Raw genomic sequence first — 288,358 nt, 5'->3', positions numbered from 1 at the left:
AAGCATATTATGTAAACCATGATTCTATATTTTATAATATCCCAAAAATAAAATAATATCCTTGGTAAATTATTTATATTTTGTAATTTATAAATAATGCATGTTTGTAAATTCTACTGATTGAGGTAAGTATTCAATTTGAAGATCAGAAATTACAAGTAAAAAACATATTAATTCTACTAATAGTACTAAATCAATGTAAACTCATCCAATATTATTTAACAACAAATCAGTAAGATACTAAGATTTATTTATACGACTACCTTTTTAAAAAATGCATTAATTTTAATAAAATTTGCTGAACTATGATTATAATAAATTAATAGCATATATTTTATTTTTCACTAGGTTAAAATTAATTATTTGTCTACTACTAAATATCATAAAAAATTATGCATGTTAAATATAGATACAAAGTAAAGGATAGGTTAAATATTAATAAAATAATAGATTATTTAAAAAAAAAAGAGCAACTTTCTTACATTTATAACAATGCTTATAGATTAAGGTATTTATGATACCTTAAAGTAATCAAATTTAATTTTACCTTATAATTTTGAAATGTATTATATTGTTTCTACTAACAAAATGCCTAAGAGCTTTACTTAAATAAACTACATCAATTGATCAAAAAATAATATCAGTGGAATTAGAGTATATTTAAGTACATTTGAGTACAGTTTTCAATTTTTATCTACTTTTAATTTATATATTATAAAAAAAGATACTATTGGTAGAATTTACAATCACCCTAATCTATTTATCATAATTATTTTTGTTTTTAATGTATCCTGATATCTAGTCTATATCCTTATTATATCCATATTTGTATGATTTTACCGACTATAATAGAAATTCCCAAAATTTTAAAGATACGACCCATTTAAGAAAATGTTTAAATTTAAGTGACCCACAACATATTTTCCGTTTGTGGGACATGCCTTTGTCGCCAAGGTAGTTACCCATCTGAGAGCTAGCAATGCCGGCCAATGCTTAACTGTAGCATTATTTAGTGACTGCAGCCAAATACTATAACACACTTGCACCCAATTAAATATTTTATATTATAAAAAAAATATTTCAAAACTTAATGCGAACTACCAAAAATATAATAGCAACCCACTTTTTGGGTTTTTGTTTTATACTTTTTTCAGCCCACAATTTGGGAACATTAGGGCTATTATATATAATACATTAATTTATTATATTAAATTCTTGTTTTATTATTATAATAATTACAATATATTAATACAAAGTTAAAAGGTATTATAGTTTTTAAAAAGGCATTGTATTACATGCAAAATTAAATATATAATAATAATATAATATATACTTTATTATTAAAAACAAGTACCTTAAGCATAAGTATTAGTCGTATTTGGTAATAACTTAGTTAGTAAATGCTTATACAAAAACTACATTATGAAAACAAATTGCAAAAGTACAACTAGAGATTTTCATGAGTAGTAAAATGGGTTGGTAATTGGTAATCTGGATTGAGGATAAGCATCAAATTGAAAGGGAATACATTGTTTCCAATTTCTGTAGCCTTAAAGGATTTTTTTTAAATATAAATTTTATAGAATTTAAAGAAAATTAAATTTTAGTATTCATTTAATAATTGCACAGTTTGTACAACTTTCAAATTAAAAACATTTTAATAATAGACTTTGTTTAGCATAAAAATGTATTGAGCCGATTAATCTTTTGACCACCAATAGGTAATAAAGAAATTAAAACAACTACTAGATCATATTTAGACTGTTGATTTTAGATTAGACATAGATAATTTTATAATAAAGTTAAGTCATTAAGGGGATGTGATATTAATCTTTTTAAAGCCATCAGTATGATCAAATTGCTAAATGTGTATACGCATAATATAAAAAGTGTATAGTTAATGATTTAATGATATGTATATGACAATAGTGTAAAATAAACAGCAGTCACACAAATACTATTAATATTATTGGCAATTGTTTTCTTTAAAGTAAAGAATACTTTTGTGTTCTTAAAATGTATCAAACTTTTCTCAATTGTTTAACTAACCTGATTATCTAATAGCATTTTTGAAAACATACTTGAATTTTTCATGAAGTTTACTTGAAAACAACTTTATAAAAATTTTTAATTAATTTTTTTAGTTCAATATTATTACCTAAATATTACATTTTAAAAATTCCTTATATTTAAAATAGGTATTGAATTCTTATTTTAAATAATCAAAATAATTCAATAATTTAAAAGTTTATTTTTAAAAAAGTTGAAAGTAGTTATCAAGTAAATCCATAAAAAATTCAAATATGCCTCCAGACGTTTTATATAATTACTAATATCAATTGACTTAAATATTTATTTTAGTAGAAAACACAACTGGGGTTCGAGATAGAATTTTTGTTTTGTTTATGTTACCTATCTTGATTTATTTTTATTCCAATAACCTAAACCCTTAATAGGATTATTATATTTTCAACAGGTTAATTGATTTCCAATAGGATAAATATGTTTTTTACTAAAGAACAAAAAATATTAGACAATTAAATAATAGAGAATAAGTAACCATTAAATGTCAAATCAAACCCTCTGAACATTTAAATAATGCAGTTATATTAAGTTACTGTTTTTAGCTGTTTTGTATGGTGAAAAAACATTTTTTTTATAGTTGTTTTATTTTTATATTGATTATTAACTATTAGACTTCAATTATAATGTCATACTTTGTTTAATATTTTAGGTTTATACAAATTTATAAATATTCTATTCCTAAAAAATGTCTTGATAAATATGAGTGTATGACATATTGAATGTTAAAAATAAGGTAATGGTACATTGTTCAATAATTCAATATTATAGTATTATTCAAACTATATCTAAATCTAATTCACACAACATATGATAGGTGCCTACTACTTAATAATTTTAATATGATATAATCTTATCAGAAAAAAAATTATCAGTAGAGACACATCACACATATAGTATAATGTAAATAGGTAAAAGAAAATTAACTTTATTTTCCTGTTTAGGTACTAAGTTGTAATAAATATTTACAGAAAAACAATTAAAATTGTTTAATTATTTAATTTAAGTTATTTCTTTATTAATATTGTTAAATATTCTGCATACATAGAGAATTAAAAAATTTTTTTTATTTATTGTAAGTATTTTAATTATTTTTTAGATATGTATTTTAGTTTTATTAAATTTTAGTCCAGCTTTTGGTTAGAGTAAAACACTTCAAAAGGTCAATGTTTTATTTTCATAAGAATACTCTTATTTTATTAAATACAGTTATTATCATTTAAAATAGGTTCACTTGTTCATTATCATTAAGCATTCCAATTAGGTATTTCAAAATTATGTACAATTCTTTAATCATGTATAATAGACTAATAATTAATACTAGCTTATATATATATAAATTATAATACATATTATCAGTAAGTAAATTGACTTTTGAAAAATGACCATTTAACTTTTGTAATTCTATTTAACTATTTTACTGGTCTAGATAAAATTACAAAACTTAGAAATTAAAGTTAACAGACATTGAGTTTTATTAATTTATCTTAATATTCACCACGAAAAATATATGAATGGTGAACTCTGAACTCTAATAGATTAAATATCTATTTTGAAACAAAATACACATAAAAATAGGTCATCATCAGTATATTAATCGACATTTGATAACAATTTATAGGTACTAGATTTTAAACTATACACAAAACAAAGACCAGTGAATATAATTTTTAACTTTGTAAAGCCTCCTACTAAAATTAAAAAATAATATTATCATTTCGTCTTTCAAGTCAATTCACTTACTGATAAATAATAATTTTTTTTTATATTTAAGCTAGTTCATCAATTAAATCTAACATGCTTATATATAAATATATAATAATAGTAATATATAATTAAATATATAATATTTATACATTTAAATTATGATAGTGCTAATTAGGTATAGATTTGTTCATTCTGTACAATAACGATAAAATAAATTTATAAAAATTATTGAATATTATTTCCTCTGAAGTTTTATATATTAACTATAAGAAAATGGACAGTTAAATATGTTTTTTTATTATTTAATTTAAACCCATAATTTTTATATGTGTAGCTAGAAAGCCAAGATTATCTGGGCTCTCTACACACAGCTAATGTATACATCATGAAGTATTAATGTTTATAATACAAGTTACTGATTCAAGCTTAATAAATAATAATTAATATTAATTAATAAATATTTTTAAATAGATAATTACTTTATTAATATTGTTTGAGCATTTATTTTTTAATTTTAAACTACTTATAACTTATAAAATAACATTATTTATATAAAGAAAGAAAGGTAAAATAATATAACTTAAAAAAAATTAATTACTTTTTAACAAATGAAAAATGATATCAATATTATAACTGCATATTATTAACATTTATCGAAAGTAAAAATATGATAACTATTAGCTATAATCTTGAGCATTCATTTTTCTTCATAAAAATTTTTCTGTTTTTGATAAAATATTGACTTACATATTCTATTCAATAGCAAAATAATATTTTTTATAATATAAATCAATATAAAACTAAATATAGTAATAATAATATAGTGTCTTATAAGTACACAAATTTTGTTTAAATCAATTTATTTTAAACAACATAATGTATAATGAGTTAAGAAGATATCCATGTGTTAAATGTGAATCAAAGAATAATAATAATAAAAAAAAAAAATGAATCCATAGTAATGTAAATTAAATTGTAAATTACGTTATACTGATGAATTTTAAAATTAATTATTTTTCATAGTATATATAAATTAAAAATAAATAAATATAAATTAATTTTTTTTACAACATTTAACTATGTTGGACATTTAATTGTATACATAATAATATCACACAATTTATTATAAGTGTAGTTTATTAAGTCTACTTTATGAATAATAAATAATAATGCATAGAAAATAATATTTTTTTATTTTCACGAGATAGGTATAAACAATATTTTGTTTCAAGGTATACGGTATACTAGATATAATTACAATAATTAACACTAGTGAAAAATAATCAATATTACTTTTTAAGTAAAAATATAATGTGTGAGTAATTATGTAAAATTAATTTTGACCATGTAATTAGTAAAAGCTACTTAACCCTGTTTTTTTTTTTATTTTAAACTATTGAAATAGTTTTTAAGAAATTTCATACATTTTTCAATCAAAATATTGGATATAGTAAAAACCAATGGTTCACAATTTATACATGATAAAAAAATAATAAAATTATGTATTTTGACAAATTTTTCTCAATAAAATAAGAACAGATGAACAGATGAGAAAAATGAAGTTGGATTAAAAATTAAATTATAACCATCTTTATGTTATTTTGTAATTCAGAGTATTTTTAAATAATAATTAATTAAAAATTCAAATTTGATAAAATTATTGTAGATACAATATATTAACGACATCATTTTATAAAAATTATATGTTGTAAAAAATAATTCAAACATTTTTAAGTCTTATGGGATGCAAACAAAAATGAATACATAAAATTATAAAAAATATTACATTAATACAAATTATAAATTTAGTATTATGAATATATAATACATACCTAGGCGCGTAGCCAGGAATTTCAATGGGGGCGGGGTGTTATTAAAAATTAATTGACAAAATTATACACATAAAATTAATAACTTTATGTATACTTTAATGTACAAACGCATTACAAGTGATTAGATAATGGTTTATGAGAAAAATTGAAAATAATATTACTATTAATAAAAAAAAAAATTTTAATCTGAGTATACTAGGGCTGAGAGGGGTGTTTCTACACCTGTAACAATCCCCCTGGCTACGCGTCTGTATATACCTACTAGGTGGGAATTAAAATATAAATAGATAATAGTTTATTAAAATAAAATAACAATTTCATATTTGTAAAATAAATAAAAATTTAAAATTATGACTTAAACAATATTAATATACATAAATGATCATTTAATATTAATAGTTTAGGAATTTTATAAATTACTAATTATATGACCTTAAATACATCAAACACAAATTCTCAAGAGTATAATAACTATTAAGTCTTTTAGAGCATATTAAACATAAAATTTCAAGTGTATATTCACTATAGTCTTTCAAAACAATTAGGATAAAGATAAAAATTACTTTGGGAATGATACATTTTGAGATCAGCTCATGAATCACTGTATTTTAAAATATTATATAAACATAGTCAGACAAGTGTATCGTGTCTTAACATAATTAATCTAGCTATGAAAACATTTTTTAATTATTTAGCTAGTCTTAACAGCATTGATGATTAAGGTATGCATAATTTAAAGAATAAAATTATAACAAGTGAAAAAATACTGTATCTTATTTCACTGTCAAATACTACAATTCTTAAAATTTCACGGTTTCACATTTATTTTGAAATTATATTTTTAAGAGGACGCAACACCACATGTGTTTTTTCCGTCTTACAAGTGTGCATTGTGCAACATACCAAATTTATGCTTAGCAGATCAAGTTTAACTCTATTAGTTTAAAAATTGAGAGTGAATCAACCCATTATAAAACTTGATTGTAAGAATATTATCTGTGTTGGTATGTTGGTTTTTTACGATTATTCAATTTTTAAGTGAGTTATGAGCATTTTTAATGCTATTATACACATATAACCTACTAAAAATTTAACTATCATAAAGAACCAACATACCAATACAGATAATGTTTTTACCACCAAGTTTCATAATAGGTTGATTGCAATAGGTTGCAATGTTACATACTTGTAAGACAGAGACAACACATGCAGGTGTGATACCCTCTTAAGTTACAATAATTTATTTGTCTTTGCACGGGCATAAAAAAAAATTTAGTATATATATATAAAAAAAAAACAGCCAAATAACTATATATAAAATATAGTGTTTACAATTATACCTATGTAAAAATATATAATTCAAGACATATTTAATTAATTAAATTCAAAGTGAATGCGGAATTTTTAAGAAAATTACATCAACAAACCTAAAATTATTCACAATAAATGTTCTAAGATTGTTTATACTAATAAACTAATTTGAATTATTTTATTTATAACAATATTTTTTTTTAATTTATTACAAATTGTGGCAAAATTAATATTTTCACAATCCATAAAATGAACATAATGCTTTTAAAACAATAATAATAAATTATTTGATAGGTCGATAAACACGAATCACACACATCAATAATACTTTTTTTAATTATGAATAAGTTATCTAAAATATAAATCATAAAATAAAAATAAAAAAATAACAATAAAATAATATATATCTATACATAAAAGAGCTTTCTCTTCATTTCTTAACTTCAGACTGAAAGTGATATCATATACTTAACATTTTGCAATCATATTATTTAAAATTAAAATAATTGTCAATTAAATATAAATCAGAAATAAAATAAATTATTTAACAAGAAAAACAATAAAAATTAATCAAAACACAAAAACAAAGATGAATGAAAGTATTAAAATACTTTAAAATAATTCAAGTAAAATTATTATTAGATATTATTGTTAATCTATAGAAACAATCATGTATGTGGTTTTAACTGAATGCATTATAGATAACTTTCGTTTTTTAGGAGCAAATTTAAATTCATTTGTTTTAAAAGACCTAAATCCAATTTCACCCCAAGTTTGCATACCAAAAATTGGTATATTTGGAAATGTTTTTGCTATATGAGCATTATCTTCAATAGGCAACGAATGTCTATCTACACACTGAAACATCATTATGAATGTCTTATGAATGTTCAATTTCCCAAAAGTCTTGTTAACATACAGTGAAGTGTGTTTTAATCCTTCTAGTACTCCATCATCTGTAGTAGAACCAATGAAATCTGACACACAATGTATACCATCTCCACGAAATATGATTGCCTTCAAAACACCAGGAATATTTTTTTTTGGTGGATTATCATAATCTAAGCTCGACACATGTCCACCAGACAATGCAAATGGTTCAGACTGATTGTTAGTTACCATTTTCACAATAAACCTTATCATTCCATCAATATGTGGTGCACCAACTTTCAAAAATATTATTCCTTTTATAGGGCGTGGATCACTATAAAAAAATTCACGTATTGGTTCTTGTGTAAATGAATCGGATGTAACTACGCGTGTAAATACACTTACATCATAACTATCAGTTGTAGGCAAATAAAGAAGTGCTAGCTTTTTATGCATCATAGTCTGAACAGATATCAATTCATTTTTTTCATTTTTGTCTGGATAAATAATACCTTTAGCACCAATTGGTACAAATGTTTTAACTGATTTTGGCACTATGTCACTTCTGGGAAAGAAACGGTTATCGTTTCTATCTCGTAAACGCATACAAATTTTCGGTCTGGATCTAGAGGAAGGTCCACCAGCCATACCTTCAAAAGTAAACAATACTTTAGGTTCAATTCTTAAATCAATAAAATGTCCACTGTGTATGGGCTCTGGTCGATGATCAGTTCCATGCATATAATTTAGAGAAGCAGCTTGAATCCATGTACGTTTTTTTAACAGTATATCAGTAGCTATTTTTAATGAAGTGTTAACTTCTCGAAGTGTATTAAGATCATAATAGTTTAGATAAGACAGAACCAATTTTAAAACAGAGTACTGTTCAGAAAAATATTCACCAAAATCACCAGAATAAGGTGACTGTGGACCCACCGGAATAACTATGGACTTAGATGTGTTACTTGAATCCAATGAACAGCTGCTTGAGCTTGGCAGATCTTCCATTTCGTACATATATGCACCACCTAAAAATCGAACAAAACGATTTTGGACCCGAGTTTTACACTTAGTGTTTCAAAGGTATTTGGTAGCATAATAAATCACAGAATATTAGTTAAGTTATCTAATATATTTATGAGAGTATGTTGTTCTCACCTACTATAAGCAGTTAGGATTAGTATTGCAAATTACGTTTTCGCCAATCTCCCAAAATTTTTGCAGCGCACGTTTAACTTGATGTAGACAAATAAAACGCAGTTGACCAAACTCTCATAAATTAAAATATTCAATAATGAACGGTTTGCATTAGGTCAAAATGACATTAGAACAATATTGCATACGCCGTACAGTAATAAAAACAAAAAATAATAATTATCATAGGTATGTGTTATCACTTACATACTCACTAAAATATGTAGCGTTGTTGTTCCAAATGGCCACGGAGGAAGATTACACACTGATTTATTCCTCCAAACGCGGAGGTAAAATAATAATTAGATATAATCAATATTACCAAAGGGTACCAACCCGTTTATAATATACCTAATATATAAGATAAATAATTAAATACAATTTTCACGAACCTAATACCTACTAAGTACCTACTACCTACTAAGTAAATAATGTTCGGTAAACGATTGAATTTGTAGACATCAATCTTGCTAACAAGTATTTAACATGCGGTACAATAAAATGCAGTAATCGACAATCGTATAAGTACAGCAATTAGCAAATAAACATAGATAGGTAAGTAACGTGCGTAATATTTGTTGTTTTTAAAACTTAATGCACAAAAATACAGAAATGTGTTTGGTCGTATGAGTAGTTGCCTTGTGCTAACGTTATTTCAAAGGCGGTACGACAATGACATACTATTTTTAGTGTTCGGTGCTTATTATATAGACAATTATCAAAATGGTAGGTACCTATGTAATAAAAATGAAGATATACATACTTAGGTAGGTATGTAAGGTATGCATAAAAAAAGCTTAAAATGGATAGGTATATGAATTGATAAAATAGATTACGTTAGTTTGAACATCGGCCACACGTGCTCATAGTTTCTGAACAGTTGTGTTTTGTTTAAATTTTAGATCAAAACATGTCAATGGTGAAAAATTATGAAATACATTTTTTATTAACTTTCTTAGTAACATAAAATATTCAACGTTTTAACGAATGTATACATTTCGCGACGCAAACGAAACACGATTAGGTAACAGTGGTAACACGTCTACGAATAAAGATACGCTGACGTCTATAACACAATGAAATTCAAATAATTTAACGAAAAGCTAAACGTACATATCTAATGCCCTATGGTAAAGCAGATATGTGTGCTTAGTGTACGCTCGATGATAAAATGACTGACAAACGACTACATTATGTCCTACATTTATATAAGAATGTAAGATTAAGACCTGCAAACATTCAAGCCACGAGTAACAGTCATAATTTGTCAATATTATCATTACTTCTATAACATATTCAACTTGCTTAAAATGTTTCTACTTACCTTCGTAAGTGACAATATCTACGTAAGGTTATCGGGCCACAAAACTGCGTGTCGACGCATTATCCATTTATTCATAATATAAGTATATAACACGTAGTATAACATTACATATAAAATTAAATTATAAGCTTAGGTACCCAATAAGTCCTGGTTAAAATTATTGAATGTTGGTAATTATTAGATTATTACCTACTTATTTCAAGTCTAATTTAGAGTCCTCGACGAATCTACGACCAGAGCTTTATCTAGGACTTTATGAGACTCGGGTTGGGGGCGTAAAAGCAAAAGTAAAATATACCAATGTTATTATTAATCGGTGCATCCGAATTGCGTGCCAAAAAAATAAACATTAATACACCTCTGTGTACCTAATACACATTTTATTTAGAATAGTTACGCTCAAAATTGTTATACCTATATTAATATAAATCATAACATTCATAACTATAGGGATATTTTAGGCTATTCAAGATAGATTGCCATTCAATAATACACAGTATAGGTAATATGTATATAATATTTAGTATACAAATATTACAGCTTAAAATTTAAATATAAAATATATGACGTAATCATATTACTCAGAGTGAGAATGTTACATGATAGCTGGTAGGTAAAACGGGGTTTATTTCTGATACGGTGTGGCAATGACAGAAACCAAATTGGAGAATATGAGGATTTAGAATTTAGATGTTAATAATAGCCAGTTAGTTAACCTTAACACCGAGTATAATTTAACGTGGGTGCAGTAGAATTAGTATAAGTCGCTTATTATTTATTAGGAATACTTTTTCGACCAAGATGAAACGTGACAATTAACCGATTGTTTCTATAAAAAAAAATTAGCGATTTGTTTTATTTAGTATGAAAACAATGTATGTAAACTGTAAACAAATGAATTAATTTAGATAGTATGTAAAATATGTATTTATGGATGTCTGTTTTTTTGCGTCGAGAAACTTAATCACCATGCTTTTATAATAATAATGTTGCTCAAAGCCTTTTTTATCTGCTCTGTCTATATATTTTTCCATTTTCATTTTCCAATGTTGCACGTTCAATCTTCGAACGATCTTTCAAAATCCTTTTCTATTCAATGATTTCAATGTAAAATGAAAAACATTTGATCGAGCTACGGCATCACGTAATTTAATTTTTGAAAGCACATCAGAGACTTTAAAGACGCATTTATGTGGCTCTGACATTTTTAGATTTTCAGAAACACGAAACACTAACCACGGTTACGTACGCACACCAAAGCTGAACTAAAACGATAATAGTACCTGAAGACTAAAGAGCATATAGTAACTTACTATAATAGTAGATACGACTGTACTTACGATAAAGAAAAGTAAAAATAAACGAAATTAATTTGACAAGTGGAATTCAGTATCGATACGAACGGCAGTAAAGATAAGATAATATTTTATAGTACCATATTATAGTATGTAGTATAATAGTAGTAGTACCTTGACCCTAATGATAGTTTGAAATCAGGGGCGGACTGGCAAGGTGTGCTAGTGTGCCGTAGCACACCGGGCCGGCTCAATATATGGGCCGCCAGGCCGGGGGGCTCATGATGATTAATATTGACAATATTATATAGTATATTACTAATAAATGTATTTTTAAATTTTAAATACTAAACAGTTAAAAACTACTGCTATTGGTTGCCGGTCGGTAGGTACGAATGGTACGATACTGTTATAAGTTAATACTTCATAGTCGAATAATTATATGGTTAATAATAATATAATGTACATTGTACATTACATAATATTTCATAAACTATTCGAAAAAATATGTAGCAAAGTAGGTATTCATAAAGGAGAGTATAAACGGGTTGGGCCGGCTGTTTATTTTTGTAGAACAATGGGCCGTTTACCTCCCAGTCCGCCTCTGTTTGAAATAACCAATGTGTTGTTTCAATAATCCTATTGATTTTAAATGTTTTAATATACGGTCCCTAGACATTTGGTTTCAATGACGTGATTGTATCAATTATCGGTGTTCCTAATAAGTGGCTTCTACTCGTACTATATATTGAAATTGAATGTTAATACAGTATATTAATAATTTTAAACTAGATCCAATTTGTTATCCAAATCTACCCTCAAAGTAGAAAATTAAAGTATTTTATCGACATTTAATCATACTCATACACAAAAAAAATATATCATTGTAAAATCAATACATTTATCGTTCCACTTATAGAATCTAAAATAATTCTTAATGAATAATATGGTCTGAGTGGTGTGACAGCTAAAATTACAAAGTATACTTTATCATATATTTTAATATTTATATTACTATTATAATTATATAGTAATTAATTTTGCAATTAGTAATACTATATAAACAGGCAACAGCTTACAATTAATCTAAACATTTTGTAATTCATTGTGTATAAAAAAAAACGAGTCATAATATTTTCAAAATTATAATACCATGTCTATTAAACGCTTATATATAAAATATGAATATTTGGTGAAAATTAAAAATACTATTGTCTGTTTTATTTTTAATGACAACAAAATAAGAAATCGACATTGTCAGAAATTGGTTTTGAGTAAAAATGTAAGTTTTCCCTAAATTTTTTCGTTGTTCCCAATCATTAAGAAAAGTACTTGGCATTTTTTAGTTTTGACCTCTCTTTTTATATACCCACCAAATTCATTTTCCAATCAAAAAATATCTAAGCATTTTTTTTTGTACACACAAACAAAAACACATTATTAAATCAATATATTATTGTTGCTTCGCTCAATCTTCTAAAAACATTCATGTTTTTCCTATTATATTATTAAAATATAGTAGGTATTCGTGTCTGTGCGGCTGTACATTAAATGTATAATTCTACAAATATATTTTTTTAATATTACAGAAACCAATTAGTATTTCTGAGTGACTACCGTCTGTCTTTTAAAAGAATAAAATATAGGTACCTATCAAATAAATATCTTACAAATTGTATAATTAAAATTGTTTAGTAACGTGTCATAAATTAGTAGATATTTCAAAGAATAAATCTTCTCAAAATCATTTTACAGATATTTCAAATGCGATGACATAAATAATAAGCTAAAAAAGAAGATTGATTGAGAGTCTGTTACTGCAGCACCCTATTTTGTTTAATGTTTATTTATTGATTGAAACATAAATTATATACATTTAAAAATGTTAAGCAATATAATCATTAAACTGTTTTATAGGTCCTTAATTGTTCGAATACACGCCACATTAATTTTAAAAACGGGATTATTAATTATTATAATAGGATTCTATAATAACAAATGTATTACTATGCTAGTAATAATAGTATATGAAATATGAATAGTATGATATTATATTACATTCATAATTATTATGGAATGTTATGGGCTGTTATTATTGGATAGCGCAAGTCAATGTAACAATCAACTATAAGTATATATACTACTTTATATTCAGATATATTACCTAATTGATATTGATTATAGTTATAGCTTATAAAGTTATAACGTTATACATTTATGCATAGGTTAAGTATTAAAATTTAAAACAATTAAAATTGAGTATTATTGCTTGAAAATATCTCAAGGAAAATAAAAATTATAGTTAAATATGTATAAATATATAAACCGTAATATTTTAAGTTTACATTTTAGTCAAAAGTTTTCTGATTCTACGAAGTAATAAAATAATAAATCAATAATTTTAATCTTAATTCTTATTTAAATAAATAAAACCTATTCCATTAACTATTTTTTTGTTTAATTGTTATTCACTTATATATTTTTTTAATTATTGTTTTTATAAGTGCCAACAAACTAATAATGTTTTTATATTAATTTAATTCAAATTTTATCGATAAATAATAAAAACTAACAGTTGGCAATAATGACTTCTTAAATACTTATGAATTATTTTCATTCTCATCTATAATTATTTTAATAAAACGTATTAAATGTATTATCTGTGATTTAATTACAATAATTTATTAATATGAGTAAATTCATTTAATTTTGTCTAGTGACAATAAAAAAAGAACTCACCATAGATTATAATATAAAATATAAATTATTAAATATTAAAATATGAATAGGTTCATGAATACCTATAATTTACTAATAAATATGAATATATTAATAGGAGTTGAATTTTGATTCTTATTTTTAACTCTAACCTTTCTAACGTATCTTATATTTAATTATAATAATATCGCAAATCAATTTTCATAACTATTACTATATATTATAATGATGATTCACAACAATACAGTAATACGATTTTTCTATCATAATATCCTAGACGGTTAGGCACGTGTGTTATCTTATATTCATTCTGTATTATTACGCACAAATTCCCGCCATAGAAGATATAAATTTAACTATAAGTATTACTTAACAAAATTTATAATAACTATAATAATATAATGTTTCTTAAATATTTGTGTACCGAAGTAGTCTCGTTTCATCGCTTCCTCCGTGTATTTATTATTTAATACCAGGTCACCGGTAAAGTAAAACTATACTATAAATACATAATATAAAGCTCCCCATAAGTTGTTAATTTCTCAATTAAAAAATTTACAAAAATCTATAGTCATATTATGTTTACAAAATTTTAAAAATATTCAAATTAATTTGCAATAAGAAATTAATAAAACATTTTATTTTTATATCTATTCTAAGGTTTTAAAATTGAATACAAGATTCCTCTACTGTAGTTCATATTGAAATCATAAAATCTAAAGAATATGTAAAGACAATGATTTATTATAGATGTTTTAAGTTAAAATTTGGACGAAATTACTTATGTAAATGATAAATAACATGTTATAATTCAAAAACATTATTCGTGGGAATTTAAAATCGTTTATATATATTATACTACTATACGCAATGACATTTTTTATTTATTTTTATAGTATTATCTACTTATACTATAAATCTATTTTTACAAAAAGATGTTATTATATCATATTAGTAGCTCACTCAACTTCTAATTATAGCAGAGCGGAATCCATATAAAAACGTACCTTCTTAAAATGTAATAATTTATCAAAATATATAACATCCATTCCTATAGTAACCTATACTCTATGATGATAGGTACACACGAGTACACGACTCTAAAGTCTTACTGTACAGCAACTTCAGAATTTTTAGATGGCTTTTTTAAACATATATTTTTTTGATTTTAAATGCTTTAAATCGCAAATCCGCCGAACCTTGTTAATAAGTATACCCTGATCATAGTTTATAAGTATTTCTGTAGAATTTGATTGATTAGTTAAGTACCTACATAATAAGTAATAATATTTCAAGTTTGAATATAATAATGAAAAGATAATTTATTTCAAATTCAAAATCACCTAGAACCATGGTTATATTTCTCAATAATAATTTAAAAAATAGTTCAATGTATAAGAAGGTAGTTAAAATTGGTTTCACCATTATTATAGTTAAATTTAATCGTTTTTCTAAAGTTTTTAGTCATGCGTTCACTGGGACACGACAGTAGGGAATTTGAAAAATTACTTAATATATTTAAGTGCTATCTGTTGCTCAATTTAGGTAGAATCAATTGATAGAAATTCATAAAACTTTTTAACCACTAACTAAAGTACGAAAATTGTTTGCTAAAAAAAACCTCATACAAGAAAAAACGTTATTGTAAAACAGAATTATCTTGGTTCAAGTTATTGATATATGTATTACAATATTTTCGAATTTTAAAACAAAGATAAATCATCTCGCATAAAAAAAAAATAACAATTCTGAACAGAGTTCAGACTTCAGACTATTACAGAGTGTTTATGACGTAAATAAAGTAAGTGGTGAGATGAAATAACCAACCTTGTATACCCACGCTTCGACCGTTTTGTATTTTTTTTAAATTCGACTATATCGATATGGAACATTAAACAAACTTTACACTTTACAAAGTAAGATTAAGTATATCAAAAAGCACATAATAGTAATTACAAAAAAATATGGCATACGTTTTTATATAATAAATATTATAGCTGGTATATGTTTTCTCTGATGTATTGATACAATCAAAAAAATATACTACTATTATTGTTTATTATTTAGTATTTTTATAAAGTATGTAAATATGTTTGATTATATAATTATAAATAAATATGATATATTAATATATATTTATTAATCATAACTATATATATACTTAAACATAAAAAATAACTAATAAGTAATTTTTACTGCTAATTAGCAACAATAGCAACCTGTCTAATGAAGTATCATCACTGCCATCACGAACACAATTACGATCTTTATTTTATAGATTTTAAAAATAACTGTGATTAACCTAAACATTTTCAAATTATATTAATATTATTATTACTTTCCTAGAATTGTAAATTGATACAATATAGATCTAAAATAACTATCTTCACGTTTACATTTATTAAATATGTGCCTATATTGAGATTTGAGAGTTAAGACATACAAAGTATTTATTTTTTATGTTTAGTACTTTATTTGTGATTATATATTAATATTTAATATACAAGTACAGTCTACTGCATATTAATTTGCTCCAGCTCAGACACAAATACAAAGTATTGTAATCAAATAATAATTTTATCGAAAATGTTTAATGCCATTATTATTATAGTATTATACTCTATCAAATATCAAATACTTTTACAATAGGTACTTTTTTAAATTTTTATTGATATGCGTTATACCTATTACCTGTTAATTAATATTGATGTTACATTCGTATTTTGTACTTGTAAGTGAGATGGACAGGTCCAAAAATGCTCAATAATTTTCAAAATAATCATGAAAAACAAACAAAAAATATAAGGAAAATGGGATTTTTTACAATAAATCAGTGTTTAACAAGATTAATGTTTTGGTGTAACTTAAATACGAATAACCTTAGATACCTGAAATTTCCACAAGATTTTTATGTTAACGTTTTCTAAACATAATATAATTTTCAAACATTTTAACTAAAATTTTGTTTTAGTTTTATTTTTCTATAGATGACAATAAAAGATTGAACGCGAAGTAAAAATGTTGAAAAACTTAATATAAGATTCCACATAAGTTATTCTTGTATCTGTATAATTATTATAAAAATACAGACACAATTTTTTTTTATGCATTATGAGCTTAAATTTTTATAAAATCGTTAAAATCACAAAGATTTACAAACCACAAGTATTTTGCAATAAAACATTTAAAAATCTTTAATCTTATAGTTTGGTTTGAAAATTTAATACAATGTTCATTTTAATTAGTTCATACGGGAACCTAAAGAATCTATAAAACATATAATCACAATTTTTTTTTTTAGTTACTTGAAGTTCAAATTTTTACGAAATTACATTTTTAATGATGAATAACGACATTAATTATTTTGTCATAATTCAAAAATACTATTTGTCGGGACTTACAACGTTTACATACATAATGAATTTAATTATACCTTGTCTCAAAAAAGTAATAATCAATTTTCGCGCATACCGACTGACGGCTCCAGCAGTGGTGAGTCCGAATTTCCACCACTTTACTAGCAGACGTTTCCTAAAAAACAACCTACGAACATTTATCGCTAATATTTCTAATTAGTAACATTATTATATTTTATTTGGGGACTGTCCAATAGTAGTCGTTGGCGGGAGATGCGCGGAAACGGACAACAATCAATCAACCAACTAATTATTCTCTTTTATAAGACAGAGTACCTACTTTTCCAAATATGTAGATTCATTTTAAAATATTATTTAAATATACTATGATCCTATTCACACTGTTTTATGGTAATGTCATCGCCGGCGTGAGCGTGGGCAGGGAGGGCTAGAGATCCGGGTCCCGTATCTGCGAAAGGGCCAGTGTGTTGTGACACCTTTTATACAAGATTATTTTATAATCATTTTCCGTAGTATAAGATACTATTTTAGAAAATTGTATCTATTTAATTCTAAATTAATCTAAATTTATTGTAGGCGATCAGGTACTATCTCAAGAAGCTAAGGATTAGGTAATTGATTTTTGTTTAATTTTAGTGTTGGTATTTATTTTTCCCCCAAAATTATTTTAACTAAACCAAATTATTATGGTTTTCATGTTTACATATTATAAAACTTGGATATTTGTATTGTACTAAATTATGTATAAGTGCGTACAAGAGGTATGTATATCTTGGCGGATAAATAAGTGTAAGTAAAGGGGGCCTGGAATCGATCAGCCTCGGGGCCCGAAAAAGTTCTCGCCGACCCTGGGTAAGGTGGTATTGACTCAAAAAGTAATAACAATAATAAAACATAGTATAAATATTAGAACATTATTAAGAACATATTAATTATTAATAATATAATATATACAATATTTTTGAAAATATTATTAAAATAAATGATTTAATACCTAACTATTTAAAAAACATATCATGAAATACTTAGTGATATTATGATACTTGTGTCATTGGATTCAAATTTAACACACTTGTATAATCACCAACTCGTCACCTAATGTTAATGAACAGCAGATAGGTTTCAACTTCTTTACCTTTTTTGCTTGAATTTTTATACTATAACATGGTATTTAAATAATACAAAATAAATAAATAAAAACAGAAGATTTTTAATAAGTTAAAACTTTTATAATTATTGAATTGGCAGGTACATGAGTTATATTAACTTGTAACTATTATAATTTAAATAAAATTTTCTTTTTTGTATACATATAAAATTCTTAATAAAGTAACGTTGGTATGAATTTAAAAAATAATAATAATTAAAATAGTAAAATAAAAAAAGTTTAAATAATACTAATATAGTAATATATATATATGTGTATACATAAAATGAGAATGATAAAATCATTATTCATTTCAGCATAATAAACAAAATAATAACTTATTAGATGAATATATTATTTATAAATATACACATTTATGAAATATTTTAATGTTGGAGTGAATTGATCTTTTGACAAATTAGGGAATATTAGAATATCATATCGGTTTTATTTTGGAAAATTGGAAGTGAAGGTTATTTTTATTTTTTACAAACTTTTAACTCACTTTAAAGTTCTAATATTGTAAATTTGTATTTATTATTTACTATTAGTCATTAGTCACCAACATCATCATTACTAATGTTAAGAAAAATCACGAAAATTTCACAAAAAATAAAATTATTTTAACTGATTTTTATACAAGTATATTTTATCAAAATTATAATCACGAGAAAACCGTTTTTGATTGATTTAATCCCCTTTTTCTTTAATACATGCGTCACGTATATTATATAGGTATATAGCTATACAACGAAATGCGTGCGACAATCATAATGTCGATACGATATTTGACATGCGCACAGAATAATGTATAATGTAAGGGCTTTATTGTTATAATAATAGAAAGCGACGATCATATTATTATTAAATATTGACGAACCACCATTATAGTAACAGTATATATATATTGTGTGCGAACGAATGACGGGTGGGCGGTTAAGTAAACAAGTATAAATTTGGCGACTGGGGTAAATCGATTTTTTGTTGAAAATATAAATCTGTCAACCAAAACCTTCGCTACACGTACCTACAACAAATACACCCACGATCCACAATGGTCCCGTGTGTCATATATATATTAAAATAATTTAAAACATTTTTATAAACGCAACAGTAACTGTTGTAGTAGATGCTTCTTCTGAGTTGTACGTGCTATCTATAAAATATTATTAAATACATAATAATTTATAAATTTACTTAGTCTGAAAAGTCTCGTCGTGTTTGTTTTCGTTTATACGTCCAGACACCTATATATAACCACAAATGGCACAAATATAATTAATAATTATACATATTAATTATTATTTACCCACCACTTTCCAGAATTACACAACTAATATTACTTTTATTTAAAAAGGGTTGTCAGAACATAGAATACTTTTTCAAAATATTTACATAAATTAACTCGATAAATAAGCTGTTGTATACTTGTGTGAAACACTGAAACAGGAAAACAAAAAATAAAATTATATAGGTAAATTCTAAAAATTATTGCTTTCTAAATTTCCAATAAAGTAATGATTTTCTTAAGCAATATTTTAAGAATATTAATTGAAAATAATCACCCATGTACAGTTTTATGCAGGGGTCACCAACTAATCTCTATGGAGGTCCGTTTTGAAACTTACTATACTGGCTGCGGTCTCTATCAGTTTTAATAATTTAATCAATATATATTTTTTTTAATTAGTATTTATATTGATTTATTAATGCATTTGCTCAATACAGATTAATTTAATTATTTGTCGTAGTATAAATTGTATATGACATTTATAATTTTTATTTATTTATATAAAAAAAATTTTAAAATCTACTTCGCGAATAAAGGTCCGTAAAAAAGTGTTCGCGATCCGCCAGTTGGTGACCCATGATTTTATGTATACACAACTAAAAATTAAAAGCTAAACAAAACTGAGAAATTTTTGAGTTGGTTGAAATTAAATGGTAACCAAACATTGCACAAATTCAGGAATAAATCAAGCAATGTAAAAAAGCATGGTCACTGGTCTGAATTTTTGAGGTATACGACCCAACGTCCAGAGTTTCGACTCTCGAGTACCAGCAATATATTAATTGGTCATCTACAAGGCTATAAGTATTTTTTCCTTAATTTTCTAATTGTTGTAAAAACAAATTATTAATAAAAACAGTAGATATACGGTATACCTACTAATTAGTAGGTATCTAATTATTTTTAAAATTTCAACAAAATTATTCTTTTGTTTATAATTATTAACAGAATATTCAACTGTTAATAATAGTTTAATTTTAGGTAGGTAGATGACATATTTCCATGATAACTTAAAAAGAAAACGATAATTTTATAATAATGAATAAAAATAATATCATTTTTATTTTTTCTCAATTATTTTGAAAATTTCTGGGAATTTTTTTACTCTAGACTTCCTACATCAAAATACCAATTACATCCAATTTTCTTCATGAAATTACTTGCAAAGTTTCAGTTTGAAGCATTTTAATTTTTAAGTAGGTACATATGTAGGGTGATGAGTGATGACTAATGACGAACAGAAAAAAATCAATATATTCATTATAGAATCTGAAATAAATATATAATTAAGTATTTAAGTATAAAATAAAACATTTCCAAAATTAATAACTAAAATATAGATATAGTTATTGTTTTATTTATATTCTCTTCTTATTGTTTACGGTTTATTTATAAATACCTATCAGTTATAATTTAATCGTACAAACTATAAGTTATGTAAACTAAATAAGACCATTGAGATTGAGCATTACTATTTAGTATTCAAAGTGCTTACTACAGTATCAATATGACATATATATATATACCTACATTATAGTTTAAAATCTCAAACTATATTATTATATTTAAAAATAAATAATAATATAATATATAAAATTTGTGTATCTATCAATACAATTATATAAATATATAATACACACATGTATATGTATATATTATAAATTTATATTTTAATCACAACTTCCATCATTCCATCCGTCTCTCCATCTTTCGTTTACTCTATTACAATCGAAAATTGATTTTCCAATTTTTTGATTGACATCATTGTGTATAGAACATAGCCATTCAGATAATGTATTTTGAGAGTTAGTTTCTGGTGGTCGTTGGGTTAACCTATTAATGAAAACACTAAATCAACACTTGTAAAATGTGAATACCTACTTACCTATACATATCTATAAGACATAGGTTCTATAACATCGTAATTCATATTTGTATAACTTACAAATGAGTAAAATCACGACCACATGCTTGACAAGGGTATAGACGTCCGAGTAGTTCAAAAAATTGATTTATATCTTCCTGTTTTTGAAGAGAAGGTTCATCCGGATAGTTTGCCACTATGGTATGAAGCAAATTCCAGGTATGATATCCTATAGGTAAAAAATATTTTAAGTTTTAATAATGTTTTATTATTTCAAACATTCTAGGACTTGCATTCTTTCTGTAATAATGATTAAAACGCATAAAATTGATCTTTAGAATGGTTTTAGGTTTATATACGTGTGTATATAACAGGCATTTTATATTCTCGGTGTGTCTATTTTGCTATCAATTATCATATCGATTCGTTGCTGTGGTTACCAATATCGATGTTAAGGTAAGAGTGAATTCGGATATTATGATTTACGAAGAATAAATAATATAGGTACTCTAGAAGTGATTGTCAATAATACAATTAAGAAAAGTTAAGAAAGTCTACTCTTCAAGAGTGCTTTGAGGTATTTTGTTTGACGTCAATAAATTGTTTTTACTAACAACAATGCTTTAATATTTACTATTTTTTTTTCTACTTCTGTATTGTAATTTGTAAGTCATAACCAAATTAGTAATCCCAATTTTAATGTTAAAATTAACATCTTAAAAAGTTAAAAAAAAAATAAAAACCAAGTTAATATTTATTTTTATGTCGAAAATCGAAATTAATTTTAAATAGATTAAAATGATGAATGAATTGATGAGTAGTTGTACATTGAAAATGTTATATAAATTTATAAAGCCGGCATAACGATACAAGATACAACATTATATGTATAAAAATCACCTTCAACCCTTCTTCATATGTCAATAACACATTATTCATTAGTATACGTCTTATATATTATGTAATAATATTATATTGTTATGTACCGTTAAATATTTTATTTCCATAGTATAAAACACACGTATTACTAGAATTAGCCATTAATTTACATAAGTTGTGAAATAATTAACTGATAAAAAGAATAATTTACAACTTAAATTAAATCCACATATAGAAATTGGGAATTTAAAACGCACGTGAATTATAAAAAAAAAATTAGTTTAAAAATATAAAATATAAATATTTAAAAAAATATATTTTCTGTAGCATTATAGCAACTTATTTTTTGGGTAGAAATTTTAAGATCTCAACAGATGGCGAACTATTGTTAAAAAAACTTGATTTGAATTAATGCGATAATTTTACTTACCGAGTTGAACTTTATTCAACGGGCAATTGTGTTCCATTTAAAATTTATGCTCCAGAAATAAAAATAGTTTTTAAAAATGTACGAAATTTGAAATCATAGGAAATAGTATAGGTAGATACACGTGTTACTATAGGCAACATATACAACTTGCGAAAAAAATATTTTAATATTTGGTATTTACTATTTACTTTATTTACGTTATTCTAACACATACAGTTCCAAAGCATTGATTTCCAGATTCAAAAATACTCCATGATTCCTAATGTTACAAGCTGCAATATTTCTAATTGGATTTTAAAATGGGATATCACCGAAATCATGTGTATCAACTAAAACCGTAATTCTATATAAATGTTAGGAACAAAATTCTAGATCCACTAAAAATAAAGACTGGCCTGACTGGGGATTGATTTGAAAGCAACGTACCTATTTATAATTAATAACATTTATAGGCGTTTCATAAGTCATAATTTTGTACTTACCAGGGTAAGTATGCATGAGTAGTTAAATATATGCCAAAAAGTTTAGTCTTTTTTAGGCAGAAAAAGTAAAACACTTATCACTTTTAAAAATAACTGGGAATAAGAAAAATAAAAATCAAGGAAAAACAGGAAGTTTTGCGCAAAACCATTTTCGAAAAAGCAATATGTTTTTTTTTTTGAATTCAAAATAAATAACTGTAGACTTTAAATTATAACCAAATAATCTAAATAATTTTGTACTTATACATTATTTATAAATATTTAGAATACATAATATATTTTTATTTTATAGTACTTTTTATAGTTGTATTTTGAATGTATGATTTAATTTTTGTTTTTGAGTAAAAAAGATTAAAAATTTAAAACAAGGTTCTTCAATTAAAACTATCAAAAAATGCAGTCATAATTTTTTTTTAATAAACACTTAAGTATCAAATTTTTACGAAATATATCAGTAAAATTTAATTTTATACAATTTTCATAAAAATTAATATCTTATACCTACAAATGTATGACATTTTTGGATATAATCTTTTTTTTAACCAAACCTAAAATGAAACAGTTTCATTTTTACAAATTGTTTGAGATAAATATTATTTTTGTAAAAGCCTTATTTTTTTTTAAAAAATATTATTATTAAATACCTACTAAATGTACAAACAGGCGATTCAATATACACAGTTATTTAACAATAAATAATAAACATTTTGAATAAAATATGTCCAAAATAAGTAGGTCAAGTTCATAATTTTAATCTTAAGTAACTAATAGGTAGGTAGGTACTTAATATTTTGTAAAATCAGAATTGTTGTGACATTTTTTTGCCATTACCTATTACCTATAACAAAACAACGGTCTAATTAAAAAAATTGTAGAAACAAATAGGGTATTAAAAATAATATGGCTTTTACATTTTAGAAGCTGCACTACCTCGTTTTATTATGTTATCAATTATATTGATGCCTGATGGTAGACGGTAGTGTATTTAAAATGTTAATTTTTAATTTAATTAAAATTATATTAATATAATACATTATAAGTAGGTATTATATAAAAAGAACACAACAAAAGCTATAAACTATAAAAACCACAAAATCAAGTTTTAAAAATCTTCAATTTCATGCTTTTACAAATAAAAAATATACACTGTTATTATGAGGAGTAATTTTGTATTTACTTTATTATTTTTATATTATATATAGGATATTTTAGTTTAATATTCTATGTTTAGGTATGTTCATGTTCATAATAAATTAAATCAACTAAATTTTCTATACAAGTAATTGTAATTCAACAATATGTGATTATGAAAATATTAGAAATAAAATTCATTTTCAGATATAGGTAGTTGAATATATTAAAATATACTGAATCATCAAAATATGAGTAATTCAAATTTGTTGCTGTGGCAATAGGTAGTTCAACATTGGAATAGATAATAAATATTATAAATTTATAACAATTAATGATATTTAATTATTTATTAGTTTAATTTATTTTAGATCAAGAAATTTCACTTAACAATACTACCTACTCAAGTTGATTAATTGACTTCAAAATTGAATAATATGAAGCGGCAAACTACTGTTTAAAATTGTATAAATTAATTTTATGCTTAAAATATTGTCATAATTTAAATAACAAACTGAATACAAATATGTACCAGTTGAAAATATAATTGTGTTCATTGTTGAAATCAAAACTAAGCAGAATCTATTTTTTTAATTATAATCGTATCATACCACCATTCAATGGTTTGATAAATAAACATTTAATAATAGTTGTAATATTCTTTTGAATGTCCCTATACTTCTTTTTTTATATTACATATTAGAAGATCATGTTATATGTACTTTTTTAATTTTTCATCGGTCTGAATCATCATATTTTATTATATACATATAATAAACAAATTATGTTTGTCATCAAAATCTGTATCAATATCTCAAAAGGACCGATTTTTTAAATTTAATTTTGAAAAGTATTAAAATTTGTATATTGACCGATAAAAATATTTTATAAGATCTCAGATATAATTAAGAAATTATCATTAAACTATTCTCAAATGCCAAATTAAATTCAGTACTGTTATCATTTGAAAAGGTAGCAAAATAATTTACCGATCTATTAAAATTATTGAAATCAGTGAAATCATTAGTAATATTTATATTTGTATTAAAAAACTTGTGGAAATAGTGGAAATAGCTTCTTCTAGAACTCTGTCTTAACTGGTGTTTCAAGATTAAATTTAGGGTTTTTCTATCTTTTATTTAAACTAGAATAAAATAGATATAAATATATAATTATTTATAATTGTTTATATAAGTTCACATATTACACGTATAATAAGTATCTAGTAAATAATTATTTTATTTTAATATTTATCAACTAAATAAATGAATGCAGCAATAATGTAAATTGTGAATTAAGTAGGTATACAAGTCAATTTCAATACCTTCATCATATATTTTCTAATTAATTTTAAATTAAATAAAAAATTGTACCTATTTAAAACATATTTCTTTATATATTATATAGATAGAAGTCTTTTTTTGTTTTTGCTATATTGTATTTTTATTCTAATTGTCTACATTTATAATTTTATTATATTTCATTAGATATAATAATTAAAAACAGATATGGATATGGATTAAAAATTATTATATACCCATATTGACCTTACAGTTATTACAATTTGTTTATAATAATATATCATTACCTATAGTTTATAGTTTTTTTATCATCCGTTTTGTTAAAAGTGTTAAAACATTTAAAAAACCAAAAGTTCTTTTCTTCCAATAAAAATTTAAATTATTAAGTCATTTTCTAACTTAAGTTAAACTGCCATTGATTAATTGCTAATTAATAAAATTATATATTTACTGATCATTATAATTTATAATAGAAATAATAGCACTAATAACCAAACAATACAATTTGTCTTAAATATACTACTAAATCCACCTGCCTATTGAACTACAAATTGCATTAAAATGTTTAAATAGGTAAATAAATTTAACAAGCAATTTTTTTAAATTAATTTTATTTTTAAATATTGATAATTATTATTTTTTCAAGGCAATAAACTCAAAAAAGTATAACGAAACAGTTAAATAAAAACATAATTTATTCATATTATAGGCCCTAGGTGGCTAGGTACCCTTTATTTTTATTATTACCTATATAATTTATATTGTAATATCAATAAACCTAAGTTTTAGATAGAATTAAAATGTATTAATAAATTAGGTATATATAAATTACACATTACATTTTAATAAGTATTACTTAAGTAATTGAGTACTTGCATTTCAAAAAAAAAAAATAGTAGTTAGGTACAGTATACATCGTATACATTTATATTTTACAATTTATACATCAAAACCTCTACTGAGAAATCTCTTCACTCAGTGTTTCCTAATTTCCTATGATGTCTGTATTCTGTAATGTGTGAATAATATATAAATGTAGCTTATTGTTCTATTATTGAAACATATTGCCTAATAAAAAATGTTGTTATAAAAAAAACAAAAATATATATAAAATATATCGACCATTTATGCGGCAGTATAAACATTAAACGATTTAACCGCACATCCCGCACAGGGATCCGCGTACGCAGACGTTAGAAATATAACCGTGTTTTTTGACGCTCTCGCCCGGTTACCGGCGATGGGATGCGACGTCGGTAACGTGGTAGCCGGTAACCTTTGCAGGGCGTCCGATTTAATATCATGAGTATTCACACACGCGCGCGCGCGTACGCACACGCTGACTCACGACGACGCACACACACGCACAATACGCTTCTCGCGCCTTACCCACACCACCACACACTCGCAAATTTATAATGTTCCGTTGTGATCGGCGTTCGGTTAACCGATTATTATAATTTATTGTAATCGAAATCATCATCTTTTCCCCGTCCGTTCCCCCCAAAAATCACACTATCGCAAGACGTGTTTCAAACGCCCTCGTTAGCTTGCTGGCTGTGCGCCTATAAATAATGCCTATCATTATACATAATGGTTTATACCGTCCGTACCAACCAACCACCTTACGATTGTAATATTATTTTTACAATAATTAAAAAAACGGTTTCGGACGGCTCTCCGGGCCGTGGGCGGCAACAGATAAAATGTTTCGATAAGACGTGTAACGAGATCGAAACGAAATAATATCATATTATATTGTAATAACTACTGTACAATCATATTATTATTTGACCGCGCGCGCACAGCAATTCGCTGGTGTACGCGGCTTGGCCCCCCCGAGGTCGCGCCGATCCGACATACGGCCGACTCGACCGAATACCGACGGCAGCAGCACAAGCGGCGTCGGCGTCGTCGTCGTCGTCAGTCGTCGTCACTCGTCGTCATTCAGTCGGTCGTAAAAAAGCGCATCGTTCACATAGCACCGACCGCTTCGTGTGTGTTTGCGTGCGCGTGTGTGAGTGAGTGTGCGTGCGTGTGCGTGTGTGTGTACGCGCGTCCGTTTGTGTGTGCGTGCGTCCGTCGGTCGTGTACGCCGATACAATACCATCATAACGCGATCCCGATACCGACTCGCCCGTCCACTCGCGCAGTCCATTAATCTCGTTTAGTTGTCGTTATTATTATTATTATTACTATCATCTCTCGTTATTATTATTATTATTACGTTTCGTCTCTTTGCGTTTTTTTATCCCACCGGTATCGTCAGCTTTGCATGGGATCGTCGTCTGTCTTCTGCTGTCGCCGCTACACCCTTCACCGAGCTCAAAGGTACGTCTCGTCTTCCATCCGCACGTCAATAACGTAGCGTGGATTATTATTAATTTATCGTTATTATTACATAAGCACACACACCTATTATATTGTCGTTTTAATCGCGTTACCATTGTCGTCTATTGTGCGCGATCGGCGGATATCGTCCGCCCATCCGATACGTTTCCGGTCGTGCCGAATCCTTTCCGCGTCTTACGTCGTCTCACGCCCGTCCGGCGGCGTTTCACGGTAGCCTTGCGCGGAAAACCGTACGACACCGACACGACCGGATTCTTTGCGATTTTCCATTTCGATATTTTCAATAATAATATCATTCCGTTAGCGTGTCTCTCTCGCTCCTCCTCTCCCCCTGACCACCCATCTATAATCATCTGCCGTTCGCGTCCGCTCCGGTCCGGTCAATCGCGTAGTCTTATCAGCACGCCGAAACGCCGTCGTTTCCGTCGTTTGTTCTCGCTAATTTAGTGTTTGTTTTTTTTCAATTTTTTTTTCTTCTGTGTTCCGGTCATTTGCGATTAACATTCACGACGCCTCGTGATCGGATCGATTCTCGCTGGTATGTACATTCTCAAACGCGCGTCTATACGAATTTATTTTCGCATACCCCGCCCCTCGTTGTTGGTCCACTTGACTATTGAGCCACCTCCCCCACCCCCTAACATCGTTCTTTACTTCTCTACCAGTGGTTGACTGTTTTATTAATTTTTTTTCTTAACTAATTTTCCATACTTCCACATTTAACTAATTATCAATCACTCGTCAAGGGTGTACCATGAACATGTCTTGCAGTCTACTAGTGCAGGAGTACCTGCTTTTTTCTCTCGCTCATACTAATTGAGTATAACAGTGATTTTGATTTATTCCTATTTAAGAATTAATTAATTACAAAAATGAATATGCCTACAAATTATATTTAATTGTCATCAATATTAAACTAATTTAAGAGCTTGGTCCTTTTTATACAAATTTATGTTTAGATACCTACAATTATTAATTCACTAAGGTACCCAGTAATTACATTGTCAATTATATACATTTTTCAACCGTTAAAACTATTTTCATATTTGTAATAATTAAGAATTAAGTACATTTTTATTTATTGTTTAGATTACCTAGATATTTATATCTAAATGATACATAAAATATGAGTCACTTATACTTATTAGTACTTGTACATTAGTCAACTAATGTGTTTCAATTTTGCACATTCATCATTTGTAGGTACCTATTATACCTCATTATCTGTTTTTAAAAAATGCAGTGTTTTATATATTTATATATATGTATGTATACAGTAAGTTGTTATCAAAATACCTAGTATTGCTACAGCATCCAACTCTAAACAATGGTTCCAAACATTTTGTGATATTTACTTAACCTCAGATTTAACCTATATAATATAGCTTAAAATATACTTGCATATCAATATTTATGTAAACTATTTTAATTTTAGGTACATCAATATTTGGTTTCTGAGTAATTACTGAGCAAAAAACTCTTCTGAAAATGATTGTTAAAAAACGGATGTGGCTTAACTTAATTGGTTTTGCTGGCTGTCAAGTTATTAAATCAAATTATATGACAACAACTGTATATACTTACAATGAAAGTTCTATAAAACATCTTCCTAATGAATCCAAAAAATAATGTAAAAATTATCTGACCTTAAATTAATAGCTAATTATAGGATATTAAGAAAAAACATTTATTAAGTCTGTGAACTAAAAAAAATTTCAAACGCAAAAAAAAATTGTTATAAAATTTAATAAACACATTTTATTAGGCACCTACCTATATATTGTGTATATAATATATATAATATAATGGCTTATAGGTACTCCAGCCTATGAGAGAAATTAACTGTTTTATGCTCGCAGATTGATATCAGTGACAATTTCAAGGCATCGTTTCTTTGACTTCAAACTTTCCTGGTAGTATACAAAAACACATAAAAACATATACAAAGTTGCTTATTGTAATTGAACAAGTTTGTTGTCTTGTTGATATAAATTTGATATAATTATTGTGTGGAGGGAAGCTGAGCTTATAATGCTCGTTATATCTATAGGTATGAACCGACCTGAACGCTCATTCGTAGTTATTAATTTCACTTAAATAACAAAGTTTTACAAACTAAAAAATTTAACTATAAAAAAGTATAAAAACAATTGGGTACCTAATCTTGAACATTTAACATTTTTTTAATAAAAAAATTTGAAGTAGAAATTATTATGTTATTGAATTAGAATTTATTATATTTCTGTACAATTATCTATTTTTATTAAATTAAATATAAATTATGTCCTGATTATTTTTAGGTATATATTTACCTTTTTTTATAACATATTGTTATTAATATTTTAATTTTAATTTATATTCTGGTTCACAAGAGAATACAACTGGTCAACGGCTAAAATGCATCCAAATTTATACAACTCCACTAACTTCATACACCTATAACGTTAGCATTGGTCAACATTAGTTACTGCCATCGTTCTACATGTGTTATACCGATTCATTCTTTTGTGGGTTGGATTTAATCAACCAGTAAAATTGTTTATACTGTGAAATTACTAAGTATGTTGACCAAATTAGCCAACTATGCATATAATGTCAATGAATAAAGTAAATGTATGAAAATTAAAAGATTTTAGGAGTTGTTAGTCAATTAAAAAAAAAAATTGAATAAGGAGGTATCAATTACGTTTATAGTATAGGTTAGGTATACTTTATGGTAGTCAATAAATAATTTACTTTTTTAAAAGTTCAATTGAACAAGATTATTAATTGATTAAGCCATTTTCCAAATTTCAATATAAAGTTGTTTTTTCATAATACATTCTAAAACTTGAAAGTATGCCTTTACATAAAAATAATCTTCATTAGTAACATTATCAACTTCACTGAGTTCTTCAGCACCAATAGTAGTAATCAAAACATAATCATTATTCAAGGATAGGTAATAATAATTTTATTTCACTTTTTGAACATAGTTGTTTTTACTGTTATTTAGATTTTTCATTGTATAGATTTATTAATGTTTATTTCCCGAATCAATTAATACTAACAAAAGTAAACATAAAATTGAAAAGTTTCCATCTATGATAAAATATTATTTACTATACAATTGTTATTTGTGTATTTTCTATGATAGAAAAATAAATCCCTTTTAACACGTTCACGTCCGCATAGATTTCAGAGGTCGGGCGCTACTAATCGCGTAAATATTGATAACATTGCACTCGTGACAACCAGGCAAATTATAAACATAAAAATGCCAGGAAATGAAAATCAGCTGTTTGTTTTTGTTCTAAATATTCTAATACTTATACTGAATGGTCATTCTAAATAAAATAATTGATCACTACCAGCCAAATATTTTAAATAACGCATAAAAGTAATTGTCCTATGATGACTATTGGTTGTCATCGTCCCGACATAGAATGATGACTGTGCGTCGGTATTGGAGCTGAACATGTTAATATTATACATATTTAAAATTTGATTTATTTATCATACGTAACATTTATTGTTTTAACGTATATTACTAGTTCAAATACATTATAATAAGCATGCTAAAATTACTTAACACAATAGTTACGTTCAATGTCTAGTAGTTTCAATAAAATCTGTTTATTAAGTATATTATATTTTTTTGAGTAAAACATTTTTAACTTAAAAATATCATTTGAACTAAATTTTAACATTTTAAATTCTTTTGACTTCAATCTTTCAATAATTAGGTATATTGTCTTAAGTTGGCCCTATTCTTGTGTTAATTTAAATACTTAACACATTACTTTGCAAAATGTAACTGTTTAATCTGCACATATGTCTGTAGGATCTTCTAATTAATAGGTACTATTGTTTATTTTTAAAAATAATTACATGTAGGTATCTATCTATATAGTTTGTAACTTGTAGGTCGTTAGGTGTATGATTTCAAAACCTAAGTAGTAAGTAGTTTAAACTTTGTTAAGTATTATGTTTGATTTAATTCAGAATTTCTATTTTATAAATAAACAACATATTTCATAATATTTCAAGTGATATTATGCAAAATGAGGCTATTTTTTTTCTTTAACTATTTCCTAGTAAAATAGTATGCCTACCTCAACCATTGTCCTAACTATATTATTAATAGCTATCTAGTTATTTGATCTTTAATTAAGCATTGAACTTTGTTTGTAGGCTACTTTAATTAAATATTATCTACCAACACACGCTCCAATTTGTTTTTAGAATTTGATGTGTTTTTCATTGTCTATTATTATTTTTATGTACATAATTTTCACAAATTATATGTATATAATATATAAGTTTATTTTTCATTATATCATATTAATAAATAATTTTGTCTTCTATTAATTATGATAAAATATTTTTTGTTTCAGCACATAAAAGATACATTTAAAGAATTTAATATATATTTGAGAAAATATCAAATAAAATGCGGGAATACAAAATAGTTGTTCTGGGTAGTGGTGGAGTTGGTAAATCTGCATTGACGGTGCAATTTGTGCAAGGTATATTTGTTGAAAAGTATGATCCAACTATAGAAGACAGTTATCGTAAACAAGTTGAAGTGGATGGACAACAATGTATGCTTGAAATTCTTGATACAGCTGGAACGGTATGTATTAAAATAATATATTTTATGTATGTATAATTACCAATTTAATATTTAAAAATAAATGTAAAAAAGTATGAATTTTCAATTTTATTCCTAATACATGATGTGTATTTTTAACTAATGAATTAACTTAATATAATAATACTTAAAAAACAGAAATGTCTTTAGGCGGCCCTGCTATGACCAATTATTAAATATTTTATAGACTATTTATTTATTAAGGGAATTGAATTTGTGTTGTGACTCAATGAACACAATTCAATAATTCCTTCTCAAATTTGCAGTAAATAAATTAATGTTTGTGGTAAGTTTTAAGTATAATTAATAGCATTTCCAACTCATCAGCCTAGAGTTAAAGTTAGAACTATTGGTTGAGTAAATTAACACAGTTAATTATATATTAAAATCTGTTAAATATTTTTATAATAAAAATAACGCATTCATTTTATTGTCCAGTAACTTTATTATTTTTATTGCTATTAGTAATATTTTTTTTAACTGATATGTATTGTATGATAGTATTAGAAACTTCAAAGTCACTAAAAGTGTTTGAAATATAAAGTAACCAAGAGAAAATAATAGGTATTATCTTATTTGTAAATTGCCATCACCTTGATTACAGTTAATAATTATGCAGGACACATTCATTAATTTAGTTCATAAAAAAGTACACTTGTATAATTTTTTTTTCAAATTAAAAAATAGTTTTAATTTTTGAATTAATGATAAATCATTGAAACAGAATTTTAAGTTTAATTAAAAAATATAACTTGGTTAAGTTTAACAATTCATTTTTGTAATATTGAAATGCTAAGACCCTTAATGATTCTATATGGTTGTTTATAAAAATTTGTTTTATATATATTTTTATTTTAGATAAATCAACAATCTGCTACATATAGTTACAATAACAGGATGGGTGGGGTTAAGATGGGCGTAATTTAATGACATTATTCAATGATAGTGCTTTGGCGTGTTTTATTTAAATACAATTTATATTAGAATATTGTTAAAGTTGGAGAAAGTCTCTTGGCCATTGTCATTATTTTAGACTTCGAGGAGGGTACATAAAAATATATATTAAAAGCGAGTGGTTAAATCAAATATTAATTAAAATGGGTAAAACTATGAGCTACTACTAGTTATTAAGAGAAATCATCATATTTAATTGTGTAGATATAGATTGTTTAAAACTATGAATAATGTATAATATATGACTACTGTATATGTACCTATATACAAACATGTTTTTACAAATATTAGTGATTTTAAATTATTTTTATAAATATTCTGTCATGTGATAACTTCCAATCATATTGGGTTAGTATAAGTTAGGTATCGACCTTAAACTCCAAGTGCCTTATATTGTGTATCTAAATTTTTGTGCAAAAATTATTCAAATCATTAAAAATAAAAGTGAAATAAAACAATAAAATGATTCTTCTCTCTTTTTAAATGGCAATACTACTCTATCCCCCTCCCCCCCCCCAAAAAAAACAATTTTGACTCATCAGTATGCATTTCAAATTCAAACTAAAAAATTGGTCCATTTTAGGTTTTAATAATGGATAGTTAATTTTTACCTTGTAAAATTATACATTTTTAATGCAGTGTAAAAATATAAACTTCTTAATTTAGTTTTTGTCTATTTTAATGTATAAATTCTTAATTATTATGTATTTATTAAGTATCAATTATGTATAAAAATTAAAATTAAATTTTTTTTTTTATTAATATCAAGATATTTAGTGTAAAATGTATATTATATCGTTACTTACATAATTGTTTCCAGGAACAATTTACAGCAATGAGAGATTTGTATATGAAAAATGGCCAAGGATTTGTTCTTGTATATTCTATTACAGCACAATCAACATTTAATGACTTACAAGATTTACGAGAACAAATTTTAAGAGTAAAGGTACATCACTTTTAATAATTACATATTAAATAAAGCATCTATTGCTTTTATAACATGTCATATTAATGTATAAAAATTAAAAATTTAGGACACTGATGATGTCCCCATGGTATTAGTGGGAAACAAGTGTGATTTAGAAGAAGAAAGAGTAGTTGGTAAAGAACATGGAGTGAATCTTGCTCGTCAATTCAATTGTGCTTTTATGGAAACATCCGCTAAAGCTAAAATTAATGTCATTGATGTAAGTATCAATATGTATTATAAGATGTCATATATATATATATGTATATGTATATATGTGTGCGTGTATTTTATTTTATTGATAGTGAGGTAGTTTAAATAGAAAAGATTTGATTGTATATAAATATCTTAATTTCATTCCCTATATTATTATTATATTTTTTTTTTTTTTTTTAGAAACATCAAAGTGTGAGTATTTAATAAATTAGTATACATTTTCATCATTAATATTATAATAAACTAGTAATTTGTATTGTATTTGCATAATATTGAAAATTTAAATATTATTTTATTTATTTGTCATATTATGTTTTTAAAAATAATGAATTTTTATACCATAAAAAGCATTTCTTTCAATGTTTTAAATTTAACAATACTTAATTAGTTATTAGTTATTTTTTATAATATATCTATTATTATCTTGCTATCTTCATTTTTATTTTACTAGTATAAACTTTATTATATTACCACTAAAATATTTCTTATTAGTACAAAGTATTTCAAGTAACTGAATTTTCAAAGTTAATATGATTTTTGTCATGTAAATTTTGAAAATAAAAAATCTGTAAAAACAGTTAAATTGATTTTATATGACTAAAAAGTATTAACTTTTGCTTATATAAATATAAATATATATAATATATATATGATTTAAGTTTAAAACAAAAGATTCAATTACAGTCCTACTGCATGATTGTGAATATAGTTTTTATTTTTTATTTAATATACCTATTTAATTTCAAATCCTTGATAAATATAAATACATCTATGTACAAAATGTTAGTTTATTTTTTTTTCATTTAAATTGGGTTATAAAATAAAAAAAAAATATTTATTTGTTTTAGATATTCTACGACTTAGTGAGACAGATCAACAAAAAAAGTCCAGAGAAAAAACAGAAACAAAAAAAGAAGTCGCTATGCGCTCTTCTTTAAATAGCTTAATAACAATGATGAAACAACAATCAATGCCAACAATCCACGTAGAAAGAAAGGAATGTTTAACAATGTGGTAAAAATATTGTTTTATGAGTCAATGCTAAATTTGTTATTGCTTACTAATTTTTATTTTAAATGGCTAAATCGACTTTTCCAAATTGCTTTTGTACTTTTTTTTTTTAATTTATAAGTACCTAATTATTATTATTATTATTATTATTATTATTATTATTTTATTGTTCATTATTGGATATAGCCAAAATTGTAATATTTTCTGAGGCCTGGATCTTTGTATATACCATTAATTATAAAACATTTTACACAAATTAACAACAATGTGGTGTAATTGGCCGTTTTTGTTTGTAAATCTAATGTGTCAATAATCCCTTATTTTTCTAACTGCATTTTTGAAAACATTACCTTTTTTTTCTCTATTTTTGAAATGTTATTTAAAAATATAAATATTCTTAACATAGTTTTCCATATAAGTGCCAACATTTAAAGTTATATACAAATTTCATCTATAAATAAAATCTGCCGCGTATCATTTCTGAATTTGAAATTCATAACTCATCAATCATTTTATTTACTCATTAACAAACGTTCCAATTATAAAATTGTGATTATTTTGAAAATTATGCTGCCAATAATAACTGTTGTTTCTTGGTAATTTAAAAATCTGCACATAAGTTTTAGATTCACAATAAATCAACCATGACATATTAATGAATTCATTAAATTATTCATCAACTTTAGAAGTACCATAAACTTAAATCTCCCATGGCATAATACACAAACTTACAATAATATATTTATCCATTCCAGTACTAATTTTATTACTAACTATTTCTTTTTTCAATATTATTATATGTATCTTGATTTAAAATATATATATTTATATATATTATTCATAGCACATCAATTATAAAATAACTGAATAACCAACTAAAGTAACGAGTATTAAAAATTCTTTGCTTGTTAAAATTTTTAAATTCTCTGGTCTTTAGTGTAGTTATATAATTATTATATTAGCTACCATACAACTGTGTACATTTGAGTTGCATATAAATGTTGTATTTAGGCCAAAAACTAGTCTGAATATATTATTTTAGTTGATCTTTTTTCTTAACTGAGCTTATGATTATTATCGTATTATTTCATTAATTGATTTAAATCGCGTTTTCAATCATCCAGGGTTTAAGATAAACACCAGTTATAAGTATAATAGGTCTACCTGTTAAAACTTGATGAGTATTTTCCAAATATTGTGTGCTTTGCTATCTTTCACAATCCTAATTATCGATATTCATTTATTAAACCTTTAAATTATAACTATAACGTAAAGGACAATTTTGAGTATTAATATTCTTGTTTGGAAAACCTTGGATTTCATTAGTCTTGAATTTTTTTTTATCAAATTATTGAAAACTTATTTTATTCATTCAAGACACAGTTTTATGTTAACATACATGTTTGCACTATAAAAGGCTAATAGATCCAATCCTACTCATAAGACAAATTTTTTTTCAACTAAAAACATTGATCGAACAATTCCTTATTCATGTACTATATTTCAATCTGGCATAATATTCTATGATCATCCATCTTTTATTTATTTAAATATTAATTTAATGGTCATAGTCTCTGTATATTGTACCTGTATGTATGACGCACAATAATATTCTTGTGATAACGAACAAACATAATCATTTATAACTTGTTATTACAAAATTTGTACAATCACACAAGGTACTCATTTATAGCTATTATGACTAAAATACTATAGAGTAAAAATTAAAATTCTTTTTTCTTTTGTTCTTATAAACAGCATTTTTTTGACACTTGGTAAAATTGATGTTTGTAGCTTAGAAAAATTTAGCATTTACCTAAATAAAATTAATTTTTTTTTTTTTTAATTTTAATAATTATAATAATATATGTATTTCGACTTGTTAACAATTTTCAATTCTAATAGTTGTTTAATAAATATTACTTAACAAACCCATAATTGTAAGGATGTGCAAATACATATAAATAAAAAAAAATGTTTATAAATATATATTTAAATATATATATAAATAATTCTGTGTATGTATTTATTAAAGAATTACAGAAGTGTAATTATAGGTACCATTTATGCATTTATATATATTTAACATATAAGTGTTTGTAGGCCAATATTTAGTATATTCATTTATAGTATGAGAGCCCTAATTCCTTTAATATTGACAACATTAATTAATTTAAAATAAAATTTTTGGAGTAATTGTTAACTTTTATTTATTTTTTTGCTTATAAAACAACAAATCAATGGAACCAATTTTTAGACAATATTATTGTTGGTAGAATAGTTAAATTTTCATTGGTGGTTTAATTATTTATTTTACAATTACATTTTTTTTTATATACATATAAATATATATACATATTTCTTCATAAACATGTAAATTTTAATATTATTTATTTATTTTCTATCTAATTATACATTTAACAACAGCTAATTCCAATTACACTAAAAAAAAAGAAAAACTTAATTGTATTCGTACTGATAAAATGGTTTTTATATAATATTTGAACCATTATGGTTTTCTCTTAATAAACATATTGTTTATTGTGTTCTGTGTGTTGTGCAAACCAGAGGACCAATTTAATTATGCAAAACTTATTAAGTGTGTTCTCTAATCGTACTGTATAATATTGCATTCTATATATTGTTAAACCCATTTTAATGATTTATTGTTTATATAATCTTATTTTATATGTCTGTATACATACATATATTATTTTTATTTATCAATGTATTGATTATTTTATTATTTATTATTATTATTTATTTTTATTTTTTACCTAGTTTAGATTCTAAAAGCAAATAATATGAAATATATATTGGACCCAAGTTACTATAAAGAATGTGAATTAATAACAATAATAATAATAATGATAGTTCATTTTATGTTTTATTTTATAAAATAATCAAACAACTAGTAGGAGTGTTAAATGTACAGCACAAACTAGTGCACGAACACCCTACTGTAGTTAATTTTTTTTTTTATGTTATATATATCTTATTATTTTGTAATTGAAATTGCACTCGCAGAGAGTGTACAACTGCGATATAAATTGATACTATTTCTATATGTCTTGTAATTACACAAGGTGTTTTATTCTTATTTTTAAATGTTTATTTAACTAAATATTTCAATTATCGTAAAAAAAAAGTGTCGCATTATTCCTTTCACTTTGATCACTATTTATCATTGTAATATAAATTAATATACAAAATATATTGTAGTAAATTATTTTTCAAAAACAACTATACGAGAAAATATATAATATTACACATACAATAATATGATACTCGTCTAGGTTTTAATCTACACCGATCATTAATCAGATGTTTCGATTATTTGTTATTCGATTGATCATGAGATTATATGATTGCATGGTACCCAATATACCACAATATAATATGTATACGTAATATGTTTGGGTCTGTGTAATAATACAATAACTATACTCATATAACATGTATACTTCTAAAAGACTTGCTATCGTGTTTTTTTTGTTTTTTTTTTAACATGATGAGTAATGAGAAAAGTGTACTAAATTATATTATCATGAATAGCAAACTCGGCAAATGATCTAATATGTATGTAATAATATTATCCTCTGAATGTTAATCTTGTTTTTTTTATAAGAATATTATCATGTTTACCATGATGGCTATTCATATTGGACCGTCATAGTAAAAAATTAAAAAAAAAAAATATTTATTAATTTATTCTTAAATAAAATATGTATACCACTATTTAGTTTATTATATTGTAATTAAATATTATTTTTAATTTCGACCAAAAAAAAAAAAATTTATTATATTTGTATAGTTACAAATTAATTGTATTTAAAATTCCTATTTTGTATTTTATATTATTAGTTTTTTTGAAACAGCAGCTACAAGCAACTCCTAAAGTCTACCACTTACTGACTGGTTTTAGGTGAAATGAAAAATGTATCATTTTTACAATCATGTTTTATTATTATTATTATTATTATGATTATTTTTTTTTTAATAATTATAACTATAATTAATATCTTTATTTGCAAACAAGTGTTGTTCAATAATGTTGTTGGGTAGAGAAACTTAAACAATATTCATGTAGTACTCACGTATAATGTAAATACTGGAAATCAACTCGAGAAGTAACCAAGGAATATTTTTATAGTCATCTCGGCAAGTATGGTTTTAAATGGAACAGAGCTGAAAATGTTTCTTTTTAAAATTTATTAATAATCACACAGCTAAAATATATTAATTCTGTATTCATAGCACATTTGCTGATTTCTTTACACATCTACCTTACTTGCTGAGCTAGTGAGATGATGGTATTTTGATTATTGCTCAACATTTTATAGCTGAGAAAATGTAAATTAATCAAATACATTGCCTTTTCGCATCAAGTTCCACTAGTAACTTGAACATTATATAAATATTCGATGGTTTTAACACAAAAACCTGTAAACAATAAGCAAAACATTTACATTTTGAATGTTCAACTGATGAAAGTTAAAATATCAAAAAAATCATTAATATTAGTCTACAATTACATGATTTCAACGTCATATTGTAATTGGCTTATATTTTTTATGATTGTATATTTATGTGTGTGTGCATTTAAGGTAATATAATATGCAATGAATCTTTCATAGGACATTGTACAGGCTAATTAACTGGACAACGATTTGACAATAAAAACAAATTAAGTACCTACCATGTAAAAATAAGACAATTCAATTTACATTTTTAAACACCTATCTAGTGCTATAAACGAAAACCGGAAAATGTAAAACGCAACAACTTCTTCATTTGAGAGTATTTCTTAAGGGGATGTAGTATACGCATGTGTTTTTTCTGTCTTACGCACGTACAACATAGTAAATTTTCGTTCACCAGTTTCAATATTGTGCTGTTAGTTTTGATATTTGAGTGAACTGACCTATTATAAAATTTAAAGGTAAGATTATTATCCAGGGCCCCACGTAGTCTTTTATTGATATTATTATTTTTAACTAAGTTTTGATCTTTTTGAAACTGCACATTTTAAAATGACCATAAATCATAATTAACTTAAAAATAATAATATCAACTGGATAAAAAAAATCCAAAAATTCGCTTTGGTCCAAAACTAGATCTATACCAAATGTCCAAATACATAAATATTGCCTGTATTTTAAATTCAGTTTTTATTTGATATTTTAATTTTTGAATTAAACCACGAGTAGGTAGGTAGGTAGGTTATATAATTAAATATTAGTGCATTTACGAAGACGCCATACCCGTACCTATGCGTTGTCTCCGTCTAAAACAACTAACATTGTCAATTTTACGTCAAGAATAACCCGTTTTCCTCACGTTATTATAATTAGACAGTGATATTTGACCAATTATCCAATAGGTAGGTACAAAATTTATTGTCCAGGGTCCCACATCACCACACACCTATTTTAATTTTGAAGCAAGTCACGATCGTTTTAAAATTTATAATTCTTAAAATATTGTTATCAATAAAATTCAAGCGCGTGGTTATTATCTCGATAACAATGATAACACACGGTGTTCGCATTTTCCATATTATCAACACAGAATATTCAAAAGATGTTCTGTGTTATTAAATAGATTTAATCTATGTCACTAGTCAGTCACAGAAGTTGTAAATTGTTGAAATTCGTGTGAACCGTATTCTGTATTTCTGTAGTACCTGCCTAGAGTTTTTATTTAAAATTTGTCAATTTGTCCATTTTTGAATGATGGAAAACTTTAAAAGGAAGCTTGAACGCAATTTTGAGTACTCCGAGAAGTCAGTCCCTTTGGATATTGTTACTGTACACTTCAGTGTTACTGAATCATCTGAATCAAAGAATATTGATGGAACGACTGTAAAAAAAAAAAACACCAAGTGGCTAATAATTGCTAACTATTCATCGTAAAATCAATAATGCGGCTTGAAAATGCTGTTGGAAAATCTCTAAACTTGGCCAGTTGGAAATTTCGGCAACTGCTATGCAAACAAATAATGACGATACTACAGGTAATTTAAACATTAAACATACCTATTACTTATTTTACATCAGGTGATTAGGTATTTTTATAAATTGATATTGTATGATTTCGTTGACGAGGTAAAGCTAACAAAATATTAGCCGACCCAAAAATAGACATAGTAGTGTGACTTATTCGATTACATTTCAATTCATTTTATAATATATAAATGACGTCAATTATGAAGATGTTACGCGAACAATATTACTTCTGGTAATATCATAGACCAACATATTATATGATAGACGAGAAATGTCTATCTACATTTTTATTACTGATAATTTTATTCAGTTGTATATTAATTTTACCTACCTTAAAGGAGGACTGTTTTTGCTACAGATCACGATGAAGTTCTATTGCAGGGATCACCAATTAATATTTTTAAATTGTTTAATTGTTTTTTTATTTTTTAAATTGTATTGGACTATTTTTTATAATGTTATAAGTACTAGTTTACAATACATTATTTTTATGATATTTTTTAAGATTTATGTACTAAACTTTCAATTTATTACAGATACTAATGCGTTTGAAGAATGTATTGTGTATGAAGTTGTGATTATTCGTAAGGTCAGTAGTATCGGTCATTAATGTTTATTAACTTATATTTTGGCATACATTCTAAAACCATTCATATTTATGTTATTTCAGACTATTGAAAAAAATGATATTTTATTACAAAATAATGATTGATTTGAATACAACCCTACAATGATGAAGATTTAAACGTCTGATGTTCCTCGCCAACCTCCTTTGCCATTACCCTTCATTTTAGTTCTTCGACATGATACTAATATGCCAGAAAACATTTAATCCACTGCTGCATCAATTCCTACCAATAAGGTCTGAGAAGGTCTGTACTGAGATATATATAAATATAAAAATATTTAACGTTTATAATGTGTTAATTATGAATATAGGTTTATCAAGAAATACTTTTGGAACAGCATTGGGTTTGAGTTTCAAATTCTATCTACATCCCAGTGTGTCAACATTATACAAAGTTAAAATATGAGCATTGCATATTGAACTAGAATATTCTAGTCAATTGATAGCTGAAAACCATTGTTGAATACAAGAATCATTTTTCAAAGGAAACCTAAAATAAAATTACATACTATTGGATTAAATTATAATTAATTTTTTTTTTATATTTTTATATACAAATGTTTTATTTTTGGTAGGTAGATGTTTGAACTAGTTTAGTGTTAAAAACTAGAACATTTAAAATTTACTTAGTACTTGCGTAAAAAGTTGAAAATTACTTGGTACTAACCTTTGTTTAACTTATGTTATCCAGAATAAGATAACAACAATCCATTTTTTATACTAAGTCTAACTAAGTCTTTGGAACTGTTATGAACTTATGAAGCATCATTGCTAATGACCTGCCAAAAACTAATTACGCAGTTGAAGGCTGACATCAAGGATTAAATTTTCTTTTAAGAGCAAATCATCCTTCTATTTGGAAATTCATTCAATGATGGTCTGCAAAGTCAGCAGAGCCTAAATTAATTCCAAATTAATCAGTACATTGTTGAATTAACTCCAGCACAGAGACAACATTATTATCGTAACACAGAATTAAAGAAATTGTTGAAGATTATGGAAGTCTTGTCACCTCTGATTATCTGCAGCGAAACGTCCATAAATTTCAATTTTATTAAATAGTTAGATTGTAGCACTCGCTGTTTAAAAAAAATACCCCTTTTAAGTATGTTTTTTTTATGTAAAAATACATATTATCATAAGAACTAGGCATTAACAAGTTACTTTTTTTTTTTAAATCAACTAATAACCTAATGCTTTTTCCATTATTTTCAGTTATATATCAATAGTTTTTTTTTTTTTTTTTTTTTAATATATAAGCTCTATAGATTTAAAATACATTTGATTTGTACAAGTTATTAATAATAATAATAACTTAATATGAACAGTGTGAATGAGTAAAAAACAAATAGGTACAAAAAGGTTAATACTGTCGGTGTAAAGACATGGAACCTTTATGTCCAAACTGGTGCCACCTATTTTAATCAGTTTAATTGTCACAGCTAAGTGACAATTTTGTAGGCGTGGCATGGAGGTGTTTTGGGTGTTCAAACATCCCCCGAAATTAAAGATAAATAATTCATATTTAATTTTAATATTTTATAATATTAATATTGATATCATAATATATTATAATAAAATAATACTAGTTTATAAGTAGTATTAAATATTCTATTCTCACTATTTACATAAAAAAATCTTAAAAGAATGTGAACCGCCTTTTACAAATAAGCTATACATTTACATTGTTATATTTTAATCAAAATTGTATAAGTCTTATTAAATATTAAATTATAGGTAGGTAGTTTTAGAAATATTATCACTGAATAACTAAATACCAAATGTACAAAGTATCAACATAAAATATAATTCACATCAATTGAATATTTACACTAAAAAAATATTTAGTCATACAAATAACTGTAAAAATTGTTTTTAATAAATTTATAATATACTAAGGACGATGTGAACTCCAAAAAATAGCATAAACGTATTCAAACAGATCATCGGTCTGTGCGTTTATCCGTATCAACTCGCGTATACATTTGTCGCTGACTCGAGCAGACCTGTCGGCAGTCGGCTATCATATTTGGTAGGCCATACTTGGTCTACAAGCTCAAATCGTCTCTACGTCAGTGTTAATAATTTTTATTAAATAAAAAAATGTTCATTTATTATGAACATACAATTTATATCCTTGTGTATTCTTAAAAATTAATAATCAATACACTGCAGAACCAGTAAAGAATTTGGAAGTTCATAAAATAATTTATTTACCAGTGAATTAATATCGAGATACTCATACGATTAACAAGGTTTGCTTTATAGAGGAACTTTTATAAATCTAAACCTTAAAATATTTGCACTACTCTTATTTATTAACCACAGCTACACCACCACTGCACATCAATTGCGGATTGGCACACTAAGATATTCTCTAAACAAAAATCAACAAAAAGCTATGATGAAAACAACCATCAAATAGATGTACAAGTTGGAGATCGCGTAATGATTAAAAACCATCAACAGAAAGGGAAACTAGGACAAAAATGGTTGGGCAGTTGGGCCCTTACAATGTAACAAGTTTACACGAAAATGAAAATGTCACAATACAGCGTGGCAGAAAGGAAGTTAGTTAGTTACACAATAATAAAATAAAAATCGCTAATTAAATTAGTACCAAATAACTCAATTAACTAACACACTAAAACACAGTTACAGTCTTTTAACATAATTTTTTTTATTTATTTAAACTATTTAATATCCTATCAGCCAAAATAATATGTATTAAACCAAAAATTATACAAATTATTATTAAGTTAAAAAAGTAAACATTTTTTATTAAAAGTTAAAATTTTTAAAAATAAATCTCGTATTACTTCAAATAATTCAATATTTAGTATGGATTTTTTTGTTTATGTATTATTTTACTGAATAACACCTAGAGGCTAGAATACCTTATGTTTGTTTTTTATATCTTCCGTAGACTACGGACCGTAGTTGCAGAGTTCTACGCAGCTATAAACATTACAGATCTTTTGTGATTGTAATTATTGGCTATCTATTTATAATATTATACTAAATATCAAACCTTAATGAGGCATAAACTTACCAGAAATTATATATGTAATTTAATAAGTATTATTTATTTTTTAAATAAAAATGGCACCTAATTAACGCAAAAAACACAAAATAATAATAAAATAGTTTAAAAATAACAAAGAAATAAATGTTATGTTTATTTAATTAGTTAATCAGATTTTCAAAGTTCCCCCACCTGACTGTAAACAAGCTTGAGCTCTAAATGAAACACTAGCTTTTTGTACTTAGTCCTTTGTATTAACGACCGATATTCTATTCTAAAAAAATTAAGATAATAACCATTAACAGCGTATAAGTGTATAACTCTGCAATTGTGAAAGATACGTAAACCAAATTTTTAAGGTAGTCTAGGTATTATTCAGTAAAATAATACACAAACAAAAAAACCCATACTAAATATTGAATTATTTGGAGTAATACGAGATTTATTTTTAAAAATTCTTAATTTTGATAAAAAAAAAAATGTTTATTTTTTTCAATTTAATAATAATAATTTGTATAATCTTAGTTTAATCGCGTATGTTAGTTGATATGATAAGTAAATAGCTTTAAATTTAAAAAAAAATTATGTTATAATGATGAAAAGTTTTGGAGAAACATAAAAAATGCGTGGTAAGTTTGGTTTTGTTTAAAATAAGTTGAATTGCCCAAAACTTAAAAAATAACAAATGTAAACCCCCTCTTTAAAGGGTATTTCTTCATCATTTTAAATATACTTATTCATATGACGTCGGCCGGTCACTTCCCCTCGGAACACATTATATATATTGTTATGATACATAGGTACATATTAAATAATGACAGTTTTCTCAATGTTCATGTCTTTAATTTCAGCTACATTTATTTATTTATAAAGATATTTTTTATAAAATTGTTTTTACTTTACTGACATAAAAGTTTTTTTTATTTTATTATAATTTATTTTATTTTATACTATAAATTACTATAATTAAACTTGACAAATATAGACTTACAAAGTTACCAACTTTTCCGTAATGGCATTAATCCATAAGCAACATTTTTATCATTAATTATAACCTTGCAGATCACAATTCACAATGTCACGGTAAATGCTAAAAAGTTTAATAAACAACAATATATGATACAAATATATTTATATTAATAAAATAAAATTTTAATAATTTTATTAATTTTAAAGTTTTAAACAAACTATTGTGAGTGTTTATATTGGTGTATTAATAATAAGTTAAGGTACAATACTAGCATACAAAAAAACAAAAAAATCGACATATGTTAGTAGATATGTGCGGTTAAAATATGTAAATTAAGTTTTGGACCGATGTATATACTATTATATTAGTACATTAGACATAATAGTTATGATTACAACATATTATATTATTTACTATTAAGTATATTTCTATGATTTAATCAAATCGGTTTTTCCCGTGGCTGAAATAGACTTAACTCGATAACTCGGCAAGTGATGTATTTATTTTCTATATTTTTTTATTTTAAACAATAGTTTATATTTTCCATAAAAATATACTTTGGAAGAGTTATGATCTTCTAATTCCTTTAAATCAATCCCTGGTGTAATATAAGTGCCCTGAAACAATTCAATGATAAATTGCTAAAATAAATTATAAATACCTACGTAATAATAATTTGTTGGTAAATTGCACACCCGAGTGTAAAGTGTCATTTTATTAACAATTCAACAATGTTTTTATATTTAGTTTAATTTTACTCTTTTTGCAAGAATTTGATCTAATAATAAAGTACATTTTGAAGTAAAATTATATAAAATATATAGTCATACAGATTTAAAATTTGTTTTTCTTTAAAATATTATTGAAAGTCTAAATTCGATTAATATAATATTGTAATCAGTTAATTGTTAATCACATTCGCGTTTGTACCTTTTAAATACTCTAAATATCAGAATATTTCACCATTATCAAATGTTTACATTAGCATTTGCCATTTACTATACATATTATGATATTAAAATATTTTGACACTTTTTGAGCTATTTAGGTATAGGCAATTTTTTTTTAGTTTTTTTATCTGTACATTTTATTAAAAAAGAATTCGCTTGTTCAAAATTTTTTTAAATATCATTTAATGTTCCTCAGGCTCAAAAAATGTTAATTTATTAATTAAAAAGTATCAAAAATACATAGTTACAATTTTTTTTTATAATTGTTCGATGTTGTAATTTTGAGAAATTTGTTTAAAGCCATAAATTATTTTGTAGTTAGAAATTCATAAGAATATTTCTTTTGTATACATTCAAAAATTCTAAATAAAATTATTTATAATATGGTTTTCTGCCTATATAATAAAAATAAAAGTTTACTAGAAAATTACATTAATTTTTTTATGTGAATTTGCAGTTCAATTTTTTACGACAAAAGATATTCACGCGTAAAATACCTAACTATATTTATCCTTAAACGTTAAACGATATTTTATATGTTATTGTTATTTAAAAACAAATAACTGTAGATACTTGAAATATTAACCATTTTACCAACATATGTTTAAATTATCATTTTCTATAAATGATAAACTTTTCAAGATATTTTTTTACTTTTCTTTAATAAATAATAAATGTATACAATAGGTTTAGTACATGATCATTTGATGGTAATGTGTACTTATGCATGTGTAAGTAAAATTTAAACTTTATTAAAAATATATTTATATTGGTTTTAATGTACTTCATTTAAAAGAAGTTTATCTATTATTGAAGTTCGTTTTGAAGTTTTTCAGATCATGGGTACTTTTGTTTTGCATTTTTCTTTGTGTATTTAATTAAATATTATTATTATTTCAAGTAACATACTATTATACTAACATCAAAATTAAAAATGTTTTTCTATTAAAATATAAATTACCTACTTGTATTTCAGGTTATTTTGGAACTTTAGAGTAATTTAGCTACTATTAACCATAAAACAAATGTTTCTGCAAGGATGATGGCATTGGCATATAAGTCTAGTGAAAAAGCTGGATCAGTTGTTACTCAATTATCTAGTTTTCACAAAGAAGAAGTTCGAAGAAATTGCAAATATATGTCAAGTTTAATTGAAATAATTTTATATATTACAAAACAAGGCATTGCATTAAGAGGATATAATGAAGGAAAATTATGTTTAAAAATAAATTAGTACTTGAGTTTAGTTAAATAAAATATATTATAAATACACATAGGTAATTTTAAAGAATTACCTATGCAATGCAGTTTTTGCAGAGTTTATGTCAGAATTTCAAAGCTTTTATCAAAATAAATAAATAAACTTGACCATCTGGAAAGTTCAAAATTAACTTATTAAAATTAGTGCTGATTTGGTAACAGAAACTATTGTAGGAAAAATTGTAGACACTGGGCATTTCGCTAAAATGGTCGATGAAGTTAGGTCTCTTAAACAAGAAAAATTATCTGTATGTGTTGACCCCCTCCCCCCCTTCGACCGTATTTTCATAAAAAATATAATGTTTATAATATAGGAATACAATCATTTGGTCGTGGTAAAATGTATTCTGTTATGCCGTATCAAATACTATAGTATACTTACTTATAGTATTTATCTATAGTATTTTCAAATACTATCATTGAGATATTAATACCATAAAATGATGATAATATTCATCATTTTGAACTGATTTAAGTACTTTTGGTTCTAAATATAATAAAAACATACGATAATTGGTAGCTTTCCAGCGTATGATAATCCTGTACCCCACTTATTTTTCATGCAAAATCAGAAGGTAAACAATTATTTAAAGACAAAAGTAGGGTTACCAGACGTCCTCTTTTCCTTGGGCATGTCCACTTAAAAAGTGCGACTTTCATCCACTCAAAGCTTAAAAAGCTTAAATAAAAACGTCCTGGAGGATTTTTTCAATATTGGAAAATGTCAGTGATTTTCATGAAATGTGAATTTTTTAAATAATCACCTCGATATATCGATATCAGTATAATATAGGTATTTATATAATATGTTCAATGTTCACGATCGAGATTATGGTCATAATCACATTATTGGAAAAACAGAAAAATATTGATATTGACAAAGTATCTAAACCCTAATGTACCTGATTAATATTATAATTTATATGCTATGATTTTCATTTTTTTTTTATATTTACAAATATTTGATAAAGACTATACAAATAAAACAGCATATTATGATAAAAATGTTTGTACTTTTTAGTACAAATTTTATTACTTATTATACGCAGAAATACATTATTTAAATTATATAATATTATTAATATTGATAATAAATAATAATATTTTTACTTGATCGTCATTGTATTAAATGCAAATTAATTGGAAAAAAACTTTCCAAATTGGAAACAAATTTCAATCATAGTACAACAATAAATATCGTTACAACAGCATCACAAAATATAGATATCGATGAATTCGTAGAAGAACTGAGAGCTTTCGATAATGATAATGTACAAAGCTTGATGAATGATCTGTTGTTGCATCCGTTGTCCATCGGAGACGACTCAATGGCTGGCAGTGAGGAGCAAACAACGTCCGTAATAATACCAGAAAAAGTGGAAGGTGCGTTTAGCAATGACTCAATGGCTAGTGGTGACAAGCGGGCAATAGAAACGGCCGTTATACCAGAAAAATCGAAAATGCGTTTACCAGTGATGGCGACTGTTTGCGACGGCGGTGGAGTCTGATGCGCACGGTGAGAGTGATGATTGTAACTAGGAACACGGACGTCGTTGAACGTTAAATTTCTGAGCGTTTCCGAACAATATATTTTACTTATAAATTGCTGTAGGTACTTAGTGGCGATCTCTGGGTCTACCGAACCGATTTTGAACATTTTTTTACCAATAGAAAGCCACATTCTTTGTGAGTGTCATAGGCACACATTTAGTCCGATAAAGTTGATCATTAATTACGAAATTCAAAAAAATTAAATAAAAAACACACGTAGACCACGTTGAATATTCCAGTACCACCTGCACAGCCGCCGGACTTGCAGGGACACTGAGACCTGTGATATACGTTTACGTGTTTGTCGTCCATTTCGATCTTGTGCGGTTCGTAAATTTCTTCGTAATCTTCTCTACGGTCACCGACGACCCCTCGAGAACGAAGACGGATAACTAATATACCACGAGCCATGACACTACCATATAAACAAGACGATGGGCATTGTTCTCTTCATCATTTTTCTTATATTATAATACGTTCGACAGTCGATGAAACCGTGCGGATGAAATAATTACCGACGCTTAATAAAAATATATGTCGCGATCATGATCACTTGGCTAAACCACAAAATGTTAGTTTAGGACAGACTATTCGCTTTATAAATATAATATTATATATTACTAGTAAGTTGCTATGGAACCAAATAATTTTTTAATAATATTAAAACCTGTAACCCAGCAACATTGTAGCGAGATGCAAAAAAAAAGGAATACAGATTTGGATTTTATAATTTTATTTTATTAATAAAATAAAAGTAAATACGAAACAATCAAGTATATGATACCAATTTTGTTCGTAACATTTAATGTATCATAATTCCGTGCTAATATTGTACATATGCTTTCTTTTTACCGTCGGGTCTGAAAAATAAATAATAGTTGATAATACAAATTAACTAATTTCTCAATAGCATCTTTAACTCCACAATATTCTCAAGCTATATTTTAATAAAGACTATCAGAACAAAATATGTTCTATTATTTATTGCAATTTACAAACATCTATGCCGACAAATAATATAATATATATATATATATATATATTGGTCAAATGTTGGAATTAGAAATAAATAAATAATATTAATAAATAAAATGTTATGTTATAAACATATTTATCTCATAGGAATAGGAATAGAAATATGAATAAATGAATTGCAATATTTCGGCAGAGTACGATCGAGCGCGTTATACCTTTTTAGGTAGGTATACGATTGCGCGCAGTGCCAGAATAACAAAGAACATGATTATTTTAACTATTCAAAGGCGTACGATTGCGCGTGAAATTGGGTGCGACGTTGCCAAATTTTTTATTTAACAAATATTAAGTTATATCATAATTATTTTTAATATTTAAATACAGATACAAATATATTTATTTAGAAACTAAGAATGATATAATATTATTAAAAATATTATCATACCGTCATAAAAGAAATAAATTATTATTTAAAAAAAATTATCGTTAAAAATATTTCGTTGAATTTACGTAAATAATACAAAATAAAAAAGTTAATAATTCAAAAAAGTGGACAAATCACATTTAATATAATATTTAAATTAAATTTGAAAGCCCCGAAAATTATTTCTAACTATGACCAAATGCTTAAGTAAATTTTCTGGTGTTTTATTATTTATATAATGTTTGTGTTCAATTTTCAAGTTTTCAATTTTTTGTAATTCATCCTTCGATTTTGTTTTTATTTTTATTTTGAAAATGGTAAATCGATTTACCATAAACTTAAATATTTGGCAACGTTGCTTAAAAGTAAAAATAATATAGCGCACGCAATCGTATGCCTAAAAAGGTACCACCGATAAGGACCGCGCGCAATCGTATCGTGCTCAAATAATTTTACTGCATGAATTATAATTATAAAAATAATTTTAATAATTTTTAAAGAAACATTGTATAGTTATGAATCAGGAATAGAATAAAGTTTTGTTTTGTTTTTTTCCTTCAAAATGCATGGTTTCCATATTTCTTGGTCATTACGATTTTATCCATTTATTTATTTTTCAAAATATAGACAGGAACCCAAAATATAGAAAACAAATACATTAAATAATCATAAAACATATTATACTACATAAAAGTGTAATCATCAAGGACAAATAAGAACAATGTGTTTATATGATGTGAAGTAATTAAACATACTATTTAACTATAGTTGATGGGTACAAATGCATAATACTAGAATTTAATGATAATTTATTTACCTGTGCAGGTGCAATATTATGTATTAATAACATTTTAATTGTATCAATTAATTTAACTTACAAATAAAAAAATTAACTATGAAATGTATGTTACAAATTTTTAATGGCGATTTAAAGATAGGTAAATTATATATTTTTTATAATTTATATATTTGAACAAATAGTTGTCATGATTTAAGATCTTGATACTTATCTGATATGGAGGTCAAAAGTGATCACTTAGGAAGTTCTACCTCTAGAAAGGCATTTAGTTAACAGGAACTTTTAAAAATTTATATAAATTTAGATCATAAAATTACTGACTACTGTATTTCGAAAATGTATATGGCCAATATTCAATAGACATTAATCATGTTATGTATTATGTTTTAGTGATAATAGGTAATTTAAATAAATAAACATTTTAGTTTTTCACTATAATATATGTAAAAAATATTCTAACAATAAATAATTGATCATTTGCTAAAAATGAATCTAATAAATCATATTTTAGCAATACAATTTGGATTAAATTGGACTAATATTTCAAATCAAAGAAATCGAACCAAAATTACGAATATCAGCAAGATATATGGAATTTTGATAGATTAATAGGTTAAAATGACCCTCTCGATTCCTAAATGTCATATCTGTGACACTACTAACAATTAAAAAAATCTTTAATAAATGTAGACATTTTTAAGCAGATTTTAACTAAAAAATGTTATCAAACACTAGCAGTTTATGTCCTAATCCCGTTAACTAACACAATAAAATCCAGTTTTTTAAAAAGATCCAAATAATTGATAAATTGTCTATGACAAACTATATGATATGTTTGAATGTTTCAAATAAATATCACTTCAATAAAATCTATACAACACTATATAATATGATTATAAATTTTTGAGTTAGGTATCATATAACTATTATATGTTATGTTATTGGGTTATCACTATTTTAATTATTATTGTTACCATGGCTAAATATATTATTTAGTCATGATTGTTACTACAATGCATAGAAATGTATTATTATTATTATTTAATTTGGTATGGAAGTATTTTAAATATTATAAAAAAAACATGAATCTAGTATGATGAGTGGTGACAAAATAATAAATTAATAAATTATAATAATTTGTATAAACATTGGTTACGAGAAAGATGCATAGAACTTATACTATAGTACAGTGGTCTTCAACCTTTTTGGACTCGTGACCCACAGGCCTACAATTTTTGCGAACCACGTAAGCTTTATAAAAAAGCTAAAATTGCTTAGTGCTTCGCAGTAGTACTATTAAAACTGAATAAATATAAATTACATTTTAGTAGGTATTTTCATTTATTAATTTTCTAAGTAAATAAAAAAATTATTTTTACCTTGTATAATTTTATAAATTAAATTTTTATTTTTAAAATAAGACTTATCGCGTCCCAATTTTAAAGCTGACCCACTGGTTTAAGACCACTGCTATAGTAGAAGGTCTATGCTACATTGCTATAATAATTATACTACTAATTTTATTTGTTTTATTTAATATAAATAGGTATTATTTTAACAATGTCATACTAGTTATTTAATCAATTCGCGTGTGTAAATGTACTGACATTATTTTCCTATTGAAAATTGTGAATAGGTAATCTTGTTTAAAATCATAAAATCATGTCTTTGTTCTATATTTATTTTTTTATTCATACGTATTTTAATTTTCGTTTAAGGAAATCAGGGAAAATGGCAAAGAGTTTCTAGTGTTGAGGTTATTTTTATTCTAAAACGAAAAAAAGATAATATTTCTAGTCTTATAGACAGTCAATAATAAGACTTATATACGGTAATTACTCCAGTTTAAAAAAACATACAAATGACGGCGGGTTTTAGTTAACTTGTTTCATATTATAGCGACATCAAATGTTCAAATGATTAAAAACGAAGTGTCTCTTTTATTGTGCATAAACAAATTAATTTCTAACTAGGATTAACGACCACGCGGTTCACGACTGCTGGAAATGCTTTTTTAAAAATTATTTATGAATACTTATGTGACGTCTCGTAAATGTGTATTACCTGCACCATAGTTTAATAATATCATTAACTATCGTATTATTACTTATGATTGTAATCGTAGTTTTTTTTACACAAAATAAACGTTATATTAGTCGAGTTATACGATATCATTAAAACGGGTTTTATGATAAAAATACAATAAAAACTCTCCGTATACAGCGATATGAAAATGTACCTACCTATATAAAGGCTGTGTCTATTTACAAGTTAGGTAGTTTCCTTTATATCTATGAACGACTGACATCGGACAATCAGGTGTGTACTCATTTAATATTTGAATTTACTTTGTATAATTAACTGTTTTAAGCTAATTAAAATACAATATTACTACCTAAAGTAATCTACTAGGATTGCCAACTAAAAATAATAGCATACAGGTAAACTATCGTCTATTATAGACGCAAAAAGTCGTCGTCGTTTATTGATCGGTAACAATATAGTGTGACGATATTATTGTTTATTTATTATAATTTATGAGATTAATTTTAAATGTTTTGTTTTAAAAATATTGCATTGGTAATTATTTGTATTGTAATTTAATAACTTGTAAAATAACAACCATTTAAACAATAAATTAGGTGATGAAGGAAAATAATATAAGTATAATAAGTACATAATTAGGTATACACAATACACATCAAACGATAGTATTGATAAATGATAACATTGATAACTATCATTCAGAGCGGGCGAGGACAACGGAACCATTATTTATTTCAGGTCCCATTTTAGAAGAATTTCGAAGGCTCTCTAAAAAATTTCAGATGAATCTCTATGTTAGTCAGATAATAATACACAATATAATTAGGATTACTCGGCATTGTTTTTCATTTATTGAATTTCAGTTATACAATTTTATTTCGTTTCTAACAAACTATACTTTTCATAGTTATTGAAAAAAATGCTAATATTGTCAATTATTACTGTGACCGTGTCAGAGTGTAAAAATTAATTATACAAATATTCAAATTTCTTTTAAAAATGAAAACTCATTTCAAGTCATGAACAATATGACTTTAGATAAGTCTGGGTACCTCAGTGACTTAGTATTTTCAATTTCAGAAAATCGTTTACATAATAAACTGAATTTAATAATAATTAATTAAATTAAACGTAAGAGGCATTACACTCATGTCATTATTTTTGTTTTTATGTATTGGACACATGTATTGAAACAGTTAAAATGTTTTCGGGTCCATTGTGGATCGTATTGGCGACGTGGGTTATATTCAATCAGGCGACAAGAGCGGTCGAGAATAAAAAAAAAGATTTTAACTATGTCATACACTTCGATAACGAAACGAATAATGACGGTTCATTGAAAACGAAATCACGTCATCCCGATACCGTGATTGTTACAAACACATCAAAAATTGACGAAACTGTTAAACTAAAAATTCGTCAAACACACCACAAAGAAAAGCAAAGTAAAGTTTCAAGCTACATCAACTCGATAATTGCAAGTCTGGTCAAACGGATAACTGATTTTATAAGTTCTTTCTTGAGTACTAGTTGCGAACAGTTGGGCGAGAAACGTGCCAACGATGAGGTTTGCTTGTGCAAAAATTCAACGGTTTTATATTACATTACACGAAACGTTTGTTTTCTCATAAAAATAAATGTCACTAACATAGCGGTTAAACATAAACTCTAGAGAATATAGTCCAGTAAAAGAGCAACCTACACATTATACTCTGCGACCACTGTGGATTCGACGACCTGTTCTCGAAATTGCACATACAACCCCAGCAACCATACTATAGATTCAAACAACACTACCTACTGGAGTAGATAACTTTCATGAAACGGACACTACAGAGTTACACAATCGTCTGATATTTTTCATCGTCTATAAACCACACCGGCAACTACACGTCATCATACACCTACAACTCACTCGACCTAATCTAATATGTTCGAAAAGCATAGCGATTTACTGTTAAACTATTTCAATACCTATGTATAATACCTACGAATTTTCTTTACGTGTCAAAATTGATTAACTATATTTCATGTTTTATAAATTGAACATTAAATTTAAAAATTTATTTTATTAACAAAATGTCGATAAATAGCACAACAATGTCTTGTAATTAACATTTAATTATTATTATTATTATTATAGTCACCACTTGCTTCAAAACTGTTTTTGTTTATGCGTCCTTTTTACACCTAGGTGTATATTTTTGTGATTTTATGAATTCATTTTATTAACCGTAATCTAAATCAGAGTATAATATTCCATGATAACTTATTAATGTTAATTTAATTTTTTTATACATATTATGAGCATTTAGGAATTGAGATTCAGAGTTAAGAGATTCGAGACAAGGAAATGATCATGACATTTGTGGTAGTGGTATCATTGGTATCAATATTTAATAATACATATTTAGTACTGATATTAATATGTAGATAATATAATAGTATTATTTCTTTTAATAGAACAAAATACATTTCAAGAAAACATAATAAAAGTCATAAAAATGATAAAAAATGGATAAATTAGTTCAACCTATATTCGAAAATATTCAAATACTTAAATAAATCATAATTAAATATTAAAATGAAAAATAGCCGATAACAGGTTTTAGGTCTTATGAATTTAGTGCAATTGTTTCCAATTCGGGTTCCAAATCTGCTAATTATTTAAATAAAGTTTAAAACTATCTACTGATTATTAAAAATGACATATTTTAATTAATATATTTAGTTATATCAATTTTAATATTCTATTTATAAATCAATTAATAATTATTATACACACATATTATACTTAAAGATCATTATTCATAATAACTAAATTTACAATTAAATCTAATTTAACATTTGCTTTTAATTAAAATCCAAAAATTAAATTGATCCGATTATTTGCTCATTTATTAACTATATTATTATCTTTTAAATTGAAAAAATAAATAAAATTGATCATTGAATTGAATAAATAAATAAATATAATAATTCTTTATTCACTGTAGGTACTTTATAAAAAAAATATAACAACTATTTATAATTAAATACTTTAATAGTAATAAGTAATAACAAAACTCTTTTAATTGAATTATGTACAAAATCATCGAATAATTTTTTTTTATATTTGTTTATGGCACTCAATAGTCATTTCTTTTAAAATATACAGCATAATATCATATGTATTATATAATAATCATATTTAATATTAATATGATTAATGTAAATACTGATTCAGTAGTTCTAATTCACAATTAGTTTATTAATAAATAAAATAAATATAAAATTATACCAAAAAATTTCATGTTTTGAGATCTGCAACATAAATGCACTTCAAATGTGTTGTCTTATAATCGGTTATACCTTGGTGTTAAAACCTGCAGTATATTCAATATTGTATGACTCGTATGGACCTACTAAATAACTGTTCAACTAGAGCTGATGATGGTAATGTTGTAATAAACTTTAAAGAAACTTACTTAATAATCGGAATACCAGTTCTTTTTCTCTGAATTTAAAAATATTTATGCTTGAACACTAGCAGCATTTGAAACTTATATTATGATCAGTTGAATCATAGTCTTGAGTTTGTGTAGGCAAATTTATCGTAGATTTAGAATGTTCAGATAAACTATTGAAGAATCCATCACTATCATGTTTTCATTGTAAGTGTACTCAGGTAATTTATTTTAAATTTTGGTACCTACATAATAGTCTCACATTAATTTAAAAATATGTTTTTTAACATAAACTTAGCGTGACTTATAGATGCAATAAAATATCTTATTTTTGGATCATTAAGATTAAGATTAAAATTAAATACATAATTTAATTTTTTTTTTTTAATTTATCAATGCTATGCATAATAGTCTGCAATGCTTTAAATTGGTTGATTGTATTAGTTTATTTATTAATACTATTAATGTTGATTGTTGACGTAACATAACCTAAATAATTATGTTTTTCTCCTTGTAGTTTATCAAGAGAATTTGCTGATGGCTCTTCTATACATATAATACTCCTCTAGTAATAATCATTCATTACTTGAAAATTTATTTAAATTTAAAATGTCATTAATTTTTTCTTATGTTCTAAAACTTTTTTATTACCATCATGTTTTGAATTCCACCTTGTCATAACTGGAATAGAAAATGTACAGATGCATGTTCTTATTACTTAATCAGATGCCTTAGTACTTCTGCAGTTCTGCTTAATAAGTTCCTGAATGCTTGTAGTTTGATAACCGTTTTTGTAGTTAAACTGATATAGGTTATATCTGCAATTTTAAAAATATCAGTAGTAGCATAGTTAAGTTCAACGAATGAGCTACATACACAAATAATATGATGTTTAGGTAAACAATAACTGTTATCATTTTCTTGCTCTTGGACATCTTGATTACAAAAAATTGAACAATTCTTTCGATATTCTCCATCGCTGTGTTCAGAATTAGAGACTGAATTTTTAATTTTAGAATCCTAAATAACGAATGACGTTTATATGTGATTTTATCAATATAGTGTCAAGTCATACCCATGTAACTTTTATTATTTGTACTCCAGATGTCTGCTGTTGTACAAATATAACTCTGTTTTTGTATTAAATCAGTTATTATAAATATATCATATTTACATATTTTGAATACTTTATTTTCAAGTCATTAGCCAATAGTCTTCGATTTGGAAATAATGATGTCAATGATGAATCAGTTATTCCAGATAATTCCATGACTGGTATTTTCACAATAAAAGAAGGGTCTCATTTTTTGAATAATGTAATCAAATACAACTACTTTTCACCTAAAATATTAAGTAAGTACAAAATAATAAATTGCAGAACAATTAATTTAAAAACACATAAATAATAACATAAACTAGAATATAATACTTTAGTTTTTTATTTTACAATTGTCAATTTGTCTTCAAAAGTTACTAATCTATGACAACTTTATTATTATTTATTTACAAAATTGAATTTGTATTAATTGTATTTAATTTATTTATTAATATTCTTATTTATTTATCTAACTTTTCATTGATTAAATAAAAAATTATATCGAAAAACTACATTAAAGATTTTAATTTTATTTCATTTTTTGACAGTACAATTAAAAAAAAAAGTTTAGGCGATTGAGTACCGGCCGTAATTAAGGAGTTGTAGGTAGGCAATTTCTGTTTTTTTTTTCTGTTAAGCGTTGTTGCTGTGTACTTGTGTCTTGTGTGCGTAGTAAATGAACATTAGTGCGTGTGTTTTATCTTACATCATCTTCCCGTCTACACACCGGTCCAATTCATTGTTGTCAATGAAAACAATAATAAACAATTTTTCGTTTATCGCGGATTCTAATAATTGTAGTGATCGTACGTCGCATAGGTAATATAGATCATTGGCCTTATATAAAAATAATTTACTTATTGGATCTATTTATTTATGATTATCAAAGATATTTTTGTCTGAAATAATTATTAACCCTCAGTTATTACAATGTAAATTTTTTTCAAACAACACTTTGTTTGAAGCATAACTATTATTAATTGCGCGGCGTTAAAAAAAAACATATATAATAAATAAATTTATTCCAAGTTTAATTTCCAAAGCTTCTTTTCCTAAAGACTAAAGGTATACTAAATATTGATTATTGATAGTAGGTATTTCATTATAATTTAACAATCATATTTAATTATATTAATTAATCAATGCTACTAGAGGGCCAGTTTTTTTAAAGTGAAAATCTAGCGGGCCAGAGAACATAGAAAGCAAAAAAAAGAGTCAATACAATTTACAATTGGCATTTATAGTTCAATACTAGATATAAATTCATATCTACGTTTTACAATAAAAATTGTGTCGATTTTATATACATATTATAATAAAATAAAACACAGAAAAATCCTAACATTTTATACACAGGTCCAGCTAAAAATGATACGCGGGCCAAATGTGGCTCACGTCTGCCAGTCGCATGCGCATCCCTGATAAATGATAAAAAACAAACAAACCTAAAAATGAATGGTTGAAATAAAAACTTGTATTATGTATAAATATATGGCAATTACTAATTAGTTTAGTTCATAATAACTAGATTTAATTATATAATTTACCTGATATGTTGATAGTTTAGTAGATTTTATGCCATGTAATACTAGGTATATGCGTTATAGATGTTATCATAGATTTCGTTGCGTTTTTTCGAACTTTTTCAATTTTTGGAATCAATGAATTATGTTTGTACTAAAAAATTGAAATTACAAGTAATATATTATAAAAATATACAGTGATTATAAAATACCTTCCCAATTAAGGAGATAAATTAAAATATGCATTAATGAGAAAATTTATTGAATGGTTTTTATTCCTTTACACGTTTTCCCGTTTTTATCGATTGTATGGCATGTGGTATTTTCGGTTAATAATCTTCGTTTTATAGTGTCCTCAAGTGAATATAAATTACCATTTGTAATATGTAGTGTAATATAATATTGTACAGGTATTGGACAATTAGTTGTTTTGTTACAAGAGGTGATAGTACATTTTATTTCTAACTGTTGTGTTACTACTATCAATGTTGTATTATATTACAATTTTTGCACTTTAAGTTCTAAGTATTTTATCTATAAAAAAACATGAAATACAATAACTTTAATAATTTATGAATAATAATTGATTATTCACCTACATGTTGTTCAAAATTATTAAATAATAAATGATCAAATCAATAAACATTTTAATTTCAGTATAAGCAATATATATATTATATAACAAATGATCACTTGATTTATAGATATTAGTTTAATTTAAATATTGAATGTAATTTATTAAAAAAAAAAAAAATTATTTTGCGAGCCAATAAGGGTGTATTTTAAAGACTGAATTATATTAAACATAAGACATAACACATTTTGAAACACATGAATTGATGAATCATTATACCTGACCACAGAGGTACTGGTTTCAGTGAAACCTCTGAATAACGGACACTCTCGGTCACCAAAATTTTGTCTGTTTTCGGAGGTGTCCGTTATTCAGAGGGATACATTTTTGTAATTTATTTGTATAATTATGTACTATGTGTGTAGGTATATATGTATAATATGTATTTATTGTAAATTAATTTGTTTGAAAAAATCGCGGGTGAGCTTTGTCTTTTTAAAATTACACCGTCTCTGTGCAATCTCAATAGTAATATGAGAATACATACAAATGTGAATACGTATTGTTTTCAAAAAAAGATTAGGGGACTTACAATTATTTTTTAAACTCCCTATTAAAATAATGCCCGTTATTCGGAAAGTCCGCTACTCGGAGGTCTTCCTATTGAAAAGTAGTGAAAATGTCCCTGGTCCCCAAAAATCGTCCGCCATTGGGATGTTTGGGATGCTAATGGAGGTTTAACTGTATATAACGGGTTAATATTATTTCTAGTTTGTAAAAACGATTTACTTTTATGAAAAATGTTTCAACCGGTAGCATCTGTATTAATTTGTGGACACGTACATAATTTAATTTGTTTACCAGTATGATAGTGGAGAAAAAATGGATCAAGACCTATGTCACGAATAGCAATTTTAAATTCAATTTCACATTTTATTATACATAAAGCGATTAATTTATCGGAATGCTTTTGGCGTCCTTTTAAATTTCTCAAAGCATAACCAGATGGAATAATAGTTGACTCATGATCTCCTATACAAATAAAAAAAATATTTACTTTAAAAAAAATATTTGGTTTATGTGTATTTAATAACTGATTTAAAAAGTTTCATATAGTATACCTCAATAGATTCCAAACTTTATGCATTGATAATTTAGAAAAGACGTTTTTATATATTTTTTTAAACCCTGTTCCCTCCAAAAAAATCACAAGACATTTATTTAAATATGTTTTAATTATCAGTCTATAGAATCTAGCTAGTGCTGAATGTACTACTTATTTAAAGTCAATATAGATAACGATATTGCTATCCCGTATAGATTTGATTTTATACGTCATACAGTAACACAAATTGGTTTACTCACCTATATTTTATATACTTAAATAAAACAATACAATTAATCCTCTCATAATGTAGGCCAAATCCTCACCGTCGACCTTTAGAGGTAAGTCGACCGATTTGGCCGCTGTATACCAATTGAGTCCCTATACCTGAAGGGAAAAAAAATTATATACTAATTGAGTCCGGGGTTAGGAAACTAATAGTATACGAATTGAGTCCGAGGATTATTTTGAGTAAAATATAAAATCAACCGTCCGAGTCCAGACAAAGCGAAAATTATGCCGCACAGCCGTGCCGGGCGTCAAAATGGATGTACAATATACGTATATAATACTATATATACATTTCGTTCATATCATTTTTATGACTTTCATCAGATGATATAGTAATATATTATTATACTATAGGCCGGGAATTTTAGATTTTATTTCTATCGTCGTTAGTAAAATAATTACCGATATCTACTGATATTGTTCATATCAACTTGGAATTTTTTTCTTATTATATTACACACTCTAGTTTACGAGGTACACCAAGCATCATGGATGAAGTTATACTAAGTGAAAGAAATAAAACTATATTTGTAATCGACGGATACAAATTTCGTTTTCACAAGAATTTAGCCAATAATCACCAACGCTGGACTTGTTACAAAAATAACTGTAAGTCATTTTTTAAATTAAATGAATTTAATACTATAGTTGAGAAATCTATTAGTCATAATCATGAACAACCTAGTGAAAATTTAATAAATAGACAGAAAATGGGAAGGAAAATGTTTTTTTTTTTAGTTTGACGGGACTCAGTTAGTATTAAAACATGGACTAAATTAGTATTATACGTAAAATTTCACTGGACTCAATTGGTATATACCCTTAAACAACCCGGGACTCAATTCGTCAAAAAAGGTTATACTGGGACTCAGTTCGTATGCAGCCGATTTGGCTACACTCGATAAAATAATATCAAAATTTAATAAAAAAATATATGTAACAAGGTAACCTATACCCATACTCATGTACATGCACAAGGCACCGCAAACACTAACCAAGGGGGGTAGGTTACTCCTTAAACTCGAATACATCGAATATAAAAATATAAAATATAAATAAAAACAATTGATAATATACGTAAAATGACGGGCCCAACAGCATCGCCGTACTATTGCGATAAATAATAAATAAGTATACAACAATAATATCTGGGCGCCTACTAAACACCTATAATATAACATAAATATATAAAATTCAACGCCGTAAAGGCAATAGTACAAAATAATAATAATAATGATATAAACAGTGTTGTGTACATTGTACAAACACGGCTGGTATCGTCTTCGTATTCGCCGCCGATCCGGGTACTGTTGATAATACGGGGTGATTCTTTTATCATAAAACACTCATTATTTCAAAAAGTATTCATGTTTTTTAAAATATTTTTTTACATAGTTTCAAGTTATTAAAAAAAATATATTTTTAAATATTTTTTATCTTTGTATTTTTTTAAGGTTTTTACTTTTTTGAATGACAACATATAGTTTTAATTTCATATTCCAAAGCAGAATAATTTTCTGAATATTTAGATACATAAAAATCAAATTTAGGGCGAGTAGTTTATGAGTTATAAGTATTTAAAGTTTAGATTCGCGGAGTGGAGTGGTACGGGGTTACCCCGCAAAATGTTTGTCCACTACTCCATATGTCTAAATTTTAAATAAGTATAACTCATAAACTAGCTACTCGCCCTAAATTCGAATTTTATGTATCAAAATACTCATAAAATTATTCTGCTTTGGAATATGAAATTAAAACTATATGTTGTCATTCAAAATAGTAAAAAACTTAAAAAAATATAAGGATAAAACATATTTAAAAATATAATTTTTTTATAAAAATGTTGTTTTTTTAACAACTTGAAACTATGTAAAAAACTATTTTCAAAAACATGAATACTTTTTGAAATAATTAGTGTTTTATGATAAAAGAATATTAATAAATTGATAAAATGATATAAGTTCTCGCGCACTGTTGTCGCTTTAGATAACCTCGCGACGTGGCGACTTATGGACGCGAGAACGGGAGTTACGCAACAAAGTTGCTTACCGGTGCATAAGTGCACACAAATTACTCGTTATTCGTACGGCGGGCAGACAAGTTGCATCGATAACGCCCGAAGGAAAGTTCGAATTTAATATCGAAATCCGTTGATTGAAATTCATGGCGATCACGCACACAATATCGGTGTAAAACGATCGCACGGCGGACGGACGCGCGTACCGGCCGAGATGGTTGACGCCGCCACAAGCACTGAGGTCATTGACGTGCGGTAATGACCGGCCGGTAATAGAGTCGGGGGACCGGGGGTATCGGCAAATTCGCGAACGCGTATAAATAATAATGTTGTGCAACGACCGACGGCCGATATCTGACAATGATAATATAATAATATTAATAATTACTCGCGGTATCGTTGTATATAGGTATAGGAACCTTTTTTTCTTTTTTTGTTCTTTCTTACAAAAACCACTTTAAGCCACTTGTATGTTGTATGACATTTCGATATATTATCGTTGTATTGATATTAAGGTTCATAAATCAAGTTGATTTTGTTTCTATTATTCAACTTAACCCGTCGATACTGCAAGTTGAAGGTTACAACTTTTAGGTCACTTTTGTTATCTAGAATTTAAAAAATTTCCAATTTTATGTTTTAAGTCACGGCAATACAAGCTTTAATACAAACAATAACAAAAAGGGCAAGGGGGGTACCGGGTACCGCTCTGCTGTACATTAGGTGTTGAGTGGGTCATTATCATGAACGTGTTAAATTTGAATTAAAATATTATTTTTAAATAATGATATATGCTTATAGTTAATAATTGATAAAATGTTTTCATTTTTATTAGAATAGACAATTTTCATTTGAATTTTGGTACTTACCTGTTTTCATTAGACGTACAGCTTTATGTTCTCTATACGGTACGTTTCGTAAGAAACTCCTTGTTCTACTATGTATGATAACGTTTTCTTAATAACAATTAACAGGATCTATCATACGTCGTTTTTTGATAACTTTATGCGATCCATTGAAATTTCCAACATAATACGTACATTGCATTAATACCCTATAGGCTATAATGGTATAGTTATTTAGGTATATTAAAATTGTTCTCAATATTTTTAAAGATAAAATTACCTTGCATTTTCCGGTGATTTATCTGTTAGATACTATTTCATTAAAATGAGATTCGCAAAAAGAACACCACCTAACAACAGATAGATAGTTGTTACCATTTGATGAAACTTTCGCTCGACGAAAAGAAAGGCAACACGGTAATTGGGTGTGAATCCAAAAATGTTCCGCTATAAACGGTGTCCATGTGTTTTTGGGTAAAACTTCGTAAGATTTAAAACGCTGATTTGGTCGTTTTTTTATCAAATATATTATAGATAATTTTTCGATGTTGTACAATATTACAAATTTTTGCAAATCTCATCGATAGATTCAGAATCTATAGATATACAGAGCAAGCTTATTTAATTTAAAATACATTAAATTTACAAATTAAATTTGAACAAAAATGTAACTAACCATCACTATCGTCTAAATTACTGATTCGATCGGGGCCAACTCAAGTTTTTCTTTGATGCCATGATATCCTTTATAAACTAATACACGTAGAGCATTAACCACTTCTAAGAAAAAATACAAAAATTTAGTTAAAAATATTATTAGGGCATTATTGAGTACCTACCTCTATATACGTCATATTTTAGTGGCGGTAATTTCTTCGAACGTCAATCAGACACGGTCATTCACGATTCTAAGGGCGTGTACGAAATATTGTCGAATGTAATTTCAAAGCAGTTACATTTTATATAATTATAAATATTTTTATACAATCGTCAAAATGAGAATTCATAAACAAAAAAAAAATAGTTTATTAAATTAAAAAATGTATTTCATGTAATAATATTCCAAAATAAAAGTCCTTTTTCGGTTTTTTTGTCTTGCAAATCGGTCTATAATATTTCTATAACTTACGGTTACATATAAGTAGTAGTAGGTAGTGCTAATATTCCATTAAGTCCGGTGTTCCCCGTTCTCGATCGCAGTCATTTTTTTTCGACTGCAACGTTAGTTTCGTGTTTCCGTTTGCATTTTGTTGTTGCATTTGTATCAAAATATCAAGTAATTTTATTTGTTGACATAGCCCATTGGTATTGATTATAACAGTATTATAGAATAATACAGCAGCATTAAAAACATTAACTACGAGTCTGCGAACGGACGAGCACGAATATTATAAACGTATAACAATACGACATTATTCAACGTGTTATTATGAGCTATGGCTCATCCGCGATAACGGGCTCGTCGTGCCTGGCTGTATCACTATATTATAGCGGTGTGTGTGTGTGTGTAGTACCGTTGGCAGTGACTGCCGCGTGTGCCGTTCCCGCCACGTTATAATGGCCCCAACAAAGAATAGGTGTAATCTAGTGTTGCCAAAAAATAATTAAAAACCGTTGATTTTTTCCCCCGTTACCATCAATTATTAATCATATAAAACAATGTAAAATCGTTATCAGGTTTTTGTTGTAATATACCTAATATAGGCCAAGGGGGGGGAGAGAGATCCACTCCCCCCCCGTAAGACCACCACTGGGTTACGCGTGAGTAGTGGGTACCTGTACGTCTTGTGGTCACAACTGAAATATTAATTGTTTATAAAAAGTAAAATTAAATTAAAACTATTGGTAACACCGAATAAAAGTTTTTTTCTATCGGTTGATACTGCAGATACGAGTTGTACGGTTCTCTAGGGCCCGTCGTTATAGTTGTTTTTAATGTCTCTGAAATTTGACTATAGAGATGTTAGAGGGAGGTCGTTTGACTTCTGTCCATCAAGATCCCTCACGGATGGTAGTGTAACACCACAGACAAGGTAAAATATGATAAAAACTCAAATCAACAATTTCATGATAATCGTCTTTATTTTTGCACAAATATAATTATGTCAAGGAAATGTTTACATGTCAAAACAATAAAATCTTATATACTAAAAATGTCTAGTAAACTCGTATTTTGTTTACTATATTATATTATGGTATAATGTACATACATATATGATTAACTAATCAAATCAAGTTGGGTACATATAATATGCAAATAATTGAAAATATAATTTACATGTTATTATAATATTATGTATGTATGAATTAAATAAATGTTTAAACCATTGTTACGTAATATATTCTATTTACAATTAATGATATACAATTAAACTGTAAATCACAAACATAAAAATTAAGTATCTAGTTAACTAAAAAAAAAAATTAATAAAAATAATAATAATAATAATAATAATATAATATAATATTATTCACACACCCTTGCCACATTTAGGAGTGCGATTTTAATTATCACAATGAAACTCGAATAAATAATCAAAGTTTCATGTATATAATTTATAAATATTTCAATAAATTATGTACAAATACTTTCGTGATGCGGGGTTTAATTTTAAAGGAAATCATCATAAATCATAACAGTTAAATGCTTTATACGTTAAAAATAGATATTTACATTTAATACAAATGATAATAAAAGTGTATAGCTTTGCATATTATGATAATTTTTATTTTTTTAACTTTAGTCGTATAATTATAATATAAGTGAATACTATATTAAACCAATGTTTAAATATTATCAAGAGGTTTTTTTTTGTTTTTAATCGAAATAAATGTAATACGTTTAAAATTTCACACAAAAATTGTACATTAAGAGGCTATAATAATAATGTTTTATAATATGACTGAAAACAGTGATCAATTGCTAAGTAGAAATTACCAAGACAATGATTGATAAGTAAGGTTCAATTTTCCTAGTGCCGTAATTATTTTCATTGCTAGTGATGATTGTGGACATTTTTAAAAATAATTCTATACCTTAGGTCCTAATATTATCATGTATATTATACGTATATAATTTACATTTATATATCCACATATATATTATGCATAAACAATGAACAATATATAGATATATGTATATATGTATACACACATTCACATTCAATAATACATTCATTTTTTTTATATATACATATATATAATATGTAAATATGTATATAGTACAGTTAATCACGGTTATTTTATACAAGTCATAAAAATTACAATTTTATTTTCGGACTAGTAAATTTAGGAACATTCATCAATGTATTAATAATATGCAATAAATGTGTGTATAGATATAGAGCATACAAACAAACACTCGTAATATGTACACAAACGATGGGCATTAATAGCATACTTTTATCAGTACAGTCGCATAAATTTGAACATGTAGGCAAGTCATACAACGTTGGTATTTTCGATCCATTTACCAATATTATTATCATACCTAAATAATTGCGCTAAAATATGATTATCTACTTTTTTTTTTTAATTTTTTAATTTTTTTTTTTTTTTTATTATTTAAGTTTGTACATATGGATTAAAATAAAAAGTTATCGTTATTAATTCAAAATTAAAATTCATTAATAAATTATTTGTTCTGTAATTCACTGAAAAATTATTGAAAAAAATGTATAAACATCATGTTTCATATCATAATGACATATTACGAGTACCTATGAAATTAGTATAAATAAACATGCCTGTTTGTTTTGTTTTATACATGAGGTTACTGTGAATCGTATAATAATTTACAGGATGTACATAACTTAACTCAAATATTATATTTAAAAGCATTTTATTGTAACAGCTTTATAATTTGATGCCAATCAAACAAATGAACCAACTGGCAATCATCATCAAAATTAAAATAGTAATACTTAAAATCTAGCAAAAACTGCACCATGATTTGGTATTGATATACCCAGAGATATGCATGATACATTTTCCATACAATAATACTTTTTAAAACATAAATAAATATTAATAGTAAAACACACAATACTAATAATAATAATATTAATATTAATAAATAAATTAAAATTAACATAGTATTATCGTTTGTCACTAATGATGATCTAATCTACACTATTTATTTTTTTAATAGGTCAATCACTTATATTCAGAGTAAAGGTTTAAAAAAAAACGTCATACCTATGCGCATTTGAATTTAAAAAAAATCATCATAATGGTATAACATTATGATGTCAAAAAAAGTGATTGTAGGTAGTAATAAAAGGTATATACTAATAAATTGTTATTCAAATAAACATAAGTAGTTATACTACTTATAGGTAGTTTAACTACCTCAAAAAATAAAAAATAATAATAAGGACAAATAATTCTTCCAAAAGGAAAGCACAAAAATGATAACTATGATCACTAACAGTCCTAAACAATACATAGGATACACTAATAATAAACAATGATACTAACACATACGAATAATAAACGATGATACTAACATAAAACAATAAGACATTCCAATGATTTGATCGTCATAATAAAAAAATTAATGGATAATGGTAGATAAATATATAGGTACATATTATTATATAAATAGATGAAACTTAGTATTATTGTTTCTAATAATAATGATTCATTAGTTACTGCCAAAATAGCTAATATGACTTATTCATTAGTTATTAAGACATGTTTATCAAATTAATTATTGACCAGTGTCTTGGTCGACTTCACTGTAGTGCATATTATTATGAGAATAATTCAAGTCACGGGTATACCATATGACTTATTGAATGGCCACATTATGGCGAAAAATTTAATCGAATAAAATATCCTTTATTATACAAGTACTAAATGAGGACGTCGAGTAAATTTTGAACAAGATTTCATTATGTTGTAGCGTTTAGAACTAAAATGTATCAATCAAAAGCTCGACACAGTCGAGTAAGTATTGGAAATTGCTGACAGTAATAAAACAAAAATATTTTTTTAAATACTGTCAGAAAGGTGTTTTTGTTTTTATGTTTTGCAAGAAAAATATAGTGTTTACAAAATATTTTTTTAAATCAATTCTAAAATAATAAAAAAAAATTAAAAGGTTAAAAGAAAATATTTTGTAAACATTAGTTCAAGCGTTTTTAACATGTAAGAAAACCCTTTCTGACAATATTATGTTTAATAATTTTGTTTTATTTCTGTCTAGAGTACCAACGATTCACAAAGGTATAGGGACCAACAGATAGCAGCTCTGCGATCTTTTTGCCGCGTGTCGCTCAAGAGCGTTTTATAACATTATTATGACGTATTGACGTCAAGTCATTGAAAAAATAAAATTATAGTAAGATCCATTACTAGTAAAATAATAATAACATAAAAATAGCAATAATAATAATAGTAAAAATAATGATGATAGTCACAATGATAATAATAAAATAAAAATGTACAATGCGATTTGAGTTTTATCATCGGTTAAAACGCAAATACTCGAGTAAATGTTATGTAGCCAGACCTTCGGTGCGGTTCTGGGAGATGTGATTAGTGTGCGCTATCGGCGATGATTGTGGCGATTGGGGCGCACAGTTGTTGAGCTGATGGTCGTCGGCGGACTTGATGTTGACGGCCGTCTGCCGATCGTAGTGTAAGTCCCAAAGTGGTGGTGTCCTTATATGATGGGAAGGTGGCGATGAAGACGACGACATGATGTTGTTCTGCTTGTCGGCGGCTATGCTAGGTTCCTGTTTCATCATGTCACCAGGAAACGTACCGCCACCACCAAAGTTACCGAATCCGCCCAAAATGCGATTGTTGACATTGCTGTTAACGTTCTGGATTACAGATATCTCGTTGATCTGAAGGGAAAAAACAGGAACAATAATTTAATAAATTACTATGGTATGTCTATAATAAAGTTGTTATTATTTTATATTGTATTGTTATTATTGTATTAGTATTGCTTAAATTTTATCAATATCTACGGATCGGAATGAAACAAAAACGATAGTTGGACAAAACGCATCAATAATAATAATAAAAAAAATAATTAAAACATAAATTTGTGACAATGAATAGCACAAATCGCAGTTGTTATAATAAAAATATATCACGACCAAAATATTTAACAGGTAGCGATTATTTTCCATACGCAAAAAAATATATTCAACGCCTTATCATCGTAATAATATTCAAATATTTATAGTACTAAGTACTATTGAAAAATGATAGATAAAAAAAATACCATAAAGGAATCGTGTAATCACCTTTTGTTGATGAATTCCATTTAAAAAGGGACTGGGTAGAAACGGATGGTAATAGATTTCTGGTCTCCGTTGTAGGAAGTCCGTTTCTTTGACATTGTTGGCGATTTGCAACGGCGGAAGCTCCAGAGACATTCTTCGTCCTCTCCTGGACGTTCCATTTGTCCACATGTGCGTTCCCATGTGCACCTGTACATCAGCGAAACAAACAGCGATATTAATAACACATACGCATACACATATTTTTTTAAATAAATCTCCTCCGAGACACTAAGGTAAATAGCAATCGAATAAGCTTACTTTGAGATTGCCTTTAGTCGTGAACGCTTTCATGCACACCGTGCAACGAAATGGCTTGTCACCAGTATGGGTCCTCATGTGAATTTGTAGTGCGGAGGACGAGGAGAAGTTCTTGTTGCACACGTGACACAAGTGTTTGGGCGAACCTTCAAACGAATAAGCAAAATAATTTTAGTTATTTCATTGTATACAGTTATGGTATTGATTATATAAATACACATTACACAGCCATCATTAGACTTAAAAGAAGTAAAAGAGTTCTGAATACTAAAGGTTGCTAATCGATAACGACATTAGGTCGGGTATAAGACCTATTATAGACAGTATGTACAAGTCATTTAAATATTGATATAGTTATATTTTTTCCTTTTGACTATTCGTCCAGATCGAGTCGTTTGGTTTACATTATTATAGATGATTTTTTTTTATATTTTGATGTGAGATATTTAATTCAAAATAATATAATATTGACGCAATAACAATAATATAATACATACGACAATAAAGAAAGAATAATGTAATCATTAAAACAAATTTAAAAAAATAATTCAATTTTGAGTTACGGGTTGAATATAGTTTATTCGTTTGTAGCAATTGCTTATTTTGCCACCCTTAGGTGATGAACAATCGCAATGTTAATCCCTACCAGGAATAGAACTATAATTTTTAAAGTCTGTTTGACGTGGGCAGATCAATCAAATTTCTGATGATGCATCATGGCGATGATATTATTTTAACAACTACTACTACTGCTGTACTACTAGCTTACTTGTTTGTCTCTTGGCCGACGGCTGGCCAGCTTCAGGATCGGGCAATGAGCGTTTCGGCGACGATGACGAAGAAGACGACATACCGCCCTCGGTCGCGGTTGGTGGTCTTCTGGAACTGGAGCCCGAGGCGTTGTACTGTTGCTGGCCAACAGTGGGTACGGACAGTGTAACCACCGGTTGGATGGAGGATTTAGTCGACGGTGGTTGCGACGGGGGCGTCTGAGCAGATGCGGACGCTTGTTGTTGCGCCGGTGGCGGGGACAAGTCGGCTACCGACTGGACCGCGGTACTGGTCAACGACGGCCCGGTGCTCGTGGACGCGTTGGCCGATACCGTAGTCGCGGTACTGGACGCGGCGGTCATCAAACCGTTTGTAGGCTGTTGCAATACGACCTGCTGTGGCGGCGGTGGTGGCGGTGGTGGCGGCGGCGGCGGTGCCAGAGATCGAGGCCCGACTCCACCGGTCACCGCTCCGGACGACGACGGTCCAGAGGCCGCGGCTACAGCGGCGGCGGCGGCTGCTGCGGCGGCGGCGTTTTGTGCTGCTACGCTCAACAGCATGATCTGCTGTTGGTGGTGATGCATCTGATGCTGGTGGTGCTGCTGGTGATGCAGATGATGCTGGGCCGCGTCCCGGCTTTCGGAACTCGCGTTGCTGGCCGTGTCGTCGTGACCGCAGCTAGTCGAATTGTTGCCGTCGAACATGTTGTTCGACGAGCTGCCTCCGCCGGCGCCCGTCGACGACATGTCTCGTGTCTTATGCGTTAGCATGTGCTGTTTCATATTACCCTGCAACACATGCAGAATACATACTGAAAGTCTGTTGTGCCATTATGTCGATATTTATTTTATAACGATGACATCGCGAGTCATGTCGTGGTGGTGGTGGTGTGAGGGATATTAAGGGTTGGATGGGGTGGTGGACAATTAGGGTTGGTGTATCGTACGTGACGGAGCAGAGCAAACCGCGTGTTTCAATAGTAACCAACAAATATATAAATACCTATACGGCTATACTATACAAGTAGGTATACTTAAATAAAACACGGTATAACGTGTCGTCTCGTCCCATACGGCAACACGTTCCTTAACATCTACACTTATTTATGATGTGATGATAAAATGTACTTAGGGGCGAGAGACTTTATTACACTGTGTGGTGACGCATACCGGATTCGGAAAAATCAATTTTTACACCTTCAAATATAATTAATAATATTAACGTATAAAACCTCACGACGAAGGGAAGGCATTTTCATAACAAGCACTTGCACGCGATCCGACAAGAATATTTGTAATAATAATAATAGAGTCGTCTTGTAAACACGTCATCTCCCCTATCAAGGCTATAAAAGCTCGTGTTCAACGAGTTTCGAGCCGCGTGCGTTTACCGATCTAATATAACCACCGGCGGTTCACGAATGAGGAATGGCGTTTCGAATAACAATATTAAAAATTGTTATCGTGAGGTTATGTCATGTTGAGTTACGAAAAACTTGACTGCGTAAACGACGGCGGTTATGAATTTATGATAATTGTTTTGCCTGACGTTTCGTAGGGTATGCCATCTGAAATGCATGCTCAGTGACGTGTAGATTGTGTGGTATGTTTGTGCGGCGGTGAGTTGATTTGATTATTATTATTTTATTATGTTGCGCTTAAATGTATAAATTCCAATTTTTCGTACGTTGATATTATATTTTATTATTTCTCAAAGTTGCTTTTCGCGGGTGTATATTTCAAATCAGAAGTGTACAATAATAGTGGCGCGCAGGAATGTTTCCCGAAAACTTAAAGACTCCTCAACAGCTCCATCGACAACGTATAGTTTTACCACTCTCGTCTACATTATTACGAGCACATATAAGTCGTTTCGAACGTAATTTCGGCCGAGTACGCATCTCTATTCGTATGCACGTACTTTGAGGGGCACCGCAGACGTCGTGCGGTTTCGGTTTACGAATAGATATATAATACGATTATTAGCCCAACGTATTCGCACCGCTAGAATTCTCTGGCGCTGAATAATATTCGCGAAAAATGGCCACGATATAAACATTTCGAAACTCAGTTTCTGGTACCTAATTTTTAAATCACAGTTCATACTATACCTCTTATATTATTATGATAAAATACATTTTATTGTTTTGTTTAAGAATTTATGTAAAATAAAAATAGTTTTGAAAAACTTATTCGGTTAATTTCTACTATTTTTTCAATAAGTGAGATTCAAAATAATTTCGCACCAAATGCTGCAGCACACGGTCATAGATCGTAACAATATAATTTCCGTCGCGGGATATGAATATGGAAAACATATAATATCATAAAATAACATACACACGTGAAAATATGTATATAAAAAATACGGTCAAAGGTAAACAGCGTGAATCCGGCCAAAAAATCCAATCACGCATATACAAACCGTCACACATTTTATTGTTTTCAATTAAAAAAAAAATTCCATTTCCGTGTATGATGATGTATAATAAGTTGACTAAAAACCGTCACTTCGCCGTCGGCAATATCAAGTGGAAATAATTTCGAAAACAAACATATATATAGGTACACATGCACACATATACACACACCACAGTGAAATGGAAGTGGTACACCTCTGCAGTTCGCAGAGTACGTTACTACTAAATGAGCATCCCAGCGAAACATATTAAAAAAATATAGGTATCCGAGTGAAGAAAAAACAAAGAGAAAATTAGTAATAAAAAAGAACAACATTATTTTACACGAGAAACCGTATAGAATAGAAAGACAAAAAAAAAACAAAACAAATTGCACTACGAAACATAAATGACTGTGGAAATTAATCCACGTCACTGCCGTTGAATTTTACTGTACGTTTTCTTCTACGAATGTAAAAAAAAAACAACAAAAAAACGCGATGAATCGTGAAACAGATAATAGTAATATGCTGTACAAGACGTATAATGTGTGATTTGAAAAATGACGGATGTATGTGACGGATTTGTGTGGAAACGTTTTCGATTCGGTATTGTAGACAGACAATGATGATTTTAGCGATCTCAGCTCGCAATTATAAACCGTTTTCGTCGTTTCCATCGTCATACAACAACATGTTATGGATTTGACGACCGTTCTTTATAGAGACGCACGCGCACCGCGATATCTCAGTGTAGGTTAACGAAACGAATGATGTGTAAAATTAACTACGGCCATATTATGGGTAGGGATGTACTAAATGTAGTACCACCTATACGGACAACACAATTATTTACGTCTTTAAAAAATATCATTCTTGTCTTATGTTAGAAATAAAAACTGTATACATAATATTAAAAAGATAATAATATTTTTAAATAGTTGTGGGTTGTTATCGAAAAACGATTAATATTGTTTTGTAGTAATAATGTAATACTATCATAAATGTTAAATACTTAAATCGATATAAAATTTGTATCTCGAGATTTAAAATAAAAAAAGTCAGATTTTTAATATATTCTGCGAAACAGCTAAAACAATAATATTGTAATAAACTGAAAATAGTAATAATAAATGTATAAGAAAAATTGCCACCGCTTTAAAAATGTGAGTTTTGGGATATTGTCGCTCACTCCCTAAATGCGTCACCGTATACACATACTTAATGTAATAATATAATATTATGTAGGCATGTGCTAGGATAGATTATACCCTGTAAATAAGTTAATATCATAATTTCACGTTATATAACGTGTCAGGGAGAAGAAAAATAACATTTTATAAAATGTATTATAATTTATAAGTAAACGGTGGTTTTATTTTATATGTGATTAAATTAATGGAAGGCGACAGATACGATTATGGGCAGAGAATTAATAATGCTATAAATTATTAGTATCTATACATGATATGTATGAAATATTATGTATAATAGATACTCGTAATAACTAATAAAAATACACGTTGAGTAGGGAATTTAAGATTATTTAAAACGATATGATTTTTATGATTTCATTCAACTCATTTGCATGACGACATAATATAATAATAATTGTATTTTTAGTATAATACAATATTATATAAGCAATATAGTTTTAGTTAAGGTACTCCTACTCTAAAGTCACTGAGATGAAGCATAGTAAGATTTATACGTATAAATTCTGCAATTATTGCTACGTATTGTAATATTATGCTTTAGTATTATGGTTTCACAATAATTCACATTGCGCTCGCCAAAACTAATTACCTAATTTTACGAAACTAGATTAAAAACTATAATTTTTTTCTAAATTGTCTAGTTTCTACATAACAATATTATGTAAAAACAAACTAGCATAATATTCGTTTATTAGTAACAATTGCGTAATTAATTATTTACAAATAAATTATAATTATATTAGGGAATTATGCAATGAAGGAATAAAAGAAAAGATACTAAAAATAGTATTGAAACAATGAAATATGATGATTCACATTTCGTTTAAATTTATGTGCGATGTCGTCAAATAAATGGAATCGTTTGTACCGATTAGATAACCGGTAGTGGTGGTCTATTGTTTTTGCTGTTTTTTTTTTTATATACATACACATTTTATATTTGAATATTTAAAGAGAATATTATTCGTCTTCAAATACGAGTAGCAAGTCTTTTTTTTCCGGTTCGTCGATGTATTTATTTTTAAACAAGTAATAATAAGGTTTTGTATTGTACGGTTAAATTATTTGTGCACGTTAGAGAACAATTCGAAAAATACAATATAAATAGAAATGCATTATAAAAAAAAAAAAAAAAAAAATTGCGATGAAAACCGCCAAGAGAAATTTAAATAATGTTGAAATGTCCATAAAGGATCACATCTGGCGACTATTTTGCAAAGCGGTGATATGCAGTTGAACGTATTGTTATAGGAAAACATTTGTAACAAATATAAATATGTTTATTTATTTAAATTAGTTTATGTGACCGATATTATATTTATATATTATGTAATAATGACGGCTATAATGTCTGATTCGAGTCGGGCATTTAGTTATTGAGATTGTTTCGTGACAATTTATATCATATGAATGTGTTTTATATAATATGTGTGCTTTCGAATGTCAAATATTATAAATTTATTTAAAATAATATTGTTTTATAACAACACACCGGAATCGAACACCGGACCGTGGGATAAAAATGAAAATCGTTTCAAAATATTATTCTACTCGCTTTCGGACAGACCCGACAAACGTAAATGTCAAAACAAAATTCACATAATATTATGCATAAAATATGAACGTCCTAGTTAAATAAATTAACCAGCGCACACAATGCCGTTGACGTTGGAACGCTCGAGTATTTATATTCCACGATGATAAACATAGCTATGGGTATGTATAGGTAAAAGTAAAAGTGTAGAATTTTTTTTCGTTTGTATTATATTTGTATTTACTATTTAGATCAATATCGTTCTTTTGCCCGTAAAAGCAACAGGTTTTTTTCCCACTATTCGTTAAGATGGATCGAGGAATTAATCCATTACTCAACCTTCAGCAAAACGACCGCGACAGCGGGGAAAATGAGAAAATATAGTGCGATAGCTGCGGCTCTCTCGAATCCGCGACGATGTTACCTGTAACCTGTCACAGAAAGCGAAGCGTATAGGTATACTGCCAGGCACCAGTACTTGGGTGTATCGAGATGCCGACCAACAAGCGTAATATTATATATTAATATGAATATTATTATCTATCAATCTATCATCGTGTTAATAAAGTAGAGACAGAACGGTTGAACCCGATCGACCATAGAAAATTCAACATTGGTTGTGTCAATGTTGTAAACATTTATTTATAGCTGTCAATTATTGTTAAAAATATGAGAATCGGTCGGTGCATTCAGAATACAATGCGATTATTATAGGTTTGATACTACACAATTTTGTTGTTTGGCACCAAACTCCTTATAACAAAAATACGGAACTAAAATAATCTATCCAATTGGACGGATAGACCTTTCTTTTTTATATTCCATATTTTTTTCACCGATTTATTGAACAAGTAGCTAGAAAAAATTGTAGGATTCAAGTTATAAATGACTGAAGTGAACGGAATCTCCTCACTAATAATAATAAATACCATTAAAGGTATTTTAAACGGTTATTCATACAACGGAGAACAATATGTCAATGTATATTAGAATATCAAAAGATAGGTATTGATTTTAACTATGAAATAATAATCAAGTAATTTAAATGGTATTGTATACCTATTTGGTATCTCATATTATATACAATAAAATACGTGTCGTTGTTCATTCTAACAATTGTACTGTCATTTTAGTTGTCTGTATGAAAAGGAGATAGACCGTAGGTTTTTTTTTATTTGTAAGAGAAGATGCAAATAACTGTCGATTGACAAAAAAATGTTCGTTTGTTGGAACGAAAAAATTAAATGGTTCTAGTCCTCACTGGAATATAATATATAATATATATAGTATTAAACACGAACAGGAAAACGATCTTTTTACAAGTATTGTATGTACGCGAACAATACTATTCAAGCAGTGAACAACCTCATCTCCTAAGGCCGTAATCGATTTTACAAAAAACACAATACAATTTAACACCGATCGTTCGAGAGTATTTTTTAGTTCAATTTTGCGGCGAACTGTTGATTTTGACCGGATAGGAGGAGGATTCTGGGTGGAACGAGGGCACAACGGGTTATGGACATTTTTTTAAGTGCAATATTGCGTATATCGTTAATATTTATGTTGGATACACCTATTTACTAATGAACAATTAATATATTACATATAATAATTGTATTTTTCACATTTTTTATGTTTCTTCAATAAAAATGTCTTGAAAATGTGAGCATCATTCAGGTTGTTTATTTTATAGTGCCATCAGTCCAATCCGGCCATGCAGAGGCTAACGGTTTAGATTCTAATTTATTAATTAATAATCGTGTTGATCATACCTTTGTCGAGAATCCTCGGTCGCACACTGTACATTTGAACGGTCGCTCTTTGGTATGGCTTCTGTAGTGGATTTCGAGAGCAGAGTGGCACGCGAACGTTTTGAAACAGATGTTACACGTGGTATTTCCTCGAGCAGCTAAAACATATACATCGGAAATAATTATTTTGCATAATTTTTGTCGCGCACGTGGGGTAGTAGGTAACAACCCCGACACACAAATATTAAAAATAATAATAAAAATAAGATCTAAGCACCCGGTCCAACAAGCCCCGTCAACGACGGAGACGTGCGCCGGATAAGTACTTTGCACATGTGACGGGCGAGAGGGGGGACACAAATCAAAATATTAATAATAATAATAATAATTATTATTATTATTATTATGCCAGATGATATCGCGAGTTCGCATTTTTTAGCGAAATGAATATCTTACATATTATTATTATATCAACAACATCTCGCGTTACCGAGACATGATATAATGTATAAGATTATTTTTTTTCCTGAAATGTGATTTTTCTAAAATACTGTTTATGTGCAAGCAAATGTTTCAAATATTCGTTTCATCTTGTTTTCGGTATAAAAATAACCCGCGTCTCACAAGTCACGACATTCGTTTATTTATATTTTATATGCCATTTTAGATTCCGTGCAGAGCGAGGGGGCGGTTTTACAATGAAGTGTACTCTATTTTTCTTTCGGTTAACACTTTTTGGGGCAATAAAAGTTTCAAATTTTTCACGTATTCCACTAAATCAACCAAATTGAACACAGATGGTACTTTACAAACGTCATTTTCGGGAAATATCCCAGTAAATTACTGAACGCATTCGGCCGACTGCGAATAAACGGCGGAACGTATATAGATAAACAGAAAAACCCGTTTTCGATGATATCTTTTCCGTTTTGGGTAAACCGAGTTGCGCCTCAGCAGAATGGTTTTTGAGTGCTAATTAGTATGATTTATCGTATTGATCTCTTATTGAAAATAATTTCATACTAGCTTTTAAGCGCCAAGGTGAGCAAACTGAATGCATATATTATTATTATAATATACTAAACCTACACTGCTTTCGATGTCTGATCGCAGATATACTTTTTTTTTTTTTTTTTTAGCAATATTCAGTTGAAACAAAATTGTAATATATTACAATATATTAAAAAAATATATTTAAGCGAATGAAATATTTTTTAGAAATAAAATCAATGAATCACATTTTTGATCGTTGTATAAACATATAGTGACGAGTAAACCCATGCGAGTATTCACAATACACATATTATGTACATAAAAATACATAAAAAATATTATTTTTTCGTAATTTAATTAAATTGTTTATTATTTATGAATATATTATAATTATTATATATAAGTGCATTAGAATGAAAAAAAAGAGACCAGTTTTATGTTATTGAGATATATTATAATTAAATACATTATAAATAACTATAATATATGGAATTCATTAATTCGATCGAAGTTAACGACATAATATTATTTCCCACCGCATAATAATACAATCATTGCTGAGGAGAAAAAATATTTTATAATAATTATTCATATTCATAGACCATTGGGAAAAACTGTATACTATCACATATTTGGAGATTTAATAACTAAATATAAGTATAAAACTGTACTACAGAACACGTTTGGTGGCGTAACGTAATGTTTATTAATTAATTACTAATTAGATATATAGATGTTTATCACTCGAGCTGTTTATTTTGAGATCTCATATGGTATCGCCATTCGCCAATATTATAGTAAAATATTATAGGTATAGCAGTCGCGTAACACTATCGTAAAACCATTCACAGCGCGCGGCGGGTTTAAAATTTTGAATTTTATTAACAGATGCACTCAACAAGGCTGCGCGAGTATACAAAAACAATAATATTATTATTATTATTATTGAACCACACGAAATTCTGTCGGCGAAAATATGAATATTGTATAAACAATAATCTCATAAAATTCTAAAAATGTTATAAGTGAAAATCGTAACAATGTTTGTTTTTTTATCGACTCTAAATTTTACCGTTCATTATTAATGGCTATGGCGTCTCAAACATAAATCCGTGTTAATTTATACCCGACGGCAATGATTTCGAAATAATAGCGGGCGAACAAAATTCTTCCGCGCGTCGGCAAGCAAAATAATTATAATTTATGTTTTTAATTAAAAACAAAAAAAATATGTATATGTAAATACCGATAATACATCATTCGGCGTGTAAAGGCATAATGAAAATAATAGTAACATTATATTACGGTGTTTTAAAAAAAGACATGTGACGCACATGTGGTCGGTGCTTATATACGATAATAGCACGATAAATAATGGCAACGGCGTTTATAATTACTTATTTATTCTCCATAAAAACGATAAAATACAACGAACGTGCATTGGAAGAACGTACGAAACAAAGGAATGATACTACGATTTATCAGTTGGGTGCGTTGAGAATAATTTCCATCGTGTTATTATCATCAATAAAATATTATGCGACGGCGTGTGTATCGAGTGTACCGTGAAATGGATATTAATCGACACGAAAAAAAATTAAATTAGAACAAAAAAAAATGGTTTTCCAATGAAATCACGGAATACTATTCGCGTTTACGAAAAAAAAAAAAAAATTGAAATGTATCGGCCCACAGGAGAGAAGTGTAGGCATCTCATCTCGTCACCGTGTACAATAAAAACTTCAACTCGTTATACAGTTTATTATTGTTATTAGCGGTAACTGGTAATATTTCTATTTATACATGTAGAATACTACTACTACTTTTAATACTACGCGCGTACCTACTGTTTACACCAAATCTTAACACATCTGTTATGGTACTAATTATACCATTTAATAACATATTAGATTAGGTGTAATAATAATGTATTATAGTTTATAATCATCTTTTTTAAGCTACTTGATTGTATTATAGATGGGTCATGATTATGATGATAATAATAACAATTTTATGCCCCCACTTCCGCACACGTGCCGGGATCGTACGCCGTTTGCCAACGAAAAGAAGACAAACAATTATTAGAAAAAATTATTATGCGCAGCATTATAATAATAGTGAGGTGTTAACTAATAGATACATAATAAAGCTTATATTTTGATAGCGTCATTATATCGAATATCGTGGCTACTATTACAAAATATTAAATGATATTCGGTCATAGAATAGATTCTAAGCGTTCAAACTTAAAATTATTATTATTTTTATGATCATCATTATTTATTATTATTATAATGCGCACATGGTTTTGAAAAAGCTCGTCTCGGGCGGTAGTCGGCAAAAAAGAAATGCTCGAGATTCTATTGATTTAGTCAACAAAGTGACAGAATGCATCTAAATATAAAACTTAATGACGCGATGAACATTTCAACGTTTTAAATGTCAATGCATTTTACCAGACAATAATGCGATGATAATATAACATAAGGAATTCAGGCGTGATGTATGCGACGCGTTTTTCATCCGAGCGTGCTTGACACGGTGCCAAAAAGTGCGTGCAATTTATTCTCCGGGACGAAAAGAATAGTTATTTTACACGAATTAAATTGAATTTAGAAAAAATGTGTACGATCGAGAGTGTCTATTCATAACTGCGCGCAATGGCAACACACAATGGCACGTGATGTGCGCGGCGATGGTCTAAAATATAAGCCAACGCCAAAACAATAATAGCGAAACGGATGTCTCGGGTTTTTTTTTCTTTTAAACATTTTTCTACAAATAAACGACTTGTGACACTTACCGGATGGTCCGAATGATGGTCCGTGGCCCGGAAGTCCGGCTGTGGAGTTGGCGGAACCTGACATGAGCCCGGCGAATGCCGGTGGCAGATATGCGGACATGATGTGATTGGCAGTGGTGGTCAATGCCGACTGTTTGGGTGTCAAATCAAGAGCGCAAGGTGGCGAGTATCTGCTGTTGTGGAACGACATCGATGCGGGAGATCCGGCCCGGGAACCGTGGTGTCGTGAAGACGACGACGTCGGCCTGGGCGAAAAGGAGTCGTCCGAAGTGTTAAGTGGCGGGCTGGCCATCATTACTCTACCACCTGAAATCAAAAGATTACGATATTAAAAGGGTTAAAGTTTATTTGATAATAGATATATTGATCGGTAAATTCACAAACAGTCTGTTTTCAAAGGTTGTAATCAAGCTAACTAATTGGTACTTAGGGTTGCAGTTATTTAGCTGAGCTGGTCGGGTAAGTAGTTAACTAATAGACTTAGATGTAATAATTTTTTTAAGTGTACAATTATATTTACTGCATCGTTAAAGATCTTATATCGACAATAATTGTTACGCAAAATGATTTTGAAAATAATTAACAATAATAAATAATAATTTTGTAAATCAATGTATACAAGAGCAATGATCGTTGAAATAACGATAATTAATGAAATAACATTACACTGGTTTTGCCTAATCATCTTTAGTATTTCCAAATAAATATTATTTCTGTAGTGTGGCTGTATAATTTTATTCAAACAATTGTCTATACATTGAGTATATAACAGTAACGATCATCGAAATAAGAGCCTAAACAATTAACTTGTCACTAATTTTTTCTATGGTTAATTTTCATGTAATCGTGGTAACAAAACGGTGTGCATAAATCATAATAGTAATAGTAATAGTTACGCCCGTAGTTACGTTAGGTTAGGTATAATATGTACATATTTTAACAAGGTGTTGATAAAATCTAACTAAATATAATAATTCGTGCATGTGTATGTTTAACGCATAATTTTAACTACGTGTAACTATTAATTATTATATTATGAATTATTTACTTTTGTTGGACAGGTTTTCGGGTTGGTCTTGTAACCCGTCGTTCATAGTTGGGCTGTTGGTCCGTTCCTCTTCGCCACTATACTTCGTATCTACGCTAAAGTCGTCAGTGTTGGCGTCAATATCATGTTGACGTCCATCTGCGTCAGCCGAGTCGATGTCCACGGCCATATCGTCGATGTACTCGGAGCATGTAGGGTCATCTTTGTTGTTGCGCGTCATACTGGAATCGGAGAGCGGCGGAGGAGACGGAATAGACGATTCACGCGATGAGCAACCAGCGTTCGCGGGTTTGCTCAAGTTCTCAGGTTGCTCTTGTTCGCGTTTGAACTGAAAGAGTTGTAGCGATGATGAGTGATTATTCGACAGGTGATGTTGCTGTTGCTGCTTATGGTGGTGCTGGTGAATATTATGCTGCTGTTGGTGATGATGTTGTTGGTGGTGGTTTGTCATTAATAACTGTTCGGCGGGCTGTAGTTGTTGCGAGGGTATTTGAATATTCGATGGGAGTGTTATGTCTGTCGAGGACGACTGATGTTGTTGTTGCTGGCCGTGGTGGCTGCCACTTGGTCGGAATAGATTGGACAGAGCCGTCGGGAATGACGAGGCGGACGAGGCGACGGAAAACTGATGAGACAACGGAGACCGTGGTGTGACGGTGCCGGTGGAGGTGGTTGGCATTTGTGAGTTGCTGCCGTTCTGGTGGTGTGGACTCTGGTTCAAGTGCGGTGGCATCAACGCCGGGAAGTCTCTGTCTAGGTGCTCGGGAACCGGCAACGGGTTCATTTTAACGTTGGGAAATTTTGACGTGTGTCTCTGGAAATGGACTTTGAGGTTACCCTTGGTGGTGAACCGACTACCGCAAACGTTGCACTTGAACGGACGTTCGCCCGTGTGTGATCTGATGTGTATCTGAAGGGCTGAGTCACTGCCGAACACCTTGCCGCAATAACGGCACCTGTGCTTGTAGAAGTTGTCGCCACGGCTTCCGCCACTGCCACCTGCGGATTTACCGTCGTAAGGTGACAGCGAACTGCCTTTGCCACCGTTGCCCGAGCACTTTCTGAACGAGAGCTCGTCCGCGAGATTGTTGGCCAACATTCCTTGGCTGGCTTTATCCAGCACTTCTTGGGCGCGGCGCTGCAGCATTTCCAGCGAGTTGGGTTCGGTGGGCGATGGTTCCGGGTCCAAGTTGGTGATGATTGACGATGCAAACGCGGAAGAGACGGAACACGACGGGATGGAATGATGATGTGTTACGATTGGCGACGAAGTATACGGCGTCAGCGAAAACGACGTCGAAGACGACGACGATGGCTGAGGCTGTGACTGGAGCGGGGTCGGCGGTAGCGGCTGAGCTGCACTCTCGGTCGTGGTCTGTGCGGAGTTCGATGCAAGTGGTTGCGGCGGCGGCAGCGGGGTTTGTGCCGCGGACGCTTGTAGAGCTTGCAGTGGCGACGGAACGGGACGTTGCAGTTCGGGCATCATTATGGCCATGATCGACGCCGGCGGGGGCGTCGGCGAGCGCGAGGTGGACGGCGACGGAGATCGGCTGAGTTGAAGCAGTGGCGTTTGCGTGGTGCAGTCGCCGGTAGACTGTTGCGTGGACAGAGACATCGGCACGGGGACCGGAATCGAAAGCGGCGTGACTGCCGGCAACAGCTGTTGCGGGACGGGTGGGGGCAGAGGCGGAGATCGTCCGGCCTGTTGGTGCTGTTGAACCATTTGTTGCAACATTTCGTTCCGCGATATGGCCAACAGCGACAAAGGCATTTCGTTGGGCGACGCTGCCATGGCCGACATGACCGCGGCGCCGTCTTCGTTTCCATCGCTGAGCAGTGGCGGCGACACGGACAAGGTGCCGTCGACACTTCCGGCACCGCCGCCGCCACGACGGCTTATCTGCAACTGTTGACGGAGCTGTTGGATGAGACTGAGCTGCATCATCTGTTGGTGTTGCAACGTGAACAGCGACGAATTGACGATGGCTAAGTCTTGCAACACATTCTGGTTGCTGACTGCGCCGTTGTTGACGGCCATCGCGGTGGCCGCGAACTGCGCCACGGCCACTTTGGTGTGTTGGAGCGCTTCGAGCGTCACGTGATGGCCGGCGGCCGCTTGCTGTTGCTGCTGATGTTGGAGCGCTGGCACGTCGGCCGCGGCGGCAGCCGCCTGTACGGCCGCTTGGTAAGCGGCAAACGGGAAACCGGCGGGCACCAGTGCGGACGGATCGTCGACTGCCACACCACCGCCGGCCACGATTTCGTCGCCTCCGACGACGGAGTCTTGCAGAGCGCCACCGTAACGGCGGTTGTTGTTTTCGGCGTCCTGCCGCTGTCTACGCTGCTCTTCGTGAGCCTTGTTGTTGTTATTGTTGTTATTGTTGTTGTTATTATTGTTGTTTATGTTGTGACGGCCACTCCTCAAATCGGCCACGGCCATCGCCTGCAAACCGGCCGCGTTATAGTGGTGTCCGCGACGGTGATAATCGTCCATGTCGTCCATGTCGTCCAAGTCGTCGACAACGTCCTCGTCATCGTCCGCTTCGTCGTCGTCCTCGATTTCGTCGGTGTCGTCGTGATCGTTCCTGTGGTCAAAGTCGTCGGATGTGGCCGCGTTGTTGGCGGCGCCGGTGCGGAGCACGCATGTCTTGTTGTGTTCAGAAAGTTCGGAGAAACTCAGAAATCCCATGGCACATTGCCTGCAGGTGTTTGACAACTTTCTCGGCAACTTTTCTCCGTGCATCGGCCCGTTTTCTTCGTCGTCTTCGTCGTCCGAAGTCATCGATGTCGCACCTGCGCAACAACACGAAACACCAACATTAACATCGCAATCGATCTGGTCGCGGGGTATAGGACCCGACGCGTTTTTAATAAAGCGTTTTCTAATTTTATTGCGCGACTTTGATGGCACCTAACAGCGCCTAACCTAAACGGACGTGATTGTGCAGTGCGCCTAACTCAAATCTGCATCCCTAATCGCGCTATGTTAGTAGGACGCGTATTGGTATGCCGTGACGGGACTGTTGTTTTTATTTTATTTTTGGGGTGGGTAGGGGGGTTGGTGACGAAATAATCGCACTAATCGTATAACACCACAGACTTAAGGGAGTCTATATTATGTCTTATGTGTTGGCGATCGACACGTGATCAACGAACAAAATATATTAAAAAAAGATAGACGAACGACCACGCACGTGACAATACACTAGTATATACCGTATAGACTCGTCGCGTGTATAGCAAAAAGAGAAAAAGGAAAGAAGATAAAAAAACGTGTGGTTAATTAAAAAAAAAATAAAAACTTTTGTATGATTTAAACACTGCTCGACTCGCGTTTAATTTCCGTAAAAGTCTAGACGTCATTAATACCAATCTCGCACGCGCATTAATTGTATAATGTCACAATGATTAAATTTGTACACGACTTATACGTATATATACATAAATATATATTTAATGCACGCGCATATAAGCGAGCGAGCGAGCGCATTGTACTATATTAAAGTAACCTTCGTTAGTTTTTTTTTTTGTCTCTTCTTCTTATTCTTCATTCTTTTTTTTCGTTCTCGCTGCGGGGAGAGCGGACTACTGTAATTATACAGTATATATTAATACGGACGAGATAAATAACGCTTAAAATATCCCGTCGTGTACAATACAATTATCGTTGCTAATGTAGGTAACATGTATACACGAAAACTGCTACGGGCGCGCGCGTCATTTCCACGGTAGATAAAACTTTGAAAATACAGAAACCTTACGACGGATTACTTTTAATGGGATTACCCTGCCTGCCTACCGATCGTTCATCCGTCCATCGCCGTTATGATGTCAAACAACGTAATTATCCGTGTCGTTCCTTCCAAAGTCACTCGTCTTATCGGTAATAAGTCGAGTGGCATCGTATTCAGGCGGTAAACAATAACAATTATTTTACGGGCTCGTTTAACGTTATTATATTGTTATACGATTATATAAAAGCGAAACTGTTAACGGGCCGGCAAAAAATTAAAATAATATACGTGCAGTTGCACCATTTCAGTTTTAAAACAGTGCCAAATTTTTAGGCGAGCCAAACTTTTTCACCTTAGGAAAACAGAAGTGACAGCTAGCAATGGCGGAGGCAACAACGGAGTCATTCTGGATTTTAAATGGGATACAAAATAAATTTTTTGTATCTTTTAAAAGTTTATATATACCATAATAATACTATTACAATCTTTAATAAAATTCTGCTCATAAACTTTTTTATCTTTTCAATTTTATATGAAACAGTAGTCGGTAAGCTACTTTATTTGTATTGGTAAGAATCGTATCGACAAAGAAATATGTAATTTTAAAATACCTTCCAATACTTTATAAAATGTTAATTTTATTAAATAAATAACTCAAATTTGACTGTACCGGTAATAGCATAAAATTAAGGCCAACCAAAGGTATGAGTATAAAATAGTGGCACTAATACTTATAGCTACCTTGCGATACAAATATTAGATATTATGATGTTTTATCGACATATGTTATGTTGTTATTGCACAATATCGGAATATCGACTATCGAGTCGTTTTTCGATTTACACAAGGTGAATAGATGGTATAGTATTTAAAAAATACCAATTTTATATTATATAATATTATATATTTTTTAACAATAAAAATAACTCGAAATCGCAAAGAAAATGCTGTCGAGTTTTTTTTTTTTGTCTTTGACATTCTACCATTGAAATCGAATATAGGTACTGCAAGTAGCCCGCCGTTGGTTTTTTGACCACGCGTTTTCACGTTTTTATAGTTAATTAATATTCCTTAATTTTTTTTATCGCATCAGTCTGGGCGGTGCATACGAGCCGCCCGCCGGACGCCGTTCATCTGTTGTCACACAAAACATTAATAATAATACTAAACTCATCAGTGAAAATATAATTAAAATCACGACCTAAATGAGACCAGTTCGTTATGTTTTCATTCCACGCGATTGAAACGCAAAATAGTTTACAATTGTGACGGACGACTGTCGTAGTTATTATTGTTACGAAGAGTGTATATAATCATCATCATCATCATATTATTATTATTGACTACTGTTGTATGTTATATACTTAATAAGTATTACTTATATATTATTATACGCAACGTTTGGCGCGGCCACCGTCCGCACCGATCATTCCTCGTTAATTTTATTGTACTATATAAGTGCTAATCGTAAATCCGAGTAGAAAAATAATAATGGGAAAAAAACGGCGAGAGAGAGAGAGTGAGAGAGGGATAGCTATTAAAACGGTCGTTTAGTATAGTTGTTGGTCTGTTGGTGTCTGTACTCAGTATAATAATAGTGGTGGTGCAGCGGTGGCGGCCAGGCCTCTCTCTCTCTGTCTCTCTGACGCGGCTCGCTGCAGCAGTTATACCGAGTTCATATTTCGCATAAAATATGTAGGCAGTTCTTTAAAACAGAAATAGTAAAAAAAATAGTATAAAATAAAAACTAATTTATTAATACCGCAGGAATGTCAATCGACGTTGGTCGACGTCAAATAATGAGACGTTTCCTGTAACGACGACGAGTTCCAGGAGTAGGTACGCGCCAATGTCCTATACCTATACTGCAGCAGTAATTTGACGTATACATTTTTCGAAGAAGCATATTTGCCATCGTTGTCATCGAAGTCGCGGCAGTAACATGACATGACAATGAAAAAACTGGTTCGCGTCATACCACCAAAGACTAAAATCTATTAATTTTGTTTTTTAGTTGCATTTTTCGAATGATCGTTTGAGTTTTTTATTCCGAGAAAAATTTTCATCGATATACATCATATAAATACACACGCACGACAAGAACCCTCGAAAAAAATATAAAAAAACCGTACTGCATATTATACACGTACAGCATACCTACTACCAACGATAATCTTCGTGATCTATATGTTCCATAATGGTTATAATATATATAATGATGTACCTATATACGTTCCCACCATTACTCGTGTAACTAGTAGTGTATACGTCTATAATGATCTATAAATATAATTCCAGAAGCTTATGACAATGTTAGGACTCTCAAAAGAGACGTGGTATATTAAATACAAAGTTTAATTTGATCGATTTTTTCTGATTATTTTTATTGTTAATTTTATAATAACAATTTTTTTTTTAAGGATTTTAATATTGGTGAAACATTTTAATTTTCAGGAAATGTTGAAAAATCATTGTTCCACTCGATAGTGGATGAAGCGAGTGTGATATATAGGGCCGTCGGTCATAAAATATTATAACGAGTGCATTTAGTGCGCAAAAATTCAAAATAAACCGATCACACCCATATTATATATAATATATTATAATGTGTACAACGCCGACGTATTATTATTATTATTAGGCATATATGTATATTAAACGAGAATCGTGAGGTCCACAATATTATGTTCTGTACTGTTGCAGTTGTACGATAAACGCGTGTAATATTATAACGAACAATAATAATATATGCATACGGTATAAGTGCAATGTATACATCATGATATAATATAATATGGAGTATATAATACTATACAACGTACCTCCGCGCGTAGGACTTTCCACAATCGTTTTCTGTTAATTGGATTCTGCGACGATCTATGCTTTTAATATTACAATGTAACACAGGTGTGTGTGTGCGTGTAATACCGGGTTAGTATCTCCCCCTCCCTTACCATGCGAAACCGAGCGCTGCGGACAAATACCCGTATTAATTACCGTCGTCGTCGTCGTTCGGTTACGGTCACAGTTTTCTGTTTTTCCGATATAATAATAATAATAATAATAATAAAAATAAAAATAATAAGCAGAAGAAGAATATATAATTTCAAAAAAAAAAACAATACCTCTGTACAGCGGGTATATCTGTATAGGAAATAGTATATCGCGCGTTTTGGTGTGTGTCTGTGAAAATAAGGAGTGATGTACATAATACTATTATCTACAGAGGTGTTGTACAACGACAGCGGCGGTGCGCTCGCGGACCGGAAGTATTCAAATTAAAGCATAAAGCGTCCGCGTTTCGGATGAATAGATCCGCCGCCGCCGCCCCCGCCTCCGCGGAAGGATCTAGTTTGTCAGTCACTGTCTATCGTCGACGTCGCGCACAACACACGCACAAAAACGACGGCCGGCGACGGATGATGGCCAGCCATGCGTCAATAAATATGACTAACACCGACGGAGCTATCGGTCGGTTAGGCATATTATTTTATGATAATATATATATATTACGGCCGGTGTTCAGGTCTTCTCCGCGAGTGATGTGTATAATAATAATAATAATAACAGGTACGTCTATAATAATAATAACCGATACGCAAGAGTTTAACCTCACGAATTATTCCTACACGTCGCCGGGGTGGGAGCGCTAACCCCGTTTTATATTTTTTTACCATTATTATTATTATTATTATTATTATCAGTCCGTTTCTTGTATTACCTATATCCCCCCGACGCCACGCACGAATATACATATATATTATTTCGTTTTGGTTTTTCGTCTATGGTCGCTGGCCCCGCATATTTTACACTCGACGATTTAATTTGTTATGCACGGTTTTTCGAACGAATTGAAAAACTGGCGGCGGCAGCGGGACACTACGACTCGAACGCGTGATGGATGGATGAATGCAATAATAACACCCGTCGTCGACAGGCGAAGAAATTATAAATCGACGACGACACACACACACACACACTACAAACAAACCCTTCACGCGGGAAGTACCTATCGACTGTCGATTTTTTAATTTTTTGTTTTTAGTTGCTCACTTAAACGCAGCCGCGGTTATTAAACGACCCAATGACCATTGTGGCGGGGGGAGGAAAGACTGCGCCGTGTATAGTATAGAGACCTTCTAACCTGTGAGAACTTTGTATATACCCATACTCGCGCGTAGTAAATTTATGTTTTTTTGAATAATCTTTGTCGATGATTAATGCTATAAACACTTCTGTCACCTCTGTCCGTATCCGTCATCTGCTTCTCGATACGATAACTAAACACCAACAGATTTAAACACGCGGTTCGGCGTACGGTGGATTTTTATTTCCATACCGTTCCCCTAACTCTTATTATCCTTAATAGTATATAATATATATATTAATGTATAATATATTTCTTAGAGGCGGATAGGAAGCGAGAAAAAAAGTCGCGCACAACGACAACGAAAAGAAAAAAAACATCCAAATGGGGGAAAAAAACCGTAAACCGTAAAATATATATTTTCTCCTCTTTTGGTTTATATTTCAGGAAACATTCAGCAGATTTTGACATATTTATAAGACTCGAAAATCGTGGGGAGATTTATATACGACGTAACGTACGCGCCCGTACATATATATACATATATATATATATACGTACGATCCGCGGCTGTGATATTAGGGTTGAATCGTACGCGCGCGCCACAAAACGTAAGCCGCCGCCGCACTGCAGCTTTGCCTTAACACGCGGCAGTCGGTCGCGGGGGAGATGATAGCTGCTGCCGTATAGTGTGCTATAGACGTATATATGGGACGAAAGAATTCCTGTAAATCTGGAACCCGTTGTGTGTTTGTATTATATCATAGTTGACATCTGCCTCGTGCCGGAAAGAGAAATATTTTAAAAGAATATATGTATATATATATGTGCATTATGCATATATATATATATACTAGCACGAGCGTATATTATTAAGAGTCGAGAGTAAAACGCATGTAAAATTAGATTTCGTACAATATATTATTATTATTATTATTATTATATGCTGCGTCGTCCCGCGAGCTAATATAACGTTATATAGAGCTCGCGCTCTCGAATCGTGTATTATGTTATATTATTTGTGAGATACCTCTATCCGGGTGTGCAGAAGAAGCGCGGGGTGTACACGTTATATACAACTGCGATATATATACGCGATATATTCGTATAGTATTATTATTACTATTTCGTTGTACCGAGAGGCACACACCACAGTGCTGATTAAAAAAAAAAAAAAACAAATCACATATGTTCTTCCGCAGCAGTGCTCGCATCTTACGCAGTTTTTTTATTTTATTTTTAAGCATTATCAATTTCAAAACCCTGCAACGCGTTTATAATATGTATATATATATAGGCGTTTGCGATATAGAAAACGTATAAATTACCTCCTCGTGCCGTCGACTTTTGTTTCTGTAAAATATTATGTATACGTGTATAGGTAGTCGAGTCGTGCATTTTCGAGCGCGCGCCCGTAAAAAGATCCAAAGATATCCAAATAAGAACACTGTTGGACGTGCCTCTTATATACACACTCGCGTAGTACTCGTGTCCGACGAGAGCAGGAGAGACACGGAGACCGGTTCGCGCGCGCGCGCTAGAGTGTGTGAGCCGTGAAGTGAGTATATATTATATCTTATTCCCCCAGTGTCTCATTATATAATAATTTAATGTATAAATTATTAAACTCGGACGTGTGCGTCGTACCCATGTACATATTATATATTATGCGTGTGTATCGACTTGCGAGAAAACGATATTCCACGTACAGGTGTTACAGGTGGCACCTCGAGTTAAGGGTGCTGGTTCGGAGGATCTATAGAACGACCGTCCTGCCCAACGCCTATGGTTAAATTGGGTAAATAACGTACACCACGAACATGTTATTGAATCAGTACAGTAGTTGTCGGGTGTCTATATAGTATTCGTCCGCGGGAATCCACCCAAATACATCAGTGCAAATCGCAGTTGTGCGAGTCAAGCTTAGATATATTTTAATGCAATATTTTGCATGTCGTAAATGAACGGTCCAAAAATTGATAAGATTAGCTACGATAAGTATGATTCATATAGTTATAGCTTATGGATAACTAAAATGAAAATTGTTATTATATTTTTGAAATACCTAAAGTTTTCCAAGACCATGTTACCGACGGTCTAAAAAATAATTATATTCTGTACTTGTACAAAATGCTCTTGGCGGCAATATTAATTGTCTAGATCAATGTTTTTAATTTGTACGAGGTATACACCGCAAGTATTATATTATCTCTGTCTGTGTAATTTTAATATTGCGTTGATGAATTAACAACAGTGCGAGAATGAGAAACGGAAAAACGTAAAAAAATGAATAAATACGCGTCAAGTTACGAGTTACGACGCAGCGGTGGCGGCGGCACGTGCTACGAAAAATCTGCAGAACGATGGGGCGGCCCGGGAGCGCTATTATTTTCCCTAGCCTATTTGACACGAACCCACTTGACGGTAAGTGTCACAGTCGCCGACGACGACGACCCTCTCGTTTTGTGTTGTTAATTTCAATGTTTTTTTCTCCCCCAATTTCACTGCTGCTGCTGCAGGGTTTCCGTCTTTTTGGAATATATATCCAAAAATAGACAGAAATCCTACCAGCTCATCATTTACGTCCCGCTAACCATTAACATTGACGTCTTTCATCTGCGAGCGTGGCTTTTACTACTGTTATTATTAATAATATGCATATATACATGTATATATGCGCGCGTGTGTGCGTATACTGTATATTTGTTAAATTGAAATTCTCCAGGCGTTCCGGGCGAGGGGCGGGTAGTGGAACTGCAGTGGAGAGTTACAAATATATATATGTACATTCGTGTGTGCGTTACCCTGCTCTCACTCTCCCAACGCGCGTTTATAAATAACCAAAACAAAGTAATGTATATGACTTGTGTGTGTGTATGTGTGTGCGCGCGTACTTGTTGAAGGGTAAACTTCAGTTTTTCGTTTTTGTGTTATAAAATGAACTGCGTACACGACCCGCACGCAGCGTTTGTGTAATAATAATATAATGTATAGTAACCGCATCGCAGTTATCGCGGTGTGATATTATAATAATAATATATTTTTATCGTCAGACCTGCGGGGCGAATGGGTCGAACGGGCGCGGAACGGAATCCGTCAGTCGATGGGGTTGTGACGGTAGCGGCGGCGAGGACGATTTGTTCCGTTTAAACTCAAACACGAAACTGTAATAATGTCCCGGACGATATTGTAATATTAATAATCTAACACGATATTATAAACCCGACTACCGATGACGGGCAAAAAATGTAGGTATAACGTTTGAAACCGTTCTATATATATATAAAAGTACCTACGTATGACGTTCGGAAACGATTCTTTTGCCCTAAAATGATTTCGTTCGAAATGAGACAAGTGTTTGCTCGCAGCACATTACTTCACAGGTTTTTATTTTTATACGCTTCACGATTTTCGTTGAAAACCGACGAGTAACGAAAAAAGTGTTACCAAAAAAAAAAAAAACCACGTCATCTAATAACAGCCCCTCTGTTCGCGGTCTCAAATCTTATCTTGACAAATACAATTTTGTCTATTACGTACATAGAGGAATACTTGACGAAGCCAAAACACAAATGAAACTTATATTACGCAAAAGCGATTACCACCTCGCCATCGCCACTAATTACGCGAATTGTCATCGGCTAACGAACAAAAGTTATGAAATATATATTATCATATTATATATTGTGTAACTGTCGTGACGGAACGGGGGTCGTATCGATCGTGAAAATGTACATTACAAAAATAATATTAGATATAATAACGTATCATTGTTATTATATTCTGACACAGAAATACGATGTTTGATAATAATTATTATTATTACATATTATACGGTACATATATGTTATACACTCGTAAGGTTTCCAAATTTTCCCCTCTTTGTTTTCAAATTAGTATCGCATTTCTCGTTGACCCGTTTATAAAAAAAATATATAGATATGCCCGAGTGTTGCGTGTGTGTGTAAACATAATATACATTATTATACGTATACAATATACACATATAATTTGTATGTATATATATTTACCCATTGTGTACATCAATTATAAACCCATAGTGGACGGCGAAGCCTTATTTTTACCAGTCACACGGTGCAACCCAATACATCAAAATATTGATATGTCCACACATTATTATAACGCATATACATGTAAGTATATTTTTTAATTAAATAATTTTATTTTCCACCCCCAATCGGAAGCTCTGTAAAACAATATATAACGTCGCGACGGATGAATATTGTGTTTGTATGTGTGTTGGTTTTTTCCCCTTTATTTTCCGTAATAATATACCGCGAACGGACAAACGCTATATAGGTACATATTATACACCATTATCCAATTACCACATATACCTGTACACTATACCTGATATTATTGTTCAATATTATTGCGCTTATGATTTATAATTTTTATTTGTGTAAGACATAAACAGGTATTATGCGTGCAACAGTAAAATGCACTTTCTTTCAAGAAAACACTTAACAGAACTCGACGAGATAAACTATCATGTCAATAAAAACATAGGTTAACAAATTTAAATTTAAACAAAATATTTTTTTTTTTTTTTAATTGAGGTAGGTAATAATTTGATTGTAATTTTTCAAAAATCTATATAATCAAATACTATAGTAAGTAGTTAATAATCATTGAAATATACATTAAATAGTAATAAATTCTATTTTTTTATATAGAAAAATATTAGAAATCAAAATATTAACTAATTCTTGTTTAAAATGTAAACCTATAAAGAGTATTTCAGTTGTAGGTATAAACATGTGAGATTTTTTAATTTTAACTCGATAATAATTCGTTTATATTTAGCATCGGAACATTTGTAATAACATTGAGGAGTTCATTAACATTTATCTTTTCTTATAAATACGATTCATTCTGTCATCATTTTCACAGTTTAAAAGTCATTAGGTTTTTTTTACTCGGGTAAAAACCTACCAGCTATTTTTTTTCTCACCATAATAACATACATGTATATAAACTCTAAAGGTATTACTTTTGTTTTATTAATATTAGTATATACGAATTATTTTTTTAGTATACGGAGAAGAAAACGTTTGGAATAGCGTACTTACAACGAGAATGTACAAAAGAATTCACCACAGAAAACACTGGTCGCGGCGGCGGCGACGACGACGACACTGCACAATAATAGTAATAATAATAATAATAAGGGGACGAAGATACGACAGATGATAGAAGGGCAGCGGCGGCGAAACGGGAGGGAAAAAATGCGCAGTATTTATACACGAGAAATTTGTCGAATCGGAAAAACATGCCGACACAATAATAATATAATATAATATCAATAGCCGGCGTGTCCTCGCCCCGTCTCCGATTTCAAATCTCTTTTTTTTTTCTTTTCTCTTTTTTTACTGTATGTGTATAATAAAAGTCTTTCCTACATATTATATATATATACACGCAGATACGCGTACATGTCCACAGCGAGCGCACAACAAGGGGCTGAAAACTACTGTCGTCTGTCCTTTTTGTGCGTGTATATAACGGGAGCGAAGAGTTTTTATTTCAATAGAAACGTCACGCGGCATCGGATTTGATGACCGTACACGCATTATTGACACTGGTGTGCAATAATGTTGACATTGCAGGCCCGATCCGATGGTCCCCTTGGGGTCACGTCTGCGAACCGCTCGGGGAGAGGAGACGACGACGGCGACGACGACGACTATGACGAGGACGACATCCGTCTAATAATAAAAGAAAGACGCGTATTTTTTTTTTATTTTTTTTTTTCAATAATCGCGAACGATCCTCCCGATAATGTGTTTACATTGTGTGTGTACACGCATGGAAGATGTAAAGAGAGCGAGTGAGAGAGAGTGAGTGAGAGTAAAAGGGGGTGATGCAGAAAAACATAATAATAATAATAATAATAATAATACATATGTTTATTATATATGTTTATATATATGTTATATTATACAACAATCGCGGGTAATATTATGTCCCCGGTCGAAAACTATTGTGATTGATTTGTTTGCATGAAAACCATGTCGGTGTATAATAATATGATATTAATAATAATAATAATACAAGGATCATAAGTATAATAATAATATATGATGTGTAGTAGGGTGGTTAGAGTACTCGAGTATTGTATTTCTAGTGCAGCGCCTGTACGTATATATACACTATAATACCTATATTATGTACACGATGTATACCTGCTGTAGTCGTACGACCAATTTCGTAATATTTTTTCTATACGAAATTTATCGAAATTAAAACGGTGCAGAAATGAAAAACTGTTCGGAAGACCATAAATAATCACGAACCGACAATAATATCAGGCTGTCAATCTATAAATATACACTACGGAAATGTATAGGATACGTCAACGTCAAAAACGATAACACAATGATATTACATCAAACGCCGGCGGCACGGTCCCATGCGACAATATTATTTCGTCGTCGACGAACACGAAATGCAACTCTGGATGTTTGAACAGGGACGAAACACCGTAAACGATTCTCTGAAATTTATAATATCTGACGCAGACATCGTCGTCGTTGTAGTCGGGATGAACATATTTTATGCCAATGATAAGTAAACAATATGTCAATACGTAAAATAACGTATGATTATGATAGTATGATTCATAACTATAACTTTATAATCAACGGTATTTTATATACGGTTCGGCTGATATTTCGTGATATATAGTAACATTAGTAACAATAACGATAAAGTGGCGCATACAATTGACTCCGTCGAAACAAAACAATCATAAGTCATTTTTCAGTTACGCTTATCAAAATGATAAACACAAATGTACCTAGATAATATAATGTTGTAAATGTAAAAATCACGTTATCGATTTCAAATCGTATTATTATTACTGCATTATCGAACTTTTACAATATTACAATACACGCTTAGTAATGTCGTTTTTCACGGCAATACACACATAATCGTCCGGAATTACAATACTCTCTAGTTGCGGTTTTCAAGTATATAAGTCTGTAAGTAGGTATATTTGTATGTGTTCGCACGTGGTAAATTGATACGTTTGCGAAATTGTTTTGATCACACGTGAGTGAATTTTGTGTCTATATGGATCCTACATACACACAAACTACTTTAAACTTCTGGAGTATATATACGGCATATATAATTATTTTTGTATTTTGTGCATGTCTTTAGAACATTCTTAAGGGAGGGATAAATTTATAAGCTTATTATTAATATTCCGATTAATTTATAAAATATATATAACTTATTTTTTTTTTAATTTTATAAGAAATAATAAAAACACATTCTTTTTAAATGGCATCCGGGGTTCGGGGACTAACCACCCAATCACTTCTGCAATTCCAAATAATTAACCTGCATCCAAAAACAATATAATATATTATAGAATATAAAGAATATTTTCAAAAAAAGTAAATAAAAGCAAGCAAAAAAACTGTTAAAAAAATATTTATTAATTTTTAAATACTGATAATTTTGTCATTGGGTCATATTATGATAATCATAAATATGTTATTGTACTTTTATATTTTAACACAATAAAATCGAAGTATTAAAATTCAATATTAAACATATGCATTAATTAGATGGGTTTTAAAAATAGTAAAAGAATATTTTGCCCTGCAAGTGGTCGAACATTAAGTCCGGAACCCACGTCACCTAATAATATAAAAGTTGACAGTGCCGTCAGGAGATATATATTTTTGTCGTATAACCATGTAATAATATCAATATATATATACACTGCACCACAGTTATCTGTGGTATGTACCTGTCATATATATATTACAACCTCTAGACGTACTTATTGTCGGTGAAAACCGGTCGTCGCGATGGCCGATATCGTTCCAAATATACTAAGAAAATAAAAAAATGACGAATTATATTTTTGACATATTATTAAAACGATACCAACTCGTACTATAATGAAAAAAAAACTAAAATCCAAACGAATATTATGAATCCTAACCCTTCGTTATGGACATACTACCCACCGCTTGGTTAAATCACAGCATACTTGCGTTTTTTGCATTACCGCCAACACGGCGTCAACGGACCTCCTGCCGACCACCATCGAATTTATACTTATACAATATACATTGTACATTATAATTAAACATTGTACCTACCTATCTAGATGTATAAAGAAGGAAATACACCTCGCGACACCGTCCTAACAGTATATACGGAACGACTACCGCGCAGGCGCCGAACTGTGAATTTTTTGAACCGATGATACGCCACAAATGACACTGTGTTATTGTATAATATATTGTATTTATAAACGTATATAGTGTAAAATATTGTTATAGTATGTGGCTAAAACCTACGTATACATATACCGTCTGTAACTCAGCCCGCCGGCGGCTGTTATTGTGGTAGAAAAAAAACGACCGAAAAAGGTAACGCGACAGATATGAGGCTATTTTATCTATTGAAAACAATCAGTTAATAACTTTAAATCGGTATTAAAAAATTGTATTTATTGGTTCTTGTTTCTTTTTTAATAATTTAAACTCGTAACCATCGTTACAATATCATACACACACACACACATATGTGTATTTCATTATCATCTTATTTTATCTAAATACAACAATACCCATCAAAGAAATGTACGCGCGACATTATTTTATATATACACTCTTAATTAAAAACCTGAAACTCTCTTTGTCACATGTACACACACACACATGCACGCACGCACGCGCATCATAATATAATATACATTACACACACACACACACACACACACACACACACACACACTCACACACACACACACAAGCGACAGCGCAAACGCGCGCGCGGACATAATAAAAACAAGACGAACCCATACTACATAGATTTATCGTCTAGACCTGAACGACAGTGGTTCTCAAGGCAATTATAATAAATTATTGATAGTTGTTGCTATTCGAAGTGTATAAATATATGTGTGTGTGTGTACACTGTACATACTACATACATATAATATAATATAATATATACACACACTAACATATTATATAGTATATCTATAGAGTATTTATTCGAGCTAAAGATAATTACAACAAAAGGATAACTTTGGATTAAAAGAGAAAAAAATTATTATACTACAACCGTGGGAGAGACACATTTATACTTACCGCGCGCCCGCTCGTAAGAAGCGTGTATTGCGATGCGGTGGGGGTGGGGATGTATGTGCTGTGTATACGTATATAGGTGCATTTGATATAATAATGCGGTTGAACTCGTCGCGTACATGCAGAATACATATTATATTGTTATTATTATTATACATAGGTACACCTATGCGTGTATATATAAAATAATAGCATGTTATATATACAGGTATATAAGTTGTATAAAATCAAATCAGCGCGTTCGAATCGTAATAACGCCGCCGTCGCGTCCGAGTATCACGTAAATCGACAACAATATTGAAATACACAGACGGTATTATAATATTGAAGTTTTCTCAGGAAAAGCTCGTCGACGGACAACGAGGGGTTGGTCAAGATTTCGAGCCCATCGTAAGCCGCCCGAAAGGGGTATTATATATTTGCAGTACCTATATACAAACGGTTCTATATTTGGAAAAAGTTTCAACGGAATACGCGGTTTTAACTGTTCGACAAACAGTTTTTAATATTTTTTATAAATTATATACCTATTACAATATGTCAATATAGTAATTCTTAACGATGATTTTAGTCGTATCTATTGAATCCGTGGCTGATCCGTCGAACGCGGTTAAAAGTAGTTTTTACTTTTTTAGTAACATTTCGGTTATTTGTCGAGTACGTGCTACAGCGACACCGTAGAAAAAAATTATGATCCGTCGTATATTTTATGTAATAATTATAATATTCGACGGTACCCGCATTGATTAAAAATATCGAGTTTTTGTCGAAGCGCGGGACGTACACACTATAATATAACAGGTATTTTTGTTGATTAATAAAATTAGGAAGTGGTTTTTTTATACAAAATATGACGCGTCACACTCCGTAGTTGTCGTTTCGACTCGTGTGCGGTCAGTGATGATACATGGTGAATTATATCATAATAATATTGTAAGAGGACGACGTCACGACATCGAGGCAAAGGTATGTCGAAATCCCATAAAGTATAAGAATCAGGCATAGGCTCTCATGTTCACGAAAATCTTGTCGCTTTCAAAAACTGATATCAAAACGATTATTTAAAAAAAAAACCTGATATTATCGATTTTTGTCGATTTTTTTTATTAATTTATTCTATACGCGGTGCTAATATTTATGGATACATTTGTATTCTTTTCCTGGTAGACTTAATTGCTGTCATAATCTGATCATAAAATAAAAGAATGATTAATAATAACAATTCTTACAATCACATTTTCTATAAGAAAAAAATAGCATTATTAATTATCATTATTGAAATTCTGTCACAGATGCGTAGGCGAACTAAACAAATACACATTAGCAGGATTTAAAATACATGTGTATTAGATATAATATAGGTCTTGGAACTACTTGATTTAAAAACTTAAAAAATATCGTTGAAATTACACATGCAAGAAAAAATGCGAAATAAAACAGTCATCTAAACTAAATTAAAACAAGTTCATAAATATTCGAACAAAGTGTAAAACAATAGCTATTTGTACATATTAAATAATAAATTAAGCAATTAACTTATTAACTATAGTACCTAGAATCTATAGATATAAAATAAATTGAACTTAAGTCGTATTATTGCATATTAATACTCGTTATTGTGTTATAGTAAAATATACGTTGCATTTTTATTCAGTATTCAGTATTCCATTCATCTAAATAAACCCGCGAACGAAAAAATCAATTAAACGGTGGTCGTACAAAAACTATAAACCGTACTTATACACTATGGTTGGATACATATATACTTCGTACTATAGCTTTTCGTAATCGTCGATAACCTACAGGGCTACAGCAAACATAATCTTGTAAATAAAGGATTGGCTAATCATTATTCGATGAATTAAAAAATAATAATAAATCAATTAACAAATAATGAAGAGCTGAGTAATTTGATATAGTACGGATAAAAACAAATTTTAAAACAATCGAATAGTGAAAATGCCTTTAATCAATTAATACTATATTCTGTTGTGTATTGGAATATAAAATGTATTTTTTCAATAACAATATATTGCGTTACGTCGCAGCTTTTTGAACTGATTGATACAAAAAACAAAAACATATTATGCAAATTCAGACAAAACCTGGCCCCAATTAAAACGCGTGCCATAAATATTAATTTAACATCGAATTCGCCGTCTGCGTAGACAGTGACGCGGGGCAGAACGTTGCAGCGCGGGGCGTGTTGACGTACGGAACAATAATTTAGAAACCCATCAAATTAGTATAAATAATTTATCGTTGTGCCTTTAACAGGAAGTGATGCTAGTATGTATGTGTGTGTGTGTGTGTGTGCGCGCGTGCGTGTGCGAGCGAGTGTTGGTGTTTGCCTTGCCTATAAAAATGACGTTAAATAAAAATAAAATGAAATAATAAAATAAAACCTTAAAAACAATAAAAATATTCTTTAACGCGAGAAACATATTTTTATCTACGGTTTTTCGATGGGACAAATGGTTGCGGAGCGCATCATCGTCGCCGTCGTCGTCATATTATTATTATAGTGCGCGTGTACACATATATGTCTGGCGCCAAACATTTTAACATTTTACACGGCAGGCTTAAGTATATTATATAAAATTTATATAGTTTTTGTTTGTTTGTCGTTTTTTTTTTATTTTATAGTCGTGTGTGTGTGTGTGTATTATTTATATATATAATATAATATGACGACGCGGTGTACAACAGGGTTGCTCGTAAATTACTCTCGGAAACGCGGAACGTTTCTCAATAAAAAAAAATATGTTTATATATATATATATATAATCATTTACAGGTAGGTATAACCGTATAGGTACCACAACTGCGGTGGTAGTGTTTACACATATATATATAATATATACGTAGTGTCTACCATCTCATTGATCCGGTCACATTATCTGGACGCAATCTAGCTATACGTTTTGTTATCTTAAACTCCACACGCACACATATGCACAATCGAATGTTTAACTACCCCAAGTCGAACAGTTGTGAAAAAACAAAACACAAAACCCAACCGTGCGTGGGGGACCCTATGTATCGGATACGCTTGCGAACAACCACCCTTGTGGGTGCATCTCGCGGGGATCTCATCATATATACACACATTATATTTCTTACATACATATTTCATAATATTATTTAACCATGTACGTGTGGTGTATGTGTGTGTCATTGGATGTGTGTATACTGTATATGTGTAGGTTTACCTTTAAATATACATTTTATAATGATCACTAGTCGTTGTCTAATGGTATATATACGTAACCACCTGTACGAGATATAACGATAACAGGCGTCAAGATGTGTCGCGATTTATTATAATAATTATTATTAGGTATTTACCTACAATATATGAATACCTACTTCAATATTTGTACAATATAATAATAATAATATATTAACCGTGAGAGTTGTTCACAACAACAAGCTGTTTGAATAATAATAATAATAATAAAAAACTGGTTTACCTGAGAAGGAAATTATTAATACCTACCTATATAAACACAGAAATAATACTTTATAATATAAATATTATATTATTACGAAAAAAAAATGTTCAATGTCACTTTTGCAAAATGGTTTATGACGTTATATCATAAACCAAACATATATAAATATTGAATATTATTCAAATTACATTCATACAAACGTAATTATAGCATAATATAATACCAGCTATAACAACGTATAGGTACTTAGGTATCTATATATTATATATAAATTAATTATACATTTAAAGTAAATGAAAAATATCACACTCGCGCAGAGCGGAGGAGCTGCTACCTACGCTTAACCCTGTCACTGTGATCCTTTATCGACAATGCATAACTACATTATTAGGCATATATTCGATCCTTATATAATATGTAACGTGAGTACACACCGACGTGCGCATTGCACACTCATACATACATACATACATACGTGTAACGTGTACCTATACATACATATAATAAATAGATATTATTCGATTGGTATCCTTCTTACTCTAATTATGTATTTTACGGCGTATATCTGTAGTGTGGAAGAGATTTTTTATATATTATTATTATTATTATTATTATATATTATATATTATATACAAGACTTGTAACCACACACAATGTAAAACTTAACAGCCAAGTCACCCGCGCGCTGTTATAAGGAGACAATTTAAATAAATATCTTTTTTTCTTCATTCTTCCATTAACCCCAGACAGATTTATTGGTTTTCGAACTCAACTATATACGTGTAATATATAAATATATACATATACGCATACATATACATACATACATACGTACGTATTATTATAATAAACGTGCGCGCCTTGTGAATGGGTCTCGGAATAACAGTCCAATTAAAAAAAATGTGTGTGTTTAAAACACATACATATAATATATAATAAATATATACATATACATATATAATACGCACCTATACGTACACGATATGTATATGTGTGTGTAAATAAAATAGTTATCAATTTCGAACCGGTATAAAATGAGTAATATTTTAATGCTATATAATAAAGCCTTATTATCTAGATCTCTAAACACTCATACATACACACACACTCACACACCATATACAATATATACACGCAGTATTTTTTTTAATTCTCTGAATATTTCTGGTCGTATGAGTGTGTGTATGTATGTCCACGACAACGAAGGTTTCCCGCTAATGAAATTTATTGCCACGATCGGGGATAAAATGCTTTTTTGATATTTTATACCGTGTGAATAAAAAATAATAAAATAAAAAAAATAAGCTACTTGAAATATACATATATAATATGCATATTATATTATACATATATACGTCGATACAGTAATATAAATGCCTATATAACCGGTATATCGAAATCGGGCGTTTTTTCGGTTAATTTATTACGGGTGTGTATATTGGTGATACATACCTAATATACTAAACTTATGTAGTTATATTCTATATTATACACCATATGATATACGTAAGCAGAGGTAAGAGTAAGACTGAGAGATAGGGTTATTATATTATATATTATATTATATGGTCCGCCATTTGTATAATAATATAACGTTCATTATTTTTTTTTCGTTCATCATTAGGTACGACGTATAAAAAGAATAATAATAATACATAATAATAATGGTATAGTAATATAGTTCCCAAATTTTAAGTGTCTTTGTCTTTATTTTTTAAAAATGTTATAAATTGAAACTCGCCACCGTGTATACGATATAATATAATATACGACGAACATCCTGCATAAATAGACGGGTAAGTTATAGGCTTATTGGAGGAACACGGCGGACGCTATATCTCATACGTATACGAGTATATTATAATAATTAATATAAAATGTATTTATATATTATGCATAAGGTAAGATAAAGACACAATACATGCGTATATGTATAATAATGATATATTATATTATATCAAAAAAGATAATGTTTAAGGTCGTCAAACACAATACGTTTTTATGCAAATCGCTAAATCGAAAGAGAATTATTTCAAGTTAAATTTAAATTTTTAATGCGGGCGTACAATATATATGTAAGTTATTCAAACGATAATAACCCAACGTACCATGTTATATGTATATTATGTATTTATTGTACCTATATGTATGTAATATGGGAAAGAGACTTGCAATCGTTATAAGGAGGTCGAGGTGGATCGCGGAACGGCTGCAAAAAGGTGTACCTATTAGCTATATACATACAAAAACATTTTGAGGGTCATCGCACAGTGCCATATCATTAGCCGTGAATATACAACACAAACGATGAAAATAATTTCCAATTTACATAAATTCAACAGAAAAATATTTAACCAATAAACGACACTATAATTCGAATGCAAATATAATATATTATTACGTGTACCTATATAATATATATACTGTATATACATCTAACACTTATACTCCATCATAATATTATGTTAATGACATCTCAAACAATTTACACGTTGACACTACCTTTAGTACACACTAGTACCACTACACACAAATATATAATTGTATACTTTTATAGATACTGTACATATAAATAAATATATATTTACTTAATATAAAATACCAGATCAGTTATTGCGCCTATAAATATAATTGTAACTGTAACGTAAGAATGGTATCAATTTTACTGTATATATATATAGTGATCGTGGGTCACAGCGACCAGTGTTTGAATTATATTATGTATATGCGTGTACAGTGTATATATAAATTATAAATTATAATATTATGTATAAAATAAATGGTTATAAAAATGATAAACAACGTAGTTTTGCCAGCTTATCATAGTTGTTATTATACGCTTATAGGCTTTTACCATATCTTATAGGCTATATAATAACGTGCGGTATGAGTCCAAAATAGTATTAATGTATTGTGTTCTACAGGCGGATTAGTTTTTATGAAGAGTATACGCTCATAATTTTCACGACGATAATAAGGGAATATAATATTGACGCAAAGCGATAGTTGCTGTGCATCATTATTTAACGTATTTTTAGTGATTTCAATAGATCGTTTTCACTGATCTGGTGCTATACAAAATATAATTTTAATGAAAAATAATAATATGGCACTTCAGTATATAAACGACTCAAATTTAATATCTCTGAACTATATTTTATGGTTTCCTGAGCATGTTGTATTTTTAACGCCGAATAGTTAATACAATCACTATGAAATAAAAAAAAATTCCCATAATATTATATGTATTATTTTTTTAGTTGTGACACTATTTATTCTCGATCAACTTGATTTTCAATAATTCATCTATGCTTTATAAAATATATAAATATATATCTATGTATAAACACGGAAAAGCGACATCTGCAATGTGTAATAGTAATGTAAATAATTTTTACACATCATATTCCATTAAAAACTGCAGAAATAATATGACAATAATCAACCACAGAACCGAGTATTAATTATTTTTATTATGGTATATGCTCAAAGAAATTTATATGTTGATAATAAAAAAATTAAAACGCGATTTCAATAGGAATTATTCATAAGTTAAATATGTATAAATCGCAGGACAGACTTTAATACGTCAATTAAAAATATAGTCTTACTGCAGCAACAGCGCGATATACGTCACCGCCATCTTATATATATCTATATAGGTACCTATATCGGCTATCATGTCTGTAAACACGCGTGATGTGTCATCGGACGAGACTCTCAGTCTACCACTTAGAATACTTAAGACACATTATATAATACAATATATGTACACCATAATAAATGGACAAACAAAACGTAAACATCCGTACAGGTATATAGAGAAAGTTATTTATTATATATTAGTTGGTTTCGATAACAGTATTATACCTAAGTCACATGATGGGTATTGGGTATATATATACATGCATATGTGGGACACGTACAACCGAAAAATCTGTGTCGTATAAATTATCACCGGCGCGATAATGGGCATATTATACAATAAAATATAATATAAGTTATAAGTATATATATTATAATGCTTTATAAGACATGTATATTTAAACATCAACTATCGTAGAAATTTAATACGAGGATGAGGACGACCCATATGCAGCGCGTAGGCATAATATATATTACATTTTACATTGACGACGATTTATTCCGGTGCTGTAAAATTATAGTAACAATACTGTACCAGCCGAGTTGGACGCACATAACACGAGACGAATTACTTCGGCCGTCGATCGTTTTTAAATTGTACATACGATTGCGATTACCAAAGTTCAATAACAACGGGTTCGGTTAAATAGCTATATATATTTATATACTCCGTCGAATACAGAATAATAATGATTTATGATCATCAATACTATAAAATATACTAAACGATCTATATATACATTTCACTTTTTATTTATCGCGCGTTACGTAAACCTGCACTGTTCTGTTATACCTAATAATAATAATACTTTATCAAACGCGTGTAGACTGCAAATCGCGGTTTCATATTTTTTTTAATTCGCAGTGGCCTCTGGCGGTGAGCGGATAGTGTGGAGTGGGGGCTGCCCGTGATTATTATTGTAATCGATAATGTCCCGGCGGCGGCGGTGGCTGTGTATGTAGTCAGGAAAACGAATATTATCCACGCTCCGCCCGCACAAGGGTTATACATTTTTTTGCGGTTCGCGAATTAAATAGAAAACGGAAAATATCGTAGTTTTTTTTATGATAATAAAATGACGTGAAAAATAACGCGTGAAATATTACGAGGTCGCGACGACGACGGCGGTGGCGGTGGCGGCGTCGTCGAAAATGTACGTCGGTCGTCGTCGTCGTGGCAATGATGTAATAATAATAATATAGTCGCGCGTGCCGCCGCGCATTGGCCGTCATATTTATTTCTCTCCCACTCGAGGTGCGCGTGCGCGCATCGCTCTGTATATATATATATATACGTATATATAATAATAATAACACGCGGCGCCGCCGTCGCCGGTTATTGTTGAAAGTTATGATATACATTATATACACATATACAGACGTATACATAGTGCGCCGCGTTTTCTGGTTGGTGTACGGCCGGCCCCGCCCCGCGCCGGTACCGAATAATCCGTCGTTATACATCATATATATATATATATGTATGTGCGCATGTATGCATGTATAATATTATATATATATATACGTGTATTATGAGTACTATATATGTATAGCGCGAAGCGTTATTATAGTCGTCGTAATATTATTTTCCCCCCGCCGCAGCCGCGGTACACGACCCCTCGTCGTCATCATCATGCCGCGCGCGCAGAATCCGACGGCGCCGTGACGACGATCGTCTCTCTCCTCTCGTGCGTGCGAAAAGCTATTATAATAATATACACGACTCGGTCGTCGAGCTGCACTGCAGATATAGTTTACCTGCAGCCTATACCTACACACCTACGCGCGCTACGACGACGACAAAGATAATAATAATAAAAATAAGACGACGGAGAGATAATAATATTATATATAGGTACGTATGTATATAATAATAGGGGGCCGCCGCGGCTCCGGTCGGGTGTGTAATTATTATTATGCGTCGCGAGTTTATATTATACAATACGAATCGCGCGATTGCTGCAGAGACGACACGAGCACGCTGCAATAATGGTCGCCCGTCATCATTTATTGTGTGGGGTGAATTGTCGATAGGTATATTAGGGCAACTTCACCATCGATCGGCGGTCGACGTTTTGCAGTGCAAGCGAATACGCTTGCGGTGTATATGCGCGACATACAACAAGCAAAACGGATATAAAATCACAAATTTGCAAATTTGTCTCGCTCTTCTACCTCTCCTCCCGTAACCGCCATAAATATCAGATCATTTCGACTACTCGGCCTCGTCTGCATATAGTATATTAAGTATGATGGCACGCGTACAAGTACTTTTTAGTTTTAATTCGATACCTTTTTTTCAACAAAGTAATAGCCGTCTATTGACTCGGCTCGCTGCAATAATCGTTTCGGCGATCATCAATTCTCGCGTACCAGGAATAAACCGCGGAGCGTTTCGTCCGCTATAAATAAAATTGCTATATAAGCTCGCGTTCCGTCACGGCAGACCGGATATATAAACGCATGCATGCAGACACAGAGAACGACGAGATGATTAAATTAAAATGCTCGGTGTAATTACGTTGCATGTATTATAATATTATTATAAACATATCAGTTGCACATTTTACTTTATAGTTTCGTTCCAGCGGAGATATTATTATACAACTGCAGCGAGTACGCTATAATGTCCGATAGATCAAACTCTATATAATACTATAATAGTATATAATACACAGTTTCAGTGATAGTGCTTTCCTATTTAACGCGATACGCACAAAACACACCTACATTCGAATATTCAGTTCACCTATAACATTTATCTATCATAAATATTTTAATGATTTTATTCGGTTACAGGTGCGCGAAATAATCAACAAATCGTCGAGAACATTTTATAGGTCAAGTGTTTGGCGTTCGTCTGCATTTATAGTATATATCGCCTATAGTGTTGTACTGCAGTTACATATTATTATTATTATTATTATTTAGAAACGATATATATAGTAGGTATATCGTGGTACAAAACGTGCTACGTAGCCGGCGAAACGATTCAAAATGTAAGGAAAAAACCGATTTATACAATCGGCGGTATCGACAACAACGTCGTATACATCACGATTTCAAAAGACCGTAAAAAATATAATAAAGAAACTAAATAATTTTCGTTGACGGCGTTGAAACAAAATGATCGAACGAATAACGAGCGCAACGCAATCGATATAGGTATACACTGCAAACCTAATATATAAATAGGTACACGCGAATCTTACGCACGCATATAATATACAGAATCGGCTCTGACAAGTATAATAAGTAAAATAACAAATAACAAATAATATACGATAACTGAACCCGTCAATCCAAGACTGCACTTTCTGCAGACGACATTATGATAACAATTGCAGTATTGTAATGTATTATGATGGCAACGGATAAAAAAGAAAATCGGTATAGGTCGAAGAGATATTTTTCGGCATAATAATAAGGACATATTATATTATACATAAGGATAAACGCCAATAATAATAAAATGGCTAAATTGTATGCATTATGAATATATTAGTTATAGGCACCTATATATAAAAGACGGACACATCATAAAATACACGATAGCGGACACGGTGTGAAAATTATATTCTCGAATACAATCAAGTATTACGGCAAAAAACACTGACGCTGCAATGTAAAATGGTTGATTATTAAGAAATGCGATCTCACGCTACATCCATTGCGAATATATACAGTATACGTAAATATATAATATCATTAATATCCTTCACGTGACTCAGTATGAATGACGATATTATATTATTTTTTCGTCTTTTTTTCATTTTTTTCTCCGAACGAAGACTTTTTTACATTATTTCATCCCATGCGTACAATAAAACACGACACGATTTTATTATGGCGGATGAACATATATAACATCGCATTATATATTTCGTCGGCTGTATAATAATAAGTATTATATAAACGATAAAGACATGATGAAGACGAAGATGATGAAACGCGCAACACTACATGATATTATTATTTATTATATCGTCGTCGATCGTTAAACAACGTTGTGCACCCATAATATACCACCAGTGTACAATATTATTATTATTTTATGGATATACGAAATAAACGCGTCGTCACGCGCGATACATGGACGCCATAAAGCAATAACGCTCTGCAGGCGAATATTTATTATATATTTAGGTACCTCTAACCCATATAATGACGATATTATAGTATTATACAAACTATAATCTATTGTAATACACATTGCATATTATATATTATAGAGGTATAGGGTGCACAAGTTACAATAACTGCAGAAGAAGTTATATTCGTGAACACCGAAATAATAAAATATAAAATGTATATACATGACGTATACATAATGTTAAGACTTACATGTCGTATGTCAGTGAAATAAGGTCCATCTCCGTTGCAATTGAAAAATAAATCATTTTTATATTGTGCAGATTGAGATTTCTCGAAAATCTTATGGTGTACATATATATTAATGTGCCACCTTTCAATATACCGCTCTTGGAATTTTTTATTTTCAAATCGGACTTTTATGCGTTACCGGATTATATTATTATTATATTTTATATTATTATTAAAACGGGTCGAAAATAATTGCTGCAATATAATAGTCTGCGGTGTATATATTATTTTCTATTATTATACTATTATTATACTGCGGCACAATAGGCAATAAAACGCCGGTGCAGCGTGTACGTCTAATCATATATACATATTATAGGTATGTATAAAACGTATTATATTATTACATATACATGCGTACCTATATGCGCACATAGGTAGGTACTAGGTACTATAATAATATTATGTCGTGTATAGGTACATAACGCGACGAAACATCCAATTATATATACCTAGTCAGGTACCTATATGTATATATTTTTTACCGCTGACTGCTACTCGACGTTAAACGGGTTTAAAAACGACACGATTCCCGCAAAATTGATTACGCAGTAGCCGATTATTATTATTATTTCATATTAATTTGTATGCTTTCCGACGGGGATCCGTTTGCACGGGTTTCATGTATGTTTAGTTCAATAACATAATAATAATATAATGACATCACGATCATATTATAATATCGTATCTAATAAATTAAATCTTCGTAATATCATACACGCCCTGCAAACGTACCTAGGTACGTCTTGAATTTGCCGGAAACGATTAATTGGAATACAGAAAAATACAATATGGCATGTATATTACCGCAATGATATATTATAATATATATTATTAACTATAAAGTATAGACGTAGGTTAGGTAACCTACCTGTTATAGTTAAATCGATTCGTTAAATCACTACAGTCAATCATAATATACGTAATCCAAAATATAAGTATACATATATATATATATATATACATAGCATTAACGCATTGTTATTATAATAACATTAACCCGCAGTCAATATAATAGTATGTCCTACGGTGTGCATGTACATAATATGAAGCACTATCGTACTTGGCGGGTACCTATAATATGCGGTTGGTTACATTATAATACTCGATACAATACAGCGCATAGTATATAGGCACATATATGTTCACGCGATGACGTGAAATTGTTTCAACTATTCTTCGTAGGTATAGCCGAGATTATCCAACAATCTATATATGTACCTATGCCTGAAAAATGTATAGAAATCTACGATTCCAAGTCAGTTCTGAAGTCAACACGTAATAAACGTATAACAAGTCATGTGTACGGGTAATTGATATATAAACGAAAACAGTATAAGTACATCTGTATGGTTTTTATATACAAACCAGTGAAACCACATTACTACGAGTCTTATTCGTGAACCGATTAAAAATTGACGAATAAAACCGTGTTGGATACCTATGTTAAAATAAACATTTAAAATTATTTAGTCATTTCTGAATGATATACACGAATCGTGCCAAAATAATAATACAACAATTGTTATACGATAATGATGGGTAGTTACCGGGGCGTCGTGTATATAAAATTATCATAAATTATTATGGTACAAAAACAATATAGTGTATCCAATATATAAAAATACAAATATAAATCGGACGTGTGACGGTGGTGGCAGAGTGTACCCGTGGTTTTATCGACAAAACGTCAATAAATTCTGCCCGACGTGGTTAAAATTAAAAATAACAGAAAAAAAAAAACTAGTTTCAATTCGCGGTGTATACGGGCGAATTATTTATGTAAAAAGTTTTATGAAAAAAGTTTGTAATTTTGTTCCTCTTCTCCTCTCCGCAGACTCGGCCGGTACGCCGCCGATGTTACACACACACGCGAGCGCGCCCGCGCGAGCGGCTTCCCACAGCAACAAAACGTGTGATTTCTTTATGTTTTAAGCTTGTGGTAGACATGTTTCGACTCGCCCTTGAGCGCGCGCGAGCTCACGCGTACACACGCACACACTCTCACTCGCACTCATACACACTCTCAACTCTCTGACTCTCTAACCCGCGCCGTAATGTTTATCCTTTTCGCCGGCGATGAACATAAACAAACAGCTATTCCGCCGCGACATACACGTAGGTAATGTCACATATAATATACGCAGGCGCGTGTATATAAGATTGTATGTGTTTGTGTGCGTATACATAACTATATATTTGTATATATATATAGGTAACCAATGAATGTATTTTTCTTATAATCGCGATATTTTATATAGAGAAGTGTGTACATCCACAGGCCGCCGCAGCCGCATTCTGTTCCGATTAAAATACTGCGAAATGCGAGTGTTTTATTGTTCTTCAATATATAATATACAATTATAAATAAACACGCGTAATATATTACACTGCATGCGTAGGTAACCTACCACATATTATTTATATATTATTACAATATAATATTATATATTATAATATGTGTGTGTGAAAATCGTATAAAATGTAAAAACGTATTAAAAACCGATATCGCATCGAGTCAGAGTATATATTTTTTTTTCATAATTTGATCGATAAAATGCCATGACGGTTTTGCAAAATATCCAAAAAAGAAAAAAACTATATATACCTAGGTATAGTATAGGTACCAATGATTTTACTATTAGGAATTAATTTTAAATAATATATTATTTATTCACTTATATCCTTACACCCATTCAATCGCAGTTGGAACAAATGTAATTATAATATTTTTTATTCAAAATAAGCCTCGTTTTAGGAATAGGTGAAGGAATCTATAGGAATATCGTATTTAACTCTAGCACTTTGCATATGATAAGAAGGTGTTAACTAATATTTTTTAGTGACTGTATAAACGACAAATTATAATTTATATGAGCATCATGCACAAGGGAGGGAGCGATAAAAATCTTAAATACCGTCATGCGTCAATATCGTTGGTTATACTCATCATTTGTATATTGCATACAAAATGTACAGCTCCGCATCGTCCCACGTCTGGTGGGTATGACTGACGTTTTGGACCGTTAAAAATCAAATAATATCAATAATTAAAAACCGATAACAGCGATGAAAAGAAAAAACAGAAGAATAAGAACCGTTTAAGCGATTACTGAGCGTTGGCGTGCGCACGCGCTGTGCGGTGTTTAGTTTTATGTATTTCGGTGTAACTTTAAATAGAAAACACTTGGCACCGTGTTCGACGGACTTGGACGGGCGAGACTAGCGCAATTTGTTTCGGCCGGCGAAGTATTTAAAATGTACACTGTAATATATTATAATTAATCTTTTTTTCACTATTATTATTTTTTTCTCGCAGCAGCCCATTCACTGCGCAGTCAGATGACAGAAAATAATATATGTCTAACGCGACTATTTCGAGTGACACGTTGTCTCACAAAATAAAACAAAATAATGTAGCGATATAATAAATAATTAAACCGTTCAACGACATTATGTATTGTTCATTCGAACTGTAGTTAGTATTTTGTAGTAACAAATGATGATATCAGCCGCGCCATATTTTTGACGCCTCAAATATCATATATATTTTTTTATGCATAATATACATATGCTTTTACACATTGTGAAAATACAAAAATGTAACAATCAAGAAATCCAATGGAACAGTAAGGATAACTCGGTGAAATGCCTCGGAACACGTCATCTAGAAAAAATTACTCAAAAACCCCAAATTAACAAAAAACTTAACCAAGGTTACCTACACAAAGAGGAAAGTCTTTTACCCTTTATTAAATCACAGCTCAACACTATAAGTTAATTTTCATAATTTTTTAAATAATACTTAATACGCAGCATTACAGACTAAAACACTATAACAGCATAAACATTGTAGTAGGTACTTACATAAAACTATAAAATACCTATTACCTTACAAACAATACACTCAAGAATTTACAATAGTCGTATCTCGTCTCAAAATCACCGATATATAGGATGATTTTTATATGAACATTTAACGTTTGCAGGTTGAACGAAATAATTTCATCTTAACATTAATACGACGAGTAGGTCAGTATCGAAGTACCTACATCATACATCGTATTTTTTATATAGTATATTATACAATATAATAAACTCTGTCCTCGTACGGTAGAAATCAGTTTAACCGCACGCGTACTGGGCCACAATTGCCGTAAATACCCTGCAACATCTGCCGCACGTGTCTGTAGTTTCTCTTATAATAAAGAGACCCAAATTAGGGTCCTTGACTAAACACACATACACGCGCGTGCACAATCGATAAATATATTATTGGCATATTATACCGAACACACGTTTGAGTGTGGAAAGATAACATTTCAATGAAAAATGGTCCGCGAAAGACGTCCGAACTGATTTCGGCAATTTAACACTGGTGATGACGGTGCAGTGTACAGCTATAGTGTACAATATGATATCAACGCTAATGCATCGAATACTTACACGAAATCCGATTTTTACATATTCCTATTATAATAAAATTACTATACGGGGTTGGGTCATGCGTGCAGTAAGTTATCTCGTTCGTAGACAAATTATTAGTGTCAAACGACGATTAAACGAGTAGCTGGTAGCACGTTTTTAATGCCGATTCTGTCGAATATATTATTTGATAATAGTATAAAGCACGCAGCGACCAAAACGTGTTCTACAGAGTCCATAAAATGGTATGAAACGTAAAAAAACTAACAGGTTGCGATTGCAGTACGACGGCGACTAGGTTTTTTCGATACAACAAATTATTTTTGCGGACTCTATAAGAGTATATAGGTAAATATTATTATTATTACTATAATGGTCGCGAGCGTCATCATGTTTAGATAATGGGTCAGATATACCTCATGTTCGTCGTAGCAAAAACAATAATATTTTCGGAAGACGTGTAATAAAAATCTATTTCACAATTAATATATACTTTACTGCTGGATAGATGGTAATTTACGAATTTTTTTTTTTTTAAGGTCACTGTAATCAATGCCAAATACTGCAAGTGGTCGCATGTATACGAATAGGACATAGTGTTATTTTCTATATACGGACAAAGTTTTATACCCCGATAATCAGTATAATATATTCTTTAGAGTTTTGATTTTGTTAATGGCGGTTCTAGCACTTTGTAGCACGATGACATTTTCGTTCAATCTTATATAGTGCGTTCGATGTACGCTGTATATAGATAGAACTTTAGCCGCTAAACGGTCGTAGTATACAAACGCGCCAAATCACCGGCGTGCGCGAATCCTCAGAACACCGCGCGTGTCCCCTTTTGTATAATATATACGCACGCAGCACCACAATACGACGGTAATAATATTTTACGGGTTAACCCTCCCACTAGCCCCTCGAAAAGGGGGAGGAGGGCGGTCGTCTGTATACCGTCCCGACGCCGACCAGATCACCGCGTCGGGTTATAGGTCGACAACAACGCACAATATAATGTATAATAATAATACGCGCGTGCTGCATATATAGGTACTATTATTATATTATATTATTCGGCGACAGACGTGTCCCGTGCGTGTACATTACATATATATACGATGTATACACACACGACGACCGCGGCTGCTGGTCAGTTCACACCCCCGCACGGGCTCGCGTGCCCCGCGCACAGTGTGTGTGTGTGTTTTTGTGTACGCGTGTTTGTGTGCGCTTTGGTATATAATGTACATTATATTATTATTATATTATATACGAGTTTTAATATAAAAATTTCCAATACAAAAGTGCCATTATATTATACGTATAGTATTGGCGCGCACGCGCGGGGGTGGTGGCGGCGCGGGTCATCGTCGGTCGTCATCATCAGCGGCGGCATTGATACAACGGCCGAGTGGACACACACACACACACACACAGACTCACGCGGGCGCGCGTACAATATACGCGTGACAATGGGCATGATGCGGAGGACCGGTGGTGTGCGTGGGCGAAATTGACGTTAAAACTGTAAATTATATAAAGCCTCTCTGTCTCCCGTCCTTTTATTCTCTCTCGCGCACTCTCCACGATTATATATATATGTGTGTGTGTGTGTGTGTGTGTGTATGTATTATTATATACGTGTGGCCCGCCGTCTCACTCCCCCGCAGATGACAATACGCTCCGCCGCCGCCGTCGGTCAAGCTGCTAAAAATACGCGATAATATAATTCATCAAAAATCTACGGCGGACGCGAGAGCGCGTAAATATAGCAGATGTTTGACCGTTGGCGAGCGACCGGTCGATCGCGCGGGCGCGCGCGCGCGACTGGGACAGTTTTGGTAATTTATCGAATAATACAACGCCGTACGTGCGTTATAATATATATATATCGTTATTATTATTATTAAGTATTGTCGTTATTTCGCATCCGGACGATAATAAAAATCTATAAAACCCGAGTTTCGAAAACGAGCGCATAAAAGATAACAATAAATAATATTATACTGCAACATTGCAGCAGCATTAGCAGTAGAAACGATCGGGATAGACGACGATAATGTGACGAGCGCGAAAAATCGAATTTAATACCATATTATTAAGTCCTCTATCGAATCGACGAATCGCTCTTGGGCATTGAACATTGGAACGCGTGTAAAAATGCGGTGGTAATGAATTTTCGTCAAGTCACAAATCACAATAATATAATTATTATATACCTGATCTATATTTTAACAATGGGCGTGCAGGCAAAAAGACGGCCGGAAAAATATATGTTTAATATACAGTGTGTATATTATAGCGATGATAATAATTATGTATGCGAAGTCTCATCATATCATAATATTTCATATCATATAATATGCTCGTAAATGTATCATTCAAGTCGCGATAAAATGTCTAAAACGAACGAATTTTACACGGGATACGGGGCGCGCGCGCGCTTGACGTGTTTTTTCTCCGTCATCATCATCAAGTCTTAGAGTAAAACACTCGGGGGGAAAAAATAATGCTGCCCCTCTCCTTAATATTGTGTATCGATACACCGTAAATACTGCGGAAATGTGAATGTGCGTGTGTGTGTGTGCACGTGTGCGTGAGTGTATCATGTGCTACTATACATACCGCGATCATAATATACGCGCTCAGCTGATCTAGACGTGCGATAATAACAATCTCGGTTCTGTATATGTGAGCGCGTATAAATAAATATAAAGAGTAAAACTACGAGCGTGCATTTATATTTTTACGACCCGCTGCACGACACCGCGGCGGCGGTGACGACTACGTTTTCGTCGCGTTCGTGATGGTCGTATATTCGTCCGCGAGAATATTGAAATATAATTGCGTCTTAATGATGTGTACCTACCTCTACTTATAACATTTTATTATTATCATTATACACGGGAAAAAGAAGACATTATTTTGTCGTATTGGGTACATAGCTCGTTGAATTTCGGGTGGTGATGTTGTACAGTATATTTGATCCATTTTATTTTTAAAAGACCTGTGTCCAACGTTAATAATAGTTAGCAAAGAAATATAAAAGCTATAATATTTTCAAAACTATTTTCAAAAATTAAACATTTTTTATGTTAATATTATGTTACAATGTTTTTTAGTATTTTACTACTAAATATTATCGGTCCCGCCAGATATAATTTTGGCTATTTGTACCCGTGAGTTATATAATAGTAGTGTTTGTATGTATATTTACATACCCAGTGAGTAGAGACGATGACATGTTTATGCATACTGCTGCAGCTGTATCGAGTACGTGCGCTGCGGGCAGCGAATGTATGAAATATGTCACTGTGTTATAATAGTCAGCGCCGAAAAGTTTGTTTTTCTTTGGCGATTAGTGGCAGCGTGTTTGGCGCTCAAGTGGGAAAGAAAATAGTTTTTACAGAGTTTCGTGTGCGACAGTATACGAGTATACAGGACAAGCTTAATATGGTGGTGTTGGGGGGAGTTGAGACGAGTAACTGAAAAAACAAACGAAATGTTCCGTAATTAAATATTATACATAATAGTCGAAACACACGTTCTCGTTTGATTGTACATTATTTTATAATATATTGACATAAAATGAATGTTCTTAGTACACGCGGCTGTGGATCATCTACAGTTTTAATACATATAAAATAAATAATAATATTGTTTTTATACAATTATTGTATTCTAAAATTATTCTAGTTATTATTTAAATGAAAAGTTTTGTTTTGTTATGAATTGTTTTATTTTGAAACGTTTTGAAATGAGTAAACAAATAAACAAATCATTTCGTTCGATGAATGACGAGAATAAGAATTGTTCTCATAACATTTCCTATAGACCATATGTGGCGTATGACATATATTTTGTCACCCCCATTTATCACTACAGGCTTATTTCGTCCAAATAAAGGAAAAATAATATGGTAAAAATCGAACTGTGGATTGCAACACTCGGTTAAAACTAACCAAAAATACAAGATAACTGTATACAATTTAATAATTCTTTGAAACCTCGTTTATGTCCAAAATGATAATTGGCAATTTAACCATGGAATTATTCCGTTGTCCCTCAACCGGAAACTACACAGAAACGCGCGATAAAAAATTAAATGGAATGTCGCCCCGTTTTTTTGCACATAAAGCCCTCAGTCGGTTCACCCACTCCCCCCTCATCGAACGGTCGTCCGAAGACGGCAAACAATCGTCGCGTGACGTGTGACACGGGAGACGTGCGCGCCGACCGAAATTGAGGTGTAAACCGGCAGTGGATATAAATTACATTATTATATTATTATCATACGTTTGCGGACGGAACGCGTGTCGGCGGGATGGTACGGTAGTGAGGGGAGCGGTAACCACGAGGTATTTTAGATACTTGACCCGGATTACGTATATACCTAGGAGTACATGTTAATACTTCATCGTACAATTATTGTACTTTATTATTATAGTTTATAATACATAAATTGTTGGCTGCATTTGAAGATATCAAACATTTCAGGTGACGAGAAAATGGTCACACGTTGCAAGACACTGTTTGCTCGATAGACAATATTTTTTTTTTATAATATTTTTTAAGATTCCATTTACGAACTGTAAAATAACAAGAAACACTTTTATATTTATATTTGTTAAAATTTAAAATTACTACTTTCTCATAATTTAATGACGTTTGCACACCGTGATAACATTTTGTAAAAAAAATGACCATTAACTGAAAAGTATAAAATATTTTTCATCGGATCACATTTGTATTTTTTTTAAATTTTTTTATTTGACACATAATTTAAAAATATATTAGTACTTAATACTTAAATATTATATTTGAACATCGATTATGACAATATAATAATAGTATAAAAAGGTTTAAAATTAACTAGATACTATGGATGGATCACGGTGAAGCATACGTATAATATATCATTCAGGTGGGGGTAAAAACGTTTATTTTTCATAAGATTTTCAAATTGAATACCTAACATATGTGTAACATGTTCATAAACTATGAACGCATGAAGTTCTCTCTACCTGTCTGGCGCGGATAAAATAATAAATAATAATAGTAATAATAATAATAACACCGACGGCGGCGGCACATTATACTCGAGACCCTGCTGCTCCCCAACAGCGCGACGCCCCGCTTATAACCGTTTTTCGGGATAAACGGCCGATTGAATAATGTAGCGCGGATAACGAGGACCGTAGTGAGTCGGAAGAAACCCATTTCCTAATGAAATTACGAATTTATACTATTCAAGTATCGATTTCGGAGCTCGTTAATATAACATATATTATTATATATAGGTAAGTCCCTCCGCGAGTGTACAGCATAATGTACGACAGGCAGTCGTATTCGGGCGGACTGCCTCGAGACGCCTTTGGCTCATATTTCGACGTCAGGTGCGGTCATCATATATATTCCGCACTAGATGTCAATTTCAATTGCGGTAAATATATATTATGTATTTAGGCCCATCACGTGGTTTATAAAATAATAATACAATCGATGACTTTACGATCTCCTCCTCAGCTCCCTTTGCAGGTTATTATATCAATCATTTGGTTTTCTGCGCGGTTACTTACGATCTTCTACAGACTTCCCTAGCCATTGTAACTTAATTATTTCAGTTCCCGCGGTACCAATCTGCAGTTTCAAACTCATTCACATTTCTCACGTTTTGCAACCGATTCGGGCTTTTAAACGGCTATATTCACATATATCTCATTCTTATATTATAGCTTCCATGCGATTCGTCAAATATTTTACGAGTTTATTCTTCTGGTTATGTACACATCTTATCTATCTTTTAGTATCCCAATCTTTATAAACATGTACAATATCAAAAGTATTTAGGCTTTCTTTTCATCAATATAGGTAAGGTATGAATTGTGCGTTGCAAAAAAAAACCGAATTTTGTCCATTACTATTATAACTCCACACTATTGAGCAGGTTATAGTACTAGGGTGAGTTGTTTTTGAAAGATCTTTGCAACCATAATTTAACTATTAGTACTAAACCAATATGCTTGCTATCCATGTTTACGGATCATCGTTTTTACCTACTACCTATTGTCGATCATTCGAGATTTGATATTTATCCTTTATTGCAGCTACATTTCACATATATTTTGTCTATGTATACGGCGATAGTTCGTTCGTTGCTACGTCAGTATGTTACGTTTTCGGTTATTAGCGCGCAAAACATGTATGACATCATAACTTTAATTTCGCGTCTTCTAATCACACCCGACTATGCTGTAGTGTTGTATCACACTAGTGCTGCAAGAAAATGCAGTTGGTGCATTCCGCCTGTGATGGTAGTATAACAGGTCTACAAGTGTTCTACGAGTGCGCTGCACGCAGTTGATGCTGCACGGACCATTTCGTCCCGACTCTCTTCCCCCGTTCTAAATATAGGTAATAACATTTAATTTCGATATTTTATTTATTATTATTTTTCGCACCGCAATTCGAAATGCGTTTCGTGCCATCGTGTATCCAATGACGCGCGCGCGCGAGCTGCACGACAATAATATGACGACGACGGCGACGACGCCCTTATACGGACCTATACGTTGTCGAACGGGTTTTTGACGAGACCAATGCGGCAATATAATATTATATTATCGCATCACCGTCGTCCCCGAGGTATATTATGAAAAAATACGGTCAATAATATACCGTTTACAGTTACATGCGATGTGTGTGTGTGTGTGTTATGTATATATATATAGGTATTAGGTACATCGTATACACATATATATACACATATACGTGACATCCCAACTCTGTATAAGGACTATGGTCTACATATATATATATATAATACGCAACCGACAATAAGCTGCTGTTATATTATTATTATTAATGTTGAGTGTGTTCTTTGGAGTGTATTATTATATTATATAATAATATATATATATATATATATATATATATATAGTAACATCATGTCGGACATGACAAATAAACAATATGTACGTAACAATATATATATATATATATATAATATAATAGCTCATCATATATAAACTGTAGGATTTTTGAGTATTTTCCTTAATCTCTGCAGTGATTTAATAATATACAGCGTATAATATATACACGTCAAAAACGCATCGAATAAAACTTTACGCGGCTGATATAGTGTGTTATTCTATAATAAATTAATAAACATCAACATTTGAAAAATGTAAATATTCAAATCTTCGAATGTTAAATAATCGAGTAAATAAAGAATATATTAACCGATTACATAATAATATAAACAGCGCGTCTATAGTCAGTGAATATAGTTTTAAATGTATTTCATTTGTCCTACATGTTTTATTTACACGCAGTACCGCTCGAGTGCTGCTATTCTTATTTTATATAATGAACAGTTTTGATTTTGAAATGCTTATTCATATTATGCACTGCACACAATATCGATGTGTTGTCGACGATAAAAATATATGAATAACGAAGAAAATAAATAAATAAAAATCGACACAACCCTTTTTGAATAACGTCAAAAATGAAATGGAGAATTATTTTTTTTTCTGGTTTTTGTCCAAATACCCCGAAGGGACAGGGTACTACGGTGTGTGCTCTGCAGCAATACAATAAGTCACCACAAAAATTCCACCATGGTTCCGCAGCACATGTACACGCATTATGATCTATACATACTATTATTATTGTTATACTTTTTCTCAAGGCCCCGAACACACGGACCAATAAATAACAGTGAACCGCGGCCGTAAAATTGTCAATGATATAAACACGCGTGTGCACAAGAAGACTCGAATGTGTCAGACCCCATTGTGAGCCATTGCTGTAAGATGCACAATATGTTCTCATACACAGCTAAATTACAACACACTGTGTCCACTACACGATGAGATACGTATATATGTATATATAATATATGATATATATGGGTTGGCCAAAAAGGCGTCAGATACTCAGATATTATATTATATATAACGTCCGTAATAAACTGAAATATACGAGTACCTGGGATGGGCGTAATGCATTATAATATTCATCTCGTATTGTATAATAAATGTATATAACGCGGAGTCAACTCCGGAGGATTTTTATAACAAAATCAAAAATTGTACCCGCAACCCATATAATATCATCACTACGATATTATGCATGTATATAATATAATATAATAACAGCGGTATGTCCGGCATTACATAATTGTATTATATTATTTAGGCGTCGTGACGCAATGGGTGCGATCCGTTTTTCAACCCTATCGGTAACTACCTGTATATTGATACGTATGAATATAACATAATAAAATAATATCATGTATACAATAATAACACATAAAATTCGTCACGATATAAATAGTACATATTATATAAGTACCTACACCTACATAATTTAAAATGAACAAGATAACAACGAGCTGGGCAAAGAGAAATTATTCACGGTCGACCTGCAGTTTACTTTTCGGGTCATTATGTGCCCACCGCACATAAGTGCGCACATTCTTCCCAGGGACATCACATGACGTGCGTATTATAATGTAATGTATGTGCAGGACACGACCACCTTAATAAGACGGCAGTGTAACATAGTTTCGTACATATGCGTAACCGACACGACTGCATCATGTGAATATATTACAATATTATAATTTATATATAACGTGTGTGAGAAAAATTAGATTTTAAAATAATCGTTATTTATAAATATATATACCTATATACAGTGTCTGATTAATGTCATTTGGATTTGTTTTATTCGAGCGTGTTATTTTAAAGACGAAAAAAAAATCCGAAGGTAGAGATATAATATGCGAAGGCAATAAATTGGCTTTGTCAATACCACGACGGCTGCGGTGGCCCCGTCAGCCCCCGTCCGCTCTTGAATATTATCGAATTAAATACAACAAAGACAAAGAAACGAGAAGGGAAAAAAAAGCGTTTTTAAATTCGGAATATTTTTTTTCATTTTTTTTTTCGCGAGAGGTAACAAGAATATCGCGTCGGCAGTCAGCGGCGGCAAAACACCCTATTATTTAAATGTGTTAGCAAACAACACGAGTCGCACAGTCGTCGTGCCGGTCGTTTTATACACTATATCTACCTATATTATAATACGCGCGCAGTGGCGACAGTGGTGGTGGTAGTAGTAAAATATTTAAAATTAATTCCAAACAGTCCGGAATAATAAAAATAAATAAATAAATACAAAGTCACGAGCCTTATAAATATAATACGCCGCGCGTTCTCACTTATAGCGACGGCGGCGCGAAACGATTTCGCATCATTTGCTATACGTTTTCAAATCAAATGTTTATGAGACGAACGAGGAACGCCGAGTTCTCGTCATCGGCGGCAAGTCGAATATATTATGTAAAAACGACCGCAGACACTATAGATCGTCGTAGATCGTCGGGTAAAAGAGGTTGCCAAACTTGTAACAGAATATGATAATGTATCATTGCCATAATATTGTAATTTATTTTAACAATCACATTATATATTATACATGCTAGGTGCATAATATAGGCTGTGATACAAAGCCACGATAGCAACCTTGCAACATATAATGCTAAGTAATTTTGGTGATCTAAAATTTGAACATAATTAATTAAATTCAAACATATTGACGTTTAAATGATATAATCATTATATTATTAAATATAAAATAGAAATATATGATTATATGAAAATATAATCGATTGAAACGTTTAGAGGAGTATAGCCTTTTTTAAAACTTATCACAAGTTTTTCGACCTTTTATCAAAGTTACGCGACCAAGCAACGCGGCTGTATGCATTTCGTATTCAGTAAACAGGATATTATATTATCAGTATCACTGCAAGATCGCACGAGACACATTTTATCGTATTGTGTTTAAACAGAATTTAATTACCGAAAGAAAAGCGTAAAACGCTTATGAAAGAAATATAAACATTGCGAACAGATTCTCAATGAATCAATTTTAGTATGTTATATATTATCTAAAAAAAATGTAAAAATGTATTATACGCAGCGAAATAACGGTGTATCGTATTAAAAAATTATCATAGATATCGTTTCGTTATTACTTATTGTAATTATTATTATATTTTATTTTTTCTGTTCGCCGCAACAACAATAGGCGATCCGATACTCGCGAACCGTGAATTCGAAACGAGCGCTGTTATTAATTGCCGTGCGGGTAGGTAATGGGTATTGTTTCCTCTGCTGCAAGCCCGCACTCCACGCGCGTAATTGAACATGAGCGATTTCGTATAAATTCAATTGTTTTTTAGCGTGAGTGCCACTGAGTGTGTGTGTTCCCGTCGTTGGACTGATAAAAATGATGCCATCCAAAATTTTTACGGCGTACAACGATGACGGTGCACAATAAAATGATTCAGTTTTGTATTGAATATATTTAGGAAAGAAAACCAATTAGAATTATCCGACGGCTGTGATTAAATTATTTTTATATTATTATATTCTACTATTGGACGACACCCGAGCGCCGCCGCTAACTTATTTTTTTTTGAGCAAATAAGCATGTTGTATTGCGTAAATTCAATACCAATCGTATAAGAATTCAAAATCAACCGGATATCCGTAAAAAATTAAAAAGCCTCGTGAAATGTCTAAAATCGATTATTTAAAATAATTGTTTTGTCCAGCGTGCTAAACCGAGCGCATTCGAAGGTAAAAATGAATTTTTATCGACCACGAATTCATTAGTGTCCCCATATTACACGCGTCGTGATATCATAAAATAATTACCTAATCTGGAACGAAACACGGTTCACTGCTAATCACCGAAGACGGAACCGGACGCGAGACAGCCGGACATATAATCATTTTGAATTGAAGTTACGTACCGGTAATGTGTCGGCCAAGCTAACGCGAAACGCTACAGTACACTCAATATAGTAGGTACACCGGGACCGGCGGGACACATGTATATCGTAATTATAATTATAACAGTAGCACAATATTATAATCGGATATTGCCTTTCTGTGTACTCAATAATGATTACCTATGTGTATACATAAATATAAAAAGGCAATTTATTATATTATCATTTATCATCATCTTTATTTTTATTTTACCCCTTTATAATAATTTTGTATGGATTTTGTCGTATATACGGTTAGTATAGTTTGTTGGAATCTCTATGCGTTCCAGAGTTCTACGCGATATAAACCAAAACCACTTTTATTTTCGTAAATGAGAATACAATACCGATCGTCGCTCTGCCGGGATCGCGTGTGACGGTCGATTCTGTGGATAATAATTGTATAGCGTGTGAGATATCAATATTGGAAATACGTACAGCATACTCGAACGGTTGCGTGCTTATAGTATTATATATAATCTATACAATAATAATAACTGACCGAATCTCTGTATAACGCATATAACACAGGCGAGGGCGGTTTTACTTTGTTGTGACGAAACCGTTTAGGTATAATAGTGACGTGAGCATCATACACTGCAGCTATATGCATCATATACATAATAATATGTATAGGTGCTAACTAGCAGTGGTACTATGATAGGGTAGGGATTGTCGTATTAGGAGTATGGTCTTCGGCAATGCCGGAAGAATACCGAAAAAACTGAAAAATAAAACCGATAGAGAGAATATTGTCGAAAGCGATATAAATGAAATTAATAACACATATTATATCTACATGCCAAAACAATATTATAATATACTAGTTAGCATTTTTTTAATGCAGCTTCATGATGGTTTATTGTCAAAGAAATTTAGAATGCATTCAATAATATTATTTACATAAATTGATTTGGTGCAAAAGTAGTAAGTCGGTATATAGTATTCCCATCCCGTCGCGCTAATGTATAGGTATATTATTATATAATTTGGCGTAAACGGTTTGCAACCTGTAGTGCAGACTGAAACTAAACCCTGAACCACAACATCTCTTCCCTCCTACAAACCCAGACGCCCGAGGGGTAGTACACGACAAGGGCGGTTCAGATGTAAATACGTTTTTAGACGATTAAAAGACGTAAACAACAACAACTGTAATAATACATTTATATATATAAACGTCGAGAGTGTAAAATATAATATTATGCAAGGCGACGCAGATTGTATAATATTAAAACGTTTGTGTGCCGAGACAGTTATAAAACTTAATGGAATCTGCGCGACAGAGACCAACGGGCGGGGCGAAGCGGCAATATGAAAAACGATCGCGCCGTCGCCGTCGTCGGAGTGAGATTATAATAATATTATAATATTGTTAAATACGTCTATATACACGGGGGTACAGCTGCGATCCGCGGACGCAGCGGCAGCCAGCAGTTGACGACGTCGACGGCGCGACAATATTTATTATAGAGAGAAGTACTCCTCTCGTGTGCGCGCGTGTGTGTGTGTATTCATATATATACAACTGCAATATCAGTCGTTTATTTAAATTTCTCGTGAGTGTCAGCGTAGCGATTACCATGTGTACATTTATATATTTATATTAGACGCGCATAGAGGGAAGATGCGTTAGAAATTCATATAAAAGTATATATATAATATTATATAAGTAAAACGTTTATAATATATGCGATATGCATAATTAACTGTAATATTATAGTATCGTCTCAAATATAATATTCGTTGATTACAAGTTCAACGTTTTTTATTATTACTTCTATTTGATTTTAAAATAAAAGTGAAAATATTGAAAATATTTTAGTATAAATTAATGGCGCTCAGAATAATATGCTGTAGGTATAGTTAAATGGACGAATAATAATTAATATATAGGTAATAATATATTATTTTACGCGTTATAGGCTGTGGCGAAGAATCCAAATATCTATGATAGTCTTCTAAAAGATCTTAAATCCAAACGATCGTTGTTAAGTTATTTATGTGCGATCCACACGATGAAGACCGAAATAAATCTCAATTAATTCACGGGCGCGCGCGCGTAATACAAAAGTGAATATATATTATATTTCAAGTATTACTTTACGTATGGGCATATAATAAATAAATATATATATATTATACTCCTGATGCGCGCTGAATACCAATACCTGTATAATAATCATATGTCTATTGAATACACTGTATATACCTATATAATATACACACACGCTAGTCGTAAATTAAAATATACGACTGTTTCGACCGCCGTTTTATGGCTTTTGTCCTTATATTCGCCGCAGCCGAATGACATATAATAATATAATATATAATACTCATATCATAGTAATAATAAAAAACGGATACGATAAAGACACGACGATGATGATGATTATGGGACAATTAACAGTGAGCTGAATAATATTCAATAGGAATAGATGATTTGCACGAGCCGTTTTTTTGTGTGGTTACCTATATGTGCACCGCCTTAGTGGACGTATAAATTATTATAACCATAACAATAAAATAATTATTAATATTATTAGCAGTATCATCGTAATCGTCATCATCGTCGCAGTGCGCGCGCACATTATTTATTGTCGAAATTAATAAGCAGCGTATATATACGCGAACACGGGAATGGGCAAAACGATAATCGTCTTGCGAGTACAGTTTTGTGTAATTGAACAAATTATGTGTCGTTCGTCTACGGCGGCGTTAATGGCATATTGTGTTTAAATGCAAATTGGCTCCGAAAGAGGAAGTACACGTAAATTTTAAATTAATCTAAACGTTTGAACAATGGATATGTGTGTATTCTTGCGCGCGCTGAAAACGAAAATGACTATTATACGGAATACGCGCAACGCCGTGTCGGGGAGGGTGAGGGGTAATAACGAAACCGGATTGGTATTGTGTGTGTGTGGTGTTATCTACTATATTATAATACTACTACTGCTACTTTACTACAACTATTACTATTATTATTATTATTATTATTATTATTATTATTATTATTACTACTACTACTACTACTACAACCACTACTGCTGTTGCTATTACTATGAAGTATTGTCGTATATAATTTTTATTGTAAAGTGCACACTCTCTCTCGTTGTCCCACACACGCACACGCGTATATTATAATGTACATTCCGCGCCCGTTCTCGGTATAATCGCGCGTTTCCGGTAAGCGCGTCGTTGTTGTAAGACTTTACCGGCCTAGTGACTACGTTTCGAGATATTATTGTTACGTCCGTATTACATACGTAAAATATGTACACAGATATTAGACGGCATAAAAGACTACATGACACGTTAATTGTAACTGAAAATATTTGCATATCTTCTTCCATATATTATAAACGTGTTATTTATTCCACCCACCCTTTCACCCGAGGGGCCGACCGGCAGCAGTGGCCGCGTTCTATCACCATTATTTATTTCAACAATTATTACATACACACACACACACACACACACACACACACACACATGGGTATAACAAAGCGACGACCAAAGCCACTATAATTATAATAATATAATAAACAGCGCACGCATTAGGTCTGCATTAAACGCATATACACACGATGGACCTAATTAAAAACATAAAAATGATACGCGTTAAATCAATTTGCATATTATAATATAAAACACATACACACATTGTTGATTTAAAACGTAACAAAAACAAATGGCATCCTACGCGAGTCGCTTAATTTTGGGTACGATATTGTTATAAAATTATGCGATGTTGCACCGGCACAAAGGGAACAATCGACGGAAAACGCGTTTATAACAATATAATATATCATATTGTATTATGCACTAAGCAATGATAGTAACTGGTAAGTAATACTTTTGTTTTAGTTTATAATATCGATTCATCGGAATATTGTGCTCATGAAAACTAACTTTATAATACTATTGGGTAACTTCGAAACTTTAAAATATAGTGTCGGAGATTATTCGTTGAGCCAAAATGGTGGTGGGTTGGAGGAGATGACCAAGTATGTCATTTTTCGAACTTAGACTGATGCAGCAGACGCCACGGCAAGTAAGTATTGTAAGGGAAAAAATAGGGGCACCGGTTTTGGTGTTGATAAAGTTTTTCTGGTTAACCGAATTTCGATCGAAATCGTTTTTGGAACGCAACGATTCATCACAGCTGTCAGACATAAAGACGCCCGACCCGCCCAAAGGGCCCACCCAACTCCAAGGTATATTGATGCGCACACACACACTTCATGGTACGATAATATTAAAATATATTAATGTAATTATATCAACAGCGCAAATCGATTTTTTTGAATAGTCGCGGGTCAGTCGCTCGCTTACCGACCAGTATAAATTACCATCGTCCATCACCATCGGTGATTTACTGAATTCTTAAAAGATATTTGAAAAATATTATCAGTTCGTTAATCATGATAATTAATTTTGTTTTTGAATACATACAATCATGTCAATATTATAGTAATAATCATTGATGTAATACCTAGTATATTTTAGAATCCATTTCATATCAATTTATGTTTTTCACTTATCTTTCTTGCATTGCATATATTATATTAATTTTAAAAATATTTTTTTTTAATCAATTGTGACTGTTTGTTGGCATAAACTCAACAAAGCTCTCGAATAAATAAAGATATACAAATTGTTTTATAATAATAATTATTATTGCGTAATAGTTTTATGCGACATAATTGGATACTATGTCTCACTGCAGTGGGAATAGTGATACCAGTACAATATATTTGGAGACAGATAGATATTATTATGTAGCGATCGTGACGGACCAATAAACCCGGGTTTTCGTAAATTTCCAGTTCGTTTTTTTTCTTTGTTTTTACACACAGAAAATGTCCGCTAACTATATTAATTAAAATTTGTCACGGTTATTGGAAATCAGCACTACCACGCAGTGCCGATCACCGCGCGGCGCGCGTGGAGAGAGGCTACACAACAATATAATAATATTATGATATTATATAGGTACCTGCGAAGTTTTTATCGCCACCGCGGGTAGGGCAGAACGAATTTTTATATAATATTATTATTGTCACGGAGAAGTATAGTGTTCGATTCGTAAGAAAAAAAAATGCAATCGGTATTAAATATTTGTATAACGAACTGCTGCGAAATAAAATCCAAACGATATTTGTATTATATATATTATTACACTGCAGCGGCTTTATAAGTAACGATTATAATATCGAACGCGGTAATCGCGCCGTGTTCAAAACGGTCGGTCAGCTATGGGAATTATTGCGGCGAGCGAAGAGAAAGTGCAGCGCAATATTCTCAAATCGTGTAAGTCGCGTATTATTGCTGTGCGTGTGTGCGTGCGCGCGCGTCGGTTTTTACCCGAACTAATAGTTACGCTAGAAAAGTGCAGTGATCATGATAATCATGACATGTGCGTGTGTGTGTATGTGTGTGTATGCGGCTCGAATTATAATAACAATTATAAATGGAACGGACCGCGTGTACGAAGGGGCGTTGTTGTTAACAAATCGCGCGCGATGATTGCGTTCGTGATCAACGTTAATAACAGACGAATATTATTAGGTATTATTTATTTATTAAGTTTCTTTTCCTCTGTCTATCTCTCTCGCTCATTCTCACACTAACTATCTTTCTCCGTTTTATACTTTTTCGACGCCGCGCGTCAAGTTGAATTATTGACTCTACTCCTCGGCATTATGTCAGCGGTGGCGGTGGTACAAGTTTTAAGTGTTTAGATTAGACGCGGTATAATGCACATTTACTTTATCGTAATACATTGTAATCGTTATGTTATCACGATTGGACGGGGTAGTGGTGGGGAATTGGTTCTTTGAAAAAAAAAATTGGCTAAGTAGGAATCGGTTGATGATACGTTTATACACTATGCATGTGATTATATAAATCGTTATTTTTAAGACTGCTGAGAAAATAAATCATCAACCATTACAGAACTTCATAATGGGTACACCCATATAATCAGATGTGTAAATCCTTCGTTTATGAAACCGTATACCTACGACGGAAAATTAAAATAATTTAATAAATAATAATAAATTATAGCAATAAACGGGCGAAAAGAAACAAAATTATTACGATTGTGAATTGTGCCGGAACCACCAACTCTGTGACTCTTGAATTCAACTTACACATAGGGTCCACGAATCATGAACAACCTCACCAGCATCGGCCGTTCCGCCGACACCGACCGAACTATAAATGTGTACGATTTTAACTTCGCGATCATGGTTTATTTACATCTAAATCAACACGTTATAAAAATAACCACACGTCGCTACATAAATTATTACAATAAATATTATTATACGCGTGTGGGTATTAAAAAAAATTAAAATAATTTTATGTTGGAAACGACTTTTATACGCTATACACCATATATTATAACACTATAACACGCGAACGAGTATAAACGGTTAACAAATTTTTCATCTGCACGTATGTCTAAATTTATATACGCGACGCGAATATAATAAAATAATAATATAAAAACGCATAAATCGTCTGTATGATTTATAAGTCATTAAATAATTTAAAAATGAAACGCATTAATAAAAGAAACGCGGTCGAGTGTATCACATGAGGAAAATTTTTCGCATAGAAAATTTTATTTCTACCGAATTTTGTACAAGTGCGTGATATATTAGTTGCAAAGTTCAGCAAAATCGTTTAATAAGTGTATAGTTCCTGTCCCGAATCAGAAATTAATGAAAAATATCATCGTACTAATCGATCCACTTTTGATACCTAATTTAGTCGAAATACCATACTGTATAGTCTCATCCGATTATATACCTGTTTCCGACCAAACCGAGAGACAACAATGGCTGACAGATACAGGTATCATTAAAAATGAAAATAAAGTAATTAAAAAATAAATATGTCGTTTTTAAACGAAAACTCATGTTTTACTTTTTATTACCATACCATAACATCATTATAATATATTGTGACGTATAAACATATTATAATTCTAGTCGATCGGCGCAAGGTCTTCTCATGGCGGGTACCTCCTCCATATACACAATGCTCATAGCGTTTATGTTACACTTTTTTATTATTATTATTATTATTCGTGGATCTCTATAAAAGTTATAAAATATATTATTATTATAGTACCATTATGAGAGACGGCGGCTGAGATTTTTTATACATCACGCGTGTATATGATAATATAATAATAATAATATAAAAATTTACTATAAATATCCGCAGACAATTCATGTATGTAAATACCGTAAAATCGTCTACATTGGTGTATAATTAATACGTGCAGAAACTCGCTTCTTCGCAAACGTCAAAACGAGTGGGATTAAATAATTAAATAAAATCAACTATCAAGTACCTATATAGTTTTTATCACGTCCGTTATTGACGACAATGGTGCGCCAGAAATTTTGTATGATAATATAATTTATCGGTCTATATATATTTATGTAAAATATTATACACTCGTGACCTTCCATGGAAGCGGTGAATTCGTAACTACGTGATATCACGGCTGTACGGGTGATATAACATTTAATAGTCACAATAATAGTAACAATATAATGTCTTTAACAGCGGTGTATGTGTGCATATATAACACGAATTATTGATGTATATATTATAACGACGAGCTTTCTTCGCGCGGGTCATTGGAACGGGGCACGCAATCGGACGAGTGGGTAAGCACACAAAAATTAATTAAGTCTCATCGAGTCGTGTGTACAATAGGTAGTTATAACACGGCGTAGTAGTATACATTGCGAGAGACACGAACGCAGAGGCACCTGCGGCACAACAATAGTTTAAACGCGCAAAACGATAATAATACTAATACTAATAGCAATAGTAATGATAATAATAATATAAAAGCGCCCGCTACGAATTACTCGTCGTCAAATGAAAATAAATAGTGATTAACTTTTCTGGGCGTGGGAGTGGGGTGCGTGCAGCAGGGAGCGACGGGGTCAGGTATATACACAGTGCAGTGTATATATATATATATATATATATATTACACGAGTGGCGACGAGTGGCAGTAGCTTTTTATTAGCTTTTCCGAGTGTAGAAATGGGATATGTTATTATTGAAACACAGCACCGCGTGCCAGGCGCGAGTAAATCACACGTTCGTATGTATATATATTATTTATACATAGATATATACATACATACCCGTAGCAGGGTGGTGCCGCCGTCACGAATAGTGAAAAATGTGTAATAGTGTTATAACTCTCGTTATAACCACGAAACCGTGGCGCGTATTGTTTCTCGTACAGTTGGTGTAGGTATACCTCACCCACACACCAGTAACATTAACAATAATAATAATAATAATAATAATAATAATGATAACGACAATAATATCGATACGTATAGAATATTATATCGGAGGCGGTGTCTATCTTGATATTTACTATAACAAACCACGGGATATTATATTTATATACATGTAGGACGCATTATAAGTGTGCGATACGCTATATAGTAGTGTATATACAGTCAAGTCAATATAAAAATAAAACATTACCGTTATTAGTGTTATTATTTTTTAATGATATTGGCCCGCGCAATATGTATTACGTATATATTATTATATACGCGCTGTATATACGAGACGTGGTCGTGGTAATAAACGAGTTTTCATTAAATATTTTATTTTCAACGCGAGGAAAAACGTGCCAGAGGTTCGTTTATTAAATTGCACTCGTATATTACATACGTATAATAGGCACGGACAAATATATAGTCAACCCTTAATCGAGTATATATATATATATACTATATAGGTAGGTAGAATACAGACTCGAGAGCGACTAATTGGTTTGGCGTGTGTAGGCGTATTTTATGCACACGAATATGCAGATTGCGGTTGTGCAGTGAGTGGCGCAGGGTAAACGGATTATAGGACTTTTTCATGGTGATTATTTTTATTATCCATCATATACTGAAATAAATAATTCCGATACAACTGTGACGAGTTAGATTTTGAGGATGTTATTATAACAATCAATACAGCTAATATGATATCAAAAACGCCTGATGTAATATATATATATTATCTAAGTTTATCATTCACTTATAAATATAGATTGTGTCTAGAACAAAATAGATAAAATTATGTCAAAAGAGTTATTATTGTAATTTAAATAAAATTATCATTCACAATATGTTCATAAAAGTAATAATTTAAAGTAAGTAAATATTTTTATTCTTTTGACACGAGTAAAATATACTATAGCCGCTAATGTCACCAATCAAATGCACCGTGGATTATGAAAACCTTTTGGTATTCACTCGATAATTTTAAGCTATATTAAACGTCAAAAACTATACACGTTAAGCCCATAATGGTACCGGAAACTTTCAAAGTTTAATAATAAACTGTATACAATAAACTACGATCGTACTGAAATTGTTTTGGCATTAACTAATCTTTTCTTGTAAATAATAATATCTGGTAGGAAACACTGAAATTAAATTCGACAAGTTTTGTTTTTTATGTCAATTCAATAACGTTTACCTACTAACGACGCGTTAAGAGCACTCACGCAGTTATATTATGCCTCGTAATTTGTTTAATTTCGATATAAATTAATAAATATAGGTATATATTATTCACATTCGCAGAAAACAGACACGCCTAGAACGAAGAGAAAAAAGAAACGCTAGTAACGTTTAACAGGTACCTAGATGGATATGCTATGGTGAAGGCGGCTTTTCACGGCGACAATTGATGACAAACGATCACGCGTTTCACAATAATTTGCGTTACAATGGATTTGGGAACTAAAGAAAGACGAAAAAACTCAGAGATGGCAGCGGCGTTTAAAGAGATTTCGTCATCGATATTATATTATTATTTTTATTATTTTTTTTTTAACGAAACGTTTGCGAGGTTCCAGGAACACGCGGTTTTTATCCATCATAAATATTCTATTTTTGTGTTATTTACGATACGAATTACGGAAAACGGGAGGAGGCGATTAAATTAGCATTACAATTTAATATTCAATGTACGTATACGACGACGACTATGATGGACGGACGGAGAGAAAATGCGCTCGGAGTGTAATACATTATAATATTATTATTATCAAGCGACTGCCATCGTTTCCGAGGCGGCGGCGCGTCTCCTCCCTATCGATAAATGTCATTTTACATCATCAGCCTCGCGGCAGCGTGTAGGAACGGTTTCGCGAAATCGTCGTCTCCCTTTTCCTTCCCCCCGTGCACACTGTCACCGCGTCTCATTCTTTCGTTCTTCCTTTCTTCCTTCCTTCCTTTATTTTCCCTTTCCCCCGCGTGTATAATATATACATATATACGTATAATTTTCGAGTCCATTAAGCAAAACGAGGCTCATGCAAATTCGACGCCATCCATCCCTCCCCCCACCCACCTCCTCAAAGACCACCACTGTCTTGCATAAACCACTCGTGTACCCTAAACGCGCGCGCGCAAAAGCTGTTTATTATTGTTGTACGCCATCATCATACTCCCTGAGTGTTATTTTGTATTATTATTATTATTTACTTTCGTAATAGGTATACAGAGTGATGCCAAGTTAGCGCGTCAATACTATTTCATTTTTCGTCTGACTCGTTGTTATAGATTGTTATTTTACCGACAATAATAATTATTAACCGCGGAAATAGCATAGTATTCATGTGCAAATAACGTTAATTTTAGCGGGTTCGAGAAAAAACCAAATATCCTAACTACGGATATCTAAGATTCTAACCGTTATTATCATATGTCAATCTAGATATTACATTTAATTACTTGGAATACTTTTTTTACTAAAGCAGTTAAATGTAGATAAGTTTGTAATGTTTGTATATTAATGTTTGTAAGCAAGTATATTAAACAAGACAGAAAAGAAAAACGCAAAATTGCATAAACTGCTAAAAAAACATTATAAAATATAATATATATTTTGCCTGTGATATGATTTTTAGAATGTGAAGTATCTGCAGTAGAGACTATAGATTGGTAAAAAAAAGGTCCGAGTTGAGATAATAATTTTACAATATATTATACGATATACGAATAGCTCTAAGTATCCGGAGAAGCGTGAATTATACATTATACATATTTTTTTTATCGAAAAGGCATGCCGACAAACGAGGTCGATGGGGCACGTTGCAGATATGTCGTGTGCGCAGTTTTCTCACTATTATAATATTATTTATTTATTATTATTATTCGAATAATAGACACGTCGTGTAGGTACGTTTGTAAAATACGCGTATTGTCGTCGGAACACTGCAATAGCAGTGCGGGGCGACGCGCATTGTCGTGTTGTGGTGCGATCGGCGACTATCGGTGTAACGTTTTTCGATATTATAATACATAACAATATAACCTTATAGCAGGTAATACGCACACTTATATACTATCTGATCCCAACGATTCTATTAAGAGTTCTAAAATCTAATGAAATATATCAAAGTGTCGTGGGCAAGAAAACAAGGGCAAAAATTATTATCCAAAATAAATTTTGGTTTTTGGTATCTAAAAAACTGTCATTTTTTAATATTTCACAAATTTTAAGATTAAAATAAAGCACTTACCACAGAAGATGTTACCTAATAATAACAATAACAGATAGGTACACTACACGCGCGTATCGATCTCCGTCACATATTATTATTGTAATGCGAGTACCATCATTGTTCTCGTAAAATAAAACATGTGTATTACTCGTTAATCAATGTGTGTTTTTTATACATATATATAAAAGAAATTATATATCGATCCCTACCTATAAATAATATATCTATATCGACACACGCACACACGTATATATTATATATACATATGATAAATTATTGAGAAGTTACGTAGAAATAAAACGAATAAATATAGCAATGGGGAGCCAGTTTTTTTTTCATTTTCCATTTCAATTACACATAATTGGATTGGCCGATGGCATTGTGAGCATAAATACACAGAGTACCTATTTTATGTTATATACTTATAAAGGCATCCATAACTACTATTTGATAAATTAATTAATTGCATACCAAATACGTTTTAGAAATATCATGAATCATTTAGAAATAAAATTGAACGAAAACAAAGATCTAACTAAACGCTAATTTATGTGACGAATCGTTGAAACACTCAGCATAAATTAATGCATCTACGAAGTATACGATTGACATTCATTCGTTATCCTCAGCAACGATAAAAAATATTATTTATTACTTGTTTAATGTGGACGAATACAAACATTTTAATAATTGTTTTCTATAAGACGGGTTATAATATACGCTTTAATGATATAAGCCTTAAAACGTAATATTTAAGTAATATTTTTATTCTTCGTCAACAGCAGCAGCACCTAATGAAATGACCGATTCGCAAGAGCCTATAAGCACGCAATAATTTATTTATTTTTCAACCCAGTATAATTGTACATCACTTCAATCACGTTGATATTATATACATACTATTTTATATTTTTACTATTACTACTAATAATACCAATCAGAAAACGCAGATATAGGAAAGTTTATTCTTGTGTTTCGCGAAAACTATACTATATACACGATTTTTTATGATCATTGCGCATCAAGAGAGAACTATAAGTTAAAGGTGTGACAAACGATTGAAGAACGCGTTGTACCATTTGTATAAACGTAAGTACTACTATATGAGTAGGTACTCAGGCTTTAAATGATATTGTTAGGCGAGTCGTCGATGGTTAGTTATTTTTAGCCCAATATTTGCCCGATGATCCAAAGGTGGTCGACAGACACTTAAAAAATGAAGTTTAATTAAAATGTAACACACGCCGTCGCCGGTCCCGCGATAGCCATGCCATCGTTTATATATACTATATTTATATATATATAAAATATATTTGTACAGCTATATCGCGGTGATAGGACGACGGCAGCAGAGAACGTATAAGTATTTATATGAATACGAAATTATTTCACGCGGCATTAAGTTATAGGTATATAATATTAATAATATCATTATCGTTAATTAATTACCATTAACACAGTAGATACCGCCAAGGTAAAAGTGGCGAAAGTGAGGACTATTGCAATAAAAGAAATGTAAAAATACGTTTATCAAAGGTTAGGAATTTTCTTCCGAATACATATCCGGCCGTTTATTCCTATAGGTATGTATATTATCATACTGTTTGATCGTCTTTGGTGATCTTTCCGAGGATTTAGGTAAAATACTGGCGCGGCCGCCGCGTCGCGTCGTGTATACATCGCGAGAAATGTAATCGATTTCCGACGTCGTAGACGAAATCCGTGCGTGACCGGTATACGTACAGACGCGTTTTTCTGTCGTCTCCGTTGTTAAACAAACCATAGGTACGCGCCGCGCGGTAGGCCAACCTGTCGGTCGGCAGACACTAGTATTAGTAGTAATAGTAATAATAGTAATAGTTGTAGTAAAATATAAAAAATATATTATATATACCGATATAAAATATACACAAGTATAATAATAATAATATTACACAAGTATAATAATAATATTACAGTGCTGCCGCCGAGTAGTACGATATACTTATATGTTATAGGTATAATGTCTTTCGGCGGCGGTGGCAGCGCGTAATATTATTATTATTTTTTTTTTTTTTAAAGACCGTTTTTTCCTCCTTTTCCTTTTTCCGGTGTGCGCGCGTTTTAATTCCAATAAGCGTCCTAGAACAGGAAAAAAAAACTCCCACGATTCTTTTATGAATGAAACGACGACGCGCGCGAGGAAACAACGCACTACGATCGATATATATGTATATATTAAAATATATACATATATCTATACACATAACGATTTATACCCATAGTTATTATAATATAAAATGTATATTATCGGAAAAAAATTAAACGTCTTTCTCCCCACCACTACGTATTCCAAGAAAGCAATGTGAGAATCGGTTTTCCATCGGTGAGCCGTTTTACTCGGTTTCACGACGCGCAATGCACACGCGCGTTACAGGTACACTATATATTATAGGTACCAACCTATTATAATAGTGCTGCTGCTGGTGGCGTCGACGTTTCATGAATGAAAATCGTCAAGTCATCATCACGCTAAACATTTATAGTTTATACGTATACAATATACCTATGTGTAACGAACACACACGTATATCTTTTTTTCGTTCTATTGTTGAGAACAGTCTTGGGCAAAAAAAAAATTTGTCGTTTATTTTGTTTTACGGAAACACCGGAAACGTGGAAAATTATCCCGCTCAATAAAATACACTTGCGCACACACACGTCCAAAAACGAAATAACGCTATTTGCATCAATGCATTTCGATTTTTAAACACTTATTCTTGGTTCTTTCAATGAAATCGTGCCCATAAACTGTTAAAATAATACATACACATCAATACATATACACACACACACACACACACACACAAACATTAATACACACAACCATGTGAAAACAAAACACAATGTCGGTGGATCGAATTTTACGTGTATTATTATATAAAACTGGTATTAAAATTTAAAAAATATCGCGGTGGGAATTCTTCTGTCGCTACTATTTATATGTACTATTGTTGTCTCCGGTCGTCGCCGAAATTGATTGATTTATGAATATTATTATAATTCCACAAATTCCCGGGTCTGCTCTTGGTGGACATGTAAATTTATGTCACAGTTGCCCCGTCCGTAACAATCGAATCGATTTTTTTCTCTTTATACACATACGCAATCATTATAATACTATTATACAATTTTATCAGTTCAGTCGGTTTGTTCAGCTGTGCGCATGTATAATATAATATAATAATAATAATATGTAAGAGGGTCTCGGGGCGTATTACAGGTACATATAGTATAATAAAATACATATCAAATGCTTACATATTACATATTATATTATTATGACTATTATTATGTGGGTACACGGTACACTAAACCAGAAACACAACCGAGCAAAACAAAAACTGAGATAAATCGTAAGCCAATTAACTAAATAATATACATAGTACATTTGTAAATATTATACGGAGGCTGCGTATATATGTATGTGGCGCATTTCTGACGCCTTGCGTATAAGCTCTGTATTAAACAACGGATGAGATGTGAGTGCGGTAAGGTTAGTACCTAACAGAAACGAAGACGTGTTATAAATGTTCGAACGTATATGATGTGCAGCAGTAGCAATATATATGATATACCATATATAATACAAAGTCAGTGTATATATAGTTTGTAATAAAGACCGATAGCTATCCCTCTCCTGCTGCAGGTCCATCGTATATATATATATGTATGTGTGTGTGCGTGTATACGAATATACACATATAGTGACCGGTCGCGCGTTATCCATAAAAGTCCGCAAAAAAACGAGCCCGGTGGGAAAACTCGCCCCCCGTCATATATATGCTCTACGGAGGAGACAGGCGGAGAGCGAAATAGAGAGAAAAAGAGCTAAGGATCCGCAGCAGTAGCAGCCCCGTAGACCATATACTAACTTCATGTGCCGGAACACAGTGAAATCAGAATAATATACACGGAGTACGCACACATTGGCAAACCCGTACAGACTTCCCCGGATGAGTGTGGGAGTGGGTGGTGTGAGCGCGCGTGCGGGCAGCGAACGGAATAAAGTCATCGTCGCTGCGACGGAAGTACTGCCTGCACCACACATGCCCTTGGGACGAATAACACAAATAGGACCTATACACACTATATGCTCTCTTATACGCGGGTGTAATAGCAGTAACAACAGGGCAGTAGTGGTAGTTGTAGTAGTTTTCATGGATTTACTCAACGAGTCCGAGTCGTAATTTTCGTCTGTCCTATCCCCACCGCACTACACTTGCACGCAAACACACACACACATATATATATTATAGATATAACACTGCAAGAACAGCGAATTTATATATATATATATACATATGTATGTCTGTGTATTTGTGTTATGTTATGAGATTTGTACGAGTATATGGCGTGTTGTGGTCACCACGAATTTTATTATTATAACTCCAAACCTCGCTCCGGTTTATTATTATGTGTCATCGCGCTGGACGCATCAGAAAGATTGTAAATAACACATAAAACAAAAACCGAAAACGGTTTTTCATATATACACACCCTGCCGTATAATAAAAATGCATATGTTCGGGATGAGTGTGTGAAGCAATAGTGTCTTTTATATTCAAAACTATTTCCCGTGTACAATAATATTATATTGTGTGCGTATATTCCAAATTTTGTTCAGAAGTATTAAATTATACTAATAATAAAATGTTTATAGTAATTATTTATTTTTAAATTTTTGATTACATACCAAAAAAATTAACTTCGTTTTAAACACCGGTTTCGTTCAAAAGTTTTGAACAATCAATTTCCACCGGAATTGCTTAATAAAGTCTTAAATAAAATAATAATTTTGTATTTAAAAGTGAGTTATTTTAACAACGGCATAACTTTTGGAATATTTTATTGTTTTCAAATTTAATGTAACTAAATTATAATTAATTAACGAGGCAGTATAATTGTACAAGGTAAAATATAATGTAAAACAAAAAACTTTCTAACGTCGTTTTTGAGATACACAATTCATTAATATTATTTATATATATAAGTACTTATTTAAGTTAAAATAAAGTTATTCCGTCAGATTGAAGTTCAAATTATCTGTGAATACTAAATGTGTGGAATTTATCATGAATTAATAAAGTTTTACAAGATAGCAAATTAATTAATTTGTAAATTTTAAATAATTTTACCGAAGTGAATAACAATAGTCTATAGTTAAACATGGTATAGTAATATTACCTGCACATAATAAATTATTATACCTAATCAGTATTTAATTAGTTTATAATAATTATAATTTCGTTGTATGAAAAAATATTGAAAAAATCATTTTTTATCTATAAGCATTTATTATTTATTTAATTTAATCTCATATTGATAAAAATATGCAACATTGTTTGAAAATTAAAGTTTTTAAATATTAACTAAAAATATCAGTTAGATGTTTTAAAAGTACGGATAATTGAAATTTTACATTTATCTAAAATATGTCATTCAAACGATATCAAATTCTATATAATGTAGATAAACCTAAGCAATACAAAGCCAATATTACCAACGGTAATTTAATTGTATTGCCAGCAACTATTGTAAACACCAGTTTTGATTAAAAGATTAAAATAATACACGCTAATAACATTGTTTGAGGAGATAGTACGTTTTATTATTTTGTCAAGTTTTATAAGAAAGCTATAGTAAAGTCAATTTTGTATGATGTCTCACACTCATACAATAAAATAAAATATTATCAATGATGATTAGTTCGACCGTGCGATATTAAAAATATACTGTAACATCCGAATTTTTATACGGTATAATATAAATATATTAAGTTTTTATAATAGAAAAATAAATAAAACTATGTATAACCACAATCAATCTGTGACATTCAATGAAAGTTCCAAAACGACCAAAATAATACAAGAGATATCAAGTTATAATAACATAATAGCAATATCTAGGTACTTTTACGATCGTAATCATATCGCGCCGTTTGTCGATATTTCCTACAGTTTTTTCTAAAAATAAATTTTATAGATCGTCGAATTATCGCAGCGACGACGATTACGAGGAAACTTATTTACAGTATATAGATAATTACTACTTGAAATAATCATAAAAGTGATCGACGCGTACCAAAGTTTGGCGCGCATGCTAGACAAGAAAAACCTGTACGTGGTGGTGTGTGTGCGTGTGCCCCTAACGATTGCCTTTACGCACCCTGTCAACAGTGGAGTAGCCCCCCTCAAAGGCGACTTAAACACAATCTTACAATATTGGAAATATTATTCCGATTAACGAGTAAAAAAATTATATTTCTAAGTACATACCGTCATCAAATCGACGCGTGGACGTGGAGACGTGGTGCCCGTTGACAACGACAGCCGCACCCGGTTCTCCGAGAGAGACACCGCTGATGCACTCTTCCTCTGACCCATCCTCGAGGACCTTGACCGGTCTGGATTGCTTTCGGCGGGACATGCGGACGTCGGTGATGGAGCTCTTCTGCGGATACGACAATGAGCGACGCGATGACGGTCGGCGCGGATTTACGTTAATCGTGTGTATTGCGATTATGACGGTTATTGATAATTACGCGGAAATACGTGTCTTCTGTTTCGGTGGCGGTGGTGCAACTGCTACTTAGCTTAGTAAAACGCGGACTTTGTAAAACCGAAAACGATGAAAAAAAGGCAAAAAGCAAAAATTCTGCTGTTACTTTCCGCGAACACTACGAACCGAATGCGGCGGCATCATCGGACTCGTCGCCGCCGCGGAAACCCATCTCGTCGGGGTAGGGCTGCACCTACACCGCCGGGTGCCGGTCAACTCTCGTCGATATTGCTAGTGGTGCCGTTATAGTTCGTTACGCGGAAAAGAAAAATTATTATAACGATAAAAAAACACTGTGAAATATTATTTAAATGTCAATGGCTTGAAAAAAAAAATGTAAGACGCGTAAACACGTTAAAATCACCTGCTACTCGAACGACAAACGACGAAATCACAATATATCTGCGGTGGTCCGTTGTAGCAAAACGATAATGATGAAAATTATAATAATAAAATTAATTATAACAATAATAATAATTAAAAGTAATGTACGTAAAAATATAAAAAAAAAAAAAAATAGTAATGTACCACTGTTATATTACGTTGTTTAAAAATAAAAACGAAATTGCACGCGCGCGCGAGACGAACACGACGACTCGTTCGGCAGCGGAGTGGCGAGTGAAACGACGAAACGGTTTGCCGGGACGCCCGTGTACGCGGCGCGTCGTCGTTGTGGTGTGTGTGCGTTCGCGACTCGGGCCGCCGCCGTCGGGCGCGAGAGAACGTGTGCTGCGCGTGCGCCGGACAACACGGTGGGGGTGACGCACGGACGAGCTGTAGTGCGGGCGGCGCGTGGTGGAGACGGGTGCAAGGCGAGAGAGAGATGGATCGCGGCCGACCGACCGGTAAGCACGCCCGAACGAGACTGACGGACGGGGGACGGCGCGGCGGCCGTGGCGGTGGCGGTGGCGACGCGCGCGCCTTTTCCTCGCCGCCACGGTGCCGGCCGAGCTCTCCGTGGCGGTGGAGCGCCGGGTTAGTGGGGGTCGTGGCCGGCCGGTGGGCGTGCTCGTCGTCCCGTCCAATGGATGACGAACCCCGCCGCCGCCGCCGCAGCCACCGACGACGACGACGCGGCGACGGTGGCCGCCGTGGCGACGGTACCGCCACCGCGCCGCCGCGGAAAATGAAAGAAAATATTAATTTCCGGACGCCGCGTGCCGCCGCTGCCACCTCTATGATTATATAAAGATCGTCGTCGATTTTATACTCGCGCGCGCGGCTCCCGCGACGAATTAATATAATTGCCATTCGAATATAATATCTACAGTACAGTAATTAAAATAAAATATTATTATTGTAAGACTGTGTATACTTGTTATTTCCATTGCTCTCGCAGAAGATGTGTAATGTATATTATACCTATACGAAGGTATATAACGCATACAATTTTTTTTATTTTCATTGTTTCAGTGCGCGTGTACATTATTATACACTATGCAATGGTCTAAAAAAAGTAAATAGTTGTGGCATTTCGATTAACCAAGCTTATTGCAGTAGGTATACATTACGCTTTGCATTTTGATTGATTATAATATATATAATATACCTTCTCGATTTGCAACAACGTATTTACTTCCACCGCATCATTAGGTATTTAAAAATTAAACCACTGAGATGAACATACGTATGTATTTATTATATACGCGATAACTGCTACCATATAAATCAAATTCCCTGCAAATTTGTATTAAACACCTCCTACATATGATATAGATTCATGTATACCTACATACGAAACATTACCTGCAAGCCTATAATAAAACCGTGTTTTTGAAACTTTATATAACCATATCACACATAAATATGGCTCAATCACACGAAAATCGAAAAACTGTAGGTACGTTCATTGTAATGAAAAATCTATAGGTACATATAGAATTCTATCAATATAATATATACTTACATATATAGCTAGTTCTTTATAATATTTTTTTATATATTGTAATTTATTCTAAGTGCCTATATATAATATGTATAAATATATAGTATATAATATAAATAGATATAATTCCGTAGTATTTTCAAGTGTTACCACGTGTATGTCTATATTTATTAGTATTAAATAAATATATATATATATTACAGCGACAATTTTTATGTAGGTATACAATAAATATTCATTCAACTGAAAAACTGATGTATAACATAGGTAGATACACTGTAACTTATGGTAGAATAAATTATAAATTATCATAAATTGTTTTGTATCATAATTATATATATACGTAAAGTATACGTATTTATATAGGTAAGTACAAAATGAATTTACAGTCTGAAAAAAATTAATGTAAAGCAATTGCATGTAGTCGAAAATTCTGTTTATTGACGTACATATTATATATATAAATCGGTGATGCGGTTCGACGCGATGTGTGTATAGGTCACTATAATCAATATTAAACAATATTATTTTTGACGCGGGAAGTGCATATAATGTTTTATATTAAAAATATAAAATTAACACGACGCAATGATGATTTATTTTTCACTATTATATATTTATATTATCATCCCTTGTATAACTAACGCTACAGTTTGATTGTTGTATATATAGGTACTAATATATATTTCACACGTGAATTATTATCAATTTATACAGATCTGAATTCATCAATATATTTTCACTATATTAGACGTCACCTATCTATATTCTATATACAATATAATATGTTACATATAATATAATATATTATATCATAATTTATAATTTACAGTTCAGAAGTCTATATCTTACCTCCCCCCTTAAACAGTCATACCAATTGTGTTTTTGTTCATATTATTCAATATTGATTTTTTTTCACAATAAATATTAAGATTTACGCTATTATTTATTATATTATAATATCGTTTTTAGTTATTTTTGATTTTATCCTTAGGATATTATACTTAAGTAATTGTAATAGTCTACTGATTAAAGTTAATACATATATAACTATATATCATTCTGTTAAAAATGTTAAAAATGTATGTATAATATGTAGGGCTATATGCCTATTATATTATGCTCTCCGCGAGTATATAATTTATAATTAATTAGTAATTAGACTATACCTATATATGATGAGTATACGGTATATTACACCTATAAGTATTCATATATTATAGGTATATATAGGTATATTTAGGTACAATATATACAATATATAGTATATTACTATTTGGTTATAGTATTTAGTTAAAAAACTATTATATTTATGAAACTGAATTTATTTTAATTTGTCTGTACTTATTTTATATAATATAGAAGAACATTATATAATAGGTACGTACAATTATTATCTATAAAATAATTATCTTGCAAATTGCCATACACGTATCTATTTAACATTATTATAATAGGAATGCTGTTTGTATAATATAGATAGTAAATGTACATTTAATACATAAATTATAACAATTCTAACAATATTGGTGGGGTTATGGAATTTGTATTTCCACTATAGTCTGCAGCAATCCTCATTTGAAAAGTCATAACACTGCAACACAACACCACATATATATATATTTAATAATAGGCAGTTGAGTGGGTATATATGGAAAAACAAAAAGTACCATGTATATATAATTATAACGAAAGGCCTGTATAAATAACGCAAATTCCGATATTCTGGCCATATAATATATTATATACAATATACATAGTATATTATACGGCATATTATTATGTTTATAAATTTAATAATACCTGCACAACATGCAAGTACTTGAGCATTACATTTTAACTACATATATGTAGGTATGATGATAGTATAATATATATATTATATTATATAAGTACTGTGTATTATATACAAAATAATTTAATGATATAAATGCAAGTACATAATATGGACGAGTATATATTATTATAATATAGATTCGTATGTGTATTAAATTATGTGCATAATAAACTGCGGCACGCATATACCAATATTTATCTATAAGTTAACCCGCATGTATATATATATGTTGTATATATTAAATATTAGGTATTCGATTTTTAAATCTATATTTACCTATACTTTCGCACGATTACTGTCAACATACTCTATACCGCACGACTTAAGTAAATATATGTTTATATACCTACAGTGTAGTGTATATACTTATGTAATTGGTTTATATCGTCGTGAAAAAATAAAAAGTACTATATTTTGGTAATTTGTTTTAGTATATGACAATAATAATAAAATAACAACAATTTGTTTGAATAATTGAATATTATGCGCACATCTTTTTTCCTTTTTTCCAAAAAAGGAGACTAAAATAATTATTAATTCAAAATGACAATTCAACAGACATTAAGAATTAAAAACGGGTGAAAAAATTTATAATGTACCTACCTACCTACTTACTTAGCAGTTAGATATAAATGGCATCTGTTTTAAGGTCATATTATGTATAATTTAAAATCATAATGTTTATATATAGTTACTTAAATATTATTCTATTGTCTAATACCTATTATATATAACTATATAGTTGTATAAAGAGTACAAATGTACAATAAGATGATCCACCCTGTTTGTCCCGTCGATGATAGTTCATTTGTTCATTATTATTTCAAAATTTCAAATTTGAAAAAAATATATTGCACATGTGTACAACATGTTGTAAAAAAGCCACAGTTATTAAGTTTTGCGATTTAATTTACCAAATTTTAAGAATAAAAAGAATAAAATAGTTTTGTTCGTGTTATTTAAATATCTAATAGGTACAGCTAATTTGTAGAATTATTTATTGATGTAAATCTGTTAAAAGTCAAACTTTTAATTTCCATTAATAGTGCAAATAGTTCTGTAACTTTAAAAGTTATAAAGGAAAGGGTGGGTAGAGCACGTGTTTATAGACGGCTTGTGGTTATTAGGTATATATATATATATATAGGTATACATTTGAGAACAAACGCATTAAACACCTTGTATAGTTTTTTATTTGTTCACAATAGTTGAACATTTTGTAATTTAAAGGCTTGTATTATTTGTACATTATCTTTAATGGTTTTTACTCACATTTCCTGGTGAACACAAGCTAAATTTTTTTTCACGTTACATTCGCGTGACATGGAAAAGTAAAAACACAAAATCATAATTTTTGGAGTCAAATTATATAACATTTTAAAACTAATAAAAATATACATACATAAATCATACTATTTATACGAAAAGAACTACATAATTCAGAACATCTCGATTTTATATAGTTACATTTTTAGTTATAACAAAAATGTATAGGTATAGGTTCCTATATATTCTTAAGCTCTGTAAAACAAATTCGTATTATAGGTATTATAATGCATATACTGCAGTATATGGCTGTAGGTTGTACACAGATTTTTCAGTTTTCTTTTGGAAAACACTATTAAATGGGGGGTGAAAATGCGTCTCGTTTTGTCAGTTGATCCATCGACAATATAACAGCGCTCTAGGGATGGGGTGTGGTAAATATTCAACACGTATACGATTATTATATTATATCATATATAACGTCAACATAACTTGTGTATAATTATATGCTGAACATTATTATTTTAATGAATTAATAATTAAACATAATATATGTTTTGTATTATTATATAATATATAAAACACGCTTATAATACATATAATATAATATCATGTATACGTAATTAATATATCGCTCGTCATTTAGGATCACATCATATATAGCGTAGGGCGAGAGGGAGAGAGAGAGAGAGAGAGAATTGTACAGTTATAGGGGGCTTTCGATAACTTTATGATTTATCGCCTTCACTCCAGGGCAAAAACTTTTAATAATAAGTGAATCGGATCAAGTAACTATATGTGTTTAATACTTTCTACCGTTGATATACATTTTGTTAAACAAGGCGCGACGTGCCGATAATCTTGTATAATATTTTTTTAAATCACCCACCCTGTGTAAATATATAATCCTGTTTAGGTTATAGATTTACAAAATAAGATGTTGACATAGTATTGCCGTTAGATGTACTTATATGCGTTTAATAGTATGTGTTATTTTTTTTTTAAAGATTTGATTATACATTAATAATTTCTATTATTATAATAATTAATTTTTTTTTTTTTTAAATTAATGACGGCTGTTATATGCGATTTCACCATCGTCCGCATTATCATCGGATGAAATCGTATGAGAATGGCTTTATATAGTTACAAATTGAAATATTTTGTACAATTGCTTTTTATTCCACACGCTATACAATGCTATACCTACATATTATGCGCATGCGTTATTGTTTTATTATCACAGGCGTGATCGCAAATACGAGAACAGCATATTATACACGTATTACATTGTAATTGCAATTATTTTATATAGTGAGCATAATATACAATTATTTTTGTTGTACATAAATCGGATAGATCTGCACAACGCACACGAGAATTAAAAATTATATATTTAATTTAAGTTGGAAAAATAAATCCTACGATTTTATAAATTATTTATACCTATAAAAGTATAAATATATACCCGTATATATACGTACCTATATATATAATATATTAGATACAGGGTTTTAATGCGTTCGCTATTATTATTTTTGTTTTAATCCCCTGTATACCTTCCCACCATTTTTAAACGCACGTGACGGGTTTGAATAAATTTGAATTAGAATTACTTATATATTTCGTAGTTGAATTTGAGAATTCGAAACTACATATGCATATATATATATACCTCTATAAATTGTGGCGATCTATATCGACTGGCGACTACCTGAACTACATATAATATATATGTATATATTGTATATATGGGTATTATAATGTGCATCGTATTATAGGCAGTACAAGTATCTATCAGCATTCATATAATGTATATATAAAACGGTTGACTTTTGTGAATAATATGCGTAATCTAGAACTTGTTTTAATCTATTATATATTTAAATTCAATAAAATTTGTTTTACAAATTGTTTCGTTTAAAAAGTTTGTTCGGATAGTATATAATAGTGTAAAACGAGTTTTTTTCAATTCTGTCCTTAAAGTTAAATATTATTCAGTTATATAGTCACCCTATTCCTACCTATTGCATTAACTACAATTTAAACTTTTTACGTAAGTACCTATATTGACGTATTGTTCACACTGCACATAATACGCTATAAATTATATATATATATATATGTATATATTATATATTTATGTATGATCAATACAATTTTACATTTTAAATTTAAATATTATGGCGTATATTCTGTACAACTCAAATGTCATTCGAATAATATTATATAATCTAAACTGTCAATACAGTATATATTAAATTATGGAGAAAAAAAAAACAATATTTCTATGTAAGTACTATATATCATTGTCCATTATAAGTAATAAATCATAATAATTACCGTATATATAGGTACACGGTACACACATGTATGTATCCGCTTTAAGTGATATATATCACGTATACCTATTATATATTATATTTTATTGTATGACGGTAAACCTCTATATATGGTTCTATTTCTATATGTGAACGAACGATATATTTTTCGATCATGACAACATTAACGAAGATCAATTAGAGTTATATGTTAAATAATTTAAAATTTAAATTCAATTAAATAAAAAAATCGTTTACTTTTTAACAGCTGCTGTTTCCGCACATTTATAATAATATTCAAAGCACATATAATAATTATATTATCTAGAAACGTTTCAATAACAAAATAATACTAAACAAGTACTCTATACTATAAAAAATTAATATAATTATATATATAAATCAATATATTAAGTATATATCAACGTGCACGTACGCTTTAATTATGTATAGGTATAAATTATGTTAAGAGACTAATGATATAATTAATCGTCCGATTATTGAAATCGCAAATACGAGTAAGTATATATATATATATTATAGCAGCACATTATATGGTTATACCTATCTCACTTCCCCACTCACCTCTATATCTATACATACTATTCTATATCAACCTATATCACGGTGTTCACGGTCGAAATGTTTTGTAAATTTTTTAATTTATACGATTAAAACATATAGGTAGGCATAAGGCGCATATATATATATAAATAATAGTAATAATAAAGTACGCCACGCGTGTATTATAATATTGTATAATGAATAATTTAAATATAACTTCATTTCAGTATATATAGCCAAATAAAGGTAAGTATAATGCACAAATAATGAACTGCGCCGAACACATTCAAATATTTAAAGATCTATATAAATTCCGGTTAAATTATATATCTGTACAGATGAAATATAGAAAAAACGTAAAATAAACAAAACAAAACGGTAAAAAAAAAAAAAGAACAAAGAAATATAAAATGCAGCATATCAAAGTCATAGCTCCCATAATTTATTCAATTCACATGACACGGTTTAAAGGAGAATTGTAACAACTATTATACACAGCCAAGTTGGCGGAATAATATAAAGTACACGGTATTACAACTGCTATATTTTTTTTTACTATACCTACGTTTGTATATGATGGTATTATTATATTTATTGTTACAATAATATCATCCGGTGTGCAGTAATCAGGAAAATTGTTCGATGTAGAGAAACGTTTTTAACACCACAGGGTCGGACCCGTGTCGGTTTTGAGGGTATAGGTAATAATGGCAATGGTTAACAACTCTCCGATGATGATGGGTAAGATTAATTCCGTTTAATATTTAAATAATGAAAAATAATAATTCTTGGCTATATTATATTAACAGCAAGTAAATGTTATAAAAATCTTGAAAGACGGTGAAAAGAATAAAACATAAATACGCTTAGACGGTAATATGTTGGACAACAGGATAATATGAAAACAATGTTTTTCGAATATTTTTTTTGTCATGTCTTATTTGTAGAAGTTTTGTCAAAATCGCTACTGAGTCCGACAATATTGCGCGCGGATCAACCGTGACGATTTCTGCAGTAGCTTTATATGGTAATATATATGGTTTGACTCGTGACTGCAGTTATTGGTAAGTACCTGAAACACGACGAAAATAAAAATTAACAACAAGCCAGCCGCCATCATGTCATAATCAAAATTCAAAATAATAATATTATATTGATCGTGCATAGGATATATTGTAATATACATTTATATATACTGCGCAGGACGCGTCGTTTTTATAATTTTTTAACAATCCGTTATGCATTCTTTCGTGACGTTCGCACTTTAGTGCAATTGTGCTGACTGAAATTTAATACAACGGTATACAGGAACACCCTCGATTTCGCATGGCAGCACGATATATATATATAGATAGAAATAAGCGTGCACATAACGTGTATATATTTTATGTTGGAAACGGATGTCAGTGCACTATATTTGTGTTCTTTCTCTGACCCACATGTAGGCAAAACAGATATTAACGAAAAATCATTTTTAAGTAATCTTAGATTAAAATGACCTGTTTTAAAAATCATAGAGAATAATATTATTAACAGTTAAAGTTTTGTACTTTTATTTATTATTTGACTTATAGTTTTCACAACTACAAAAATACAAACATTATTATGTTGTAAATTTTAACGGATAATTGTACCTTTATATTCTTTATATTTTTCATTCATTGATAAAATATATTTGATAATAATATCCTCTTAGAAGTCATGAAAAAATTATTTCGTATAAATGTATTTTGTCTATATGATGCACAGATGCACGTGAGTCAAACTGTCGGAGAAAAGAGATAACATAAAATAATACACTAACGTCCTCCTTTATCGGATATTATAACAGTTATGACTAAGTTGAGAAGTAATTGTATTTTATCATTACAATTTATAGTACCTATAGTTGATGCCTAAAAAAATACGTTAAAATATTGTATATATGGATAGATATGACAGTTAGAATGATTAGATTGTGACGAACATCACGCGATAAATGGTAATTATTCGGTACATTGTCGACCGTCCGGAAGATAACATTTTTCACGGCTATAAGAGAATATAATTATTGTGATATAATAATATGGCTTAATGTATGATTCAACTTTTTTATTTTTAAATAGACTTTTCGTATAGGACTATCGGAGGGAAACGTGTTTCTCCCTTTACGTCAACATTGTCAATCGATACAGCAGTATTTCGGTACAGTAGTGATGACTGATGACTGATGACAAACAAAAATAAAACTGTTTTAGTTTTAATATTACTTGTTATATATATATTGTTTCTCGTGGCCAGTATAGAAAATGGGTGACAGACGACAGTTTGACATAATGTACCTATTCCAGCACGACGATATTAAAATGTTGAAAATCGATGTCTCGGTGGATTCACGGGAGTCTCGTTTATATAGTCATAGTCGATTTTCGGAATATCTTTTCATATAAGTGAAATCCAAAATCTCCTTAAATATTGTTTTCATTGAAACGACCTAAATGTCTGACGAAAATGTAAGCACTTATTGCCAATAGTTTTAAATGATGTTTATTTTGCGTTGGTGTTACTTTTTCAATTGTACATAAAACCGTTTTCAAGAATAAAACGTCAATAACGTCTTTACATTCATCGACTTTCAATAGAATAAATATGTTCCGGCCAATCCTTTATGTAAACTTTTCGATAAATACACTGTTCTATTATGTCGGACCACGCATACGGAGTCATACAGAGTAGGAATAGGTACCTAAATGATTGTCTGGCATTTGTGTCGCTTTAATAAATAATTGATGGGATGTGCTGCAGAGGCATATTAACGGAACTCATCGAAACACGTCGTCGTTCGTGTATATTTTTCAAAGAATTCTATTCATCTTAACTGTAGGTATTATACATGATAGGTGTGTGGCGAATAAACGGTTTTTATATTTCACTTTAATATAAATGTAATTTTAATGGTTTTTATTTCACTCTTTCTGCGCATTTAGCATAATATAATAATAATAATAATAATAATAATAATAATAATAATAATACAAATTACAAAGAATGTCGAAGCGTTCGGCTTCCGGGAGACATGTATTTATTAGATATATATTATACGCTCGTTTCAAAACCTATTATTATTGTTATACTATTGAGTATATTATAAAGAAGAACGCTATAAAATTAGCAGCTTAAAATCAAATAACACGACCATATAGATGATAATAACAACATATTATAATACTGCGCAGTTTGTCTGCACGGTCGACAACACAATACGCGCCGCACTGCATGGCGTATGCTATTATATTATTCGCACTGCAGTAATTCACACGAGCGTTCTTAATACACAGTAAGTAAGTGTATATTATATCGGAGGACGTCCGTAGTCTATATACCGTGGAATATAATGATAACAATACGTATATATAACGACGGGGACGAATTGACTCGTCCGAACAGTAACCATATAAGACGTATATATAATACACCGTATATATATATATTATATTATATTCTTCGGTCTACGTTCCCGTCCTTGGGGTCCGCTCGCATTGTGTCCGAATTCGAAAACCACGAGGACGCACGCACTACAATAATAATATGACTTTACTGTGTCAACTGTCGCGGCGGCGGCGGCGGTGAGTGGGATATTCGATATACATAGGTACGACGCGAATAATACGCACCGGAAGATGGGCCTTTATAGTATAATATAATATACTGCAGAGGTGGCAGGATACAGTAACATATTGTAATGTGGGTAGAATAATATTATTGAGATACCTCTATTTAACGTCTCAGGTCCCGTCTACATTATATATACGGTTTATGTGCCTACTACCTGAGGGCCGAGACACGACTTACACATTCGGCTAAGCATTTTTACAATACGTACAGTTTTTACGCGTGAGTTTTTAAAGGTATACCAACTGTACATAATACGGTCCGACTGACGATGTTTATTTCTTCTTCTTCACTCGTGTACAGTATTATGTACAGTTGTACCTACTTTGTATCTATAGTTATGGTTTGTAACTCGAGATGTATACTAAAATAATCTTAATAATATTTATTTTTGATTTTGTCTTGTATGCACTTATATTTTAAACGGGAACAAACTTCAAAAAATTCAACATTACATTCTATAATTGTAATAGATAATGTTGTACAACAAAATATTTTATTTCTTAGTTAAATTTTAAATATTTAAATTATACTTAAGTACGATTTTTACCCACTTTATTTTATACACATTAATAAATAATCATTAAATGTATATGGATGAATTCTAACAGAATGATTCAAATTATAAACGATAGTAAATGCTGTACATGAATAATGTGTGTGGATGAAGTTTATCTACTTTAAAATTAAATTTCTTTAAATTTTTTTTTTTTTTTTTTGAAACGAAATATGCGTTAACGAGTTTTTGAATATGTCGCTTTCCAAGAAATATCCGAGCTCTAGACTTATTTTAATATCACTATATTATATAGGTATACATATTAGGTATATCTACAAATGACGGAAGTGTTGGTTGGTACATAATATTCTCTTTTCGAAAAAAACTAATAAAATTAGGTATATTTACGGGAATTATAAACGAATATTTTATATTCATTTCCGCGTGGAACATAATAATATGTTATATTGTGTTTACGTTTTATATGATAACATATACATATATCATATTCTCGATTTTTCACTTCGCGTTTTTATGTAACTGTACATATTATATGTGTGTTATATGCGCACCTAATCCACACTCGCGCGCGCCATAAGTGTATTATTATATTTACACGATATACCTTTTCCGAACATATTTGTATGTTTCATAATGCGTACACGTCGTCTTACTCTCATACATTGACGGATAATCTCGGGGGAACGAAAAACTGTTACGATGTGTATATTATAATATATACGACACACGTTACATAATATGTGTACCGACTGCGTTGCTGACGAATCAATAATATTATTATTATTATTATTATCATCATCATCATCCGTTTTGCCTTCGTGCCATTAAACGTCGGGTGTATAGGTTAGGTGGTTAGCACAGGAGCACCATTGGGGGGGGGGCAGCGCATACTTTGGCTCTCCTATTTATTTCCGAATCTTATAGGTCTTGATAAAAATTTACAATGCGCTGACGGCACACGGGCGATGGCCTATGGCCCTATGAGTAAAAATTAAAATACATTATTAATTGCTATGAATAGGTACTATGTAATGCGTAGGTATAAAATATAAATATATAGTGTAATAGTATTATGTATGCAAATAAGTAATAAATAATAATGCATAATATTTATTATTTTTAGATTCTTATTAGCATCAACTATACGTCTATGATCATTGATCAAAGCGATTTCCAACTTTCCAAATAATGGTTTTTTCGTTAGTAGGTATAAATGCGGTATAATAAAATATAGTATAAATATAGGTATATATAAATATAATATAATAGGCGTATGTGGGTATTCCGTTATACAATTATATGCTTGTGATTTAGAATAATTCTATATTTCTAACATTTCTATGATGTCGTTACAGAAATACAGACTACCTACGGTTGCAATTAGTATAATATTATATCTTCAATGGGTGACAAAAGATTACTTAAGTGATTTAATGGTCATAGCGAATAAGAAAAATAAGATGCTAACAAAATAGATTTAGACGAAACAGTAGATAGATTTGCTAAAATAAAAACTAGAAGGTATATAAGGTAGAATAGCAACTAATGCATTTTGTATGGAATATTGTATTATTATGTATTATAATATGTTAATAAATAAATATAATTTATTAATTTCGTTTGGAATAAATTGCATTGATTACTAAATATTTTTGGATCTATACCAAAAGGCAAATAAATTATTAATGAATAATTAGAATAAATATTCATTAAACATACCCTTCAAGAGTTTAACCCCATAGAAGCGACTTACACACAAACCATATCTGTATTGACTGTAATCTATTATTTTGAAAAAAGTGGCCTGACGAAAAAAAATTGGTCTACTTAAATTTTGGCACCCCTATTATAAAATTCAAATGGCACCACTGAGTTAGTAATTGTCTATCATAATATTATAATATGAGTATACCTATATAATACCTATATTTGCTTATTTTATGTATTTACATAAAATAAGATACCTATACCTATATATATGCTAAAATAATATAATTTACAGTGATGATGACCATGTATATTGTGATTGCAGGTGAACACATTATTATGTCATCATGATAAATAATAATATTGCATATATGTATCTATACATTTATTATGGATAACTATAAGTTAGGATTATAATATGAAAAAAAACAACGTAAAAAACACGAAAATAAAAAACTAAATTTGTATATTTTATATTAGATTCTATAGTTATAATTTAAATATAAATTAAATAAATAAAAAAATGATAATTCAAATCAATAATAATCGTTCTTAAATTATATTTAGGTATCCAAAGTTAAATTTAAATATTTAAAAAATGTTCTTGTATTTAACTAACATCTTTTTTATTTATATTTTGACATACATATTTTATAAACAGGATAATTTAATGCACCAAAAACTATAAAATATGCAAACACTCAAAAATAGAAAAACATAGCAAACTTTTTTAAAATATTAGACATTATGCAAAACAAACATAATAAAATAAATTCACATTTTATTCATGACCTTAATCGTACCAATATAAATTCTCTACATTTTTTTTATAAAATATAAAAAAATGTATTAAAAATTAATTTTATGAAAATATTAATAATACATATTTAAAATTAATAGAATTTTTGATTTTATATTAAAATTATATTAAATAAAGGTATTTCTATTTCGTTATATTTCCCCAATTATGTAATAAGAACATTTAATTTTACTTTTATGCATAAATAGGCACTAACGCTTAAAATATGTAAAAATATACAAAATAAATGTTTGAGTTTACATATAAAATAGAAATGTGCTCAGTCATATTTGTATTTTACTAATTTTAATCGACGAATCGAATTTATCGACATGTTGTGATTTATCGATAAATTATTCACAGTTCTGATAATAATTTTATCACTAAAGTATAAAATAGAAGTATGACGCAATAACGACTATACGGCTAGTAAGATACAAATTTGTTTTACAATATAACTATCATCGATCGATGATAATTCTGCCTCCGAACGACGAACGTAATGCTCGCAGTTTATATTGTCTTCACGCGTTACACGTTCAGCTTCTGTTATAGTCAGTTGTCCGCATTTACATTTTAAAACTCCTCAAAATTCGAGCAGTCAAATTATATAGGTAATAATTAATTTCACTTCTCATTGTATTTAATACACTCTTCCGGTTTTTACTAAGAACCGTCCACGTGATTTTTTTTATTTTGTTCACGCGGGTCATCTTATTTGTATATCCGTAAAAACTCGCAACACTTTTACTACTTATTTAAACATAATATAGATATACCAACCAAGGTAAAACCTTTCACCGTTTATTGTTTTCGCTCTCTTTATCGTTAAAATTATTTTTTGTCCGTTCATTGTATTCTCGAAATTTATCAATTAATAATAACGTTGTGGGATTATATTGTATACAAACAAACAATAAATTATAACAATATTGTCAATCTTTAAATATTCAAAAAGGGAAAAACAATAATAATTTCCACAATAAAAAAATGTTATATTTCATATGAGAAACCCAAAATGCTAAGCTAAGGGTGTACTTTAGGAGGTGATCATTGTCCACTTTAAGTGTAGTTAATGTTTAATTTGAATTTTTATTCATAACATGTTTTATCACAATTGCTAATTTTTAAATAAAATGGTAAGTGCGTAATTAAATATTCTATGAATAATTAGTATTGTATACTGCATGGTGGATAAAGGTATATCGTTATTTTTTTTTACACCAACTCTACTTTTATCATTTCATATTATGTAGCATTATCCGTATTTCTTTTTTGAAAAATTTAAAAAAATAAGGTCTAAAATGGGACAAAACTGACAGGTTTGGTTTTGTTTGCATAAATTTATATATAATTATATTCTTTTACAGTTAATAAAACAACATTAACAAATTTGCGTAAATGTTAAAAAGAAACGTGGACTTTATTATTTTCTATGATAGTCTATAATTTATGTTGATTGTGCCAGGAAGAAAAATATAATAAAACATAACAGTTTATAAAACTAATTAAAATTATGTATAAAAAAAATCGTTCTGTTATTATATAGGTATAACAAAGGTAGGTGGCTGAATTAGTCCAGCAACCCAGGTCAAATAAGAGTTTACTGGATGTTGCAGAAAAACTTTTTAAAAAATGTGGACATTTTCGTGTTAGACATAAGGTAGGTAATTACAAAATTAAGCTATATGAAAAAGTTTTTTAAATTAGTTAAATAATCTTATGAATTAACAAACCTTTTTCCAATTAATTTGAAAAATAATACCTACCCACGTTAAAATCATATTTTTAATATGAGAATAACATTCGATAACATTATATATAGGTGTAAATAAAAAATGTTTGTACTAAAGTACATTTTTATAATTAAATACCTACTGTATACGTATATAAAATGGTATTAAACAAAAACGAATAAATAAATATTCCTTGATTTAATAATTTAGTAGACACAAACATGTAATTGCCTAAATCATAATATATCTGTGTAATAATAGAGTACATATACTATATTATAGAATATGCATTAAAGTTTTAACAAAACAATTAGTATTATTTTTAAAATAATAAAATAAGTTAGAAATTAATACACGAGTGACCCAGATATTTATTTTAAAAAAATGGATTAGCTTCATTTAACTAACTAGGTATAATAAGTTTTTAATATTTATAAGTTTTAATATTATTTTTTTCGACTTTTAAAGCTATAAATAAATTGTTTGTTAAATATATTAACTTTTAGGCTTTAGCTTAACGTTATTATGTTGACTTTACTTCACTAAATCAAATTTAATACTTTTCATTAACTAACCCACCTTCGCTTATAAGTATATATAAGTGCAACTACTTATAATAAAAAAATTATTTTATTGGTAGGGGGTGATGTACACTCACTTGGATTTTTTCAATTTTAACTTTATATCAGCATATTTATTATTCGACAATGATTCTTGAAGGGTGTTTGAAGTGTTTTCTTAAGGAGCCCTCTTGACTCTCCCTCCAAGTAACAGCCCCCTTGTGTATACTAATATATTATGTTTATTAATAGAGCCTGAACACCTTGAACTACGTGCATTTGTATATTTTTTCTAGTCGATCACATCATAATATGCCAAGCGAGCGTATTATATTGATGTTTCATAACGTTCCAGTGAGTAAAAACGAATGGTCATTATTTAATGCATATAATACGAGGGCTAACTTTACACACATAAGTACCTATATGTTTTCAAATTTCCTCATTGTTTACAGTACCTATTATAACGGACTAACTGCATATATTTCATTTTTTCTACAGACATTCATTGATAATTCTTAAAAAATTAAATTAAAAAGCATATTGGGAAAAATGATGAGTATTTAAAAAAACAAAAGTTTTGATGTACCTCCTTTGGTAAACATATTCCGACTTTTATTTAAATTTGGAGATCATATAATTTTACAATTTAGCTATTGTAAGTGATATTATAACTATTAATATAATACGTATAAGTTATATTATAATATGCATCATCACATCATTTACATTACGATTTTCGATCGCGTATGATGCATTTGTTTTTGGTACATATTATAAATCCGGTCTTTAGTTTATTAATAATTGAATAGTTGAATATATTAAACGATTTGCATACGGCGTTTACACGCAGTGCGTGCGCTACGATACGATGTCGCCGTAAACATATTATTATATTATTATATTATTGTTTGTGCGTCGTGCCTGTATACATATACGTAAAACAAGGGCTATAATTATTTAGTTAGCCGTTTTTATGTTTTTTATAATTATTCAAATTCTAACATTATGATCCAGCGACTCTATAGCGGGGAAATATAATATGATATATTATAATATAAAAAACTGCACGCATTGATGAGAACGATGATGATGATGATGATGTACTCGGCACGGTTGACGCGCGCGCACATGCCGCCCGTACAAAAACAACAATAATGTTTATATTTTTTATATAATATACACGTTGTAATAATATCGGAATCGGTTTATCGACTGAGCGAAACGCACAAATTAGCATATTAATGCGTATCGATATAATAACATAGAATATTAAAATATATACAATGCTCTATTAAGAGACAGGAAATTAAGCTTCCGCGTTGTATAGTGTTTTTATAATATATATATATTTTATTCCGTTCCTTTTTTTTTTATTTTTTATTATATATATTATACATGGATTACAGGTATATAATATATTTTATGTGTATACGTACGTATATAGTTATATTCATATTGCACAAATTCCGGTAATATTTAATTACAAACGGATATTATTAGGCGTTACTGTTGCCGGGTCGACAGGAAGTTTCGATGTTTAAATTACCATTTTAATGCGTTATTCGTCAAATAATAAATATATATATATATATATACCACATGTATGAAATAATTCGTCCGAACGTTCGGGATTTACGCATATATATATATACATATACAGGCGAGTTATATAGAGTAATACGCGCAAATCACCATATTATATGTATATATATATATATATATATATGAGGGAACGGTACGTTACATATATTGTCTATTTGGTAAAATACCGTGTACCCGCTCCTCCGACGCGTGTATAATATTATTATATTTTTGTAATGATATTATAATCGAACTATGCTGTACAAATGAAATTTACGCGTCGCTCCGAAGACGGATTTCCGTGTGCTTTAGTGCTTAATTTGATTTTAATAACAATAAATTGACACCGCGGTTATAGTATATCCAATGTAAATTCTCCGCGTATGCGCTATGAAAACAAAACGATATAACAGCGTGCTGAGTGTGTAGTATATGCATATATATATATATGTGTGTGTGTGTGTGTGTGTGTGTGTGTGTGTGTGTGTGTGTGTGTGTGTGTGTGTGTGTGTGTTATAACTATCAACAGAGAGACTATTTTTTTTATTGTTAGTTTTACACACTTTTTATAATAGCAACTAATCACGTTCGTGACTTCGCCCTTAATATTTAAATCAATTTCCTAATTTGTATCTCTGATATCAAATTAAATTAATATAAAAGCTGTCATAAATTTGTCATCAATCATTAAACACCACATTTTATGGTGTATTAGGCCCCGAGTATACCTACTTGGGCTTGCGTGTACTTCATTGGCAAGGTATATATACAACACAAATAATAGAACGTTTCCATTGTAAAATTAAAAAAAGTGCAAATCGAAAATTATTGTCATTAAAATATACAACTTGTTATACAGTAACTTATTTAGCATTTTGAACTCGTGTATAACAACTTTAATATAATAAATTTCCGAGGCGGCTATTGGAAATGAAATTTCAAATTTATAAATATAGAGTTTTCTAAGAAAAAAGGACTTTCAAAAGAATACAAATGAGCTCTTTCTTGGAGTGGCAAGCAGACCGGTGGACCTGACACGTACATGAAGTGACCCACCATTCCCATCATAATGACATTCCTCACACGAACTTAACAGATATTAAAGTTAGTTATATACGCGTTTTAATATAACACTTACTTATTTATTTATTTTCGAAAACTGTTACTTATTTATCAGCATATGCATTATGTATCTATGACCTATATTACTTTACGAATTACGAAAAACTTAAATAGAGCTAACGAATAAAAATAAAATATTATTAGAGCTTCGCGTTATTATACATAAAAACAGTCAATATAATTCATAAATGCAATCTATTGAAGTACAACATTATATCATATTCGTATATAAGTATTTAAACTGATCGATGTCCTTCTCGCGTAGAGATGATGTACTCCAAGGGTTTCAATAGTGATGGGGGGGGGGTGGTAAGGCTGGATCCAGAGCGAAGATCTATTATATGGCCCAAAAACAACTTACCTGTTTTGTATTCATATTCCAAGTTTGTATTGTATTTTCGTCCTATATATCTTATTTCTAACATATATACATATTTAAAAAATGTAGTGCTTAATATGACGGTTCAACTGTCAAACACGATTTTGAGGTAGCGATTTTAACGTAATAATAACTTCATTTTTCAACTTCTCTTTGATAACAGCTATAAATTTAAATTTAAATTCTTGATTTTACGTATACATCCTATCATCATCCTATCATATTCAGATAATGCGTTGAGGACACACTATATAGGAGTACAAAATATGTATACGAAACTATAATCCAGCAACCAGAGCTTCGTGGTTTCCCGTTTAAGTGCTGCAGATCTCACCATTGCTCGCGAGTCGCGACCCGTCGATTTATTATACAATACATGCATACGGAATCAGTATGTGTATATATACATAGACGTGTATTAGGGACAAATGGACGCCACTTGTACGGATTTGCGTAAAACTTTCGCGGTACAGTTGACCGCGGGTTTGCTAATTCTGGAGTTGAGACATCCCGCGGAATAGATGAGCACCACTATGCGTGTACTCTGTATATAATATATAATACGCGTACGACGTAAAAAGCCCTTCATCCCTCCCCTTAATCTGGTAGATCGAGATCACCCGCGAGACTCCACGTCAAAATCGTCTAATTTATAATGGTTTTAATATCATTAGTCGAAACATTTGGTTCGCACACTATACCCGCGATGTAATAATATGCACTACGCAATAATATTATACTACTTATGCGCGACTTTCTTCGGATAAGCTTTTTGGCATAATTTAATTTAATTTACTGCCCATAGTGAACACTTTCGATAATATTATAATATAAAAATCGGTATATAATTACCAATTATACATATTATACATAATATAATATTACAGAAGTTTTTAGTAAAAATAAACGTTTTATTCGTTGACGTAACTATAGCACTCATAATCTTTAATCTGTGTGAACATTTTCCCTACAACCAGCACTTTTCAATAAAGTTTCAATAAACTTGTAAATTGCTTAAAAAAAAAATACATTAATATTTATTTATAGATATAATTTTTGTGTATATTTTAATCAACTGAATAAAATTTAGTTTCATGAAAATTGTTTCTTTTAAATTATAATTTAATTGTATCGTTATTCTCCATAACACTGAAAACATTACTTTCAATTTTTAGAATAGCCAAATTTTAAAAACAGTGTTAAAACATACTCGTACATGGCCAATTTTTACCACATTGAAGAAAACCTTTTTTGTGACTTATTGTCCAAAATATATGTTCAGGAGACCTATGCTAAAATTTGAGTGGCTTAACGGGGCCTAATACTTAGCCTAATCCTCGTGGCACCTCAAACTAAAATAATGATGAGATGCTCAAATGACATTTGATCTTGGATTAAAAAAATATAAATATCAAACCAAGAACGTCACTTATAAACGTGAATGATAACTACTGTTTTCAAAAGTGTCATGTATGTGTATTATATTATATTTTATCATGAACTTGTGTGTGATGCTCTTCTTATCACACACATTATTTGTGCACTCGTGTTAAAATGTATAATAATATGAAACTATTGGAAAAATAACATCTATATTGACCGATAATAATAATAATAATATTATCTAGCGATTTGTGAATTCGGAACATATATAGCATATATTATAATATACATATATATATATATATAAATAGACTATAAAATTGTTGGCCATATTAAAGGCTTAAAGCTTATATAGGTATCTAGTATTACACGTAGCTCGTTGTCTTTTATTATTATTGTGTGCGCAAACACGTTCTTATTGCTGTAATTACTTTTACAAACTATATATATATAAAGTTATGTATGTACACACACACACACATAAATATATAACAATAAAACTAATGCGATAAATCTGTTTGTGACAGCCTATATATTGTAAATATATGTATGTGTGAGTGTGTAGGAAGAGTACATTTATATTATATTATATTATGCGTGTGTATGTGTGTGTGTGTGATAGTGCGCGCGCGAGGGAGAGAATTATAAGAGTGCGTAGCCGGGTGAGTCATAGGTATTCATCAGCTGTCCTGCTGTCCACTAATATATAAGATCGTAACAACGACCCCTATATACATATAACGATAACGATAATGATAAGTGATAATGATTTGGGGTACGCGAGCGTGGGGTACATGACGATAATATAATATACGCTGTCTATACGTATAATTCCGGTGGTAGGTAGGTATTATTATTACACTTTACACTCAAGTGGTAGGTGAACGTAAATATATACCGTAAATATTAATTTCTAAAATTCGAAAATCGCCTTTTGTACGACATATTCTCTGCAACGTCGACGGCGGGGGTAGACGATTTATCTTGTGGAATTTTGAAAAAAAAATTAACCAATAGACTATATATATTTTTTATTATATTAGCATAATAATAAAAATGGACATTTGAAGTCGGATACCTGATTTTGTTACTACTTCTTATGACAGATGAGGTGATTACTGTTATCATTGCAATATCATTAACTATAATATGAGTGAGGGGCGGTTCCCAGCCTATCTCTCCGCGCTACAGTCTTACAAAAACTGTATGTACACCATAAATACAAATGTATATGATATTATAAAAATTATTGTTAAAAAAAAGTTTTGTTCACTGCGTTACAAACGCGTAGGTATAGTAAACGATAATTCATAAAATTCTATTAAAAAGAAATTAATATTTTCTTCGATCAACAATAAAATACAATATTCTCAAGTGTGACTGTGTGTGCGTCCGTGTGATTGTGGAATGCATGAAAATAATTTAACAATAGTCAACCATCATTAAAACAGCTCGGCATCCGCTTCGCTTTAAAATACTCTCAAATTTAAAAATTATTAACAATTAAACGACTCATTATTATATTTAATACAAATTAATTCGAGTACATTCATACATTCTTCATAATGGAAATAGCACATTAATATTGTTTTTAATTAAACGTGATATAGCAGAAGAAAATCCAAGAGATATTTTAAAATAATTAATATTTAAGTACTTATTCAAGAAATATTTCTAGACGCGGAGAATTAAAATTTATGAAATGATCGTTTGTATCATTAAAAATGTTTAAAACTATCAAAACGTAAATAATTGTGTTAAGGTACAGAAACCGTACCCTAAGTAAAGCGTCTACCACTGCATGTTTCAACAAAACATCCAAAGAATAAACCGTATAGAACAGGGGTGACCAAACCGCGGATCGCGTCATAGACTTTTGTGGCTCGTATCTTATCGTAACATTTTTACAAAAACATTTTTTAGTATGAATTATGTATGACTTTTTATTTTTTACATTTTGGCTCTTCCATATTTATTAATATATTTGGAGGCTCGCAAGTATTTTCTCGCTGGCCACACCTGGTATAGAATAATAAATATATAACAACTGCTATAGTCGTGTCGGTTAGGCATAGCTATTCAGAGAACTTAAGATGGTAGTGACCTGATATCAGCAAAATATATGCTCTTTGGTCAAAAATTATTATGAATATCATCCGACAATTATATGATTTGTTACCTAAGTAATTACAATATCATTGTCTGTACAGAGTACACTGTTCAGTGTTCAGTGTTGATATTATTATAATTAAAATATACTGAAAGTGATTCTTGGTTTGACTAAGTCATGCTTTCGTTTTTATAGCATAGTATAATACCGTTATTATGTGTCTTATGAATAAAACCACAATTTTAAAAATTTACGAGTATACATTGTATACTCAACATACCTATTATAATTTATAATATTTATTATATATTTATGTATAATCCAAGAATTTTAAGTTAATTGTGAAAATTTACTATTTAATGATATTAAAATATCATAACGTTACAAATCATAACATATTTTAATATGTGTAAATATATATAACAGTCGTAAAATATGCACTGAACGGGTTATACCTAAACTGACGATAAAATGTTATAAATATACTCAATATAGGCGTTGTGGCAAGCGGTATATTATAATATGCGATCGTGTAGGAACGCGTTTAGACTACGGCTATAGGTATATCGATACCCATGAAAACCATACACGATACTACATAGTTACATATTATTATTATATCACACGATATTACAGTCTGTTGTTTTATTATACATTTACACTATCGCCATCGATTATTTATGATTTAATTTCTACTACACGGTTCGATACGCACGAGAACGGCACGCTATTTACTCAGACCAACATAATAATAATTACAAACTGATTGTATATACGCACTTAAACACATATATACATTATACGTCGAGTTATTTATTTAGACGTAATACCTACTAGCGGTGTATCTCGGTTAGAAATAATACAAAACTTAAACCGAGTGACGTCGAGAGACTGCAGAGTATAAAATTCGAGGGAGTTAGAGAAAGAGAGAGTGAGAGAGAGAGAACAGGGAAGAAAACGATCTTTACAATAGGCGTTTACTCTCGTTTTGGAACCCTGCAGAGATTGACGCATTTACATGTTTTTATTAACGATTAGATGATTATCTATTTATCTAACGAAGTGAAATAAAAAATATAGTACATCATAATAATTTCTGAACCAATTTTGAAAATTGTAATCCTGAATAGTATATGTCATATGATTTTTTTCGAAAACCGTTAAATTATGTATAATATTCTTGCTTATGTCATTGAATTTGAATATTTTGCATGTTTTATTTTTAATCTGTGAATCCGTCTTGTTACGAATTAACTTGAATTCAACTTTTGGATGGTACATAATGTTACGCCGAGTGAGTATTTATGGACTTGCGACGACGACGGAGTCTTATAATTTTACCTACATATAATACGCACGTGTATAAAATTGGACCAACGTGGTTGTGACCGCAATGTTGGTCGCGCCAGTCGTCGCCACAGTCCGGGAACACGGCACATGGCGACGTTTGCGAACAAAAAAAAAATGTTTATAATCACTTATTAATAATAAGTTATTATAAATGTGATGCGAATACATTACACGGAACACCGGCGAAAACCGAGAGAAAAACATAATAATATATAGCCATATATATACGCACTGCAATAATACAGTGTATAACATTTTATATACGTGTGTAGTCGTGAGCCGATATCCGAGGCGCGCCTTGGGGGAAATATACACGTGCCCGATTAATAACTATATGGTATATAGCTATACACACACATACTATTATATTGGCCTGGTGTGTGTCGGGTGTGATCTCTACATTATTTTTATGTTCCGTGTTTTAATAATATTGATGACTGCCGTGCCTCCCCCCACTTTGGCCCTTCAGCCCCGCGCACGACAAACGCCCACGCGACGGATTATATTATCGGTCACAACACGTCTTTAGCTTTTCACACATTTATAATATAATATACGACTGGCACGGTTATTATATCACGTCTGATTATTATGGATTAATAATAGTAAAATATGTTCGAGATAACGACGACGACGACGACGACCCGATGTTCACCATATGTGCGCGCACACACGACGCAATATCATACAGTAATGATCCGCACATATACATCACGTATATGCCTATATAATATTATATTTGTATATACCGAGAACCGATGATGATGACTGTGCAGTGTGAGTATAAGTGTGTGTGTGTGTGTGTATATATCGGATATCATTGGGATCCCGGAGACTTGATTTATACTTATTTACATTTTTATCCCGCTCGTGTATGCGCGGACACACGTTTGCAAACGAGCCTGTCAATATTATACCACGCGCTACACGCGTCTGGAATGTCCGAACGAAAACGAATGTATAATTGGATTCATATTTTGTTTGAATCAATTTTTTTTGAATTTTGTTTACATTTTTTTTATACAACATTACGAACAATTATATAATAGCAAACACCGGCTTATTATTATTGTCATAAATTTATAATAACTGTTGTTATTTTGCAAAACTATATATATGTAATGCAAAAGTAAATATAAATATGAATTGAATAACTTCGGTATATTATGTGATGTATGTAATTTCGTGTGTTGAATAAAACTGTACGATTGATGTGACAAATCATGCAATACAACTTAATTATACAACAACACTTACGCAGATAAATATAGAATATAGAATAGGTAAAAACAATAAATATTTTTAAAATCAAAAAAGTCAACCGAAAAACTATACCACAGTAGTTTCTTATAATCGCTTAAATCGTAATATATAATATAAATGATGTGAATTCACAATAGATATTCAAGTCGGCACATTAATAGATCAAATGATTTTCTGTCGGGGTCGACCCTTCTTTAGAGTATAGTTAACACACAATATACAGCCATCACGGGATGGGTGAACTGGGAAATCTAACGCGTCTCCCCTGAGAAAAGGTATCAAACCATAGTCATAAAAACACTAAAACAACGAATTACACGGCAAAAATAAAAATATGATTTCGAAATAATTTTGGAAACTTTTAGTACTTGAATATATACTGCTCTCTGAACTATACCTACTGATTATCGAAAAACAATTATCAATAATAATAAAAAAAATCTCTGGTTTTTTCGAAAAAATCGGTCGAGTAGTTTTTGAACATATTATAAGCTACAAACATTCATTAATTTTTTCTCGTATACCTATATATATATATTATTAATATAAAAGTATTTTTTACGTTAGCATAACTAATGACAGCCATATATGTTACATAAATAAATAATAATTTATTCTATTTTCCCGATTCAAAACGAAATTTCTGTGTGAGCCGCTCTCTAACAATTTATATGGATTGAAAAACGAAACTATATAAACATTACTTTCCAAATCTCGAGGAATATGTGTGTGCAAAATTTGGTGCCAATGGAATAAGCGATTCCGGAGATAAGCCAGCTAGTAGTCTATAACAAACGCACGATGATTTTTGTATAATATAAATGAAAATAAAAAGAAGATAGGTATATAAATAATATGTGTATTTATACCATTACAATAAATAACTGTCAATAAGCGTATGTTGTGTATATACGAGTATGTCGATAATCTATTAAAAACGAACGTGATTTATAATACCTATACTGTAGTAGTGTAAATCAGTTGACTCCGAGACGCGCATTATATAGAAGTTACCTGTAAATAATATTATATATTCATTCTTAATACTTATATATATATATATATATATATATATATAGATACTCAAATATATACTGACTGGGTTGTTATATATTTAAATACTATACGCGATGTATGGGCTAAACAATATAAATTCTGAATTTTCGGCGGGTAAAAAAATAGTATACTTCCGGAGTCGACGTGAAAAATACTGCTGCAGTTTAGATGTATTATTTCGTATATAAATACGTTATAAGTAGATGTACCTTATATATGAACGCGTGCGACCACTGCAGCGTCCGTAGCTCACTGGTTATAGCTGTCGACCGGAAGCCTGTCGCTTGTTTGCTGCACGGTGGTCGTCTTTCAAAACTGCAGTCTCTCCACAAAGATTCGATACTGCGGCTATACGCGGTCTTATTTATATATAAAGTTCATAATTTTTTTACTCGTATATAAACCACGACGTCCCCAAGGACCGCGTGCGACAAGTAAAATTGAAACGTATGACCTATTTGCGGGCATCCCTCCCGAGGCCTTTGCAGGCGTTCTCTCTCATATCACTCGCTGTTCATATATATATATCTTTATATATATATATAAAGGTGACCCCTGTTCGCTATAATATAACAGCTCACTTTCACCCTTTGTAAGTACCTATATATGATGCACGGAGGCACATCGTCCAAACATGATGTATGACATTCGGTATTTTTTTACTCCAGCGGCTTTTTCCAATGGCTATCCGTTATATCGTACGCGTATAAACGTGTGTATGTGTGTCTGTATTATAGCGACAAGGAGAATATATATTGACACATATTGAGATATATATATTTATAGATGATAGTGTTGAGCCGAACTCGGCGAGCCCATTTATCGTCAGATATTTCTTCACCACGTTAAATATATACGATGATATAGGTACCTATATATATATATATATATACAGTATATATACCGAGAACTGAAAAGTTTTTGCTTCTTATTGCCTGTCTCGTATATTATACGCCTATTGTCGACACTCAAACGTCTTCGATCAGGGACGGCCTTGAAAAACATTTCATTCCGGGGGAAGTTTTGTTCGTCCAGACCACATTTTTTTTTATCGCGATGTTTTTAAGTTACCAAACTCGCCATTCGGGATAGGCCGAGAGCAAACTTTATTAGTAGCTATAATAGCTTTTCAAACATTTTAGAACTTATATATAAATAATAATTGTCACAGTAGCTTTAATAAGCCTGTCGAGTTGTTATCCTAGTCGGGTAACTGTAAGAGACTTTTTATTTTAAAAATATAATATGTAAATTATTTTACAATTTTAATTCTAAATAATATTAAAACTAAAGTTACTCGTGTAAATGGTTCTGATGTCACTGTTATCGGCATTAGTATACTCCACGATAGATTTAAAAAAAAATATATTTTGAAACGGGCACGGCGGTTAGCTTAGTATATCCTATTAAATTTGTTCAAATTGGATAACATTGGACGTGTAGTTATATGCGTATATACACTATGTGAAATCCAAAATGTCTAAACTCAATACCGAATTTAATTTAATACGAATAAAATATATTTTAACCAAAGTCCGGTTCAAACAATGCCAATATACGCCGAAACGCCAGAATCGCTGTATATAAATTGCAGCAATCCGAACCCATACGTCGCCGCGTACACTGCGCAAATTAAAGTCTGCATGCGTATATACAGTGCACGAGGTACCAGCTACTACCTACTAAATAAATTATAATATGTATGAGGTTTACAAAACAGTCTATTTTGTTTTTCCGGAATAATCGTCCAGACGTAATATAAAAGTTTAAGCCACACACACACACAACATAATGACTATACGCCAGTGACATTGTATAGACATTTAAATTCGCCGTGACATGTAAGTTTAACCTACGTCACATTACGACGTATATTATACTTGTTGCAGTCGAGCAATCCGATCACTGCTCGATTGTCATTACGCGTAAGACTATTATACGTCCGACGTAAAGGCTATACGCTGTACTATATATATATATATATATAATATGCTGATTTGTATGTAGTTAATGCTGCTACGACTTATGCTATAAATATATATGTGTGTGTGTGTGTGTGTGTGTGTATAGCAGAGACTACATATCGGTCGGCTGATTTTCCCGGACCGTACTAAGTCCGCGAACAACCCAGGATTTATCTAATACAAACGACTGTATACAATATAATGGCGCAGAATACCACATTGCGTCTCGTGTACCTTTTGGCGGATGAGTAAGGTCCCAAAAAAGGGTATATAGTATATAGACTTTAGTTGTGTCCGGCTTATTTGAAAGAGATCGTTTTAACATATAATATATATACGTTTTCGTACCGTATCGAAAATAATTAAATACAAATATCTGGTTAATATAATCATTAAAATATATATATTCATAATATATAGTTGTATACTGCTGTTATTTAATTTGACTAAAAGCACAAACGACGAAGTACCTATAAGAGGTATAGGTATAGTTGTAAGTACTTTTTGCTTGTAGTCATTATCGTATCGAATATGTTATAGAAATCAATAGACTATTTAAGCTCCGCACTGTTCAATGCACGTAACAGATGGCCTAAATAATAAATTATTATACAAAAACAAAAAAATATCATAAATTATTAAAATATGATTATATGCATACATTATATGTTTCCAAAAATCTTTTTTATTTATTTAAAATATTAGGTCAGTAAATGGAAAACCGTGTTGTCTTATCGATGCTATATCTGCTGTTCGAAATAATTAATTTAATGTCATAATTAATATATAATGAAAGTTCCTAATAAAGTTTTTTATATTTATTAAAAATGTTACACGACAAGACATTTAAGTTTGTTGTTTGATAACCAACTCGATAACAATATGACATCAAATATTCGAATCAGTCGGTTGCTTATACATCCGTTATAATACTGCGCAATGCAAATAACAAATGTAAATGTACCCGAACAAAACTTGTGAACTGTGATCTGGCGGGACGCAACTATCTCGGCTCCATTATACTCGTAATAAAGGTAGTACCACTACGTATATAAGTTAAACCTGATTATCGGAAAACAATTTGAAGGCAAAACGAAAAAAAGAAAAAAAGAAACACCGATATAATTATACTCGAATTTTATTCCTCGTACTTCCAAATCTCAGAAATCCTCAACCACCTGCAGCAGCAGTCGTTAAAAGTTAGACTCTTTACGCAACGTTGCACTCGCGAAGACGCTCAAAGTCTATAATTCTGAAGTACCAACATCGGAGTGAGGATTTTATTGTAAGGCGCGATGGGAGTGTACTTTTTATTTTTACAAACGGCGCACAACAGAGATAATAGCCTTGCCATTTATGTATACGGTATGCGTGGTAAACGCACTGTGCGTATGCGTATAGAATGTCATATTATATTTATCTACACAGTACATAAACACCGTGTAAAATAATATAATATACGCTCGTGTATACAATATTATTAAAAACATTATATCACCACTTGCTATATATAGTATATCATCTATTGTCAAATCAACTAACCGTACGCAAATAATCAAATAATTTATAATAGCAAACGCGTACGGTATAACAACTGATAATACCGACAACTGCACTCTTGTTTTTTGTCACTATTGTTAATTTTAGCACTTCGCATCCATAAACGCGATTACCTATATGATTTAATATATTCATCATCGCAAACCATTATAATGTTATCTATTTCCACGCACGATGTCCCGCAAATACCATAATATATATGATATTAAACCAATCTAATAAAATGTATGAACTTCGTGTTGAATTCGCGTTATATTATCTCGTCCGTTATAACATATTATTACTGCACACGATAACGTATAAAGAGCGGTACGCTACATGTTATTCCGAAAACTACTGCTATTACTACCCAATAATGATTACCATGGACCGAAATTGATTAGTTCAGCTATTATTATTTATATTATTTTTTATTACCAAACAAAATATCATAATGTAAAATTCTAAAATAATAATATTATATTATTAATATATGCATATTATAATATATTAATAATTATTAAATTATTTATTACGATATATACTGTATTGTTTATAATTGGTGGTATTTAGATAGGCCTTTTTAACCAATATTTAATTTAAAAAAATATCCATTTTTATATGTGAAAATTATAATAGACTTAGAACCTACGGGGAACTCTATAATATCCTATAGATAATAGTCGATATTGTAATATTTACACGTCTACATATCACATCACTCTGTATATTATCATTTCGTATGCTTATATTTATAAATAATATTATATAAATACAAGTTTTCGAGTAAATGAACACTTTTTATGGTTCTAAATTTGAAATATTTCCATGAAATTATAAAAAATATACAGTTTTTTAAATGCGTATTTTGATATAAATTTTAAGTAATGATTATATTTTATTAGTACCTTATAATTTATAACCGTTTTAGAAGTTATAGTATAACTATTTGTATTACTCATTCACTTGTCAATTGTGTCAATATTTCGTGAAACTATAAAACTCAATATATTATCTTAAACCAATATACCTGCGAGGGGCTGTGCATCAAATAAACGCAATCCCATAAAGTTCATACACCAATACCTGCAAATATAGATTTAAAATAAACGTTCAATAATTCTCAAGATAACATTATTTGAGAATTTTCTATAGCAATATTTAAATTTTTATAAAAGGGCATAAACCGATAAAAAAGTTTCGTATTATTAAATCCCCTCTACTACAAAAAAATAAAATCAAGTTTCGGATCCACGCCGCTTGACTGTAACGATGTGCGCGACGAGGACAATGCGACAATATTATATACGATTACCCGTCTAAACATGTACGTGAATAAGGTTAAAAGTAAACTACATATTATAATATCATAAAATTGTCTCGGTCTGCAGCAGCAGAATTCAATAAAAACAAAACGAAAGCAGCCACTGAAAAAAAAATCAAAAAAATATTGCGTAATACGCATTTTATACAGAGTGATTCGCCAAGCATGCACACCTACATTTTTTTCTTTAATAATGAATTTATTCAAATTTTGATTTTTGGAATTTTTAAACATATACCTACTCAAAAACTATACTTTAAATTTTTTTTGTGCGTATTCCATAGACTATCTAGTGATACAATCGTGTTTTTCAAATGAGAATCCACTTTTCTTATTGTTTATTTTTTAGTACATAATGTGTATGTATCTTATTCAAATTTAAACTTGTAGTTTCTCAGTCACTAAAATATTTTTAATATTAATGATTTTATAGATAAACAAAATATAAATAACATAGGATCTACTATTTGAACCATTTTTATAAATCATTCGTGTTAATAAATTGATATTAATCCCTAATTTCCAAATCAAAATTTCATTACCATTATCATTATCGTTATTATAAAAAGTAAAATAATACAAGAACTACTCGTTCGAATTTTGATTCGGATATACGTCAAAATGTTCAAAAAAATGATCAGCTATAAATAATTTACATTAAAAAGGCGGGTTTTTGTAAAAGTTTGTATCTCCGCAGAACACTCATTTAGCACAAAAATCTCGAAAATTCGAAAATATCATATCTTAGAGCATATATATATTTAAGTATTCCCGAAATCAGATTTTAAATAACCACACTATAGAAAAAACAGAAAAAATGATCAATGAACATGTTCATACGGTGAATCACTCTGTAAATACGTACGTTTCACAAAAAAGATAGTAATATGCAAACGACTCGTGAGTTACGCGCGCAGATCTCGCGCACGGAGAATCGATTGATACAATAAATGTGTTATACTCGTATTATGTGTGTGTGTGTACTCGAGTGCTCGCCGGAGATCGAGATAGAAAGAGAAAAAGAGCTAGTGCGGGCGAGTGGGTACGAGTGGCGTGTAAATACAAATGGGTCAGCAGGCACAGCATGCAGCGCGGCGGCGAAGTGGTCAAATATTGCCCTCGTACAGCAACAATTTTCTTCCGTCTCCGCGTGAGTAATGGGTGCAGATTTTCTTTTGATATCTGCCGGCGGGGGAGGAGGGACGACGTACACCGCGGCGGCGGTCGTTGCCATAAACTATCCGTTATTATCAATCCGCCGGGATAAAGGTATATAGTACGACCACACTCCGTCCGCCGCAGCGGCGATATTTATATATATATAATAATAATAATAATAATAATAATACGACCCCACGTCCGTGTGTGTATATATCGATATCAATATCAATATGTTTGCGCGCGGTGGGAGGAGAATGATATAATGTATGTTGCGCGTATAACGGAGAACCGCCGCCGCGGCTGCTGTGTATATACGTACGTATAACCAAACTGCAATTTCGGCACGCGAAATATGGGGAAAATATTATTTTTACAGCTATATCGATTTCCCGACTTCTCGTCGCGGATTACCGAACATTTTATATCTCCTATTTTGTTTTATATGTATACACATATATATATATATATATTTCGGCTTATATAGATTTTTATCAGCCGTATACCTCGCGCGCGCACTTGCAGCAGCGTGTGCCAACGGGATATTTTTGTTTTATTATAACGACCCGGGAGCCGCTGCCGCCGCCCGCCGATATTTAATCAAAAAACTATATCGCAAGAAGAGAGCGAAAAAAATCCTTAAATCTCTACTCGAACTATATAAATAATGTTACAAATAATATCGCACAGTACTGTCCGGTAGGACAATAAATAAGGAGGGGATTTTTTTTTCCTTTCGGAAAGACAGAAAAAACTAAACGTGTATACACAACGTATATACCATATTATATGTATACGTGTTATATATATATACACATATAGTATCATATGAGATATGCGAATAGGACCCCGTTGCAGGGTTGTTAAGATTCGTGGTGGTTTTACACAGTTATATTCTTTATATAGTTTGTTTTCGGTCGTTGTTGATATTTATTTAATGTATATAGTACCTATACGCGGTTTCAATGGTTTCGTATTATATATTATACGTACATAGCAAAAAGTTTATGATCGTATAAGAAGTATTTATTATATAATATGCTGGTATAAATCGCTGTATATCTATATTTTATATCTAAATTATGTACAGTGGCGTATATTTAGAATTTTACAACGAGGGGCAACAACGGTTTTGCTGCGGCTTCATTCACCCCTTCTCACGAAATAAAAATACCAACACTGTACATTCGTTAAGAACTACACGACGACTCCTTGCTGATTGAATTATTTCTATATTAACAAATATTTTATTTTAAAAAAATCTAAAATTTTTTTTTATATAAAATCATGTATGTATGATATGGATTATATGTAACGTATTGGTAACTCAGAGCTCTTGTGAATGTCATGATTATAATAATTATAATATCATCGAACAAATAACATTTCCATAAATTTACATTTATATATACATATAGGGAATAACGACGATAACCGGGATATGTTCAAAATATAAGGTTTTCATATTACAAATAATGTTTCTCCACCTTATCGAATTTCAAAAATTTGAAACTGTACAATAATAAATTAGTTCTATCGCTAATATTTAAATATATAATACCTTCTATTTAGCTATTAAACATGTAGGTGTAAAGAAATGAACGGTTATAATGTCGACGCTTTGCATTTATTTACTATGTACATTTTGTGCAATTCCTATTATGAGCCACAATAACTTATTGTTATCCACTGGAACTATTGAAGTACATATAATCTAGAAGTTAACTCAAACATTTACAAATCAATTCAGGTACATCAATAACTAAACTTTTATCATCGACAATAATAGCAACATATATTGTATGAAACTATATGAAAGGTAATTTTCATTCTATAGGCTAAATTAAAAATTCGAAGACTATATAGTACGGTGCAAAACAGGTTTGAAAATCTTCCACGCATTAATATAGAGGATTTAACAAATAGTTAAATAACAATTATACACACTAGTAAAACAGTACATTTGCATTTTAATTTATAACATACATTTTCATATTATACAATCCGTATAATCATGCTTTTTATATGTACCATTTTTGCGTTATGTATTATATTATGGTTTTAAAATATAATAATTTTTTTTTAATTAATTGCATGTGACAGGTGTTTATATACTCGTATTGCTCTATAGACCTCAGAGTTATTTAACTATGAGAATACTGGTAGAATCTCAATATTCTAAAATATTATTATTATTTTTTTTTTCAAATTAAAATGATACACTCATAAATCGTATCAATGATACGCTATTTACATAGAAAATTGTGTGTATAATTGAAGGACTCCCAAGTTGTATACTAGATGTGTACCTATATAAACACCATTGATCGAATCGGAAAAAATAAGGGTGATGTTTGCGTTCCCCGAGCCTAAACTTAAACTCCATTTATATTGTAATACTCAAAACCAAAAAAATGAGTTGAAATACTTAACAACACAAAAGAAGTTACACGCGCTTTCACTTATTTCAACACATTTTTTACTATTGTTAGTTATTGCTATAACAAATATTAATACGACTGCGGCCTGTTAACTTCGATTTTGAACATACCCATTACTCATCAAACAACAATATATATATATATATATCAACTACACCGTACCAAAAAAATAAATTTCATATCAGTAAATATACTTATATATATTATTTAATTCATCAGCAGATACCTATTGCATCTGTAGCTCGGGAGTTATTTAATTTAAGAAATATAATATATATATATATATATACGTATATATGAGTATAGAGAATAGTGAACGATCAATAAAACTTAGAATTTAGTATCGCGTTAAGGGGAGGATTTGCGGAAAGGCCCGACGCCTGTATGGTGTGGGGGTGGTATAGTGTTGGTAGACGTATAGAGTATTAAAGGGGATATTTTCCTCGAGCGTGGCAAATCTTTCGGTGTGCAACTTTTTACACACGTATATTGTTTTCCCTCTTCATTTGTACAATAAAGGTTAGGTAGCTATCGATAATAACTATACACAACGAAAAATGCGGCGAAAAAGAGGGGCCGCACGACTGCTGGATAACTGTTGAGTACAACCGATGTTTGGACCATCATATTATGATTCAATAACAATATGTATAAACATTAGGCAGACAGGCAAGATGTATACATTTATATATTATTACGATTATCGTGCACATCGTATAATCAAATCATAATTTGGCACTGGATATTTATATGTATATATATCGCTATACTAATAAAGTGTCTGGCGTTCCGTTTAAACGAAAATAACGTAAACCCCACCCCGCATGACCACATATGTATATAATATACATATATTACTACAATGCTATATACGCTCGGTCGACTTACGGTGAAAGAAAATCACCCTCAAAACGTACGGTGCGTATGACATTATACGTCATATAATACGAATTATGACTTGTAACCACTTTTGTTTTCTTCGATTATTTTCGAATTTTACACTGTTCACGAAAAATCCGATTCTATGCCCACAGTTTTGCGAAAAATTACAAATAGAATTTTCAACCGAAAAATTATTGCACTAATTTTTTCTTTTGGTAAAAACATTTTATTAGTGGTGCAAATAGGTACTTGTTACTATTTAATTATTGTCTTTATCTTCGTCGAGACGATTATATTTACTCTAATATTTAAACCATAACGAAGCTAAATGAGAATTGCTGCGTTTAAATATTATTATTTACGATTGACTACGCGTAGCACTATACCTATATCAATTCGCCTTCCAACCGTTTTTCAACGGATCGCTATTTTTTCAAATAGCGTATTTTAGCTATATAGAGTTTTTCACTGCAAGCATATATTTCTAAATAGGCGTATCATACATAATATTAAATACATGTCAACCGCGCACTTCCGTGATGGGCTGTGGTCCTATATATTTAACCAAAATATTGGCGGGCCTGCCCAAGACGTAAACCTCATCGGCATCCTATATAATATTATAGTCCTGCGACCCTGTATATAGCCGATACGGCACCCGCACTGACACGCACTCCGTACAATATAGCTGCGGTCTATTATTATTACGCACATAATATTATATAGAGGTGTACCTACTCGGGATTATTGAAAACGTTACGCACGCGCACATACGGCACATAGAGCATATTATATATATATATACGTGTGACGGACGCGATCTATATGCAATACACACACACACACACACACACACACACACACACACACATATATATTCGTTTATACAATTTATATTATCCAGAGTTAAAACGTGTCAGTTATATATTATTCTGAATGCATACACGTATACAATACGCGTGTACGACGAGAAATATATTCCGCACCACGAACACATAATACTGTATACTATATATATATATATATGTATATATATTATATACGTATACGGGAAAATAGATGACCAAAAAGTTAGAGTGCAGTTATTGGTCTGCCACACTGTGCGGGATGGCCATTAATAAAATTGAAGCTCGGCATATGCCAGCCACCGAAATCGCGCGCACATTTTTATAATCAATCACTTTCGCGGGAAAGAGCCGGGCGATATATATTTATATATATATATATATGCACGCGCGCACACTTAAAAAGTATATATATAATAATAATAATAATAATATACGCGTATACACATCGTTACGCCGTGGATCTATGTACCGCATGTACAGGGTTTATAAATATAAATATATGTGTATATATTATATATATATATATATATACACTATACATATAGTATATACGTATTGAGTATACGCGGTCATTTTTTTAACCGTTGTGGATTTTTTTTTACGATTGTCCTATATAGCTCCACTCGATTATAAAAGCTGTCGAGGGTCAGTCGGTCCGAACGCTCGGTAAATAAAATATAATATATTTTATCGTTATATGTAGTACCTATAGCTATATGCTTGGTATGACCGTACAAAATCTCGTGACAAATATAAGAGATTTTCAAGTCGGCTGAGACTGAAAATGTCCACATCGACCCGTCACGTCTTTTTTTATACGAGTTATTTGTGTAAACCTTGAATTAAGGATTTAAAGAAATAACCGCATTAAGACGCAAGGCAAAAATATTTTCGTTTCATATAAGTACATACGAACAAAACCACAGCACTATAATATATTAAAATGTGTGATAAAATTACTTTAAAATATGATTACTAATGTATATATATATATTGTATATTGTATATTTACGTATACTCGCGGAATCATTCGTGTTTTACGTCCAACAAGTACTCAATCGCCGAGGACGTATAATAATATAGTCGTCTCATAGTCCTGCAAGTTATTTATATATTATGACAACACGAAAGAACATAATATATAATTTCGTTTATTAAACTAAAAGTATTATCGTGTGTTATCGCGGTCATAGATCTCTTACAACAGTCGGCAGCATGCAGCGTCACGCACCTGTTCGTTCGCTTCACACACTCTTCCGCAGCAGTACGCTCACAGGTGGAAATCCGATTGGAAGTTGAACACAGCAACCAAATTATAGTATAATATTTCTTAAGCGAAAAAAATATATTGTCTGTTATATTCACTTATCCGGTAAATTTATAAATGTACTATTGAATTTGAATTTTTAATCAGACAAAAAGGTACACGCGCAATGCTCATGTAGCTATATATATATTCGAATTGACTATTTATTATTAATCGAAATTAAAATTAAAAGTATTTCAACGCCATTAAACTTTTACGGCGGAATAAATGTTTATAAACAACGAAACGCTTAATAAAAATAAAAAAAATACAATCATTCTAGGTATTGATCTACAATAAAGGTACAACCACCGCGATAGAATATGTATATATAGTCCACATTCAGGTCACCGAGATTAAAAATATCGCAGCACACATTTAATCAATACAAACCAGAACAACTAGAATAAAATTAAGATTGATGAAATAGTGGACACATCTGTTTGTGAATTGTATAATATACACCATTATATTGTATCCATAAAGTCCCGTGATCAATAACAACTGGTGGAAATCGTAGTATCCGAAATTTCAAAACTACATCTCTCTCACTCCCTATAATCACTGTTTATAAAGAGATAATATTTGCATTTGCAACTTCGAGGTTTCTATACTTGTTATTTTTATTTTATTTTTTTGCTATGACGGATTAATAATAATAATATAAAGAGGGAATAATATACTGTTTCTCCGGGAGACTCCCTGCGCATCGGCAGCATAATAGTATAATAAATTTAATAATATATTACATAGGTATACACATTATTATATTATATACAGAACGTCGTTGTCGTACGAAACGAAATTAGAGAAAAAATCGCGGATGGTGACGAACGAGTGGGGGAGGAGGTCGCGAACTCAGTTTTTTTTTTTATAACTGACGTGTGTATAAAAACTACTTAAGGCTTATATAGATGTACGTGTGTGTGTGTGTGTGTGTGTGTGTGTAGAAGAAAAAGTAAGCTCGCGGTGGCAGTTCACCGAGATGGATGAGGGGTGCGGCGGCAGATCGGTTGTATATAAAGGTATAGAAAAATATCGACTGGCGATGTGAATCCCGCGCGCGTCGACAAAGTAGCTCTTATATACACGACGTCCCGCGGGACCGAAGGAATACTATATAATATATATATATTTAATATATAATACACACACACACACACACACACTTCTTCCCTCTTTGCGCGTACACATAACTCACTTACACACTATTGATATCCGTCACTCAATATTTCTGTACATATATATATATATATCTATATATATATATATACGCGCGCGCGTGTGTGTACGCGCGGAGTGTGATACACCTATAATATTATATCGGTCGACTACGATTTATTCTTGTTTTTGGTTTTCATTCCATCCCCGTCACTGTGCCGACGTCAGTCATCATCCATTTATATTGTATATATATATATATATGTCATTTTATATCAAAACGGGAAAAATAAAATAGCACTTCGATATAAATAAATGTGAGTTAACCTATATACCTACATACCTATATATATAATAACATGTAATAAACAACTATATAAGTAATACTGCATGTGTTTATATATATATACAATCACCCACGCCCGAGAGACGTGATCACAGCCGTTGCGGGGTAACGACATGTTTAAACATTCATTGACGACTGACGTAAGTTGGTATATATTATATAGGTATATAGGTATTTCGCACAAATTTTTTATGCTTCGCCGTTTTATCTACAGAAACGATTTTTAAAATATTTAAAACTATATTTATATACCATAATATTACAGCTAGGTACGTTATAGTATATAACGTTATATATTATGCTGCAACTAAAAAAAGCCATAGTACGTAGATTTATCGAGGTATCGAATAATATTGTTGTGGACATTTAACTATTTTAATTTCAACAACGAGGGGTGAATTTATGCGTAATATTTTGAAATAAATAGATTTAAAAAAATATAAAACCTATTTTTGACATAATATCAAAGTAATAAAAATAACTTTTTTATGCCATCACACTATCACAGACGAACATGACCCTAATTTTTAAACTTCCTAAAATAAATATAATATTTATAAGTAGGAACGAATCAAAAATATGACCTAAATAGAGGTGGACTAATACATTTTTTAAACATTTAACAAAAATATGGCCAAGCCGCATACAACCACACAATCAAATAGTTTAATATAGAATATGTACTATAACTAATATACATTATTATCATTTAATATTAGCGATAACATTTTTTATCTGCAAACCCTAATTTAGTAATTTCACATCGATCAAATTGCATGTATACGAAAAATTGGTTGATAAAATCCCAGACTTACACGAACAGCCCACACTATATAAGGTTGATAGACTTATACTTATTACTTATTAGGTTATAGAGTTTGACGCACTAATTATTTTTTTTTAATATTTTCAAGCTAATTTCTTAAATCTCTCGATTGTACGTATATATTATATAATACGTTTATCGTAAACGCTTCGATTTTTTCATATTTCTGTCCGGGTAAAATACCTTTAGGAGTAGTACCGAAAATCGATTGATTTTTCTACAGACGACTCTGGAAAAAAATATAATATATACCTATATTATCTACTATATATTATAGTGTTATTCAACTCTTCGTGCACGAGAAATGTATTTAATATAATATATATAACTGTAGGATGTGTACTCTGCAGCAGTGTCCCGCTTCTTTTGTCCACAGGTCAGTGTGTTTATTATAGTGTCTAAGTAATATATATATATATATATACGTAGCGAAGGTATCACGCAGTGATTTCAGGGGATTAGACGTGGCACACCTATATGCTATATATAGTATTATAACATTTGTAACATTAAGTTCCTAAGGCAAAAAAAAATATTTTTTACCCATCGGATTACTATGATTTACATTCGTGTCGACCACCGCCAATGAGCGAATTACAGTTCTCGGAAAAAGTAATAAGAAAATTCGAGAGAAATCGCCACATTTTTTGACAGATACACATAAGATTTATATACTAACAATAGCCAACTTTATACGCACGTGTACTCGTTTTCAATGGGGATGAATTTTCAGTCGGTTTTCTTTTGTCGATAATATAAAAACGCGCCAAACCTCGAAAAAAAAAAGACTCTACTAATATAATAAATAATAATGTTCGATAGATCGGACTACGACTGCGTTCTGATTACGTGACAAAAACGCAATTCTGAAATAATATAATAATAATAATAATATAACACTATCGTATTGGCGGATATATTATAATTTATAACACAAGTTATGAACGGTATACCTACGGTTATTTTATACATGTTTTGTGCCGCAAGTCGCAACATGGGTTTGCTTCTTGAATATTTTATGGAAAACAAACTATATTTGACGTTCGCGACCAACTACAATGTGCGAGTGCTGTTTTATCGGTCGTATACACAGGCCTTTAGATCGGTGGGAGGGTGTTTAAAAAAACATTAATAGAAACTTATATCTGTTGGTGGACTTGTTGTTATTAAAGATTATTAATCTGTTGTAATCATATCCTTGAAATTTAAAGCTGACCAATCCCCAACGCCATTCAAGTTTTAATGGATAGGAATTTAACTTCAAGAGCTTTGGTATACTTCATCCTTTATAAAATCCGGACGTGCACGTATTCTATTTAAAACTTATATTATGTTATTATCGTACCAGGCGTGGATCTATATATTAAAATACTACATAGAAGTCATACATGTTATATTTTTTTATATTAAAAAAAAAAAAAGTTTCAGCAAACCGTTTTTAAAAGTCGGTACCTACATTGAAAAAGTCAAAAGAATACTTTTTATTAAATAACTACAGTTTACAAGTAAATAATAAAAATAAGAAATTAAATGCGTTAAATCTGAATTTGGAATAATAAGATTCTGTATAAACTATTTACAAATAAAAATAATATTATAAAAATAAAAACTTTAAAAGGCAACTAGTTATATACATTTTATTATCATTATATACTACAAGATATGCTATAAAAAATAGATATTTCAAAGATAAATCTTACTTTTGTGTTTATAATTTAGATTATTCTATTAATTTTATTTTAAATTGAAAGATCTGTAAAAATAGTACAATTATTAAATACAACAGTAAAAAAATCATTTTACATAAAATAATACCTATGTTATAATTTTATGACTTAGTGTTAGTTTTATGTATCGTTGTGAGTTCTTGTTAGTGTATTATGTATTTACATCAAATTACAATAATTTACATACTCGTCTATATATAAATTATTTTTCGGGATGGATATAGTGTGGGGGTATAAATCCCAAGGCTCCTGTATCCACGCCCTAATTGTGCTTAAATAGCGATCGCATATTGAATATATGCATTACGTAAATAAATCTGCTAAAATAATATATTCTAAATACCTGCTTAAGGGTGGAAAATTTACAACTAAGGGGTTGCTATATGGAGGGAGTGTATATATTTTATATATATATATATTATGGCTATCACTTATTAGAAATAATATATATATATTTTTAATTAGTTATTTTTTATTAAATTAAAAAAAAAATGTTGAACTGCATGATTTTGAATCTGAGGACTTTTGTTCTGAAAAAAAATTATTTTTATTATATTAATTTACTATTGTATTACACGAATCCGTTTGAAAAATTACGATTAATAATATTGGTTTAGGTAAAAACTTTTCACATTATAAGACGTCGTAAATGTGAAAAGACACCTACCCTGTTACCATTTTTTTTAGTTTTTAATTTTTTTTTATTGATAGCCAAGGTACGGCCTATATTTACATTTTGAAAAATAATTTTCTGGAAATTACAATATCGAATAAAAATTTAATGTCGAACGATAGGTAGTCGTTAATTAACTATAATTTATAATAGTATTCAAAACTTAAAAGAAAATGCCGAGTTGTTCCACTGTGCTCCGCTCCGCGTTTCTCATCGTAACTTTGAAATTTTAATACTTATGACTATACAAATTAACTATTCGTTTATTTAACAGCTATATTATTTAGTTCTTTCAAATCCGATTTTTCGATAAATATTTTCAAAAAACGTTCATATATATTTTGAGGTAATAATAAGTGTTTACCACTTTCAAAAGAATCACCTTGTAGAACGACACACGGTCTCGGTATAATTAGAAATGTAACGTTCCCTGTCCTGCGAGCCGCCGCCGCGAAACTTTAGTCTAACGTATTATATATACACACACACACACACACACACACACACACACACACACACACACACACACACACACACTATGTATACAACTCAATGTAGGTACATAATATATACAACTATATAGGTATATATATATATATATATATAGTGTGTATAACGCGCGTGTGTACGTATTATACACTTGGGCGGGGGCGATATTCTCAAAGGCTTCTCTGCAGCTCCTGCAGCGGCTTTAAACGGGCGAAACCATTTGCATAATTGAGAGGGTTAGCTTTAAATCTGTAAATCTGTCGCAAAGTAGTTATGTTATTCGTACGCTCCGTATGCGCGTACATATACATATATGTGTGTGTAAGTATATTATGTACGAGTATATACATACACATGTGCGTGTATATATAGTATTATAATATATTTCGCTTGGGAGCCCGTTATGCAGAGCGGGAGACGACCGCCCCGCCGCGCGCGGTGTCGTCGGCGCGTCGACAGATTGTGATATTTCCGTCAGCCGTGAAAACTTCTCTTTACGCCGAAGAGTACTTCGTCATCGCACTTTCACCCACACGTCACCCCCCCCCCCCTAACACCATCGTCAACATATTCTTATCCGAATATACACATCACTCGCTCGCAAACACACATTATACTGTATAGACGTACAGAAATTTTCGGCGACAAATGACGTATTAATATGTTATATATAGTATGAGGAAAGACGGCAATGCGCGTTACCATCAAAGCCTGATCGTCGATTATATGGATACTAAACACACGGTAGATTATAGGTTTTCATAAACGTAAAAATAATATTTATTATAATATTTTAACCGTGGCAGTGTGATGACTATTGCTGTGCATAGACAAACAAAAAATATAAGTTCACCCATCAAATAAAAAAAAAAAAAAACACTCGGTTTAAAACCTATAATAATAATATATTATACTATTATACATGGTATCAGGGACAATGTACATAGGTACATAATATACAGTATTTCAAGACTCGAATAATATAGAACGTATAAAACATGACTCAAATGTGACACGCATTTAATTAAATTCCAACGACAGATCAACACCTTAGAATAACAATAAATAAATTATGTTGATAATAAAAATAACATTAACATCGTCGTCTTCCGGCATTCATTATTGTTAAACTATTAATCATTTATTTTACACTTAACATTTTTATTTTATTAATTGGTATACTTAATAAATAATAACTATATACCTTCCTAATTTATATATTATTAAACTTCAGTAATTGTTATACTTGAGCGGATGCCACTGTCGTCTTAGTGATTAACAACCGTACAACATACCAAATATGAGTTAAGCAGAACCGAAAAAAGGTCGTTAAAATGGTAAAAATCAAACGTACAAACACTACAAACACAGATAATATATTATAATGTTATTACCTCTACGTTTAAAAATAGGTCAATCTACTATATTGAACACAAATAACACGAATTTTCTGTTGTACGCTTATAAGTTTATACATATGTAGACAACACTATAGGTGTGGCGTCCTCTTTAGAATATAATAATTATTATTAACAATGATTATTAATACCTACATGTATTTATAATGGGTGGTATAGGTATGTTAAATCTTAAATAGGTAGTAACCGCAATTATAATGTATTATTATTTTGCATTTATATTGATAATTACTTTTATAATAGCTATACATATTTATAATTTATAAATTTGTAACTTATACATTTTTCAAAATAACTCATCATAACAGTAATATCCAGTCTTTATTTTATTGTTGTTTTACTATAAAAACTTTAGAAGGCTGCAGTTATTATGGTAAAAAACAAACAATCTCGATTATAATAAGGAAAACATTGAAACCGATATCCTGCCGGCTGCCGCTCAGATATAATGATCCATTGAACTATGTTAGTTAATATGCTACAGAGTTTAATGGATATATCTTGTATTAATTATTGTTGCCCATCGGGGATATTCAATGTGTATGCTTTATCATCTATTTGTCATCATTGAACTGTATAAACAGCGATATAATATACACTTGTATATGGACGTGCTCATACTTGGAAATGTTTAAAAAACAATAATATTGCAATTTATTGTGTACAGAGTACAAATAACAAATACGATCGTATATCTCTAGTTTTACCTATCATTATTAATTATAAGTATAGAGCTGAGATTTCGATGCATTATACATTGTTTTTCAATGATATAGTAAGTAACGTAATGCTCTTTTTATAATATTAATATTTTGCCTTTTTTGTCAATTTTCGATTTTATGTTCATTAGTTTTAATTTTTTAGATCATTTGACATTTATGTTTTAGGGCATTTATCACAAAAATCCAGTATTTTAAACTTTTTTTTTTAAGAAGTAACTTTGTACAACATTAAAATAAGTAATAACTAACAAAATTATTTACCTAAAATCGAATAGTTTTCGTATGACGTAAAAATTGAGATTACAAATGGCGATAGCAAATTAAATGAGAATTATTCTTCTTTTTAAATTATAAAAGTTCATGTAAAAGACTTAAAATATTATGCAGCAGTCCAGAAATGTATATATTTTTTAATTTAATAGAAATATTTTTTAGTTTAAAACTTGTTTAAAATAAAAAAAAATATATAAATGCATTTAATACATTGTTAAGGACAATGCAATTATTTAAGAAATAATATTTCCAACCCTAAATCTATACTTATTAATTTATATTTTTGAATTAACTTATTTTTAATGATACGTTGGTAGCCTATTGATTTATAATATTATTTTATTCCAATACGTCGAATACGAATATTCTAATACGAGTCAGTCGACTGCAATGGATTTGACCATCGTTAAGTCAAAAATAGTCTCAACTAAACATCTTCACGTGAACTAATTGTGTATAATACAATGGAGAATAATAAAATATGTCCAGTGAATACAACAGACACGCCGATCGTGTGTACCAGTGTACCTATAGTATCTACAATTCTACAATATGTAGAAAACGCTAAATACAATAGAGGTATTGACGTTCGTTTAACGCGTTTCGTTAAAACCGACAAGAGACATCACGGAGTAGAGCGATGCAAATATAAATGAAAATTACAACGAGTAAGAACAATATTTTGGTGTGACAATATGATACGGAGGTCCACTATATGTTTATTATACATTAGACGACTATACTGCGGCACTCTTACTGCCCTCTTGACTACCTGTACAAACAACTACGATGATAATAATATATCGACGGATTTGAAAATATCATGTTTTGTACGAAGGCCGACATGTCGTCTCGATGTGTTCAACAATATTGTACTGTATAAAAGCGTATAATAGCTGTTCAGTGGCGTAGGCAAGGAAGGCTGCAGTCATCCCCGGAAATTTCAAGAAAATTTTAAAACGCTTTCAGCGTTCTTTGAACGCATTAAGGCGCTTTTCCACTTAGGCCGTGTTCGTTTAACTGTAGCAGTGAAACGATACTTCCTGATCGATTAAGTCCTTTATATCGACCAATATAGATACCACAAATCAGCGTTGTGTATTTTAAAGTTTATCAACAAGACCCATGGACCATATAAAACCAACTGTAAACAATATTAAATGCAATATACGAAATCCAGATTACCAAAAACCACGAAAAACGTCGTAAACGTACACCCGATATATGTAAGCTCCCCCCCCCAAAGTAACGTTTATTGGGTTAAATTTCAAAATTGTTGAAAAATAATGATACTTGATCATTATTCGTTTGACGAGGACTTAATTTGGGGGGACCAGTTGATTTTTAGGGAGAGGAGGTGATCCGAGTCCCCTAAAGTGGTGGTCCCCCCCTTTTCTATTAAAGCCAACGGACATCGTAGCATATTATTATACACCGGAATGATTATTCTATTATTAGTACTATAGTGTCCGTATTCGGCGAGGTAATTTACAAGAATTCGCGGAAATGAGACGGGTTGGAATAAAACGGTAAACACAATGATAATAAATTATATTATATACATACTAAACAATTCCTGTGAAAGTATCTCAATTGAGTACCAATAAAACTAAATGTAGATAATCGTGTACGCGCGTGTCGTTCTATGTACCTAATATTATATGCACGTCGTTGGTAAAATAATTAATTATTCTCAGTGAACAAAATTCGATACTACCTACACAACAACGGCGAATGGCGAGCCAAATTATAATACACGATTTTGTTTACCCATCACGGATCGATAACAATAATAATCGTCTGAGTATACAATGCACGTTTACCAAATTATTTATGCACAACATCGTGGTTATATTTAACAGAAATTCACAACATTTATGTTATTCACGAGTAATAATAACAAAAATTGTGCAATACGTGTCGAGCATATGCCACAGCACGGGGACGGAAAAATATTTAGGTAAAAATGCAAAAATTACACAATAATTAGATAATAAACAAGTATATTATTATTCAGTCGATATTTTTTAAATTTGTAGCCAGGAAAAATCTTATGAATCATCTTATTACAGCTATTGAGCTACCATGTATATTATTAATAATTAATTTATCAATTATCTTTGTCAATAATCAACTAAATATAACAATATTTTCAAACAAGAAAACTTCTCGAATCACTCATTGTTGATATTTATACAACAATTAGGTATTTTAAAACATTATCAGTATAATTAAAATCTTCATAAAATTAAATATATTTGTAGTAACAATATTTATAAAATGTACAGTTAATGAATATGTAACAACTTCTAGACAAAAACAATTGAAAATGAAGAAATCTAAAATAAGTATATACCTATTATTATGTCCATCTTTTTAGAAAATTATGATAATATAATAAATATAGAATAAGTATTGAAGTTTCATTTTGAAGAATCAAAATTTGAGAAATATTTAATTTTTTTCTGTTCGTATCATAGTAGGAGTAGGACCGAAAATGAAATGGTTTCTCTAGAGTCGTCTAGACTGCAGCTCTGGGAAACATAATATACCTAATGTAAAATATGCAAATAAAATAATAAGGATTACAGTTGAATTTTAAAAGGTTAATTAATATTTTAGGAAAAAATTGAATAATTTATTTTGGGGGGCCTATTACAAATTATGGGCAAGTAATAAGTACTAAACTCTCTGGTTGCGTTTATGGCATAGTGTGTACATAATATCATTATACACATATAAAAGTACATACATAAAATGTCTTGACGGAGGTATCACGTGGCGATTTAGGGAGACTACATCAGACGCGGCATATATCTTGACATTGTGATTTATAAGTTCATACATAGGTTACCTAAGCAAAAAAAATATTTTTTATCCATTAGATAGGATTACGATTTGTATTCGTAGAAGCCAATACTAAGAAACGAATTGGGATTCTCGGAAAATTGTGAAACTAAATTACTAACAGTAGGTAAGATTGCCGATTGGGGATGAATTTCCGTGTATAGTCGGTATACTTTATTGGCAAAGTAGAAACACACTAATCCTCGAAAAAAAGACGATATTAATAATATAACCATTGTATCTGCGTGCTGTGGCGATTCGCTACGTTCGACCAGATCTGTGTGTTCGTTGTAATATCTATATATACGTATAGCTGAGGTATCATGTGGCGATTTAGAGAAGTATATAGTACATCGGACGCGGCACACCTTCAATATATAATATTATGACACGGGTAGCACGAGCGAAAAAAAATAAATATCTTATACCCGTCCGTCGGATTAATATGATTTATATTCGTATGGACCACCGCCGAGGAGTGAATTGTAATAATTCTTGGAAAAAGTGATCGGAAAAAAATTCGAAATAATATACACATACGATCTATTTGTTAACGGCGGCACATATTGTTAAATAAGTTCTTTTTATTTATAATCGGGACGTATATACCTATTCACTGAACATATATATAATATATGTCATCGTACAATTCAATATAGTTGTAAGTACAATTTTGTAAACCGTTAAGATATTACACACGTGCGTGCGTTTACAATGATGGAAGAGGGGAACAATTTCCAATCGGTTTTCGTTTGTCGGTAATGAAGATACGCGCCAAAACCTCGAAAATAATGTTTCAACGTGGTACTGTTATATACGTGTTTTGTACTGCAAACCCGCAACACATACTACAGATTTGGGCTTTAAATATTTTGTGTTGCCAAACTCTGCAGTATTAGACGGACGATGAACTAAAATGCACAAAAGCTGTGCTTTATTTATCGTATAGCCGTTATGATCCAGGCCCCAGGGGAGGGTGCGTAGACAAGAACTAAAAACAATATATAGTTATCAAGTATTATTGTTGTATAGCCAACTATAGTCATATATATACCCTATAACAGCGGTTCCCAACTTTTTTAGTTGTGCGAACTACCAATTTTGTAAAAAAATCTTTGAGGCCCACCTATATACCTACGTAAGTAGTAAGCACACACACACACACACACACACACACACATATATATATATATATTTATTAGGTACATAATATAAATATGTAATACTATTATTTTAAATATATATACACATGTATATATAATATTTAATATTATATAGTACACAGCCCAGCACCACGCTGCTTACGGCCCACAAGTGGACCGCGGCCCATAAGTTGGGAACCGCTGTCCTATATTAATAAATATATAAACAATGTTTGTGTGTGTTCGTAAGCGATCCACATCAGCCAAATATATCACATTGGTGTTTTTGAAATTTGATTGGTACTGATCAGTATATGAGCATCTCGACACGAACTTCTTAAATAAATTTATAATTTCAAAGAGGTGCGCACGTAGAAAGTTTACGAAAAATGAGTGTTCGTTTGTATAGTTATTAAAATTGGATATAATTTTAAACCTGTAACGGGTTACCGTGGTGTTAAAAATATATGTAGTTAACATTTTTATCGGAGTCTTAAGACGGGGTAAATCCACTGACGTTATTTCTCATGGACATCGCCGTTCAGAATCAGCAAGTAATCCTTATTAATGAATTGTGATTTGTTTTATAGTCATGTCCTAGAAGTTGCCTCCAAACACTCCCTAAAAAAGTCGTCGAGTCAATTCCAAAACCGTGCCGATAATTTGCTACTAATTCAAAACTATTCGCAACCAAAAGTTTTCGCCGCGATCTAAGTTCTAGGAAAAGCCGACTTCAAGAAGCCCTCCCTCCAATTTTGCGCATCGGGAGACACGAAGCTGACGGTTGCCGCCAACGCGACTGAGGGTGAACAGAAAAAACGTATACATACAGCACAACCCATCGGTACTGATTATTCGTACCGCCGGCGGACCGGGCAATCCGGCAAGCGGTCGTCCTGGGGCGGTGACCCGCCGTTTTTTACCATTCCCCCCCCTTTTCGAATCGTAGTAATTATAAATCGTTGTGTAATATTTATTATTTAATCGCCGTCGCGGTCATTGTGTTGCCCCGAGTGTAGGTATTATAGTTGTTACAACAACGATTATATCGTATACAACTCTGCAGTGTGTATACGGTGCACACGATATTGTTGTGTTATTATAAATTATAATAATGATGTATTGCGGACGACTATTATACATATAATACAAAACGCAAACAAACAAACGAACACGGAGCGCACCGAACGCCGACACCGACGACGACTCTCCAGATAAATGCCACCGATAAGATAACGCGCGCGTCGAGTATGGGCGAGTAAGTGAGTGAGCAAGTAGTAAGTGTAAGTGTGTGTATATATATAATAATAATACTGTTATGATACTATACACACACACTATCCGTTGTGTTGTACATATACACCTTGCTCGTCGGACACACGCACAGACGAACGCACACACACACACACGAGTGCGGGCAGAGAAACAAACACCGACTATATACTATATACTATACGGCCGGAAACGAGTAATAATTTCACGGATCGGTTGGTGTGTAGAGCGAAAGCCACGCAAGACACGCAAACGTTTCCGGTCATATCGCGGCGGCGATTATCCATTTTATACACAGTGCGCACACAGACCGCCGTTGTCGTTGTTGCAGGTAACGATAAATTAAAAGCGTTATGATAACGCGACCGCGCAAAACGAAACAAAACGAAATTGTTTTATCGCGTGGAATCTACATATTATTATTATTATTATTATTATTATTATATTATACGCCGCGAACGCGCGCGCGCGCGCCGCCCGAGCATTGTGTAGTTTCGTGGCGGGCCACGGGTGGATAATGGACATATTTTCGAATTACAATAATATAATATCATACAGAGTGTTTCGCCGAGCACGCTCGACCCGGTCGATTTCGTCTTTCAGGGGATTTACTCGAAGATGACATTTTGAAAAATATGTCAAGAAATTCGCGTTTGAATGATTTTTAGAGTAATTTCACGTATTTTGTAATCGACTATAATATTATTATGGAGATGCCCGCGGGTTTGCAAGATGATATAGCGGGGACTACGATGATTTAAAAAACATAAGTAATTATAACCATCAAAGCATCAACATTTTATAATGTATAGACAATTTTCAAGTATATTAAATACTAGATTCAAATGATCCAATGTCACTTCTGTTTTATATTTAATACTTATAGGAGTTCTCATTAAAAAAAAAAAAATTATCGCCACAGGACACACTAAATAAAAAATAAAATATGATCCAGAAGTAAATTTTTAAAAATTCCATAAATCAGAATTTAAATAGATTCATTAAAATAGAAAATTAAAAAAATAGGGGTGAGCATGCTGGGCGGATCGCCCTGTATAACCCGCGCCACGGCCGCATTAATATTGTTGTTTTTATTATTACCATTATTATCGCGACCGACGATCCGTTGAAACAATTATAAATTTATAACATATTATTTATATTCATCATCGACGACGGCCGTCAGTGTGGCTGCTGCTGCTGCTGAACAACTGCGAAACGCCTCGGGTATAAGGTAGGTATGTGATGTGAAACGGCAAACAAACGCGGAGAATATTTTCCAGGCCGCGGGGCAATCAATTATCTTATACACACATTGTTATTGCGCACATGTATAATTGTAATAAACGTATTTTATGTACAACCGTAAACACGGCCAATGCTTATAACAATAAAATGATTCCATGCGCGCTCATTTGTCACCATTGGGCATTGACCAATGTAAAGAAAATATGATCTCATAGCAACGGCCAACGAGTGAGCGAGTGAGAGAGGAAGAAACGATACGACATTTTTATAAAAGTATGGCTTACACTTAAGTTCTTATCATACCATGCTATATCGGTTATATGTTTTAAATTTTAATACATGTATTGGGCAGTAGATTTTAAGACGTTAAGCAACATATAATTTTAACCAAAACCATCGTATAGTTGAAATTCGTTTACGCTTGACAAGTTATTATAAACTATGGTAATTTGGTAAGTCACTACTATAACAATAATTCGAAACTGTGATAAACTGATAACATGTAATTTTAAATTATCATAATAATAACCACCTAACTACGGTTTTGGTTTTTACAACCAAATAACAAGCAGTTACTCTCGATGGCGTAGCTGCACCCCTCCCCCCTCCCGAAACATCAAGAAAATTTAAAAAGTATTTCAATTTGTAATGGTCTATGAAAACCGCTACAAAAATCTTAAATTGTGCTTTACAAAAATTGATCAGCCCTCCCCGAAAAAAAACCCTGGCTACGCCACTATAGTTATTCTAGCAGTCTTGCTGGCGTTTACTCCGGCGCACCGCGGCGTTTAGATAACGGACAGACATAATTTTACCGTTAACTGAAATCGTTTTTCACTATAGAATTTTTTTCTATATTTGCCACAGCCGACGCAGCGTTTTAACCAGATACCAGTTACCCGCTTCAGCATTTCGTCGAGACGTAGGTATAATCGCGTCATAATCGCCGCCGCCACGAAAACAATTATTATCACTGTCCTTACGCCGAAAACGCGTCGTAATTATCGTACGGTCGGCGCTTACGTCAATTAGCGGCGAGTTATAGTACGGGTCCGAACCCTTCCGCCGGGGGCCAGTCCGACAATGACCACCCCTTCGTCGGCGAAACGATTTTCTGCACAAGTCGGAGCTCGCAGGCACACGCACGCAAGCAATGCGATAATATCATATAGGGTGATTCACAAAACATGCCTATCGTCACCACCATATTTTCAAATTAAAATGAAATCTATTCGAATTCTGATTTTTGGAAACTATAATTATACATTTAAAGACCACATTTTCAAATTCTTAAGATTTATTCTACTACTTAAAGGGTGTAAGTATTTATTATACTCCGAACATTTTTATAAACTGTAAATATTGATATTGAAGATTAAAATAAATTAATAAATTTTTTTTAATAGTCATCATATATTTTATTAACCAATTATTTTTGGTTCACAAATTAAAAGAATTCAAAAGCTACTCGTTCGAGTTTTGATTTTGACACGTCAAAATGTTCTGAAAAGTAATTTCCTAAATATTTTACTGTTTAAAAGGAGGTTTGTCATTTAAAAAAAAACAACAACAGAAATTCGTATCTCATCCACAGTACACTGCTTATTAAGTAGTAGGTACAAAAAAAATTACAAAAATTTGAAAATACGTGTATGTGCATTAAGTTTAAGTGTATACATAAAGATTTCAAGACATCAGAATTTTAATAACTTCATCGTTGATGAAAAAGGGGTTGAGCATTATCGGTGCATTACCCTGTACATATATACCGTTGTTGATGTGTGTATGTGTGTGTTGGCATACAATATCTCGTTAGTACGAACAGTGCGTGTGGTCAATTGATGACGCCGTTTCTGCGCGTGTTGTGTCGCGGCCGCCGAGTGTTTAGTGTGTGCGCGTGGTGTGAGTGTGTATGCGAGTGACCTTTTGCTCGCACTGAAACTCGCGGCTAAAACTCATTTAGACAACACGCACTGCGAAACCGCCGACGCCGCCGCACCGCAAAGGCGTTATTATTATTATATCGTCACGATTAATCATATAATACAGTTAAATCAACTACCCACCCCTAAGTAAACATAATAATACTATAGCACCAATCGTCTACTATAGAGACTATGCAATTAATAATAATAAAAGAGTATGTGATTTAGAAATTGACCTAAATAGGGTGAATCATTAGAATTGCGCGTGACTATATAAGTTTTTCAAAAAGAAAATTATCGAAAAACTTTAAAAAATGTTATATACCTATAGGTATAATAGGTATTACTATAGTAAATATTATTTACAGTTTCAGTGTTAAAATTAATTTTCTAGATATTAATTATACCGAACTCGGGAACCTTCCATAGTCGGGCATTTAATAATGTTTAAAGAACTATATTACAAGAAAATATTAAATATTAACAAAATAAATTAAAATTAAAACCATTTGAATTTTAATATCTCATAATAAATCTAAAAAAATGTCATTGCTATGTTTATAGCTCGCAAAGAACGTTTCGCCAAGTCAAATTCGTTTTTTCTCGGTATACATATTCTATTCATAGACGTGATTTAAACGTACACGAGTTTGCACGAATCGCATTGGTATGGAACAGAACACCGTCTGTTCGCCGTTACCGTGTCCGTCACAGAACACGGGACCGGCCGACAATGAGATATTCATAATATGATACGATTGGAATTTACTATATTATGCGATTTTGTGGGACTTTTCAAAGTATATGAATGGGAATAAACAATGCACGTATCACGTGTGCAAAATGAACTAAAGACCAAGTACGGAATCGAAGAAAACGGAAACAAATTATGATAGAACACACGTATGGTAGTTTAATACTAGTATTATATTGTATTATTACACATAATGTCTAGTACTCTAGTGTATTAGTCGTCTTGGATATTATTATTGATATTATTAACATCTCGATTAACATTATTATAGTGATAACAATGACGGTGTGTCGGAATGTGGACATATTGTCAAATTGCTGTAAAAGAATTCTCTTACTATAGGAAATAATGCTACATTTTAAGAGTTAATTAATTTATGTAAAAGCCCAGGCTTAAATACCCTAAAAACTATCGAAAAATGTTCTAAATAATATTTAAAAATAGAAATTTAACTAATTAATAATGCACTTAAAAAATTACCCACATCTATAGATTTTCACTTTCAATATTTTTAACATTTCTTTATCGCAACATTCACAACTAAACTAACAATAATATACATCTAAGGAATGCATAATATTTAATTAAATTTAACCTGTCTGTTGAATTACTGCCTCAATTTATTTACAATTATTTTAATATTTCAACTGTTTTTTTATTTATCAATAAAAAATAATTTTCGTAACTGCAGTTGAGCTATCATAGTTGTATACTTGTGGCCTTTTAATAAAAATAACTAAATATTATTTTGTTGTTTTAATTTTCTTCAACTACGTCACTACGTATATAGTACTATAGTCGTCTCGTCCTGTAGACGGACCAAAACATGTAATTTTCGTCAGTGTTTGTCGCACACGATTTCTAAACGCCGACTGCGGATATATACCACCTACAGGCTACAGACAAAATGATAATATTATTATTATATTTTTAAAGCAGTGAAAACACGGGACGCTCTGCGCGCAGGATACCGATTGTCCGTAAGGTATATTGGCCTTTTGAACACCGCACCGCACTATAAAATAGGCATAGTAATGTACAGCACACGTTAATAATATCATATATATATATATATATATTACAACAATACCAGAGTCTGGACTCCCGAGTGGGCATTATATTATTATTTTCGTGTGCATCTCGCCGTCTAGACTCATTTCGGCGTAGACAGACCAACGTCCGGCGTGCCGCAGACCCGTGTCATCTCGAAAATAGGTATTATAATATTATAATATAATAAAATAAATCATTATTGTCGATACCTGCCGTGCGGATAGGAAAGCGATTGTCGTGTGTACCGTGCATCTGAGCTATAATATACGGATACACGTCGTGGCTTATACAGTTATTTACAACTGTTTGCCGTCCTTTTCGCTCGATATAATAATAATAATAGTAATATAATAAACGCGTACAACAATATAATAATACATATAATATGTATATACACACCATTACCGTCTTGTCCGACGACCGAAACCGAGAAAATAATAATCCACTCAACGTGTGTGCGTGTGTCACACCCCGACTGCAAACCGTAGAAGTATATTATATTGCCCTCGGGGTGTTGGCGTATTGTGTTAACTTGTCGTCCGAAATCGGTAAGACGTTTTTCAAACATTAATAATTTATTGTCATTGAATTTTATTTTTTTCTCTCTAACTCGGCGGCGGCGGTGGCTTCGGTTGGTCCGAAACGATCAAATGTGTGTAGCTGTGTAGATGTACTGAAAATAAATGGTAGCATATCGCCGTCTCTTTCGTCTCCCCAACAAACGCCGCCGCCAGAATCCAGTTACGAAATCGACAATAATTTTTTTTTATCGGTTTTCTACGGTATACGAATACGGTCTTTTTGATGTGGAGCTAGAGCAAGCAAGTATAAAAACACATTCAAAGTCAAACAAACCGGGATAACTGAAATAAATAATTATTTTTACTCGGAACAAAAATATAAAACATACGGCATAATTAGTAATATATTATTACTAACTATTAATTATTAACAGTCACACACACACACACACACACACACACACACGTTAAAATACAACGTATTAATGTAACAAGCCGAAGTCAGATCCCACTTTTTTTATATCTATATAGATAAAATAAAAATCGGACAAGTATAGGCTGTGAAAATTTATAAAAAAAAAATGATAAAAAATTTATTCATCAAAATTGACGCGAATTATAAACAACATATATAATTTGCACCAAAATAATGATATCTATATGTAATTTTTACTAACTTGGGTAGTAGAAATATGACACATTACGATAGTCGAGTATATTAAAGTATTTTTTAGTTCATACTTAACAACACAGAATATTCCATTTTAGATTCTGAGCGGTTATTTCAGTAACCTATTCATCGTGGTTTTACGGTACGTTAGCTTTGCATTTAAAGCTACCTAATAAAAACAATACATTGAAAACGTATGTAATAAATGCATTGTTTTTGTCAAAAATTTATAAATTTAATACTGTGTAATAATGCGGCGATTATGATGGATAAGTAAACTTTATAATGATTACAATTATATTGTGATAAACAATATTATATTTTGGTATAAATTACAAGCACTATATTTTCGACAACTCTTAAAGTGGTGTATGTTACATATCTTTATTTCGGTGCAAATTACAAGCTCTCGCGTGTGTATGAGATAGCCGCTTTGCTGTACATTAGGTGTCGAGTGTACCTACATCATTGAGTATAGGTCACTGTAAACTGTTATGTGTTGAAATTGAATACCTGCAACGGTTTGTCATCCTACTATGTTCGGCTATGTTATTAAGTATTGTAACTTGCTTGCTATTATGGTAATTCATTTTTCTATAAGTAATACGGTAGATTGGATTAATGTGTACTGAGAACATCGCTTTTATTAATTATTGTATTAATGCAACATGGCCTGCAGGGGATGATCAATTAACATAATATATTCAGCGAGTCAGGAAAGTCATACGGGTTGTATATTGGGTTAATGGATATATAGTTACCGTAGCCAAAGGAAAATAGATATAAGGATTTGAGATGCATTCAAAGAACTAGGACTAAGTAATAATTATTATTAGTTATAAAAACGTATAAGCAATTAATACTTACACAGTTACAAAGTACTGTGTAAGATGTAACTTAAATTGTATAGAGTTCTGTAATCTGTGATGTGTTAAGGTCTAATGTGTTCAGTGAACTGTCGTTCATACACGGTGTGTATTGGCTTGGCCTTACAGTAAGTTAATTGTGTGTGAGTATGTCATTGTATCGGTCAGCAGTTAAACGTATCGTGTCACGTAACATAATTGTTACAATAGTACAATATAGATATATATTTAAATTATAAATTATTGTTATTAAACTACAAGTCAACACACCGATCTACCGTTAAACTATGAGAGTAGGTTCGTGGTTTAAATAGACAATAAGATAAAATTAATCTAAATATTTTGAAAATTGTATTGTGTACCTATAGTAAAATATAATAATACATCAAGACACCATGAACAATATTTTTAAATTTAATACAATAAATAAAATAATATAATTATTTTAAGTAAAAAATTTCGTCAACATTTTTGAATTTTAAATGTTTATTAAACAATTTAGCGTTATAGATTGTGGAATAATCCAATTTACAGGAAATTTAATAAAAAATGGTATCTATAATTATATTTAAATAGTTATTAATTAAAAACCATTTCTTTGGCTTATCTAACATTTTCGTATACAAAATTATGCTTTATACTATGAAACAAAACAATATATAAAGATCACAGGTTGATAGACCAAAAAACATAGAGGTAACAAATCGTCTTCATACACAGCTCTAAATGTTCTAGTAACTAAAAGTCTAAAAATACAATTAAACTTTTAAAAATTTAGGTTGTGTTAGAAAAACATTTAAATAAGATCTAAATCAATTCTAAATAATGTATTTTGATCTTGTAAGTTGTCACATAGTTGAATAACACTATTTATTTGATTATTTTGAATTCTGATTACAGATATTAACATTTTTGGTGCAAGTATGGGTGTTATTTTCAACGATAATCATTTTCTATCAGGTATAGCAACATTGAACTTCAAGAAAACAAACAATCAAAGACGATAGTAGAATCAGCTAAACTATATTACTTACTCGGAAGTCCAGAAATAAGTAATATGATATCTGACATAGTAAAGAAATTACTAATCCAGAATCCAGATGGCAAGAGAAAAACAAGCAATGATAGAAGAATTCGGTGTAAATATTAGTATTATAACCCACTCACCAATGAACACGACACTTCGTATGAACACAACAATTTTTGTAAATACACTAACACACAAAGTATACACGTTAAACACAGACATACTCAATACACACATACATCCACACACACTTTTTATTTTGAAATTAAAATTACCGTATTAATATTATACTATTATACAATGTAATATTAAATTTAACAGTAATCCACAATAGATATTATAATTATTTAGACTATCAAACCTGTATACAATAAACGTTAAAAAAAGAGAAACAACTATTTTTTGACAAAGAATCATCTTCAATATAATGATTCAACAATTTAATACTTTGATTATTAAATAAATAATAAATCGAAATAAATATTCTTGAAGTAAAAAAATGCAAAGTTTTGTTTTATAAGTTTTTTGACGAATGAAACGAATTTTGTGCTTAAAAATCAATATGTATTGGAAATTTCAGAAATAAAATAAAATTTGATTTTAAATCTACACTTTAATAGTTATGTGTATTAATAGAATAAATATATAGTTTATAAATATTTGAATATTATATGAATAATATAATACGCATTAATATATTATATTATAATTATATAAAAATAAATTGACCTATAAAGTTAAATATTTTTTTCTATATTATTTACTTGTTTTACTGTTAACATATAAATTTAAGTTCATTGACTCAACTTTATCAGCTCGAGTACATTTTCTTATTAAATTTATTATTTACCAACCTTTATGAATACGTACTAGTTTATTTCCTGCCAGCGCTTGCGCAGATATTAAGTCTGTTATAGAAAATTTATCGTCGAATCATTTAATCATTTTTGTAGTTATTGCACCGCGGTTGATATTGATTTTTGTATATTTCTTACTTCTCATTTTATTGGTCTCGTGTAACTACTGTATTATATACATATAAAAAATAAATATAGGTACCTTAACATACACGTATACACTATACATACATACATCAACGTAATATTTTCATACGTTATTCGAGTTTTATTACCGGAAAGAATCTCTTCCGTGAAACATTAATCTGGTATCTCATACGGGATATGCGCCCTACATAAATATAGATGGAAAAATATAAAATACTAATAGCGGAGACAGAGCAGAGAGATGGAAAAAGAAAAAAACAAATAATAATAATAATAATAATACCGCAGCGGCGTTTTTATTGCCGTCCGTCGGTAATATTTTCCCCGTATAAATATATATTATATCCCTCAGTGTGTACTTTATTTCAAGACCGTTATTTTCTATTAAATAATAATAATAATGTTATTGGATATACCTATATATATATAAGTGCGTATATACTCAAAGAATTTGTCTGGGGAGGGCGGGTAATTTTATAGGAGCAGTACCACCGGTGGCTATACTTCAGCAAACTGAAGACATTATATAAATATGGGTTATAGTGAACGATTGTCGCCGCGTCCACGTACTTTGACAGATTCGTGTACGTTATATTTTAATATTCATGTTTTATGATTATCTCTATTCCTTAATTGATATATATATATATATATACATAAGTATACATATATTATACATAGTTATGATATGCGTTTTGTCGTGTAGCTGGTGGATTATTAGGTTATCAATTTTCCAATATTTTTTCCCAACAATTTTCAGAACCGTGTTTCTGTACAGTATATCCGAAATAAAATTTTGAACAAGTTTTATTGGAATCGGCCAAGAACACAATTTTTTTATGACAATGTTCCGAACATGAAATTTAAAAACATGATTTTTACGAACATATACATTACATTATACATACTACATATATATATATATATATATATATATTACGTATATATTAATATATTATAATATTTAAAAAGCTGCAGTAATATAGAAATTTCACCCTTCTCCTAGAAAAATTCCTACGGACATCTCCCTCCGTTTAACATGTTTAACGCGGTTAACGTCTCAGATGTTATCTTGATCACCAACCGCAGTATATTAGGGACAATATTTGAAAAAATGATCTTTGTAAAGCCGATATAAATCGTTGGCCACTATCGAGATGGACGCGTGTTATAAATGAATTAAAATAATAAAAAAAAAAGTATATAGAACGGGGAAAGTATAAAAAAAAAATACCACCGAAACGAGTCGTGGGTACCGTCAATATACGCGCATAACATATTATAATAATGATATGTGCCTTCATCGGTCCATCGGGATATAATATAATAATTTAATACTAATAAAGCAAGAGATGATAAACTGCGGCAGTTTGGCGCGCCGCGAACGTCTCGCGAATCGGTCGCCCGCCCACATCGTCTGCACCCCTTGCGCGCTACAGCCTTCGCTGCGGCTACGCTGTATGAATATATATATATATATATGTATAATACGTTATAATTAATAATATTACTCGAAACTAAAGTTATTCCGTTCAAAAGTCGCCCCGTAAAATAGCGCCGGCACCGCCGAACGTCGGGCGATTAATTTAACTCGACTGCGCGCACATATATATATACATAGCACACTTATATATGTATATTATTATAATATATATATATATATACATATATCCTTCCGACCAGGGCGGTTGTGGTGGGGGGGGCGGGAGGGAAAGGGGTCTTAAAACGCCGAAACTTTACTCTAAACGACCGCCGCCGCCGCTATACCGGCCATTATATTATAACCCTCTCCTGTTCCGTCTTCTCCTACCGCCCCCGCCACCGTTTAATATTATTCGTGCTCGGCGTGTGCGTTCTTATGCAATGACGTTTGTTGTATATATTCGCAGCGGATGCCGTTGCGCTCCGGTCGAAGAGCGCAGATGTGGGCGGGGGAGGGTGTTGCGCGCGGCACGAATAATTACCCAGTAATTCATTCGGGTAATTAAAATAACCAGCATCAATACGGTATGGCTGCCACCGCCGCCGTTGCTGCTGCTGTTGCTGCGGAGAGAGATGAGGTGTTTTCGCGTATCATAATTTATATATATACGTGTATATATAGGAATAATACATTATTATGCAGTGGGTAGTATAATATACGTAAATACGTGTGCGGGTAACGACCGTAATTTATTCACTGGATCGAGTTATTTATAAACGGTTTTTCGTATTATCGGCGGTGGTTCGCGTTTAATAATATATATATATATATATGTATATATATTATAATATACTTTCCTCTCCGCTCCGCACATTTATAACACATTTATTCAGCCTTATAGGATGCTCGGACCTGAGTTATAAAATTCAACGCGTTTTTCTCCGCCTCGCCTATATAGTGTTAGCGTGCAGTCTATATAGGCGTATGTTATTATGTAGCTATAGTACCCCTCGCGGGAGACGATCGAGATGTAATATGTACCACATGATGCGCATTATGCATATACCTGCCTATCTCTTACCAAATACCTCGCACATAATAATACTTAGTTTGAATGTTTCGTTTTACCATAAATAAAATTGAGTTTGAAGTTTTTCAAAAAAAAAAAATAAATAAATAAATAAATAATTAAGACGTGATAAAAACAAAAAGGAAATATTTCAGAAATTGGTTATAGACAAGTTATTAAATTCGTCGAAAATCGTACAAAGTTCCATTTCTATACGTACGTTGCTCGATCGATTTAGATGCTGTTTTTTAAGCAAGAGCTCCAAAAAGTGTATTTAAAAATAACAGGATTTTCACGAGACACGCGTTTTTCCTTACAGCGGACGACCCGTGGTTTTTGCTAATAAAATATATAAATATGCAATTTGATAAAATATTTATAATATATATATAGATACCACTCGGCACACGCTTTTTATTCGCTATAGCATTGTTTTTTACGTCGAATTTTTAAAAGAATCTACTATGATGGCGAAAACTCAAAGTGGGAACGTCATATGATATTTTCGCAGTGTTATTGAAGCGTGTATGTGCCTGCCTGCGGACCGCGACGAGAAGTCCCATACGATTATCGATTAGCAGCGTTCGAACTAATTAGGCGCTCTATATGTTATAGAAACGCGATCCCCTCTTGCCTCATCTAGTCTACTGTGCGACACGACGTCGAACAGAGCGTGAATCACGCGCGATGTAATAACGTTGTAGGATGTATATACGGGAAAAAGAAATCGGAAAAAATTTTGGCCTCGGCGCGGCGATCTTTTCTTTTAGTGACCCAGCCGAACATCGATTTTCTCTCGGCTGTTCGATGCTGTATAGTATATATTATATCATATAGTTTCCCATTGAATAAATCGTCGCGGTATACCTTCAAACGGGTTTAAAAAAACAAAATTTAAATATATATATATATATATGAGAAACCGGACGGGGTACGCATCAGACCGGTTGTCTAGCGCTTCGATCACCTCGGAGCATTGCAATAATATAGTGTCGTGTACATGATAATATTGTGTAGTATCTGTGACGTATTGACGTGCGAGGGAAATTTAATAGTGGAAGGGGGTTGAAAATAAATAAGTGCTTAGTTGTAGGCACTTGATCGGGTTTAAAAGATTAAATTAGTTGAGTACCTACCTACTAATATAGGTATTAGAATACTGTTATACATTTTTGAATAAAAATAATGGACATTAAAATACGAAAATAAATAAAACTCCTATTTTTATTTCATCGAGTCTATTAATTGCATACGTTCAAGCTAAGCGTTTGAATTTTTTTATTTCTTCTCTTTAGACGAATAGAAATTTGATATTTTTTCCTAACATTACTAATTATGGTAGGTAGTACACAAACTATACGATAGTGTATGTGATTACAAAAATACTGAGCATGATTGTGTTTGAAGAACCATCGTATAAATAAAATAGCAAAGATTATATTGATTTCCATTACAGCGAGTTACTGCCGTGAAAAAAAGCACAAAAATTGTTAGACACCGTGGAGGCTAGTACTGCTTACTTAAGAAATAAAGTATTTAAATAATTTGATCACAACTATAATATTATATTATCACAACCACGTTTTAAAATAGTAAAAATTATACAGCAAGGGAGCAGGGGCTTCAGTCTATAAGTCCCCTGCTTACCCCACTGTGAAGTATTATAAATTTATAAATTTAATAATAAAACATCATACAATTTCAAAAAAATGACATTGAATCCTTACATGACTGTTGGTTTACATTTAGGTACCTTTAGGATGAAAGAATATTAAATAAATTAGGTTATATCAAGCAGAAACCATCATTATCTACCAAGTTATCACTATCTATATGCTTCCGTTTTACAACATAAAAATTTGTGTTCGACCTATTGTTAAGATAAATGGTATAATAACAGTATTAATAGTTGACGAATTGTGCGTGTACGTTATTTTTGTATAATGTTTCAGTTTTTTAACGAATAGTGAATATCTATTATATTATAAAATATTACGATATAAATAAATATTCGTAATTCTGTAAAAAATTTAAAAAAAACCAACATACAATTTTTATATTGTTACTTCTGTAACAGTATAACGTGATAATGGATGTTCAACATATTTTATTGAAGATGCGGATAATCTTATTATATATTATTAAAGCGTCAAGTGTATTAATACCTGTCGGCTAAAGCTACTAATTAAATTATAGAAGGCTCGAAAAATAGCGTTCGGAGTAAAGTTTAAAAAAATCGAATTATTCAAACTTTAACCCCTATCGTAGATAGCTTTTTGAATTATGAATAAAACGGTTAGGTAACATATATATTATATAATGTCATTAATCGGGAATTAACTAAACGAAAATAAAACATCAAATGTTAAAAATGTACACTCACACACACACACACACACACATAATATATATTATATACGCTAAACAAGTGGCGAGTCGGCATTTAAAAAAAATGTTATGCCTATGACAATACGTATAACATGCCGTATAAGGATTTATTGTATATTATATCTTTCGAAAAAACCGAAAATCAATCTCGTTGAAAACGGTCAGGTTTTATTTTAACGACGTCGTTACGTGTTTCACGATATATACTTTTCGTGTATACTCGCGCGATTCGGTCTTACCGCCTGGCGTTCAACCCCACACCCTTATATATATTATATATATATATATAATATAATATGTGCGTCTGACGCTGCAGCCCCGTGATGTTATGTGTACGTGTCGATCATTGCCGATACAAGGGATGGTCGGACGAGGGGAGGGACGTCGACGGGCAATCATCGTGATGTAGCTGTCCACCGACCACCAGCACCAGCACCCCTCCATCACCTGTGTGTGTGTGTGTGTAAATAGCCGACCTGTGAGTAGGGGCGGTTTTCGCAACTTCGTGAGGTCAGTTGCCGCCGAGGCAAAACGGAACGGCGTTCCACCCTGTACCTATATAATAGGTTTATATATAATACACGAGCGTATACAACTATACATACACACACACACACACACACATATATATATATCGTAAAATACACGCACAACGCCCCGTATACGAACGACGACGATGATGATGATAATAATAATAATAATAATAATACGCACTCCGATTATTAGTCCCGAGTTACACATTAACCGAGGGCACCGGCCGCGGCGATTCTCTCGTATAGAGTCCGCCGTCGTCAAAAATAAAGACCGCCGCGCCGGTAATCGCGGTCGTTGGCGTATACGGTATATAATGTTCGCGGGCAGCTACACGCACACGCACACCGATAACGTGCGTATATATATATATATATATTGTATGTATAGTTTGTACAGCATTTGTCGATTACCGACTATTTCCCTCGTCGGCGCGATGCAGTTTTACAAGAATCATTCCCATTATATTTATATATATACGTATATAATATGTTGTGAGTGTGTGCAAAAGAGAGAGAGAGAGAGAGAAGATTTGGCAGTTGGGGCAGTGGCAGTCGTGTGTATATACGCGCAGTGAAAGTGTCTCGGCCGGCACTTTCGGGTCCCCGCGCTCACTGCACGACCGTTGCACAGCAGCAATAATACACTAATAATAATAATACACATAATAGCACATTACGCGAGAAAATCGAAACGATTACGTGTCCTGCGACATTGGTCGTCGCCATCATTTCGCGCCGTAGTATTTCACTGCCGCCGCGCGTTGATGTGCATTTTGCTCCGGTCCGATCCAATCAAAGTTTTCTATAGTATAGCTGGTACATATATATATAATATAATATAATCGTTCACGCGGGTCGAGCAAAAATTTATGAAGCGTTTTCGCTTTCTTTTCGCTGTTTTATATATACCGCGTGTGACCGTCGCTGTACAATATCTATACAGCCGATCCCGGATACCTCGCAATTATAATTCGAACGAAACGAAACCACAACAAACGCTTTTGGTTGCGAGAATAGTTTTTTCGTAAAATCGATATGAATGATTGTAATAATGATATAATATTATAGTGCAACGCAATACGTAATATTTTAGTGTCGCTCCACGAGAACACGCGTATATACAAAATATAAATTAAAAAAAAGAAATCTGACTATTTCAAGGGGGACACGGAGTTTTTCCTGCAGCAGTGAGGCGAGTTTTTAAACAAATAAAGACGCATCGTTTCCGACGCACCACTATAATTGGAATGCAACTTTATTGTCTGCAGATTATCAGACATAATATTTTGTATATAATAATAAGTAATAGTAGTAATACACGGTATTATGGACAATACCTGCTCTGAAATTAAATTGTTTTTATGACTTGTGATTTTATTGCCATATTTTTTTTTCAAAAATAATTTAACGTGAGGCGCGTGTACGGACTGTTGTGCGTGCACGCGGCATCATCTATATACATGTGTATTATATAAAACGGAACGAAATCGACTCGCCACAATTCCACTTGGGACGAAAATACCGTTGCGAAATTACGTTTTCCATCAAACAAAATCACTCTCTACGTATATATAATAATAATATACACGCCAGTCGGTCGACATACACTTTATAATATGTCTATATACGCATACGTGGTGTTTTGGGTAGGTATGTCATGTGTGTATATAATATACTTGTGTGAGTGCGTGTACAGAAACGGTCACGCGTGTATGGCGACGGAAAGCTTTTTGTGAAATATTTACAAGTACCTGCGGTAGAGGGTTTTCCTCTTTAGTTTTCTTCCTTTCTTTCTTTCGTTTTTTCGAGCGCCTCCTCTTCTCCTCTCTCTCCCCCCCCTGCCGACATTATTCAATTCGACCGCTGTATAAATGTACCACCGCGTATACAAGCGCCGTATCGCTTGTACTCAGAACTACCTCCCTCCACACTCCGACGATCACCCATGACGGAACGGACCGACCGACGGACACAAACGGAATGGTTAAAAAGTCGTTGGACCGTGTTACCCCACACTGAAGCAGACAACCGCGATCGTTGCAATACATATATATGAAAGGAAATCTACTTTATATATATATATATATATTAGTATATTACATACACACACGCACGACCGACTCGCTATACAGTACTATATAGTGCCTCTTACACGCATATGTATATAGTGAACTATATACATATAATACACGGGGGCGAAGCGAACGGGTGTTTAGATGGTCGTGACGACCTATAAAAAATAGTTCATATGAAACAAATTTTACTGATCTCAATGACAATCTTAGATCTATATACTTAAAGAAGAAAAAAATTAATAATGAGAAATAACTAAGTATATATATTTAGTGTGTATACAGAGTGATCCATTTAAGGCTTTCATTATTTCAGGAAACATAAATAGTTTTGAAAATACTTTTTTTACATAATTTTAAGTCATCACATATTTGGAAAAAAAAATGATTTTAATGTCCAAAAAATGCATTATTTATGACGTAAAAATTACAAAAAATGCACCAAATAATTAATTTTTGATTTTATTTTAATAAACTATAAATATAACGCTTTTGAGTAATTTTAATTATTTTATTTTTAAGCGAGGCTACCTATAATGGCTAAAATGTTGAGAATGACATATATTTAACGAAGTTACAAATTTAGAAAATACGGTTAGAAAAAAAAAATTGAAAATCTAATAATTTAATTTTAAACTATTTGGTTAACATGGGATGAGAGGTTTTATAGTGTTAAATATATTGAGCGTCTGAACTTAGCCAAATTTATTTTATTCTCAATCGCTGCTAGACTTGATTGCTATATTATGATGTATGACGTTCATTTCTATACTAAATATGTATACGTATATAAAGCACGGGTAACCGAAATGCGTCGCTTCGTATCACATAATATTATACTTAAATTATACATATATATATATATATTTTATGAACAAGAAACACCACCCGTGCTCGTGATATCTTCCATGCACTCCAGTGACACATTGACCTCCATTTCTAAAACTGCATCTGGTGTGACCCGTCAGCAGCAGTGATCGACTGCGTATTCATAATAGGGACGACGTTGTATTATATCCGACCCTTTAAAGCTTTTGACACGAATCTATATTTCCTGATCTATTTTCGTCAACTTTTCCGATCCAATTTACTAGAGTGCCCGTTAATAGATACGTCTGTCCGACCGAAATAGTCCCAAAACGCAGCCGGCCGTTGGTGTAGATCCGGTATGGATTCTAAGTAAATTAAATATAGATAATTGGTATGGGGAAGCTGCGGCCTTATCGTTTGAACAGCGTTGATCTTTATACGCAACGGAAGCAGCACCAATAAAAGTTGAAAATTAAATTTCCTCAACTAAAGAGCGCAATGTGTGGTACATAATATTATTTAAGACTTTATGGCATGAAGTGTAAAAAATAAATACTTTTGAAACAATATAATATATTATACCAATATTATATTAGAAACACAGTTCTGGTGATTATATTTGAAAGGTATATTATATTAAACAATTAAACACTATATTTTTCAAAAAGTATGTTATTAAAAAGTACAATTTTTGAAATAAAATTATTGACACGTTTAGTGTATAAATATATATATAATATATATGTATATGTATATATGTGTGTATATGTGTGTGTGTGTCAAATGCCATTTATTGAATACTTTCATTTTTAAAAAAATTTACAAAAATGTTACAGCATTTTTTGCAGTGAAACTTCTGTTGATTATCTTTAAAATATGGTCACCTGAAGATACATCGGTAACCATATTTCTAATGTCGTCCAGTATTATGGGGAAAATTACAACATAGGATACCCTATTGGCGATTTCGCGTTTTGAGCAACGAGGTAACCGTCCGCGGTCCGCGAGAGTAGTCAGAGTGGCTGACGGTTACCTCGTTGCTTATAATGCGATATCGTCAATGGGAAGTGAGAATGCTAAAATGAAGGAAAAAAAGTTTAAAGTTGTGTTTAAATGTTTTAATATGTCTACGTTTTTATTTGTCTAGCTGAATGTTATATTTTTATCGAATTTTGCCGAGTAATTTGTTACTGTAATTAGTTGTACACAATATGTGCTGTTAATCGAATTTTGAATCTCAAGTAGTAGACTTAATACACATCAATTTTAAATATTATAAATATATTTTATTTTAATTTTAATAAAGAGCAAACTGAAAAAATAAATTAAAAACAATAAATGTTATAAACCTATTTAATCAGTGTACATCAATGATATGGTACCCACGAATGATTTTCGTGAGAAAAACAAATTCCAAACAGTGGACAATGTACTTAAAAAATAGTTTACAGAAATTAATATAAAAACGAAGATCGATAAAATGTGTTTAGGTATACAATAATTATACATTTTAATTAATTTGGAAAAAATCCGTTTGTAAAGATCCTTTTTTTATATTTGTTATTGTATTATATGGGTTCACGATTTCTATTAAAAAAATAAATTAACTGTCGCTAAAATGAAAATATTTTGGTCCTTTTTGTCAAATTGAAGTTCCACTAAACAACTATACATGCACTATTATATTCCTATAGGTATTACGGGAGAAGAATGAGATGCTCCGTATATTATATTATACACTGCTGTACAAGCCGTCGTACGTAGGTTAGTATTATATGCGCGTCAATAATATTATAAGGTGTAATATATTATCTTACTCAAACCGAAGTCAAACGTATAAAAATGATATACTCATTCACGCGATATATTTCGACATTATATACGGTATACGTATAAACCTACAGGAACCGGCGAAGATTTGTCGGAGGGCTGTTCATCGCTGAGAGTATACTGCACTCGATAAGATAAATGAAAAAAAATCCGATTAACCGACCGCCGTTTTCGGTCGTCGATCTGTGTCCACACACACACACACACACACACCGTGTATAAACGCGCGGACAAAACGGACGACTCGTGCGCCGTTTCGCCACGGACATTATACGGTGAAAAGCGACGCCGTCGATTATATATATTATATTATAATCGTGTAATATATACCGTCGATGATTTTGTCAAGTCCGTTTTTTTTCCATTCTCTATTCATACACACACACACATACCCACATTCAGTATTTTTTTAACGTTTATAATTCAATAATATAACCTCTGCAATGCGTCAACACACGTTAAGTGCGTATTAATCGGACGACGACGACGACTACGACGACGACCACAACGTTGGTCGCAGGTAAATCGCGACCGAATCGCGATTATACACGGAACCGTCGCCGTATACATAACCTATACAAATAAACGTACCCCGTCCATATATTATGTATACGTACGGGCACGCGTATTTGTGTGCGCTTGTCTGTGTGCATGTGTGTGCCCAGAGTATATACCTGTGTTGGATTACACACGTTTACGCTTCTAAACGCGGTAGGTACCACCGCCGGCCCTGTCCGCATAGAGTCGCGGCGGCGGCAGTATGTATTCTTGTTTACCGGAACGAATCCCCAGGTGCCCTCCCACCACCGCCCCCGCATCGGTGTAGTGTACACAAGCGCCGCTGCGTGACTTTATATTTTCGTAGGTAGGTAGGTAGGTAGTATATGGTAGTAATAGTAATAGTAGTAGTACAGCAGTACCGTACCTACCACTGTTTTTGAATACATATATTTTTTATATACACATAATAGGTACACATTATATAATAATAATATATGCATTTAGCGTATATATAAAATATATAATATATACTATATGTCCATTTTGTGTGTGTGTGTGTATGTACTTCTTGTAGAGCTGCGATATGCGGATTACACGTCGCCGGCCGTCGGTGTATAATAGCTTTTTTTTTTATTTGAATTTGTCACGCTGACCAAAACGCTGTCCGGATATATACATATATATATATATAATATAATATGTGTGAGTGTATATATAACTATAAAAAAAAAGACTGATTTATATATTATACTCGTGCACGCATACACTCGTACACATATTATGTTTATTGTTATTATAATTCGAGCGCCGCCACTACCGCCGCCGCGACGGCTTTGCAAATATACGAGTTGAAACATATTATATATACTAGGTACGAGTAATTTATTATATTGTTACGTTAGTGTGGCGTCGTGTGATACCAGCTAGCCGCTACATATTTATTTTGTAGTCTCCGCTGCAATAATTATTACTCTGCGGTGCAGTTTTAAACACGCCATAAGTACCTATAAACCTAATAGTGTTTTGATTTATACGCGTCACATCGGACCCTTGGACTGCGATGGGTATATATATATAACTGTTATACTTATTTGAGCTTCACCTGGTCACCTTAAGGGATGGGGGCGAATTAAGGATTAACGTGTGTGCGTGGGGAGGGTAGGTTCATGACTATTTTGCCACTCCGTGTAACTAGGAGTGTGTTATTATATTATCTATAGGTGGTATACACATTCGCTGCTGTTTAGGCAAAGGAAACGCATTAGTAACACTATATATATATATACTACTAGACAAGCACCGCTCGAAATATAACATTTTGCATGTACGACTAAATGTGCTATAATATAGTATAAGAAATTATAAAAAATCTTTTCATCCGTATAATATGTATAGAACATTAGAAAATACAAATCATAAAGTATAATGTAAATATTTACTCTGAACACTATCTATACACAATCAGTGATATTAAATTGCTTTTATATTTTTTTTAATATAAATTTATAGTGGTTTTTAACCGGCCCGTATAAGATAATGTATTGCATAAGAATTATATACAAAAACGTCAATCATTTTCGGAATCTACGAGTGCTATATTAGATGTTAAAAGAATAATAGATTAGCTGCAGTAAAAAGTTTTTTTAAATGCTTGTTTTTTTATTTAATCCACAGTCGCAGGCCAACCCACCGCGCGCGTATAAAACATAGCCACTGCAGATATGTACATCGAGAACACGAGCTCAGTCAGTAATTATTTGTGTATATACAAGCGCAGCGAGTGAAAAAAGGATATTATTTTGTTTCGTCCCACAGTTATAATAATATAATATACTATTTTGTACACTCGAAGAATATATTATACGCTGCACATATAATATATATAAATCGATGTGTTTTATATAGAGTCGCGTCGCATTCAATTCAATTAATTTTATTATATAAACTTCTCTTGTTGACTTTGTCGAGTACGGTTTTATTGCCGTATAATATATACATGTAAACGCTGAAAGCAAAAAGTTATACACGGAGCATGCAGCGAAACACCGCGATAATTCTATATGTAAGTCGAAGAAAAATAAATCCCGCAAACTCGGTTAAAATGTATAATATACGCATATGTATATGGCGTGCGCGACGGTTTTCGACAATTTCTCCAGTTCTCCTCGACCGGTCCTGCGAGTTATAGCTGTATACGTACATGTAAGTGATGCGATACACGAGTTGGGCGAGCCACCGCTGCAGAAGGGGCGGACAATGTCTATAAACATTCAAAATAATTGCGAGCACGACGCGATAAACCGTTGGTGGATGCGGTACCTAACTATATCTCGCGAGCTCTGCAGTTTAATATGCCAAATAATGGTCGAGATGTTAAAAAACGGATTTTTCGTTAACTGTTATTATACTGGACGGATATTTCGAACAGTAATTACCTCTCAGAAGTGGGTATAGGTATACAAATTCTGTGTATACAGTATACTGCAAGCTATAGCCACTTTATACAGAGGAAAATGGTAGAATTGCATTTATTTTAGTTTAAGATAAATAATCGAACAGTAATAATTGTGTTAAAAACAGATAAACAGTTAGGACTGACTACAATCTGATCTGAAAATGTAGATATTAGCAACTATAATAGCCAGTAGCCAATAATACATTTTTTTAATCGTTTTAATATTATTATAAACAATTGTTTTATAAATAATAATAATAATAATAAAACATTTTATTAATTAGGTTATTATTTTGCTTAATAAAACGATTCGATTTACCTATTCGTTTTTAAATGTTTCCAATTTATTAAAAATCCTAATTGTTAACCTCATCAGTGATATTTTTTATAACCTAAGCCATTATACAACTCTAATTTATAAGATCGGAATGAAAATATAAATTCGATTATATCTTTGGCCAGCTCGGTATTAAAAATATTCGACTTTTGACTAACACCGACATATTTTTACCAGTTAACTGCTCAGTATCGTTTCTTTTTTATTTTTTTACGATAATATTGATTATTCAATGTTAATACATTTATTACAGCGATTCACATCACATGATGAGGAATACTTAAATCAATTGAATTAATTGTAAGGTTTTTAAAGACTATTTATGCATACATTATGATATTATCCGATATACATTATTATGTCTGTGGACGTCTCTGTAAATAGTAAATACTAGCAACACGCACGTGTAGTGTATTACTACTCGATTTTAAAATAAGTTATTTTTCATTCATCCTTTATTTAAAAGCTTATTTTATATTAATTATTATAGATTGAATTAATTTTTCTAAAAACATTATTGTTACTAAACATATTGTTACTGACTTCTAAGTCAATGCCATCAGCATACTAACGCGTACCGTAGACATTTGGAAATCGATTCATAATAATACATTTATATTTATACATATTTATACGTACCTAAATAGCTTGCAATTAGTATAAATTAGTTATTGTACATAGAAAATATAGAAAATAATAATATAAGAAGTAATGGTATGCTTCGAAATTTGATAGTTAATATTTTTTTAATAACAACAAAAAAACAAAATCAAAATCGATGTTTTTAATAGATTTTCCAAATTATTAAAAAATGTTATTTGGAAATTTTTACTTACAACCAATTAGATCCAGTTGACTAATAGAAACCAGTAAAACCACTCTCAAGGAAAAATTGTAGTAATTTTTCTATTAAAAAACACGGTTACAAAAAAAACAATTTAAATAGTATTTATTTCTAGTATTGTTTTCAATGCGAATTAATAAAATTCAATATTATACACAATTGTATCTTCTAACTGCAAGTGGCTACATAGTTAAGTAGATATCAAAATGTTCTATAGTTTATAACCTATTCAGAAGAAGACGTCCACTTCCCCTCTCAATCTATTCGTTTTTTGTGAATCGTGAATCGTGTGATTCAACTAAACCGCCTTTGAGCCAGATCTCTATAACTACTGCAGAACTAACCCTGTACAATATAATATTAGTATATTACACTCGTAATTATACGTATTTACTATTTATTTGTCTAAAAACTAAATATTATACTGTATTATAAATTATAATTAGGTAGGTTCATAAATCTGTTTATGCTTATTCTCAAAGTGCAGTACTTGTATAGCTATTTATGAACCATATTTAAAACTATGTGGTTATGATGGTTTTATAAATAATTATACTATAGTACTCGTATAGTATAAACACGTATCGTGAAAAAAATTATTAAAAAACCATGTTTTTGTTATAATAATATTCTGCTATATATATAACAAAATTGTTTTAAATAGAATTGATTGTCTATATCTGAAAAAAATTCCCGATATTTGACAGAAATTCTATTTGTATAGGTATACATGCTCAAAATACTGAATTTATATGTACACGATAATTTCACTGATGACATGTAAATGTCTAAAATGAAAAATGGAAATCGAAAATGTTAGCTTACGGTTCGAGTCGATATTATAACTATAGATAAATACATCGATGGTCTATTATTAACAACTTTTTTTTTTTACTTTTTCCCGATAGAAATGACTACGTGCCAAATTAGTTTTTTGGATAACCTATAACCAGGCCCAAGTAAGCGAGGACAAACCAATTTTAAGATTATTTCGGGGTGTCGGGCAATATTTAAGCCGACCCATTTTTAAATTTCGACAATAATGAGTTCATCGGTTTTGGTGCTCTTGGAAAAAATTAAAAAAACAATTTCTTATAACGACGACGGTATATAATTTATAATGACCTATATGTATATTATATCGTTGGTCAAATGTTTGCCAACTCACAGATATCAGTCGCGCACACTTTCTGTGATCCACCAAAAAGTGGCAGTGTGGGGTGGGGGTGCCGTTCGGCGTATAAGTGTCGTAAGGAGAAGGCGAGTATTCGACGCGAGACTTAACGATTTTTACACACGCGACCCGGACGCACGCACCACTGGGTCCGCAGCGGCGGCATCGCGGCGACTGGCTGCAAGATTACCACCGCCGCCGGCGACGACCGTGCATAATCCTTAATCAAAATAGTTTTGCAAATTCCCAAAAGTCCGCGCGCCCGCAGCCCGCGACGACGACGACGAAGACGATTTCTCTTCGCGATCGCGAATTGGTTAGCGGGGTGGTACGCGGACGACGAGGAGGAGGATGATCGTCGCGTTACCGTGAAAAACTCGATTATACTCGGATATGCGCGCGCACACATACACATAGACACACACACACACACACGTATTATACACCACACCTCTCCACGCTACCAACGGACTTTGTCAAGAGTGTGTGGGTACCAAAGCTATTATATATAGTTATGTATATATACATACATGATATATATTATATATTATGCTGTGCAGTGCACACACGCGGAGGGCGAAGACTCCGCGGCGGCGAACGAGACGACCGGGCTAAGAGACGTGAAATACCTTTACGTTAATTATACATACACCGTATAAATATAATATATACATATATATACACACCTACGTAGAAAGCGGGGGCGCGGACGTGCATTATCGTCGTTATAATGCACACGGGTTAGGTATATACCTATACTATACTGGCGGCGGGTTTCGTCGTTGTACTGTAATATGATATCATATACAGCACGAATCTATAGTATAAACTATAAAGCATCACACGCCGCGATATTCCTGACCCGAACAAACCCTTATCCAATCCTACAACTTGTACCGACCAAAAAATTAACTCTTTCCGATCGCCTGCGACTGCCTGACACTCGAACGTTTTTCACGTGGTATGCGTAAACAATATTTGCGAAACCGAATTTGATGAAACGCAAGTCGCGAAGTATTCTCGTATGATTACCCGTCATGGTCATACATGTACCAATAACTCGTACCAACTAACGGGCAAACCTGATAAAATCATCCCTTTGGGCTTTGGCACAGTAATACTTTCAGAAAATTCAAAAGCTTATTTTGTTCCATATACTACTGCTCATAGCTATAATAATTGGAGATTAGAATAAACGCAGATTAGATACCAGCTGAAAGCTACTATGACTTTTTTATGATATTACTCAAAAACTGCACTATTATTTTTGCAAATAATTTCGCACTGAGTCTCGTAAATTCCAAGGGCGACTTCGATAATAGGTTATATAATAATCAGTACTACTCTCCGATCAAGTTACGTCGTAGCGGGTCGGGTATATTGATATTATAATACAATCGAGGTCTCACGATAAAAAGTATCACCCCGTGGTATATACATAATACTTATATAGTACATAACATATACGACGCATACCTATGGTTAGGTCGTTCGCGCGGCGGTACGTATAGTATAATGTGTATAGACCGCGATGTAGTTGCGAACGACGACCGCGGAAACAAAAAAATAAAATTAGAAAACCCGAACGAAAATCCTCCCGAAAGGACTTTGTAAAGTATTCGGCCCGGTCTCGAGATTTCCATTCGCATCATGCTGTGAGCACATCGCAACACACACGCGCTCATATGGTGTACGGTCTGAAACTTTTCGGGTATGTCCGAACAACCACGGCCGGGCGATTCGATGACGTATAAAATGTGTCCGTGTAAACATATAGGTCCGTGATATGCATCACTCGCTGTCACCCGAATACCTGAAGTTCACTTGCCGTACGCGATCGGTAGATCGCCGACGTTATGCGTAAAACTCGAGCGGCCGCACGACGTGAATAATTAACATTTTTTCCCCCCCGTAAAGTAACACTGCACTAGCGCTTAATTAGTTTGAGAATACTAATTATAAACAATAATCGAACATTCGAATACCGGATATACCGCCTTTGGGAATTTACCGGTGCATAGCTGATGTCGCATGGAAACATATAGGTGTTGTCAATTATTGTTTTCATAATATAAAATATATATACATTATGATATACTCGTTTGAAATTCATGTAACTGTATAGTGATGGTTTTGCCGGTATTTGGACGTTTCCTCAACTGTTTTTAGTGATACCGGACGTTTTCCCTCTGGACTGAGACATTTCCCCCTGAATCAATATATGTTTTCTCACACACATAATAATTTATAGATTGGAAAATAAGTTCTTTAGTTTTACGATTGATACGATCATCATATTGCCATCATCTATCGACTGTCATCATTCACGTGACGGATTCGTTATCCAATTTAATGGGTTAAGATTGTTAAACCAAACTCAAATTATCTAAACTATTAACAACATATTGCTTTTAGGTCTTTTAGTGTATTATGTCGGGCTCATAAACTGTTCGTTTTTGTAATGAAAATAATAAAAACTGAAAAGTGATTGGATATTTATATTAATAAATTTTGTATTGGCAATAGTGTAGTTATTAGTTATTATGGTGTATTATTGAATTATATTATATATAAATTTATCAACTTGTATAATTATTTAATATAAATATCGTAAACATGCAGTACTTATATTTATTTATTTGTATTGTACAACAAACATTGTTTAATATTTAAACTTGGGTTTCACCACTACACACTTATTATTATTTACTGTTCATTTATTTCTTTTTACTTTTTTAAGAAACCTTAAAATATTAAAATATTGTATACTTTTATAAAACAATATGTATATTTAATAATAATAGATAGTATTGAATTTAATATAATGACTCAATAAGATATGTAAATTTTTTATTTTTTTTTCATTTTAAGGGGCCTCGCTACGGTTATTATTTAAGGGACAACATTTAGGCAGTTCATAATCTCGTCTTAGCCACCCGAGATCTATGTGTTAGTTGTAAATGATTATTAGTGTAAGTGAAATGCAAGCGGGTATCGGCTGGCCACGGTTGCCACTCTCGTACGCGCATGCACATGTCAATAACTAACAACAAAAATTCACTATACGAATTTTACGACAACTTGCTTATTGATTTGGCAAAATTAAAGTTAATTAACGTTGTCTGATCTTAATTCTAAAAAAATATTTAAATTCAGCAGAAAAATGTCTGTAGATTGTACAGAAAATTCCGGTTTTAATTTTAATTTAAAATTTAATATTATGATTTGAAAAAATTCATATTTTCAAGTTTTTATTACCACTTCATTAGAATATAAGATTTGGTTGTTACAAAGTATTCCGTTCGATCTATAGACAATTTTCTGCAGAGTTCAGAATTTTTTTCAGAATCATAATAGGACATTTTAAATTAACTTTAATTTTGTCAAAACTTTACGTCTTTAGAGCTCAAATTGACGGCAGTAGCGAGGCCTCGAATTAGAGTGCATTACTGTATTTCATAATAAGTTTTCAAAAAACATGACAATACTGAAGGACTTCTTTCTGCGTCCGAGCCAAACTATCTGACCGAACTGAACAATCTCTCTCTCTATATATATACGTGTACACACACACACACACACACACACATACACGGTATCTTTGGTTTGTAAGCAGTATATAGCCGCACAAGAGAGGCGTAAGCGCGGATTACGAAGCGCGGTCTAATCTTCGGGCTGCCGGTTTTGATTGTTTCCCAGTCTTTATCGGGATGGACAACAGCGAACGTTTGGCGGACATATGAACGGAAACAATTCCAATTTCGTCGAGATTTTTCTCACCGCAGGAAAACCCGCGAAAGATAACGAACATTCGGATGGATTAATATCGCCCCTCGTTCGGGCGCTTTTGTTGCGCACCCGGCGGTCGTTAAATTAGTTTTAGTTTTTAATTTTTCCGCCGAACACACACTGTCCTCGTCGTCGGTTCGCTATACGCATAAGCCGTAATAATATTACGCCTGTAGATGTTTTATTATTATTGTGCGGTAAGCCGATTCTCGAGTAATTACACATTGTGCCGAACAGAATATTAAATATTTTTCGTATACCGGACGATGGTGCTAAAATCGGCCGAACGATGATAAACCGTACTCACGCAAATCCACTATGACTGTACATTATTATTATTATATTATATATTATATGGAAGCAGCAAACAATCTGCATCATTTTCTTATCACATCCACGTAAACGCATAACAACTATACTATTAAATTTTTGAACTTCGCAAAATACATTTATCTGCAAACCAGCAGTGAATACAGAATATTAATTTTATTTCTTGACAATGCACAATATAAGAATAATTAATTAAAACTGAAAATATTATGTAAACACAGGCAAACATGTTTTTTGAATAAAAAGAGGTGAAATTGATTTTATATCATTATTTCAATACGCATAAATAATAAAAATTAATATATATATATGTAAATAGCATAATGTTTATTCAATATTACTGGTAAAAAACTTAAAAAAATTATACTAACTAAACAAAAGCAGATTATTATTACCCAAATTTCACAAAAGTTAGATAACGATTTCACATTCTAATAAATCATTTTTATTATTATGATTAATCAGACTATTTTCAGATGTCAATAAAATAATTGCTTATAAAAAAAAAACTGTTTTAACTAATAAACTAATATAATGTAAAGTTTAATTAAATCTATAATAACTAATAATTAAAAGCCCTGCAGGCTGTAGTAGTTGATGCTCAAAAAATACAGCTTTTAAAATAGGAAAAATATACATAAATCAGAATAACCGGAACAGTTGTATTTTTTTTTTTTAGTTAAAATAATGATAGCTATAATAATATCACTACTACTTTTACTCTGTCTATACATCTCGTTTAGGGTCTCAGGTTTTTTTTTATTTAAAAGAATTCTTATTATATGAGTTTAAAAGTATAGATTACAAATAGCATAGATAAAATATACATACGTATACATTTTTAATCTTAATTTATGCAAATTGACACAAAAAAAAGTCGTTTCAACTTTTTATCATTCCAAAAATTTGAGAGTCAAACTCGTACACAAACATATAAGTACTAGATCGCTCTTCCAAACAAGTAAATGATAATAAACATAATTAAAACGTATATTAAATAATCAATTTGATAAAATATTACGTGGTGTTAATTACTTGATCATTTTTTTTTTTTGATAACACATTAAGTTTTTAATTATTAAAACTTTGAAGTATATTATAGTTACTATGCATATAATTAATTTTGTTACGATAGAACGAGTATATGGTATAAGTTGGTCCTTAAACAAATAATGTTTATGACAATAGTTATTGTTAATAAAATTAAAAAAAAAATTGTAATTTACACTAGGTAACATCTATTTGGATCAAAAACAAATAACAATAAATATGTTTTTCGTCTATAGCAAAGTGGTGGTCTGTGGGTTGAGAATGTCCTAACTAAATTTATTAATGTTAAGTAAAAAGTTAAGACATTTTTTAATTTTAGATCGCTAAAACTGTAGATGATAGAAACAATTATTTATTTTGTTTATAATTTGATGAGTGAGTGATGACATGACTCCATGGAGTGACTAGACGTATTATTTTATAGGGGAAAGTTTAGTATTTTAGGTCTGTTCAAGCGTCTTAATGAAAGCTTCCAGGACACTTAACAGCTGTTTTAAAAATATATTCCATTTTCAAACTGGATAAAAATATGTAAAGAAAATATTTATTATTTTTGAAGTTCTATTTTTAACGCAGTGTGTATTATTTAAAAAAATTTGTATTAAAGGGTAATATTTTTTGTTTATCAAAAATTAAAGTTATTTTAGTCAATCTTAATAAAATTGTATGATGTGTTTTTGTATTTAATATCGGGCCCGCAACACGAGACGATTTTCGATAAATCATAGTTATTATTAATAATAAAAAATTTATAGAGCATAATTATTATTATTGTATCAATTATAATTGTTTTTAGGTAAATATTTTAAAACTTATTAGTATATATTATAACCTTCTTTTTTCTATTTTTAATACATAAAACCACATTCCTATGTATTATTATATGATTAATTGAAACATTTTGATATTTTTTTAAGAAAATTTACTATTTAAATCACATACATTATATTTATAACAGTTGGAGATATGTTACAGAAAGACGTAGACTAATGATTATGATGAGAAAGATGTGCAAAAAGGCTGACGTTGTAAATTAAATTATTTTCGTCCCTACAACCACAGGTACCTACGCAAGGGATAATAATAATGGTTAATTTACTCCATGTCCTTCACTGAAGCGTGATTTGCTGACATCTCGATATGATGGCAGATGAAAATGTCTTGTGAAAGATTAAATGATTATAAAAATCTTGCCAATTTGTTGAAACTCTAGCTTTAGCTTAAAAGTACGATGTTCAAAATTATTTTCATTGTGCAATAGTGATTTTCTGCACATTTATACTTTGTAGAGCCATTCATGTTTAGTGTAATTTTAGAACATTAAAGTTTAAAAACTATGCCTACATTTTTTGTTATTAGTGCGTATCACAAAGCATTCACACTGTCATACTATTTTGGGTTTTTTTTTTTAAATAAATTGTAATAATTATTTATTTGTTGAATTGGTATGATCGTAATTGTTAGAAAATCATTTGGTAACCGCGAGTTAAAATGATCTGTATAACTCAATATGTATATTTATTTATTTATTTAAATACAAACGGACATTATTAAAATAATGCAAATTCAAAGTATGTCACACAAATACAGATATTCCTGTAAACTGTTTGATAATGTTTATGATAATCGAGATGATAATTTATTGAGTTTTTTCGCGTTAATAATATTATGAAAATGTATGTAGGTACCTACTATGTAGTAGTTTGTATAATTTTATTGCTAATTTGTTATACCTACTGTAGTGAAACGCAGATAATCTGAAAATCGTTATTTCGTTACTAATAAAAATTAAATTAACAGATAAAAATAATTGTATTGGGAAAAAAAGTAGTGGAATATGTACCGGCAAATAAACCAAATTACTTTATCAGACTATTATATTTTTCTCATTTGACAATTTGTATTTTCAATGTAAAGTAGTTTAATCGATTTACTATACACTATAATTAATTTCACTTACCATAATGACAGACTACAAATGGCACTTTGGGCATGTAATAAATATTTTAAAATGTTCGCACGACTATACATATAGTATTATTGTACCTAATTCGAAGCATTATATTATATTAATATAAATATTAGGTATTTGTATATTATAAGATTTTGAATTCATGCACAATTAAAATGCACATACCTATAATAATTATTATAAATCGATTACATTTTTGTCAAATAATGATCTACAAATCATAATGATTAATGACCACCGATTTATAGAAATATAACAACAGACGTTTAGCCATTTAAGTTTCCTATAGTAATGGCAAAACCGAAAAATATGTAGGTATAATAAAAACGTATTATAATAGTTAATTTTTGAACATTATTTGAAAATTAACAGGACAAATTAATATTGATTTAACGAAACGACGTCCAAGTTTACACTTTCTAATCATGTTTTTAAAATCGAAAAACGTATAAAATTAAAAAATTAACGATATTATAATGACTACGAGATTATTCATGCTATAATAATATTCTATAACCAGTGGTCATCTCAACACTATAGGTTTTATATGCGTAGATATTATATTCGAATACGATCTAAACGATTAATTATTACAGTTGTTACTACTTGCCACAATCGTCTAAACTATGTGATGCCTCTATGAGTGGTACATTTCAGATGAGAGGAGGGGAGCAATCGGAAGCATCGATACTCTACGACTTTAACCGGTTGTTACCTCGAGTTGAAATGGTTTATGAAAACAGCGATCGCAAATACAATATTATATACATATATTATAATGTTACACGATATAGATCAATGTGATGGTACCTACCTATATATTGAATGCGACACCTTTCAAGACGTTAACGAGAACAGAAATTTCAATAATATTTCGGTCGGCCGTTTACGACGCTATCATTCAACTATATACTTCAGTATAGTCTAGCTTGAACCAATGGATTACGATGAGCCGTTTTGGGGCCGCGTAAGTTTCAGAAATTTGTCGAAAATCGCAATATACTTTATTAGAAATTAGAACCTTCATCTATTCGTTTTTATAAAAAAAAATATATTTATTTCCGCCAAAACTAAATTTTGATATATTTTTAATAAGACTGTTTTGCAATACCCAAAAATTTCAATTCTTCCAAAAAATTCAATATATTTTTAAAATTTAAATTGATTTTTATGTTATCTGAGACTTTTTTTGTGTTCTCTTTATCTTTATGGTTTTGTATGGCGCATCATTATTACTATTTATACGATTAGGTACATATACAAACAATTGATTAATTTGTTAATTATTCACTTTATCGGGATGATAAACAATAATAACCAGAGTAGCGGTTACCTATTCTGTGGTACGCGCTTTTAACGCTATATATACCTATAATACCTACTATATAACAAGTCGCGCGATTTCCAATTCTACTTGTTATCGTATTCGACGTAGTCATTCGTCGTGACCTTGACATTTTATTTTTCCGACTTTCGAGCACAAAAACGGTAGTTCTAAACAATCATCAGCCCAATCTCCAAGTACGGTTCCCTCCTCGTTCCCTTTCCCCCAGACATCTCGAGACCCAGTCGAACTGCTGACTGAATACATACGACGGTGGTGTAAAAAATATGTAAGACGAGTCGATGTGTTGAACACTCCGGCGAGGTCAGGTTAGGCACTACTGGGCAGTGGGCGATAAATCGATTAAGACCGGCGATCTGCAACGGAAACATATATTATAATAATACGCGCGTAGTGCCGCCGCCGCCGCCTAAACGTACCGCATAATATATTATTTTAATAACGTTACACGACGATCGTACTGTAGTCCGCGGCCGCTGCGATGGACCCGGTCGGCCTTTCCACCGTCCGTCGCCGACACCGCGGGCGGCTGTACGCACACAAACGCGCGCGCGTAACGTCGGCGATATAATAATAATAATAATAATAATAACGATAATAATATATAGAACAGCCGGGCGACGGCGGCACGAGAGGTATATAAAATATATTATATACGCACAGGTAGGAGAGGTATGATATATATACATATATATATATGAAATATATATAATAAACGAATGAAAAACGCGTTTCGTCCGGCCGAGGCGATTCATACGTCAATCACTGTTGTTTCGCGCGTAATTGCCCGCACGGACAGGCGGCGACGGCGGCGGCGGACCAAGAACAATGCGCGCCTGTTGTATATTATATACACTTCTTATATATTTATATATGATATGTACGCGCGGGCGGGGGACACTCGCGCGCGCGGGAGAGTGAGATAAAACGAGATTGATTGGTATGTGTGCGTATGCTGCTGGTCGGGCGAACGCGCGCGCATGCGTATATACGCTTTTGCATTACCGCGACCATGTCGGTAGTAATAATATAACGAAAATAATTGTCCGTTTTTGTAATACAAGCAGCAGCACAGCATACAACGCGCATGATATATTATTATTATTATTATTATTACTACTATTATCGTTATTATTATACATACGCGTATATGTTGTGTGTGTGCGATAATATTACAACGCACACACAATGCGCGCGCCCGGCGTTCTCGAATTACTACTATTACTATTACTATACGAGGCCTCTCGGCCGGCCGGCTCGACAACAACAATAATAATTACAATACGTCGGCGGCGCCTTTGCAGCACGCCACCGCCGCCGCCGCCGCCGAAACGGTCGCGTCCGCTCGCCTTTAGCTCGCACCACACTGCACAACCCGAAACGTCCCATCATTATATCCGTCCCGATTTCGTTCCCTTTTTATCCCTCAGGACCCTACGCGGGCTCGAGCGTGTTGTGTGTATAGGTAGGCACCATACGAGTGTTTCGTGTGTGCGCGGCAGTGACGACGACGACAAGAGATCCTTTGAAATCTCACCCTCAACCCTCTCGTCGCACACAATGCCGACGGATGATGACGAGCGCCGCACGCGTTACACACACGTCTATATATACTCCGCGATCGACCTGTTGCTGCGACTTTCGCCATTCGATTCCGCTGCACCGTATATGACCGATGCCGCCGGTCGGGTGGGGTGTGTGTGTGTGTGTGTGTGCGGAAAACGAGCCGGTCCGTTGCGATTAATTTTTACCGTCCATTGTACACGAGTAATGATGATGAGGATAATAATACACTATGCAGTAGACGAGAATGCGAGAAAGACATACCGTGTGCACTGCAGTAAGTATATTATATGAAAGGAAAAGTGGAATCGTGTCCGAGTCGATAAATGTGCAAAGAGATTATCTGCCGATGAAACTGAAATCGCCCGGCCATAACAATAACAAACCCTAGTGGCAAAGAAACAACAAAACGACAGACGCAGTCGGATCGGTCGATAAAACTAATAGAGATTTGAGAATCATAATATTGCGACGAGGAATGTCCGAATGTGAAAACGAAGTGCGGAATAAGGGGACGCGATTCAATGGTAACATATATATATACGGCGCATATTTAATAGAGTAATATGGTGATCCATAACAATTATTAATAGCACGGTTAACCGTTTAATGGATAAGTGCTTAAAATTGACTAATTTGTTTTTAAAATATTGCAGTTATCGATATATATAGTATATTATATTTAGTTCAGCATTGTCGTATTTGTCGAGTATAAGAAGTAAAAACATTTTATATTTTGGATTGCAATAAATAGCTCGTCCGTATACAAGATACTGCGCATAATATAATACTCGCACTACGATTAAGTATTCGAAGCGTGCTTATGTCACCCACTCGGTTTTTACCTGTGTCGTTCGTCGAAACGTTGGGACGATCGAAAAAAAAATATATCATACAAAAAAAAATTTGAAACGGAAACACGAGAAATCCCGTGTACAATAGATACGCGTACTATGCATATCACGTCTGGTCGTGAATACCGTAATATAATAATAACAGAGAACTATGCAGCGTATTATGGAAGGTATATAAGCCGCGTCGACGTCTCCAAATTTACGATCGTCAAACCTGGGGCATTGTGCAAAAAAAAAACCGCAGTTTATTATTGTTATCACTATTGTCACTGCCATTATAACGAGTATATTATTATTAAATAGGATTGAGATATCTCATTGAAACGGTTTTTTTTCTTCACCCCGAAAGAGATTTGCTGTGCGTGTTAACGGGTTACGATCGTTAACGTTAATATAGACGGAACGACAATAAGCCGGACGCGCGATAATGATTATAATCCCGTCTACCCTGGGTGCGGTAGGTATATAAAATGTTCATAATATTAAATATATCATGTCGTAGACGGGAATTGTGGTCCACGAAGAAAAACGAAATAAATAGGGCTGAACAAAATATTGTTCCGAAAAGTACTGCAAATAGTTCGGTTTCAGTCGTTATAGGTACCTACTGCTGTGATGACCTCGTAGGTGTTTTTGTTAACGGTATAAAAGAATTTGAAGTCCCGGAATATAACAATATATTATAATATAAAATGTATACATTAAATATACATTATGTACAGTTGACTACGATAATGCCGTCTGGCGAAAATGCGATTCCTTCAAACGGTTCCGTTTTGTCAATATGACCATTTTACTGTGATCAAAAAGTACCTTAACGGAAATAATATTATTATATTATTAATATATTATTAACCATTCTGGCAAAATAATGCATGCTGTACTTAATTGATTTTTGATTCGCGGAGAAAATACTAATAGAAAAAAATAATTTTCAAATTATAACATAATAATATAGTATAATAATAATTATCCATTTCTTATTGCTTTATAATTTAAATTATATATGAGATCTATACGTTTCTTTGTGTCCTTATTATATTGTTTATTTTTCGTCATTAAAGTTAATTTGATGTAATGGTCCTCTAGACTCCTAGATAGGTACAAGAGGACATAGTTAGGTCTTAGGTACCTATAAAGCTATAACATAAATTAACTATAAAGTATATTGTACTTTGCTCTAATCAGTCACAGATTTATTAATAGGTTGTGTAATAAAAATACATGGCACTCGTATGTACTTCTATGTGTTTTTTTATTTAATATTTTACCGACGTGGAGTGTTTTTCTTTTGGGTTTTCTTCATTGGAATTTTTGGGGGTATTTTTCATTAATTTTAAAATATTTTTTTATAGTGTACAATTTATAAAGAAAATAAATGCTTTGATTTTAAATTTCAATACCTTTTCTGGTCCGAAAAATTAAAATTAAAAGTATTATTAGAAAATATATATATATAAATTTAGAATTTTGTTTGCTGATAACAAAACAACATGAATCATGATGTTGTTAATTAGGTAATTTCATTATGTGTAATAATAAATGAAAGTTATAATTCATAAATAGGTAGTAATTTAACTTATAAGTTATAATTGTAATAATAATAATAATAGTAATAATAAAAATAAATAAATAATTTTGATTGTATCATACTGTGGTGTTTAGAAAGATCAAATAAGTCCAATTAATTTAAATTTAATAATTTTTTTTTTTACTCAATATCTCATTTATCCAATTTCGGGTCAAGATAATTCAGTAAATTTAAGTAATAATGTATACTTTATTCTGTGGGCGGTATAATATAATATGCGTATACCTATAATATCTATATCATACACCCACTTTATAAATAAAACAATTTTTAGATATTCATAATTATTATTCAAATTAATGTATTAGGTATATTTAAGTTAAACAACACATTAACAAACTAATAGAAAATCACTAGGATAATAATTGTAAATCTCATTGGCTTGTTTATTACAAAATACTATGTTGCCCAAAAAATGCTTTAAGTTCTTATCGCATAATGTCCGTAAATAAACTTAATTTTAATAGTATCTTGAAAATAGAATATATTTATTAAGTGAATAATGATTTATGGATATCTTCAATTTATGATATAGTCGTAACTATTACAAACGTAACTATAATTTCATTATCACATTGAACAGTTAATGTACTGAATGGAAAAAAAAGCGAAGTGGACTCAATGCACTCATGATTGAAGGCTCTACTTCCTTCCCCTTTGCGGACAAAGAAAAATATGTTTAAGCAGCCAATATTAGAAATAATAGAAATAAAAAAGGTATACACGCCAGCTAACTATAGAAGAGAAAAAATACTTTTTAAATACCTTTTTTATTCTTACGAAACTATATATATATATTACCAATCTATATATACTGTACATACAAGATTCAATGTATAATGAGTAAGTGTAAGTCTGATGATAAATTTGACAATCACCTACCTTGATTTGCAGTGATTTTATATTCATCGCCGCATAAGTTTTTAAACGATTGTGGTCCTCGTAATATTGTTGTCACCATATTATATTTTGTAATAATTGCCACTTTTACTTTAACATTAATCTGGTGCCAATTAATTAATATTCGTCGCGATTTAATAGCATAAACGAAAAACTACGCAAACACGACACTACGTCCTTTGGTATATTAGTCAACTGAATCCGCCGAATCGGGTATTATGTACGCCTTGGCGGTCTTCACTCTTCGGTGTTTACGTATTTAGTGATAACGACGCGGTTCTTCTCGGTATAGATTTTCTGTTTATAAACGGGACTTTCCCATAAACAGATTTCAACGAATCGTATCGATATGGAACAAAATATAAAGACCTCAGCCACAGCAATGAAATATATTATAATATGTTATGTTGCAGATATATTGCATATTATGTCAGTAATGATCAAGCTTTTTTGTTGAAGGCTAAAAAAAAAAATTCTTAGAGCTTTTGTTATTAAACGGAATATTTTGCCATTAGGTTATTTCTAATATTTTTTTAGGTTTGATTTTTTGCAGAGCTCTATACTGGGATGCTATACAATATCTAAATCGATTGCAGAAGCGTTTTGTAATGATTTAATTTAGTGTAGTGTCAGATTTCTGATAATGTTGATTATTTTAATGAATGATAATATTTTTATTTTGCATTGTCATGCATTTATTGATAAAGTCAACTTTTTAGGGTGTGTTTCAAGTTTTTAAGACATTTTTCACGATTTATTTTTGTAGCAAACGTAATTAAAATTGTTGCTCAAGATATATTATAGTAAACAAGTGTAATAAAAATTAACATATTGTTAGTAGAGATTACATATTGATATTGACGTGTCAGATAGTATCAATAGTCAATATTAAATACTATATATAGTATATACAATATTAGTAATAATACTATTAATATTTGTACTAAATACTTTAATCATGCAATGCTCGCCGATCATATTGATATTATGAAAATATAATTTAATAACTAAACAAAATTTTGAGCGAATGTTCGCGACGTTCGCGTTAAAGTTTGGGCGCCTTCATTGCGCACGGTTCGCGTCGTGTTAAACCGGCTTAATTCGGATAATTCGGGATTCTAAGGAATACGTCGTGTGATATACGCCATAATATAATCGAAGAAATACGTCGTTTTTCGCTAAATCGGTTTTGAGAAATATCCACGAGACCACGAGTCTATATATTGACTGTAATGTAACGACTAACGGATTAAAATAACTAAAGTATACGTATATATTATAATATTGGTTATCGATTTGAATTTTTTTTTTTCGGAACCTCCGTCCGATGGAAATGCCCATGATATGCAATAACATCCCACCGGCCCCGTCTTGTAGTCTCACGTGTGGCGGTGGGGAGAGGCACCGATGGATGTACACACATTATAATAAAATAGGTATATATATTTTATATATACACATTACACACTATATCGTATCATTATAATTGGCTTGACCCGCGACCTCACCAGCCTCTCCCTACACACACACACACACACACTGCACTGCCGTATTTATGGATGCGTTTCCGTGTATAATATAATAATATATATGCACGTACGTTATACACATATACGTACGCTTTTTGCGACCGCGGAACGCGGCGAATCCGAGTTTAAAATTTATACACATCGCCCCTTCCAAGCACCCCATCGCCAATAAACGCCCACACACTTGTATATTATATATATATTATATAGTCGTCGTCGTCGTCGTCGTCGTCGTTTAAACACACACACATACACACACTGATTTTGCGCGAGAGTATTATATTATGGCGAGTGTGTTTGTGTATACTTATGTACATATATATATATATATGTGTATAATATAATATAGTTAATTGCGATAAATCAAGTCGCGGACGCTGCCGCGGTGGTGTGCATATATGCACGGCGTATTATATATATATATATGTGTGTGTGTGTGTGTGTATATGGTAAGAGGAGGAGCATCGCAATTATATTATACGGAGAGAAAATTATATACCACGCCTTATTCATATTGCGGTGTATGGTGTATACCTATATCATCATAACGAACGATAATATATTATATGGATATATTCATCGCGTCCGTATTATTGTGTTTGTCTGTGTGCGATATTAGATATACGTATAATACCCATATACTATAGTCAGTAGATAATTAATATATGTATATATGCTTGTACACGGTTGGAGAGCCGAGAGGTCGTCTCGCTCGCGGACCCTCAGCTATCGTTTTCCGTATAGTCTTGCAGCAGCACACTTTTGTAAGTTATAAATGTTATAATATATATAGGCACCTAAACTATATCGTATATAGAGTTCGATTTTCGGATTTCTGTAATCACACATTTCAACTTTTAGTTTCTGCGTGCCAAACGGTACCACTATTGCAATGTTATAATTATTTCAATTTATAATATAATTATAGCTTGCAATGACATCATCCAACACCGTTCACACCGAAATCGGTCACGTCGTTGATCATCACAAGTATACCTACTTCGGATCCATAGCGAAGACGTCGCCCCGTTCGTGAGGGGCTCTCATATATTTTTTTTTAATTTAAAATTGTAATAACCTCGAACCTTCTTGAACCTTGAGAAATGAGAATTATAACTAAGGCTGTGACTTTGTAGCAAAATTCATTTTTAATTATTCTACACGAAATTTTGAATTATATAACAATAATTAATTACATTTTGGAACCTTTTTTTTTTATATATATATTTTAGATATTTTGGTAAGTTTTTCTTTAATTGTTTGGTGTTCTCAACGAATTCTGTCAATTATTATTTGTTTGTGTACGTTATATAGTTAGCAAGCACTTATTACCTATACTTGAATAAATTGAATCATTTTATAATTATATTATTTTTATTGTTAAGAAAATATGAATAAAAAAATTTGTATTGCAATTTTTTTGTAATTAATGGTATAAGTGCATTTTAAACTATTTTTTTGGTTTCAAATTTAAATTTTAAGGTTTGATAATGCGTAATGAACTGTCGTCAGCTCTACAGATAACCGTTGGATGATGGTTGCTAATAATTAGAGTTGTAACTATAGACTATATAGTTATAGGCGTATACACCTATAAAAACTGCAGTATAATAACCTCAGTTCGTATAGCTCGGTATTCATGTATTCGAAACACATCATAATATTATGACATTATTTATTATATATTATAATTATGCGCTGTGTATATTTTCTATCGTCTTTTGTTGGTACGCAGTATTCTCTACCACCGGTCACCGCCAAGGACGCGTAAAGTATAACGAGACAACAGTATATAATAATAATATTTTATTAAATACCTACCTATGATGATAATAATAATAATTTATATAGTTTATATATATATATATATATATTACCATTTACCATAAAATCGATGCACAGTATATAGTTATCGCCGCGAGTGATTTATGTATTATTATTACATTACATTTATAATTATAATATACGACTACACGAGATGTGATGTCAGTGTGTGACTGATAAACGAAAAACAAAACGGTTTCTTCAATTTTACTATAATAAAATATAATATTTGTTTACTATACGTTTCTCGTTGGTTAATTTGCAAGGTTATAATATGTACCTACCTATTATATTATTATACCGCGCGCGGTCGTATTGTGTGTCGGGCCGCAGCGCGCGTCCTCGAGGGCGGGTAATTTATACGAGAAGCGCGCGCGTTTGATTGTAAAAAAAACCTAATAAAAAACAATCGAATGCGCGTCGTCGTCATAATAATATAATACCGCAGCATTTGCGGTCTGTACTTGTATGTAATAAATATACGCACGAACGTATTATTGTGAGTTGTAACGTTGACGATACTACGACGAGTTCGATAATAATAATAATAATAATAATATCGATCAAGGCTCTCGGGACTTTGTCCGCATTTATTTAATAAATACGGAGGATATGCCATGTATATGCATAAAATGCACTGATGCACAGTCTGTGATGTAGTCACCCAAATTCAAAATGTATAACTCATATTTTCTTAATAATTAGTAAATATATTTCAATACATATAAAAACAGTAGGTATATTGCAAAATCATGGAATTGCATGCTGAATATTTGTAAAATTTTGCAGAAAGAAGCTAGGTTTGGGAGACGATACGGAAAATAAATTAAAATACAAATGTAACAAAAATGATTATAATATTACGGATTTATCGTTTTAAATAGGTATAGTTTTGTTTTTTATCCTCAGTATGGTACGCAATTGCAGGTCTGCAATATCCATAATATCCAAGGGAATAACAATCCGTGGAATATTAATCATTCAAAATTTGAAACAAAAAGCCTGGTGAAGGTGATCTGCTACCGTGTCGTAATCATGTAAAACCAACGTATTTCGTGTATAGTTTCGCATATATCATACACAATTAATGCGATGTCTGGCGTATATTACATTAACTGGACGCAGCCAATTTGGAGACACTTGGACGCCAAAAATTAAATTATATATTGACTAAAATTATTGTATAAATTAAGTCAACTCGTAACGAAAATATTGTTATTATTATTATTTAATTTGTTTTATAAATATGTGTATTTGTTTAATCAATATTAAGACAAAAGACAGTTGCTTTTATATTTTATATATGTATATATATATATAATATATATCTATATATAAATATATGTATGTATAGATGATTCGTTTGAGAACCGTGTTGAATGGATTATTTGACATATACATAACCTATATAATTATAATTTTTCAAATTATTTCTACACTATTTTTAGCGAACCACGTCCAAGCAGATTGCCCTTTCACGGAAAAAAATAATTACTATATAATTTTAGTTGCAAAATTTATAGTTAATATAACTATTTTGTAGTAAAGATTAATAAACGATTTTAGTAGATATAAATACAAAATTATAATTAAAATATTATAGTTACTAGTACTATAATTTAGTTAAAGCTATTTCTATTAACTATTTATTTTAGTTAAAGTTTGGTTTAATACAGAATAGTTAATTTTACTATAATTTATAGTAAGCATAACTGAAAAATATTGCTGCTTGTTTTATTTTTAAACGTGGCATGTGAATTCCCAATGTATTGTTTTGTTATCAATTAATATAAAAAAATTTTTATTTGGAGCAGTGTACTCATACTTAAACACAGATAGGAACACTGAAACAGCCAATTTTCAAAAATAAATTATAAAATAAAAAACGAATAAAATATAATAGTTATTTATTAAAATGTACATAACTTGCTATTCATTTTTTCAAATTACGTCCTCCAGATTATATGGCCATCCCTTCTCGAGCACGCTTTTCTACTTCGTATATTTTCCACTATACACGGTATATGTGTAATGGCTAATGGGTATCACTTACAAAGGTGTTTACTGGCAATTTTTACTTTGATTTTGTTTATTAGTTTATCAATATTTCGAGATTTCTGTGCATAGACTACTTTTTAAATACCCCCACAAAAATAAGTCAGATTCTGATAAATCAGGTAATCGTGGTGGCCAGCAATGAATATGACCATTTTAAATAATTAAATAATGCGATTTGCGATTTGGAAAATATACGAAGTAGGCTAGAAAAGCGCTTGCAAAGAGACGGCCATCATTTCGAGGACATAATTTTTTTAAATTAAATGGCAAGTTATATTATTTACTTCATTATAATAAAAAATGATTAATTTTCATTCGTTTTCTTATTTTATATAATTTATCTTTGGAAATCAGCCGTTTTAGTACCCCGCTTTGTATATATATATGTATATATTTGTATATGTGTGTGTGTGTGTGTAGTACATATATATTATAAATGACTATAAAGACGTTTTCAAGCTGTGGGTAGACGGGGTTAACCGTTAAAAAAAAACTACAATCAGTCGACTTACCATTGGTGAAATATATATAATACGACTGGCGATTGACCACGGGTGTTCTTCTATAGTCGTATTGTGTGCTATATTCGCAGAAAATCGTGCGTGTATAGAAAACGACTCCATTATATTATTTTTGGGTGGTTTACGTGTATGAAAAAAAGTGTAGATTTCCTGTTCGGCCATTTTATGTTTTTCTTGGAATTAAAATATACACTTATACTTCGTTGAAAATTGTCCGTGTATTATACTCGTATTAAATAGCATTATTTAACCATTTTAGACTCCGTCAGACAAAAAGCGGACTTACAATAAAAACGACGTGAAATATGTTATACTTAAGCCGTTAAGCCTAGAGGGCAAAAAATTGAAAACCTCTATTCACATATAATAAGACATATAGATTAATAATGGCCTGCCACTGCAGCGTTTAATTTATATGATTCCGACACCAAGTGTGGTATGCCGGACGTGGCTGTTGTCAATTGTCATCACATTGTATGTTATATTCGGTCACCTCAATAATTTATAGATAATCTATATTAATACTATTGTTGCTGAAGCGATTGGAATGTGTGCTGTCGCCTGTCACACTATTTCGGTCCTTTCTAAACGTATAGGTAGGAAATTAAAAGGTAGGCATATGATGATATATGTATCCGGTGTGCCAAACATATTATTATATTTCGTTGAACTTGTGTTATATATTATACGCACGTTCTAGTGTTGAATCGAAAGATTGAAAAAAAAATAATAGAATCCACGAAGAAGAGAGAGAAAGAGAAGACAATCCGTATATCGGTAACCAGGGCCGGACAGCAGGGCAGGCGGGATACCGGAAGTTTCCCGATGGGCTGCTTGTACTCGTAGGGAATTTTTTTTTCAGGTTTATCGGTTAAGGCTCATTATTCTGTCGACAGACTTTGTAATAACCGATTTCAATAGTGTTTCTTTGAAACTTTTCTTTGAATTGAGATATCCACGAATTTTGACAATGATTTGATGTCTTTTTCGATAGAATAGCCGATTAGTTATAGTTCCCTATATATATATATATAATAGGATATTCAGACACATGCATACAAAATGTATATTTGGACTAACACCTAATGCGGAATAAAAAAAAAAGTAAAAACATAATCTTTAAGTAGGTATATTATATTATATTATCTATCATTGACTAACCGTTGGTGCAACAGCTACGTATAACATAAATTGCAAGTGGCTACAATGCTGTCATGGTAACATCAAATTTTAAAATTATTCATGCCATAGGAATATAACTAACATTTATTTTATATAATGCTATAATCTGGTATAAATATGGCATTATTGTACCAATATTTAAAATTTTAAAGTGAACATATGAAAATTTCATTTTCGATCAAATATTCATAAAGAACAGAAAAAACTATTACTTTCGATTGATAAAAACGTACCTATTACATTATTATAATAACTGCAATTTTTAAATTTTTTTTTAATTAAAATAATAACAAATAAAATGACGAAATGATGAAATTTCAGAATAAATAATTAGTTTATCAATAAATTATAAAAGCACATAAAATAAAATGCTCACCAGAGCAGCATAATCTACATAATTTATTATGTGTATATAAATTATATTTAAAATAATCCACATCTCGTGGAAAGCGGGCGAGTATATGGTATGGCCCGCATTTTCCGGCGAAAGAGAAAAAAAAAGCAAACAGACGACGAAATTGTATTATCATTATATTATATAGTTATGGATTATAAACCTATAAAGGAATCTACTGTTTTCGATGATCAAACCGCCCTTATATATTTCGTAAATTATACAGCGTTCTAACTATTGTTAATATTAAGGATTATTTTTGGATAATTTTCAAATTAAATATTAAGTTGATCATTAGTAAGTTCATAGTGTACCTATCTATGGGGGAGCTTTGATAACATTTTTAGATAGGGGGGGGGTCAATCTAATAGAAAATAGAGTATACTGCAACTGTCATACATGCAGTTAATTAAATTTAATAAAAAAAAAAAAAAAACAATGACCCATTGCATTTAGTTTGAATAACACTAAGCACTGTGATTAATACGATATTTGTACGTCAAAATGTATTTAACTTTGGAAATTAAAAAATATATTCTATTAATTTAATAAAAATTTAATAAAACTCAAGACATATTAACGTTAGTAATAAATGCTAATCCACCTGAAACTTAAGTTTAGAATTGTTTTATCGTATACTTATACAGTGAGATTTATTATAAAATCAAACGCATCATTATTTAAATCAATGACAACATACATCATACTATCATAGGATTGCTTGTAGTTTCTGGTCAGTTGTACTTTTACTTTTTTAATTCCAGTAGGTATACCTAATGAATAGTGTATCTATTGAATCATAATACAACGATTTTGTTTATTTGTGCAGTATAATAATATATAACATATACTATATACTTACGTGATTATTGATTTTTAAATAATATATACCATATGTATGTCATAGAAAAGAAAAGAAAAGAAAAATAATGCTGACGGGTTGGCTCTGGGGAGGATACGGGGAAAGTTGATCGTGTTTTATGTTTTTGCGATTAAATCGATTTTACCCTTAAAAATTCGAAATCGTATAGAGTCTGCGGATGAGTGGAATAGTCCGGTAGAAAAAAAAAAACATCTCCCTGCAGATGTAATATATTATTGTATTATATAGCACCGATCCTATAACCTGCGCAGAAACATCGGCGTGAACCCACCAGACGCATTTTCCGAGAACCCACCCCGTCCCGAGCAGGAAATCGCGTCCCATGTCAGGCGTGATGGAAAATGTATATATAAAAATAATACGGAAACGCGTTTGGTCAGCGTGTCGGGGGCGTTTGGGTCCTCTGCCGATGCTGCGGGCCGGTAGTAATACACGCGTACGCGTAACGTCTTAATAATGTATGTGGCCGTAATGTAAAAAACGTAAACCGGGAACAAAAAAAAGGGGAGAAAAAAAACAAGAACAAAAAGGGGACAGTGATTCCTGTGCAGTCGAGCGCTATCTCATGTACACACACACACCTATATACGATATACCTACACATCGCCGCTCGGACGGGATTATTCCCACGAGAATTATGCTTTATATTATACATATATACGCGTGTACGTCCGCGCAAAGGCGGTGGGTTTCTAACCAAAAGGTCCAGTGGACTCGACACAACCTTTTATAATGTATATATCGTAGAGTATATATAAATAACAAATGCGATGTTTTTCGTCGTTCCTACACAATTTCACTAATTTTTCCCCATATCCGTTTATACCGCCATATAACTGTGTCATCCTCATCCGGTGTGACATTCGTCAAACCGACCGGTCATTAAAGGCACCGATTTTCCACACGCATTTTCACTACATTATACACTTTTATTACAAATGTGTTTCAAGTTTCAAGCGCAAAATAAATAAATAAAAAGAATTTTTTATGGAATAATTTTTAAATTTGTTTTTAGAATTTTAATTTAAAAAAAAGTAACAGTCCCATATTTAGGCGGTGTTGGAGCTAGCAAAGGAGTGAAAATTATGGAAATTTTCAGTTACGTAACGTAGCAGCCGTTAATTAATAAGTGATTCAGAAAAATTAAATTAAATCATTTCAATGATAAAAAAATGACTGCAAGAAAAACAATAACGCTTTGTAGAATAGACAAATATTGAAAAGTTTAAAAATATACACTTAAAATATTTGAACATTAATGATGTATAGACTTACTTCACTTACTACTACTTTTAAAAATAGATTTATTACTATCGGAGTTCATTCTCCAAAAAGCATAAATTGTTATTCATCTTTCAAATGAAAAAAAAAATTATAGAAATCTGCATATTTTACTGATCATGAAAGTTTTTCCTCCGAGAAAATATTTTGTATAACTAAAAATACACGAATACCGACACATGTAATTATTGGATCATCACACGATCACCAATAGATTACATACATAATACATACATTTTATTAATACAACATACGGCATACATTTTTTCAAAATAAAATTGTTATTTAAAAAAATGTTGTAAGTGCATTGTTATTTTGGGACATTTAAATCTTAGCTCAAGTCATCAGTGATAAACACAAAATACAGCGCAAATTCCAAGAAAGTACAAATTATGTATTTATAACAGTTACTTTTTACTGACTTACTAATTTGGACTAATTGTATTATACTGAATGAAAAATACAGTCAATTTAGATACGTAGGTACTTAATTTTAAGTAATTTATTAAAGTATTTCTTATACAGCATTCTTAAAGTTGGAAAAATATACTTTTTTATTTACATTTTTTTTAAACTTATAGAGTATATTATACATATATTTTACATTTTTTAGGCTATTGTAACGCTTAGTTCATACTTTTAGTGCTCTATGTCTCGAGCACTTGTATCATACTAATCACTAGGTGCTCGGATATAATTTAATTATCTTATATATAATGACTACTTTAATTACTATATATTGATTAGTTGAAAAACAAAAAATTACAATTTTACAATTTTTGTATATTTTGTTAATTTTAGAAAAAAAAATGCAATGATGTATTTAAGTTAGAGAGCATTTTATATTCTTATAATTTAAAACTTCATAAAGCCAAGTAATAATTAATTTCCTATCTGTACAAATATTGAAGTATCAATAAAACCTAAGCACGACATTTGGATTATTGACTACCTATACGCATGAAGCTTATTTGTTAGCTTTGTTTGATCTTTTACATGCGGACATCGCAAATAATTGCTAAACTCTAATATAAAATATATAATAATATGATATTAATTAGTATTATATTGTTAATTTACCGTACAATACAAATCATCCCGGAAGAATTCATTATTAATAAATAATTTAATAAAAAACAGATGGTATATTTTACTATAAAAAATCGGTATTTTATTTTTTATGAGCATCCAAGTAATGGACAATAGAAGTTATCATGGTAAATAATATTAACAATACATTTCGAATTATTTATGAGTTATGAATAAATTAAACATAAAATAAAACAACTTAGGTAAAAACCGTATACGCGCGTTTCTATCAATATCCTACGCCTATATATACTTCACGTTATCGCGACTTGTGTGACACTCGCAGACCACGTTTCTACCGGATTTTTTTCTTTCGATTTTTCTGATAAAATAATATGTGAATCTATTGCAACCACCAGTTACTATACCTACGTATTTGTACCCATTACGTATAAACAGTAAATAATCTTTATATACCGTATAGGCGTATTTTTATAATTTTATATATTATTATAGCTATTATATACATATATATTATTGTATTTACCGAGCACTCTGACTGCCCTTGAAAATGTTGACGTATTATGATAAAAAGAAACTACCTATACACAGATATCGTAAAACGCACTACAAACTTTTTAAACTTACAAACTCAAAAAGCTCGTAAAATTAAATCAAACGGCTGCGTTTGAGATATTTTAGTATAAGTTATAGAACTGTATGACGTCTTGAGTAGATACTTTGGTAAACTGTTCAGCTTTCGTACCATGCGAACATATAATATTATAAATAATATAACGTTTTACTCCGGCTCGAAAAACGACAAAGTACTACAAAAATAACTTCGCGTTAGACTTCTGCTGCAGAAAAAACTAAAAAGAATTCTCGGAAAATTCAATCGCGATGAATTCTCTGTTAGGATTTTACTCGGAAATTTCGGGCGTCTCGTTGGCCAACGGCACATGTATAAATAGCTCTTATTTTTGTGTGCAATGCGCTAAAATGAAAATGCTTACTGTACCGATTTAAAAACTGTCCAAATGCGTTCAAATTTCTCAGAAAGTGATTTTATAACCTTCACTCACTATATGTCGTCATAATAAAACTGTTTGTAATATATTATGCACCAAACATTGCCTAAACTCAATTCAGGTGAAAACCAGTGAGCATCTGTTTTATATATTATACCCAATTTATATTCTTATTATAAACGCATGTTCGACGTTTGTAAATAATTTATGAAATAAGTAATTTTGTTATGAGGTATATATAAAAAAGATTACATTTGTAGGTACAAATACAAACAATATTGTACCGACTATTTGCATATAATATAAATATATAATCAAATTACATAACGTGCATACAAATTCTATTGGTTTTAATCTGAAAAGAATTTTTTAAACAAATGTTAGTTTATTCTAATGCGATTCAAAGGTTTTCTTTTTGTTTCATCAGATTATTGTGTATACGCGCGGATGTAAAGAGCCACCACCAGACGTATATTATGTATATGTGTATATATTTATATTATACTTTAAAATTGTTATTCTTCTCACGTACCGTGCTAATTCAAAATCGTGTACGAATTTTCTAAATCATCAATAGTATCTAGCATATTAATGCATTTACATATTGCATTGCTATCGAATAGTAAAAGATTAGAAAATCGGAATTAGAGACTATGCAGCTATAATTTATAATTTATTTTTGTATTAAACATTTTGTATGTTTTATAATTTTTTTTTTTAGTTTTACTATAATTTTATCTTTATTATATGTTATTAATAAAATGTTTTAAAAATATATAAATAACTGACATCTATTTGAGGTGATCGTAGGATTTTGTATAATAATCAAGAAAACTTTACAATTTGGCATAATTTTTCTGTTTGTCAAAATAATAAAGTAAATATTTTTTACGACGAATTCTGCAATGTATTGTATGGACCGATTTCAACCATATCATAGTTCTTTAATATTTTCGTGTTGTTAGAAAAGATGCCGTCTTTACCTTTGCCATTATGAGCCATCACATGCCAAAATACTTTTCCCTTTATCAACATAATTTAACAGGGCCTAAAATAAATTAATTACACAATTTTATAATTTCACTTAATTTAATATGAGTTCTCCCTGTCTAAAAATAAAATATAAGTTAAAAAAAATGTTTTATTTGAAAATTCAACATAATATTACACCTGTCACCTGGATAAAATAATTAAAAGTAGAACATAAAATTATATTTAAAAGTGTAAAACTGTATTTTTCCAAGTTCAATATTATTTGTTAAATCATATTTTTATCGAAATAAACTAATTAGAGTATTAAGTTAATTGTTAATTACTACTACTTACAACTTTGCTTACTCCTAAACCTTAATGATATTAACTTATTTTAACTAATTTTAAAATAATATGTAAAATTGAATTAATTATAATTTATAAGTGATTGTGATAACATGTAATATGTGATAAAGGAATGCCTATTGAGGAGAAATATTAAAATGAGGTGGCGACAAATCTCGATCGGTATTACTCGACCACCTCATTATGATGATGGTCAAATAAAACCACACCGGCTCACTTTTTAAGGGGAAATTTACACGGGTTTGGTCTAGCGAATTTGTAGTATCATAAACCTCTATAGCATATAGCATTGCTTAAATATACATCGTGGTATTATCAGTATTTTTCAATGGTATTATCACATATTATATATAAATATTAATATATCAAAGTTTATTTAAAAATAAAAGTTTTAACTATATTATAGTTTATTGTTAATTGACGGAATTATCAACATAACACTAAAATAATCAACACACTTTTTCATTTTGTACTGCACTATTCAAATGTTGTACTACACTAAGTCACTAACAGTGTCGTACTGCACACTATTTTAGGTCCTGCATCATTATATATTATTATAACATCATACTATAATAATATATCAATATATACCCCATAGAGACTATAAATTTGTTATCAGTCTAGTTAAAAACACTGAAAACACGGTGGTCTATAATACCACACGTATTCGTACACTGTGGCAGTATCGATGTCGATTTTTGCGATTCCAACCGGTATACCTGCCTACATATATGATATATATATGTGTGTGTGTGTGTGTGTGTGTTTAAATGTGTACGTGCCTATATACCTTTTATTGTGCGTGTATATATAGTTTATCGTGTTAAGTGTAAACGATATCGCGGAGTCGTCTCGGTGCCGACTATACGATGACGGCGGCGGTGACGGCGGCCGGGGCGACTTACGAACACGTCGGCCATGAGAGTGGCGTACATAATAATATATAATACCCTATACGCATAATATTACTATAAATTATAATATAATATATATCGTTATAAACTTATGACTTACAATGTTATTGTGTGTTACGCGCAAAGAGTACCTATATATGTTATGAGCAACATAAATAATATGTAATGCATTATAGTAGTTTAATGTAAGACAGTGGCGCAACTAGTGGAGGCGGCTTAGCTCACTTCACCGAGACGTATTCCATCCACCGAAAAAAATTAGTAGATTCAAAAAAAATTTTCATTTTTTGCTCAATTTACAGGTAAATGAATTTGTATTCGTAAATCATATTTTATGGCAAAAAAAAAACAGTTGTGAAATAAAATAGTATTGGCCTGAGGGTGATTTTTAGGTAAATTATTTTTATGATAGGATTAATTGGCTCACTCTAATGTGACTATACATACAAAATAAATCATGGTTCTAAAACCAATTCATTTTTCGCTTAACTCAGAATCTAAAATGCCTAATCGTGGGGTATGTAGAGTGTAAAGTGTGTTTGGATGTCTCCACGAGATATTTTTAAGTTGGCAGAATAGATATGGGGGGGGGCTCAGAATTTTGCCCCTATGGTGGACAGTGCACAGCATGCTTGAGAGGTAAATATCAAAATCTATACTTTATACATTATATGCCACGGTCTCCTATACAACAACAAAAAAGAAACAAAAAAATAATTATTTCGACTTGGAAAATTTTACGATTACAGATTAAATAATAAAGTTCCAAGTTTCCAGTTCAGTCCTAAGCAATTGGAATTTGTTTTCGGTTACGAATTAACGGGATTCGGCCAAAAAAATGTCTTTGGGGCATAAAATGAGTAAATGACTTACTGTTTGTCGTATCTGCAAATAAACACCTAAATTGCAGGCAACCATAGTGACCATAGTGGTACAGTATATAATGGGTGTGCGGTATGAATCGAGGCTCTATATAATATATCGGAATCGCGAATGCGAAATTTTCAAGTCATGATTCAAATAAATGGAAACGATCGTTCATATAATATATTGATACCAAAATGGTAACGGTTTGGCTGATGTAGATCTTATAAATTAATCTCTGTACGTTACCTACTGGCTACTGTTGTATATAAATTCTAAGCGAAGTACTTAAATGTTGTGTGTATAGACAATGACGGTGAAAAATATCAAGAAATGTTTTCTCAATTAGCTAAATTTGATTGGTAAGTATTGAAGTATTGCATTAAGTATTACAATATAGCTATACACACATGTTGATGATACACATATTGTATAATAGTATATGCTCGACGGCGCGAGGGAGTCAGGACTCGAAGTCCACTTCTTTCGGCGTGTCACTGACGGTTTTCTAAATATCCTTATAAGGTTATAGCGGTAGGTATACATAATATAACATATATGTGGTGAAAAAGGATATCATAGTATTATATAGGTAATAGGGGAAATTCAGAAGTTTTAAACGGCCCGTTAAAGAGCCTCGTCGGATTCGTCGTAATAACAACGTACATGCGCGTTCGTGTGTGATGTGTATTGTGAATATTATTATTATAATGCAGAACCGCCGGCGACGGGCGAACGAAGAATTTCACGTCGTCCGCCTTTGGTGGCGGTGGGGTGCGGGACCGAGTGAAGAAACGAGCACCGCCGGCCGATAGAATAATATCGTTTCACGATTTGATCGGCGGCGGCGTTCGGTATTTTCGAATAACGAGGCGAATAATATATATGTATATGTATATATATATATGTATTATATACGTAGCCGGGCGTATTACACATTACATATTACATATTATATTATATATATACGCGGGCGGGAGGAGAATACGATTTTTTTTTGTCGTCGTCGTCGAAAGCGTGTGCAATAATATTATAATAATCGTACACAACAAAGAAACTCTCCCGACCGAGTCTCCGAGTCTCCGAGTCATCGTCGTCGTCGTCGTCGTCGTCGTAGTAGTCGTCGTAGCAGTCGTCGTCGTCGTCGTCGCAGTCGTCGTACGTCGTACAACAATTTCGCATTTGCATAGCTCGTCGATTTATGAATACCCGTCGCCGCCGCCGCCGCCGCCGTCTCTTTGGACAGAAATACGTAAAAAAAAAAAAAATATATATACAAAACAAAAACAAAATACACGCACACACACATATACAGACACTCGAAACGAGTACACGCCGCCGCCACAGCGCATAAAATAATATAATATACCTAAATGCGTATTATTTTTTTGTTTAATATATATATATAATAAACGTATCTACGTACTGTGCGTACGCGTACCTCTGCTGGCGGGGCGAGTGACGGACTCGAAACCGTCTCCGGTCTGACAGCGGCGGCGGCCGAGGATGAGAGAGTATATTTGCGACGCGACTTTTTCTCTGCCGCACGGCTTATCTCTGCCGCGGGCCGTGCTCTGAACGACTGTTGTAATACATAAAAAATTATATCGTAAACTTACTGTTACTGCGTGTGTGCGATTATGATACGAAATTGGTCCGCAGTCGCGGTATACGTGGATGTACGATCATCGTTTTTTTAACGTCGCGCGGGATGGCGTCCTATAATATATTATCATGCACCCATTGACTGCACCCGGAACCACAAGTGTTTAGGTGGTCGCAAAACATTGCGAACATAATATTATATACGCGCGCAGTTGTTATTATCTATACATCATGTCCGGAATAGAAATTTTTGGGTAAAATTGTTAATGGTTATGGGTTTATGGCTTATGATTACAAAAATTAAAAAAAATCTCTGTTGTAAAACTGTTTACAAAGTATTTGATTTTGTATCACATTTTGCAAAGTTGTGTAATATTAGAAAAAAGAACTTATAGTAATTACTGTATTAATTATTATCGTTATCATAAATCGTCGATAACAATACGATACAATTTATTATATTATATATTAAAATCATATTGGTTGTATGTAACAGCACGTTACTTGGTCACCGTGATTACAATACTCATAACCAGGGCTAGGATTTTATAGCACTAAAAATAAATGAAATAAGCGTTGTAATATGCTCTAAAAATATGAAAAACAAAAATAAAAATGTATTCTGTTCATAATTAAAAAGATAGCTACGAGCCGTACAGCCGATAAGGAATGATAATTACTGCTCGATCCAATACGCCGGACTATTTAAAAATAGACTTTAATATGAACGAAAATGTGGGTATTTTTCATTTGTATTAAAAAAATTGCATGTTTATAATTTTCATAGGTACCACATTATATAAACTAGATTTATGAAAATACAAAATAAAAAGTTATATTTTGCAAATTAGCAAAAAAATAGCACCTAAAAACCTAAAATACTTCAAATATGCAAAAAATAGCATTATAAAATTTCATATTTGGAGTCCCTGGTGCATAACACAAATATATAACTCACTCTGCTATTTTTATCTGTATCCTATAATAATTAGCAAATGCTATAAAATTCGAGCCCTGCTCATAACATTTTTATCATAATAAATAAATTAACTGTATCTATATGCTAAAAGAGTTCAATAATTTAGTATATTCTAAAATCTATATTCTTAATATAAACATTTTTATTTTTTAATTAATAGCTTCAAAATCATATTTCCTGATTTTCGCAATCGTTTTATTTATGAGAAGATCTGTCTGCTACAATGATCCGTATGTGTCATTAGTCTTATGATCGCTGTATCCGATATCGAAATCGGGTGTGTATTCTGAAATTCTAATGAAAGTTGAGTCGGTCATTTCAGAAATGAACTTCGTGACATCTGTCCCGAAATAATTAATAATTAGTGTTGACTAAATATCATACCAAATCACAGGTAAAATGAATAACAGTTTTTTAAAATTGTTTAGGTATAATTAAAAAGATACAGATGGCGCATTACGTATTAATCTATTTTTAATACAAACGTGGTCATGCTATTACAAATATTTGACATTTATGTTGAATAAATTTGATATTAAATGTCAGTAAATTTAATTAAATTTGCCTATTTAAAACCCCTTAAATTCAAGTGTATTTCGTGGTCCGTTTGATGTTTTAAATTTTTAATATTATTTTTCAATAAATTCAGTTTTAAATATGTGTCTTATAGTTATGGGTTTCGTGAGATTTTTCACGCAATTTAGTTCCAGTTAAACAATTTTATAAAACAATAAAAGCAATACATTTTCAAACTCTATTTATCTATAAAATAATATGTTAATTCTCGAAAAACGTTAGTCTCAATGTAAAACCGATTTTCGATGGTAAAATGACTTTTCGAAAGTGAATTGTCCACCGTCTCCTGCTAAATGGCGTAACGGTAGGGTAGTATTGCGGCATAATATAAGTCACGCACTCATCACTGCTTGTTAAATATTAATGTTGTTATAATTTAAGTATATTATAAAACATTTCCGTAGTATTACATTCTGAAACAATGAACTTATTTCGTTATGTAATATACAATATATTAGAAACTATATTTACGCTATATTAGTTTAAATATTTAACTTTATATTGTTATATAACAATCACTGATAAATATATTTTAATCACTTGGAAGGATTAATTTTAATTTTTCCTGGCCCTTAAATTTGGCATCCGGTGTACTCGCCGACCCTTAAATGTTACACCAAACATTTATTAATTTATAACAGTAAATTATATGCAATTTAAATAAAAATAAATGTAGGTAAATATAATAAATAAGTACTTCTGTAAACCTGTTTATTAATTTATAAAAAAACCTTAGATCACATATTTTGAAGAACAGAGTAAACTTATTGGACAATACTACAATAGATACCTATCAAATATTTACTTAAGTACTTATACATTGAGTATGTAGGATGTTAGTAATTGTGATTTGAGTTTTGCATGTATAGGTATAAAATAGATATTTAACATACATATTAGTCTGATATTATTATATACACATGTATCACATATTATTTATATTATGGATGATTAATTAATACCAAAATCTATAAGAAAGTATTAAATTACTACTATAACATCGGTACCTACTTAATACCTGCCATTTATGATGACCTATATTTATCGTCAATGATGTAAATATTCTTAACAGTTTTAATTTTAATATCAATAATGATACAACTTACCTATGTGTTTAATTAAAAATAATGTAACATGCATTGCATTTTATCAGATATTATAATATTATAGATTATAATACAAATCCACCTTATTTGATTATTGATTTTACCAACGGATCATAGAAATTGATATTATAATTTACTCTTTTGTATAGGTATATAATATAATATATAGTAATATTTGATCACTGTTTTTTAATTGAGTTCACTGGCGCTATTAAATATATATATATATATATATTATATGAATAGGTGTATAATAAAATAATTAAGTATAAACTCGTAAATATTTATGTATTTGATGGTATGTATTATTCATTATTCAGTCAGCCTGGTCCGATACTAAAATTAATATCTTGCTGCATTACAGTGTTTTAATAATATAATATTATAATAAAGATTATAATTTACAAACATGGGATCATAATGTTTACAATATAATAAAAACCATTAGACATATTTAGTCGATATTATTAAAGCTTATTATTAGATATTACCATTTACTAGATAGAATTTTTGTATGTGTATATTTTAAATTTTAGTAAATTCCACGGTATTATTACTTCAAAAATTAACTGTTGTTATTTAATATTATTATGTTATTGTATTAAAGTACGATTTTACTATGGTTTTGTTCTTATTTAAAAATATGAAAAACCGAGTTTATACATAGAAATATTAAATATTTATAATCATAAAACAGTAGACAAAATTGCATGCATGATAGACAATTGTTTGACTTGGTTCGACAAGACTTTAGTTAAAGCATGTTTCTTTGATGCTTTTTAATTGAAAGTGCTAAAAATCTATGATCATTATATATTTTTATAAAATATACATATATAGGTGTTAGATATGTATCACAGAAAATATTTTTTTATTCGATATCTTAACGTAATTTATATATTTATATTATCATACATTCGTATACGAATTGTCCAGAATAACATTGAATTAAAATGAAATATAATTAAAAAAAACTGCAAGAACACCATCAACGTAAAAGTATTGAGTAACTTAAGTTTACCAGTACTTAATAAACAATTATAAAAATAATGTTACATTATATTATGTATTGTACTATTATTGTATTATTAAATATCTTATTTAATTTAAATATAGTATAGATTTAAGATATACATGCTAAAATTAAAAATGTATGATTAAAACAGTATATTTTATTATTTTTTTATTTGGATAAACTCAGTTACTTTACTCTTGTTAGATAAAAGGTACATGGCTCAATTTAACAAATTTATATTGCATGGCAACTCGTTATAAACATCAATATTTTGGATTAGCATAAAATAACATCTATTATTTCAGTACAAGCTTGACTTGTATACGCTCTTAACGTTATAATTGTTTTTGATTTAAATTTACTTTAAGAAATTATTCACCACAAGAAATACAAAATACTGAAATTGGAATTGCAAGGTTATTCATCTGCTTTTCTGGGCAAAAGATATCATAACAATAAACCAGTGGCTTGTTATTCTACGGCAATTACATCCATTAAGACTTTGTCATATATTTTAGACTTTTCCGATTTCGTTAGTTGGAACTAAACAAAGACAACTAGGTAAGCATCATCGGACCTTTGACGGGATATTCATCGCAATCATTTTGACGCACGACAATTGGACGCGTACGACATTTCGCCGCATGTCATTTTGGTTACATGATGAGTTACAAATGTATACTACATTTAGTTACGCGTCAATTCGTCGCTTGTCGATATTGGCTATAATTATTTGGCTATATATAGTTGTATAAGGTTAAGTAATGTATTAACAATTTAATATAAAATTAATATTTAATAATAAGTAATAATTAGTATTTTCAACATTGAAATTATAATAATTTAATATACATATAATGAGTACCTAAATTGTTTCCAATTGAAATCTGAAATTGTTTTGATCGCATTAAAGAAAATCTACCTAGAAAAAATTACGAAATAGAGGGCTGGTACAATAGATTTTCAGCAATGTAAGTTCTACGAGACCAATCATCTGGAAATGTATAGATTGTCTGCAAAAAGAAGATATTTTGATTAAAATTATATCAGAATAATTACCTACTTGCTGCATATGCCCCCCCAAAAAAAGTATAAGGATTTATCAAATATATGACTCTTGGAAGTATGTTCAAATGTTGATAATCATTCAATAAATTAAATTTTACTAGGTATTTTACCTAGCAATTAATTTTTTTAAATAATAAGTTTCGTTTTTTTTCTATATTTTATTTTAATTTTACTTTACTTTTTATAAATAATTAATGTTTTAATTGTCCCACATAGCAAATTGAAAATATTAATATTTTCAAAATATTTTTAGAAGGTTTCCTGACAAATATTTTAATGAAAATATTGTTGAATTAGCTTCAAAATATTTGAAATGAAATATATTATTAAAACCCTTTCAAAACAATTACGTAACATGTAGGTACTCGTTATATGTATATTAAATTATAATAATTTCAATATTAAAAATACTAATTACTACTAATCATTAAATATGGAATTGTATATTAAATTGTTAATACATTACCTAACCTTATACAATATATAATATAGCCAAATAATTATCGCCAACATCGATAAGCGATGAATTGACGCGCGACCGAATTACCGCGACCAAATGACGGTACACCCCTTTTACGACGTCTAAATTTGGTAGCACTATAATACAACATGCATAAGTAAAACTAAGCCAAATACTTGAAGAGTTTCTATAAAAAGCACAAAAAGAATTCAGAATCGAACAAGGGCAGTCTTTTGCACGACTTAAAGAAAAAAATTATCAATGATCGTATTTGAGCTACAAACTCTAAAACGACCACTTCTAACAGCAAACACAATGACAAAATAACTTTTGATATATATGTTTTTTCGTTAGAAGGTTTACAAGGTTTACAACGTAAAATGTAAAATGACCTATGAAAAATGATATGACGGTTTGATTATGTTGTGATGTTGTATATATAACGAAATATTATTGTATGTACGGAGCGGGAGTCAATAAATGCCGATTCAACATCAATTAATAATGAAATTGTCGACGGCGACGACAAGAACGGAGCGATCGGGTAGTCGTGATGTGTTACGGTTAACGACTGTTTATTTTAATATTTTTTAATTATTGTTTCATTGTGCTAATATATGTTTATTTTATTACGATTAATAACTATTTGTTTTTATTCTCATATCGAGGTACACACCAAAGCGTTTGTGGCGAGGAAATACTTTAATAAAAATAGCAATACACTAGAGTTATAACTAGGGGTGGGATTTGTATGTAAATAGTAAATATAAAATAAATATAAAATACATATTTTTACTAAAATATGATAAATTAAGTAGTGCAAATGATAAATTCATTTCACGTGATTTGCAATATAATAAGACATTTTATTTTACATGTTTTTATATATTTCGTCATAAATAGGTACATATTTTAACATTATTTGTAAAATGTCTACATGTTTTTTTAATATTTCGTAAATTTTGACAACTTCGGTGGTTTAGTAGTATAATACATTCATACTTCGATAACAGTACTCGTAAAAAATTGTAAGTATATGTATAATAGTATATAGGAAATAATAATATATGAAAGTATTAGTTAAATATTAATAACTTGATTATAGTTTATCTTATTTGTTTCTGTTCGATAACTATAGGTACATTATTGATTTTAGATTATACTTTAAATTCAACAATTATTAGAAAAAATATATTTACAAATTTTTAACAGTGACAGTACTTGCGTTCGCGTGGTTGTAAAAATATTTTTGTATTTTATATTTTTTAAATTAATTTAATTAGAAATTAAGAACAATTAATTGCATATTATTCAAAAATTATTTAGAATTTTATTTTAATTTTACTCGTTAACATGATTTTAAATTTTTCTTATTACCTACGTATTTTTTATTTTACACTATATATTTTGGCCATTTTAATTACATATTTTTGGTTTTTTATTAGATTTAAATCCCAGCCTTAGTTATAACGTATAAACCCTGCGAGGTCTTATTAAATTATTCTTTGTGTATCACTCGTTATCGTGGTCACTAATGGATAGTTGAGTAAGCGCTTACCGCAAGTATCGATACTACTGGTTTGACGGTTTGGGAATCGGATACCGAGATACCTATTCTATACGTCAAGCCATTTAGCCATCGCATGACGTATACGACAATTATTACAAACTGCAAGTGCTGCTTAGTAAAATAATTACTTAGGTTCTTATTGCAGAATATGATAACACTATCGGCCCTGATTTGAGATGCCACGAAGAAAATATTACTTTTGAAAATAACGTCACAGCATTATATGATAACGATGAAAATGATCAAATATGCTATGATTTTCAACACATGTATAATAAATTCGAAATTTGCTTGATTAGCCTTAGATCCACTGTCGCTACATGGAGGCAAATTTCGAAAAACGTCTTATGAATTGGTATCATTTTCCAATACTCTTGGACTAATATATATTCATTAAATCATCAAATTGATTTATTTTTAAAGACCAGATTAGTACAACACTTGATTTTAAGGACATTATTATTATTATTATTATTATTATACATTATTAAGGAAAATCTAGTAACACAAAATGGAACAACTGTGGCAAACCTCACTGCTATAATTACAACTAAATCAGTTAACATTAATGCAAAGTATGTAACTGCGTTACACGTTCTTATTCTACAAACAATTTCAACATATCTTTGTTATTTATTCGATAAATATTAATAAAACCGCCAGTGACCAAAATTTTTAGCATTAATTTAAAGATATACATAATTATAATTTACAATATTGTGTGGTATGTGTGATTTTTTGAATGCATGATATTAATAATTATATAATAATTATTTTACATTTTATGACACATTAATAACTGATGTTTTTATATCTTTCACAGGTTTATTTGTTTGCAAATTTATGACTCAAAGATTTAGTTTCGTTTTTCCATTATCGCTAATAGTCACCATATCTGTATTTATATGTATACTGTGGTTCAAATCATTTGGACATCTAAGTATAATGTAGAAAAGATTTTCGCTAGACCAGTTATATTTACGATTTTTTATTGATAGATAGATCGTTGGTAATGAACGGGAGATGACGTTTCGACGAAAAATACGTAAAGACTAAAGTAAAAATTGTTTGATTAATTTTTAGGCTGCGGACTGTATAAAATAATTTACGCTGAACGTAAATAATTAAATAATTGTGATTTATTATAATACATGATACTTATAATTTGCAGCGAGTGTCAGCGTGTTTTAATGCGCCGTCACTGACGGAAAACGATGAACTGGCTTAGTGGCTTACGTTAAATTATTGATTTGTCCCAAACAAGAATTTTTAATTAATTTCAGTAAGTTTAAAGTAGTTGATCTAACATTATTTATTCATTAAGGACTCAGCTGACCGAGATAAAAAAAACTCTAGGAGTATTATGAACCAATACTTTTGCATAATATACGGATAAACCTAACCTACAGATACTGCAGTGAAGAAATCTATCTATACTACTAACATTTTCGATTGTGTGGCTATGTGGAACCAATTACACCAACAAATGTTGTCGGTTTTTAAGTCGATTCTTAGAATGGACAAAAAACAGGGTGCCCATCGACTGGCTTGAGTATATATATATAAATGCAGTTTATCTGAAATATTATGAATTTGAAAGTAAGTCAAAGTTTTTGCGTATTATGTGAAATGATCTAATTCTAAAATATAATTTATTTAGCTCATATATTTATATGGATGACGGATTCGAAATTGACGTAAACGATATTACCTACAATTGCAGTGACCGCAACTGTTATATTATACTGTGCTTATCTCAAAAATCATCTACGACCGCAACTTGCATGCAGCCGGAGGATTGGTGCAAATATCTGTTCTATACACCTGAGATGCTGCTTCGTAGATTGTTCTAACTAAAATCTTTACGAACCTAAAACCTGAGCCCAATTTATTACATTAAAAATGTTTTTAAAATTTCTTATATAGGTCGCTTTTACATTACTTTTAAAATGCTTAATTAACATTTTAAACATATTAGAAATACATTTTGTTTTTATGAAAAAAAAAATATTTTTAAAATACAATTTTAAGCAAATGTTTTTAGGTGCTCTTAATCATTATTATTCTGATAATATGGGTTACACCGACGTTAAGTATTTAAAAAAAAATTTTAATTGAAAACTATATACTTAGTTCTTTAAGTTATACGATATTTCTTAAAATATTTGATTTCCTCATAAAATGTTACTGAAAAACGATATTACTGAACAAATGGATGAAATTAAACATAATATTGGCAAATTAATGTTTAAATCTGATGATAATAAGAAATAATATTTATTAATTCATATTATGATGATTGAAATATTGTTTCTGACAGTAATTATTTTTTTATACCTAAACAACCATAAATTGCAAAATTGAACTTACCATAAAGATAATATGTAAAAAGTAACATATATGAAATGTGTAAAATACAAATTATTCAAATTTGGGTTAATCAGAATTCGAGTGTTTTGAAAAAAAATCACTCGGGTCATGTGGGCTATATATGTTAGATTTATAAAGATTTTTTTAGGGTTACGTTACGGTAACTAATTCGGGTACAGCGCCCAGGAAAAAACATAGAGTAGCCTGTAGGCTGTAACCACTGTTACAGACCTTAATATTTTCTTGATTTTATTATACAGCAGTAGGGTGAAATATTAAGGGGTTGGGTGTAGGCAATTTCGACAAGCATAAAATAGAATAATATTTCCGGAACAATAAAATAATTATTGAAATAATTAATAAAAATAGTTATAGTACAGACTTTATTTAAAATTATAAATTTATTTTTGCTAGCATGCCATTATATTTTATAGGTCATAACTCATAAACGTCAAAGATATAAAAACCAAATATAATTTCCGTAAATATTTATATTTTACATCACGAATAGTAAAAGTATAAAGTTTATTAGTAAAAATAATATTACAGTATGTTCATCATTTTTTTTTTTATAATTTATTACCAAGTATTAGAAACCACCATTAATCAATTTTAAATAAAATTAGAAATAATATTAATTTTGTAAATTTATAATGCATTTATTTATTAGGAGTCAGGACTATATATAGTCTACGTTACGTATACGTTTAGAATTTTTCGTAACTTAACTTAGTTACTTAAATTAATATTCAAATTAACTTTCCCAGCTTTGCTAGATTGTGTGTATTTATGGAGGGGGGTCAATCACCTCTACTGATTTTCTTTAGAGCAGTGTTTCCTAACTCCATTTACTCGCAGAACCTTTGCAGGAGCTTGAACGTTTTGTGGAACCCCAAACAATTTTTGGAGCTATTCTATGTTAGAATCATAACTCAGATAAAAAAAAAAATTTTTTAATTAATTAATATTTTCCCAAATTTCTCACGGAACCTTTGGCACTGGCTGGCGGAACCCTTAGGTTCCACGGAACACCGTTAGGGAACACTGCTTTAGAGTATAATAAGTAAACAACAAGTTCAGACAATATTAGTAATGTTACGATGAAGATAATATACAATATATATAATATACAGATCAATGTGTATATATTATTATGTTCAGTGTGTTGCATACATCAGATACATATACTTTTGGTTAACTGAGATCAAAAATGTTATTTGTTAAAATATTTTAACGAGGGACCCTAAACAAAACATTATGTTCTATATGTATAACAATATACTAAACGTTAAACAGATCCTATATCCATTATACCGGTCTCGATGTAGAATCAAAACCATTTTATCATGGAAAATTATTTTTATATACATAGTTTGGTATCAAAGGCACAGGTCTGCAAAACTTTTGATTATTCGGAACAAATTATGAGTGTTTTTATGTCGTAACCAAAGTTAATTACATTTGATCGTAAAAGTAATTATGGCCTATTTAACCGAATGAAACTTTTCAGTGTTTATACTTTAGACTGTTGTGGCTCATGTAGTAGGTACAGTATTATTGTAAAATAAATTGTACATGGCACCATTTAATCCCATATATAGGCATTTTAACTGCGGGTATTCCCATTTAATCGCATCTTTTATATATTTTGTTCTCAGATTACCCGGAAAATATCACAACAAAAACATTTCGCACTGACATATAAATACCTAATCACTACATTGTAGAATACAATCCAGTATAGGTACCTATAATACTTTGCTGCCTATCTACGTTGGCAATTTTATAATTTTTATTTAATTTAAAAATTGAAAAACGTTATGGAAGGTCAATTAGTTAACGTTGATAAGTGAAGCATTTTTTAAATCAGCCAGAAACTATTATTCTTATTAATAAATCGATTGTTTTGTGTTTTAACAATCGAATATTCTAAGCCCTTTTTTCGTAATAAAAATCATCGATAAGTCAATATTTTCATACTTTTGACAATCAGTCAACTTCTAGTCAAAGTGTAGAAGACCAGTGCCAAAAACAACTTGGGAAAACTAGTGAAAAAGAGAGGGGAATAGAAATACTTATGCAACACTAGTACTACAGATGTTGTAATTTAGAAAAGAGTAATTTCGTAGAGATTTGAAATTTCGCCAAATATAATACTAATATAATGCTATAATTATAGCATTTTATGGACATTTAAAGTGTTTTAATTTTTAGTTTGATTTATGTTGATAAAATATTTATTTGTCGATCAAAATGCTTAAAAATAAGATAATAAAAAGTTTCTTATAAACTTTTGTTGGTAATTGAAAATTAAAAATAATAAATATCGCAACAACAGATGAGCACAGGTAATTATTTTAGCGTTTGACGCTGTTTTTCAAATTTCTTCAAAATTACAAACGTTTTTTTTTAGATAAAATTTATAAAATTTTAATTTATGATACCAGTATATCAATTTAATAAATATTTATATCATTATAATCAAATTTATTATAAACAATTATGACCGTACGGCGTACTGAATAGGAAAATATTGAATTACATAAAATTCCTTTCTACAAAATATGGTTATACCTAAGTTTATAAATTATAAGACAATTAGTAGTCAATGCCCAATGGATGGTCTCTTCTCTCCCAATAACTACTGCCTCAATATAATAAATTAAATTAAATTATCGAGTATATTAAATTAAATTGTTCTGTATATTTTATTACTCAAATCACTTGTACTTGTTGTAAAAATTACTTACAGATTGTACTTACAATTATATAAAAAAAAAATATATATACTCACTTAACTACAAACAACGTGTGTCGGTGGGTGGTCGATGGCTTATAATTGTACAGGAGGAATATAATTATTTTAAATACTATGACTCCATACACGGATATTGTGTGTCATACATGTATATTAGTTGTTCTAATTCCTTGCTGCAGGTCGACCGACGAGACTTATTTTATATTTTTAATCTATTGTCCTGCACTTTATTATCGGAAGCTAGTTTTTTGAATAATTTAACTTTTCATAACATAACATAAAAATATTACACCGAGGCATTATAATATATTATTTCGTTCGAACGCGCACGATCCGCTCCGGGACGAACGAGGCGAGACACCCGCGTTATTATTATTCAACGATGCCGCCGCACTGCGCCGCCCGAGATTCCCCGACAACAATATAATATAATATAATATTATAAACGTGTGTAAAGTGTAAATTTTTCACTGTGTTACAATAAATCGCAGCCGTACCCGGGCATACCTATCCCATCCATTGGCTATATGTATATCGATAACGTATAGGTACTTATATAATATGGAATACATAATACTCGTGTCATATACGCGTATATACAATATTTCTTCTAATGGATCGCGCGCAGTTCGACATAATTTTACTATCATATTATTATAATAATTTATAATATATACATATACCGGGTGATTCACCAAGTACGATCAACGCCTTTTTTTTTTAAATTTATTCGAATTCTGTTATTTTTAAATAATTAAGTAAAATAATTGATTGCAGACCATATTTTTTAATCATTCAGATAGTTTGTATTACTTAAAGACTATACCCGCGAAGATTTAGAAACTTCTGTTTAAACGAGAAATCTACCTTTTTTTACTTTAAGTTATTAAGTGGATTGTTAAAAAAATAAATGTTTTATGTGTCTTATTCAAAATTCGAACGAATAGTTTTTCAGTCGATAAAATGTTTATTCTATGGATATAAGTCCTTAACCATGATTTTACAGAAATATAAAATAATTGTAATATTGTACCTATTGTTTATTATCATTATAAATTGTAAGTGTTGATAAATAATATTCATTACTACAATTTTCAAAACACCATAGTACCCATATTTTCTAAACTTGAAATATCTATTATCTTTAGATCTTAAGGTTAAATAACTCAAAACTACTAATTGACATTTTGATTTCCGTCAACATTTTCAGAAAATTATTTGCCAAATAATTGACAGTAAAAAGAGGGCTTTTCATCTGAAAATCAGAAGTTTGTATCTTCTTATCAGTTTATCACACTCCCTGAGTAATACAAAATATGTATAAGATAATGACGTATAAAATATGGTCTTAAAAAATATTTAAAAATTCCAAAAATCAGATTTTAAATAACTGCATAATTGAATAAAAAAGGGGATGAGCATGTACGATGAAGCACACTGTAGAAAAACAAATAAACGACAATAGTGTCTACTTAAGTTGTACAATGTATAAATATAATATTATGTATTAATGCATGTGTTTCGTGTTTCATAATCAGACAAAAATCACGATTCCTTTCTCCATAAAATATAATACTTGTATTTCCATTGTACACGGTGGCATCAATTAAAGTTAAAACATAATTTTTAAATATTTAACTAAAATAAGTAATTAATTTGTTGTTGTGTCAACTCAGAATTTTCTAATTATATTGAAATAGAATATGTTAATAGTTAAAATAGTGTATAATATCGCTGTGTACAGTAAGCGAATATACAATTATTTTAAATAATTACGTTTTCCTTCATTTAAAAATTTAGTTAACATTAAAGTAACGTGAAATTTACTTAACCATTGTCCATTAAAGCAAGTGCACAATATGAAAGTAAAAATGGCATGCATTTTTGCCAAAATATTTAGTTATTATTTAAATAATTTAGAAATTGCATATAATTGTTATATCATTAAAAAAAATAATTTTTTTTTTAATTGAGAAAAATCTAATTGTTTTCTACATAAACGTCAACGTCTTAGAGTTAAATATATCGTATATTATCAACGACGTGGTTTTAAACTCTTAACTTTTAAGTTATAACTTAACGTTCTTTCGTTCTTATAATGCTAACTCAATTTAATTATAACTTGAGTTAATTTTACCCCTAACTTACATATTTTTGTGAATATTATTTATTTTATTTTTTTTATTCGTTGGTTGCAGATAATGTGATGTATACCATGTGTACCAGAGACCACGAAAACTTAGTCATGACCAGTGTTAATTTACTAGTAGGAAAATTAATTTTATAAATAGTTAAAATAAATTTAACCATGCGTTATAATTTATAATAATATAATTTAATGTTTTGTACATAAACGCTATAGCAGAACTAAAATAAATATTTTAATGTATTAATTGTTAATTCATAAAACCAGTTCATGATTTTTGGAGAGATTTGCATGGATATTGTGACTAAATAATTTATATTTTTGATAGTTTTGAAATTTGACTGGCAAATTGTCAATAGACGTAGAAACGAGTTTTCAATTGAATAATATTTTTAAAACGATTTGAAAAATAAAAATTATGTATTATATATTTTATACTATTGCGTTCTAAATTCATTGATTTGTGAAATAAGTAGTTTTTTCTTGAAACATGATGTATGTATTGTATTTTTATTATTTACCTATAACATAAAATTGTGTGACATATTAATTTATTTTCTTTTTAAGACTATAATATCAATATATTTAAATATCAAGTATTCATTATAATTGTTATTGTTAATATCAATTTTACTTATGTTTTTATATTTTGTGAAATTTTAGAATAATAATTTATAATATAGTTAATTGATTTTATATAAATATTTTTCAATCGCATAATGAAGTAGATAAGTTAGGTATTGCGTTGATTTTTGTTTTTAAGATTATCGAATAATGTACGAACTATACCAACGATGAGGTATAATCAGTGCTGGATAAGAACTTTGTTTCTTTAGTTAAACGCATTACACAAGAAAAAGTTAAGAACGATGGCTTGAATAGGTACAACGGAATAAGTTGATAAGATAAACAAATTTCTTTTTAATATTGAAACTTTCCAAGAACGACACGACAATACATTTATTATAATATTAAAATAATACTCAGGATAATTTGCCAAGCATTATAAACTCTTTTTTTTTCTTAAATAATGCATTTATTTAAAATCTAATTTTTAGAATTTTTAAATATTCTTAAAGACAACATTTTAAAACTCTTGACAATAATAATTGTTGTACTTTTTAAGGAGTGTTCTGCGTAGATACAAACTTCTGTTTTCCAAATGACAATTCCCTCTGGACTATTATCCTTAGTATAAACATTTTAATAATTGAAAAACTACTCGTTCGAATTTTGAAAAAAGCGCCTACGCACAGCAACTTTTTTTAAAAATTAAACACTAAATTATTAAAAGTAAAAACGGGGTGTTCTCATTTGAAAAACAGAAGTTTGTATCGTCATAAGATACTCCTTAAAAAACACTAAAAAATCACATTAATTTGAGAATAATATCACGTTGGCGAAATCACTCTGTATATTGCTATTTATTTTTATTGTTGTGGATTTGCATACATCCTATTTGGAATTTACAAACCATCGAATAGTTTTATGTTTTAATGATCACTTGGTATAATATATTTATTAAGAAATCAAATATTAAATTATATTTTGCATATTTTTGAATATTTTATAGAGATTATGACTCGTAAAGTACCTAATATTCAACGATATATAATATATATATATATATATATATGACGCATACTTATATTACGCGAATGGTAAGCCCAAGGCTTTTGTTTAATATCAATTTTATAATTATTTTTTTATTAAAAAAATAGAAAAACTGTATACAAGTAAAACAATAAATAAATATGTTGACAATTTAAATTTCTATAGTAAAAAAAAACAACAACAAATATAATATATTCTCAGATATATTATAGAGTTTAGAATTGTTTTTTCTTTAAAAAAACAATTGCATTTTAATATTAATTTTCTTATACTATTGAAGGTATATAATAAATTTAAATCAAAACGGTACCGACCAGACAGTTTTTGATAAAATAATCCCGTCAAAGGAATTGTCGACTCGTTGTTTAATAAAATACCAAATTTATTTTATTGAACCATTATAAATTAAGTAAAAATGTGTTATTTTGGTGAAATTAAATAAAATTACCATCGAATGTCAATAAATTAATAAAAAAAAAAGAAAATTTAAAGCATATTTTAACGAATAAGTTAGGGACGATTATAATATATTATAATCGTGTATTTTATATTAATGTTTTTAAGTGCTCTACGTTTAAATCATCAAATCAACGTGCGCGAGTAAAATAAAATTACAATAAAACACCGGGGAAAGCTTGTACCTATCTACACATATACACATTACACACACTAACGGATATACCCGTTCTTATATAATATAAAATAATAAATATAGGAGATATACTTAGGTATCTCGTCCGTTTTTTAAGGATCATACGATTGATATATCAATATAACTATTATTATTATGGTTTTTATTTTTATCGTCGGTGTTCTCACAGGATGGCATTGATTTTTTTACAAAATTTTCAACAACCAGCATATTTGACATTATAGTATTTTCCAAGTGCTTATTAAGTGACACATTTTTATGATATATATTTGTTATAATTGATTTCTCATTCGTTATTTTTTTTTCGTGTATTTTTTATTTTTATTGTGTTCCAATCATTTGAAAATCTTGTTCTATTTTATTTCGATTTTGATAACATTCAATAACTACTGTTGTCATACATTTTCTAAAAATGTCTGTAAAAATGTTATACGTTTATGTAGTCTTTCAATATTTGTGAATTATGTAAAATATTAGGCACCATACCTGCAGTAAACGTATTACTAACTAGTGTTACTGATGAGAGAAAATTTTTATATACGTGAAAATATTGAAAACCCATCTAATAAAAACACATTAACTGAAATAAAGACTAAATTTAATAATGAATTATTTTTTTTTGATGATTTATTTTATGAGACACACCTAAAAAATAATATTTATTGAGAAGATTAAATAGAGATAATATATAACCACTACGTGGTAATAACGTTGTAATCAAATTTTCTATCCATTAAAAAATCCTATAAATATGCTACTGGACTAAATATTTACATATTATAAAAGTATATCAGTATATTACAATAATATTGCATATCATAAGCAATATTATACTTCTAACTGTATTATAGGTATTTATATGGATGTATATAATATATAAGATATCGTATGACAACACTTCTGATTCTTGCGCGCGCGCGCGCGTGTGTGTGTGTGTTATAGTCGTTATAAAACAACTAAATAATTAAATACGATCGCATATAGGGTCGATGATACCATAATCCCGAAACTGGAAACCTGTACGAGCGGGATCAGCGGCAGTGCCTATATGACAAAGTACGTTATGGCTACGTTATACGACGACGAGTTATGATGAGAATCGTGCCATCTTGAGAAAATAACTACATTGTTCAGGGGATATATCTACAAGTATAGAACAAAAAAAAATATGTATATATATATATATATATCGACAATAAATAAGATACGTGTGTGTGTATATAGATATGTAGAAGACGTATATTATTATCGTTATATTTAGTAGTGTGTATATTATATACGCGCAGTTGCTTTTTTCGTGCGGTGTATTTTTTTTCAACCAATAATAACCAGACGAAATAACCCGTATCATCTGCTCCAGCTAGCTATATAGTATAGGTTCTCTCTCGATATCTATATACGATTTATATACATTATTATGTGTTATCGGCAATATAATATATGCATAGTACATAATATGATGACGTTGTAATCGAACGACAACTTGAATGACGTCATGTATATTATATAAATTATATACAATAGTGTATAATACCTCAACGCGTGTTTCAGAAAAATATACATATTGCTAATCATTCGTTTTTTTGTTTTCCTGGACAATTCTTTATAAAACTCAAAATCGAAATCATAGACAAATAGACAATTTGTATTGTAATATTATAATATTAGGTATATAAAATATTGCAATTTATTATTGATGTATTATCGCAATCATCAGTTATTAATATTACAATATTTACAATTACAATTATTCGGGGTAAATTTTATATTTTAATGACAATCGTGTGTGGTTATAATATTATTGCGCTTTTTATTTTTATTCTTGAGTCCAAGAGCCACATATACTTTGTTTCGCATACTCTACTAATGAAGTCTTTGCACGCCTATATGTATAATAATTATGTATAATTATTCACAAAACATTGTTTTTACACTTACATCGATGTCCGATGATCACTATCTGCGTGAAAATATTACAGGTCGAACAAGTATACTTTTGTGAACCCTTGACCTGTAGACCGTAGTGTCTAGCTTATTGTATGTAGCAATCGAACATCAGCTTCGCAACAATAGCAATACGTAAAAAACACATTTCAAAATATTTTAATCATATAGAGATAGACAATGTAAACGTTGAATACTCCGGTAATTGTATTGTCTTATCAGACAATAATTGGTATAATTATTAATCACGGTCGTATTTAGGATTGTTGTGTCTCCGGTGGTGGTTAGATAATGTATTTAACCCCTAACTATCAATATTACATTAAAAATGTTCAACGTTTTAGGGGAAGAAAGTAAAGACATTAAATAATAAATTATTCTACATTATTATGCCTACCTAAGGCTATAGCTATTGTTCTGTCTTAAAGCAAATCTACTAGTAAGTTTAATTGTTAAACAATTTCTTGATGGTTTTTCAAAATTTACACTTGTCGCAACATTGATAATGATATAATGGTTATCATTTAAATTTGTTTGCGAGTGTGTAACTACAATTTTGATACTTCTAAAATGTCCGAGTTATATTATAAAAGATGTTTTTTTTATTTTAGGTTATCAAATAATTTGGATTTATCTTCATCTTTTGAACCAAGTAGTATAAAACAAAATTTATAGTAATTTTTATTTTGTATACTTCATAATGTATATTAATTTATCAATTTAGTTTTTATATTACCATAACTAGTATTTAGTATACATTATTATTTATTAGTAATTAACAATTATTTATTGTATAATTAATGTCAAATGACAATCGATTTCTAAAGAAAATATGATTTTTTTATTAGTATTTATTCTTAAAAAGTGCCAATGTTTAGAAATGAGTATTATACTTAAATAAAAATATATTTAATGACATAACTCTTCGTCATTGTTATTTGTGACGTATGAATGAACATAATAATATATTATATTACGTTGTTGTCACATGATCTTAATAGGTACCTATAAACATTTTATTTCTTTTATTTTTTTTATAAATATGGGGTTATTTTCCCGGAAAAGTCTGTTGGGGTTATTAAAAGCTTTGTTACATAATTTAAGTGTATGCTTATTATGTTTTTAATAAAACGTTTATCATATTGCCAAGTAATCTGATACTACAGGATATATATAGAGGAAAGATTACTTTTAACATTGACGAGTAACTTTTGAAGGTATTTTAAAGAGATAATAATAAAACGTATAATATCTTAAAGAATCTCAGTGCGAAGTAAAATTTGTCCAAGAGACTTTACTTGTAGATAGATACGTGTGTATATATATTATATCGTATTTCAATAAAATTGACCAGTAGTGACATACGCATATTACTAACGTCATTATTTTTATATTTTTATTTTAACTGTATAATGTTACCTTCGATGACGGTAATCAGTTAATTTTAGTAAAAGCAGCGAACAATATTAATTAATTAGTACCTATAATATATTATATTGTATAATATTATACATTATTTTACTACCAATATTAAACAGATTTATACTAATATTATAAAAATATTGTTTTATTTGTTTCCACAAAGAAAACTAAGCTATATTAAGCGCGAAACCAAAAACTTATTTATTATTATTATTTGGACGGGAGTGTAGACATGTGTATCCTACTCTTTTTCATTAATATGAATTATTTTTAATTCCAAATTTTTCCTCTGCAATTATTTACACTATATTTATAAATGATATTTCCAAAATGTGCAAGTAAACCTGACCAAACTTACTACTAAATTACGGAAATATACACTGATTACCCATAGTGGCTGGTGTCCGGTATCCATCAACATTACTGACATCGCCTAAACAGGAATTTCTGACGTTAATCGTATTACTTTATATAGGTATCCAGTCATTTCCCATACAATATTTACTCACTCGTTTCGGTTTCCGAGTCTATTTTACGACGGCGCTTGCCTAATTTTAAATTTACATAGCAAATAAATACATAATGCATTTCATAATATATTCGGCAAATCAACTCGATCTGCTTCCTACCTCTCATTATAGATCCTTCTCGTTATATACGGTCTTCGGTCGTGAACCTGTCGCAGGATAAAAATTCAGTCCTTACAATAACAAACAAACCGTAGGTATATCTGCATAATATATGTGATTTGTTTTTATTATAACATTTCTTTTTCGCGTCACACGCCGCTCGTGCATTTCCATCACGATATTTGAAAAGGCGATATAATAGAAACTATAAGTAGGTTTAATAATCTAAATTGTTCCCGAAATTTCGTGGACAATGAACTATTTTCCAGCGAGATCGTGAAAAGTTGTATTTACCTACATTAATTAACCCAATTTACGGCCATATTTTTCCGTTTCCTTCTGATGGTCGTGCAGTGGATTTAGATTTTACACTAAGGTTGACACATACTTAAATGTAACATTTTTCGTAGCATGTAAAAAAACCTCATTAAAGCTATATATTTTACAAATAAACTCAACAATTGTCTAAAAATATTTAAACAACATTAAAGATAACATATTTTTCACGTTGTTCGGTTCAACTTCGTGTCCTCCACGTTTCAGAGGTTTGAAATCATTTAAATGTTGTCGATTTTGTTTTGTTAACATTCCGTTTGATTTTTTCGGGTTTTACTAATACACAATATATGATTATATTATGGAATCGCGATCCTGAAGGTTATACATAAAATTTCCCGATGAATCGAAAAATTATACTAAGTACTTAAATAATAAATTATATAGGTAGGAAAATACCAAATTGAAAAATCAGTTATTCTAGTTCTGGAGTCTGTAGTACAATTGACCTATGTCATGCTCGCAAAAATCATCCGTATACTTTATAATATCGTAAATTTATAATTATTATCTATTTTTGAGATGAGCACTACAGCTATAATAGCATTAGTATGTCCACTTTGCCGGGTAGTTAGGTAACTGCGAATATTTATTTAAGAAACACGTTTGCTAACCTGCCGTTATCGTTTGCGTGCATATATATAATTAGTGTAATATATAAATTATAGACAGCATTAAATTTATTGTGCTTTTTATTTTAAACAAATATCGAAAAATTGAATTTAAAATAATATTTATGCTATATTATAATATAATCTATTATAATTATATTTTAAAACTTTGAATATATTATTTTGAATTTGAGAATTTTTGAGAATTCCATTATAAAAATGTATTTATCAAATTTAACTTAAAGAGTTAATTAATGCGCACACTAATGACGAGTCATCATTAGATTTGCATAATTAACATCACAAAACAAGTTGTGAATTATGATGAAATTTTGAATATCTGTATTTCATTACTTAAATATGTCTCAACTCTCAATAGTAGATATTCACTTATAGAGTTATAGCCTATTAAGAAATAAACATGAACACGTAATCTCTAAGTAATATATACGAACATACAAAAAATGTTTAAAAATTCCTTGTGACTATTTGTCTGTAAAAAAAAAAAACTAATAAACACTATATAATAAGTATAACAACAATAATAACTATATATGTATCACTATAACAATAGTGTACAATATAACGGTGTTTGTATAATACTATAATATACAATATATGAATAATTAATAATTATTCGTCAAAATGTCAAGTATAAACCATGTACGACCAGTCGAACACCACACTATAATTTAAATTGTACACATAATGCATTATTATTTTATTACATATTATATTAACAATTAAAAAAAAAAACCGCAATGCCTACATAAACATTGAAATACATCATATTATCTATCCTATATGAAAAAAATATAATTAATTCAAATTATATACACTTATAACTTATTATTTGATGTTTAGCAAATAAATTAATAATTATATTTATTTGTTTTTAAAAATTTTAGTACTGTAGTACTCATATCCATATCTAAATGAAATAAAAATAGATAAGTATATCTTATTAGTTATTTAATGACAATCAAAAATCAACTAAATTTGGAAAAAAATAAATAACCCTAAGATATTTTCAGTGATGTAGTGTGCACTATAATATGAAGTTATGAAACTTGAAATATCATATTCCATATATACGATAGAAAATGCATTTTTTGGTTTTATTTTGTACAATTAAAGAAAATGGTTCAAGTTTAAATTGAAAACTTGTATTATATTTTTATTTTCTATTTCAAATGTTTAAAAACTGGCCATAAACGATGGAAAGATGATGAAGACTTACATAACACTATAACAGATTGGCTTGCATACAAAATACACCTTAAGATAATATATTATTGTGTTATTAAATACAATGTGTTTTTTAAATGGTAAACATTGATTTTTTCGAAAAATATAAACTAAATGGAAATATTTTGGTTTTAGATAATTTCAGCATAATTTAATACTCCATAGCAGAATAATTTGTACATACATATACACCGAACTATAATTCAAACAAGTAGTTATTTATCCATAACTTATAAATTATAATTTATAATGGTTGAGATCTTAATGACTTTTAAAAAATGATCAAATAATAATTTTATGATGAGTACAATAAAAATGTATTTTATATAGTTTAAAAAAATTATAAAATAGAAATGCGCTTTATAGGTACTAGTTTTTACTATAAAAATACATTTTGTACTACAGTTTATATTTGCATTAAAAATAAATAATTATAACAAGACTTGTAACAACTTGTAAAAAACTTTAAGATGTTAATTTATTAAAAAATTAAAAACTATGTAGAAATTAAATTTCAACTTAAATTAAAATTAACTTATATGAATTTTCTAGAACTTATAATTTGAAAATGTTCGTGACTTTGAGTACATATTTATAACAAATAATAGACAATTTGTAATATTATTATTATGAAATCAATGTATTTTAAGGGAAGAAGGTTATTTTTTTATTTTTTTTTATGGCATTTCGGTATTTATTTGTTAGCCACCTTCAAATTTGAAATTGTAATAGTTATGTAACTTATTAGTTAATAACTGCCTACTTTTTTCAATATTATTTGAGAAAATGAGCGCTGACCTTTAAAAGAAATCATCTTGTATATATATGCATGATACATTGTAAGACCATCTGGATTAACGACGAGGCACATATACGTTCAGATAATATAGCCTTATTATACACGCGAATGATACGATGGCAGTGACAAGCAGGTTACTACCTATATACAGAATGATACACTAAACATGCACACCCTCATTTTTCATTTAACAATTAATTCATTCAAATTCTCCTTTAAAGAATTTTGAAATATATTCACTTAAAGACCATAATTTAAAATTATTGAGATTTATTTATAATATTTACGGTTCGCCATATCAACTTTTGTTTTTCAAATGAGAACCCCCCCTCTTCTTTTTAAAATAAATCATTTAGTGGATAATTTTTTTAAAAATATTTATGTGCATAATAAAATGTTTTTATATAAACAGCATAAAAGTCTTTAATAGTGTTCTTACATAAATATAAAATATTTTTAATATTTGATTTGACGTTTATTATACTTGGAAAAGTGTTACGAAGTTTAAATGTAATGTTGAAAGATTAATCTGAATTATTAAAAAGTCAATATAGCCACATATCATGAAACTATATTATCCGTAGTATACAAAATTAAATAACTCAAAAACCATTCATTCGAAGTTTGATTTTGATACACCAACGTTTTCAAAACAATTATCCACTAAAGAATTTTCAGCAGAAAACGGGCTACTCGTCTGAAAAGTTGAAGTTTACATTTCCGCAGGAAAGTCGCTAAGTAAAATAAAAAATCTCAATAATTTGAAAATATAGTCCATAAGTAGATTTAAAAATTCTTAAAATTACATTTTGAATAATTGCAATTTTGAAGAAAAATAAGGGGGTAAGTATATTTTGCTCGGTGAATCATCCTGTATGCTCAGTAGCTACATACACGACGATAGTTGCGGCAGACGTTGTGGCGCGAACGAAGAAAAAAAAACACAATGCCAATAAGTCCGACGACGGCGGCGACCACAACCGTAGTCGTCGTCTCAGCTGCAGTAGCGGTCGCCGCCGCAATGTCTGTCTATTATTTTATTATTATTGTTTTTATTATTATTATTATTATTATTATGTCATATCGTTTGTTAGGTATTATAGGCATTTAATAATACAATAGGGAGGTTATTCGACCACGCTTTATAGCTTATATGCTATGTACAAATGCAATAGCGAGATTCTCGAGAATCGGTACATTGTATCATCGACTAATATTGCAGTGGCGTGTAGCATACCTCCGTCATAATAATATTATTTACGCGTACTATATGGTCACTGTCTGCAGGCCAAATACTCGTCGATCCGTCACATACCTATATCCATCTATAAAATACAGAAATCACTCATAATCATATAGTCGGTATTTTAATATTTCGTTTTTTTTTTTGAATAGTAATATTATTTTGTACTACAGCAATGTTTTGTGAGCAATACGATAATTTTATTATAGTACAGCCGTTAAATAAATAAATCGGCCAAAACACAAAGAAAGTGTATTTGTGCCTATAATTTTGTTATAAACTGATATTCGATATGCACACAATATATAGAATATACTGATTTGCAGAAACTACACTATAGCATCAGTTCCAAACCATCTAGAATAAAAATTTGTTCTCTTGAAATAAAAGAATAAATTACCATATTTTAATTGACATTAAGTTTTCGAAATTGACATAATGCCTTTGATTTAGACGTTTAAAAATGGTATTTTTTTATTGTTTGGTTCATATAGAAATAATATTATCTATTATTTATAATGTGTGCACTCACTGCACTTACGGGTCTGTGACTAATAGCCTAATATTTTATTGTATATTTTTTTTTAGTAAATTTTACGATATTTTTTGTAAATTACCTGTAATAACTATAAAAAACCCACTCGGTTATCTCGCTCATTCTTGTCTCGTTTAAATTGTTCAAAAGAAAAAAACGTTTTCCAAGCACAGTATTAATATAATTATAAGGTCTATGTGTATGATGAATTCTCGTTGCGATTACCGCAGTGGTTTTGATGTGTTGCGGAGGCACTGCAAATCAGTTGTCGGTTCAACAACTGTGTATTGTTGTTTTTTTTTTACTTTAACTCGTCGTTATATTCTGTTACTCTTTTAATAGTTTTCGTTTGAAATGAACCACTTGCGCGACAAAATCAACAATTTATGAAGACGATACTAGTAAACCTTACAATGTCTTATGTCATTATGTGTTTTAGGTTTGTAAGTCGTAACCCTTCATTTTTCGTTGTAAACTTGCTAACAAGGTTAAACGACATGGATAATAGCCAATAGGCACACTGTTCCAAACATATTAACTTAAATCTATAACATTGATGCAATGATGTGCATACGAAATAATATATACGTATATACATCGGCGTGTTTAAGTGGAACTTATAAACTAGAGCTTTATACCGTATTAAAATATGTATTTTAATATTCAAAACTCCAAATGGTGGACTTCTCTTCACAATCCCTTATGATTATTATTATTCTAAATTTTTACTACACATACTTATCGTAATTATTTAAATAAAAATTATATAATGTTATTTTTTAATACAATAATTTTTATTTAATATTAGATTTAACTACAAATTATGCGACTGTCTTTGACGAAAAACTTTTTAAAAATATTGTCGAATTTGATTTAGTTCGATAGATCTTGTCGATATTTTTATTTAAAATAGAGAAATCGTTAAATCAATTTGTATCGATGATGTGGACCTTATATCATTAAGTTTTTATCCTTCTTATGCACGAAAATAATGTTAAAAAGATTGCCTAAAAAATTCATATCTGTTTTGATAATTTTTTTAACATTTGCGGAAGTCTTTTCTTATACTTATAACATTATGTGGTTATAGAAATACACGTGTAAGGCTAAAATCCATATAGCCCTTATATAGTGACGTATGTATACACTGAGCATTACTTATACCATAAAAAAATATGCACCTATGTTTTCTATGTTGGAATCTTGTTGTAAAGTATGCAGAAAAATGCCACTCTTCAAAAATGTTATTGCTCACAAAAAAGTGTCCGATCGCCTCAACCGTCCTCTCTGGTCATGCATATGATTTGGGAGCGTCTAAATTTAGCCAGTGTTTGTATAAAATATACTTATTTCCAAATAACTTAAAAATGTAGAGCACTTCCTAATTTTAATTCATCTATAGAATCCAACGTATACACGGTATTTCGGTTCTCAATCGTTTGATAATATATAACTATAATAAGTACCTACTGCGTATATAATCGACCGCAAATGTAGGTTTAATAATGTAAAATCGACCATCATAATAATCGTTGACGATGCTGACCGTACGAATATACATAATAATATATCCGTGCTACGAGGACATTTCCGCGGGGTCGTAACCATACCGGCTTCGGATGCCATTTATTATACCCAGGTATATACCGGCTATAATACGAATGCACGCGCAAAGCGAAAGATCGATATCTATTAATTAAATACATTACGTAGTAGGTATATGTATGTGTTGTATAGAAGAGAGTGCGAGCGAGAGAGAACAAACTTCGGACGGATTACGGCACGGCGGAATATATAGACGAACTAGCTGAGTTGCCGCGGCGGCGACCGAGTGCGGAATCTTGTTTCCGTCCAAACGCACCGCACAACAAACGCATATTATACAGTACACACACGGACACGACCGCGGGCAAAGGCGACGGGTACACCGGACACGTTTATTATTATTGTTGTTGTTGTTGTTATATTGTTATATATGATATCGCGAAAACTATATATACATGTAGTATACCTACGGCGTCCATTAGCGGTCACCGCCGCAGTCGATTTCGCGCGTTCGACGTCTACGTCGTTTTGACGTTTTGACGTCTTGACGTGTATAATTTATGATATCAAAACAGCTGCTGCTACAGCCCGAGCCCCGGAGCGGCCTAGATCTCGGGGCTGCTAACCGTAATCAGTAACGATAATAATTAGGTATAAACTATGTTATATATAGGTGACGATAATAATATTATGCTTATGGCGATGTTGATTATGAGCGATGTTATATGTATACAATTACTGTAAGACCAAAATAATGTCTTCGATTGAATTACCAAATATATAAGTATCACGAGACGGGTTAACACTTTAACAGTACTAGGTTAAATACGATCACCAAAGTTCAAACTAGTGTTCATTCATTTTGCATATCGAGAAAGACGTACCCTTCAATTTAAATGCTGATGATGTAATTTTTATTTGTATACCAATAACCATAGTTGGGGAGGGGGTTAAACCTCCTTTGGTTTTTCAATATCAATAGTACGGAGTACTTCAGTTTTCTCCCTCCCCAAAATATGGGCTATTTTCGCCTATGACCAAATAAAATCATGATAGTTGCATTACTTAGCACTTCACTGTTAAACATGCTTTTGAAATTAAGTTACTTGAATGAAAAAGTGTTTAAATACGTATAGGTATATTGCATTTGCACAATATCTAAATAAGTAATTTAACTATACAAATATAAAAAAAAAATATAAAAAATATTTATATATATAAAATATTTGATGTACTTATTTATCTCGGAAAATTTTTTTTTGTTGATATTTATTTTTTATGACGAAAGTACCTACTAAAATATATTTTGAATTATTGGAGACCAAGTCAAATTACTCAAACTATATGTTTTGTATTTTGGAATATAAAACTACAAGGATAAGTAATAAGTATATATATATATATATATATATCAGATATATTTTAAATACTTTTTTCTTAACGTATTTACTTAACAGTTAACAAGAATAAAACGCGCTTTAGGCGTATATACCGAACAGTTAACGGATTGAATTCGTTTGAACCAAGTGAAAATAAATTCAACAGCCGTCAATAGTCACCATACGTGACACAACGATATACTATCTACATTCAGCTATAAATTATAATTTATCAATAGATAGTAAAAAACATTTATATCCGCGTAACAGTGCTTGTCGGCTATATAATTCCGTTGATTGTTGCCACGGTATGAACAGATTTTATATATTAATTAAATTTACATTTATTACCGCAAAATTTATTAGATATTATAAATTTATAATATTATCAATGTACACTTTATATTATATTGTATAATTACAAAAACGTGTTTTTTGGTAATAATTAATAATGATACGAAGAGCGGGTAACTTACATAAGACCTATGACGATGCAGATGTGACGTGACGATGTTATCGGTACTTGTTCGGCTTGTACGTCAGAATACGATTTCCGGGACGGTAAAAACGCTCAAGAACGTTTCAGTTCGCCCCATTATAAACGTACCAATGATATTATTGCGGGGTATTGAACTCTGAAAAAATGTATCGAAATCAACAACGTAATAATATCACGTATTCTGCAATGTGGCCGGAACAAATTTATGACTTGTACCTATAGTTGCAGATTTTAAGTGTTATCGTCATTATTTTGACGCAATCGTGCAGTAAAGCGGTAAATAAAAAAAAACCCAAAGACTACAACGGATTAAAGCAAATATTTTGTAGTATTGGCGTTTTTATTGAATTATAATTTATAACGCGCCTTCAACAAGTATAATATTATTATCACGACGTGTTCTCAGTACAAATCAAACCTAAGATAAATAGAGAAACAGCAGATTTTATGTAATTCGATAATAAAACGATTTTTATTCGTGCATTTGCCTCCTATAAGGGTGTCCCTATAATGCATACCCATTCGATTTTCTTCTTAAGCGGAACGTCTGTATCAAACCATCCACCGAGCCTACAGACTACCATAAACAAAATCAAACTTATACACTTGAGCGTATAATATTCATACTAATGTAATACATACATTTGATACGAAAATATTACTCACAGTTATGTAGACGTGACTTTTTAAATAACAAGTTGAGTGGGTACGGGTACTATAATACACCATGTATTAAACCTTCCCTCTCACCAAATTACTCTTACATCAATACTTAGCATGCAATTATAATGGATTTGCATAGTCGGTTCAGAAGTTCCGAAAATATTATATATTTATATTTTATGTACTGTTATGATATGCACAATGATGAGAATATTTAAAAACACTTGGATTCTTACACCATCTTAAGAATGTTTTGTGGCAATGCAAAATTATCTTTTTACTGAGAACTAACCATTTTTACTATAAAATATGAAGCAGAGAATTTTTTTGAAAATGTTGATGTGTTCAAATCAAAATTTAAACTAGTAGTTTCTGAGTTTTTAAACTGTATTACTATATATTAAAAATACTATATGAAACCAATTTGGAATAATATAGGTAATGTAGATTCTAGGTGATCACGATTGTCACCACCATACTCAAAAGCACCATGCAGTATTATTAAGTCTATTAAGTTACGCGAATGTTATTAATTCTTCTGGTTCTTAATTTTGTTTTGAATTTATAGACATTTTAAATGGGATTAAAACAAAAACTGGCTTAAAATCCCTGAAATATCAATAAATTCTATATAACATATAAACGAAACCGTATTACCTTAACTATAGCAACTACGTTATTATACAAAAATGAGCGCTCACCTAGGTGGTAGCCGGAGAAAGCCGGTGGGCGAGAAATCATACGAACGCGATGTGTGTGACATGACGTTCTCTTAAAGCTGCGATCTAAGAGGTCACCGACGGATACACAGCAGTAAAGAAACTGTATGCATATGACGTAATTTTTCACGTCATAATATGGGCGTCGGATTTCCCAATTTTCACAGGGTGCTCAAAATCCTAAATTATTTTACTTGTACCTAAAAAAAATCTTAATTACCTAATAAAAAAAAAATTAAATCAGCAAAGCATTGACTTCATTTCTGCACATTTTTACAACATAAGTTCAATAAATTATAACTTAAATACAAATAATAAGCAACAATATTTTTTTTTAATTACAATAATGCCAAGTTGTACAATGTATATTCTTAAATTGCTTAACAAATTTCAAAGGTATTTTGCCTCACTTAGGTTTTTTGTGTAAATTTATTAGCAATTATTTCAATATTTATTTCTTCACGTTCATGTATATTTGATAATACTACATAATTAACCCGTTAACGCCATGTTTGCGTCATCGTTGACCTTAAAAATGTCTTTAAACGTTGACGAGCAGAAAAAGTACGCTCAGTTGTACACGATGAAACTGGTACGGTTAACATGATTTTAATTAATTTAATTACTTCTGATACCAAATCTTGTAAGTATAGCTCTTGTTTTAAAAAATCAATTGCGTCTGACACCGATGATATATTAAAATTGTTTGCTTTAGCGACATCTAACATAATATTTCGTTGTAATTCTAATTTTTTCCCGTCGAAATCAGAGCCATAGTATTCAATTATAATAGATGAATTAATTTTTTTAGGATCTACTATAAACTTTTCCACCTTTGCAAGACGTTCAATTACGTCATTTTGAAACCTGTTATGCAGAGCATATATTGTTATATCATGATTACATACCAAACAGCATCGTGCTATTGTTTGCTTGTCTGCAAAAGGTTAGGTACGCTAGCTTCATCTTCAAATCTCATTTGTCATTGATGAGAACGACTTATCCCATACGGAGTTTTTCTATAACCCTCCGTTTTTCTCTTGAGATTTTCTCCTTTTCTACATCCGTCGATGCCTCGACAGACTGATTCTGTGAGCAAATGACTTGCATATGAGTGGCGGCGGCGGCCCATGGGCGCCGACTATTGGGGTGCTGCAGTGCTCGAGCACCCCATGAAAAAAATAAAACATATAAATGTTTAATACGTTAATATTATACGCAATTTAGAAATAACTATTTAAAAATTTTTTTTCTTGTTATTTTGATCGTGCTGTTGCCGTTTGCCGACGACGATTGCGACGATAATGATATTATATTTAGTACATAATATCAATATGTATTAATAATAATTATAGTGTGTATTGCAGTAGTTGTTCTTTATTGAATATTAATTATTCAGATTTGTGAACGTTGTACATTATGCACTTTAAAAATATTTTAATATTTTAAGTTGAAAATGTGTGGAAGTCTAGCACACTTCGCTTACTAACATAGAAAATAACAACAATTTGTTTACAAGTTTGGATGAGAAATTTAAGAAATTAGATTATATTTGATAGCCTGGTAGGTATTTAAACTTTTTTTTAAGACTGACATTCTCTAACTCAATATGAAGGTAGGTATTCTTATTAATTTTATTCAGTCATTACTAATTGGTAACTTGTATGCCATGCTTTTAAAATGAGTTAGAACTCTAAACTCTAAAATCTGAAATTATACAGATGTATCCCTAATGTTACTAGTTTAGTAGCATTAATATATCGTTCCATCAAGAAATATTAATAAATAATAAATACTTCAGAACTTAATATACACCTATGCTAATACATTGAGAATTTGTTAGTTGTGGCAAGGTACAACATTAGGGAGGTGGTATGTATAAATGTGCTTTTAGTTTATGTATACATATTAAATAGTATAATTATAATACTATTATTTATGACTATCAACTTAAACAAGTAAACTAAAATTATAACTCGATATAATTAAGTTATATTAATATGTTTAGAACGTCAAACTGTATCTTAATAATAACTGCACATAAATTATAAAATTAAAATTAACTTAAAAAGTTAAAAGTTAATAGAGAAAAATGTATTTTAATAATACAAAAAACTAAAACAAACCTGATAAATCAATAACACTTGTTACAAAATGGATAATAATACAATTACTATTAGTTGTGCACGTGTCGAGTGACACAGGTGAACTGAACTATTGCAGTTATAACTTACATAAATTTATTTGTATAAACATAATTAACTTGCCGTATCTACCTATTTTTTATTTTCAAAAATGTGTTTCATTTTAATGGACATTTGATCCAGTTACATTATTAAGTTAATTAGAGAATTGCATATCATTAGGTACTATGCACATCGTACATGTCAGTATAGCAGTATTGTAATAATTAATTTTAATAAATAGTTTTACCTTTTACGTATACATCACACAATCAGTCTGATACATTTTCAATATTGACATACATTTGATTTCAACCAAATGTTTCTCTTTACGACGCGCAAGTATAACAATTCAATACGTGCTGCACAATACGAGCGAAATGCACGGGATATTCAATTGCCCGTACTGCCGTCGCCGACGGTAAACATTTGAAATATTTTATACGACGATATCGAATAGTGTTTTGTTTGGAATAAATGTCACGCGTATATTATTTTATTTTCACGGAGTGGAGTCAACTTCTGATAATAATATAATATGCGTACAACGTGAAATATTAATATGATGTAATAATCCGCGGCCCGACACCCAAACAATATAAAAATTAATAAACGTTTTCGAATGAGTCCTCACGATTCGCATTTTGTTATTACTATTATTATCGTTCCAAGTGCCATGTTACCTATATTAAACGAAATGTCCCGGAATGATATTTCTTCGTAACTACAGTTGGTATGATTATTATTTTAGAGAATTTATGTTTATTCACTTGATGGTATTTTATTCTTAAAAATGTGTTTCCGTAAAACTCGGGTTATTCGCAGCAGTCTTAAAATTTAATTAGACAATTTTCGGGGAAAAAACATAGTTTTTATCGTTCGGAAAACTACAATCTTAATTAAATCTATAAGAATATATTAAAATTAAATAAAAAGCCATAGAGGAGTGTGCCGCACTCTCCGAAATTTTTAGTAAATCTAAAAATAATTATTTTCTTAGTCTATGAAAGTCGCTGTAATAGTCTTAAATTTAATTTTATTGATTTCGTATCTTTATTTTGTTAGCTAATCTTATCGCTCATGGATAAACGGTTTTCTGAAAATAATTTATCAATAAATATTATTTCGTGTACACTGACACACTGTATATAGTATACCGCCATAATTACCTTTGTGTTGGTTTGCTGTTTTATACCGAACTGAGTTCACTTGGAAGAAAGTGTTTTTAATTTATTTTTATTATTATTATTTATATTTAGTACTACCAACCATAAATCCTAGAATATATTATAATGTTCAATGTATCGTTTTCGATCTGTTCATCTTCAATCTTCATTAGTCATTTTCACATATTTTGACACAGACACGTCGTCGATTATATTGTCATTTGTATATTATTAAGTTATACCTAGTTCAAATAATTTAAACAATTATTGTTTAATTATGTTATTCTTATTCTTGTGTATTGACAGTTATTGTTTATGACCGACGTCCCGCGACCAATACTGTGAAAATTTGGTGACTGCTCGAGGGCAACTGTCCAAGGTAAGTCTAATAAAGTTATCAGATATTAAGCTAATTAATTATTACAACTGTAGTCGGTTGTACTTTATAACATTTATACCCTAAACTCTACAGTATTATAGTATTATTTTATATACATTTTAATACTGCAGTAGTACATTTATTCGTATTGGAGTTAGATATAATCATAAAAAATACGAACGTCAATTTTACGTCATATATTGTATCTATATTTTCTTTTATGAACGAGCATAGTAAAAAGCTAATTAAAGCATCTAACTATTATATATTTATATATTTATAAGGAGTCTTGTTTATTTATCTATTATATTTATATACATGTCAATCGTGTCATATACGTAGTACGTACACTGAGGCCTTATGAATACTTTAGAAAAACACGAACACTTTTAACATTCTTCATTAATAGGACACATATATTCATACATATAAAAAAGTTCCCTGACCATAGTACTTACTCTTAATCTAACCATGATTTTGGAGCGAACCACATGTCCCACATTTATGTTGTCTTAAATATCTTGTACTTATATTATGTTGTCTCAGCTCATTTGCTTCATTGACCTAAATTGTCACTATAATGTTTAGTGACTATTGTTTATTTATAATATGCTCTATTGGCACATACAACATACATTTGAGATCATAGTTAATTTTGGTATTCAAATCATTCAAATTGTTCATAAAAAAAATAGAGTAGGTAAAGAATAACTATGGTATCTACGACCTATATTATCAATTTAATACGGCCAAAGAAAAATTTGGTCTAAAAATTAAAATTGAATTAATATGGCATAAAAAAAAAACATTATATTCGTTTTCATTAGTATATCAAAGTAGTTCTTTCTATTCTTTTACTACCGGTACTATAAACAATTTTAATTATCATTAAATTATATATAATGTCCGTTTCTCAAAAACTAGGAAACTTGCCAATTATTATAATAACAAACCAATCTGCATTAAAAAAAGAACCAGTAGAGTGAAAACAATTATAAAAATTGTTTATACGTTTAAAAGCTGTTCAAATTTAATGTTTTTTCCATATGAATCTAATTTAAGAAATCGATTACACACAATTTGTTGTATCTATACTTTTCATATAAATTCACATTTAATACAGCAGATTATGTTTTTACAACAGCAGCCCTCTGTCGGCTGGACGAATGTGGTTGTTATATTATTATTATTATTAAGAATATTAGGATCCTCCCTATATTATATAGTAATGACTTTAAATAAAATCCTGTCCTATTTATGTGGAAATACACTCGTACATTATACATGCTTAGTCGCATAATATAATATAATAATATGGTAGTTATGTGTAAACATTGCAGCGCATATAGCGTTTTGATTCGTGACGGGAGAAAAAAACCGCGCGAATAAACACGACTACCCGTTCGACGACAACGACGGCGATGACGATAAACGGATCAAACTCCTCCTCGTCCTCCACATCGTCACCGTCATCGTCGTCGGGCGGTGCGCTCGTCTGGATCTCTCGAGGAACTTATACACACGCCGTGCTGCATTATATACGTACTTTTCTCCTGCCCGCTAGTAAACGCGATCCGAACTGCTAATTTATGTGCCGCTCGCACTCACACTGCGGCACAGCAATAATATAGGTATATTATATTATATATATTATGTGCAGCTGGTGCAGCGGCGGGTACCGCGGTAGGTGTAAGCAGTCGGTACATACACACACCTCCCATATAATACCCGTATTTACCTATACATAATCGCGGTGGGGCGGCACAAGTGGCGCGGTCAAGGGGAGGGTGCGGCGGCTGAATAGAAAATATCACGTCGTGTTGTGTGCGCGCATTTAAATACGTCCGTCGTCGACGATTTTTTTTTTTCATTCTCTTCGTGTACACGGGTAGTATACCTGCCTGCCTACTACCACCTATATACGTATATAATATATATATATATTGGAATATGCTACATGAGCTGCAGCAGTGTATATCATATAATATATACACATGCTCTGGCGGTTACACATTATATCGTCGATCTCCGCGTGAGCTGATGAGTTCGCGGGCGCTCTCCTCTCGCGTCA

At 30.6% G+C, this 288,358-nt stretch overlaps 4 protein-coding genes and 2 long non-coding RNA genes across 8 annotated transcripts; 2 read left to right on the top strand and 4 right to left on the bottom strand.

The window, feature by feature from the left end:
- Positions 1-4,963: 4,963 nt before the first annotated feature.
- Positions 4,964-9,382, bottom strand: LOC132927146 (uncharacterized). The gene is made up of 2 exons (XM_060991608.1): positions 8,961-9,382; positions 4,964-8,830 (listed from the first exon to the last, which is right to left on the bottom strand). Exon 2 carries the CDS (start codon positions 8,817-8,819, stop codon positions 7,584-7,586), a length of 1,236 nt encoding a protein of 411 aa, XP_060847591.1. The 5' UTR covers positions 8,820-8,830; positions 8,961-9,382; the 3' UTR covers positions 4,964-7,583.
- A 12,436-nt stretch (positions 9,383-21,818) lies between these two features.
- Positions 21,819-23,358, bottom strand: LOC132923907 (FAD-linked sulfhydryl oxidase ALR-like). The gene is made up of 3 exons (XM_060987902.1): positions 23,322-23,358; positions 22,094-22,241; positions 21,819-21,981 (listed from the first exon to the last, which is right to left on the bottom strand). The coding sequence occupies exons 1-3, from the start codon at positions 23,356-23,358 to the stop codon at positions 21,819-21,821; spliced, it is 348 nt and encodes a 115-aa protein (XP_060843885.1).
- Positions 23,359-28,186: 4,828 nt separating this feature from the next.
- LOC132924217 (ras-related protein Rap1) lies at positions 28,187-40,398 on the top strand. 2 transcript variants are annotated; one of them, XM_060988390.1, is made up of 5 exons: positions 28,187-28,566; positions 32,964-33,202; positions 34,995-35,123; positions 35,212-35,364; positions 36,209-40,398. In XM_060988390.1, exons 2-5 carry the CDS (start codon positions 33,020-33,022, stop codon positions 36,296-36,298), a joined length of 555 nt encoding a protein of 184 aa, XP_060844373.1. In that variant the 5' UTR covers positions 28,187-28,566; positions 32,964-33,019; the 3' UTR covers positions 36,299-40,398. The 2 variants fall into 2 exon arrangements, with proteins under 2 accessions (XP_060844373.1, XP_060844374.1); XM_060988391.1 differs by lacking the exon at positions 28,187-28,566 and adding an exon at positions 28,720-29,125.
- A 1,518-nt stretch (positions 40,399-41,916) lies between these two features.
- Positions 41,917-43,534, top strand: LOC132927745 (uncharacterized). The gene is made up of 4 exons (XR_009661829.1): positions 41,917-42,387; positions 42,916-42,968; positions 43,050-43,251; positions 43,319-43,534. It is a non-coding gene; the product is annotated as an uncharacterized LOC132927745 (long non-coding RNA).
- Positions 43,535-69,726: 26,192 nt separating this feature from the next.
- Positions 69,727-147,737, bottom strand: LOC132923773 (sal-like protein 3). Of its 2 annotated transcripts, none has more exons than XM_060987733.1 (8): positions 146,586-147,737; positions 84,982-87,774; positions 83,934-84,239; positions 80,159-80,295; positions 73,234-74,023; positions 72,465-72,610; positions 72,168-72,353; positions 69,727-71,759 (listed from the first exon to the last, which is right to left on the bottom strand). In XM_060987733.1, the coding sequence occupies exons 1-8, from the start codon at positions 146,734-146,736 to the stop codon at positions 71,406-71,408; spliced, it is 4,863 nt and encodes a 1,620-aa protein (XP_060843716.1). In that variant the 5' UTR covers positions 146,737-147,737; the 3' UTR covers positions 69,727-71,405. The 2 variants fall into 2 exon arrangements, with proteins under 2 accessions (XP_060843716.1, XP_060843717.1); XM_060987734.1 differs by having other exon boundaries at positions 73,234-74,008.
- Positions 147,738-155,476: 7,739 nt separating this feature from the next.
- On the bottom strand, positions 155,477-236,452 carry LOC132927186 (uncharacterized). The gene is made up of 2 exons (XR_009661665.1): positions 236,200-236,452; positions 155,477-155,813 (listed from the first exon to the last, which is right to left on the bottom strand). It is a non-coding gene; the product is annotated as an uncharacterized LOC132927186 (long non-coding RNA).
- Between the last annotated feature and the right edge of the window lie 51,906 nt (positions 236,453-288,358).

Source organism: Rhopalosiphum padi, chromosome 3 (assembly GCF_020882245.1).
Source record: "Rhopalosiphum padi isolate XX-2018 chromosome 3, ASM2088224v1, whole genome shotgun sequence".
In the NCBI taxonomy this organism is placed as follows: Eukaryota; Metazoa; Arthropoda; class Insecta; order Hemiptera; family Aphididae; genus Rhopalosiphum; species Rhopalosiphum padi.
This window is presented reverse-complemented; position numbering and strand designations above follow the sequence as displayed.

What these genes read in the sequence shown, in the direction of transcription:
- LOC132924217 (XM_060988390.1), top strand. Translation starts at nt 33,020, where the DNA reads ATGCGGGAATACAAAATAGTTGTTCTGGGTAGTGGTGGAGTTGGTAAA. An exon ending in AACAAATTTTAAGAGTAAAG is followed by an intron (nt 35,124 to 35,211) that starts GTACATCACTTT and finishes TTAAAAATTTAG; the next exon opens with GACACTGATGATGTCCCCAT. An exon ending in CTAAAATTAATGTCATTGAT is followed by an intron (nt 35,365 to 36,208) that starts GTAAGTATCAAT and finishes TATTTGTTTTAG; the next exon opens with ATATTCTACGACTTAGTGAG.
- LOC132927146 (XM_060991608.1), bottom strand. Translation starts at nt 8,819, where the DNA reads ATGTACGAAATGGAAGATCTGCCAAGCTCAAGCAGCTGTTCATTGGAT.
- LOC132923907 (XM_060987902.1), bottom strand. Translation starts at nt 23,358, where the DNA reads ATGGAACACAATTGCCCGTTGAATAAAGTTCAACTCG. An exon ending in GTTGAATAAAGTTCAACTCG is followed by an intron (nt 22,242 to 23,321) that starts GTAAGTAAAATT and finishes TTTTACCTATAG; the next exon opens with GATATCATACCTGGAATTTG. An exon ending in GGTCGTGATTTTACTCATTT is followed by an intron (nt 21,982 to 22,093) that starts GTAAGTTATACA and finishes TTTCATTAATAG; the next exon opens with GTTAACCCAACGACCACCAG.
- LOC132923773 (XM_060987733.1), bottom strand. Translation starts at nt 146,736, where the DNA reads ATGTCCCGCCGAAAGCAATCCAGACCGGTCAAGGTCCTCGAGGATGGG. An exon ending in GTCGGCCAAGAGACAAACAA is followed by an intron (nt 72,611 to 73,233) that starts GTAAGCTAGTAG and finishes ATTCGTTTGAAG; the next exon opens with GTTCGCCCAAACACTTGTGT. An exon ending in CGACTAAAGGCAATCTCAAA is followed by an intron (nt 72,354 to 72,464) that starts GTAAGCTTATTC and finishes GCTGATGTACAG; the next exon opens with GTGCACATGGGAACGCACAT.